The sequence below is a fragment of the Lepidochelys kempii genome, chromosome 3 (genome assembly GCF_965140285.1).
Source record: "Lepidochelys kempii isolate rLepKem1 chromosome 3, rLepKem1.hap1, whole genome shotgun sequence".
Taxonomy (NCBI): Eukaryota; Metazoa; Chordata; order Testudines; family Cheloniidae; genus Lepidochelys; species Lepidochelys kempii.
In genome coordinates this window covers 22975-301427 of record NC_136382.1, presented here as the reverse complement: position 1 = coordinate 301427, position 278453 = coordinate 22975, and the positions used below count along the sequence as shown (strand labels likewise).

Here is a 278453-nt window from a genome sequence, read left to right as displayed (position 1 = left end):
ACGCGCTATCTCAGAGCTAGGACCAATCATGTAACATGATGTAACATCATGTAATAGCAGACAGCTAAAAAGTGACAATTTTTTAAAGTGCTTATATACAAATACTGGAAGTCTAAATAATAAGATGGGTGAACTAGAGTGCCTCATATTAAATGAGGATTTTGATACAATAGGCATCACAGAAGTGTGGTGTAATGAAGATAATCAATGGGATACAGTCACACCAGGGTACAAAATATATTGGAAGGACAGAACAGGTTGTGCTGGTGGGGGAGTGGCATTAGATGCGAAAGAAAGTGTAGAATCAAATCTTAAATTAACCAAACTGTACCATGGAGTCTCGATGGATAGTAATTCCATGCTCGAATAATAAGAATATAGCAGTAGGGATATATTACCGGCCACCTGAGCAGGATGGGGATAGTAACTGTGAAATGCCCAGGGAGATTAGAGAGGCTATAAAATAAAAAACGCAATAATAGTGGGGGATTTCAATGATCCCCATATAGACTGGGTACGTCACCTCAGGACAGGATGCAGAGATAAAGTGTGTTGACACCTTAAATGACTGCTTCTTGGAGCAGCTCGTCTTGGAACCCACAAGAGGAGAGGCAATTCTTGATTTAGTCCTAAGTGGAGCACAGGATCTGGTCCAGGAGGTGAATATACTCAGAGGTGGGCAAACTACGGCCCACGGGCCACATCTGGCCTGCGGACCCTCCTGCCCGGCCCCTGAGCTCCTGGCTGGGGAGGCTGTCCCCCACCCCCTCCCCCGCAGTCTCACCTCGCCGCTGGCGCAATGCTCTGGGCGGCGGGGTGAGCTCCTGGGGCAGCGGCAGCTGCAGAGCCCGGCCTGACCTGGCGCTCTGTGCTGCACGGTGGCGGCGGCGGCGTGGCCCGGCTCCAGCTGGGCGGAGCACCTGTAGCGCCGCCAGCCACCAGTGCACCAGGAGCGTGGTAGGGGCCACGGAGTGGGGGGGAGGCTGGATAGAGGGCAGGGGAGTTTGCGGGTGGTGGTCAGAGGGCAGGAGTGTGGATAAGGGTTGGGGCAGGAACAGGGGGTTGAATGGGGGCAGACAGGAAGGGGGGGTGGGATGGGGCGGCAGGGGGTAGTCAGGGACAGGGGTTCCAGGGGCAGTCAGAAGGGGTAGTTGGATGGGGCAGGGATCCCGGGGGGGGGCAGTCAGGAAGAAGGGGGGGTTGGATGGGGCAGGGATCCGGGGGGGGGCAGTCAGGAAGAAGGGGGGGTTGGATGGGGCAGGAGTCCCGGGGGGGCAGTCAGGAAGAAGGGGGGGTTGGATGGGGCAGGGATCCCGGGGGGGGCAGTCAGGAAGAAGGGGGGGTTGGATGGGGCAGGGATCCCGGGGGGGGGCAGTCAGGAAGAAGGGGGGTTGGATGGGGCAGGGATCCCGGGGGGGGCAGTCAGGAAGAAGGGGGGGTTGGATGGGACAGGGATCCCGGGGGGGGCAGTCAGGAAGAAGGGGGGGGTTGGATGGGGCAGGGATCCCGGGGAGGCAGTCAGGAAGAAGGGGGGGTTGGATGGGGCAGGGATCACGGGGGGGCAGAGTCAGGAAGAAGGGGGGGTTGGATGGGGCAGGAGTCCCGGGGGGGCAGTCAGGAAGAAGGGGGGGTTGGATGGGGCAGGAGTCCCGGCGGGGCAGTTGGGGTGGGGTCCAGGGGCAGTCAGGGGCCAGGGAGCGGGGAGTGGGGGGTTGGATGGGGCAGGAGTCCCGGGGGGCGGTTAGGAGGTGGTGGCTGGGCCACGACTCCCTCCCCTAACTGGCTCTCCATACAATTTCCGAAACCCGATGCAGCCCTCAGGCCAAAAAGTTTGCCCGCCACTGATATAGCTGGACCTCTTGGTAATAGTGACCATAACATAATAAAATGGAACATCCAGTGGCAGGGAAAACACAGTAGCCCAACATGGTAGCATTTAATTTCAGAAGGGGGACTACACAAAAATGAGGAAGTTAGTTAAACAGAAATTAAAAGGTATAGTGCTAAAAGTGAAATCCCGGCAAGCTGCATGGGAACTTTTTAAAGGCACCACAATAGAGGCTCAACTCAAGTGGGATGATTTAACTGGGAATTGGTCCCTGCTTCGAGCAGGGGGTTGGACTAGATGACCTTCTGGGGTCCCTTCCAACCCTGATATTCTATGATTCTATGATTCTATACCCAAAATTAAAAAACATAGTAAGTGACCCAAAAAAGTGCCACGGTGGCTAAACAGCAAAGTAAAAGAATCAGTGAGAAGCAAAAAGGGCATCCTTTAAAAAGTGGAAGTTAAATCCGAGTGAGGAAAATAGAAAGGAGCATAAACTCTTGCACGTGAAGTGTAAAAATATAATTAGGAAGGCCAAAAAAGAACGGAGAATCAGCTAGCCAAAGACGCAAAAAAGTGATCGCACAATTTTTTTTTAAGTACATCAGAAGCGGGAAGCCGGATAAACACCCAATGGGGCCACTGACAATCAAGAGGCTAAGGGAACACTCAAGAATGATAAGGCCATTGCGGAGAAACTAAATGAATTCTTGCATTCATCTCATGGCTGAATATTTGAGGGAGATTCCCAAACCTGAGCCATTCTTTTTAGGTGACAAATGTGAGGAACTGTCCCAGACTGACGCGTCAGTAGAGGAGGTTTTGGAACAAATGGATAAATTAAACAGAAATAAGTCACCCGGACCAGATGGTATTCACCCAAGAGTTCTGAAGGAACTCATATGTGAAATTGCAGAACTCCTAACTGTAGTTTGTAACCTATCATTTAAATCAGCTTCTGTACCAAATAACTGGAGGATAGCTAATGTGATGCTAATTTTTAAAAAGGTCTCTAAAGGTGATCCCAGCAATTACAGGCCTGTAAGCCTAACTTCAGTACTGGGCAAACTGGTTTAAACTATAGTAAAGAACAAAATGGTCAGACAGATGCGCATAATTTGTTGGGGAAGAGTGAACATGGTTTTTGTAAAGGGAAATCAGGCCTCACCAATCTATGAGAATTCTTTGAGGGTGTCAACAAGCATGTGGACAAGGGGGATCCAGTGGACTTACTGTACTTAGATTTTCAGAAAGCCTTTGATAAAGTCTCTCACCAAAGGCTCTTAAGCAAAGTAAGCAGTCATAGGATAAGAGGGAAGGTCTTCTCGTGGATTGGTAACTGGTTAAAAGAAAGGAAACAAAGGGTAGGAATAAATGGTCAGTTCTCAGAATGGAGAGGGTAAATACTGGTGTCCCCCAGGGGGTTGTATTAGGACCAATCCTATTCAACATATTCATAAATGATCTGGAAAAAGGGATAAACCAGTGAGATGGAAAAATGTGCACAATACAAAGCGACTCAAGATAGTTCAGTCCAAAGTAGATTGCAAAGAGCTACAAAGGACCTGGGGGTTACAGTGGACGAGAAGCTGGACAAGAGTCAGCAGGGTGCCCTTGTTGCCAAGATGGCTAACAACATATTGGGCTGCGGTAGTAGGAGTGTTGCCAGCAGATCGAGGGAACTGATCATTCCCCCCTATTCGGCACTGGTGAGGCCACACCTGGAGTGTTGTGTCCAGTTTTGGACCCCCCACTACAGAAGGGATGTGATGAAATTGAAAGGAGTCCAGCGGAGGGCAACGAAAATAATTACTTACACCTGAGCTATAATTTTTAGTGTTGTGATCAGTTCTTTATCGGTCAAGATGAGGTCTAATACACAATCCCACCATGCTGGATGCCACAGTTTGAGTTAGGAAATGGATTGTGGTAGTATTCAGAAATTTCAATGATGTTTAGTACTGAATGAGGGAGGCAACCTAGTGACAGAGGATGTGGAAAAAGCTAATGTACTCAATGCCTTTTTTGCCTCTGTCTTCACAAGGTCAGCTCCCAGACGGCTGCACTGGGCAGCACAGCATGGGGAGGAGGTGACCAGCCCTCTGTGGAGAAAGAAGTGGTTCAGGACTATTTAGAAAAGCTGGACGTGCACAAGTCCATGGGGCTGGATGCGCTGCATCCGAGAGTGCTAAAGGAGTTGGTGGATGTGATTGCAGAGCCATTGTCCATTATCTTTGAAAACTCATGGCGATCAGGGGAAGTCCCGGATGACTGGAAAAAGGCTAATGTAGTGGCCATCTTTAAAAAAGGGAAGAAGGAGGATCCTAGGAACTACAGGCCAGTCAGCCTCACCTCAGTCCCTGGAAAAATCATGGAGCAGGTCCTCAAGGAATCAATTCTGAAGCACTTAGAGGAGAGGAAAGTGATCAGGAACAGTCAGCATGGATTCACCAAGGGCAAGTCATGCCTGACTAATCTAATTGCCTCTATGACGAGATAACTGGCTCTGTGCATGAGGGGAAAGCAGTGGATGTGTTGTTCCTTGACTTTAGCAAAGCTTTTGACACGGTCTCCCACAGTATTCTTGCCAGCAAGTTAAACAAGTATGGGCTGGATGAATGGACTATAAGGTGGATAGAAAGTTGGCTAGATTGTCGGGCTCAACGGGTAGTGATCAATGGCTCCATGTCTAGTTGGCAGCCGGTATCAAGTAGCATGCCCCAAGGGTCAGTCCTTGGGCCAGTTTTGTTCAATATCTTCATAAAAGATCTGGAGGATGGTGTGGATTGCACCCTCAGCAAGTTTGCAGATGACACTAAACTGGGAGGAGTGGTAGATACGTTGGAGGGTAAGGATAGGATACAGAGGGCCCTAGACAAATTAGAGGATTGGGCCAAAAGAAATCTGATGAGGTTCACCAAGGACAAGTGCAGAGTCCTGGACTTAGGATGGAAGAATCCCATGCACCACTACAGACTAGGGACCGAATGGCTCGGCAGCAGTTCTGCAGAAAAGGACCTAGGGGTTACAGTGGACAAGAAGCTGGATATGAGTCAACAGTGTGCCCTTGTTGCCAAGAAGGCCAATGGCATTTTGGGATGTATAGTTAGGGGCATTGCTAGCAGATCGAGGGACGTGATCGTTCTCCTCTATTCGACATTGGTGAGGTCTCAGCTGGAGTACTGTGTCGTTTTGGGCCCCACACTACAAGAAGGATGTGGAAAAATTGGAGAGAGTCCAGCGGAGGGCAACAAAAATGATTAGGGGTCTGGAACACATGACTTATGAGGAGAAGCTGAGGGAGGAAGTGGAAGGTTGGACATATGACCAGGGAAGAGTATAAAAATATTGCTCGGGCATGTAGGAATGTTATCAGGAGGGCCAAATCGCACCTGGAGCTGCAGCTAGCCAGAGATGTCAAGAGTAACAAGAAGGGTTTCTTCAGGTATGTTGGCAACAAGAAGAAAGCCAAGGAATGTGTGGGCCCCTTACTGAATGAGGGAGGCAACCTAGTGACAGAGGATGTGGAAAAAGCTAATGTACTCAATGCTTTTTTTGCCTCTGTTTTCACTAACAAGGTCAGCTCCCAGACTGCTGCGCTGGGCATCACAAAATGCGGAAGAGATGGCCAGCCCTCTGTGGAGATAGAGGCGGTTAGGGACTATTTAGAAAAGCTGGACGTGCACAAGTCCATGGGGCCGGACGAGTTGCATCCGAGAGTGCTGAAGGAATTGGCGGCTGTGATTGCAGAGCCACTGGCCATTATCTTTGAAAACTCGTGGCGAACCGGGGAAGTCCCGGATGACTGGAAAAAGGCTAATGTAGTGCCAATCTTTAAAAAAGGGAAGAAGGAAGATCCTGGGAACTACAGGCCAGTCAGCCTCACCTCAGTCCCTGGAAAAATCATGGAGCAGGTCCTCAAAGAATCAATCCTGAAGCACTTGCATGAGAGGAAAGTGATCAGGAACAGCCAGCATGGATTCACCAAGGGAAGGTCATGCCTGACTAATCTAATCGCCTTTTATGATGAGATTACTGGTTCTGTGGATGAAGGGAAAGCAGTGGATGTATTGTTTCTTGACTTTAGCAAAGCTTTTGACACGGTCTCCCATAGTATTCTTGTCAGCAAGTTAAGGAAGTATGGGCTGGATGAATGCACCATAAGGTGGGTAGAAAGCTGGCTAAATTGTCGGGCTCAACGGGTAGTGATCAATGGCTCCATGTCTAGTTGGCAGCCGGTATCAAGTGGAGTGCCCCAGGGGTCGGTCCTGGGGCCGGTTTTATTCAATATCTTCATAAATGATCTGGAGGATGGTGTGGATTGCACTCTCAGCAAATTTGCGGATGATACTAAACTGGGAGGAGTGGTAGATACGCTGGAGGGGAGGGATAGGATACAGAAGGACCTAGACCAATTGGAAGATTGGGCCAAAAGGAATCTGATGAGGTTCAATAAGGATAAGTGCAGGGTCCTGCACTTAGGACGGAAGAACCCAATGCACAGCTACAGACTAGGGACCGAATGGCTAGGCAGCAGTTCTGCAGAAAAGGACCTAGGGGTGACAGTGGACGAGAAGCTGGATATGAGTCAGCAGTGTGCCCTTGTTGCCAAGAAGGCCAATGGCATTTTGGGATGTATAAGTAGGGGCATAGCGAGCAGATCGAGGGACGTGATCGTTCCCCTCTATTCGACATTGGTGAGGCCTCATCTGGAGTACTGTGTCCAGTTTTGGGCCCCACACTTCAAGAAGGATGTGGATAAATTGGAGAGAGTCCAGCGAAGGGCAACAAAAATGATTAGGGGACTGGAACACATGAGTTATAAGGAGAGGCTGAGGGAGCTGGGATTGTTTAGCCTGCAGAAGAGAAGAATGAGGGGGGATTTGATAGCTGCTTTCAACTACCTGAAAGGGGGTTCCAAAGAGGATGGCTCTAGACTGTTCTCAATGGTAGCAGATGACAGAACGAGGAGTAATGGTCTCAAGTTGCAGTGGGGGAGGTTTAGATTGGATATTAGGAAAAACTTTTTCACTAAGAGGGTGGTGAAACACTGGAATGCGTTACCTAGGGAGGTGGTAGAATCTCCTTCCTTAGAGGTTTTTAAGGTCAGGCTTGACAAAGCCCTGGCTGGGATGATTTAACTGGGAATTGGTCCTGCTTTGAGCAGGGGGTTGGACTAGATGACCTTCTGGGGTCCCTTCCAACCCTGATATTCTATGATTCTATGATTCTATGAACTGGGATTGTTTAGTCTGGGAAGAGAAGAATGAGGGGGGATTTGATAGCTGCTTTCAACTACCTGAAAGGGGGTTCCAAAGAGGATAGCTCTAGACTGTTCTCAGTGGTAGCAGATGACAGAACAAGGAGTAATGGTCTCAAGTTGCAGTGGGGGAGGTTGAGGTTGGATATTAGGAAAAACTTTTTCACTAAGAGGGTGGTGAAACACTGGAATGCGTTATCTAGGGAGGTGGTGGAATCTCCTTCCTTAGATATTTTTAAGACCCTGGCTGGGATGATTTAGTTGGGGTTGGTCCTGCTTTGAGCAGGGGCTGGGACTAGATGACCTCCTGAGGTCCCTTCCAGCCCTGAGACTCTGTGATTCTAGGGTTCTACTGGCCATATGAGACCTCCAGCATGTCCCTCCAATTGCAATTTCCCCATGATGCACTTTAGACAGAGATATAAGGAACCTGATTTGGCAGTTTGTAGCGAACACCGACTCATTGCCCATCTTGTGCTTTACCTGTTACAACAGTGATCCATGAACATTCAAAATGGTTTTATTGAGTTACCAGTGACTTGGAAACAGGTAATGCCATTTTTGACACAGAGTGGCCCTCCCATTCCCCTTTTGCCCATGTGACTCTTTCTAAAGAAGTAATGACAGGTTTCAGAGTAACAGCCGTGTTAGTCTGTATTCGCAAAAAGAAAAGGAGTACTTCTGGCACCTCAGAGACTAACCAATTTATTTGAGCATGAGCTTTCGTGAGCTACAGCTCACTTCATTGGATGCATATCGTGGAAACTGCAGCAGACTTTATATATACACAGAGAATATGAAACAGTGGGAGGAGGTATTGTTTCATATTCTCTGTGTATATATAAAGACTGCTGCAGTTTCCACGGTATGCATCCGATGAAGTGAGCTGTAGCTCACGAAAGCTTATGCTCTAATAAATTGGTTAGTCTCTGAGGTGCCACAAGTCCTCCTGTTCTTTTTTCTAAAGAAGTAGAATCCAATCTTGTGAATCATTCTACTGGGTGTCAGTCCTACCAACTAGATCACATTTATGTTAATGAATGAGCAATTTCCATGAGCTGGGAGTATCGTAGGCCAGGGGAGGCTCCCCTAACCCAGGCTGTGACCCCACCCTTGCTCCTCCTCTTCCCTGAAACAGGCAGGGGTAGAGTCCTGCTCAGGCCAGCCGTAGGGTTGCCAGGTGTCTGGTTTTTGACTGGAACGCCCAGTTGAAAAGGGACCTTGGTGGCTCTGGTCAGCACTGCTGATTGGGCAATTAAAAGTCCGGTCAGCGCCATAGCGGGTCTAAGACAGGCTCCCTGCCTGCTCTGGCTCCATGCAGTCCCAGAAGTGGCCGGCATGTTCCTGCAGCCCCTAGGCAGAGGGGTGATCAGGGAAGCTCCGCAGCTCCCAGTGGCTGAGAACCAGTGGTGCTGGAACATTTTAATAATAGGGGTGCTGAAAGCCAGCCCCCTGTCCACTCCAGAGCTGGGGCTGGGAGCAGGGCTAGATCTCTGGGGGTGGGGGACCCAGACAGCGGTAAGGGAGCCAAGGCTCTGGCCACAGCTGGGGTCGAGAGCAGGGCCAGCAGCCAGGACCCTCAGGCCCAGGGCCAGCAGCCGCATGTGTGGCCAGAAGTGGCATGGGGCCGGCTGCTGCATGGGGGGCCAGATGCAGAGGGGCGGTGCTGGTGGCCAGGACCCCCGGGCATGGGGCCAGGCCCTATGCTGGCAACCGCAGACAATGGGAGCTGTAGGGGCAGTGCCTGCGGGCAGCACACAGAGCTGCCTTCGTGTCGTGTGTCCCCGTCCCGGCCCGTTCCCCCCCGCCGCTTCTACAAGCTGTGCAGAGCCAGGGCAGGCAGGGAGCCTGCCTTAGCCCTGCTACGCTGCAGATCAGGAACCACCTGAGCCCACACCTCCAGCCTCTGCCCCAGGTCGGAACCTCTTCCTCGAGCCTGCACCCCAACCCCGTCCCAACCGCCTGCCCTAGCCCTGAGCCCCCGCTTGCACCCAAACTCCCTCCCGGCGCCTACACACTGCACCCCCCCCACACCCCCACCCCCTGTCCTAGCCGGGAGCCCCCCCCTGCATGCCAAACTCATCCCCAGAGCCCCCCCCCAGCCGGAGCCCACCTCCCCCCTGCACCCCCAACCCTGAGCCCCCCCCGCCACGTCCCAGCCCGGAGCCCCCCCCCCCGCATGCCCAACCCATCCCCTCCCGCACCCGGAACCCCTCATTTCTGGCCCCATCCTGGAGCCCGCACCCCCAAACGGAGCCCGCACCCCTCCCGCACCTCGGCCCAGTGGACGGGCAGGGGGTGGGGGTGTCCGGGTTGCGGATCAGAAACCCGGGCCCGCCGGCGGCTTTGGGGGGGCGGGTCCCCCAGGGCCCGGTTGGGAGGCGGCTCCTCGCCCGGGGAGGGGGGGGCGGCTCGGCGCGGCCCGGGGGGGCGGGGGTCACTGTGCGCCCCACAGCGGAGGGGAGTCCCGCCCCCACGCTGGGGCCTCGGGCTGTGGGGCGGGCCGGGCGGGAGCCGGAGCCGGAGCCGCCCCGTCTCCAGGCGACGGGGAAGCGGCGCGGGACCCAGTCCGGGTGAGGGGCCCGAAAACGCAGCCGCCGGGGAGGGGGGGCGGGCACGCGGGGCGGGGGGGCCCTGGGCATGCGGGGGGGCTGCGGGGGCACGAGGGGGGGGAGGGGCGGGGGCCCGGGCATGCGGGGGGGGGGAGCCAGGGGGCACGAGGTAGGGGGGCGCTGTGGGGGCCTGGCCTGAGGTGGCGGGAGCTGGGTGGGGGGAGTCCAGGGGAGGGGGCTGGTACCAATGGGGGAGCTGGGAAGGAGCCAGGGTCCTGGCAAGGGGAGCTGGGGGGGCCTGGCCTGGGCTCATGGATGCCGGGTGGGACGAGGTGGGGGGAGACGGGCCCGGGCTTGGGGGTGAAGGGGAGCTGGGGGGGGGGGGGGCGGTCCTGGCCTGGGCTCATGGATGCCGGGTGGGACGAGGTGGGGGGAGACGGGCCCGGGCTTGGGGGTGAAGGGGAGCTGGGGGGGGGGGCGGTCCTGGCCTGGGCTCATGGATGCCGGGTGGGACGAGGTGGGGGGAGACGGGCCCGGGCTTGGGGGTGAAGGGGAGCTGGGGGGGGGGGCGGTCCTGGCCTGGGCTCATGGATGCCGGGTGGGACGAGGTGGGGGGAGACGGGCCCGGGCTTGGGGGTGAAGGGGAGCTGGGGGGGGGGGGGGCGGTCCTGGCCTGGGCTCATGGATGCCGGGTGGGACGAGGTGGGGGGAGACGGGCCCGGGCTTGGGGGTGAAGGGGAGCTGGGGGGGGGGGGGGGCGGTCCTGGCCTGGGCTCATGGATGCCGGGTGGGACGAGGTGGGGGGAGACGGGCCCGGGCTTGGGGGTGAAGGGGAGCTGGGGGGGGGGGGGGGCGGTCCTGGCCTGGGCTCATGGATGCCGGGTGGGACGAGGTGGGGGGAGACGGGCCCGGGCTTGGGGGTGAAGGGGAGCTGGGGGGGGGGGGGCGGTCCTGGCCTGGGCTCATGGATGCCGGGTGGGACGAGGTGGGGGGAGACGGGCCCGGGCTTGGGGGTGAAGGGGAGCTGGGGGGGGGGGGGGCGGTCCTGGCCTGGGCTCATGGATGCCGGGTGGGACGAGGTGGGGGGAGACGGGCCCGGGCTTGGGGGTGAAGGGGAGCTGGGGGGGGGGGGCGGTCCTGGCCTGGGCTCATGGATGCCGGGTGGGACGAGGTGGGGGGAGACGGGCCCGGGCTTGGGGGTGAAGGGGAGCTGGGGGGGGGGGGCGGTCCTGGCCTGGGCTCATGGATGCCGGGTGGGACGAGGTGGGGGGAGACGGGCCCGGGCTTGGGGGTGAAGGGGAGCTGGGGGGGGGGGGGCGGTCCTGGCCTGGGCTCATGGATGCCGGGTGGGACGAGGTGGGGGGAGACGGGCCCGGGCTTGGGGGTGAAGGGGAGCTGGGGGGGGGGGGGGGGCGGTCCTGGCCTGGGCTCATGGATGCCGGGTGGGACGAGGTGGGGGGAGACGGGCCCGGGCTTGGGGGTGAAGGGGAGCTGGGGGGGGGGGCGGTCCTGGCCTGGGCTCATGGATGCCGGGTGGGACGAGGTGGGGGGAGACGGGCCCGGGCTTGGGGGTGAAGGGGAGCTGGGGGGGGGGGGGGCGGTCCTGGCCTGGGCTCATGGATGCCGGGTGGGACGAGGTGGGGGGAGACGGGCCCGGGCTTGGGGGTGAAGGGGAGCTGGGGGGGGGGGGGGGCGGTCCTGGCCTGGGCTCATGGATGCCGGGTGGGACGAGGTGGGGGGAGACGGGCCCGGGCTTGGGGGTGAAGGGGAGCTGGGGGGGGGGGGGGCGGTCCTGGCCTGGGCTCATGGATGCCGGGTGGGACGAGGTGGGGGGAGACGGGCCCGGGGGTGAAGGGGAGCTGTGGGGGGGCGGTCCTGGCCTGGGCTCATGGATGCTGGGTGGTACGAGGTGGGGGGAGACGGGCCCGGGCTTGGGGGTGAAGGGGAGCTGGGGGGGGGTCCTGGCCTGGGCTCATGGATGCTGGGTGGTACGAGGTGGGGGGAGACAGGGGCCGGGGTTGGGGGTGAAGGGGAGCTGGGGGGGGTCCTGGCCTGGGCTCATGGATGCTGGGTGGTATGAGGTGGGGGGAGACAGGGCCCGGGGTTGGGGGTGAAGGGGAGCTGGGGGGGGTCCTGGCCTGGGCTCATGGATGCTGGGTGGTATGAGGTGGGGGGAGACAGGGCCCGGGGTTGGGGGTGAAGGGGAGCTGGGGGGGGGTCCTGGCCTGGGCTCATGGATGCTGGATGGTATGAGGTGGGGGGAGACAGGGCCCTGGGCTGTAATGAGGGAAGTGGTAGCAGACTGGTATGAGGTGAGGGGAGCTGAGGTGAGGAGTACAGAGTGAAGAGGAGTTAGGGACACAGGGAGCCTGGACTGGAAGGCCCTGTCCTGGGGCAAGGGGGCACAAGGGTGTTTGGCTTTCCAGCACAGGGGCTGTGCCTGGCCAAGGAAGCCATGACCCCAACACTGCACATGGAGAAAATATCAGCAGCAATTTCCTTCCTAGATCCCCTTTGCTTCAGTGGTGTAGCAAAAGCCATGGGGCACTTAATACGCACAGGTAATGGGATTTTCAGCAGAAACAGGAGGCTTCAGGAGGCACCTCTTTAACCTGAGACACCAGGACCTATGCTGGCCCCCACACATGTTTCTTTGGAGAACAATGGTGGTGACGGCAATCACCCAGCTATTTTACAAACACAGGGGGCTGAAGTCTCCCCCCCTCAGCTACCCTGCTCTGGGAGCTGCTCTTGATGCTCACTGGGGAGAGGTAGGTGGAGGCTGTTGAGCTGTCTTTTACTGTATCTTTTTCCATTGTCTCTCTCCTGAGGCCTCACTATGCCCCCCAAAAGAAGGCAGAAACTGCAGCAAGAGCAGAAGGGGCAACCAGCTGTGGCTGCACCCCCAGAGGGAGTTTCTGAGGGGGCCGTAGCCAGCAGAGAAGAGGAGTACAGCCGTCTTTGCAAGGAGCTGGAGGACATGAAGGGGGCACGTGTTCAGCTTCGGGAGGAGAACGAGTTCCTGCAGCAAGAGGCCCAGCGTCTCCGTGCTGAGAGCCAGGAATTCATGTGCTATGTGGCCAAGCGGGCCCAGCGGCGCCAGGATGCCATCATCTCCCTGAATGATCAGAACAAGCAGGCCCTAGAGGAGATCCGCAGGGAGCAGCAGGAACTGCTCACCCTCTACCAGAGGAAGGAGGCAGCTCTGCAGGAACAACTGTTGCACAAAGAGGGTGAACTTCTCCGCCTTAGCAAGGAGGTTGAAGGCCTGCAGCAGATTCAGGCACTGCAGCAGGAGCAGGCTGCCCACATCAGGGAGCTGCAGGGAGAGCTGGTGGCCACCAGGCAGCAGCACACTCAGCACCTGCAGGAGACCAAAACCCATTTCCTGCAGGAGAAGGCAGCCTTTGAGCAGAAGTCCCAGCAGCAGGTGCTCTGCCTCCTGCAACAGGCACAGGAAGTGGTTGCACAGTGCATGCAGGAGCATAGCAAACAGGTGAAATGCGAGAACCAGGAGCTTCGGCAGGAGCTGCACCAGCTCATCCAGCGATCACGCGCACTGCATTTACACAAGCGCCGGTTAGAGGACCAGGCACAGCAGCTGCTGCGAGAGCATTGCTACATGCGAGATATGGCTCGCCTGTACCACATCCACCAGGGCAAGAAGTAGGCCCCAACTGTGACCCCAGGAATGAGCTAACAGAGAGCTCTCCACTGCTCACTGCCATAACCACCTGCTTTTGGTATTAGAATTATTTAGGACCACATTCTTCATTAACAGCTTTGTTAATAATCTGAGAGGGAAATGAAATTCCCAGAGGATACTGAACTGGGAGGAGCTATAACTTCCAACAAAAAGAGATTTGAGCCAAAAGGCTTTAGTGAGACATTGGCAGGGAACAATTTATCCAGCTATTTCACATGGGTCTTATATGGCCCCCATTGCTGAAGTATCTGAGTGTCTCACAAACTTTAACATATTTATCCACACAGCAGCACTGCGAGGTAGGGTAATGCCATTGTTGGATGTTTTTCTAAAAGATCTGCTCAGTCTAGGGGATGTTTTCTGGCTTGTGTTATACAGAGGTCAGGCTAAATGATCACAGTGGTCCCTTCTGGCCTCGGAATGTGTGAATCTGTTATCCTCATTTTACAGCCTATGGCAGAGCAGGGAATGAATCTAGGTCTTCTGAGTCCCATGCTAGCATTCCAACCACTGTGCTATCCCTCTCCACAGTGATTGATCCTGGGCCAGCTCTTGTGCTATCCTCCTGAGTCTTGTGATCTTTAGAGAGAGACAAGTCTTTTATTGGAGCAACTTCTTTCTTGGTGAGAATGACAAGCTTTTGAGCCACACAGAGCTCTTCTTCAGACCATCTCCCCACCCAGAAACGTGCCCCTGAAGTTCCATCTCCCCAGCCTGGAACATATCCCCAATGTATATCTGCAAGAAGAAGAGCTCTGTGTAGCTCAAAATCTTGTCTCTCTCACCAACAGAAATTTGTCCAATAAAAGATATTATCTCACCCACCTTGGGTCTTTCATATCCTGCGACCAATACAGCTACAACTACACTCTTGTGATCTTTGGTATTTCTGGAATCCTGTGATTAGGAGAAAATCTGAGGTGTGGGTTTTTTTTTTCTTTTTTTTTTAAAAGAACTTATGTTTTTTCCTGTCTAATACCATAGAATCATAGAATATCAGGGTTGGAAGGGACCTCAGGAGGTCATCTAGTCCAACCCCCTGCTCAAAGCAGGACCAATCCCCAATTAAATCATCCCAGCCAGGGCTTTGTCAAGCCTGACTTAAAAACTTCTAAGGAAGGAGATTCTACCACCTCCCTAGGTAACACACTCCAGTGTTTCACCACCCTCCTAGTGAAAAAGTTTTTCCTAATATCCAACCTAAACCTCCCCCACTGCAACTTGAGACCATTACTCCTTGTGTCCTGTCCTCTTCTACCACTGAGAATAGTCTAGAACCATCCTCTCTGGAACCACCTCTCAGGTAGTTGAAAGCAGCTGTCAAATCCCCCCTCATTCTTCTCTTCTGCAGACTAAACAATTCCAGTTCCCTCAGCCTCTCCTCATAAGTTATGTGTTCCAGACCCCTAATCATTTTTGTTGCCCTTCGCTGGACTCTCTCCAATTTTTCCACATCCTTCTTGTAGTGTGGGGCCCAAAACTGGACACAGTACTCCAGATGAGGCCTCACCAATGTCGAATAGAGGGGGACGATCATGTCCCTCGATCTGCTCGCTATGCCCCTACTTATACATCCCAAAATGCCATTGGCCTTCTTGGCAACAAGGGCACACTGCTGACTCATATCCAGCTTCTCGTCCACTGTCACCCCTAGGTCCTTTTCCGCACAACTGCTGCCTAGCCATTCGGTCCCTAGTCTGTAGCAGTGCATTGGGTTCTTCCGTCCTAAGTGCAAGACCCTGCACTTATCCTTATTGAACCTCATCAGATTTCTTTTGGCCCAATCCTCAAATTTGTCTAGGTCCCTCTGTATCCTATCTCTGCCCTCCAGCGTATCTACCACTCCTCCTAGTTTAGTATCATCCGCGAATTTGCTGAGAGTGCAATCCACACCATCCTCCAGATCATTTATGAAGATATTGAACAAAACCGGCCCCAGGACCGACCCCTGGGGCACTCCGCTTGACACCGGCTGCCAACTAGACATGGAGCCATTGATCACTACCCGTTGAGCCCGACAATCTAGCTAACTTTCTACCCACCATAAGAACAAGGGACATTCAGTGAAATAAAAAGGTAGCAAATTCAGAACTAACAAAAGGAAATACTTTTTCACACAATGTGTAATTACACTGCGGAACTCACTGCCACAGGAAGTCATTGTGTAAGGATAAGGCTTTTTCCTGTAGCCATATTATAAGGCCTAAAGCCTAAGCTTTTGTCTGCAGCCATATTAGAAGAGCAGCAGCCATTAGCTAAAAAGCAGGAAGTCACATCCCATCTAAATTACATTAAAACAATGTACTATCAGGCTGTTAAGAAGGAGATCCTGGTCGAATAGCACCCACTATCACCGGATAAAGAAACATCTTAAGATGGTTAAAGAAAACTTAGTTTGATAGCATGCCGTCTGGCAAGAAATCACTTATCAATAGTTGTGGTTGTGAAATCCTCACTTCTTTATTGTATTGTCATTATGGTCCCCACTTCCCTATTGTTTGTCTGATATATGATCTCTGGTTCTTTGATTGTTTCTGACTGTTACATAATTAATTTTGCTAGGTGTAAATTAATTAAGGTGGTGGGGTATAATTGGCTAGAGAATTTTGTTACAATGTTAGGATTGGTTAGTAAAATTTTAGTAAAATGATTGGTTAAGGTATAGCTAAGCAGGACTCAAGTTTCACTATATAAACTGGGGTCCAAAAGAAAGTTCTTTGGGAACCAACTCCAGGACACAGCCCCATCAGAGCTGCCAGACCTCAACACTCTGCCAATGACACCGTGTAGAAACTGGAATCCCCCAGATGACTGATCCTGACTGACCCTCAAGAAAAGTTCATCTGTCTAATTGGGAGTGGTGAGCATTGTATGTGTAGTGTGTGCATTCTATTTTTCGTGATTGTTAATAAATAGAGGATAAGGATAGTACTGTGTAAGGTTCTTTCACTGGTAAAAGGTCCTGCAAACCTGCAGAAAATTGACAGGGTTATGCCTGAGCCCTAGGAACAGGGTAAGTGTGGGTGCCCCTAGAGAGTGTGAGTAACAGAGAGGTAACTCTGTTTTTGCGGGTAACAGTTGAGGCCAGGCATGTAAGATTCAAAAAGGGATTGGACATTTAGATAGATGAATATCCAGAGTTATATTTAATGATAACAAAAATTTAGAAGAGGTGATAATTACTGTAGAATTCTGTCCTTGAAGGAGAGTAAGGAGACCCAGACCAGCACATCCCAGTCTTCCTTGGGGAAGAAAGGCATTAATTTATTGTTGCTTCTAGCAGTAGAAACAGGGTCATGGATTCTTGCAATCTCTTAGGGAGTCCCCATTTCTGATGCAGCAATTTTTCTCTCAGGTGGAATTCGAAGTATTTTTTTGTGTCCTCTGTAACAAGACTTTCTTCACCCTCAGCTCCTGGAATTTGCAGGGAGGCTGCAGAGTCAGTGCTGGGGGTCATGGGCACTTGGGAGGGACTCTGCAAACCCAGTTTAATCTGAAGATTTTTATTCCCCAGCATGTCTCTATTGAGAGCCCAGGGAATCTCAGCAAGAGGAGCTCCAGCTGGGCTGGGTTGCAACTGGGATTCCAGAGGGAGCTGTGTAAGAGTCATCTTTGGCCTAGTCTCTTGATTCTCACCCTCCAGTGAGGCTAACTGCCCTGCCAGTAACAGGGCCCTAGATGTCTCAGCTGTGTCACTATCCGTTCTGTCACTATCAGTTCTGTGCATAGTTACTGACCTACAAGAGCCTGCTATTCCAAGAAATTTCTGTCCTTCCCGGACAAAGTTAGATTTTGGAACCTCCTCTCCACTGGCATGTGAAAGCAGCTGTGATTGTAACTGTTCTGGAGGACTGATGGCCCTTAGGAGTCCCTGGGAAAATCCCCTTTGGCAACTACGGGGTAATTTTTGAGACCCACTGATCCTGCTTACAGGGCTTTTTTCTGCTCCTGAGCTGGGCTTTTTCTCCCAGTAAGTGAGTTGGGCAGGGGGAGTTCTCATGGCAGGAGAGGATTCCTGGAACATGTAGGAGACACCCCATTTCATCTCTAGCTTCGTCCCGAGCTCCAGGTTCTGGTTATATTGTCTTTTGTTATTTCTGAACTGTGTGTCCATGAAGCTAGTTCCAGTTTCACTCTGAGCCCCATTGAGGAGAGCCGGTTGTGTACTTGGACATGTACCCAGCAAAAATGTCTCCCAGGAGCCCTCAGTGTCTTCTGAAAGGTCACAGTTCTCCTTCCCTCCCTGGAACTCCAGGTGCTTTTCCTTTTTCTCCCCAATCACTGGCAGCTCAGTTGCATCTGGGTTGAAATGCATAGACCATTCCAGCAGCAGAGACTCCTCTCCTGTTTTATTCTGTGGACCTGTTCTGTTCTGATGTCTCTGAAGATTTCCCATGCTTCCAGCTATAGTGGTCTCAGATGTAGTGTCTAGTGTCACTGTGGTTTGTCCACTGCCTTCAGATCTCTGTGCTGTCAGACAGATCCTGCTAGTACAGGCCTCTGAGCTCCCACATGAAGCTTCACATACTCCTGTATGTGTAAAGGTAGATATAGGAACCTTCTCATCAGGCATGGGCTCCTGTTTGGCTGCCTCAGGAGGAATAAACCATTTCAAAGACTTCTGGATTCTCTTGGGAAGGCCCCATTTGTGATGCACTATTTTCTCTCTCAGGTGTTGCTCAAGGTGCTTACGCCTTTCTGCCTTGAAGAGTGGTCGCTGGTACTCTTTAGACTCCAGCAGTGCTGTGCATTCCAGGAACTCTGGGATGGATGGGATGGATGCTGCCAGGGAGTTCAGGATTATATATGGCAAGCCCCACAGGAGCTGGAGTCTCTTTTTTCTGATGTGTGCGTTTAGCTGCTCTCTCACATCCTTGATGAGCAGCAAAGGATGAAGCAGAGGAGACTCTACAATAGCACCACTGCCTCTGCTCAGAGGAGGTGGAAAGGGACACGGGGACTCCATGACTCACCACTGCTCCTGGTGCAAGCCTGCAGCTGGTGATTCTTTGTCTTGGGAGGTGGTAGCTTTAGGTCTTGTTTCTCTCTCTCTTGATCCAAGGTTCTGAGGCTGCAGCATGAAAGCTGCTGAAGACTCAGGTTCCAATTCCTGGCCTGTTAATTATAAAGATGATTGGGACACAGACACCACTGATGCCAACTGGCAAAAGCGTTCACTGTTCTTTACAAGCAACTCCTGGCTCAGACCTGACAAACTTACTACACATTATACATGGCTTTCATGGGAGTTATCCTTGAAGGACAGTTGGTGAGGTCTCTGTTGAAAGGTTGTAACTTATCAATACTTAATGGTTGTGAGATGTGTATACGGGTAATGTTTAAGGAATAATGTAACTATACTGAAAATCATGTCCTTATGGTCTTGGAGTAAAAGGTAGTCACCAGGGAATCATACGTCTTGGTGAGGACCCATTCAAGCGGGAGGGAGTTGTCACTGCGCCATGGCTAGTTGATTATGTAATATATTATTCAATTCCCTACCCTTGCCTCATCCCAGAACAGTCAAAGGAAAACCATCAAAGACAACAGCTAGCAATCAAAACCACATGGAGGTAAAAGGGAACATTATAGCAGACAGACGAGTGCCCTGTGTGTGAATAAAGACAGAAGACTGATTAGATATATCACAGAGTGGAGAAAAAGACATTGCATCCACTCACTGAGGAGACATCTGGTGAACAGGAGTGTTTCATGAAAGACTGGATTCTGGTTCCTGGGTAACCAGCCAGCTCTGCAACAGACTGAACTTTGGTGGGGAAGGGGGAAACTTACTTGATTAGAGGGGAAAGGTTACTATTAATAAACGTAGGCCCTAGTTTATTTTATGATTTTTTTTTGTATTCTAGTAGTTTGTTTCCATCTCTCTCTCTGGTTTCTAGTGGAACCTCTAGTCTTTCTTGCAATAAAACAAGATGATTTATTTAAGTGCTTACAGGGGCAGTTTACAGGAGTGGTGTTTTTAAGGTAAAATTGGGGTACACTGCTGCTTTGGGATTAGAGGCTCTGGCGTTTCTGAGAGTAGCCTGGATATCACAGAGGAATACTTCAAGGGGACTCGGGCGCACCTCTTGTAAACCTGTAAGGTGAAGGCAGTGCTGGCATAGCCCAGAGAGGAGAGCTTTAGAGGCTCATGGGCGGGGGTGTCAGGGAGCTGACATCCAGATTCCACAGGGAAGACTCCACAAGATTGACTGGCCAGCGCTCTAGAGCTTCAGGGAGCACTGTGTGGTTTGTATAGGCAAAGGTCCACTTGCTGATATCCCAGGCCTTCGTCCATGGCAGTTTTTCAATGTCCACAAAAACCCTCATCAATTCGGGAATGACCAGTGTAGGATGAGTGTCATTCAGCTGAATTGCTACCTGATCTGGAAAAGAATCAAATATAGTTCAAACGTTTTCCGTGCTTCCAAATTTGGATGCTTTAAAACATCGGATAATATCCTGGAGGGTGGCAGCCACAACGAAGTACTCCTACTTCAGTCGCAACTCTTTGCCTTTGAAAAAGTTATAGTTTGGATAGAGGACACGTGATATGTTCTCAGCCAAATTTCTGTCCAAGATGGCTTGAACGGAATCTCCAACATTAAAGTCTCAGAGGTTGAAGTAATTAGGTGCCCGAGCAGACCACAGCCGCATGGTGTTGACGGTGTTATTCATGTATCCAGGCACAGGGGTATCATAGGGCAAGGCGAGGACCACCTACATATCAACCCACTTCTGTCCACTCTTGGTGTGTTCCACTCTTCCATAAAAGTGGACAGGCAGCATGTACTTGGGATGGGCTTTCTCCCAGAGGTTGCCGTATCTAAACCAGTCGTTGGCTTTTTCCACCTGCCATCCATCTCGGATCTTCTGGTTGAAGATTCCATATTCCTATCTGATGCCATACCCATATGCAGCAAGCCCAAGTGTTGCCATTGAATCAAGAAAGCAGGCAGCCAGTCTTCCAAGACTTCTGTTGCCAAGGCCAGCGTCCTGTTCAATGTCCTCCAGCTCTTCTATATCCAGCCCGAGCTGATAAATTGACTCATCACAAGCATTCTTCAATCCAAGGTTTATCATGGTGTTCTGTAAGGTAGGGCCCATGTAAAATTCTAGAGAGATAGTAAACTCTCTTGGGACCCTTCTCATAGTAATACTGCTGGGTGCGGATCCACCTGCCCACCAGGTGTTTGCACACGGTGTGCGCCAGGGCGAAGTAGTAGTCGTGGGGGGTAGCCACGTTCTGGTCCTTGACCAGGTGAAGTGCAGGTGCCGGTTGAAACCCTTCTTCAGCTCGGCCACGTTCTCCAACCCCACGATGCTGAGGATGCTGATCTGCTCCCTCTTCTCCTGGTCAGTCAGTGGGCATGACATCTCCGCGGCCCTGGGACCGCTCTCGGGGCGGCTGCTCACGCGTCTGCTGGGGCTTGGGGAGCAGCGGTGCTCCGCCCTCCGGTATTCATAGCCCATGGTTGGCAGCGGCCCATGCCACTCCCGGCCGGGGCTAGCGTGTTCCTCTCCCGGGGGCGGGGGCAGGTGGCTGGCACTGCTCTGTGCAAACAGCCTCCTCCTGGGCTGGCTGCAGTCCCTGGGAGGTGACGTGGTGGGTGCTGCCCATGACAGCAGAGAAACCACCCCAGCCGGTGCCTAGAGGGCACCGTCGCCTGCACAGACACAGGGGGGAGGGATAGCTCAGTGGTTTGAGCATTGGCCTGCTAAACCCAGGGTTGTGAGTTCAATCCTTGAGGGGGCCATTTAGGGATCTGGGGCAAAAACTGGGGATTGTCCTGCTTTGAGCAGGGGGTTGGACTCCTGAGGTCCCTTCCAACCCTGATATTCTATGATTCTATAACTCCCCCTCACTAGAAGCAGGGGCAATGAGGTGATCTGCGATCCTGAGAACAATCACAGTGCTATTTCAAATACAGGGGGAAGCTGTTGTATTTCTCTGTTGAAATGGAATGTGAAGAGTGGAGACTCATAAATCCTCATCCAGACTGGTAAACAGGGAACAAACACCTTCCCCATCCCGAAGCTCTGCAGAGGCTGGGGGTTGAAGGAGGGAAGACCAAAAGAGAGGAGAGTCTTGTGGTTCAATAGACTTCATAGGGGAAGGGAAGCAAAGGGAGCAGTGGGTTTAGGATGTCTTCACCCATCAGTGCTTAGATTGTTGCCACCCAACACCGCACTGCAGCATTTCATATCTCCCTTACCCTCGGGACACGCTTCCTCAGCTAGGACCCGGCACTTTCCCAGAGTGCCCTAGTGCCCAGCAGCACTGTCCTCCAGTCTGAGACTATGAGAGCTTTACCCCTAAGAAGTTCTGAGTGCTCTGATGCTAATCACCACCTCTGTGAGGTCATCAATGCATCACATCTGTGCTGGGCTGGAACTTCTCTGGTGGTAGCCTGAGTCTATTTTCTTGTATGCTAACCAAACTGGAGCAGATGCTGACCATAGAATCATAGAATATCAGGGTTGGAAGGGACCTCAGGAGGTCATCTAGTCCAACCCCCTGCTCAAAAGCAAGACCCATCCCCAATTAAATCATCCCAGCCAGGGCTTTGTCAAGCCTGACCTTAAAAACTTCTAAGGAAGGAGATTCCGCCACCTCCCTAGGTAACGCATTCCAGTGTTTCACCACCCTCCTAGTGAAAAAGTTTTTCCTAATATCCAACCTAAACCTCCCCCACTGCAACTTGAGACCATTACTCCTTGTCCTGTCCTCTTCCACCACTGAGAATAGTCTAGAACCATCCTCTCTGGAACCACCTCTCAGGTAGTTGAAAGCAGCTATCAAATCCCCCCTCATTCTTCTCTTCCGCAGACTAAACAATCCCAGTTCCCTCAGCCTCTCCTCATAAGTCATGTGTTCCAGACGAAATGGCCCAACTTGATTATCATGCACATTGTGTAGAGTTGTCACTTTGGATGGGCTATCACCAGCAGGAGAGTGAATTTGTGTGGGGGGGTGGAGGGTGAGAAAACCTGGATTTGTGCTGGAAATGGCCCAACCTGATGATCACTTTAGATAAGCTATTACCAGCAGGACAGTGGGGTGGGAGGAGGTATTGTTTCATATTCTCTGTGTGTATATAAAGTCTGCTGCAGTTTCCACGGTATGCATCCGATGAAGTGAGCTGTAGCTCACGAAAGCTCATGCTCAAATAAATTGGTTAGTCTCTAAGGTGCCACAAGTACTCCTTTTCTTTTTGCGAATACAGACTAACACGGCTGTTACTCTGAAAACTAATAATTTTTGTTGCCCTTCGCTGGACTCTCTCCAATTTATCCACATCCTTCTTGTAGTGTGGGGCCCAAAACTGGACACAGTACTCCAGATGAGGCCTCACCAATGTCGAATAGAGGGGGACGATCACGTCCCTCGATCTGCTCGCTATGCCCCTACTTATATATCCCAAAATGCCATTGGCCTTCTTGGCAACAAGGGCACACTGCTGACTCAACAAGGACCAGAGAGCACCCCTCCCTCTGTGACTAGGCCCTAGCATGACAGTACATTACACTGGAACAGTCATCCTCTAAGCAATATGATGAGACTCACGAGCCCGGAAGCTAGAGCTATTCCAGGAGCCAGACAGACTGTTCGACTTGCTCCCGCAAGAGAGAAAAGACCTGGGGGGTGGGGGAGCTCATGATGGCCAGCATTAAATGCACAATTCAGACAGCTGAATTAACCCTCCCCTTAGCAGTGTATTATGACTCTTACACATGCAAACCACAAAGCCCTGTAAACTAATCAAGCTATTGTTTCTATAGGTTAGAGGGGACAAGAAGCTCTTGTTATTGCTGTTTTTAATCTATGTGCGAGTTGCTCTAAAACAATGGTCTCCAACCTTTTTACGCCCAAGATCACTTTTTTAATTTAAGGGCAACCCAGGATCTACCCCGCCCCTTCCCCGAGGCCCTGCCTCATCCCCAAAACCCTGTCCATTCCAGCCCCCCGCCTCTCTCTGGGCTTGCTCCCCCCACCCTCACTCACTTTCACCAGGCTGGGGCAGGGGGTTGGGGTGCGGTAGGGGGTGTGGGCTCTGGGCTGGGGCCGAGGGGTTTGCAGTGTGGGAGGGGGCTCTGGGCTGAGCCTGGGTCAGGGGGGTTGGGTGCAGGAGGGGGTGAGGAGATGCAAGTTCTGGGAGGGAGTTTGGGTGCAGGAGGGAGCTCAGGGCTGGGACTTGGTGCAGCCTCCTGCTGGGCAGCACTTACCTCCAGCAGCTCCCGGTTGGCAGTACAGTGTAGCTGCCACTAAGGCAGGCTCCCTGCCGCTCCTGGCAGGGACCAACACGCCCCTGCGGCTCCTGGAGTGTATGTGTGGGGGGCATGTGGTTCTGTGTGCTGCCCATCTCTGCAATCACTGCCCCCACAGCTCCCATGGATTTACTCAGAACAAATCATACCACGCCAGCTTGATTTCCTTCTTTGACAGGGTAACTGGTTTGGTGGATGGGGGAATGCAGTGGATATGATACACCTGGACTTCAGAAAGACTTTTAACACAGTCCCTCATGATATTCTGATAAGTAAGCTGGAGAAATGCTGGCTCATCAGAACTACCATTAAGTGGATACATAATTGGTTAAACAACCGCAAACAGTAATGATTAATGGAATGATGTCGGATTGGAGGGAAGTCTCAAATTGGGTTCCACAGGGATCTGTTCTGGGTCTGGTGTTGTTTAACATTTTTATTCAAGACCTGGATGTAGGAATAGAGAGCATACTGATCAAATTTGCAGATGACACAAAGCTGGGGCGGGGGGGAGGGGAGGTGTTGCCAATACTTTGGAGAATACAGCTAAAATTCAGAGGGATCTGGATAAATTAGAGAACTGGGCTAGACACCATAAAATGAAATTCAACCAAGACAAATGTAAGGTGCTACACTTAAGGAAGAAAAAATAAATGCACAAATACAGAATGAGGGACAACGGGCTTGGCAGCAGCACTGCTGAGAAAGACCTGTGAGTTGTGGTAGAACACAACCGCAACGTGAGTCAACCATGCTACGCTGCTTCAAAAAAAAGCAAATGCAATTGTAGTTAATATTAACAGAGGAATAACAGGCAGGCCGCGGGAGGGGATAGTACCACTTGGCGCTAGTTAGGCCTCAGCTGGAGTACCGTGTCCAGTTTTGGTCACCAAGGTATAGAAAGGATGTAGAGAAACTAGAAAGGATCCAGAAGTGAGCATCAAAGATCAGCAGCAGGATGGAATGCAAGCCATATGAGCAGCAGCTGAAGAAACTGGGTATGTTTAGTTTGGAAAAGAGGTAGTGTGGGGGGGGAGGGGAGGTACGGACATGATAATACTTCAAAAATACTTGAAAAAGATGGAGAAAAATTGTTCTTGCCACAGAGGGCAGGACAAGAGGCAGTGGGTTTAAACTACAGCATAACAGATTTAGATTAAACCTCAGGAAAAACCTCTCTTACGGTAAGAACAGTAAGATAATGGAACAGACACCTAGGGAGGTCATGGAAGCTCCTACACTGGAGGTTTTCAAAAAGACTTCTGTCTTGGATGGTATAGACTCAACAAATCCTGCATCTTGGCAGGGGGTTAGGCTAGATGATCCTTGCAGTCCCGTCTAACCCTATGATTCTATGTCTCTATGGTAAGCTAAGGACTTCCAGTGCTGTGTTCCAGTTGACTAATAAATCTTGCTCTGTTTTGCAAATCCTGTTTGGGTGTCACTCCAAATACCTCTTGAGGTGCATTAATCCCTGGACTATACAAGCCATTACCAGGAGTCAAGCCCAGTTGGACTTGCTGATAAGAGCTCATGGTGTGATGCAGGAGTGCTAGAACCCAGATGCTCAGTCTAGGAGGCCATGAGGTGCTATGGTTTACCCCCAGCTTAAGGAGTGGTCTCTCTTGGGGGTCTGCCACATTGAAGGGGTTCCTCCAAGAGACTGATTAAAAGCTGGGGCATAGCACAGATCCTGTTGCTCTGTGACAATAACTAAATTCTATTAATAAGGCAAATAGATAGCAAATCAATCTACATTAGAAGCTATGAAGTATGGAAAATTGAAAAGGGAACGAAAGACATCAGGGAAAAATTCCTGGTGGGAAATACTAGGGTCAATATGAAGGATTTTTTAAAAAGTATATTAGGAACAAAAGAAATCCTAGCAATGATACAGGCCCATTACTAGATGGATATAACATGGTTAATAATGATGCAGAAAAGGCAGAAGTGTTCAATGAATGTCTGTTCTTTATCTGAAAAAGACGCATTATGATCTATTTGTATCACATGTGAATAATGAAGTACTTTCCAGTCCTTTAGTAACTAAGGAGGATGTTAAATATCATCTAGTAGGGATAAACATTTTTAAATCAACTGGTCCAGATAACTTGTGCCCAAGAGTCATAAAAGAGTTTGCTGAAAGATCTCTGGCCCCACTGATGTTGATTTTTAATAAATCTTAGATACTGGGGAAATTCCAGAAGACAGGAAGACGGCTAATATTTTGCGTCACAGTTCAGGACACCTACACCTGTTTTTCCTCTCTGTAATCCAGCAAGCGCACCCATGCTATACTCCAGGCTCTTCAGCTGTCACCTCTCAGATGGAGACACGTGTCTCCTGACAGCAGTATTGTCACACTGCAGAACTTCCTGCCTAGCCTGTGAACTCGCTCCCTAGCAAAGTCACGATGCCTAAGCAGGCTTGTTTTACTTTTCTCCTCAGGGATGGTAAACAGTGCAATTGCTACAGTTAAGCAACCACACAGCTCTTTCTAAGCAAGCACATTTATTCTAAAGGTAAAAGCATTACAGAGGAAATATATTAAAAACAAGAAAAGCCCTTACACACGTTAATAAGCTTACCGGAGATTAGCTTGTCCCACACAGAAGGGCTCTGATTGGTGGTAAGAACATAAGAACGGCCACACTGGGTCAGACCAATGGTCTGTCTAGCCCAGCATCCTGTCTTACAGCAGTTGGTGGTGTCAGAGGAAATGAACAGAACAGGGCAATTATCGAGTGAGCCATGCCCTCTCATCCAGTCCCAGCTGTTGGCTGTCAGAAATTAGGGATACCCTGAGCATAAGGGTTCCGTCCCTGACCATCTTGAAAAAAGCCACTGATGCACCTATCCTCCATAAACGTATCTAATTATTTTTTGAACCCAGTTATACTTTAGGCCTTCACAGCATCCCGTCAATGAGTTCCAAAAGTTGTGTGAAGACGTACTTCCTTTTTGTTTTAAACCTGCTCCCTATTAATTTCATTGGGTGAGCCCTGGTTCTTTTGTTATGTGAAGGAGTAAATAACATTTTCTTATCTCTTTCTCCAAACCATTCATAATTTTACAGACTTCTATCACATCTCCCATTAGTCATCTCTTTTCTAAAGTGACCAGTCCCAGTCTTTTTAATCTCTCCGTTTATGGAAGCTGCTCCAAACCCCTACTTATGTTTGTTGCCCTTCTCTGTACTTTTTCCAAGTCTAATATATCGTTTTTGAGGTGCTCGTGTCTAGAACTGCATGCAGTACTCAAGATGTGGGTGTACCATGGTTTTATATAGTAGCATTATGCTATTGTCCGTCCTATTAGTTATCCCTTTCTTAATGGTTACTAAATGTAGGCCTTGCTGGAGTCTACATATAAACTAACAGTGTGAACCAAAGGGTGTGAACCAGAGCAGTCCTGGCCTTGGCAAAATAACCACACACTAGATATTGGCCAACTAAGTTAGCACATTCCTGACCGGAGAGCATGGTACAAAAAACACCTAAAGTTCTTAAGTAACTACATAAATGCATTCTTAAAAGATGGTACAGCAACACATCAAGCCCCTCATAAGATAAGGATGGGCTGACAAAATAATGGCTATGGATGTTTTGTTCAAACTAGCAGGTACAAGGTGTAGGGTTGGTAACTACACCTAGCAATGTCTGGAGTGCAATACGTATCAACGTATACAAGAAGTCATAGGAGGGGCACCTTTGTCCAGCCTAGGGGGCAAGCATCCTGTTGCACTGACTGAGCTGGTACCATTGTCACGGGCATTGATGTGTTAGTGTACCTGAAACCATGGAGCCAGGGTGCTAGTACCAGGCTTTGTTCACAATAAACCTGGCTGAGTGCCTCTGCCACCAAGCTGAGCCTGTGGTCTCTCTTTATGAGAAACCCTTTGGGCTGCACTCTCTCCTTGTGAAGCTAACACCAGAGCTCCATGAACAGACGCACAGAGCGGCTGTAACAGCTTACAGAGGAACAGCCGTGTTAGTCTGTATTCGCAAAAAGAAAAGGAGTACTTGTGGCACCTTAGAGACTAACAGTCTCTAAGGTGCCACAAGTACTCCTTTTCTTGTAACAGCTTAGCAGCCTTGACAACATTGCCACAGCAACATTCCTCAGCACTTAACAGCCTGTTTGCTTTTTTTGCACATTGAGCAGATGTTTTCAGACAGCTAGCCATAATGACTCCAAGGTCTCTTGCTTGAGTGGGAACAGCTAATTTAGACCCCATTGTGCCATATGTATAGTTGGGATTATGTTTTGGGCAAATGGTTTGAACTGCTGCTGCTTAGCTTAAGAGCTGGTCTGCTGACCCTTCTAACCAATTGGGTAGTGTAACCAATTAGGCCAGCTGTGCTCATTAGGTTGCCTGGAGACTGGCTTAGATGCAGTCCCTGATTCCTGACAAGCAGTACTGCCCCCCAACCCAAGGGCACCTCCTAGGTCTAGGTCTAGGACCCAGTTTCTTGGGGTACTTCTGATGGTACTCTCACAATAGGTCCTGAACATAGAATCATAGAATATCAGGGTTGGAAGGGACCCCAGAAGGTCATCTAGTCCAACCCCCTGCTCAAAGCAGGACCAATTCCCAGTTAAATCATCCCAGCCAGGGCTTTGTCAAGCCTGACCTTAAAAACCTCTAAGGAAGGAGATTCTACCACCTCCCTAGGTAACGCATTCCAGTGTTTCACCACCCTCTTAGTGAAAAAGTTTTTCCTAATATCCAATCTAAACCTCCCCCACTGCAACTTGAGACCATTACTCCTCGTTCTGTCATCTGCTACCATTGAGAACAGTCTAGAGCCATCCTCTTTGGAACCCCCTTTCAGGTAGTTGAAAGCAGCTATCAAATCCCCCCTCATTCTTCTCTTCTGCAGGCTAAACAATCCCAGCTCCCTCAGCCTCTCCTTATAACTCATGTGTTCCAGTCCCCTAATCATTTTTGTTGCCCTTCGCTGGACTCTCTCCAATTTATCCACATCCTTCTTGAAGTGTGGGGCCCAAAACTGGACACAGTACTCCAGATGAGGCCTCACCAATGTCGAATAGAGGGGAACGATCACGTCCCTCGATCTGCTCGCTATGCCCCTACTTATACATCCCAAAATGCCATTGGCCTTCTTGGCAACAAGGGCACACTGCTGACTCATATCCAGCTTCTCGTCCACTGTCACCCCTAGGTCCTTTTCTGCAGAACTGCTGCCTAGCCATTCGGTCCCTAGTCTGTAGCTGTGCATTGGGTTCTTCCGTCCTAAGTGCAGGACCCTGCACTTATCCTTATTGAACCTCATCAGATTCCTTTTGGCCCAATCTTCCAATTGGTCTAGGTCCTTCTGTATCCTATCCCTCCCCTCCAGCGTATCTACCACTCCTCCCAGTTTAGTATCATCCGCAAATTTGCTGAGAGTGCAATCCACACCATCTTCCAGATCATTTATGAAGATATTGAATAAAACCGGCCCCAGGACCGACCCTTGGGGCACTCCACTTGATACCGGCTGCCAACTAGACATGGAGCCATTGATCACTACCCGTTGAGCCCGACAATTTAGCCAGCTTTCTACCCACCTTATAGTGCATTCATCCAGCCCATACTTCCTTAACTTGCTGACAAGAATACTATGGGAGACCGTGTCAAAAGCTTTGCTAAAGTCAAGAAACAATACATCCACTGCTTTCCCTTCATCCACAGAACCAGTAATCTCATCATAAAAGGCGATTAGATTAGTCAGGCATGACCTTCCCTTGGTGAATCCATGCTGGCTGTTCCTGATCACTTTCCTCTCATGCAAGTGCTTCAGGATTGATTCTTTGAGGACCTGCTCCATGATTTTTCCAGGGACTGAGGTGAGGCTGACTGGCCTGTAGTTCCCAGGATCTTCCTTCTTCCCTTTCTTAAAGATTAAAGATTTTAAAGATAGAAACATGGATGTTTCTACTGGTTCCCAGGACTGTTCATCCAAATTGTAGCCTTTCCAGTCAACCAGGTACTGGAACCTTCTCTTAACTTGCTGAGAGTCAAGGATTGGGTGGACCAAGTACTCCTCTTGTCCACAGACTGCTATTGGTTGTTGTCTGGGTATGGGTTCTTGGCATAGAGCTTTAAAAGTGAGATATAAAAGAGGGAGTGGATCTTTAAGGACTTGGAGAGCTGTAACCTGAAAGCCACCAGTTCATCCACTCTATAACCTTGAAGGGGCCCAGGTACAGGCAGTCTAGTCTGGTGGACAGGCAGCTCGATCTGAGTTCTGGGCAGAGAGCCACACCTTGTCCACTACAGCCAGATTGGGGGCAGCCTAAAGGTCTTGGTGTTCATGGTGCTTATAGGTTTCTTTTGTGGATTGCAAGTATTCATTGCATTCCCGATTCACTAAGAATAGATGTGTGCTAAATCTGTGGCAGCTGGTACTGGAGAAGTCAGGGGCAAATCTGGGTGGAAGCAGGGGTGAAGTTACAGATTGCAAAGAATGGGCTGCGGAGTCAATGTGTGGACTGCATTGTTATATGCAAATTCAGGGTAGCAGAGCAAGGGAAGCCAGTCATCCTGGATTTCTAGCTCAAAAAAACAGAAGCGATACTGCTCCAAGATTTTATTGAACCTCTCTGTTTGCCCTATAGCCTGTGGGTGATCGGCAGATCAGGCGAGGGACTCGATGCCAAGAAGTCTCAAATTCCTGTCAGAACTGGGAAATGAACTGGGGACCCTGGTACAATATAATGCTCTTGGCTAAGCCATGGTTGCAGAAGGCATTTTCCAGGAAGTGCTAAGCCATCTCCCATGCAAGAGGAACAGCAGAATGTGGGATGAAGTGCACCATCTTTGGTAGGAAGTCAGCAACAACAGGATTACCAAGTGTCCCTGGGAGCTTGGCAGTTCTACACTGAAGGCCAGATTAGTGTATACCAGAAATCTCAGATTTCAACTCTCTGAAAAGGGGAAAGGAGGAAGGCAAGTTAACCCTTGAAAGGCAAGGTGCCCTTGCAGACTTGCCTCACAGTTCTAAAATACCAAAACCCCAAGGATGTGGTTTAAACTAAAAGCCTATGTTAAGGAAAACCCTGAGGTAAAGGAAAAACTACAAAGGTTCAAAAGGAATATTGAACAAGCTAACCTAAAAAATGGTCCATCTAAACAAAAGGCATGGCTTAAAAATTATTGTACACTTGTGTTAAATTTGCTGTTAATATAATTTTGCTGATGCCAAAAACCATATAATGTGCATAACTTATGGGAAAAATCCTCAAACATGCTGGAAGTGCTACATAAAAACACACTATATAATAGAAACCCTTATAATGATGCTGTTTGGTTCAGTAAGAACACACTTTGCATTAGAAAGCCTAATAATGTTGAGGTTTCACACCTAATGCCCATGCACAATCCTAAAACTTTCTACAGCAGAAAAACCATTACAAGCTTGGACTGCTGTGCAAGAAGGGAAACTGAGATACAACATCTCACAGCCTTCATCGCTGAATGTCAAAGTGCTCTCTGAAGAACACTGATGTCTATGTTAACACATAGACCGAACCCTGAAATCACTAAAGTGTTTCACAAAGTATGGACTAAGTTGTCAACTTGGGCCAAGGCATGCATCAGTGATTTGGCCTTACAAAGAATTCAATATAAACACAGCTCCTATCAATATTGGAAGATTCTTAAGGTGTATTCAGGAGCTCTAATTGCTCCCTTCCACACCAATCTCGCGTTGGAGTGACGTTATCTGATTAAAATATAAACTATGCAAACCATTGTTGCTACCACTGTTATATAATGGCAACAAATCTTATACAAAACGTGATGCATGGCCGGAAAGTGTTAAGCATGCTGCAGGACAAATGATCCAGATTCAACATTAGAGACATGTTAGAAAGGTATGTAAATGGTAATTAGGGCCATTCCATGGTAGGTAGGCTAGAACTTTGCAATGCAAACCTATATTGTTAGAAGTGATACTAAGTGTATGACTGTACTCATAAATGTTAGCCAAGTAAACAGACGGTTCCTGTCTGTCACTATAGCTATTGAATCAGAGATCAAAAGCTACAGTGAACCGCGGCCACTGGGAGCTGTGAGCGGCCATACCTGCGGACGCTTATGTAAACAAAGTGTCTTGCGGCCCGCCAGGGGCTTACCCTGAACAAGCTGCAAACCAAGTTTGGGAACCCCTTGCCTAGTATCAACATCTAGTCTATAGATCGTGTTATTCCTTTCTCTGCTAGAGTGAAGTGCCCATTATTAAACATTTATCCCCCCGTTGGTACTTATAGATGGTAATCAAGTTCTCTCTTAACCATCTTCTTTGTTAAGCTAAATACATAGACTCAAGGAGCTCAAATCTCTATAAGACATGGTTTCTAATCCTCTAACCATTATCATGGGTCTTCTCTGGCCCCTCTCCAATTTAACAGTGCCACCTACAGAGGTAAAATCTCTCTTCTCCTACTCAAGAAGCCCTAGAGGAATTCCACCACGATTTCAACAATTTCCATCCCACCATCAACCTCAGCCTGGACCAGTCCACACAAGAGATCCACTTCCTGGACACTACGGTGCTAATAAGCAATGCTCACATAACCACCACCCTATACCGGAAACCTACTGACCGCTATTCCTACCTACATGACTCCAGCTTTCACCCAGACCACATCACATGATCCATTGTCTACAGCCGCGCTCTACGATACAGCCGCATTTGCTCCAACCCCTCAGACAGAAACAAACACCTACAAGATCTCTATCAAGCATTCTTACAACTACAATACCCACCTGCTGAAGTGAAGAAACTGATTGACAGAGCCAGAAGAGTACCCAGAAGTCACCTACTACAGGACAGGCCCAACAAGGAAATAACAGAACACCACTAGCCATCACCTTCAGCCCCCAACTAAAACCTCTCCAACGCATCATCAAGGATCTACAACCTATCCTGAAGGGTGACCCATCACTCTCTCAGATCTTGGGAGACAGGCCAGTCCTTGCTTACAGACAGCCCCCCAACCTGAAGCAAATACTCACCAGCAACCACATACCACACAACAGAACCACTAACCCAGGAACCTATCCTTGCAACAAAGCCCGTTGCCAACTGTGTCCACAGATCTATTCAGGGGACACCATCATAGGGCCTAATCACATCAGCCACACCATCAGAGGCTCGTTCACCTGCACATCTACCAATGTGGTATATGCCATCATGTGCCAGCAATGCCCCTCTGCCATGTACATTGGTCAAACTGGACAGTCTCTACGTAAAAGAATAAATGGACACAAATCAAACGTCAAGAATTATAACATTCAAAAACCAGTCGGAGAACACTTCCATCTCTTTGGTCACTCAATTACAGACCTAAAAGTGGCAATTCTTCAACAAAAAAACTTCAAAAACAAACTCCAACGAGAGACTGCTGAATTGGAATTAATTTGCAAACTGAATACAATTAACTTAGGCTTGAATAAAGACTGGGAGTGGATGGGTCATTACACAAAGTAAAACTATTTCCCCATGTTTATTCCCCCCTTCCTCCCCCTCCCCAGGCATTCTTGTCAACTGCTGGAAATGGTCCACCTTGATTATCACTACAAAAGGTTCCCTCCCCCCCCCCGCTGATAATAGCTCACCTTACCTGATCACTCTCCTTACAGTGTGTAGGTAACACCCATTGTTTCATGTTCTCTGTGTATATAAATCTCCCCGCTGTATTTTCCACTGAATGCATACAATGAAGTGAGCTGTAGCTCACGAAAGCTTATGCTCAAATAAATTTGTTAGTTTCTAAGGTGCCACAAGTACTCCTTTTCTTTTTGCAGATACAGACTAACACAGCTGCTACTCTGAAACCTGTCAAGACTCCTGTTTATACATCAAAAGATTGCATTAGACCTTTTGACCACAGCACCACACTGGGGTCCTCATTTTCACCTGATTATACACCAGGATCCGCAATTATTTTTTTCCAGAGTCACTGCTTCCCAGGATAGAGTCCTCCATGGCTTACATTTTTTGTTCCTAGATGCATACATTTACATATTAAAGATATTAAAACACATATTGTTTGTTTGCGCCCAGCTTACCAGGCCATCCTGATCACTCTGTATCAGTGACCTGTCCTCGTCAGTATTTACCTCTCTCCCAATATTTGTGAGATCTGCAAACCTTCTTGGTGATGACTGTATGTTTTCTTCCAGGTAATTGACAAAAATGTTAACTAGTGCAGGGCCAAGACCCAATCCTTGCAGGATACCAACAGAAAAACATCTGCTCAATGATGATTCCCCATTTACAATTACATTTTGAGACTTACCAGTTAGCCAGCTTTTAATCCATTTAATGTGTGCTCGGTTAAGTTTATATTGTTCTGGTTTTTTCATTAAAATGTTGTGCAGTACCAAGTCAAATGCCTTACGGAAGTCTAATACATCAACACTATTACCTTTATCAACCAAACTTGTAATCTTATTAAAAAAAATATATCAAGTAGGTTTGACAGGACCTATTTTCCATAAACCCATGTTGATTGATATTAATTTATATTACCATCCTTTTGATTCTTTATTGAGCTCTGTATCAGCTACTCCATTATCTTGCCTGGTATCAAAATCAGAATGACTGGCCTATAATTACCCAGGTCATTCCATTTACCCTTTTTAATTGTTGACCCAATACTAGCCGTCTTCTAAAACTTCCCCAGTCTTCCAAGATTTACTGAAAATCAACATTAATGGTTCAGTGAGCGCCTCAGCCAGCTTTTTTAAAACTCTTTAAAACTGGATTAAAGTTATATGGACCTGCTGATATAAAAATGTCAAACTTTAATAGCTGCTTTTTAACATCCTCCAGAGCTACTAGTGAAGTGGCAAGAGTGTTATCATATATGTTTCAGAGTAGCAGCCGTGTTAGTCTGTATTCGCAAAAAGAAAAGGAGGACTTGTGGCACCTTAGAGACTAACCAATTTATTTGAGCATGAGCTTTCGTGAGCTGCATCTGATGAAGGGAGCTGTAGCTCACAAAAGCTTATGCTCAAATAAATTGGTTAGTCTCTAAGGTGCCACAAGTCCTCCTTTTCTTTTTGATCATATATGACATGACTACATCCTCTCCCCACCCCCAGCAGACATATTTATTGAGCACTTCTGCCTTTTCTGATTATTGACAATTTTACCATTTCCATCTAGTAATGGACCAACAGCACTGTTAGAATTCTTTTTGTTCCTAATATATGCCTTTGACTCTTTCTGCCCACATATTTCATCTACATTAATGCAACAGGCTGTGAGGAGGGTTGGAGTGCTGGATAGAGAAGTGGTTGAAAAACTGAAAGTGAGTGCCCTTTGCCTCAGTGCTTAAGGGCACACGTCGTATTGCAACGAGCAGGTAGTTCTGCACTCTTCTGCCCCATACTGCTAAAATGGGGAAGATTCTAAAGACACTATACACCAAAGAAACAAGAAATCACATTCTTGCACTGGTGACATTTTATTTCATTTTGTTCTGATCCTGATCCTGCTGCTCTGACCACACATTTCACAGCCTCTATAGAAGAGCCCAGAAACCTGCCTCTTTAATACAGCACTGCAATCCATGACAACTGCAGGTTCCAGCATGAAATGCAGCTGCTGCACCTAGATCAGAATGGAGCATTGCATGCAGAGTCCAACAATCGCCATGGGTGTTAGTTTGCACGAGGCAAGAGGCGGGGGTAATTTGCTTCACTCTACGCACATTAGGGTATAGCTTCTGTAAAATGGCCATGGCCGGGGAGAGCATGGGTCCCACCCCCAGCCACAAAAGCATTTGATTATACGGGTGAACGAACATTACTGCTAGAAACAAACACAAATAAACCTGTCTGTGCCCTGTGCACCTCAGGGAGTCCTCTGTGAATTTCAGCACCAGCAACTTTGGCTGAGGTGGAAGCTTTCACTGCAGCGAGACACGAAGGGTACTGTTGAGTGCCGGATCCTGCTAACTGAATCCTTATGTATCAAACTAAAGAGCCAGCTGAGGCAGGGAACTGTAGTAGGACAAGAGAGGAGAGGGTAAAGAGACATCAAATCCTGCAGTTTTCCCTGTCAGGGAATGTGGTCTGACATCACAAATCCTGCAGGCCCCCTCTCTGCCCAGCAGAGAATGGGGGTGCCTATGCCTTCCAGAGATGTTACGCATTTACGGGTCTCAACTGGCTCTGCTGTACAAGTGGAACATGGCAAAACACTCACCATGCGTTAAATTAAAACTTAATTCAACAGGTAAACAGGACCCCCTCCCTCCAGCCCTGACACCAATACACAGGAAGGCCCATTACATAAGGCTTGTCCTGGTAAAGGTGGCAGGAGCAGGCCACAGCTAGCTCAGGAGAAAGGGCATCTGCAGAGCTCACTTACAAGGAGAAGCAGCGCCTACTACGGCTTGAGAGAGAAGAAGGACACCAAACTAGGGCAAGGCCACCCCATGGCAGCAATACACAGTGCTTTGCTACTGTGTATGAGCTCTGTCCAGCAGGTGGGGGGTGGCTGTTATGAACTGTGAACCGATAACACAGCACAAGCCATCTGCACGGATCTTACACATACCCAGACTGCACTGTGCTGGCAGACAAGCTTGCTGCCACATGCCTCTGGAAGGCAAGGGTACAGACAGTTGGTCTCTAGCCACAGACTGGAGGAAGAGCTCCCTCCCCACTTTTAGGGACCAGTCAGTGCACAGCCTTAAAGGAGGCAGGTGCTGAAGGGTACATTAGCCCACTGCAAACACTCCTGCTTTTGACAGGATGATGTCCTACCTCATCAGGCAGGCCTGGGTTCCTAAACTGCTGGGCAGTGTCGAGTTTGCAGATTAGTGTAGTAAAGGATGGTGCTTTATGGCAATAACCTAAAAGGGAGACAGCACTCAAGTGTCTGAGTCTCAGAGGTGGGCCCTTTAAGCACCTGAGATAGCATTGGGCTGCAGGTGATCAAGCCGGAGCATCTGTGCCCCAACCCAGAAACTGCCCAGGATCTGCACACACTACCCCAAAGAAAATCTCTCCCCCAGCTGAGACCTGCACACCCAGTCCTAGAGATCCCATAAAAGGACACATCCTTCCATCAAGGAAACCTGCCCTCACCAAAGCTGAGGATCCCTAAGAGGAGGACAACAAAAACAGAGAGCTGTAATGGAGACTAAAATATTTAAAATCACTAAATAAGCAACTAACATAACCTGAACTCAGCCTGTAATTAGGGCACAAACTACACTGGATACACGGCTAGCGCCACTGTCCACGGGAGGGAGTGACTGCTGTGCCATGACCTGGGCTCCTGGCTTCCTAGAACTGCCTAGTTCCTCTGCCTCCAATGATCTATTTCCTGCCCCGTTTGCGGATGTTCTTTGGAGTTTCTGTTCTCTGTGCAGCTTGAGGCTCCTCCTCCTCCTCCTCGCTGCTCCTGCTCTCACTGTCCACCAGCTGGGAACGCCCCCTCTTACTCCTTCTTCTGCTTTTCTCGGCCCCTGCACCAAGGAACTTCTTGGCAGACACAGTCCCAGACCTCTTCTTCCTGCTCCGGGCTGCAGTACGCTTCTTTCGCTGCTTCCTCTGCTCATCTTCTCTTTGGCGGATTTTCATCAGCTTCTCAAAGCTTTTTTTGTTAGTGGTATTCACATCAAACCAGTCCTGGAGGGTTCAGAAGCAGAGGGTTAGTACTGGGGGGAGGAGATATAATGGGAGTGCCTGTCCTATTCCACTGCTGGAACCACCCACAGGGTAGGGATTAGCAGAGAAATGGGATCCGAGAATGAGGCTGGCCAGCACAGTGTTATTTTTACCAGTTGCTGGGCAGATTTTATCCTGCTCTCTGGGGGCACACTGGATTCTGCAATGGGTTGGCTAATACTGCAGGATATGGAAGGTGCTGGCAAAATGAAAAAAGAGTGGCAGCAGCATGGGACAAGGGCTAGGACATGGCACTTTCCCCCCATCCCTTTGAAGGGGACAGGGCACCGCGGCTCTTCTCACCTCAGCATGCACAGAGTTGATGTGATACTTGACCCCGCTCTCTGATATGAATTCCTTCTCACACAGGAGACACTTGTATTTCCCAGCCACAAAGTCTCCCTGCCACCAAAACAGAAAACACATCACCAGATGTCACCCTCCTCTCTGCCCAGTGATGCTGAAAGGCCCAGACCTTGCACCCAAGGCATGGCCAGACATGATCCAGCAGTGAGGAGACAGAGCACAAAATCCCTTAACTCATCCCAGAGGGCGAGCACTCGAGCCACAGCAGCACAGACACTGATGCCCAAGTGCGCCCTGAGAGAATGAGGGTGGAACCAGCTCCAGCTACTCCTCAAGTAACCTCCATCACTGCTGGAGGCCTTGCAGGTCTCACACAGGGGGAGTACCTGGTAAAGGTGCTCTTGTAGCCATAGGATTGCAGGCAGGACAGTGACTCAGGTACAGGTGCAAGGGACACACAGTCTTACTGCCTCACAGCACATCTGTGATGCGGATCCATTAAGATGTGGCGAGGCAGTCAGAAACCGTGGAGAAGGGGCTATTAAGGACCCTAAGGGGCTAAGGACCTAGGGGTTACAGTGGACAAGAAGCTGGGTATGAGTCAACAGTGCGCCCTTGTTGCCAAGAAGGCTAATGGCATTTTGGGATGTATATGTCAGGGCATTGCCAGCAGATCGAGGGATGTGATCATTCCCCTCTAGTCGACATTGGTGAGGCCTCATCTGGAGTACTGTGTCCAGTTTTGGATCCCACACTACAAGAAGGATGTGGAAAAATTGGAAAACATCCAGCAGAGGGCAACAAAAATTAATCAGGGGGCTGGAACACATGACTTATGAGGAGAGGCTGAGGGAACTGGGATTGTTTAGTCTGCAGAAGTGAAGAATGATGAGAGATTTGATAGCTGCTTTCAACTACCTGAAAGGGGGTCCAAAGAGGACGGCTCTAGACTGTTCTCAGTGGTAGCAGATGACAGAACAAGGAGTAATGGTCTCAAGTTGCAGTGGGGGAGGTTTAGGTTGGATATTAGGAAAAACTTTTTCACTAGGAGGGTGGTGAAGCACTGGAATGGGTTACCTAGGGAGGTGGTGGAATCTCGTTCCTTAGAGGTTTTTAAGGTCAGGCTTGACAAAGCCCTGGCTGGGATAATTTAGTTGGGAATTGGTCCTGCTTTGAACAGGGGGTTGGACTAGATGACCTCCTGAGGTCCCTTCCAACCCTGATATTCTATGATTCTAAAGAACATTGACAGACAAGGATCCAGCAGGCCAATGACTCTGATATGCAGGTATCTGGGGAACAATACCTGTGGGAGTGCACATATGAAAGAGATTGTATAGAAATGGTACAAACCAAGGTGCAGGTGCCAAGGTGAGATTTGAGTCCTGAGACACTGCCATATACAGACTCACAGCCCTGAAATGAGAGAAGGGCAACAGCTGTCAGCAAGACAGTTGAGAAATCAGTTCCCATGCACAGAAATGCTTTTTCTTCTGGAATGATCCATCCTTGAAGGGAGAAAGCAAAAAAAGGATATACAGTTTTATAAGACCAGACATGACAGGAATGGGGAGAAGAGAGCCCTCTGCACATAGATTTGTTTAAGACTCCAGTAAATGAAATAAATTCTCACCTCTGGGCAAGTGTGCAAATCTCAGACAAAATAAAGAGACTCTAGCCAGCAATGAGCTGCTGATAGAGATGCCCATTCTACTAAACTCCTGAGTGAACTGATAGGGTTTGCATCATGCCCTGAAGGTCCACAAACCTGGGCTCTATCAGAGAAATGGGTGAGGGTAATTACCAGAGTCTAGGACTCATCCTCCACACTCACAGATGGGGAAAGTACTGCAGCTGACCTCAATGGACCCAGCTGTCATTGGGAAAGGGGCACCTCTATGACTAGACCCCGTAGTGCTTTGAACACCAATCACAACACCTTGAATTGTGCTCACAGGGAAGCCAGTGCAGAATATGGAGCACAGGGGGCAACATGCTTCATGTGGAAAATGCTGCTGGAGCAGTGGCTGCTGCACTGGGCCCTCTGCCATTTCTGAGGGTAACCACACATGCAGAACATTATAATACTCCAAGGCATGTTGATGATAGAGCCCTAAAAAAACCACAGCAAGGTCCATTGCAGAGACAGGGTTGTGGTGGGGCAGCCCCATCCCATTCGAGGAGGAGTTAAAGAGTTCCTCTGGGTTCAAACAATCCCAACCTGTTGCACCTGTTAGGCCTGTCAGTCCTGGAGAACGGTGGGTCCTTAAAAGGGAGACTACTGGCTCAGGCACAGCCTGTGGGTGGCTTTCAGGAGCAAAGAGCTAGCGCTGAACTCCTCAGCCCCAGGAAACAAGGTCTATCTGCTGGTGAAACTTCGAGAGCATCCTGGGCCCACTAAAGAAACAGAGAGATCAGTTTTTCCTTACTTTTATTTCCAGCATTCTGGGACTCAGACTTGGTTTGTATGGACACACAAGGGATAAGGAGCCCAGACTTTCCTCCTAAGACTACTGGTCTTTGCCCTGCATGAGGCTGTGGGGACATGGCCCCTCTCATGGACTGGGGCGGTATTTTCACTTTTCCTTTTGGATTACTCTAACCCCTTGGAAGAGCAGAGGCTCAAATCTGACCTGGCAGCCTCCCCATCATGATGGAGGAGTGGCTGGGCCAAACCGGAGTGGTGCTGTGTAAGTTCAGTATAAACCCTTCTCAAACTTCCGGTTTCAGTAACAGCCGTGTTAGTCTGTATTCGCAAAAAGAAAAGGAGTACTTGTGGTACCTTAGAGACTAACCAATTTATTCGAGCATAAGCTTTCGTGAGCTACAGCTCACTTCATCGGATGCATACTGTGGAAAGTGTAGAAGACTTTTTATACACACAAAGCATGAAGAAATACCTCCCCACACCCCACTCTCCTGCTGGTAATAGCTTATCTAAAGTGATCACTCTCCTTACAATGTGTATGATAATCAAGGTGGGCCACTTCCAGCACAAATCCAGGGTTTAACAAGAACGTCTGAGGAAGGGGGGGGGCATAGGAAAAAACAAGGGGAAATAGGTTACCTTGCATAATGACTTAGCCACTCCCAGTCTCTATTCAAGCCTAAGTTAATTGTATCCAATTTGCAAATGAATTCCAATTCAACAGTTTCTCGTTGGAGTCTGGATTTGAAGTTTTTTTGTTGTAATATCGCAACTTTCATGTCTGTAATTGAGTGACCAGAGAGATGGAAGTGTTCTCCGACTGGTTTATGAATGTTATAATTCTTGACATCTGATTTGTGTCCATTTATTCTTTTACGTAGAGACTGTTCAGTTTGACCAATATACATGGCAGAGTGGCATTGCGGGCACATGATGGCATATATCACATTGGTGGATGTGCAGGTGAACGAGCCTCTGATAGTGTGGCTGATGTGATTAGGCCCTATGATGGCGTCCCCTGAATAGATATGTGGACACAGTTGGCAACGGGCTTTGTTGCAAGGATAGGTTCCTGGGTTAGTGTTTTTGTTGTGGTATGTGGTTGCTGGTGAGTATTTGCTTCAGGTTGGGGGGCTGTCTGTAGGCAAGGACTGGCCTGTCTCCCAAGATTTGTGAGAGTGTTGGATCATCCTTCAGGATAGGTTGTAGATCCTTAATAATGCGTTGGAGGGGTTTTAGTTGGGGGCTGAAGGTGATGGCTAGTGGCGTTCTGTTATTTCTTTGTTAGGCCTGTCCTGTAGTAGGTGACTTCTGGGAACTCTTCTGGCTCTATCAATCTGTTTCTTCACTTCCGCAGGTGGGTACTGTAGTTGTAAGAATGCTTGATAGAGATCTTGTAGGTGTTTGTTTCTGTCTGAGGGGTTGGAGCAATTGCGATTGTATCGCAGAGCTTGGCTGTAGACGATGGATCGTGTGGTGTGGTCAGGGTGAAAGCTGGAGGCATGTAGGTAGGAATAGCGGTCAGTAGGTTTCCGGTATAGGGTGGTGTTTATGTGACCATCATTCATTAGCACTGTAGTGTCCAGGAAGTGGATCTCTTGTGTGGACTGGACCAGGCTGAGGTTGATGGTGGGATGGAAATTGTTGAAATCGTGGTGGAATTTCCATGGGTCCGGATGATGAAGATGTCATCAATATAGCACAAGTAGAGTAGTGGCGTTAGGGGACGAGAGCTGAGGAAGCATTGTTCTAAGTCAGCCATAAAAATGTTGGCATACTGTGGGGCCATGCAGGTACCCATAGCAGTGCCGCTGATCTGAAGGTATACATTGTCCCCAAATGTCAAATAGTTATGGGTAAGGACAAAGTCACAAAGTTCAGCCACCAGGTTAGCCGTGACATTATCGGGGATACTGTTTCTGACGGCTTGTAGTCCATCTTTGTGTGGAATGTTGGTGTAGAGGGCGTCTACATCCATAGCGGCCAGGATGGTGTTTTCAGGAAGATCACCAATGGATTGTAGTTTCCTCAGGAAGTCAGTGGTGTCTCGAAGGTAGCTGGGAGTGTTGGTAGCGTAGGGCCTGAGGAGGGAGTCTACATAGCCAGACGATCCTGCTGTCAGGGTGCCAATGCCTGAGATGATGGGGCGTCCAGGATTTCCAGGTTTATGGTCTTGGGTAGTAGATAGAATATCCCAGGTGTTCCAGGGGTGTGTTTGTGCGGATTTGATCTTGTGCTTTTTTAGGGAGTTTCTTGAGCAAATGCTGTAGTTTCTTTTGGTAACTCTCAGTGGGATCAGAGGGTAATGGCTTGTAGAAAGTGGTGTTGGAGAGCTGCCGAGCAGCCTCTTGTTCATATTCATGATGACAACAGCACCTTCTCTGTCAGCCTTTTTGATTATGATGTCAGAGTTGTTTCTGAGGCTGTGGATGGCATTGTGTTCCGCACGGCTGAGGTTATGAGGCAAGTGGATGCTGCTTTTCCACAGTATGCATCCGATGAAGTGAGCTCTAGGTCACAAAACCTTATGCTCAAATAAATTGGTTAGTCTCTAAGGTGCCAGAAGTACTCCTTTTCTTTTTGCAAATACAGACTAACATGGCTGTTACTCTGAAACCTGTCATTATGCAAGGCACTGCATTTAGCCGTATGGACTGGAAATCTATCAACTGCATGAAAAAACTTGTACAGATACAGACAGACATCATCTTCCTTTCCAAATGCAAACAGATGGACATCGTACCAAAAGGACTGAACGTAAAAAATTCATTACAATCTACATACCACACAGACTATGCTGACAGCTTGTGCCACACGCTCTCAAAGAAACTGCGGAACCACCTGATCAACATCCTCTACAGCAAACAGGGAAAGATTAAGAATGAGCTCTCAAAAATGGATACTCTCATAAAAAACCAACCTTCCACACAAACTTCCTCGTGGCTGGACTTTACTAAAACTAGACAAGCCATTTACAACACACACTTTGCTGCTCTACAAAAGAAAAAGGACACTAAACTTTCTAAACTACTACATGCCACAAGGGGCCACAGCAATGGTTCCCTCAACCCACCCAGCAATATTGTTAACCTATCCAACTATACTCTCAGCTCAGCAGAAGCAGCTGTCCTATCTCGGGGCCTCTCCTTCTGCCCCTCCACCCCCACGAACATGATACAGTTCTGTGGTGACCTAGAATCCTATTTTCGACGTCTCCGACTCAAGGAATATTTCCAACATACCTCTGAACAACATACTAATCCACAGAGACCTCCCTACCAACACTACGAAAAGAAGGATTCTAGGTGGACTCCTCCCTGAAGGTCAAAACAGCAGACTGGACTTCTACATAGAGCGCTTCCGCCGACATGCACGGGCTGAAATTGTGGAAAAGCAGCATCACTTGCCCCATAATCTCAGCCGTGCGGAACACAATGTCATCCACAGCCTCAGAAACAACTCTGACATCATAATCAAAAAGGCTGACAAAGGAGGTGCTGTTGTCATGATGACTAGGTCGGAATATGAACAAGAGGCTGCTCGGCAGCTCTCCAACACCACTTTCTACAAGCCATTTCTCAGTGGGATCAGAGGGTAATGGCTTGTAGAAAGTGGTGTTGGAGAGCTGCCGAGCAGCCTCTTGTTCATATTCCGACCTATTCATGATGACAACAGCACCTCCTTTGTCAGCCTTTTTGATTATCATATCAGAGTTGTTTCTGAGGCTGTGGATGGCATTGTGTTCCGCATGGCTGAGGTTATGGGGCAAGTGATGCTGCTTTTCCATAGTATGCATCCGATGAAGTGAGCTGTAGCTCACGAAAGCTTGTGCTCAAATAAATTGGTTAGTCTCTAAGGTGCCACAAGTACTCCTTTTCTCAAACTTCCGTCATTCTACTGAGACAGCAATCAAAGGACCTAACTATGCAGTTTATGTATCATGTGCTCTTTGGGGCACCTGAGTCCCATCAATGGTATTGTCCCAGTTAGGAAACAGGGTGGGCAGCAGAGTTTTCCCACAGTATACCACTTTCGTAGGGCTAGAGTGTTCACACGGGGACAGGGTTACTTTGACTCGGATCTGTGCACAGCAGTGTGGACACCGGAGTCCTAGGCTCAAGCATGGGTCAGAAAATCCTTAACCTGGGGTTAAAATGCAGTGTAGACGCTCAAGCCCAAAGTTCCTAACACGGGTCAGCTGACTCAAATCCCACTAACCCAAGGCTTACATTGCTGTGTAGACATACCACAAGTAGAAAGGATTACGAAACATATGAAAATGATTCCCAGTTCTTAGCCTGGGTTAGCCATAAAGGACATTAATTGCTGCGTAGACATAGCCTGACACCCACGGCTGTCACATGCCAGCTGACTCGGGCTGTGGGGCTGTTTCACTGCAGTGTAGACTTTTGGGTTTGGGCTGGAGCCCAGGCTCTAGGGCCCTGCACAGTGGAAGGATCCTAGATTCTGGGATCCAGTCCAGGCCTATCTCGGGGACTCCCCTTTTGCCCCTCCACCCCCACGAACATGATACAGTTCTGTGGTGACCTAGAATCCTATTTTCGACGTCTCCGACTCAAGGAATATTTCCAACACACCTCTGAACAACATACTAACCCACAGAGACCTTCCTACCAACACTACAAAAAGAAGGATTCTGGGTGCACTCCTCCGGAAGGTCGAAACAACAGACTGGACTTCTACATAGAGTGCTTCTGCCGACATGCACAGGCTGAAATTGTGGAAAAGCAACATCACTTGCCCCATAACCTCAGCCGTGCAGAACACAATGCCACCCACAACCTCAGAAACAACTCTGACATCATAATCAAAAAGGCTGACAGAGGAGATGCTGTTGTCACCATGAATAGGTCGTAATATGAACAAGAGGCTGCTTGGCAGCTCTCCAACACCACTTTCTACAAGCCATTACCTTCTGATCCCACTGAGGGTTACCAAAAGAAACTACAGCATCTGCTCAAGAAACTCCCTGAAAAAGCAGAAGAACAAATCCGCACGGACACACCCCTGGAACCCCGACCAGGGGTATTCTATCTGCTACCCAAGATCCATAAACTTGGAAATCCTGGACACCCCATCATCTCAGGCATTGGCACCCTGACAGCAGGATTGTCCGGCTATGTAGACTCCCTCCTCAGGCCCTACGCTACCAGCACTCCCAGCTACCTTCGAGACACCACTGACTTCCTGAGGAAACTACAATCCATTGATGATCTTCCTGAAAACACCATCCTGGCCACTATGGATGTAGAAGCCCTCTACACCAACATTCCGCACAAAGATGGACTACAAGCAGTCAGGAACAGTATCCCCGATAATGTCCCGGCAAACCTGGTGGCTTAACTTTGTGACTTTGTCCTCACCCATAACTATTTGACATTTGGGGACAATGTATACCTTCAGATCAGCAGCACTGCTATGGGTACCTGCATGGCCCCACAGTATGCCAACATTTTTATGGCTGACTTAGAACAACGCTTCCTCAGTTCCTGTCCCCTAATGCCCTTACTCTACTTGTGCTACACTGATGACATCTTCATCATCTAGACCCATGGAAAAGAAGCCCTTGAGGAATTCCACCACGATTTCAACAATTTCCATCCCACCATCAACCTCAGCCTGGTCCAGTCCACACAAGAGATCTGCTTCCTGGACACTACGGTGCTAATAAGCGATGGTCACATAAACACCACCCTATACCAGAAACCTACTGACCGCTATGCCTACCTACATGCCTCCAGCTTTCATCCAGACCACACCACACGATCCATTTCTACAGCCAAGCTCTACGATACAAGCATTTGCATCAGAGAGAGGCAAACACCTAAAAGATCTCTATCAAGCGTTCTTACAACTACAATACCCACCTGCTGAAGTGAAGAAACAGATTGACAGAACCAGAAGAGTACCCAGAAGTTACCTACTACAGGACAGGCCCAACAAAGAAGAAAACAGAACGCCACTAGCCATCACCTTCAGCCCCCAACTAAAACCTCTCCAATGCATCATCAAGGATCTACAACCTATCCTGAAGGATGACCCATCACTCTCACAGATCTTTGGAGACAGGCCAGTTCTTGCTTACAGACAGCCCCCCAACCTGAAGCAAATACTCACCAGCAACCACACACCACAACAAAAACACTAACCCAGGAACCTATCCTTGCAACGAAGCCCATTGCCAACTGTGTCCACATATCTATTCAGGGGACGCCATCATAGGGCCTAATCACATCAGCCACACTATCAGAGGCTCGTTCACCTGCACATCTACCAATGTGATATATGCCATCATGTGCCCGCAATGCCACTCTGCCATGTACATTGGCCAAACTGGACAGTCTCTACGTAAAAGAATAAATGGACACAAATCAAACATCAAGAATTATAACATTCAAAAACCAGTCAGAGAACACTTCAATCTCTTTGGTCACTCAATTACAGACCTAAAAGTGGCAATTCTTCAACAAAAAAAACTACAAAAAACAGACTCCAACGAGAGACTGCTGAATTAGAATTAATTTGCAAACTGGATACAATTAATTTAGGCTTGAATAAAGACTGGGAGTGGATGGGTCATTACACAAAGTAAAACTATTTCCCCCCATACCGTTCTTGTCAACTGCTGGAAATGGCCCACCTTGATTATCACTACAAAAGGTCCCGCCCACGCTCTCCTGCTGGTAACAGCTCACCTTTCCTGACCATTCTTGTTACAGTCTGTATGGTAACATCCATTGTTTCATGTTCTCTGTGTATATAAAATCTCCGCACTATATTTTCCACTGTATGCATCCGATGAAGTGAGCTGTAGCTCATGAAAGCTTATGCACTAATAAATTTGTTAGTCTCTAAAGTGCCACAAGTTAGTCTCTCTTTTTTTTTTTTTTGCGGATACAGACTAACATGGCTGCTACTCTGAAACCTGAACACTGCTGTTATCTTTGATGTAAGGGACCATCTATCACAAAGGTAAGCTTACCTGGGTGGCAAGACAGATGGAAGTACCCAATGGGACTGTCTGAGACTCCATTGTGAGGCTGTTATCGCTCTTAAGGAGTATACACTTGATAATTGGTTGGTGAAATCTAAATATAGAACTCTCAACCAATTTGGGGTTTGTGTCCTGTTTCTTAACAGTCTGCCCTGAGGTTGGTACCCATGCTCTTGAGCCATTGCAAGACAGCTTGACACGTGTGTTATGTGATGGGATAAATAACACTTGTTAAGGAAAAGTTAGCACATGTGACTCCATTTTGGTTTGGGGCCCACCATTGTCTAAAAGCAAGCACATCATGCACCAGGAGGAGTGTTCCTTAGATACTGCATTCCTGTGAAAATCCTCCTTCTTGTCTCCAGCCTGCCTTGACTCCTGGTGTCTGTTCTTTGTCTGTCCCTAACTCCCTATCTCCTGGCCTTTGATGTGAGGCCTCCCATCCTGATAATAAAAGTTCCTGATGTATTGCTTTAGGACCATGCTGTGTAATTAACATACTAGTTTAGCACGAGGAATGCACCAAGCAGGGATAGGTGGTAGATAATGTCAAAGTTTGACTCAGACTCACAATTTATCAGACCACTCTGTTTTATTAGCAAAGCTGCTCTGCTAATACATTTAGAAGTGAGCCCCCCGAGTGGGGCTTGTGTCTCTTAATTTATACAGTTTTTGGAGAACAAGTTACAGAGAAGTTACAGACAAAAGAAGAAAAAGATTTTAGTCACCACCCTTCAAGATCCCTGAGACCAGTCATGTATCTTCAATTACCTGCCACCCTTAACAATCTCCTTTAACAGCTTCCAGTTAACTAATTGCCCTTCACACCTTGTTCCACCGAGATGGCAAGCGGCTTCACTGAGGCTGTGTGATCCCTGACTGCCTTGCAGGACGATCGTGGCAGCCGGCGCCTGGACGCTTAGTCCAAGCGATCCTCCACAAGACAGAAAAGTACACAGCAGCAGCGCAGTCTACGCCATTGAACTGGTTGGTTCCCACTCTGTTCGGGTAGGGGTCCTTGGATCCAGCTTCTGGAATCAGACGTCTCAGGTAATTATTATTTTTGTGCTTTAACCGGTTTGAGGACTGTCTTGTCTTTGTTGTCTATCCGTCTTCCCCATGGTGTGTGTGTGAATCTGGGAGCCATCTCTGTCCAGAGACTGGCTGACCAAGGGATCCCCGTCCCCATGGTCTGAATAAGTGGAATCTGCACAGCTGCAGCCGCACCACGCGTTGGGTATAACCCCTGGTGTGAAAGCAAGGGCAGTTGAGGCAGTAGCCTGTGGGCTCCTTTCTGTGTGTTGCACCGGGTACCACTCTGCTGAGCCCGAATTTCCTTCTTGTGTGAGTGCTGTGTGAAGTCCTCCTGGATGGGTAATCAGAAGTCTAAGGTAGAACAGTTCCCTAAGGGAACTCCAGCTTATTTTATGTATTTTAGGAGGGGTCCGGACTCTTGTAGGTTTCTTGAAAAATGGTCCAAATTAGCTCTAGAGAACCCCAAATTACAGTGGCCACTGTTAGGTTCTTGGGACAAGGATCGAGTGGACGCTTTAAAAAGCAAAGTCGTCCTCCCAAAAACCAAATTGGAGAGAGGAGAAGTAGACTGCTTCATGCAGTGGTGGGAAGAGGCAAATCGTAGATGGACTGAGTCAAAACTCACCTCTCTTAAAAATTCTATCAAAAAACTAACAGTTCAATTGGATGCAGTCTCTCCTACCACTAGTCCGAGCGCTCCCCTTTGCCCAGTCCTGTGCAATGATCCGGATCAAACCTGACCCCCACCATACTCCTGCGCAAATAAGAAATCAGAAAAGGAAAAATCTTCAGTGACTACAGATAATGAAAGTGAAGAAGATACCCTCATTGGCCTCGCAGCTCTGCAAAATATTATGAAGAAGAAATCCAAAGCAGACTGCAAAGATTCTCTTGACATCTCTTCTTGGAAAAGAGAGCCTGATGGGAGGTTAATGAGAGATTCTGATCAAACTGTTGTGGCACCCTTACGAGTCCTTAAGATGGGAGAAAGTGAGTCCATATGGGATTATAAACCCTGGACTCGTACGGAACTTTTATCTATAGTTAAAAGTTTTCCCAAACCACAGGAAAACTGTCAAATTTGCTGAGGAGTTTCTGTTAATCTGTGAAACCTATGAACCCTCTGAGACAGATCTCCTCCAACTGTGTAAATTGTTAGCTCCTGCCAGTTATTATGAAAAACAGTTGGCTGCCGCAGACTGGCCAGCTGAGGCACGCCACTCAACCATAAAAAGTACTGGCCCAGATTCGGCATACAGAGACCAGTGTATGGCTCTTTGGAAGCACCTGCATCAAGCCATTCCCAAAGTGTGGTCTCCTAAAACAAACTGGACAGCAATACGTTGCTGTAAGCAAGGGCAAGGAGAAAGCCTAGGCGACTATAGGTCCCGGCTAACTGATATTTTCCTACAACATTCAGGAATAAAAGAGCCCAATGTAAATGGGTAGGGGGCCTTGGCACATGCATTTGTTGATGGTCTTCTCCCTGCCACAGGCAGCATGTTAAAACGAATAAGTGTGGGATGGGAGACTGAAACCATGGACAAATTGCTGGCAGTAGCAGAGCATTGCCACCGCACTTTAAAAGGAAAGGAGGAACAGTCCTCCCAAAAGTTAATGGCTCTGCAGATACAGCATTATTCAGGACTAAGCAGACCACACCGGGGACAGGGACGGGGTTGCGGAAGGGGGCGGGGGGCTGGATTAACTGGGGTTTGTAACTACTGTAAACAGCCTGGACACTGGAAAAAAGAGTGTCCAAGACGACCTAATAATTGTATGGGAAATCAAGTGAACCCCCCACTGGTTCCTCCAGCTGATCCCCAACCCTATTTTTCACCCCAACAATGACGGGATACTGGGGAACCTCACAAAGTTTTAGCTCCCTTATTACCTCTGTCCCCTATTGGAGAATGTGTCCTGACTGTAAATGATCTCTCTCTCCCTTTCCTTGTTGATACTGGAGCTTCTCTTTCTACAATCCGCATCACTGACTTGCCTGAGGTTTCCCGATCTGGAAAATCTGTGTCTGCTGTTGGCATTACAGGGATCCCTACCTCTTTTCCCCTCTCAAAACCTTTGTCTGTTCAGGTCGGTCCCCTCTCTGAGGAGCATGCATTCCTCCTCTCTGATTCCACCCCTGCAAACCTTCTGGGACGGGACTTGCTATGCAAACTTGGCTGTTCTATTTACTGCTCCCTAGATGGTGTCTATCTGCAAATCCCTCAGTCTTCCTTATGTGATTCTGTAGCCTCCCTGCTGTCTGAAACTTCCCTCTCCACTCCGGTCCCTTGCTGTCCCTTAACTCCGTCCCTAGAGCACCTAATCTCTCAGGTTCCTTCCTCCCTATGGCCATCTCACCCATCTGAAGTGGGCCGATTAAATACTGACCCAGTTCAGATTACTGTAGACAATTCCAAACCTCTGCCTCGCCTGTCTCAGTATCCTTTGAATCCTGAGGCAGAGGTTGGGATTGCTCCAGTTATATCTGCATTAAAAGAACAAGGAATTATTGTCCCTTGTTCCAGCCCCTGTAACACCCCTATCCTCCCAGTTCAAAAGGCTGATGGCAAATCGTGGCGATTTGTTCAAGACCTTCGAGCTATTAACTGTATTGTCATACCTTCTTTTCCAGTGGTTCCTAACCCTGCTACAATACTAGCGTCTATTCCCACAAATGCAACCCACTTTACTGTTGTAGATTTGTGCTCTGCTTTCTTCTCTGTCCCAGTTCACTCTGAATCCCAGTATCTCTTTGCCTTCTCCTACAAGGGTCAGCAATATACATGGACTACCCTTCCCCAGGGGTATACAGAGAGTCCATCCTATTTTTCTCAAGCCCTAGCCAGGGATCTCGCTGATCTGGTTTTCCCATCAGGATCCACACTGATCCAATATGTGGACGACTTACTCCTGTGCTCCCCCTCTCTGTCTGCCTCAGAAACTGATTCACTAACACTTCTCACAGCTTTAGTGAACAAGGGTCATAAGGCTTCTCGCACAAAATTGCAGCTCTGCCAAACCTCTGTCACATACCTAGGCTTCCTTCTCTCCCAGGGCTCCCATACACTCTCTCCAGCCCGGGTACAAGCCATCCTTAGCTTTCCCCAGCCTTGCTCTCCACGCCAGGTGAGAAAATTCTTAGGCATGACAGGGTTCTATAGGCAATGGATTCCACAATATGCTTCTCTGGCTAAACCACTCCAAGAACTCACTCGATCCTCTGTACCTAACCCCATGCCATGGCCACTTGAAGCAAATGCTGCTTTCATCTCCCTTAAGCAGAATTTAGCCTCTGCTCCTGCCTTAGGGTTACCTAACTATGACAAGCCTTTTACCCTTTTCTGTCACGAACAATCTGCTTGTGCCCTCGGGGTTCTTACTCAGGAGCACGGTGACAGAAATCGCCCGGTGGCTTATTTTTCTGCAACCTTGGACCCTGTAGCCCAGGGTTTACCCCCTTGCCTACGCGCTGTAGCTGCTGCAGTGCGCCTGGTCGAGATGTCCGAGTCCCTTGTCCTCCGCTCTCCTCTCACTCTCATGGTTCCCATTCTGTGGAAACTCTCCTTCTGCAACGCAACACTACTCACCTCTCCTCTGCTCGCCTGACTAGGTATGAACTTTTGCTGCTTTCAGCCTCACATATCACTATTAAGCGCTGCTCCCGGTTAAACCCTGCTACCCTCCTTCCTTTACCTAGTGATGGTGAACCCCATGACTGCCCTGCAACTGTCTCCGCTATCACTGTCCCGCGCCCCGACCTTTCAGATGTACCTCTCCCTAACTCTGACCTGGTATTATTCACTGATGGGTCCTGTTATAGAAATGACCAAGGCCACCTTCTTGCAGGGTACTCTGTGGTCTCTCTCTCGGAGACCATAGAAGCTGCGCCCTTATCCTCTGTGACCTCTGCCCAGGTGGCTGAACTGATTGCTCTAACCCGTGCCTGCTTTCTAGCCGAGGAGCTCTCTGCCACTATTTTTTACTGATTCTCGGTATGCCTTTGGGGTTGTGCATGACTTTGGCACCCTCTGGCAGGCTCGAGGTTTTCTTACCTCTGCTGGTACCCCTATCAAGAATGGCCCCTACATTGCCACCCTCCTGTATGCAGTTTTACTACCGTCTGCCTTGGCAATTGTTAAGTGTACTGGCCCCTCAGCGGCAGAAATCGAGGTGGCAAAAGGTAATGCACTTGCTGATGCTCCTGCAAAACATGCCGCCACTATAAAACCTTCACCGGAAGCGTTTCTTGGTCCCCTCTCTGTCTCTGTAACACCACCATCCCTGTCTCATCTCGCTCAGCTCCAGGATTCTGCCCCAGAAACAGAGAAAGACTCCTGGAGTGCTTTGGGTTGCTCTTTGCATTCTGATTCCCTTTGGCGATCGCCCACCAGTACCTTTGTAGCCCCCCTCTCACTCTACCCATCTCTAGCTGCCCTGCTACATGGTGTTTCGCATGTCGGCAAGGAGGGGATGGTCTCTGCTATGAGTAAGGCGGGGTGGTGGGCTCCCCATTTCGGCTCCTTTGCAACCTGCCACTGTGCCGCTTGTGTTACTTGTCAAAGCCACAATGTAGGCAAATCTGTAAAAGTAACACAAGGGTTCCGGGGTTTGCCTCAAGCACCTTTCCTACACTGGCAACTTGATTTTGTACAAATGCCAAAGTGTCAGAAATATGAATTCATTTTAGTTATAATATGTCTGTTTTCGGGTTGGATTGAAGCCTTTCCCTGTCGCAAAGCTGATTCACTGTCCGTTGCAAAATGTCTGTTAAACCACATTATCCCTACCAAGGGAATTCCTGCCACTTTGTCTAGTGACCGGGGAACACATTTTACTGGAAAAATTGTTCAACATCTAAACCAGGTATTACATGTCACCCACCTGTTGCACTGCCCTTAACATCCACAGAGTGCAGGGGCAGTTGAAAGGCGAAATGGTGTGCTTAAAAATAAGCTGGCAAAAATCTGTAGTTCCACAGGGTTAAACTGGCCAGCTGCTTTACCACTGGCCCTTATGGAAATTCGGTCATCCCCATCCCAGAGACACAAATTGAGTCCATTTGAAATCTCAGTGGGACCTCCAAATTGTCAAAGTTTGACTCAGACTCACAATTTATCAGACCACTCTGTTTTATTAGCAAAGCTGCTCTGCTAATACATTTAGAAGTGAGCCCCCCGAGTGGGGCTTGTGTCTCTTAATTTATACAGTTTTTGGAGAACAAGTTACAGAGGAGTTACAGACAAAAGAAGAAAAAGATTTTAGTCACCACCCTTCGAGATCCCTGAGACCGGTCACGTATCTTCAATTACCTGCCACCCTTAACAATCTCCTTTAACAGCTTCCAGTTAACTAATTGCCCTTCACACCTTCCATTCTGATGCCTGCTTCTTAGACGTGCTGGCTCTATCTTAATTGCTTCTCCATTCAAAAGCTAACTGTCCCTACCTGTGCTCCCTCAGATACTTTGTAACATGTTTTGGCATGCCCTCTCATATACAATGTATCCAGCATGTCCCCTTATACAATGTTATAGTTATACAATGTTATACTTCCACAATAAGAAAAGGGTTTGTTTATTGGCTAAGGTTTCCGATGCACGAGGGCAACATGCTTTGCTAAGAGGTATATAACCTTTGTATAATCTGTATTCGGGGTCCCCTCCTGGCTAGCAGGGGGGCACCACTCTCGAGCGTAATAAACTTGGTGTTTTTTTGGGAACTCTGCAGTTGTGGACTTTGTTTATGTGCCTCAGACTAGATTCGAACTGTGCGTGACCTACCAGGTATAATTCGCAGCATTTGTGTGCATGACCTACCAGGTATAATTCGTAACACACTTCCCTCATCACTTTCTCCACACCATTCAGGATTTTGTAGACCTCTATCCTCTACCTGCTTAGTCATCTCTTTTCCAAGCTGCATAGTCCCAGTCTTATTAATTTCACATCATATGGAAGCTGTTCCATACCACTCATCATGTTTGTTGCCTTTCTCTGTACTTTTTCCAATTTTAATATATCTTTTTTGAGATGGGTGACCAGAACTGCATGCAGTGTTCAAGGTGAAGGTGTACCATGTCTGTTTAATTATAAATCCCTTCCCTAATGGGTCCTAACATTCTATTAGCTTTTTTGACTGCTGCTGTGCATTGGGTGGATGTTTTCAAAGAACTATCCATGACAACTCCAAGATCTTTCTTGAGTGGTAACAGCTAATTTAGACCCCATTCTTTTGTATGTATAGTTGGGATTATATTATCTAATGTGCATTACTTTGCATTTATCAACACTGAATTTCATCTGACATTTTCTTACCCAGTCACTCAGTTTTGTGAGATCTTTTTGTAAACTCTTCACAATCAGCACTGGACTTCGCTATCTTGAGTAATTCTATCGTGTCTGCAAACTTTACCACCTCACTGTTTATGCATTTTTCCAGATCATTTATGAATATGTTAAACAGCACTGGTCCCAGTACAGATCCTTGGGGTACCTTGCTATTTACCTCTCTTCACTGTGAAAACTGACCCTTTATTCCTATCCCTTGTTTCCTACCTTTTAACCAGTTACTGATCCATGAGAGGACCTTCTCTCTTATCATGCCTCACTAAGCAGTCATGGGGTAAGGGGGGATATGATAGAGGTATATATCATCATAAGTGGTGTGGAGAAAGTGAATAAGGAAAAGTTATTTACTTGTTCCCATAATATAAGAACTAGGGGCCACCAAATGAAATTAATGGGCAGCAGGTTTAAAACAAATAAAAGGAAATTCTTCACTCAGCGCACAGTCAACCTGTGGAACTCCTTACCTGACGAGGTTGTGAAGACTAGGACTATAACAGGGTTTAAAAGAGAACTAGATAATTCATGGAAGTTAAGTCCATTAATGGCTATTAGCCAGGATGGGTAAGGAATGGTGTCCCTAGCCTCTGTCAGTCAGAGGGTGGAGATGGATGGCAGGAGAGAGATCACTTGATCATTACCTGTTAGGTTCATCCCCTCTGGGGCACCTGGCATTGGCCACAGTCGGTAGACAGGATACTGGGCTGAACGGACCTTTGGTCTGACCCAATAAAGCCATTATTATGTTCTTATGATTTCCATTTACAAAAGCAGTGTTGGCTCTTCCCCAACATAGAATATCAGGGTTGGAAGGGACCCCAGAAGGTCATCTAGTCCAACCCCCTGCTCAAAGCAGGACCAATTCCCAGTTAAATCATCCCAGCCAGGGCTTTGTCAAGCCTGACCTTAAAAACCTCTAAGGAAGGAGATTCTACCACCTCCCTAGGTAACGCATTCCAGTGTTTCACCACCCTCTTAGTGAAAAAGTTTTTCCTAATATCCAATCTAAACCTTCCCCACTGAAACTTGAGACCATTACTCCTCGTTCTGTCATCTGCTACCATTGAGAACAGTCTAGAGCCATCCTCTTTGGAACCCCCTTTCAGGTAGTTGAAAGCAGCTATCAAATCCCCCCTCATTCTTCTCTTCTGCAGGCTAAACAATCCCAGCTCCCTCAGCCTCTCCTCATAACTCATGTGTTCCAGTCCCCTAATCATTTTTGTTGCCCTTCGCTGGACTCTCTCCAATTTATCCACATCCTTCTTGAAGTGTGGGGCCCAAAACTGGACACAGTACTCCAGATGAGGCCTCACCAATGTCGAATAGAGGGGAACGATCACGTCCCTCGATCTGCTCGCTATGCCCCTACTTATACATCCCAAAATGCCATTGGCCTTCTTGGCAACAAGGGCACACTGCTGACTCATATCCAGCTTCTCGTCCACTGTCACCCCTAGGTCCTTTTCTGCAGAACTGCTGCCTAGCCATTCGGTCCCTAGTCTGTAGCTGTGCATTGGGTTCTTCCGTCCTAAGTGCAGGACCCTGCACTTATCCTTATTGAACCTCATCAGATTTCTTTTGGCCCAATCCTCCAATTTGTCTAGGTCTTTCTGTATCCTATCCCTCCCCTCCAGCGTATCTACCACTCCTCCCAGTTTAGTATCATCCGCAAATTTGCTGAGAGTGCAATCCACACCATCCTCCAGATCATTTATGAAGATATTGAACAAAACCGGCCCCAGGACCGACCCTTGGGGTACTCCACTTGATACTGGCTGCCAACTAGATATGGAGCCATTGATCACTACCCGTTGAGCCCGACAATCTAGCCAGCTTTCTACCCACCTTATAGTGCATTCATCCAGCCCATACTTCCTTAACTTGCTGACAAGAATACTGTGGGAGACCGTGTCAAAAGCTTTGCTAAAGTCAAGAAACAATACATCCACTGCTTTCCCTTCATCCACAGAACCAGTAATCTCATCATAAAAGGCAATTAGATTAGTCAGGCATGACCTTCCCTTGGTGAATCCATGCTGGCTGTTCCTGATCACTTTCCTGAATATCATGTTCATCTGTGTGTCTGATAATTCTGTTCCCTAATCGTTTCAACCAATTTGCCTGGTACTGAAGTTAGGCTTACCGGACTGTAATTGCTGATTTAAGTGATGGTTACATACCACAGTTAGTAGTTCTGCAATTTCATATTTAAGTTCCTTCAGAAATCTTGAGTGAATACCATCTGGTCCTGGTGATCAATTTGTTCTAAAACTGCTGGCACTTCAGCAGTCCCTGTAGGCTGCGAACCTCATGACAAATGTGGGAAAAGCCTCATACTATAGGACAGCTCCCCCACACAACCACATATGCTTTAGTAATTCCCCCATGCAGTATCACCTGTTTCTTATTTGTCATGAAACTCAGCCAGCTCACTGTCATTTAAGCCCCTACCTCAGACAGACACTGGGAAAGCAGGGATGTATGGTCTTGATCCAATGAAAAGACAGAGTTGTATGCTGTCAACATAATGATGACACCATATCCAAACTGCATCTCTAACCCTCCAAGTGGCCTCAGATACAGGAAGGCTGGGAATACAACTCTCCAGGATTCCTCACTGGAGTCCTTGGGCATGGATGAGCATTTCCCAATACTTCCCCAAAGATCTCTGACAGGGAAGTAGAGACATGTCTCTTCTATGAGGAGTCCCACAGTCCAGGCAGCCATGGGTATGATAATATTGTAGGATGCTGTCATACTGAACAGAATCAGCATGGACATCTGGCCTTCACCCATCACTAACCAGAGAGACCAGTGCAGTGTCCACACTAAACCCAGACCTAAAGCCCAGCCAACAAAGATCTAGACAATACCAGGGCTCTGCCTGCAGGCAGAGAGGCTTCTCTAACCCCTCAATAGCCTCGCTCTGGAAAGTCCAGGTGGAGTTTGCAAGATTCTCAACATTAAGTGATGGTTCCTAGGCAATGGACTAATGCCCACTCAGCTCTTACTCACCTTTGGAGAGACATTAACAGTGTCCATCAATGGACCCAATAGTTCCCCACTGGATTTTTCTAGCCATAACACCACAGGATCATCTCTTAAGAAGCAACCTAAATGTTGCCCAGGCACATCCAGAACCTCAGTGAGAAACTGACAGGTATTCACCCTGAGAGCAAGTAGTGTTTGATTCCTCGACACAGAGATGAACCTTGATTTTGGCCTTGTGGAAGTCTCTCAGCTCATTGCTGCACAGCCTGGCCAGACTCAATTATTTTTCTAAAAAGAAAAGGAGTACTTGTGGCACCTTAGAGACTAACCAATTTATTTGAGCATAAGCTTTTGTGAGCTACAGCTCACTTCATCGGATGCATACTGTGGAAAGATCTTTTATACACACAAAGCATGAAAAAATACCTCCCCCACCCCACTCTCCTGCTGGCAATAGCTTATCTAAAGTGATCACTCTCCTTACAATGTGCATGATAATCAAGTTGGGCCATTTCCAGCACAAATCCAGGGTTTATCGAGAACGTCTGGGGGAGGGGGGGTGGGGGCGAGGGGGGGGTTAGGAAAAAACAAGGGGAAATAGATTACCTTGCATAATGACTTAGCCACTCCCAGTCTCTATTCAAGCCTAAGTTAATTGTATCCAAAACTTATGCTCAAATAAATTGGTTAGTCTCTAAGGTGCCACAAGTACTCCTTTTCTTTTCGCGAATACAGACTAACACGGCTGTTACTGTGAAACCTGTAATTATTTTTCTAAGATCCTCGGACTTGGTCTCTTTAGTGCTTTAGGACTTGGGGTTGGTTACCTGGTTTGGACAGTGGACCCTTCGGTACATCTTTATCTCCGATTTCCACTTGCACAACACATCCTGACTAAATGTGGGCAGTCCAGGCCGGGTGTATTTCAGCTGAGACAGAAGAATAGAGACAAAATCTGAAGTTAGATGGCAGGATGGCTACACACGGGATCAGGCATGCTCCTCTGAAGTGTTACAGCTGTTTTCCCACAGTAGACACTTCCCTTGTAGTAAACTTCCCTCCCAATCCAACAGTGAAACTCAGTGAATAACCTTCCCCCGCACCACTGAGTGACTCTTCACAAGCTTAGCTAAGCCCCCACCCCACCTCACTCCTGGTATCCAAAACCTCCCCCAAACTCACACTGGAGTGATTCCTCCCACCCTCAGTTACATAAAAGAGTAGGACCTGGGCCCCTCTCCCTCACAGAATCACACAAATGTAGACCTGAAAGGGATCTTAAGAAGTCATCTAGTCCATTCGCCTGTGCTGAGACAGGACCAAGTACCTTGACCATCCGGGACAGGTGTTTGTTTAACCTGTTCCTAAAAACCCCCAAGGGTGGGCATTCTACAACCTCCCTAGGTAACCTGTTTCAGTGCTTAACTATTCTTCGAGTTAGAAAGTTTTTCCTCATATCTAACCTGAAACTCCCTTGCTGCAAACTAAGCTGATTTCTTCTTGTCCTACCTTCAGTGGACATGGGGAACAACTGATCATCACTCTCTTTATACAATCTTTTTACATATTTAAAGATTGTTTTCATGTTGTCCTCCTGCCCCCCAGCTATATTCATAGATTCTAAGGCCAGAAGTGACCACTATGATCATCTAGTTTGACCTCCTGTGTAACACAGGCCATAGAACTTCTCCAAAATGATTCCTAGAGCAGATCTTTCAGAAAAACATCCAATCTTGACTGAAAAAATGGTCAGTGATGGAGAATCGACCACGACCCTTGGTAAACTGTTCCGGTGGTTACTCACTCTCGTAGTTAAAAATCAACTCCCAGCCTTTGGATCATGTCATACCTTTCTCTACTAGACTGAAGATCCTATTAAACAGGGGCACCAAACTAAGGGTAGGGTTCTCAAAACTAAACATGTCCAATTTTTTCAACCTTTCTTCACAAATCAAGTTTTCTAACCCTCTTTTTTTGTTTTTGTTTGTTCATCTCTGGGATCTCTCCAATATGTCCAAATTTTTCTTAAAATGTGGTGCCCAAGACTGGACATATTCCAGCTGAGGCCTCACAAGCAGATCAGAAAAGATTGTTACTTATCTGTCCCACGACTGTTGTTCTTCAAGATATGGGTGGAGATATGTATTCCAATCAAGTATGCAGGTGCCCAGCGCACCAACGTTGGAGAATTTTGCCATGTGGTGGAACTCATGCACTGTCATAACCCCCCTATGGTTATATAAGAGTGGCAGCACGCTGACCCCTCCCTCTCCCCTCAGTTCCTTTGCCCTGAAACCACAGCTGCAGACTCAGATTCAGACGGTGGGTTGTAAAATACAAGTCTGCATCCACATCTCAAAGAACAGTTACCACACAGATAAGTAACAGTCTTCTTCAAGGATGCAGGCAAATTCCTCTCAGGTGATTCACAAGCAGTTTCAGCAGGAGGTGGGGCTTGGATTCTATTTAAACAGTGACTGCAGAACGGTCTTATCAAAGTTTGCATCAGCTCTTGATGCCAGGATGATAGCATAATGTCTAACAAAAGTATGACTAGAAGACCTTGTTGCAGCCCTGCAAATATCCAATATGGAGACCTTGCTAAGAAATGCAATTGATGTCACTTGAGCTCCTATTGGATAAGACTGTAATGACTACGCTGGCATCATCTGAGGAACTCCATAAGCCAAGGTAATACAGGCAGTTATCTACTTGGAAAAAGTCTGAGCGGAGACCAGTTATCCTGTCATCTGCTCAGCACAGAGTCGAAATAATGTACAAAGTGGCTTAGCCCTTTCTAAATAGAATGATAAGCACCATCTGATCTCTAAGGTAGGTACATGTTGCTCCTTCACTCTTGAACATGGTTTGGGAAAAAATATAGGTAAGAAAATAACCCAATTAAGGTGAAAGAGATACTACTTTGGACAAAAATTTTGAGTGTGATCTTAAAGACACCTTGTCCTTGAGAATTGAGTGTCTGGAGGATCTGCCATTAAAGCTTGTGTATTGCTAACTTTTCTTGAGGATGTTATAGTCATAAAGAAGGTCTCTTCCGGAAGAGGAGAGCCAATGAACACGTTATCAGCTCAAATGATGGAGTGCTGCCACCACCATATTAAGTTCCCACAATGGCACAGTTTCCTTCACTGGTGGAAAAAGGCGAACAATACCTTTAAAAAACATCGTCATAGGGTCTGAGAATATTGACTTTCCTTGGATGGGAGGATAGAAAGCTGAGATTGCAGCCAAGTGATTTTGCAGGGTGCTAAGAACTAGGCCTGAGAGTACAGAGTTGCTTGCGAATTATTAAATGAACATAAAGTCTCAACCATTTTGTCTTAGACTATACATTGACCATCAGAAGATATATCCAACAGAGCGTGGAAGCCTCTGGTGCTATTCCTGAATTCTGCAACCACGGTGCTCTTCTTATTGTGACCACTGAAGCAAATAACTTTAGTAGCCATAACAGCTATGTCCAGGACCAATAGAACACATGTCTTAACAACCAGATGGCCCTCCGCAACAAATGCCTTGAACTCCTCTCGAAAGGATTTGGCAATTTGTCTGTGAACTTGGCTACAGAGTTCCAGTTCATAAAATTATATTTGGATAGCAGTGCCTGCTGGTTTGCAATTTACATTTTTAAGGAGGAAGTTGAATAAATCTTTCCGCCCATGAGACCAAACCTCTTTACCTCTGTCCTGGTGCATGGACTTGTACCTTTCTTGATGCAACCTCTCATTGGCTGCTGTCACAACAAGCAAGTTAGGAGCAGGATGTGAATAAAATACTTGAATCCCTGCATAGGGACATAACACTTGCCCATATGCTTTGCCATAGACGTCAACGGGTGTTCCACAAGGTCATGGCAGGTTGCAACAGTGCTTTGCTAATAGGGTGAGCTACTCCCCCTGGGATTGAGGACAGAAGAATGTCCACTAACTTGTGAGTGTTTTCCTGCACCAATTCAGTCTGATATACCCAAGGCTGAAGCCAATTGTCTCAGGAGCTCCTGATGTGCCCAGAAGTCCTCAGGTACTGGAAAGGAAGCATATGGTACTCAGGTGTCATCCGGTGATGATGACGACGAAGAAAGGAGGTTCACTGGCCTTTCAGTGCAGTACCAGACCCTGTGCATGTGTCTGAGGCTGCGCAGGTTCCGAGGGGTCATCCTCCACCTAAATTTGCACCTGGGCAGCTGGCACTGACCACTGTCGGAAGACAGGATACTGAGCTAGATGGACCTTTAATGTGACCCAGTCTGGCTGTTCTTATGTAGGTGGCCAGGGAGGTGATGCCATGGATTTGTTGGGTGATCTTGCCCTGGAGTGGGTTGAAGATCGGGACCTTAAGGAACAAGAACGTCCCCTGGACTCCACGATGGAGATGGGCAAGGAATCAGTGGCCAGTAAACGGGGGGCCGAGAGTCCCTTTCTCTGCAGCAGGGAAAAAGTCCTGGTCAGTATCAGCAGGAGGTCTGGGCTGTCTCTACACTGGCATTTGAAAGACAAAGAAGTAGGGAGGACGACGACCTTGAGCTTGACCTAGATGAATACCCAGAATTATCCAGAGTTAAGGGGGGAGCAACCCCCAAGGGGCAAGGCACCATCCAGCCTCCTCGGAGGTCCAACATGGCGGTAACATCAGTCCTGATACCGGTACATAAGTTGGTGCTCTGAAGACTGGTAGAGGCAATACACCCTCTCTTGGTACCGACGCCAAACAAGGCATTGATGCTGGGGTCAGTACCGATCCTCATGACATGGTTTGCATGAGGATCGCCGTTGGTGCCGAAGCTGACTGCTCTGCCAGTGAAGTGAGCTGTAGCTCACGAAAGCTCATGCTCAAATAAATTGGTTAGTCTCTAAGGTGCCACAAGTACTCCTTTTCTCCTTTTCTTTTTGCGAATACAGACTAACACAGCTGTTACTCTGAAACCTGCTCTGCCAATGAACCCCTTGGCACCGGTGAAGGCGCCAGCCTCAACTGTACTCAAAGCCATATGTAGTGCTGGTGTCTGGGACACCTGTGTAATTAACCCCGATGGTGGGGTCATTACTGAGGAAGTCGCAGCAGCTGAATGTTCCTAGATAACTGGAGAATCAAGAACCAAAAGGCATAGCAGATCTGATACTGCCTGGTATGCCAGAGGCATGAACACTGTTAACGTCAATGCCGTCACTACTGGACTCAATGGATAATGCCAGAGTCAATGATACAGCGTCAAGTTGATGTTGCCTGGTACCAGAGGACAGGCAGAAGGCCCAGTTCCACCACACATACCTGAAGAGTCATGGTGCCAGTGTGCACGGATTCTGGCAAAGGAAGATGATGCTCCCCAAAATCTAGAGTGACTACAGTCTGTTTTATTGGTCCTTTTTCTCAGTGGGCCTGAGTAACAGTCAACAATCCCTCTTCCTCAGAGTCCGGACAAGGAACATCAGCTCGTTGTGGCTCCGATGACGTCTGAGGAGCGGATACTATTTCTGGTGCTGATGCAGGCCTCTTGGCCTGCCCCATCAGGTGCTGCTTGAGTGTCAAGTCCCTTGACACCTGCGTTCTTTTCTTGAAGACTTGCAGACGAAGCACGTCTCCCAACCACAATAAACACTATGTGCGAGGAATCGCTATTAGGAATAGCCACCCCACACGACAGATAGTGCTTGAATCCTGATGAAGGCATTCCACCAAAAAACCAAGCTATTTAATCTAACTCACTATTCTAACTAAGGTACTACTGGCTAACAAACTACTATAATTATTTACAACTAAATCTCAGAAGACTGAGGCATGAAAATCAATGTGAAGAAACGCCACACTGAGCGCTCCGACTAGCTCTGGGCAGTGAGAAGGAAATTATAGGGATCAGAGAAGTACCTCCCTTATATAGCCATGGCAGGGGCTATGAGGGAAGCGTGTGAGTATCACTCCAAGTGTACTGCTAGGCAATATTCTCTGATTTCAGTGCACTAGGCATACACACACTTTTTTGGAATACATGTCTGCAACTACTCAAAGAATAGTTACCTCCCATGTTTTACATGGATGTAGTAACAGGAGTCTTCTAAGAATATCTGCATTTTTTGCAAGTGCATCACACTGATGACTCATGTTCAATCTGTGAGCCACTATAATCCCCAAATCCTTTTCAGCAGTACTACTGCCTAGCCAGGTATACCCTATTTTATATAGTATCATAAATCAGCTCTTTCCGCACCCAATCAGTTACTATTGGCCCATTGCCTGGAACCAGAAAGCACTATAAAGTGCCATCTCCTAGGCGCCAGTGCAGGATTCTTCTACTGTGCAAGACTTTTTGCGAGAACAGTCCCCACCCAAAGCCTTATACCTTCCGATCATCTGGGACAAGGTCCTGTAGAACCTTCTTCTTAGGCCACTCCTTGGCCAGCTCTTCATTAGCTAGCTCGTGAAGGTAATAGACTGCCACCTTAGCAGATTTTCTCTGGACTCTGCCTGCACTACTGGGCTCCAGGGTCATTTCCTTCAGACTCTCAGGCCTCCCTTCTTCATGGAGGAAAGTGACCTGCAAGGAAAGGCCAACAGGGTGAGCTCTATTCATCAGATCCCACTTAGGCCACACTTGAATGATCCATCAAGGTCCTTCAGACCAGGCCAAAATGCCCTATCCCAGTTACTTCCCCTCAAAAAACTCAGGCACAAGAGTACCCTGGAGGCAGGAAAAGACTGTGAGATCCGTGTATCAGGGCAGCTGTGGGAAGAGAGCTCTCTGCCCAGACATGACACAAAGCTTGAGAGCACCTGGGCTCAGAAAGAAACCAGAGATATGTGCCTTGGATGGGCTGATACACCTCACCCCCATTTCTATTGAACACTGCAGGAACAACATGCATTCTGGTTCCTGTCCTGTCCCAGAGATGGATCTCAAATCTGGAGAAAAAAAAAAGAGCAACAAGCAGCTCTCACAGGACATCAAACATGCCAGCACCATACCCCCATGGAGGAGGGTGAGGGGAGCTGGGGAAGGGTTTGCTGCCATCCAGACTACTTATGTATCAAGCTCTGTCCTAGCTGCAGAGCAGCAGAAGTCTCAATCACAAGGGGAGTATTGCAGGTTCCCCTCCCAGATGAAAAGGGATCAGGAAGGAGGATTCTACTTGAGAGGCAGGAGGAGGCTGCCTGCCCCTACAACACCGTGAAGCATGAAACAGATGGGACTAGGCTCTCCAGTGTACAGTGGGCCCAGGGAGATCAGAATCAATTGTCCAAAGTGGGCAAATGGAAGAGTGGTTTGGAGAAAGAGAGAGGTCACCACACATAGCTCCTTTTTCCGACAGCAATGGCAACTCATACTTACCGGCCCATGCTCAGACCTAAGGTGATAAACAAGCCCTGCCTTTGACTTGTATGCTTTCCCACAGTGACGACATTTCATGGCCATTTTCTCCAACTCGGAGGCCTCCTTCCCACACTTTTTCATATGGTACAGGTATCCCATTATGCTGGTGAAGCTGCCTGTACACCCCTGTCAGTGCAGAAGAGAAGAGTATGGAGCCAGAGCTCTGGCACACATGGCAGACCCCATCCCTGGCTGGCAAAGAACAGAAATAACCCTACAGAATCTGAAGAAGCTAATGGTCCATCCAGGTTGGGCTGATCGCTCCCTAGCAGCTGCCAGCCTCAGATGTTGCACAGGATATCATAAAACCCCCACAATTCACATCACTGTGTAATACTCTCCTGGGGAAAACATTCATGGCTATATGAAGGAGCCCATTGGTCATTGTTTTCCCTCTTTGCCTCACTGCAGATGCCACCCTTTTAAAGCTACGGAGCTAGGTAACTACTTGGCAGCTGCAGAACATTACAGATGTTCAAAGGGGCAAGAAAACCTCCAATGGCAGTGACCACATGAAGAGATACCAATATTTATGGCACTGTGGAGAACTGGGAAGTGATCACAGCAATGAAGTACAGCTGCCAAAATGAAGTGCTTGGGGACTAGAGGCATTCTACACAATAAATACAGAACACCCACATTAGACCAGTCAGTGGCTTGCTTCAATATCCCCTACCAGTGAGCTCCACGGAGTAGTTGCATGCTACATAAACACACATTTACTTTTGTCCATTTGAAATTTTCATTTTACAGTGTAACCCCCACACCTCCTGGGTGTGGTGCTCTGTCCCATCTAGTGGCACTTAGGCCACTTAGAGAGATTAATGAGTCTGCTCTACAGCCTTATCTAACAGCTATATGGCTTTTAGCTCATGCAGTAGAGGCTCATGCACTAAGCTCCAGAGGTCCCAGGTTCGATCCTGCCTGTCGACGACCAGGGTCTGTCAGCGTTACATTCTGTTTGATAGGGCAGGATAAAACATGGTCAGCCCCATCAACACAATCCATTGCTCTAAATACCTCTCATACCTCCTTGTACTCTTCCAAATGAAGCAGCCTCATGATCAGATTCTGCCTGTTGTTATAGCCTATTTACACCATTACATCCCTTTGTGGATTACCACTTGTGTAAAGGAGTTCCCCCCCACTGGCATTCAGCTCTCAGAACAGCCCTATGCCACGCTCTCACACAAGAGGGACAGCACAGAATCTGGCCTGAGTCCTTAATTCCTCTTTGGATGGTGAATTCCTTTGGATGGCAGATGAAATTCAATGTCGATAAATGCAAAGTAATGCACATTGGAAAACATAATCCCAACTACACATGTAAAATGATGGGGACTAAATTAGCTTTTACCACTCAAGAAAGAGCTCTTGGAGTCATTGTGGATAGTTGGAAATCTTGTGCGGAAAGCTTGTGTACGTTGTCTCTTGCCAATTTATCTCAGCCCCTACCCAGCCAGATCACCTACAGAGGCAAGAGGGGCTGTAGGTCTACATTGCTCATTCAGTTATTGACCTCTTTCAGATTGTAGAGGTGGGCTAGGCAATTTGTGGTGAAGTACACACCTGCTCACTGAGAATGGAGCTGTAGCCAAAGTTGATCCAAGCCATAGTACTTCCTAAGTATTTTACTCGCTCTTTTGATCACTGCTGCACATTAAGCAGATGTCTGTTCTTTTCACAATTACCTCTACATCTTAAGTTTTCAATAGATTAATAGAATTTAAGGCCAGAAGGAATCATAATGATCATGTAGTCTGACCTGCACAAAATATGCCAGAGATGTTCATGCAGAAATACCTACATCAAGCCCTATAATTTGGGTTGAGCTACAGCCCACCAGAACCCATCATATCCCTAGGTAGGAGGTTACAATAGTTCAGCGAGTGCAGATCATTTAAATCATTCCTTCTAAACATACGTCACCTTACATTTGTCAATTTTAATCCCTTCTGCCATTGTGCTGTCTACCTGGTTACCTAACAGCATGAGGTTCTTCTGAAGAGGCCCATTGTCTTAAAACCATAACCAGAGCTTTGGCACAGGTCCCACTGACTGGCTCTTGTAAGTGTGTCCAGCAGACATCATGCAGTACTCTAAACTCTGGCAAAGACTGCTGCTTCTTTTGGGACACAAGATACTGCAGCTCACCTCCCTCATACACTTTAGCTTTCCCATTCGCTTCAGCACCTTCCGGAGGCGGTCTCGTTCACACTGCTCATCTAATTCACCTCCCTCCTTCACAACTGGCTAAAAGCAAAGCAGAGAGAAAAAAGGTGAGCATAGGGCTCTCAGCATTCTGTAATTCTACATTCTGGGAATCTGCTCCATAATCCAGCTCCGTAATCTAAGCACTTTCTAAATCTATGGCTGTGTAGGAAACATTCCAAAAGTAACCTGAATGTATCTGATGATGCGATCTCTGCTTAAGTCTGCGGACAACTGAATAGCTTTGAGAGAAATGAACTGTTCCATTCATCCCAGTGGGGTGATAACTATTTCACAGGTGATCATTTTAACATCCAACTAAAGGCCCCCACCCTGATGAAAAGCCCAGCCAACCTACAGATGCTGGGAAGAGGAGGATATAGGAGAACCTTAGAAGGGTGCTATCCCTGGACTCTGGTTGGGGTGCCAATATTCATATCAGCCTCTGACTCCCAGGTATTGGATACATTTCAAGTTGCCCAGCTCCCTCTGCCCTCCAGAGAGGAGGAGCATTCTCTTTCTGCTGTTCCCATCCTGTGAGTTAAGGGGCAGGGCAGGCCTCTGCTACTCTGCATGCCTGCAATCCCCCCTCCCTTTTCTTCCATTGTATCCCCTCCTTCCTTGTGAATAACTCCTGCTGTCTCAGCTGCTGCTCAGAGCTTCTCAAGCAGTAGCAGCATGAAAGTGATACAATTCCCACTTGTTTCACTGCTGTCCTCAGGGTTCGGAACAGCAGTAACACAAATGACAGTTTTGTTGGCAAACTCTGCAGCACAGAAGGACAGCCCTACATCAGTTATTTATTCTATTAGATACTGTGGTGATAAACACGATATAAACAACGAGTGATAAATTCACCAAGCCTAGGAACGCTCTCTCCCACTCTTCTGAGTGACATCTCCCAAAGGGTCTCACTCTTCACTGCCAGAACTAGAGACACAGGCTTCTTAAAGGTGACTAAAGGGGGAAAATGGATTATGCCCTTTGTGTATCTTTATGCAGGATAAAGGAGGACTGAAAGGTGTTTACTGCTTGCTTTTTACTTTGAAAATGTCAGGATCTCAACTAGTCTGCTCCGTTATTGCTGGATGACTCTGATCTGTATTTTACAAAACCTCCCAGCCCTTTAGCAAAGGGGTGAGAATTAGAGTGTCTTAATTAATAATCAGATCATTTCTTCTGACTTTTTTTTTTTAAACAGAGTATTTGATAAATTTTAATAACAAATACACACCCGAAATAGAAAGGCCCTCTCATCTTTATCAGCTGTCACTTGCCTAGCATTTCTGACATCATAATGCTACTAGTTTTCCAGGTATTCAGTCTTTCAGGAAAAACTGGTTAGATAAGACCTGAATTTTTAAAGGTAGAAAATGTTTGACAAAACCACCACCTTTCAGTCTCTTTGTGCATCAAAGGAGCAACAAAGGGCTCTCTGGCCTGGAAGGTCAGGGCTTCTGCTAGACGTACAATATCAACGTTACCAGGTTGTTGTGATCTGCCATGATGTGGTATTTCATTCCTGCCAAAGACCTGAGCTGTTTTCCACAGTGATGACATGTGAACATTTCCTACAAGTAAAACAAGAATGCAGACTGCATTAACACAAACCTCAGATATTGGGTGACTGTTTAGGAGAAATGGGGCAGCAGGCAGGGAAGAAAACCTTGTGTGGGTCAGATAACTGCACACTGAGAAAAAAAACCCACCATGCATTTGGAAGTCAATGAACAGACTTTAGAGGGGTATAAAGACTAGAGAAAGAAACAGGGTAAGAAAAAGAGAATGGATAGGTCTCTGCCCACTTTCCTAAAACCACAAGTAACACAGAGGAAGGAGCAGCTGACTACACTGATTTATAGACAGGCAAATGGATACCTCTCACATTAACACGATAGAAGGAAATTATGTGGTTCTTAATGGTCTGAAGGTTGTGTACCTGCTGGCAGGTACTGTGGTCATTAAGCTGGGGAATAAAGGAATGGGAGATGGTGCTAGTCTGTCTCTCTCACCTGTCTGCAATTGGCCATATGTTTCTTCAGCCCCTCTACAGTCTTCCTGACAACAGCTCTGCATGTTGGACAGGTAACTCTGCCCTTATTTAGGATCTCCAGGTACCACTGTTCCTCCACACTGCCTGTCAGATCACAGGAATGGAGGAAGAAGAGGAGGAAAATCAAGAACAAAATGAAACACAACTTAGGTTTTCTCTAGCTTTGGCAGAAGTGCTTTTCTTTAAGTTAATGGTTTGATTGCATTGCTGGGGAACAAATTCCCCATTCTACTAACTAAATCTGAATGTTGTGTGATCTCCTCACCCTCCCCAGATCATTTACACTGGAAACTAGGAAGGGGGCTGAAGGAATGAGGATTTCTATGTGATTTCACTGTACATTAATAAATGGCTTTGCTACTTCACGCAAACATGAAATTGCTCTAGAAGACCATGCCACACAACAGGCAAAAAAAAGCGTACGGACAGGTGTGGCCTCTTGGCCCCTTTCTGAGAATTAGCAGGAGAAGTTTCAGCTCCAAGGATTCTCTGGCCTGAAAATGGTTTCAGAGAATGAAAGCCAGAACTGGAATCCTTACAGCAATGTGCTCCAATACAGTTCCTCCTTATCTGTAACTCTAAAAGGTGTCCTCTTGAGACAGGGGGGAGGCTGATGAGAATCAGACCATTAGATGGACCACTGGTCTGACCCAGTATGGCCATTCTTATGTTCTTAATCATAAGTCCTTCTGAATAGGAGCTGGGAGTTGAGTGGGTGTAGTTGACACTCCACTGGTCACTCAGCTGATTATAACAAAGGCTGAACGTTATATGGTCCAACATTCTAGAACAAGGGTGTTACTGTATGGTTACAGAAGGGGTTGCTTGAGCCTCTGGCTATCAGGCTATGGCATGGGGTGACTTGTAGTAATGCCTTCATTCTGCTGAGTGAAAGAAATATGAATATTTTGCTGTTGTCTAGGCTGAAACCAGCTTGATGTATTTCTGCACAATTCAAGAAGTGATTCCCTCCCCAGGCACCATTGTACATGCACTGCCAGTACAAAGTCTAAATTTCCATGCCTTAGAAAGGGAATGTTATCATAGAATAGGTTTAAATGACAGAAAGTGGTAAAGAGCAACATGCTGCAACCACCACCATTAGGTATTCCTACAATGTCATCGGGTCCAAACGACGATGGTATTCACACTCCTTTGCCAAAAGCAAAGTGACTGAGGTCATAGAAAAACATTACCACACAGAACTACATTCACCTCTTACCTAAACACTGCTCGTCTCTCTTACCTGCTGCATACGTTGGTGGCTCTTTTCGCATATAACGCCCTTTGGATTTGGGATTTTGTTGCACCCCAGCTCGTTGCTTTTTCCTTGCTAATGTAAATAATGAGAAAATCTGTGAAACCTAACTCTGCAAACCCTCAGTCATAAACATAAAGGGAAGGGTAAACACTTTAAAATCCCTCCTGGCCAGAGGAAAAACCCTTTCACTTGTAAAGGGTTAAGAAGCTAGGATAACCTCGCTGGCACCTGACCAAAATGACCAATGAGGAGACAAGGTACTTTCAAAGCTGGAGAAGGGGGGGAAACAAAGGCTCTCTCTGTCTGTGTGATGCTTTTGCTGGGAACAGAACAGGAATGGAATCTTAGAACTTAGTAAGTAATCTAGCTAGATATGCATTAGATTCTGTTTTGTTTAAATGGCTGATAAAATAGCTGTGCTGAATGGAATAGATATTCCTGTTTTTGTGTCTTTTTGTAACTTAAGGTTTTGCCTAGAGAAATTCTCTATGTTTTGAATCTAATTATCCTGTAAGGTATTTACCATCCTGATTTTACAGAGGTGATTCTTTTACTTTTTCTTTTATTAAAATTCTTCTTTTAAGAACCTGATTGCTTTTTCATTGTTCTTAAGATCCAAGGGTTTGGGCCTGTGTTCACCTATGCAAATTGGTGAGGATTTTTATCAAGCCTTCCCCAGGAAAGGGGGTGTAGGGCTTGGGGAGGATTCGGGGGGGGAAAGAAGTTTCTAAGCGGGCTCTTTCCCGGTTATATATCTGTTAGACGCTTGGTGGTGGCAGTAATAAAGTCCAAGGGCAAAAGGAAAATAGTTTGTACCTTGGGGAAGTTTTAACCTAAGCTGGTAAAAATAAGCTTAGGAGGTTTTCATGCAGGTCCCCACATCTGTACCCTAGAATTCAGAGTGGGGAAGGAACCTTGACACCCTCATTAGACAGAGAGTGGAGCTCATGGGGCAGGGGCCCTATTCAAGCTGCTGGCTTGGCAGGCAAGGACTGCAAGGGTCAAGTTCTCTCTGCAGAGGACTGAAGTTTACTTACTGATTTTAAAATGGAGTCCATTAGCTCAGCATCCAAAGCTAGTTAAATATGGCTCAAGAAATAAATACTATAAAACCCTACTGCACAAATAATGGAGACGTAAAAGGCGTAGTCAAGAGAGTATGTGATCTACAGGACACCCTGAAGTTCATGCAACTGGGGCTCTAGCGTGCCCCATAGGACGCAGGTTCCATAGGTGGGGATTCTTCTCTGAATCCTACACCACATATCCCAGAGAATAAGCAACAGGAACACACAGAAAGAGCAGCCCAGGAGACTACTACCACTATAATAGGATGTGGGGAGAGAAGCATGAAAGGAACATAAAACTGGAAGGGACCTCCTGGATCATCAAGTCCAGTTCCCTGCTATAGCAGGAAACCCATGATATAATCCTGTTCAGAAACTTACCAAACTCCATTGTAAAACTAGTTAGGAGTAGTGGGGAAAACATCCTATTAGGAGGCTGCTTCAGAACCTCACTCCTCTGATGGTCAGAAATCTTCTAAATATCCTCCCCAAATTTAAAAATGGTTAGTTTATATCCATTTGTTCTTGTGCCAACATTTATCCTCCCTGATATTTACCCTTTTCATGTATTTACAGAGTGCAATAATATCCCCTCTCAGCCTTCGTTTTGCTAGGCTAAACAAGCTAATCTTTTCTCATCTGCTCTAGTCAGATAGGTTCTCCATGCACCTGATCATCCTAGTAGCCTTTCTCTGCACCTGTTCCAGTTTCAACTGATCTTTCTTGAAAATGGGTGACCAGAATTGTACACATTATTCCAGAGGAGGTATTACCAGTGCATTGTACAAAAGTATGAATACTTTCCTATCTCTTCTGGAAATATCTTGCTTCATGGCTGCGTGAACACTGGTGGCTTGTGGTCATTTTGTGATCTATATATACACCCAGGTCTTTCTGCTCCTTTGTTTCCAAATTAAGAGTTCCCGCTTTTCACAGAAATTTTTATCACTTTTTACTATTAAATTTCATCCCATTTCTATTTTTCTAGTCCTCAAGGTCACCCCATTCTTCTTGTGTAATATTCCAACCCTCCTGTGTACTGACAATGCTTCCCAACTTTGTGTCATCGGCAAATGTCATTAACATACACCTACTTTTTGACCTAAGGTAATTAATGAAAATAAGCAAAAGAGACTGTTCTGAAGACAGATCCTCGAAGAACTCCATTAGTTACCTCCTCCAGCCGAACAGTTCTCTTTTCAGCACAACCCATTGACCTATCCCTTTTAGACATTTCCTTCCTCACCTTACAATTCCCATATCAATTCCCATATTCTCCTTCTTACGTAAAATTCCTTACTGAAGTCCAGATAGACAGACAAAGTAAATGCAGTCGAGCCAAAGAACTCAGTCATCATATCAAAGAAAGATATCACGTTAGTCTAGGATGATCTACCTTTGTAAACCCATGTTGCATTTCATCCCCTTTTCCATTTACCTCCATGTCCTTAATTATTCTTTCCTTCAAAATTTGTTGTAAAGCTTTGCAGACCACAGACGTCAGACTAACAGGTCTAGAGGTGTGTGTGTGTGTGAGTGTGTGTGTGTGTGTGTGAGTGAGTGAGTCACTCAGAGGCTTGCTATGTGAAAGCGGTCACCAGTACAAAAGTTTGAGAATCACTGTGCTAGATTAAAAATCCTTGCTACTGGACTTGCAATTTCATGTCCCAAGTCACTCAGTATTTAGGGATGGAGATTATCTGATCCCCTGATTTAACTCTTTGTTTCCACCTTGGATGTGGTCATTTCCATTTCTATAAACTCCCTTCCACTAGCCATCCTGCCTTTATTCCCATGTGCTACATTTTCATCCTTACTGAACACTGAGGCAAAGGTTTAGCTTTTTGGGTCATACCTAGATTATTCTTAATCTTTCCTCCTTCCATAGTGGCTCCATTTCTTGTCTTTTTGTTCTCTTTTATTTATAGGTCTAAAGAATTTTGTACTGCTTGTTTTAATTTCCTTTCAAGGTCTAACTCAGCCTGACTTTTGGCAATTCTCACTTTAACCCTATATGTTTTGATCGCCACGACATACCTTTCTTTCCTGATCAATCCCTTCCTCCATTCCTTTCAGGGAACTAATACTAAGGCCATTCAATGCTTCACAAATCATAACCAACATTTTGAACTGTACCCAAGGGCAAGCAGCAGGCAACTGCTGTCAAACTCCTCTGACAGGAGAAGTTCACCTCACTCAAGGACAGATGCTACATCCTGTGCCAGCAGAAGCTTCTAGACTCTTTCCAAGGAGAGCCCCAAGTACAGCACAGTGAACTAATCTTTGAAAAGAAAGCAACTAATGTAGTAATATTTTAATTCTATTTGCTCGATTCAGGGATGTGACTAAGACATTTCTTATACTTCAAATTCAGCCCCTGTTTTAGGGAGATTACTTTCCTGAATATGGTGCTGTACATTAAGACTGAAAAGAGCACTGCATTTCAGCGTTTCCACAGCTCTAGCTGAGAGCATAATAAAAGCTCTGCCTTTGCTATAGCACAGCCAAGCCAACACCATAAAAAAACTACTTATTGGAATAACTTATCAGTGAGCACATGAGAGACAAGGTTACAAATTATAGCCTACCTCTAGTCCTGAGTAACAAATAATGTATTTGACACCTTTTGGCTATTTGTGAAATTCTTGCATTTGTAGATTTTCCAGCAAACAATTCTTGCCACAGGACTCTTTGCTGCTTTTACAGATCCAGACTAACACAGCTACCCCTCTGATACTAGGAACTACAAGCTATTCATATTACCAGGAACTTTCTGCTTCTTTCTGGAAAACTCTTCATAATCTTCATCATCCTCTCGCTCAGATTTCCTCTTCCCCCTGGAAGGTGATTCTCCTGTGAGGTGTCAGAGAATGAAGACAGGTCAGTCCTGCTGAGGCTCGGCGAGTGTAACATCACACCTAGCCGATCTCCATCCGTTGCTTCAGTTTCCCCTTATCTCCAATGGTGCTCTCTCTGTGTTCAACATTGTTTGGCTGCTGAGGTGACTTAGCCCCGTGGCCAAGTCCCAAAAAGTCCACACCCCTTCTGGGATATCAAAGTCCAAACCAACACAAAGCCAAAATAGTCTTCTGCCCTGCTATTAAGCTGGGCACAGCCTTTCCTTCCCAAGGGTCTATCTTCCCTTCCAACCCTGCCCTTCTCCTGGGCTCAGCTCTAGCCCCACCTGGGCTCTGTTCAGTCTCTCTATCCTCCCCTCGTTCTCAGGGGTCATTACATCTCCTTGCTAGGCAGCAGCATGGGGGAAACTCATATTCACCTTTTCAATGCATTCCCACTCCTGTGCATTCCTGTGCATTTTCAATGCATTCCCACTCATTTTCAATGAGTCGAAAGAATAGTAAATATGGCAGGCGACCAGCTTGGCTTAATGGTGAAATCCTAGCGGATCTTAAACATAAAAAAGAAGCTTACAAGAAGTGGAAGGTTGGACATATGACCAGGGAAGAGTATAAAAATATTGCTCGGGCATGTAGGAATGTTATCAGGATGGCCAAATCGCACCTGGAGCTGCAGCTAGCCAGAGATGTCAAGAGTAACAAGAAGGGTTTCTTCAGGTATGTTGGCAACAAGAAGAAAGCCAAGGAATGTGTGGGCCCCTTACTGAATGAGGGAGGCAACCTAGTGACAGAGGATGTGGAAAAAGCTAATGTACTCAATGCTTTTTTTGCCTCTGTTTTCACTAACAAGGTCAGCTCCCAGACTGCTGCGCTGGGCATCACAAAATGCGGAAGAGATGGCCAGCCCTCTGTGGAGATAGAGGTGGTTAGGGACTATTTAGAAAAGCTGGACGTGCACAAGTCCATGGGGCCGGACGAGTTGCATCCGAGAGTGCTGAAGGAATTGGCGGCTGTGATTGCAGAGCCATTGGCCATTATCTTTGAAAACTCGTGGCGAACCGGGGAAGTCCCGGATGACTGGAAAAAGGCTAATGTAGTGCCAATCTTTAAAAAAGGGAAGGAGGAGGATCCTGGGAACTACAGGCCAGTCAGCCTCACCTCAGTCCCTGGAAAAATCATGGAGCAGGTCCTCAAAGAATCAATCCTGAAGCACTTGCATGAGAGGAAAGTGATCAGGAACAGCCAGCATGGATTCACCAAGGGAAGGTCATGCCTGACTAATCTAATCGCCTTTTATGATGAGATTACTGGTTCTGTGGATGAAGGGAAAGCAGTGGATGTATTGTTTCTTGACTTTAGCAAAGCTTTTGACACGGTCTCCCATAGTATTCTTGTCAGCAAGTTAAGGAAGTATGGGCTGGATGAATGCACTATAAGGTGGGTAGAAAGCTGGCTAGATTGTCGGGCTCAACGGGTAGTGATCAATGGCTCCATGTCTAGTTGGCAGCCGGTATCAAGTGGAGTGCCCCAAGGGTCGGTCCTGGGGCCGGTTTTATTCAATATCTTCATAAATGATCTGGAGGATGGTGTGGATTGCACTCTCAGCAAATTTGCGGATGATACTAAACTGGGAGGAGTGGTAGATACGCTGGAGGGGAGGGATAGGATACAGAAGGACCTAGACAAATTGGAAGATTGGGCCAAAAGGAATCTGATGAGGTTCAATAAGGATAAGTGCAGGGTCCTGCACTTAGGACGGAAGAACCCAATGCACAGCTACAGACTAGGGACCGAATGGCTAGGCAGCAGTTCTGCGGAAAAGGACCTAGGGGTGACAGCGGACGAGAAGCTGGATATGAGTCAGCAGTGTGCCCTTGTTGCCAAGAAGGCCAATGGCATTTTGGGATGTATAAGTAGGGGCATAGCGAGCAGATCGAGGGACGTGATCGTTCCCCTCTATTCGACATTGGTGAGGCCTCATCTGGAGTACTGTGTCCAGTTTTGGGCCCCACACTTCAAGAAGGATGTGGATAAATTGGAGAGAGTCCAGCGAAGGGCAACAAAAATGATTAGGGGACTGGAACACATGAGTTATGAGGAGAGGCTGAGGGAGCTGGGATTGTTTAGCCTGCAGAAGAGAAGAATGAGGGGGGATTTGATAGCTGCTTTCAACTACCTGAAAGGGGGTTCCAAAGAGGATGGCTCTAGACTGTTCTCAATGGTAGCAGATGACAGAACGAGGAGTAATGGTCTCAAGTTGCAGTGGGGGAGGTTTAGATTGGATATTAGGAAAAACTTTTTCACTAAGAGGGTGGTGAAACACTGGAATGCGTTACCTAGGGAGGTGGTAGAATCTCCTTCCTTAGAGGTTTTTAAGGTCAGGCTTGACAAAGCCCTGGCTGGGATGATTTAACTGGGAATTGGTCCTGCTTCGAGCAGGGGGTTGGACTAGATGACCTTCTGGGGTCCCTTCCAACCCTGATATTCTATGATTCTATGATTAACACAAAGAACTAGGCTTTCTGTCCCCTGGAGTGTCAAATGGCCTGTCCCTCCAACCCACTGCCCTCTTCCTAATCTTTCATCCCACCCAGATGCCCCCCCAACACTCTTTTATACAGCACTGACTCCCAGGGCTGTTCTCTCTGCAGTCCCTCTATGACTGAATCACAAGCTCCCCTTATTTCCCCAGCATGCCTAGTTTAGTCATATGACTTCGCTCATTCCCTCCACCTGGGGAGGCAAACTAAAAGTATGGCATAGGTGCAACTGAGCCTCAACCCTCTTAAAGGGCCAGCTTACCCTAAGACAGGAAGCAACCATTGTGCGCAAGTGGGAGGCAAGGAGTACAGCTGACATGAGAGTCAGCAAGAATAATCAGAGATCTGAAGAGTAACATCACAAACCGCTCACAACCAGGTAAGCAGTAACACAGAACAGCCACATGCACCTTGGGGCCTTATGAGGAACAAGGCTGAAGACCTGGGCCCTGTCTACACTAAGAAATAACAAGTGGGTCACCCTGTCCAACCCTCAGCTGGAGCTGAAACTGATTTGGTGGTTAGTTCAGACCAGAAAGAGGAAGTTGTTAGGTTTTGGATGAACTCCTTCTGTAATGGATACTCAACACGCTTTGTCCCTGGGTTTCCTAGTGGTTGAACCGCATACAAGCCTAGTCAAAGGGAGGCCAAAGGAAGACTCAACACGTGGGGAACACTGAACCAGTGGTTGTTCTGTCAGGAAGGCAGAATTTTTTGCAGGACCTTGAAAGGACTGGAAGTACTGCATTGCTCCCCGGTTCTACGCAGAAAGAGAGAAGCAACACACACCCCACTGCCAGAACCAAGAGGATGGAGAATGGACTGGAAAGTTTGAGAAAAGGAGTATAGAGCAAACTCTTCCAGAAGGTGTTTCTCTGCAATATCCATGGAAATTGGGGCCAAACCAGGAGAAAAGATGCAGGAAGGAGCCCCTTATTTGGGATCCTTAGGCCCATATCCAGAACAAGGAACTGGCAACCAGCACCTAAAACTGACCCTCAGCTGCTGCTCCCCAAATTTCCAGTCAGGTCCCCACTAGTCATGCTGCAGAGACTGCTACAGAGTTTGTATTAGCTCATGTAAATCACCTGCCCACCACAGCCACTCTCAGGGGGAAGCTCCTCATCCATCACAGAAGAGATTTCAGGAAGACTCATCTGACCACCCACTACTGCCTAGTTTGCATTCTGCTTGCTGTAAGGTACTGAGACACCAAGAACACAGACAGGCCTCCCCCACTAGGGAGATGGTAGAATCTCCTTCCTTAGAAGTTTTTAAGGTCAGGCTTGACAAAGCTCTGGCTGGGATGATTTAATTGGGGATTGGTCCTGCTTTGAGCAGGGGGGTTGGACTAGATGACCTCCTGAGGTCCCTTCCAACCCTGATATTCTATGATTCTATGATTCACTTAGTGCACTGGGGGAAGAAACCCACACACAAGACACACAAATGCTGATGCAGCACACACACAGGATCTTTCCTCTCAAAAATCAGGGTTGCCAACTCTCATTGTTTTAGCATGACTCTTGTGATATTTTGTATTTGTCTTGAAGTCCCAGCTCCTGGAGTGATCCAATCACATGAAAATCTCTACTTTCATGTTAAAAAAAAAACAACAAGGTTCTACTTTCATGGTTGCACCGCAGTGGACTGTAAGAGCTCAAAAACCAAAAAGAAATTGCAAAGAAACAAAAGGCTTTTTTTAAAACATGATTTTTAAGCCAATTTCATGATATTTGAATGCCTGGGGCTAGCAATACTGAGATTTTCCCCCTGGTGTCTCAAAGACAGGTTTTCAACTGACATGATATGACCAATCCCTACACATGCAGAACCTTCTCATCAAAGTTCATGCCTCCTTTCACACTGCCCCAGTTTTCATCCAGTATAGACACCTGAATATCAGAGATCTTCCTCATCATTAACTAATAGGTTTCACCTCATGGGATATGACATGCAAGATGCATTAAGTACATCAGCACAAAAGGCCCTAGCCCATTCTAAATCAGAAAATAACAGATGTTAGAAATGGAGAGGACAACTTCATGCCCGTTTCTAACCCCCAGGACCACTGCTGGCTTCCTCTCTTTTGTATATGTTCTAGTGTTGTTTCTATTGTCTAGCCTAGTTTTAAAATTCCTGTGCAAAGCATTCTGCTGAAACACTGGCAGAGCTCTCACCCACAGATAAAAGCAGACCTGTAGTCATAGTTTCATTGATCTTAAAGGTCAGATCACTTAGCCTCACCTTCTGCACAAAACTGACCACAGAATTTTACCAATAAGTTCTGCAGTGGAGACAGTTATTCTTCCTTAACCTAGAAAAGACACTATTGAGACCATAACTTGTGGTTTTGAACTGTAGCATATTTTTCAGAAAGACATTCAATCTTGATTAAAAGAATAAATGAGAAGACAGCTTTGCCCAGTACTACGGGCTCTAAAGTACCTTTCTTCTCTGAGGATTTATTAATATTGGTTTTTATTCCTCTCATTTCCAGCCAGTCAGTGGTCTGTGAATAGCCCGCTTGCCCCCAGATTCTGAGCTCCCGCTCACTTGACTCTTGGAAGAGGCAGAAGAATCACTGAAGCACTCATTGTTATTGTCCGACCCTAGGAGACTAGTTTCAAACTCCTCGGACCTAGAAAAAAAAATCCTAGATATAAAACAAACACCAAGATGGGTACATGCACACATGCCAATGCAATGAGTCTCACGGCAGAACATGCTGCTTTCATCTTCGCAACCAGTCTTCAAGCCCACCCCACAGTTCAGTAAACCTTCTAATTTCTCTTTTATTGATAGTAATGTAGTGTTTAGGAGCCCAGTCATGGACCCGGACCCCAGTGTACTACCCACTGTACAAACACAGAAAAAGAAGGCAGTCTCTGCCCCAAAGAGCTGACAATCTAAGTATAAGACAGGAGATAACAGGTAGATACAGACAGACAGGGGAATACAAGGAAACAGTGGCAAGACAGAATACAGTCTGCAGGACAGACATCCTGAATGTTGTATACAGTGTTGTTGGTGCTGTGGTCAGTCCCAGGATATGTGACAGACAAGGTGGGTGAGTAATACCTTTTAGTAGACCCATTTCTGTGGGTGAGACAGACAAACTTTCGAGCCACACAGAGCTCTTCTTCCGTACTAAATTACTAAGGTACTAAGTTACTCCTGGGGGAATTCTGCACCACTGTGCAATGCAGAATTTTCTCAGAAATTATTGTTGTGCATGCAGAATTTCCTTTTTCTCCCCACAGAAATGGGCTGCAGAGCTGCTGGCTGCCACTAGGGCCCACTGGACCCAGCAGAACCCAGCTCGCAAATAGAGGTCACTGCGGGGGCGGGGCGGCACTAGAGGGTTCTCAGCAGCTACAGTTCTCAACATGCCCTGAAGGAAGGAAGCATCCTGCAGGAAACTCCATAAAAGCCCAGGACCAGCATCTGGCTGTTTCTTCCTCTGGATCCCTGAGTGGGGCCGGGGCGGGGGGGAAGAGAGACTGCAACTTGGCTCTGCGGGAGAGGGGATGCAGGAGTCTGGACTGGAGGGTGCCCCGCAGCTGGGCTCTGGGGGGGAGGGGGCAGAGAAACAGAAACTGGGTTGTTGTAAGGGTTTCTTTGACTCTACTCCTGGAGGAATTTGTGTGTGTGTGTCTGGACTGTTACAGACATACTTGCTGACAGATATTTTGAAATAGATTACTAAAATAATTGAAACTGGCATGATTACATAGCGTTATTCTGACAAATAAAATATCCAGAGTTTTAAAATATAGTGCGCAGAACTTTTTGGTGCAGAATGCTCCCAGGAGTATAAGAGTGTCGCAGCTAAATATAAGATTGAACAGATAGTTTAATATAAGTAGTTAGAACATATTCTAAGGGACCATTAAAGGTGAAGTGGCCTGTTAATTCATAACTTTGCTAGCTAAAACATCTGTGTGTACACTAGCACTTTTATCGGTAAAACTTATGTCATTTAGAGGTGTGAAAAAACCCACACCCCTGACCAACAAAAATTACATAGACAGAAGCACAGACACAGACAGCACTATGTCGGTGGGAAATGCTCTGCTGCTGACATAGCTACCGCCGCTCATTGGGGGTGGTTTAATTATGTCAACAGGAGAGCTCTCTCACATCGGCACAGAGGGGCTACATGAGAGATCTTATAGCGGCACGGCTGCATTGGTACAGTTGTGCCACTGTAAGGTCTATAGTGTAGACCTAGCCTAAAAATCATGGTCTTAATAAAGTACTGAATTTATGGCTTATCGACTACAGGGATGTTAACAGACCACTTCACCTTGAATGGTCCCTTAGAATATGTGCTACCTTATATTTAGCTGCAACACTCAGAGCTCTTCCTCAGGTCTAAGAAAGGTACTCAATGTAGCCTGAAAGCTTGTCTCTCTCACCAACAGAAGTTGGTCCAATAAAAGATATTACCTCACCCACCCTGTCTCTCACACATCTAAAAGGAAGTTATCATTCTACATACACTTCACAGACATTAAGGAGAGCTACGCAAGTGCATTTGAAGCGGGGTGGAGGGGTGGTGTGGTGGTGAGTGGCGGAGCTAAGATGAGCTAAGCAAGGAGATTTTGGACTATAAAGAGTCACTTGTCAGGTGAACTTGAGAGCCATAAACAGAGAGACAGCTAACAGGGAGTTTCAGAGGGCATTTGGAAAGGGAGTGTGAGAAGCTTTCCTTCCAGGGTCAGCTCTACGTGTGATTTCAAGATAGCCAGCAATGAACAGTGGTTGTGAATGCAATGGATGTGCCATGTTTTCTTTTCTACCTGAACCCAGAAGGGACTTCCTGTGAATCAAGTGCAAGCTGGTGGCTGTGTTGGAGGAGAAGATTCTTGGAGTGGAGGAGCAAGTAGAAATGCTACTGAGAATCAGAGAAGCTGAGGACATCCCAGTTAGTTAGGCTCAGGAAGTATCAGCCTCCCTCATTCAAGAAAGAAAGGAGCTTGCCACCAAGGAGCTGGAGAGAGAGGAAGTCAGAAAGGAGGTCTTGGAGCTCGTAACCACTGGAGGCAAGAGGTCAAAGTGACATTCTACATGGCTGGAGACAGATGAAGATGGGTACGCCATGGCCACAAGAGAGAAGAGGACTGGAAGGAATTCCACAGCTAGAAGTTTCCAATTGATACTACATCCAAAACATGGAAACTGTGGACGACACCTCTCGTGATCCAGTTGGTCCAAGGGAATGGAGAGATATATGGGACACACCTGTGGACAGCAGCTCAGCCCAACCTATAAGAAAAATCACACAGAGTCCTCCAACTGTCCAAGGAAGACGGATTATTGTTGGGGATTCAATACTCAGAAGAATCCAAACGTTGTGCAAGGAACAGGCAGACAACAGGACTGTCACTCTAAGATTGGATAGGCTTTTGAAGTCAACAGGAAAGGATCCATTGGTGTTGCTTCATATCTGCAGTAATGACACTGTGCTGTGGGGTATCTTGCAGGTAAGGAAGGACATCAAGGAACTCAGAGCTTGCTGAAGAATGACCAAGAGATCTTCTGAGATCCTTCCTGTCCTACGAACAAAAGAGGACAACAAGCAGAAGATTCTGGAAGTGAACCACTGGCTAGGTACGTGGAGGAAGGTTTTGGTTTTGTGGAATGTTGGTCTACCTTCTATGTGGTGAAAGGCTGAATAGTTTGGAAGGAAGACAGGCTGGCTGAAGTAGTCAGGAGGACATTAAACTAATAACAAAAGGAGCAGAGGAGTGGCGTGGATAAAAAGGGAAGATATGAGCACTCAGCACACAATTGAAATGTTGAGAACAAAATTAAGGAACCAAAGGACATGAAGAGTAGAAATTAGGACAGTTGCGTGATTAAAAAAATTAATCGCGATAGATCACGCTGTTAAACAACAACTGAATACCATTTATTTTCAATATTTTTGGATGTTTACTACATTTTCAAATATATTAATTTCAATTACAACACAGAATACAAAGTGCACAGTGCTCACTTTATATTTATTTTTATTACAAATATTTGCACTGTAAACAAAAAAAATTTTTCAATTCATCTCATACAAGTACTGTAGTGCAATCTCTATTACAAAAGTTGAACTTACAAATGTAGAATTATGTAAAAAAAAAAAAAAAAAGAAAGAAAAACTGCATGCATGTAAATACCTTGCAATGCCAGCTACAAAAGTGCCATGCGAATGCCTGTTCTCACTTTCAGGTGACATTGTAAATAAGAAGCAGGCAGCAGTATCTCCCATCAATGTAAACAAACTTGTTTGTCTTAGCGATTAGCAGAATAAGTAGGACAGCGTGGACTTGTAGGCTCTAAAGGTTTACACTGTTTTGTTTTTGAGTGCAGTTATGAAACAAAAAAAAATAAATAAAAATCTGCATTTAGTAAGTTACACTTTTATGATAAAGAGATTGTACTTCAGTACTTGTATGAGGCAAACTGAAAAATACTATTTCTTTTATCATTTTTACAGTGCATATATAATAAAAAATAATATACAGTGAGCACTGTGCACTTTGTATTCTGTGTTGTAATTGAAATCAATATTGAAAATGTAGAAAAACACCCAAAATATTTAATAAATTTCAATTGGTATTCTATTGTTGTAAGTGCGATTAATCACGATTAATTTTTTTAATCATGATTCATTTTTTTTAGTTAATTGTTGAGTTAACTGAGATTAATTGACAGCCCTAGTAGAAATTACTGAATTGCCTATACACCAATACTAGGAGCGTGGGTAACAAACAAGAGGAATAGGAATTACTCATTCATGAACATAAATTTTATTTGGTTGGTATTCGTGAAACATGGTGGGATGATTCCCATGATTGGAATGTTAAAAATCAAAGGTTACAACCTATTTAGGAAGATCAAGTGGGCAAAAGCCCTGGCTGGGATGATTTAGTTGGGGATTGGTCCTGCTTTGATCAGGGGGTTGGACTAGATGACCTCCTGAGGTCCCTTCCAACCCTGATAGTCTATGATTCTATGAAAAGTGGAGGGGGAGTGGCACTATGTCCAAAATGGCACTACCTCTTTCCTAACACTGATAACCAGGAGAAAATTATCTTGAATATTTCCGAATCCACGTCCTAACAGATAGAGCACAAGATGGGGTATCAATCTGTGTCTGCTACAGACCACCAAATCACGCTAGTGAACAGGATGAGTGGCTCCTATAACATGTAGGAAAAAAATAGCTGTGTGATCCTGAGACACTTCAATATGAGTAATGTATGCTAGAGGTCTCATGATGCCAATATTAAAACTATTTCTAAATATTACAGGTAACAATTTCCTAACTCAGGAAGCATTACATCCAACATGAGAGCAGTCTATACGAGACCTCATCTTGACAGATAAAGAGGAACTGATCACAGAATTAAAAATTAACAATAACTTCAGTACAAGTTATGACTTGATCACATTTATATTCTGTTTGCACACTAAAGTCCAGACCAATAATATACTGTGACAGGGTCAGGCCAGATGGCTACAGGAGAGTGATAGAAGGCAGATATATTAGCCCCAGGTTAAGTAGGTCCCTTTTCCCTGGATAAGGTAACAGGGAAGGTTCCAGAACAATCAGGAACTTTCTGGAAACAATTAAGGCAGACAGGCTGATTAGAACACCTGCAGCCAATCAAGAAGCTGTAATAATCAATTAAGACAGGCAGGCAAATCAGGGCTCCTGGGTTTAAAAAGCTCCTCACTTCAGTTTGTGGTGGGCGTGCTGTTAAGGAAAAGTCAGCACATGTGACTCCATTTTGGTTTGGGGCCCACCATTGTTTAAATGCCAGCACATCATGCACCAGGAGGAGTGAGCCTTAGATACTGAATCCCTGTGAAAATCCTCCTCCTTGCCTCCAGCCTGCCTTGATTCCCAGTATCTATTTTTTATCAGTCTCTAACTCCCTGTCTCTTGGCCTTTGATGTGAGGCCTCCAATCCTGATAATACAAGTTACTGATGCATGGCTTTAGGACCATGCTGTATAATTAACATATTGGTTTAGCACAAGGAATGCACCAAGCAGGGATAGGTGGTAGATAAGAAAAGGGTTTGTTTATTGGCTAAGGTTTCCGATGCACAAGGGCAACATGCTTTGCTAAAAAGTATATAACCTTTGTATAATCTGTATTCAGGGTCCCCTCCTGGCTAGCAGGGGGGCACCATACTTGAGCGTAATAAACTTAGTGTCTCTTGGGAACTCTGCAGTTTTGGACTTTGTTTATGTGCCTCAGCTTAGATTCGAACTGTGTGTGACCTATCAGGTATAATTTGCAGCATTTGTGTGCGTGTCCTGCCAGGTGTAATTTGTAACAGTTTTGGCGACCACAAAGGGACTCTAGGCTCGCCCCAACAAGCGAGACTACACTCCTCCTCTCGGACAGCTCCAGCTGGCACAGGTTGAGTTCACCTTTGAGAACTCCGAGGAGGGGGGGTGTGAGCCGTCGCTTAGGCGATAAGGTGGCACATTTGGTGTCCTTTTGGTAGCCCATTATGGGTTCTGGGCAGAGTGTAAGTAAAGGGACCCCTTTGGCTGAAATTCTTGAGAATTGGGGGAATATTTCTGGTACCCATGGGTTAGGTAAAAAAAAAAAAAAAAGCTGTAATCTTGTGCAAGGTTGAGTGGCCAGCACTAACAACTCAGACACCTTTTGACTGGCCACCGGATGGTTTCTTTGCTAGGGAAAATTAACAGCGCTTAGGAAAAGGCTGGAAAACAAAGCTCCAGCCCAGATGGATTATTGGTATGTATGGGACAACTGGGCCTATGCGCATGCGAAAGGACATCCTCTTTCCTCCTCCTTTTCTTATTCATCTCAGGGGTCTCCAGCCCCGCTCTGTGCTATGCCTGCTTCTGCCCCTCCTCCGGCTTACCCTCGGCTTTCTGACTTATGCCCGTCACCTCCTTGCTTGCCAATTAGCCATGCTTTCTGTCCAGGTGACAAGCCTCATGGGGGGAGGACTCGGGTAGCCCTTGTAAGTGAAAATATTTAAGGAAAGAGACCAGGAGGGCTGGGGGCTAGTTAAGAAGCCCACCCTCCTTGTTAATTTGGTAGTGAAACAAAGCTGGTGCTCATGGAAGGGACAGTTCAGAGAAAAAAACAGGATCGGGCCCAAGCGGGTAGGCAACAGATAGAGAGATTGGAAAACAGGTTGGAAACTTGGAGGTCATAGTGAAAAAAGAGGAGTAAATAATTACAGGAATGGAAAACATAAATCCCGGAATAATACTTGGAATGGTAAAATCTAAGTTAATTGGGTGTCGTTTTGGGAAATAAGCAAGTGATTTAAGAAAAGAAAGTAAGAAGTTAGCTCTGTAGTTGCTGGAAAGAATTAAGCAGTTGAACTTTGTGAAATACTGGAAAGAAAAAGAATTCTTGGTTTCTTTGCAGCCATTTTGGAAAAAATGGGCCCTTTTCCAAAGAAATGCAATTATACAGTGCTACTTAATTAATATCTTATTAGGCTCCAAGGGGCTACAATAGGTGGTGTCTTCCTTTTCAGGTCGCTGTGTGTTTGACAGCAGGAGTTAAAAGTAAAAGGCAATCAAAAGTCTGGTAAAGTTTATTGTGCCCTTTTTAAAGTAAGAATCTTTAACCTGTGGATCCAAAAGCAAGCTGGAAAGCATTTGTTTTAATGTAAATTACCTAACTGATAAGGTAGAGGCCACTGAAACCTGGGCTGCCTATAAAACAAACAACAAGAAAATATGGGTAATTCCTCTGTTTTGCCTGCAATTAACAAGGGTATTTGTATAAAAAGGAAATATTTTAAGCAATGACTGACTGCCCAAAAGGGGTAGATCTGTGTTTTTTTTGTCTTTCAGAAAATCAGAGAAAACTGATGCCAGCTGAAAAGCAATTCAACGTCTCATGAATTTCCTGGCACAATAGGAATTCTGTTCTGTGTTCTATGTCCTGTCTTGTGGTGTTTGTCTTGTGGCCAGAATTGTTGTGTTTAATTTTTCATAGGACAGTTTAGTTTAAAACTAAATAGAAGGGTTAAATCAAAATGCAGATACTTGTTTTATTCAACTTGGAATACAAAGTGTTTGGATAATATCAAAAAAATGTGATATATTAAAGTTTAATACATTTGCTTAATACAGGGCTACAGGCCCCTCACCTAGGGCTGAAGCGGTTAGGCTTTGACTTTGGCCTCTCCGCCTGGGGTGGTGGGGTTCGGGCTTTGGTCCCCTCTCCTGGGGTTGTGTAGTAATTTGTCATCAAAAGAGGGTCACGGTGCAATGAAGTTTGAGAGCTGCTGATCTAGTCTGACCTTCTGTACAACACAGACCACAGAAGTTCCCCAAAATAATTCCTAGAGCATATCTTTTAGAAAATAATGTTTAATCCTGATTTTAAAATGGTCAGTGATGGAGAATTCACCACAACACTTGGTAAATTGTTCCAGCGGTTAATTACTCTCACCATTAAAAATGAACACCTTAGCTCCAGTCTGAATTTGTCTAGCTTCAACTTCCAGCCATGTTAGGCCTTTCTCTGCTAGACCGATGAGCCCATTTTAAAATATTTGTTCCCTGTGTAGGTACTTATAGACTGGGATCAAGTCACCCCTTAAATCTTCTCTTTGCTAAACTAAATGAGCGCTTTGAGCCTATCACTACAAGGTCTGTTTTCTAATCCTTTAGTTATTCTTTGTTGCTTTTCTCTGCAGTTTATCAACATCCTTCCTGAATTATGGACACCAGAACTGTAAACAGTATTCCAGCAGCAGTTGCACCAGTACCAAATACAGAGGTAAAATAACCTCTCTACTCCTACTCAAGAATCCCCTGAAACAAAATCTTACAATTAATGGGATATGGTGAGAATTTCTCAGCTTTGTTCCTTGTTCTTAGCCAGATTTCACGAGAAACGTATGCATACTTTTTCCCCCCCCGAGATCTCTTGATCTTCTGTTGTCTGTGCCGAGGTCCTGTATCCTAGCAAAACAGAAAGAGGAACAATTCAGGATAATACCATAAGGATTTTTCTTCTTGTTTTAGTTTTTCAGTTCACATAATAAACTGCACCTTACTAATCTCTCTCTGTCATAACACTTATGAAAGGGAAGCACTGGCCTATTCAGTGAAAAAAATTGTCCCCCCCTCAAACCTGGGTGAACTTGTAGAGGAATTAGAATAGGGACCAACCCATGCAGTGGGAGATCTAATCCCTTTTCTTACACAGGGGCACAATGAAGTTTTCATTATCCCAAGCCATTCATTCCCAACAGATGGGTGACTAAACTCAGCCTGGACTTTCTCAGTTGATGGCAATTGCATGAGATCCCCAGCAACTTGTTCCAACTTTTAAAGTATTACTTTTTCCTAATATTTTTCCTATCGCAGTTTAAGCCTGTTCTTACTTGCTCTATAGTAAGAATCACTAGCCTCTAACCTGGCTTAAACACTTTTTCTCCTATAACCCTCCATCATTGTTTCTGGGTTGTATACGCTCATGTCTCCTAACCTTTTCTCCTGTGTCTTATTCACCAAATCTTTTGTTTCTCATTCCAGTTTCTCTCTCCCCATTATGAAATGAGGGTCTTCAAACGAATCCTCGCCAGGTTGGGACAGCACTTAAGACATCAAGGTGATAGGTGCCATATGAATTCCCAAGAAGGAATAAGGATCTCAGCTGCCCACCATTAGTCCCACCCAAAGTCTCATTTTCCACCGCCCTCCTCAGTAACATCTCAGGCCTAACTTAAGTTTCAATATCAAGCAGTCAGAACCACCCTTTTTCAATAGCCCTCTATGCTTCAGGCTTGGGAACCCAGTGTATAGCTTTCCTGTTCTAAATGGGCTGAACATCTACATCTTCACAGCATTACAACACTGAAGATATGGATGGCACAGTGTTGAGAAAAGCTACACAGTGGTTCCCCAAATCCAGTGCCTAGTAAAGATATGATTGACTCAGGTGACAGAACAGCTGTGGTCCAGGGTGAGAGGTCAAGTTCTGTCATGGATTAGAAACTGGCTAAGAGACAGAAAACAAAGACGGGCTAAATTGTCAATTTTCTTCATGGCAAAAGGTTAACAGCAGGTGCCACAAAGTTCCCCTTCAAAGATGGGGCTTGCTTAATGTAATAATTATCTGGAGGAGGGGGTTAGTAGGGAGGTGACAAAATTTGCAGATGACAAATTATGTAGACTGGTCACAGATAGAGGCAATGGGGAGAAACTTCAGAGGGATCCTAAGAAAACGGGAAAATGAGCAGCCCGATGGCAAATGAATGTCAACGGATGTTGACAAATGCAAAGAAATGCACAATGGAAGGAATAATTCACTATTCACATATAGTGCTGACTTCTAAATGTACTGTACAAACTAGGAAAGATCTGTGGGTCACTATGGGCAGAACCAGTCAAAAAGACAAAAAACAAAACAAAAAAAAAATGTTCGAATGCTAAAGGAATAGGATGGTGAAAAAATCATGGCTGTCAATTAATCGCAGTTAACTCCCGTGATTAACTGAAAAAAAAATGCGATTAAAATTTTTTTTCGCAATTAAAGAGTTAAACAATAGAATACCAATTGAAATTTATTAAATATTTTTGGATGTTTTTCTACATTTTCAAATATATTGATTTCTATTACAACACAGAATACAAGGTGTACAGTGCTCACTTTATATTTTTGTTTGCAAATATTTGCACAGTAAAAAAAACCAAAAAAAAATAGTATTTTTCAATTCACCTCATACAAGTACTGTAGTGCAATCTATCCTGAAAGTGTAACTTACAAACATAGATTTTTTATTGTTACATAACTGCACTCAAAAACAAAACAATGTAAAATTTTAGCACCTACAAGTTCATTTCATACTACTTCTGGTTCAGCCAATCGCTAAGACAAACAAATTTGTTTACATTTACGGGATATACTGCTGCCTGCTTCTTATTTACAATGTCACCTGAAAGTGAGAACAGGTGTTCACATGGCACTTTTGTAGGCAGCGTTGCAAGGTATTTACATGCCAGATATGTTAAATATTCATATGCCCCTTCATGCTTCAGCCACCATTCCAGAGGACATACTTCCATGCTGATGATGTTCGTTAAAAAATAGTGCGTTAATTAAATTTGTGACTGAACTCCTTGGGGGAGAATTGTATGTCCACTGCTCTGTTTTACCCACATTCCGCATATATTTCATGTTACAGAAGTCTCGGAGGATGACCTAGCACATGTCGTTTGATTTACGAACACTGTCACTGCAAATTTGACAAATGCAAAGAAGGTACCTGTGATGTTCCCCTCTGGTGTTATCCGGACCGGTGATCTGCGAGGTCACTCCAATCCTTGACTCTGGGAACCAGCCTTAACCTGCTCTGCTGTGAGAATCCCCCACTCCTGGGCTGTTCATGCACAGCCTCTGGCATGTAAGCTGCTCCCAGCTATTTGCAACTGAATGACACTAGCGAATATCTCCGGTCCCAGAGACAACCGTCTTGCAGTGTCCAGTTATGCCCCCTGGACGCTGCAAGCTTATATGACTTGGTCAATTTAACAAAGAAATTGATATGTACCAGGCTTGTTATCCCAAGGCTGAGCCTCTGACACACTTCAGACCAAACGCACTGATTCAGGTAGAACAAACAAATTTATTAACTATAAAGATAGATTTTAAGTGATTATAAATCAAAACACAAGTCAGATTTGGTCAAATGAAATAAAAGCAAAACACATTCTAAGCTGATCTTAACACTTTCAATGCCCTTACAAACTTAGATGCTTCTCACCACAGGCTAGATGGTTGCTGCTCAACCAGGCTCTCCCCTTCGATCAGCACTTCAGTCGCTTGATGTGATGTCTGCAGATGTAGGTGGAAGAGGGAGAGAGCATGGCAAATGTCTCTCCCTTTTACCATATCCTTTCTTCCCTCTTAGCTTTGCCCCCCACCCCCTTCAGAGTCAGATGAGCATTACCACATCGCAGTTCCAAACTAACCAAAGGAAGGGGGGGGTAACTCCCTCGAGAGACTAACAGATTCTTTTTTTGCTCCCTAGGCCATCACCCTTTGTTCCTGTGTGGTTGGGCTGGGTTTGTCTCATCAACGCCCTGATGAGGTGTGAACTGCCTTTCTGCTCTTGCAGAGTTTTTGCCTGGGCTTATTTTAAGCCATGGGGATACATTTTCAACCTCATGACTACCTACATAAAATTATAACCTATAACAACAATGCTCAGTACATCATGCGCCTTCCGAAGACACCCGACATGACAAACTTTGCACTGGATATCACATAATCATTTTACAAGGGGCTGCTGGGTGTCCCCCGGAGGTACAGAGCATCATAGTACCAATGACAGGTTTCAGAGTAACAGCCATGTTAGTCTGTATTCGCAAAAAGAAAAGGAGTACTTGTGGTACCTTAGAGACTAACCAATTTATTTGAGCATAAGCTTTCGTGAGCGACAGCTCACTTCATCGGATGCATACTGTGGAAACTGCAGAAGACATTATATACACAGAGACCATGAAACAATACCTCCTCCCACCCCACTCTCCTGCTGGTAATAGCTTATCTAAAGTGATCACTCTCCTTACAATGTGTATGATAATCAAGTTGAGCCATTTCCAGCACAAATCCAGGTTCTCTCACCCTCCGCTTCCTCCCCCCCCACCCCAAACAAACTCACTCTCCTGCTGGTAATAGCCCATCCAGTACCAATGTGAGATTTCTAAAAATAGCTACAGCACTTGACCCAAGGTTTAAGAATCTGAAGTGCAGTACAAAATCTGAGAGGGACAAAGCATGGAGCATGCTTTCAGAAGTCTTAAAAGAGTGATACTCAGATGTGGAAACTACAGAACCTGAACCACCAAAAAAGAAAAACAACTTTCTGCTGGTGGCATCTGACTCAAATGATGAAAATGAACATGCATCGGTCCGCTCTGCTTTGGACTGTTATTGAGAAGAACCAGTCATCAGCATGATGCATCTCCTCTGGAATGGTGGTTGAAGCATGAAGGGACATATGAATCTTTAGAGCATCTGGCACGTAAATATCTTGCAATGCCGGTTACAACAGTGCCATGTGAACGCCTGTTCTCACTTTCAGGTGACATTGTAAACAAGAAGCGTGCAGCGTTATCTCTTGCAAATGTAACCAAACTTGTTTGTCTGAGCAATTGGCTGAAGTAGGACTGAGTGGACTTGTAGGCGCTGAAGTTTTACATTGTTATTTTTGAATGCAGGTTTTTTTTGTATATAATTCAACATTTGTAAGTTCAACTTTCATGATAAAGAGATTACACTACAGTACTTGTATTAGGTGAATTGAAATACACTATTTTTGTTTTTTACAGTGAAAATATTTGTAATCAAAAATATACAGTGAACACTGTACATTTTGTATTCTGTGTTGTAATTGAAATTAATATATTTGAAAATGTAAAAAAAATCCTTCTATTTATTGTTTAGCAGTGCGATTAATCATGATTAATTGTTTTAATTGCTTGACAGCCCTAGTTATATTGGCACTATTAGAGAGACATGGTGAGTGAGGTAACATCTTTCACTGGACCAACTTCTGTTGGTAAGAGAGACAAGCTTTGGAGCCCACTTTATCTCTCTAATATTCTGGCATCAACATAGCTACAACTACTCTGCATTCAATAATGGCATTATATAAGTCAGAACCTCACCCTCACTGGGCATATGATGTTCATTTCCGGTGGCCACCCTATCTGCTTCTGTAGGACAAGAGATTGAAAAGTTTGGACTGTTCAGTTTAGTGAGGTGATAGAAGAGAAGAGATATGATAGCAGGATAAAAAATGACAGGTCCAGAGAAGTTGGATTCAATGTTCCTACTTACCCTCTCAATAAAAGAGCAGGGAGACGGCCAACAAAATTGAAAGACATTACGTTTAAAACTGATAAAAGAAAAGATCTTTTTACACAATGCATAACCAACCTGTGGATCTCAATGCCACTACACATTATTGAGGCCAAGAGCTTAGCATGATTCCCAAAAGGACTGGACAGTTATATGGACAATAAGACAACTTTGTTTAGCTATTGCAAGCTATACAGTATTTGCATTACTGTACACTTTACACATTTTTTTTTCAACCTATCCTGCTGTTTCTTCAGTCTGGATATTAAAAACAAAACTTCTAATTTTAAATCAGTCTGCTCTTCAAATGTTTTAGTGGTACACGCTAAACTATATGTAAAAAGCCTCTTACAGGCTGCAGTACCACAAAAATGTGAAAGAGAAAAATACTGCTGAAGGTGAGTTTCTATTAACAGAGATAGCAGTTTCACTGGGGGGTATGTCTTCACTGTTATACACTCAAGTTACATTTCTCAAGTTAGCCAAGCTCAAGTGACCACACCGTGAAACAACATTTGAGCTGCTGTGTCCACTCAGCTGTAACACTAAGACATCTGGGGATGCATCCCACGGTTCTCTGCACTGCAGTAGGCTGAGCTGCTCTATGAATTCTTCCCCAATAAATTGCAAAGAAGTTGTCTGTCCTTACAGAGGGAACTTTGGGACAGCTTTGGAGGACCAATGGCACTCAAATGGAGCTAGCCTATGTCCACACTACAATGGTCATATTAGCAGCTGACAAGTGGCACTAATTCAAGCTTTAGCTTATAACCCCGGACAAACCAACCAATTTGAATCTAAAGCACCACCACACTCAAGTTAATAAATTGTACAGATGGAACGTGAATTGGGGGTAACTCAAATTAACTTTGCTGTGAAGAAACTCTATGGCACAATGTTCACTAAAGGCTTATGGCTCAATGCTATCAGAAATGATGTTACAAAAACACAAAAGCTTCCATTATGCCAACAAGAAGCAGGCACATAAAAGACAGTATCCCCACTTCAGGGCCATAACCCTGGTATCAGGTGCCAACCTCATTTTACTGATATCCAACCAATTTCCAAATACTTAAAGAAAGGTAAGTAGACAAGGACATAGATTCTAAAGAGACAATACACAAATTCAGGCACACGATGGGATACTGATTGAACAGTGACATTTTACATGTAATTTATGGGTCCCCTGAATACCAGGGTGGATAAAAATCAAGGATTTAAAAAAAAAAAACAATTTTTTTTTGATAAAACGCTTTTTGGGGAAAAAATAAAACTATCTAAAGATAGTTTTAATTAAAACACATTATAGCTCAAAGATATCTCATCATGGAATAGGGATTATAAATTCTATAGTATGAGACAATATATTCATGTAATGTTTAAGAAAAGTTTTGTAAATACATTCTAATAGTTCACGGATTAGGGACCCAATTTTATGGTGTTCCAGGGGCTTCTGTATAGATTATTTAAATTATTTTTTTATCTACCTATTGGGACTCAGTGCTCAGTCCAGAAGATACCATCAGAGATGCTCGGTTTTGCAGTTCTCAAAATGTGGATTTGTGTCTCCAGAGATAACATGCTTGTTAACAGTAAAAATGTTTTAAAATAAATATATAAAAGGTGAGTAATAAGAGACCTCAACCCTATTGTCCCTCTGCAAACTTGTGTACACAGAGTCAATCCCTTAACTCTCTCTAAAAGTGCAAAGTTTCAAAAAGTTCAGTGAATAGAAGATTGTTGGGGGTGGAATAGATCTGCACAAGGAGAAGAAGTCTGGAGATAAATGTGAGAAAGGAGGGACAGGCAGTAGAAACAAAAGTGAAACTGTTTGAGCAGCACATTCCAGAAGTCCTGAGGTCTTTTTGAGGGTAGCCTTCATTGATTTGAAATCTACCATGCCATTCTCTCACTAGAAGGGAAAATCTATAATGGCAGCAGGCCGTAAGAGATACCCAGTTTGGGAATATTTTAATGAAGTTCCTCAACCTGTGGGTAAGACACGCATGCGTGCAAAATGCAAATGGTGCAACAAAGAAATGTTAAGGCCTAGTTGCCCGAATGAAACATCATGAGAAGTGTTCCTTCTCAGGAGGAAGCTGCGTTGAAGATGATGAAAGGAACATGTCTGAACATGCAGGATCTTCAGGTGGTAATTTTTTTTTTATTTCATACTTCTTTCTTAAGGACTGCCTGTCCTCCTTCTGGACTATTCTTGAATTCTCATGTTTGAGCAAAAAATATAGTTGTTACTTTATGGTACTATCATTTCAGATGCAGTTGTGATAAAAAAAATAAATAGCTGAAATAGGCAGATCTTCCTTTTACAATTTCACCTTTAAAGTAGTACTGAGTGTCAGTGAATGAGCAATGAGTAATATTAAATAAGCAGTATGGTAATAATAATTAAATAACTGCACTGGCTTATTTTGTTTAGGAGAATCCATCCTCAACATACAGGATTCTGAAGACTATCCACCTTCAAGATCACCATCATTTTCTATAGTTTCAGAGTTTTCAGTCACATTATGTATGTCACATAGCCACAGTACATCACCTGTAGCAAAAAGGAAAAAAAATCTCCATCATCCAGAAACAACCATAGATAAATTTGTGATAAGAACCAGCAGATTACAAAAAGAGGTAACTGATGAAAAAATTGCCTGGTTTGTTTATGCAACAAACTCTCCTTTCCCTATGATTGAGAACCCACACTTCATTAACGTGGTTCAGTCATTAAGACCAGGATACAGTCCACCCAACAGAGCAGATGTCGCAGGCAAATTGCTGGATAACTTGTATGAAAGAGAAATTGAGCAGTGTGCAAAAGGTTTAGAGGGTAAAATTGTTAACCTAAGTCTTGATGGGTGGAGCAATGTCCACAATGACCCTGTTGTATGGGCTTGTGTGACAACAGAAGTAGGGAAGGTCTTCCTTACAGAAACAATTGATACATTAGGAAATGCACACACAGCAGAATACTTACAAGAAGTAGCAGTAAAAGCTATAACAAACTGAAAAAAAATGCAAATGTCTAGTACACAGCTTGGTCACAGACAATGCTGCAATTGTATCCAAGATGAGAAGAAATTTAGAAGAGAGTCCCAAGCTAATAACATAAGGTTGCAGTGCTCATCTGATGCAACTCCTAGCCAAAGACTTCAGCATTCCAGAAATAAAGACTAATGTTGTTGAAACTGCAAAACAGTTCCATAACAATCACTTTGCAGCAGCTGCTCTGAAAAAAGTGGGAGAAACCAAGCTAACTCTCATGCGATGGAATTCAGTAGTGGACTGTTTTGAGCACTATATCAAGAACTGTCCTAATCTGATGACAGTTTGTGAACAAAATCGTGAAAAAATAGATGGCACTGTCACAGCCAAAATTCTCAACATCGGGCTTAAGAAAAAGGTTGAACACAGGCTGAGTACCCTGAAGCCTATTCCTGTAGCCTTGAACAAAATGCAGAGAAATAGCTGTTTTACTGCTGACACTGTTGAAATTTGGAAGGAACTGAGTGAGATCTTTAAAAGAGAAATATGCAATGACAGAGTTAAATTACAAGCATTAAAAAAAACGAATGGGACAAGCACTATCTCCAGCTCATTTTCTTGCAAATATTCTCAATACTCTGTACCAGGGTCAAACCTTAATTGCTGAAGAAGAGGAGTTGGCTATGACATGGACATCCAGCAATCATCCCTCCATAACGCCAACTATAATAAACTTCAGAGCTAAGGGTGAACCATTCAAGAAATATATGTTTGCTGATGATGTTTTAAAGAAAGTCACACCAGTGAACTGGTGGAAATCACTTACGCACTTGGATTTAGAGACTGTTGAAGTGATAATCTCACTTTTAACAGCAGTAACTTCTGCCGGTGTATTTTCTTCCTTTGGACTAATTCATTCCAAATTAAGAAATCGTCTGGGACCTGAAAAAGTAGGAAAGCTTGTTTTTCTTTTCCAAATTATGAATAAACAGGAAAATGAAGGTGAAGACAACTGAGTTAGCTGCAGAAGCCAATATTTTAGGTTTCTCATGTGTTAAGGAAAAGTTAGCACGTGACTCCATTTTGGTTTGGGGCCCACCATTGTTTAAACGCCAGCACATCATACACCAGGAAGAGTGATCCTTAGATACTGAATCCCTGTGAAAATCCTCCTCCTTGTCTCCAGCCTGCCTTGACTCCCAGTATCTGGTTTTTGTCAGTCTCTAACTCCCTGTCTCTTGGCCTTGATGTGAGGCCTCCCATTCTGATAATAAAAGTTACTGATGCATGGCTTTAGGACCATGCTGTGTAATTAACATACTGGTATAGCACGAGGAATGCACCAAGCAGGGATAGGTGGTAGATAAGACAAGGGTTTGTTTATTGGCTAAGGTTTCTGATGCACAAGGGCAACATGCTTTGCTAAAAAGTATATAACCTTTGTATAATTTGTATTCAGGGTCCCCCCCTGGCTAGCAGGGGGGCACCACGCTCAAGCGTAATAAACTCAGTGTCTTTTGGGAACTCTGCAGTTGTGGACTTAGTTTCTGTGCCTCAGCCTAGATTCGAACTGTGCGTGTCCTACCAGGTGTAATTCGCAGCATTGGTGTGCGTGTCCTACCAGGTGTAATTCGTAACACATGTTAACCTGGCTGACATAGTCGATTAAATTTTTGTTTGCTTTTTTGAAAAATATTTCATTTAACTATTGTAGTTAAAAACAATTAACAAAACCAAACCTGATTTTAAAAAACAATGTTTAACTAAACTCAAAAATTCATGTTTATTTTAACAAAAACATGTTTGCTGCTGAAGAAAAAAATCCAGAATACATAACGTCATTTTCGTTAAATATAAGAACATAACAACGGCCATACTGGGTCAGACTAAAGGTCCATCAAGCCCAGTATCCTGTCCTCTGACAATGGCCAATGGCAGGTGCCCCAGAGGGAATGAACAGAACAGGTTATCATCTAGTGATCCATGCCCTGTCACCCAATCCCAGCTTCTGGCAAACAAAACAATTTAAATATCTGTCTGGTAACGTTCTCCTCCTAATATAGCATGGCAAGAAAATCCTCCAAATATTAATGATTAACCTGTTAAATTAGAGAGAGTTCGCCTCCCAATGACTTCATAAATACCTGCTTCAATTACATTTGGTAAATGAAATAACCAATCATTCATTTTCTCATATAGCTGTAAAACTAATCTGAAAAGTTTTCAAAAGAAATAACTTTAAAAATGTATAGTGTGTACCTTCTAAAAACGAAACCTAGATCTCTGAGTTGTGAAGAATACGTATTAAGCTTATAACAACCAACAAGAATGTACTTTTATGTAGAAATCCATCATTAAATAGAGTCTTCCTGAGTAGTGATTTAAATCATGATTTAAGTTTGATTTGAATCAAATCCACCCTGCTGAACACTGTTTGAATCTTGCAGAAGTATTTGTAATTAACAACCATCAACAATTCCAGTACAAAGAAAAGGAGGACTTGTGGCACCTTAGAGACTAACCAATTTATTAGTCTCTAAGGTGCCACAAGTCCTCCTTTTCTTTTTGCGAATACAGACTAACACGGCTGTTACTCTAATTCCAGTACAGTTATGTGTCTGATAAGATGTTAATCAAGGTGCTTACAGATGCACAAGGATAAAGAGGGGTCAGCCTCAGCACCAAATGTCCATGTGCTGTGTGTGGAAAAGTGTATTCCCGCTGCTAAAACTCTATTACAGGTTTCAGAGTAGCAGCCGTGTGAGTCTGAGCAGCCGTGTAAGTATCCACAAAAAGAACAGGAGGACCTGTGGCACCTTAGAGACAGACAAATGCATGCATCTGATGAAGTGAGCTGTAGCTCATGAAAGCTTATGCTCAAATAAATTTGTCTGTCTCTAACCTATGTTAGGAAACTGATCTAGCAGAAGTTTGCTTGACTAGGGATTGGTCCTGTGCTTTGAGCTGCTGAAACCAGAAGAGCATCTGCCTAGATGCTAACATTTAAACTTCTTTCAAGTTCAGGCATTCAAATATTATAATATTGCAAGGCATTGAAAATTATGTGAGTCTAGACAGAGCTTGAGCGTGACATGAGAGCCAGGTGCACGCACAGATCAACTCAGAAAGGGCCTACCCATAGAAACGTCTTAATTAATTAGCCTCTCACAGTTTGTATGGCAACTTCCACCTTCTCTGTATGTGTATCTATCTATATACCTTCTTATTATTGGTTCCATTCGATGCAGCCGACGAAGTGGACTGTAGCTCACGAAAGCTTCTGCTCAAATAAACTGGCTCATCTCTAAGGTGCCACAAGTCCTCCTGTTCTTTTTGCGGATACAGACTAACACGGCTGCTACGCTGAGACCCGACATAGATTGTTATTATCTATATTAACACAGTGCCTAGGAGCCCTAGTCGTGGTCCAGGACCGCACCGTGCTCGGCCCTGTACAAACACGGAACCAAACATGCTCCCCTACCCCTGAGAGTTTACAACCTAAGTTTAGGGAAGAGACACCAGGTGGACGCAGACCCGCGGACGTGGAATACAAGGCAACGCGATGACAGGCTACGGTCTCCGTTACTCGCTTTGTGGTTTGCGCCTTCTCCACCCGCAGGGACAAGCTGCCGCTCTCCGGCCGAGAGCCCGCCGGTAACTCGAGCGGGGCTCCCCCGGGCACGGAGACACCCTGCCCCAGAGAGCTCACGGCCCACTCTGAAACAAGGCGCAACGAGTCAGTGGGGCACGGGGGGGAGCTGCGGGACGCGCTCAGCCGGGGCTGCCACTTGGCCCCGGGGCCCAGGGGCCGGCGGGGGCGCGGGGCGAGGGCGGGCAGCCGGGCGGGCCGCGCAGAGGGGGCGGGCCGCAGGCACTTACCGAACAGCCGCCGCTCCGCATGGCGCGCGCCCAACTCGCGCCTCATCGCTGTGCGCCCCTCACAAACAAACATCAGCGATCTTCACCCACGTGACCCAAACAGGCTCGTGGTGACATCATCTCGGCGCGCCTCCACCATGGCGTCAAACGCTCCGCAAGAGCGGCCGTTTCCGAGCGTGCCACGCCCCCTCCCACTCTGGCGGGCCAGGGCCAGCCCCCGCCCCCGCCCAGGAGCAGGAGGCACCGTGCGGCTGTGACCGCAGCCCGAGGCGGCGCGCGCCTGGGGGCGCTTCCCCGCCCTCTGATGCCAGCCCCCTAGCGCATGGCTGGCCCCACATCCCCCCTTGCCGCAGTCCGTGGGCTCCCCGCGGTGCCGTCAAGCCTTTGCCTTGGGGCCCTGCCTAGCCTAGCCCCAGGAAAACCAGTCTCCTGGGAGGCACCTCTGCTGTGAGCCCTTCAGAAGCCAGCTGGCTGCCAGGCCCAGGCGGGTGGCCAGCGGTGAGTATTGCTCACTGAGCCTACGCTACTACTGGCAGCTGGAGGGGCAGGGGAGGACTGGGTGGCAGGAGTGGAGTTATGGGAGCTGGAGCGAGAGGCTGCCTGTGCAGTCTCCTCCGCATCATGAACTACGACTGAATCCTCTTCTGAGCCATCTGAATCCAGGTTTTCTCACACCCCTCCTCCTCCCCCCCCCCACCACACACACACACACACACACACACACACAAACCCACCAGCAGGAGAGTGGGTTGGGGTGTGTGAGAAAACCTGGATTTGTGCTGGAAGTGGCCCAACTTGATTATCATACACCTTGTAAGGAGAGTGCTCACTTTAGATAAGCTATTACCAGCAGGAGAGTGGGGTGGGAGGAGGTATTTTTTCATGCTTTGTGTGTACATAAAAAGATCTTCTACACTTTCCACAGTATGCATCCGATGAAGGGAGCTGTAGCTCACGAAAGCTTATGCTCTAATAAATTGGTTAGTCTCTAAGGTGCCACAAGTCCTCCTGTTCTTTTTGCGGATACAGACTAACACGGCCGCTACTCTGAAACCTATCTTTTGAGTAGCCATCAAACTCTCACCATAATGGTCCTGCATTCCCATTTGTGTCCTTTAGGGTGTGTCTCGCCTAGATTATAAACCCAGAAAGGACGATTGTAATCATCTAGTTTGATTTACAAGTGTGTTGTTAGAACATAGAATCATATAGGACTGGAAGGGACCTCGAGAGGTCATCTAGTCCAGTCCCTGGCACTCCTGGTAGGACTAAGTTATCTACAGCAGGGGTCTCAACCTCAATTTACCTTAGGGCCAGTGCCAGTCCTCAAATCCTCCCAGTGGGCCAATAATGTCACTCATGCTGCCCAGAACCTGCCCCCCCAAACTCCGCCCCCCACCTGCCTAAGGCTCTGGGATAGGGTAACCAGATGTCCCATTTTTATAGGGACAGTCCTGTTTTTTGGGACTCTCTCTTATGTAGGTGCCCATTACCCCCCACCCCTTGTCCCGTTTTTTCACAGTTGCTGGTCATCCAACTCTGGGAGGGAGTTTGGGTGAGGGAGGAGGTCTGGGGTAGGGGATTGGGGTGCAGGGTGAAGGCTCCAGAAGGGAGTTTGGGTGCAGAAGGGGTGAGAGGTTGGACTCTGGGAGGGAGTCTGGGTGGGAGAGGAGGTCTGGAGTGCAGGCTCTGGGATGGAGTTTGGATGCTGGGTGCAGGCTCTGGGCTGGGGCAGGGGATGGGGGAGGCAGGAGGATGGGGTGGGGTTGCAGGCTCTGGGAGGGAGCCTGGAGGTGTGAGGGTTGTGTGGGAAAGGGGAGGGGGTGCAGGCTCCAGGAGGGGGTTGGGGTGTGTGACGCTTACATGGGGCTTCAAAGCAGGGTGGGCAGGGTCAGGGGGGCCTCCACACACTGCTGCACCGCCCCCACAGCTTCCCATTGGCCGCAGAGGCGCTCGGGGCGGGGGCAGCATGCAGAGGCACAGCCCTGCCCCGCCCTGGGGCCACAGGGAGTGGCTGGTAGATACATGGAGCGAGCAGACAAAAGCTGCTCAGCTCTACTGCGCTGCCAGTGGTGACTGGGGCCCTGGGTCATTTTAAATCACCCGGGGCGGAGTGCCCCGTAGCGGCAGGCAGGGCCAAGGGAGAGACCAGGCCCCAAAATTGCTGGAGCCACGTGGGCCACATTGGAGAGGTTCTCAAGCTGCAGATGGCCCGTGGGCTGGGAGTTTGAGACCTCTGATTTAGACCATCCCTGACAGGTGTTTGTGGGGGAGGGATAGTTCAGTGGTTTGAGCATTGGCCTGCTAAACCCAGGGTTGTGAGCTCAATCCTTGAGGGGGCCATTTAGGGATCTGGGGCAAAAATTGGGGATTGGTCCTGCTTTGAACAGGGGGTTGGACTAGATGACCTCCTGAGGTCCCTTCCAACCCTGATATTCTATGATTCTATGAATCTCCATCACTGGAGATTTTTAAGAGCAGATTAGACAACCTCCCTAGGCACTTTATTACATTGTTTAACCACCCTGACAGTTAGGAAGTTTTTCCTAGTGTCCAGCCTAAACCTCCCATGCTAGCTAATGCGTTATAGAAGGCTAGTTTAATGGCTGAAGCACAAGCCTAAGGTTTGAGAGACTTGGGATCAATTTCCTGCTCTATCAGAGACTTCCTGTGTAACCTTGAGCAAGTCACTTAGCCTATTTGTAAATGGGGATAATAATACTTTTCTATTTCATGGTGGTGTTGTGAGGATAAAGATGGTGAAGTTCTCAGATACTATAATAATAGGAGCCAGCCATACAAGAACCTTAGAAAAAAGCCTAGTGTAAACAAGGCAGTGAAAACTTTAACAGGTGGTAAGTTGGTTACCTTAAAACCAAAGAAGAAGTTCCAACATATTAGCTAACATACATCTTTAAATCCTAGTTAAACAAAGTCTAGCATTCACATATTGGTAAACTGAGGAGAGTCTAGAGGTTGTTTTAGGAGTTGTGCCGATAAGTTCATTTGTATTAAGTCAACCGTTTATACTTCCACTTTCTTCTTTCAGCATTAAATGGACAAGTGAAAAATTTTCAGCCTCTCCTCATTGCCTTGGTCTCCTTGTCTGTTTCCTTCACTCTGATTTTTCTCTCTAGAACTCCAATCTCCTTTCCCCTTCTTTAGGATTTTTTCCCCTTCAGATTAATTCTCAATAAATATTTATCGTTTGTATTTGGGATAAAAAAAGATGATGCTGTCTCATCATACAGTGATAACACTCTTTCCATTCCACTAGTATTTTTGGATGGCGTTAAACGGAGGTTAGACATTTTAAAATCAGCAAGTCCAGATAACTTGCTTCCAAGAGTTTTAAAAGTGCTTGCTGAGGAGCTCGCTGGACCATTACTGTTGATTTTCAATCAGTCTGTAAGCACTGGAGAAGTTCCAGACGATTGGAAGAAAGCTAAATTTTTAAAAGGGTAAATGGGATGACCCAGGTAATTAAGAGACTGTCAGCCTGACACTGATCCCAGGCAAGATAATGGAGTGGCTGATATGGGACTCAATTGATAAAGAACTAAGGGAGGGTAATGTAACTAATGCAAATCAACATGGGTTTATGGAAAATAGATCCTGTCAAATTAACTAGATATCTTTTTTTGATGAGATTACAAATTTGGTTGATAAACATAATAGTGCTTACATAATATAATAGGCATCATCTGTAAGGGCTTGACTTGCTATTGCACAACATTTTGACTAGAAAATTAGAACTATACAAAATGAAATTGGCACACATTAAATGGATTAAAAACTGGCTAACTGATAGGTCTCAACAGGTAACTGTAAACGGGGAATTGTCATCAAACAGATCTGTTTCCATGGGGCCCTTATGGGACTGGTTCTGGGACCTACGCTATTTAACATTTTTATTAATAACCTGAAAGAAAATATAAAAATTGGGGAAATGGTAAATAATGAAGAGAGCAGGTCACTGATTCAGAGCAATCTAGATCACTTGGTAAACAGCACAGGAAAACAATGTGTTTTAATACAGCTAAATGTAATATATGCATCTTGGAACAAAGAATGTAGGCCATGTGTACAGGATGGGAGACTCTATCCTGGGAAGCAGTGACTTTGACAAAGATTTGGGGGTTATAGTGGATAATCAGCTAAACATGAGCTCTCAGTGTGATGCTGTGGCCAAAAGAGCTAATGTGATTCTGGAATGCATAAATTGGGGAATTTCGAGTAGGGGTAGAGAGGTTATTTTATGTCTGTATTTTGCACTAGTATGACCACTGTTGGAATTCTGTGTCCCTTTCTGGTGCCCACAATTCAAGAAGGATGTTAATAAATTGGAGTGAGTTCAGAGAAGAACCACGACAACGATTAAAGGAGTAGAAAACATGCCTCATAGTTATAGATTCAAGGAACTCAATCTATTTATTGTAACAAAGAGAAAGCTAAGGGGTGATTACAGTCTAAGTATAGATCTCTATCATATATGGATAACAAATATTTAACAATGGGCTCTTCAGTCTATCAGAGAAAGGCATACCATCATCCAATGGCCGGACGTTAAAGATAAACAAGTTCAGACTGGAAATAAGGTGTACATTTTTAACAAGTTAAGTCCAAAGCAGACTGAAGAGTTAGAAAGGGATCTCACAAAACTGGGTGACTGGGCAAGAAAATGGCAGATTAAATTCAATATTCATAAATGCAAAGTAATGCACATTGGAAAATCTCAATTACACATACAAAATTATGGGGTCTAAATGAGTTGTTACCACCCAGGGGAAAGATCTTGGAGTTATTTATGATAGTTCTCTGAAAACATCCGCTCAATGTGCAATGGTAGTCAAAAAATCTAACAGAATCCTAGAAACCATTAGGAAAGAGATAAGCCAGAAAATATCATAATGCCACTATATAAATCCACTGTGCTCCCACACCTTGAATAAGGCATGCAGTTCTGTTCGCCCCATCTCAAAAAAGATATATTAGAATTGGAAAAAGTACAGAGAAGGGCAACAAAAATGATTAGGAGCACAGATCAGCTTCTATACGAGGAGGGATTAAAAAGACTTGGACTGTTCAGCTTGGAAAAGAGATGACTGAGGTGATATAGTATAGAGCTTTATAAAAGCAGGAATGGTGTGGAAAAATTAATAAGGACATGTTATTTACCCATTCACATAACACAAGAACCAGGTGTCACCCAATGAAATGAATAGGCTGGGTTTAAACAAATGGAAGTACTTCTTTACACAACACACAGTCAACCTGTGGAACTCATTGCCAGGAGATGCTGTTAAGGGCAAAAGTATAACTGAGTTTAAAAAAAAATAGATACGTTATAGAGGATAGGTCCAATCATGGCTACTAGCCAAGATGGTCAAGGATGTAATCCATGCTCTGGGTGTCCCTAAACCTCTGACCGCTAGAAGCAGGGACTGGATAATAGGGTCACTCAGTACATTGCCCTGTTCTGTTCACTCCCTCTGAAGCGTCTGGCAGCGGGCATGGGCATCCGCCGAAGACAGGATACTGGTCTAGATGGACCATCAGTCTGACCCCGTATGGCCGTTCTTATGTAGCTGATCACAAGGATCCCTCTTGGTCTTAGACTCTTTGAATGAATGTATCCTTCTCTCCCCTTTCTGCGCTGACTCCTCTCCTCCCCGATCTTTCACGGAATTCCTCCTTCCCTTTCCTCTCACGTCTGCTTTCTTCCCCTTCCCCAATCTCACCTTCCCGTCTTCTCTCTTTCCGCAGGCAGCAACCACTGGTGGCCAGTAAAGCCACCGGACCCCCTTGCAGTCAAGGCCCCCGCTGCTCGGGCATCCGCTGGAGGGGTGACCCCACAGCTCTATTCTCGCCGTTGCCCCGAAGACACGAAGCTCTCTTCGTGCTGGGCTCCCACACGGCCACCTCAACCGTGGCTCACGCCGGGCGCCCGCGGCCCCCCATCCCGCCGCAGGCTGTTGCGCTGGGAGGCGACAAGCGGTTCCGCGGGCTCGCGCGGCCGCGCCGGGAGGCTCGTGGGAGAAAGGTGGGGGCGCTGGGCACTGCCGGGGCGGCGGGGAGCCCTTGTCGACAGGCAGAGCCCGGGAGCGAGTCGCGCCCCCGCCGGAAGCCCGCCCCGCCCGGAAGCGCTGTTCGATCTGTTCCGGAAGCGGCGTTAGCAAGATGGCGGCGGCGGAGCGGGCGGCCCGGAAGCGCTGTTCGATCTGTCCCGGAAGCGGAAGTAGTGTTAGCAAGATGGCGGCGGAGCAGGCGGCGGCGGGAGCCGGCTCCGAGTCTTGCGCCCCGCCGGTGTGCGTGCTGGTGCTGGGCATGGCGGGCTCTGGGAAAACCACCCTGGTGCAGGTGATGAGCTTAGAGCCGGGGGAGGGGCCCCGCTCCCGGGCCGGGGGGCAGGCGGCTGCGGGGGGTGGGGAAGCGAGGTCTCCTCCTTTTCTTTGATCTCTCCCTCTCCTCCTCCTCAGAGGCTCACGGCCCATTTGCACAGCCAGAATTCCCCGCCCTACGTCGTCAACCTGGACCCTGCTGTGCGCGAGCTGCCTTTTGCAGCCAACATCGGTGAGTAGCTCGCGCTGCGCGCTCTGGCTCCTGGGGCAGATGCGCTTTTGTCAGTCTCTGTTGATGCCCTTTCATGCAACCCTGTTATAGGAAGCGCTGAGTCAGAGCAAATAACTGGTGGTTTAATATACAGCCTCCTCCGACTACTAAGCCTATTTGTTCATCCCAGTCACGTTTCTAAGGCAAGTGTAACACCTCCCAGTTCATAATGTCACATGCAGTTGAGGATTGAGCAGAATGCGCTCTTTCTCTTTTTCCCTTACCCATGAAAGATTTATCTAGTAGTGCTGTCTCTGTGCCTGGTCCTGTTTGAGAGGGCTCTGGGTTGTAGGCAGGTTGTGATGAATACTGGGTTTTGCTAGTTTCCCTTTAAAATCATAGATACACTGAATTGCACATCTAGTAAGTTTTGTATTCTTAATACGTTTGTAGTTTTTGTATATCTTTGTTCAGAAATGGGAAGTTGGATGCTGTGAGGTAGTTGGCTAGGTGGGTTGTTGGAAGAGTCTGAATGCTAATGTGGGAGTTTATTTAGGGTAGACTAATGCGGTATAACTAGGGAGAAAAGGGTTTATTTATTTTTTTGCATTGCACAAGCAACTAAAGGCTTGAGTCAGGATTGGAGCCCCATTGTTCTGGGCATAGTACAGATGCTCAGGTAAACAGCCCCTGATTTGGAAAGTTTGCTGTCTAATTTGGAAGAAGCTGTAACAAACAATGGAGAAAATGAGGAATGAAGGACAAGAGTAGTAGTAACATGAGGTGGTTCTGAAGCATTTGAAAGCTTTCTCTTTTATTTATAAATTAAAGAGATTGGCAGTTGCCACTTAGTTTAGCCATTTTCAATTTGTGACTTCCTTTGTGCATCACAGAAGGAGTCTTGAGGGAGGAAGCTGAAGGACAAGACTAATAGCCTTTCAGAATATTTAGAGAAGAGCATTCTATTTTTAAGGATTGGTGTGCAAGGAAATGCAAAGACATTGCAGAAGGGGACAAATGAGTGAACAAGATTTTCAACTTTGAAACTGAAAAAGTAAAAAATATAAACTGCCTATCAAGAAGCACTTGATGAGTGGAGGTTATTTCAGTTTGGTATGCCCTTCATTTGTGATATTCAGATTGGATTAAACAGAGCATTGGAGGATACTTTAACCCCAGGTTGCCCTCTACAGTGTAAGGGAGTGAAGCTTTCAGACTTCCTTTTCCTGGTTTGGGTAAGGGAATGCTACATAACAGCTCTGTCTTCTATTTCAGTCTGTTTTAATCACTGGGAACAGCCGTGTTCTAGCTTAGGCATATGGACTACATGTTGTTTCCGTAGCACTCAGAACTGGGCAGGCACTTTCCAGAGATATAATTGATGTTGCTGGCCTGAAGAATTTAAAATCTAAATAGATTTAAGTGAACCAAAAAACCCACATAAGTTATGAAAGAAAATTAGGTGGGTGGGGGAAGGATGCCCATGGTTCCAGTGAAAGCAAGTGGCTGCTTAGATAGATGTGTCTTGACCGATTGTGTTGTATCATATTTACTTATTTAAAAAGTAAATTTTTGGGTGGCTCTTGGGGTTTAATTTTTACTTTCTGCACAGCACATAAACTCTTAGCCTCAATAATATTTTGTGTCAAATAGATTAGGATTCATTCAAAAAAGAATTATATCTATATGAATAATTTACACATTCAAAATCAAACTAGGACTAAAAAGGGATGGAAACTTTCCTACTTCAGGGCATAAAACAACCACCAGCTGCCTGAGGTTAGGAAGAAACTTCCCCCTGTGCATATTATTCCATAACTGTCAACTATGGGGTGTCAAGCACCTTTCTGTAAAGTATCTGGTATTGACTACAGGCAGATGTGGATGACTGGACTAAAATAAACTCCTGGTCAGATCCATCGTGGTAATTCCTATATTTCTGTGACATGGGAAGGGGATGATATAGTGGTAACAAAAGAATGTGAACTGGAGAGTACAGAGGGGTGGATGGTGGGTGGCTGAAAAATGAAAGGTTAGAAAATGAGAGTGAGAAACACAGTGGGCAATGGGAGGGAGTGAAGTGTTTCCAGTGCTAGATGAGGGGTGGATTTAGAGGATTACAAGCAAACAGTGCTGTAGAGAACTATAAATTATTGCTTTACAGCAGTGGTTCTCAAACTGTGGGTCGGGACCCCGTTTTAATGGGGTCACCAGGACTGGCTTAGACTTTCCGGGGTCCAGGGCTAAAGCTGAAGCCCAAGTCCCACTGCCCGGGGCTGAAGCCAAAACTCGAGGACTTCAGCCCTAGGCACTGGGGCTCAGGTTACAGTCCCCCTGACTGGGGCTGAATCCTCTGGGCTTTGCCCCTTATCCCCACAGGGGTGGGTGTGGAACTTGGGTTGGGCTCAAGCTTCAGTTCCTCCTCCTGTGTTTGTGCAGTAGTTTTTGTTGTCAGAAGGGGGTCACGGTGCAATGAAGTATTAGAATCCCGCTTTACAGCCGTCAAGAGTGTTGGATTCCTCACTGTTCAGATAAATGCACATGTTCTGTTCACCATCGTATTTAGATCTAGCCCTGCTGAAAGCAAATCTAATACGAACGGTGATTATCAAACATGTAAACTATTTGGAGGTCTCGTGTATCAATGTGATGTTTTACAAGTATGGTGGGGGTGGCTAGTGTCGATGAAGTATTAAAGTCCTCTGTGAAACTAGTCCCACATGTACTGGCTTCCTTCATTGAGGCAGGGAGGGGAGGGGGAATGCTTACACCTGGAGAGCTGTCTTTCCCCTCTCATCACATTATTATAATTTATTCAGTTGTTACTTTATCACTTTATTGTTTTCTAGATATCAGAGACACAGTGAAGTACAAAGAAGTCATGAAACAGTATCCTTTTTCTTTGCTTAAGATCACCTCTGCATACTCAACTCCTACAGACACAGACGACCATCTCTGTACACTGGGCAAAACAGAGAGAATTGTTTTGGGGTTGCTCATGGGTAAAATGTAGCCAGAGACGGTGAGAATTTAACACAGGATACTGGTTGGGCTGGGTAGGTTGGAAAATGAGGGCTTTGGTTTGCTTGTTGGCTGCTCCTGGGATGTGAAGTTAGAATGAAAATGTGTAATAAGGCCATCATGTCACTTAGAATCATAGAATCATAGAATATCAGGGTTGGAAGGGACCCCAGAAGGTCATCTAGTCCAACCCCCTGCTCAAAGCAGGACCAATTCCCAGTTAAATCATCCCAGCCAGGGCTTTGTCAAGCCTGACCTTAAAAACCTCTAAGGAAGGAGATTCTACCACCTCCCTAGGTAACGCATTCCAGTGTTTCACCACCCTCTTAGTGAAAAAGTTTTTCCTAATATCCAATCTAAACCTCCCCCACTGCAACTTGAGACCATTACTCCTCGTTCTGTCATCTGCTACCATTGAGAACAGTCTAGAGCCATCCTCTTTGGAACCCCCTTTCAGGTAGTTGAAAACAGCTATCAAATCCCCCCTCATTCTTCTCTTCTGCAGGCTAAACAATCCCAGCTCCCTCAGCCTCTCCTCATAACTCATGTGTTCCAGTCCCCTAATCATTTTTGTTGCCCTTCGCTGGACTCTCTCCAATTTATCCACATCCTTCTTGTAGTGTGGGGCCCAAAACTGGACACAGTACTCCAGATGAGGCCTCACCAATGTCGAATAGAGGGGAACGATCACGTCCCTCGATCTGCTCGCTATGCCCCTACTTATACATCCCAAAATGCCATTGGCCTTCTTGGCAACAAGGGCACACTGCTGACTCATATCCAGCTTCTCGTCCACTGTCACCCCTAGGTCCTTTTCTGCAGAACTGCTGCCTAGCCATTCGGTCCCTAGTCTGTAGCTGTGCATTGGGTTCTTCCGTCCTAAGTGCAGGACCCTGCACTTATCCTTATTGAACCTCATCAGATTCCTTTTGGCCCAATCTTCCAATTGGTCTAGGTCCTTCTGTATCCTATCCCTCCCCTCCAGCGTATCTACCACTCCTCCCAGTTTAGTATCATCCGCAAATTTGCTGAGAGTGCAATCCACACCATCCTCCAGATCATTTATGAAGATATTGAATAAAACCGGCCCCAGGACCGACCCTTGGGGCACTCCACTTGATACCGGCTGCCAACTAGACATGGAGCCATTGATCACTACCCGTTGAGCCCGACAATTGAGCCAGCTTTCTACCCACCTTATAGTGCATTCATCCAGCCCATACTTCCTTAACTTGCTGACAAGAATACTATGGGAGACCGTGTCAAAAGCTTTGCTAAAGTCAAGAAACAATACATCCACTGCTTTCCCTTCATCCACAGAACCAGTAATCTCATCATAAAAGGCGATTAGATTAGTCAGGCATGACCTTCCCTTGGTGAATCCATGCTGGCTGTTCCTGATCACTTTCCTCTCATGCAAGTGCTTCAGGATTGATTCTTTGAGGACCTGCTCCATGATTTTTCCAGGGACTGAGGTGAGGCTGACTGGCCTGTAGTTCCCAGGATCTTCCTTCTTCCCTTTTTTAAAGATTGGCACTACATTAGCCTTTTTCCAGTCATCCGGGACTTCCCCGGTTCGCCATGAGTTTTCAAAGATAATGGCCAGTGGCTCTGCAATCACAGCCGCCAATTCCTTCAGCACTCTCGGATGCAACTCGTCCGGCCCCATGGACTTGTGCACGTCCAGCTTTTCTAAATAGTCCCTAACCGCCTCTATCTCCACAGAGGGCTGGCCATCTCTTCCGCATTTTGTGATGCCCAGCGCAGCAGTCTGGGAGCTGACCTTGTTAGTGAAAACAGAGGCAAAAAAAGCATTGAGTACATTAGCTTTTTCCACATCCTCTGTCACTAGGTTGCCTCCCTCATTCAGTAAGGGGCCCACACATTCCTTGGCTTTCTTCTTGTTGCCAACATACCTGAAGAAACCCTTCTTGTTACTCTTGACATCTCTGGCTAGCTGCAGCTCCAGGTGCGATTTGGCCCTCCTGATAACATTCCTACATGCCCGAGCAATATTTTTATACTCTTCCCTGGTCATATGTCCAACCTTCCACTTCTTGTAAGCTTCTTTTTTATGTTTAAGATCCGCTAGGATTTCACCATTAAGCCAAGTTGGTCGCCTGCCATATTTACTATTCTTTCGACTCATCGGGATGGTTTGTCCCTGTAACCTCAACAGGGATTCCTTGAAATACAGCCAGCTCTCCTGGACTCCTTTCCCCTTCAAGTTAGTCCCCCAGGGGATCCTGGCCATCCGTTCCCTGAGGGAGTCGAAGTCTGCTTTCCTGAAGTCCAGGGTCCGTATCCTGCTGCTTACCTTTGTTCCCTGCGTCAGGATCCTGAACTCAACCAACTCATGGTCACTGCCTCCCAGATTCCCATCCACTTTTGCTTCCCCCACTAATTCTACCCGGTTTGTGAGCAGCAGGTCAAGAAAAGCACCCCCCCTAGTTGGCTCCTCTAGCACTTGCGCCAGGAAATTGTCCCCTACGCTTTCCAAAAACTTCCTGGATTGTCTATGCACCGCTGTATTGCTCTCCCAGCAGATATCAGGAAAATTAAAGTCACCCATGAGAATCAGGGCATGCGATCTAGTAGCTTCCGTGAGCTGCCGGAAGAAAGCCTCATCCACCTCATCCCCCTGGTCCGGTGGTCTATAGCAGACTCCCACCACTACATCACTCTTGTTGCACACACTTCTAAACTTAATCCAGAGACACTCAGGTTTTTCTGCAGTTTCGTACCGGAGCTCTGAGCAGTCATACTGCTCCCTTACATACAGTGCTACTCCCCCACCTTTTCGGCCCTGCCTGTCCTTCCTGAACAGTTTATAACCATCCATGACAGTACTCCAGTCATATGAGTTATCCCACCAAGTCTCTGTTATTCCGATCACGTCATAGTTCCTTGACATCACCAGGACCTCCAGTTCTCCCTGCTTGTTTCCAAGGCTTTGTGCATTTGTATATAAGCACTTGAGATAACCTGTTGATCGCCCCTCATTGCCAGTATGAGGCAGGAGCCCTCCCCTCACAGACATTCCTGCCTGTGCTTCCTTCCGGTATCCCGCTTTCCCACTTACCTCAGGGCTTTGGTCTCCTTCCCCCGGTGAACCTAGTTTAAAGCCCTCCTCACTAGGTTAGCCAGCCTGCTGGCAAAGATGCTCTTCCCTCTCTTCGTAAGATGGAGCCCGTCTCTACCCAGCACTCCTCCTTCATGGAACACCATCCCATGGTCAAAGAAACCAAAGCCTTCTCTCCGACACCATCTGCGTAGCCATTCGTTGACTTCCACGATTCGACGCTCCCTACCTAGGCCTTTTCCTTCCACGGGGAGGATGGACGAGAACACCACTTGCGCCTCCAACTCCTTTATTCTTCTTCCTAGAGCCACATAGTCCGCAGTGATCCGCTCAAGGTCATTCTTGGCAGTATCATTGGTGCCCACGTGGAGGAGCAGGAAGGGGTAGCGATCCGAGGGCTTGATGAGTCTCGGCAGTCTCTCCGTCACATCACGAATCTTAGCCCCTGGCAAGCAACAGACTTCTTGGTTTTCCCGGTCAGGGCGGCAGATAGATGACTCAGTCCCCCGGAGGAGAGAGTCCCCGACCACCACCACCTGCCTTCTCCTCTTGGGGGTGGTGGTCGTGGAACCCCCAACCTCAGGACAGCGCATCTCATGCCTTCCAACCAGCGGAGTCTCCTTCTGCTTTCTCGCCCCAGACATATCATCTGGTCCACTCTCCGCAACGATACCTGTGGAGAGAACATGAAAGCGGTTAGTTACCTGTGTCTGTGTTACTGGAACCCGGACATTCCGCTTACCTCTTCTGGAGGTCACATGTTGCCAAGCTTCTTCACTGGCCTCTTGGCTCCTCTGTGCAACCTGCTCTATATCTGTAGAGCTTTGTGCCCCTAGAAGCCTATCCTGAGTTTCGTCCAGGAAATCCTCAGTTTCCCGTATGCAACGCAGGGTTGTTATCTGTTGCTCCAGACCTTCAATCTTCTCTTCCAATATGGAGACCAGCTTGCACTTTGTACTTAGATCATTTGTTTCCTTCCTGTAGTAATATCTGCCCCAGACCTACTGTTGTAGTGCTTGGGGAATGAAGATTTGCACTTTGTGCCAGTGATTTTATGCCCAGTCAGTTCTCTGCCCTCTCAAAAGCAACAGGGATAGGAGCAGGTATTCGCTTCTTTGGTCGTGCCAGCCTGCAAACCCAATTCTGTGTGTCTAAGGGAAAAAAAACAACCCCCACCAAACACCCTCCTACTTCTCCATAGTGAGGGAGACTAAAGGATCAATTTTTGCAGGATTTAAGCAGTGGGTTTTTTAAAGAAGTTTCTATCCCTTGTAGTTTAGAAGAGTAACTTTCCATATTGTTTACCGAACATAGGCTGAAACGCTGCTATCTTCTTGAATGTTTAGGCCACGGTTCTAGAGTCTCTTGCAGTGCAGTGATTTTTTTCAAGCAGCAGCAGAGTGAAATTAACATGAGTGGAGCTATTTGCTTGGAAGGAGGAATTAAAACTAGAGTATGGAGGGGAGAGAGTGCCCCTGCAGTACCACAGTGGCCTGATCTGAAGGGGTGTTTGGGAAGAGGTAAAACAGCTGCTTCTTTCCAGAAACAAGAATGGAAAGTGTGGAGAGGGCTTCAGATTTCTCTCCCACTGGTCAATAGTTGATGTAAAAGACGGAGTCCCTGTGCAGGGTCCAGAGCTGGCACCCTGGTAAGAATACTAAAGTCTGGCTTTCATAAATGAAAATGAAGTAAGGCTTTTGATGTGGATTATTTAACATTTGTACGTAGTGCAAGTGTGGATAACGAGTACTTGAGGTTAGACTCCTAGCTATTGTTTAGGTGTGACTAGTAGTTTTGGTGGGGTATGTGGTTAGTGATTAAGACTTAATTTCAGAAAGGGGGACTACACAAAAATGAAGAAGTTAGTGAAACAGAAATTAAAAGGTACGGTGCCAAAAGTGAAATCCCTGCAAGCTGCATAGAAATGTTTTAAAGACACCATACTAGAGACTCAATTTAAATGTATACTCCAAATTAAAAAACGTAGTAAGAGAAGCAAAAAAGTGCCACCATGACTAAACAACAAAGTAAAAGAAGCAGTGAGAGACAAAAAGGCATTCTTTAAAAAGTGGAAGTTAAATCCTAGTGAGGAAAATAGAAAGGAGCATAAATTCTGGCAAATGAAGTGTAAAATTTATAATTAGGAAGGCCAAAAAAGAATTTGAAAAACAGCTAGCCAAAGACTCAAAAACTAATAGCAAAATTTTACTTTTAGCTGGAAGCCTGCTAAAAAACCAGTGGGGCCACTGGACAATCGAGAGGCTAAAGGAGCACTTAAGGAAGATAAGGCTATTGTGGAGAAATTAAATGAATTCTTTGCATCTGTCTTCACAGCTGAGGATTTGTGGGAGATTCCCAAAGCTGAGCCATTCTCTTTAGATGACAAATCTGAGGAAGTCTCCCAGATTGAGGTGTCATTAGAGGAGGTTTTGGAACAAATTGGTAAACTAAACAGTAATAAATCACCAGGATGAGATGGTATTCACCAAGAGTTCTGAAGGAACTCAAATGTGAAATTGCAGAACTACTAACTGTAGTTTGTAACCTATCATTTAAATCATCTTCTGTACCAAATGACTAGCAATGACGAAGGCTGCGAGTCTGTCACGGATTCTGTGACTGATGCAGCAGCTGGTGCTGGCTCAGGGGCTGCCCCTAGGCCAGCAGCAGCAGTCTGGGGGTGTGTGGGGGGGACTCAGAGCTAGGAGCAGGGGGTTGGAGGCTGCGTGGGGTCAGGACGCTTACCTCGGGGTCAGAGGCTCCCTAACTCCCACTGACATGGCCCCACTGCAGCTCTGAGGCGATGGAGGGGTTGGGGGGGGGGTCTCTATGCTGTCCGCATCTGCAGGCTCCGCCCCTGCAGCACCCATTGGCTGCGGTTCCCAGCCAATGGGATCTGCCGCAGCTGGTGCTTTTTGTGGGAATAGTGGAGCTCCTGCCCTGCTCCCTCTGCTGCCTAGGAGCTGCAGGGATGTGGAGCCGGGTAGGAAGCCCCTGCCAGTCCATTCCCCCTCCACCACCCCCAGCACCAACGGGGGTCCTATGCCACCCGGCCTGGTCCCTCCCCTCCCTCCCCAAACATCTGTGGCTCTCTCCCACCCCCGCCCCCCTGGGCAAACTGGTTGAAACTATAGTGAAGAACAAAATTGTCAGACATAGATGAACATTTTTGTTGGGGAAGAGTCAACATGGTTTTTGTAAAAGGAAATCATGCCACGCCAATCTATTAGAATTTTTGAGGGTGTCAACAAGCATGTGGACAAGGGGGATCCAGTGGATATAGTGTACTTAGATTTTCAGAAAGCCTTTGACAAGGTCCCTCACCAAAGGCTCTTAAGCAAAGTAAGCTGTCTTGGGATAAGAGGGAGGTCCTCTCATGGATTAGTAACTGATTTAAAAGATATGAAACAAAGGGTAGGAATGAATTATCAGTTTTCCGAGTGGAGAGAGGTGAATAATGGTGTCCCCCAGGGGTCTGTACTGGGATCAGTCCTATTCAAAATATTCATAAAATTATCTGGAAAAAGGGGTAAACAGTGAGGTGGCCAAATTTGCAGATGATACAAAACTACTCAGGATAGTTAAGTCCCAAGCAGACTGCAAAGAGCTAGAAAAGGTTTTCACAAAACTGGGTGACCGGGCAACAAAATGGCAGATGAAATTCAGTGTTGATAAATGCAAAGTAATGCACTTTGGAAAACATAATCCCAACCATACATATAAATGAGGGGTTCTAAATTAGCTGTTACCACTCAAGAAAGAGATCTTGGGGTTGTGGATAGTTCTGAAAACATCCTCTCAATGTACAGCGACAGTCAAAAAAGTGAACAGAATGTTGGGAATCATTAAGAAAGGGATAGATAATAAGACAGAAAATATCATATTGCCTCTATATAAATCCATGGTACACCCACATCTTGAATACTGTGTGCAGATGTGGTCATCCCATCTCATAAAAGATATATTGGAATTGAAAAAGGTTTAGAAAAGGGCAAAAACAATTATTAGGGGTATGGAACGGCTTCCATATGAGGAGAGATTAATAAGAATGGGACTTTTCATCTTGGAAAAGAGATGAGTAAGGGGGGGATATGATAGATGTCTATAAAATCATGACTATTTTGGAAAAAGTAAATAAGGAAGTGTTATTTGCTTCTCATAACACAAGAACTTGGGTCACCAAATGAAATTAATAGGCCACAGGCTTAAAACAAAAGGAAGTATTTTTTCACACAACACACAGTCAACCTGTGGAACTCCTTGCCAAAGGATGTAGGCCAAGGCTATAACAGAGAATTAGATAACTTCATGGAGGATAGGTCCATCAATGGCTATTAGCCAGGATAGGCAGGGATGGTGTCCCTAGCCTCTGTTTGCCAAAATCTGGGAATGAGCGACAGGGGATGGATCACTTGATTGTCTGTTCTGTTCATTCCCTCTGGGGCACCTGGCATTGGCCACTGTGGGAAGACAGGATACTGGGCTAGATGGACCTTTGGTCTGACCCAGTATGGCCGTTTTTATGTTATGTTCTTCAGATGGAGATTGGGATTTAGGTGCAAGGAGAGGGTTATAGCTGTCTCTACAGCATCCAACATTGATCACTACTGGAGACTGAACACCTGACTTGATGGGCTTTTTATTATTTGCCTGATCTTTTATTATGGATATTTGATCTCTGGGAAGAATGGTGGTATGAAATAGTGTAGGTATCGATGAGTTAGAGTTAGTGCTTGTAGCGTACAGTATAGCGGACTGCCAGGTCTGCTATAGTTAACTTTTATACTAGCTTTCAGTTTGAAGTTTGACTCTCAAGTGCTCTAAAATCTGCACTATTACTCGAATAGCCTTGAACATTTTTATGCCTCATGGGGGCATGGGACAGGGTTAGTGATCCAGATTTTTGGTCATTTCACAAAGCGGTTCCTCACCTACAGCTTCCCTCCCACCCAAAAAGACCAAAAACAGATTTTAGGGTTCATGAATGTTAGGGGGCTTATTCCTTCACCCACTTACTTCCCTGGTCCTTCTCGCATGAACAGAGAGCAACAATACCCGAAGTCCAAAGGTGCAAATAATTCGATGTTTATTGGGGTGAACTTCCTGCAAGCATGATTCCAGTTTCCTTCCTTAGTATCCTCCTTCCCAGCTCTGACACCACAGAGCCTTACACCTGTGTCCCTGTTCCCATTCCTACCCTTAGCCAAACATGATTCCAACTTCCTTACTCCCATTCCCTGTTCCCATTTCCCCCTTTAGCAAAACATGATTCCAATTTTCTTACCCCCATTCCCTGTTCCCATCTCACACACCCACATGCCCACCCCCACCCACACCCAGTCACTTCCTCGTTGACTACAGATTATATAGTAAAACTTGAGTTCTGCTTAGCTATACCTTAACCAATCATTTTCCTGAAATTTAACTAACCAATCCTAACATATTGTAACATGATTATGTAACCAATTATATCCCACCACCTCAATTAGTTTACACCCAGCAAAATTAATTATACAGCAGACAGGAACAATCACAGAACCAGACAGAGATTATACAGACAAACAACAGCAAAGTGGGAACTATAATGACAAAACAATACAGAAGTGAGGATTTCACATCCCAGCTATTGATAAGTGAGTTCTTGCCAGACAGGATGCTATCAAACTAAGTTTCCTTTTACATTTTCTAGGCACTTCCCTTTCTCTGGAGGCGATAGGAATACAATCCTGTCCTGATAGTGCCTAACAGCCCAATAGCACCTTATTTCAATGTGACTAGTTTGGAATGTGAGGATGTGACCGTTCGCTTCCCAGCTTATGGCTGCCCCTGCTGCTTAGCCAAAGGCCTGAGCCTAAGCACAGGGCCACAAACTGTCACAGTAAGAGAAGGCCCTTACACTGGCAGACAGTGGTTTTGATTCTTTCTTTTATACCTCTATCACTAGCCAAGTGATAAGAATACACCTAAATTCTTAGAGTATAGGCCTTTACAGACAGGCCTGAATATCTATATCCTAACAATGAATTCTGCCATTGTATTTTTGCATACAGATAAGGATCAAACTAGGGCTGAGATCATAACACCAGAGTCTCAGTCACTCAGGATTCAGAGGAACAGCCGTGTTAGTCTGTATTCGCAAAAAGAAAAGGAGTACTTGTGGCACCTTAGAGACTAACCAATTTATTTGAGCATGAGCTTTCGTGAGCTACAGCTCACTTCATCAGATGTTTACCGTGGAAACTGCAGCAGACTTTATATACACACAGAAATCATGAAACAATACCTCCTCCCACCCCACTGTCCTGCTGGTAATAGCTTATCTAAAGTGATCAACAGGTGGGCCATTTCCAGCACAAATCCAGGTTTTCTCACCCTCCACCCCCCCACGCAAATTCACTCTCCTGCTGGTGCTAGCCCATCCAAAGTGACAGCTCTTTACATAATCAAGTCGGGCTATTTCCTGCATTTCACTCAGGAGTTACCTCTGCCAAGTGCATGATACCCCTAGCCTTTTGGGGGACCAAAAAATCAGAGCATTTATATCTCATTGTAGGCATGTGCCTAATGCTCATGAACTAAATGGATTATGCTGAACATACATGGACCGAGGAGCAAAAGGAGTTTGAAGCAAGGAAAATTTCACTGCACCTCAAAAGAATAAGCAGTAGTCTTTGATCCCAGCCCACTCAGCCAGTGTCAATTTGAGTTCAGTCTAGGCCAGAAAACTCAAAAAGATCTGAAGACATTTTGCTAAAATTTAATTCTTTCAGGGTTTTTTTTTTCATTTGGGGGGGAATGTAGTCAAAGTATATTTGAATGAAAAAAAAGACCTATGGATGCTTGCTGGGAGAAAGAATGGGGGAAAGGGCATAAATGGGGATAGGTGGAATGGGAAGAGTTGAGGGGCTCGGGAGAGGGTGGGGAGGTGGCCCACTTGGAAAGAACCTGGGGAAGAATGAGACGGGTTTCTGTTGGCTCCAAGGAGGAACTTCTTGCATGGTAATGGCTTCTGCAGCATTAATTAATGGCTTAATGACATGGGAAGGGCAGAGTGAGCTGGAACCAATGGGAAGGCAAAATGTTTCAGGGAATGGTTGGGAAGAGCTTGGAGAAGGAGAGAGAGACAGACTTTGGATTTTTATTGCTTAAAATTACTGTAACAACGATGTAACAACTGTTAAGATTTTGGGACATAGACCATGTACTAGATTTCTCTGACTGACCCTGTTAGCAGCTACACACTTCAGATGTTTCTAAGCATGGCCGTTATCCCCATTCCACTGTAACAAAATGGACAGAAGATTGGTTAGGAAACTGTAACAGGGTGCATGACCCGCCCCTCTTCCTGGGGCCCGCTTGCCCTCCCAATAAGGCTCAGAGAGGCTCCAGGGCTGTGCAACACCCATGTCTTTATTAACTTCGTCGCACCACCAGTGTCCATCTATGTACAAGTTTTACAGGATTAATCTCCTTTACAGGCAGAGCCAGCCTTCAGCTGGGAGGCCTCCAGTTCCCTCCCTGACTGACTTCTCCCTGTTTGCCCCCTGCCTTCTGGCTCCCTCCCAGTCTTTATAGCCTTTGGCTTGTCAGGCCAGCAGGTGTTGCCAATCCTCAGCCCGGCATCAGGCCTTTTCCATCAGCCCCAATCTGTTTCCCCTGATTGGAGCTGACTGTGCAGGGGCTAATTAGGTGCTTTTGCACCAGCACCCTGCTACAGAAACGCAAAGCAAGTGTGTGGCCTAGTGAAGAGACCACTGGACTGGGACAATTCCTGACCTGCTGGGTGATGTTGGGCAAGTCACTTCACTGCTCTGTGTCTCAGTTTCCCATATGAAAAATGGGATAATGATGTAAAGTTCTTTACAATGTACTGATGAAAACACTGTCCTTTCCTATTGTTTATTTGGTTACATCACCTAGGAAATTAGATTGTAAACTCTCCAAGGCAGGGGCTTTTTCTCTTACTTGTTACTGTTAGGTGTCTAGCATATTCTTGGACTCTGTAAACAAACAAGTAGTACCAGGTTTGGGAAAAAAGCCTATTAACATTTCTATAACCTTCTGCTTTTCTGAGCTGTGTGTGCAGATATGGTCTGGGCCCAAATGGTGGAATAGTGACTTCTCTCAATCTCTTTGCTACAAGATTTGATCAGGTACCAAGCTCTTTGTTCTTATTATATGAGGCTGTGCTGTATGTTAGTAAGAGGCAGCATGTAATTTACAAGCCAGTTTCGCACTCTTCCACATGTGGAATTGCAGAGGGCATAGTTTCACTGAGAAGAGACCTTAGAAGCTGCAGTAAAAAGTAATTGCTTTGAGGCAGAGTAAGTGTGTCTGCTGCATTGAACCACATATCTAGTAAACTGAGTAATATTAAATTGAGTTTGATCCAGGGATTTGCTGCTGTGAGACTAAAATGTCTCAGGGGTACAGACTGGAAGGGTGCAAACAACTGGCACCTCTGCCCGCTCCACTTGGCAAATAGAAAGCAGCAATACTGCAGCGATGTGTTTCTCCCTAACTTCTGATGACCTGGTTTAAAGTGAGCGGGGAAAACGTTATGGAGAGATAATAGATGTGTTTGCAGCCATGTCCCCTGATTGTTGTTGTTGTTATTAATCATGTTTATTATGGTAGTGCCAAAGGACCAACCAAGAATGGGAGCTCATAATGCTAGGCACTGTACAAACATAGAGTAGCAGACAGTCTAAGCCCTGTATTCTCTTATCTTGTAACTTTGCTTGGGAAATGTATTTTTGTGCGTGTTTCCTTCTTAAATTATTTTTTTGGATGTTTGAAGGCAATTCGCCTAACCATTTTTAAGTTTGCTTAAAAATTCAGCCATTTTCAAAATTTTCCTTGAAGCGTCTTTGAATCCTATAGCTAAAACAATGTGAAGTTTTGAATGTTTACAGTAATACAGTTAAACATGATTAATATCTGGAACATAGTTTAGTAACAAGATAGTTACCGTATGAAGTTTGCATGGTTTGACAAGTACATCATAAATCCTATGCAGAGTAAGAAAAACAGAGGAGAAATGAGAACACTGCAGTTTGTATATAAACTCTACAAAGCAGTATGAAGCAAAGGAAAATTGGGGAAACTGCAGCTCATTAGCAAAAGTCAACATGGTTTCTGTAAAGGGAAATCATGTCTTACTAATCTATTAGAGTTCTTTGAAGGGGTCAGCAAACATGTGGACAAGGGGGGTACTTAGATTTCCAGAAAGCCTTTGACAAAGTCCCTCACCAAAAGCTCTTACGTAAATTAAGTTGTCATGGGATAAGAGGGAAGATCCTTTCATGGATTGAGAACTTGTTAAAAGACAGGGAACAAAGGGTAGGAATAAATGGTAAATTTTCAGAATGGAGAGGAGTAATTGGTGTTCCCCAAAGGTCAGTCCTAGGACCAATCCTATTCAACCTATTCATAAATGATCTGGAGAAAGGGGTAAACAGCGAGGTGGCAAAGTTTGCAGATGATACTAAACTGCTCAAGATAGTTCAGACCAAAACAGACTGTGAAGAACTTCAAAAAGATCTCACAAAACTAAGTGATTGGGCAACAAAATGGGAAATGAAATTTAATGTGGATACATGTAAAGTAATGCACATGGGAAAAAAATAACCTCAACTATACATACAATATGATGAGGACTAATTTAGCTACAACTAATCAGGAAAAAGATCTTGGAGTCATCGTGGATAGTTCTCCAGTGTGCAGCAGCTGTCAAAAAAGCAAATGGGATGTTAGGAATAATTTAAAAAGGGATAGAGAATAAGACCGAGAATATCTTATTGCCCTTATATAAATCCATGGTACACCCACATCTTGAATACTGTGTACAGATGTGGTCTCCTTATATCAAAAAAGATAGACTGGCATTAGAAAAGGTTCAGAGAAGAGCAACTAAAATTATTAGGGGTTTGGAACGGCCCCATATGAGGAGAGATTAAAGAGGCTAGGACTTTTCAGCGTGGAAAAGAGGAGACTAAGGGGGGATATGATAGAGGTCTATAAAATCATGAGTGGTGTGGAGAAAGGGAATAAGGAAAAGTTATTTACTTGTTCCCATAATATAAGAACTAGAGGCCACCAAATGAAATTAATGGGCAGCAGGTTTAAAACAAAAGGAAGTTCTTTACACAGTGCACAGTCAACCTGTGGAACTCCTTGCCTGAGGAGGTTGTGAAGGCTAGGACTATAACAGGGTTTAAAAGAGAACTAGATAAATTCATGGAGGTTAAGTCCATTAATCGCTATTAGCCAGGATGGGTAAGGAATGGTGTCTGTAGCCTCTGTTTGTCAGAGGGTGGAGATGGATGTCAGGAGAGAGATCACTTGATCATTACCTGTTAGGTTCACTCCCTCTGGGGCACCTGGCATTGGTCACTGTCGGTAGACAGGATACTGGGCTGGATGGATCTTTGGTCTGACCCAGTATGGCCATTCTTATGTTCTTATTAGCTTCCTTAGGGCTGTAATATCTAGCAATAGCCAGGATATGGTGGCACTCCTAAGCCTTGAATTTTTTATTTTATTTATTTTTTTTTTTTAAAAAACCTCCAACAAAATACTACCTTTAAGTTAAAGATATTTAAGATGTTGCTATATCACAATGAACTTCTTTAAGATGAAGTTAAGTTTGCAGGCATATATCAGTGGTTTGAGTTTATTAGCTTTCCAGAATGTTGGGTACGTTTTAACTCTAACATGTAGAAACCCAGGATATTCAGAGTTAAGACTAAAGATACAGGAAACCCAAACTTTTGAAAATTTGGAGGTTCCATGGTAAAGTAGCCAGTCTGCCTTAGCTCTACTCCCAGAGAGATGCCAGCTTCTCGTTGTGTGTAGAGTATAGAAAATGCACACCACAGAACATCAATTGTGTAATTTTCATACATACTTGTCTTTGATATTATGTGTTCTGCTTTGACACCATTCTGCTTTCTGTCCTTTTCATGTATGTGCTCTGATTTCTGGGCATCTGACGCTTGTATATGGAGACTTGCTAGCTCTGTCTAATGAATCTTGAAAACTGGCTTCCATCTGGAATCACAGGACCTGATCTAGTGAAATGCTGAGGACCTTCAATGAGGCATTGAACCAAACCACATCACACAAGATGAGACTCTTAATGAAGAGTGGGAAATGATTGCCTTCCTTGTACAATTTCTCTAATTATGATATGGGCAGAGTTAAGGTTGATTTTAGTTATGCAATGGTTGAGTACTTATCCACTTTCTCTTAACAGTTAATTTCTATATTTTTTAAATGCTTGGGTTTTTAACTTTAGCATTCCTTGGTGTACATATATAGTCGAAACAACTTAATTTGAAGTTAAAGCTTATCTCTGAATAAAGAGCATAGTCTTTGTTTTGTACTGGATCTAAATTAAAAGCCTATTATTGATTCCTTTTCTTTCCAATCAGGTGATGAAGTTTATTGAAAAGCGGCAGAACACATCTCAGTGAGTAAATTCCAAAAGAATATACTATTCTGAAATCCCTCTAGGAAAGCCACTTGAAAGAGTTCCAGTACAGGGTCTTTACTTGAGGAAAGCTGTCTGAAATTATCAGTCTTGTGCTGTGAAAGATTTGTATATATCCAGGTGTAGGAACAGTCTGCTACTTAGCTGTGTCGTGCTTGAGAAAAGAGCTACAGCTTGAAGCAGAACCACAAGCTTCCAGTAACCAGAGGAGAATAATTCGGAGACTCATTCTCCTGGTCGTACACGTCTCTTCTGCTTTCCCGGTACAAGACTGGTAATTTTATCTTTTTTCTTCTGTAAGGTCCATGGGATGGTGGGGGGGAGAGTTCAGTGCCACCTGCTTGTTGGTTTTCCTTTACCCTCAATATTGATGATATCTAAACAAAAGACTTGGAATTTGATGGATAATTAAATTAATGTCCTCTGTGATATAGTCCAAATGCTAACCGTTTGAAGTTGTTAGAGAAGAGGTCTGTTCATTGCAAAGCTCCCTTAATACAATTCATATAAGCTCCATTGTTCTACATGATGTGTAAACATAGGGAATCGGTTTTTGTTCTCAAGAGTTTACAGTCTAAGTACCTGTTATGTTGATGCTTTTGACTCTTATCATTTAAATGTAATCTGCAGAGAACAGTAATGACCTTTTGCTGGCACCTTCAGTGCAGGAGATTTTTCAGGTCCTTTCCTAAGGGTATGTCTACACTGGCAAGTTTCTTGTGCCACAAGTTACACCACTTTTATTAAAACGCTGGAATTAAACCGCTGTTGCGTGTCCATGCTGTGCACCTTGTGATGCTGGAGCGCATCCACACTAGCAGCTCTTTCAATGGCAAAGACAGCAGTGCATTGTGGTAGCTAACTCACTGTGCAACTGGCCGCAGGGTGCTTTGGGAGCGGTTTGCAATGCCTCATGGGGCAGGCACAGCATCACATGATGCAGGTTTCCCAATCCCATTGTTCAGTAGTGTGACGAAGTGGGGTTTTATTCATTTTGCTATGTTGCATATGAGTCTTACTGTCCTATACTAATACTGTGTGGACCTTAGTTTCCCTGGGTACTGCACCAATAGTTAGGTGGTGGGAATTGGGTATGTGATTTTGCTGAGGCCCGCAGGGCAGGTGAGACTGCCCAGCTATTTGCAGCTATGTAACCTGAGACCCAGGATGGGGGTGCAACCAGGTGACACCTTTGGCCCGGGAATCGAGAGAAGGAGGAGGGGCTGGAGGCTGGCAATCTGCTTGGGGGACCTGGAAGCGGAGGAATCCAGGGCATCTGGCCCAGGATTCCCAAGATGGACTTGGCTGAAAGTCACTGATGTTTGTAATAACAAGCTCTGTTCTATGCTGTGGTCCTGTCTACGAATAAACCTTCTGTTTTACCCTGGCTGAGAGACATGTCTGACTGCAGAGTTGGGGTGCTGGGCCCTCTGGCTTCCCCAGGAGCACCACCGGTGCAGACTTGCTGTGGGAAGCACACGGTGTGAAAAGGGGATGCTGAATATTCTGAGGTCAGACCCAGGAAGGTCGAAGCTGTGTAAGCTTCTTGCCCTGGAGACAGTATGCTCAGAGAGAGGAGGCTCCCCCAGAGTCCTGACTGGCTTCGTATGGAGTAGTTCCAGAGCATCACCTGGTGACTCCGTGACACATGGGCATCCTACTACGTTGCCGGCTTCTTTTCAGCTGAAGGGATATGGGGGAGGAGAGGGGAGAGTGTGAGACAGGGAGTGTGTGTATGTAGGTGGGGAGAGAGACAGGATGTTTTGGGGGACAGAGTGTGTGTCAGCATGCTGTCTTTTAAGTTCAGACAGCAGCAGGAAGCAGCCAATCCTGGGGGAGGGGAAACCCCGACATCAGCTCCAGCTTCCCTCCCTGGACTCTCTGCACAGCAATCAAATGCGCTCACCTTCCTGCCTCCCTCCCTCCCCCTGTGTTCAACAGAGCATTCCACATTAATGGTTTGCTTTGTGTCCCAGAGCAGATCAGCATGCAACAGCTGTGAGAACTGTTGCTGTGAGAAAGGGTGCTTTGAAAGGGGAGGGGAGTAGGTCTCTAGGGCAGCCGAGTTCAAAACAATGAGCAGAGTGGTCGTTTGAGGCAGAAAGCTGCTTTACCGTGCAGAAATGTGCCAGTGTAGACAAGCCCTAAGTCTTGGAATGCTTTGGGAGAAATCTCCCTGAGCTGTAACAAAAATTCACATGATCTGGCTGTCCCCATCTTTTTGCTAGGCTAATCACCAGGAGCTTGTGCTTTTGACGAGGGCTGTCGATTAATTGCAGTTAACTCACGTGATTAACTCAAAAAAATTAACGGCGATTAAAAAAATTAATTGCACTGTTAAACAATAGAATACCAGTTGACATTTATTGAATATTTGTGGATGTTTTTCTACGTTTTCAAATATATTGATTTCTATTACAACACAGAATACAAAGTGTACAGTGCTCACTTTGTATTATTTTTTATTATAAATATTTGCACTGTGAAAATGATAAAATAAATAGTATTTTTCAGTTCACCTCATACAAGTATTGTTGTGCAATCTCTTTATCGTGAAAGTGTAACTTATAAATGTAGATTTTTTTTTGTTTACATAATTGCACTCAAAAACAAAACAATATAAAACTGTAGAGCCTACAAGTCCACTAGGTCCTATTTCTTGTTCAGTCAATTGCCAAGACAAACAAGTTTGTTCCATTTACGGGAGATACTGCTGACTGCTTCTTATGTTTGCATGGCACTTTTGTTTGCAAGGTATTTATGTGCCAAATATTCTAAACAATCATATGTCCCTTCGTGTTCGGCCACCATTCCAGAGGACATACTTCCATGCTAATGCTGCTCGTTTAAAAAAATATGTTAATTAAATTTGTGACTGAACTGCTTGGGGGAGAATTGTATGTCTCCTGTTCTGTTTCACTGGCATTCTGCCATATATTTCATGTTATAGCAGTCTCGGGTGATGATTTAGCACATGTTCATTTTAAGAACATTTTCACAGCAGATTTTACAAAATGCTAAGAAGATACCAATGTGAGATTTCTAAGGCTAGATACAGCACTCGACCCAAGGTTTAAGAATCTGAAGTGTTTTCCAAAATCTGAGAGGGATGAGGTGTGGAGATTGCTTTCAGATGTCTTAAAAAAGCAACACTCTGATGTGGAAACTACAGAACCTGAACCACCAAAATAGAAAATCAACCTTCTGCTGGTGGCATCTGACTCAGATGATGAAAATGAACATGCATCGCTCTGCTGTGCTTTGGATTGTTATCTAGCAGAACCTGTCATCATGCTGATGACATGGACGCATATCTCCTGGAATGGTGATTGAAGCATGAAGGGACATATGAGTCTTTAGTGCATCTGGCATGTAAATATCTTGCGATGCCAGCTACAACAGTGCCATGCTAATACCTGGTCTCACTTTCAGGTGACATTGTAAACAAGACATGGGCAGCATTATCTCCTGTAAATTGTAACCTAACTTGGTTGGCTGAAGTAGGACGGAGTGGACTTGTAGGTTCTAAAGTTTTACATTGTTTTATTTTTGAATGCAGTTATTTTTTGTACATAATTCTACATTTGTAAGTTCAACTTTCATTATAAAGAGATTGCACTACAGTACTTGTATTAGGTGAATTTAAATATACTATTTTTTATTTTTACAGTGCAAATATTTGTATAAAGTGATCACTGTCCACTTTGTATTCTGTTGTAATTTAAATTAGTATATTTGAAAATGTAGAAAACATCCAAAAGTATTTAATAGATGGTATTCTATTATTGTTTAACAGCGTGATTAATCACACAATTAATTTTTTTAATCACTTGACAGCCCTACTTTTGACTAATTCTTCCTTTGTTTGTGGTGGTTGCCTTCTTCACAGATATGTTCTTATTGATACACCAGGACAGATTGAGGTGTTCACCTGGTCAGCCTCAGGCACTATCATCACTGAGGCACTGGTAAGTGTTTTTTGCACAACATCAGAGTGAGGCTGGCTGGGGTAGGTGGTTGCAGAATGACACGTTTTACTTAACTAAAACTTGTTTTATCCTGTTCTTTCAGGCTTCCACTTTTCCTTCAGTTGTCGTTTATGTGATGGACACATCTCGCAGCACCAACCCTATCACCTTTATGTCTAACATGTTATATGCTTGCAGGTAAGAAATCATAGGTTCAGAAATCAAATGTATATCTTTTCAAAATGCTGTCTGTCTTATCCTCACAAAGAAATGAGGGAGCCCACATTTCTTGAAAAGATCTTTAAATTGGAACAAAGTTATTGGATTTGACCATTCATATCTCACTCACAATGTTTTTACCCAAAGAAAACAGTGCAACACTGACAGATTCAATCATTCTTCTCAACCAGGACCTGTGAGAACTCCAACAAGCAGCTGCTCCTCACCCCTAAAAATCCCTTGTGGACTTTCACAAGGCTCAGTACACCCATATCTCTCCCCAGTATTTGAGACCTCTTGAAGAGGTTGAGAGGTGCTATATGAAATCAGTTGTTTGCAGTGTTGTTATATCTGTGTTGGTCCCATGATATGAGCAAGACAAGGTAGGTGAGGTAATCTTTTGTTGGACCAGCTTCTGTTGATGGAAGGGACAAGCTTTCAAGCTACACAGAGCTTTTCCTCTGGTCTGGAGAATGTCCTCAGAGTGTCTGATGAAATCAGTACAGTCTGAGAGGTCATAATGTCTGCTCTTCATCAAGATACTGATCTCTTGCAAACTCAGCCCAGGCAGGAGTCCTATGCTAATGGTGGGAGGGCAGAAATATTTTGTTTGCTAGCCAGGATACTCAGTAGTTCTTTCATTAAAGGCATCTGGTCTGCTTTTTGTCAAGGTCAATGATGTTTGAGTACTACTGGTAATCTTGGACAAAGTGGCAAAGAAATAGTTGCATCTACTGACATCTTGTCAGGATGCTTCATTGTTGCCCCTTGGAGTATGTAGCCACAGCAGTTCACACATTCGTCGCCTCCTGGAGGAGTTATTTGAAATGCCATGTTGTCTTCCTCTTTAGTTCCAGATACAGGAACATTCAGTTTGTGCAGGTTTCAGAGTAACAGCCATGTTAGTCTGTATTTGCAAAAAGAAAAGGAGTACTTGTGGTACCTTAGAGACTAACCAATTTATTTGAGCATAAGCTTTCGTGAGCGACAGCTCACTTCATCGGATACATACTGTGGAAAGTGCAGAAGATCTTTTATACACACAAAGCATCAGCAGAGACAGAACTCTCTGTCTTCATGACCCATCAAGAAAGCTGCATCCCTCAGGGAAAATGGGGCTAACAGTACCGGGGGAAGCTCCTGAGAGCTGACGGTAGTGTGCTCTTTACAGAGGGCCCTGTATGGTGGGGAAAAGATTGAGCTTGAATCCCACTGTGATGGGTTTCCCCCCAGAGTGCCACCTGGAATTGGGGTACCACTGAGCTCTCTGACCCATCAGCCTGGGCTCCCCCTCACACTGTGCTGCTGTGACAAGTTGTAAAGCCCTTCAAGCTTGCATTTTCACCAGCATTCACCCAGGTAGGGACACACTTTGCTGCAATCATATGCAGACTTTTTAACCACCAGCCTTCCAGCCTAGGACCCCAGATCAGGACCATCCTGCCCTGATCAAATTTGGCCAGTATATGGGTTTAACACCCAGTCCTCCTCTCCCTCAATGTGAAGAGGACCATGCACACTTGGGAAAATCTCAGCTTGATTACCACAAGACACCTTAGTTTAACGCACACTGGTTTGAATTAAAACATAAAATAAGTTTATTAACAACAGAAGTATAGATTTCAAGTGATAGCAAACCAATCAAAGCAGATTACCTAGTAAATAAACAAAACAGCAAACTGAGTTTAACATACTGGATAGGTAGGATATGAATTAGCAAATTCTTATCCTGAGTGATAAACAGGCTAGCAGATTTTTAAGACACAAGCTGCCTTGACTTTGCAGCTTGGGTTTCCCAGGTTTTTATACACAGGCTAGAAATCCCTTAGCCTGGGATCATCATTTCCCCCGGTTAGTCTTTATTTCGCAGATATTTTCAGCTGTGGTGTTGTAGGGAGAGCGAGGTCCCTTTATGATGTCGTTTTTTCCCTTTTATATCTTTTATTCACTTGTTGGAAAGCTCTTTTGCTGTGACCCGGGTCAAACAGTTCCCATTGTGTAGTGCTATCTCTGAGAGGTTTTTATTGTACACAGTTCCGGGTTAATCCTTGTGCTTGTGTGCATTTCCTTAATAAGCCATTAACATTGTTTGGCCTTTTTACTGTTTTACCTGAAAGGCTACTTGTGAGTGTGTTCAACCCCACAACATGTTTTAGTAACACATACACGGTCAAACTTTATAACTTCACATACAATGATAGCACATACAATTCAACGAGATATTAATGTCTAGAAGATTAAGACTTTTAGAATGATACTCACAAGGCATACTTTGTACAAAAAATGTCACACCCACCATTTTCTGAATATGCTGCAAGATTCCCCTTTTTGCAAAAGTTTTTCTTATGATGACTGAAAATAAGACATTAAAATGGAAATAAAAATCGAACAACCACAGTAAATAGAAGTTGCTGAACCAGGAATATAAAGCAGATTTCATTAAGGACAATGTTCAACAAATCTTACATGAGAACCATAGACTTATTAGGGCGCCTGGTTTGTCTTTTAGGTTAACTGGCTGATATCCACTCCAGGGCTACTTTTTCATGCAACATGTAATCAAGCTATGTAGCTTACTGCCAGAGGAAGTCACTGAGGCTAAGAATTTAACAAAATTCAAAAAGGGATTGGTTATTTATATGGCTAATAGGAATATTCAGAATTTTTGTTATAACTATACGAATTTTGAAAGGGATATTAAACCTTGTGTTTCAGGTCGTAAGCCAATCTCTATTAGAGATGAGGATGAGTTTTATATGGGGGATAGATTATTCCACATAAACCTGCTGCACTGTTCTTATGTCATTCTCTGAAGTGTCTGGTTCTGGCCACTGTTGGAGACAGTATATTAAACTGGGTAGACCTGAGGTCTGATGCAGTTTATCAATTCTGTATTCCTAAACAAAGAACTTCCCCTTTCTAGTAACTGTGCCTCAAAGTTCATGGATCCAAAAATATGTCCAGTTGGGTCTGCAGGTCTGTATGTATTTTGAGGTCATAGGTCAGTCCACAAATATCTCAACCATGATAAAAGTCCTGAGTCAAAATAAAATAAAAAAAAAAAAAAGGAAGGTTAATAACAAGTAGAGCTGAAATAATAGGAAAACATCAGTCAAGCTCAGCCATGCACACAGGACAATTGCTGTTCTACAGAGAGATGCTTATAACCTCCTTTTTCTATTTTGGTCCTCGGTGATCTGAGTGAAAGATTACACTTTAATTTGGTCAGAGTAAAGTGTCCTTTCCTACTAAAATCACAGTTTTGGGGTTTGGTTTTTATATGCAGGCCTATCTGCCTCCTGCTTAATGTGGAAATATGTTAATCTATGTCTTATTGAAGTCTAGGTGACTTTTCTGACTGCTCCTCTTCTCTCCTTTCAGTATTCTGTACAAAACAAAACTACCTTTTATTTTGGCCATGAACAAGGTAAGTAGAATCTATTGTCAGTGTCCAAGCGAACAAGATGCTTGTTAGACTTCTCTTATAATAGTGTCATCACCTCTCCTTAGCAAGGACATCATTGCATCTGAGATGGATGGAGGAATACTGGCTACTAAAGGGCTCTAATTTAGTGGAGAACGGCATAATAAGAACCAATGGCCAGAAGTCAAAGCCAGATAAATTCTAATTAGAAATAAGGCACAGATTTTTAACAGTGAGGACAATTAACCATTGGAAAGCAGGGATGTGGTGAATCTCTATCACTTGGAGTGTGTAAATCAAAACTAGATGCATTTCTGGAAGATCTATTTTAGCCAACACAAGCAATTTGGCCTCAATACAGGGTAATTGGGTGAAACTCTGTGACCTGTGTTATATAGAAAGTCAAACTAGATAATCTAATGGTTGATTCTGTTCTTAAAATCTATGAATAGGAGGCTTATTTTTGATGTGGAAAAGGTAAAGGCAGTTAAGCTCAGCCGTAAGGTAACTGACAGGAGTGATCAAATCTAGGAAAGTGAAGGTAGCATTTCAATTAGATAATCCATTAAATGTTTTTGAAGAATGCTAGTTGTGTCATCATGTTTGGTATCAAAATGGAAGAGTAGGACTGAGTGGAATAGAGAAGAGCTTTGTTCTACAGGAAATTGTCTCTAAATTGGAGAAACTGCCAGACTCCTTCCTTTTCGTCTTATGTTTCCCTCTCTTATATCAAGCTGTCAAACTTTGCTGTGAAACCTCAGTCTAGAGAGATCCTAATTTTGTGGGGTTCTGCCTGGATGCTAGGTTTTTCAAAAGCACGTATGTGACTTAGAACCGCAAATCCAATTGAAAGTGACCTATGTTCCTAAATCACTTAAAATTTAAAAAATGACCCTTGCCTCAGAGGTTAGAATCTAAATATAAGATGAGACACACCAGGTAAGTCTGACAAGCAATAGGAGGGAGAAAGGGGAAGGCAGGGCCAGGGTAACACAGCTAAGACTCTTTAGCTACAGAGGTAGCTAGCGCACAACGTGGTTTTTTTGATTCAGTTGAAAAGTTCTGCCATTTTAAAAAATACCTTTTAAAACTTTCTGTTGCTGTTCTTGTGTATGAACATACTCGTGTGTGCCCACACACAAATGACCACCCCCAATTCTGCCCTCACAGTGCCCTTTCCAGGGTTTAAGGGCTGCCATCTCCCAGCAGTCAGCTTTGCCTTTTAAAAAATAAAAAAATAGCATCACTGGGGCTTCTGAGGGACTGAAGATCTTTGCCCCTGCTGCTCCTCCTCGCTGCTCTGGACCTGGCGGAGAACTAGCCTCAAATGCCTGGATGAGGGCCTCAGTTATTCTCTCCTCATGTGCGGAAAGTTGCAGGGCTACTCTAGTTGGGGCTCCCTGTTTCCAGCTGCTGCACCTTTCCTTTGACTCAAGTCTTCTTTTTACACTGATTTTACATGCCATCTTCACTGATGAAGACCATATTTCTGCCACCTTTCACTTATACTGGATACCTTAACCCTTCAACCAGAGGTGTGGTTCAGTACCATAGTTTTGCCCTTCCCTAGTAAGGTAGGGAGAATTTTCCAAACCTACCACTTCTCAATAATGGGCTGAGTTTCCTTGCCCAACAGAAAAAGCACAAATGGAGTCCTGTAAACAAATTCCTTTCTATTGCCTAAGTTCCTTTTTCTTAAGGCAAGAGTCCTCTGTGCTGTAATGGGCATCCTTTGGCAAAGCGTGTTGGTGCCCATTATTGACACTACTAAACTGCACGCTTGGCAGACACAAGTCAGCCTAAGGATGTGTGTCCATTCCTTTTTATTTACTGATGTATACTCTTAAAAGGATGCTGTCATTTTGAAGCCTAGGCCGCTTTTGCCAATGTAATAGTTATTTCAGATACTATAGATTTCCCAGAATCACCCCATTCCTGAACTTTTCCTTCTCTCGCTCTCACTTGCCTTGGCGACCCCCTGCCTGAATGCCAGCCTCACTTCTCTCATAGACATCTGATCAAAGACCCACTGTCCTGAGTTCTCACACTACACTCACCCCTGCTCTAGAGGCCACCACTTTGCATGCCCCCTCCAAGCCTGCCTATGTTCCTCTGACAGTTTGATTTTACATCTTCCTAATTTTACAATGTATCTGTCTGCTTTTGCAGGATAAGAACCTGACCTGGTAATTACAGTGGAGCAGTGTAGCTGTCTACACACAGAGTGCTGTCTAGTGTACAAAGTCAGAAAAATGACTATTTCAGTTAAGGTGTATGCAGTGGTGTGAAGTGACCCTTTTAACACCCCTCTAGTCATAAGGAGGAAAGGTGTCGGGGGACAGACAGCAGCTGGGGATGGGGGTTGTTAATGGGTTACAGATTGTTGTAGTAAGCCATAAATCCAGTGTGTCTATTCAGTCCATGATTTTTAATGTCTAGCAAAGTAATGAATTTAAGCTCCCAGGCTTGTCTGTTGAAAGTATTGCACTATGGCTACACTACAGCTTAAGTTGACATAAGTTATGTCGCTCAGGGGTGTGAATTAGCCACCCCCTGAGTGACATAACTTATGCCAACTTAGTGCTGTCCCCACTGGCGCTTATGTCGGCCAGAGAGCTTCTCCTGCCAGCTTAGCTACTGCCACTCGCAGGGGCTGGAGTAATTAAGTCAACAGGAGAGAGCTCTCTCCCATCGGCTTAGAGCGGCTACATGAGAGAGCTCTCTAGTATAGGCATAAGATTGTACAGATTTCCTTTGAGGATGAGGGTCGGCTATAGAGTGATTGCTGCCCACCCCCAGCTGCTTCTCCCCCTTCTTTTCTCCCTATGACTGAAGGAGTGTTAAAGGGTCACTTTACCTTGAAGGGTCTCTGGAAATGTGATAACTACTTATGCTGAACAATCTGTTCCACCTTGTATTTAACAGTGACACTCAGAGGCTATGTCTATACTGTGTACCTTACAGCAGCACAGCTGTGCTGCTATGGCAATGCTGCTGTAAGGTATGCAGCGTAGCCGCTCTTTGTCAGCAGGAGAGTGCTCTCCTGCTGACAAAATAAAACCATCCCCATGAGAGGCGGTAGCTTTGTCAGTAGGAGAGTATCTGTCCGACTGGCGCTTTTCGTCAGTAAAACTTTTGTCTGTCAGGGGTGTGATTTTTTTCCAAAAGCTTTACCAACAAAAGTACAGTGTAGACATAACCTGAGTTAGGCCTTGTTTACACTACACAGTTTTGTCATCAAAAGGCAGCTTTTCGCAACAAAACAGTGGAGGTGTACACACGACAGTGCACCTCCCACCAACAATATTCTCCTGCTTCGTTGACAAAATAAAACCACCATGCCGAGAGGCATAGAGCTTGTTGCGGCAAAGTTAGATCAACAAAGCATCAGTGTAGACACAGCATTTATTACATCGCTGTAACTGGCCTCCAGGGGGTATCCCACAATGCTCACTGTTTCGAACTCCACTGCCCTGCATCCAGCTACACAGGCATTCACCCCCTCCTTTCAAAGCCCCAAGAAGTTTTGAAATTTCTCAGTGTGGAAAGCTCACATGGCACACTCAGCTGGGCAGTAGCTGGCTCCCGCATCAAATGCACTCCTGCTTGCACTACAGGGGAGGGGATTGATCTTCTTGGTCTGTGGGGAGAGGAGGCTGTGGGAGAATATATTGAACAGCACACGTCCAGAATAGATCTTTGGGGGACCCTGCTATTTACCTCTCTCCATTGTGAAGACTGGCCACTTATTCCTACCCTTTGTTTCCTGTCTTTTAACCAGTTACTGATTCGAGAGTACCTTCCCTCTAATCCCATGACTGGTTTGTTTGCTTAAAAGCCTGTGGTTGAGGAACCTTGTCAAAGGCTTTCTGAAAGTCCAAGAATACTACAGCCACTCAATTACCCTTGTCCACTTGCTTCTTGACACCCTCAAAGAATTCTAATAGACTGGTGAGGCCTGATTTCCCTTTACAAAAGCCCTGTTGACTCTTCCCCAACAATCATGTCCATCTATGTGTCTGCTAATTCTGTTCTTTTCTATAGTTCCAATCAATTTGCCTGGTACTGAAGTTAGGCTTACTGTCTTGGAAGTGCCAGGACTGCCTCTGGAACCTTTTTTTTTTTTTTTTTAGATAAGCATTATGTTAGCTACCCTCCAGTCATCTGATACAGAGGCTGATTTAAGTGATAGGCTGCATACCACAGTACTAGTTCTTCAATTTTTTATGAATTCCTTCAAAACATTTGGGTGAATACCATGTGGTCCTAGTGACTTATTACTGTTTGTATCAATCTGTACCAAAACCTCCTCTTTTGACACCTCAGTCTGGTACAGTTCCTCAGATTTGGCAACTAAAAAGAATGACTCTGGGGCTGGGCTCTCCTCCACATCTTCTGCAGTGAAGACCAATGCAAAGAATTCATTTAGCTTCTCCCAAATGGCCGTGTCTTCCTTGAGTGCTCCCAGTGAGAGAGGAGGGCTCCTGCCTCATACTGAGAAAGAGGGATGATCAGCGGGTTATCTCAAGTGCCTATACACAAATGCACGAAGCCTGGGAAACAAGCAGGGAGAACTGGAAGTCCTGGCAAAGTCAAGAAATTATGATGTGATTGGAATAACAGAGACTTGGGATAACTCACATGACTGGAGTACTGTCATGGATGGATATAAACTGTTCAGGAAGGACAGGCAGGGCAGAAACGGTGAGGGAGTTGCACTGTATGTAAGAGAGCAGTATGACTTCTCAGAGCTCAAGTATGAAACTGCAGAAAAACCTGAGAGTCTCTGGATTAAGTTTAGAAGTGTGAGCAACAAGGGTGATGTCATGGTGGGAGTCTACTATAGACCACCGGACCAGGGGGATGAGGTGGACGAGGCTTTCTTCCGGCAACTCGCAGAAGTTACTAGATCGCAGGCCCTGGTTCTCATGGGAGACTTCAATCACCCTGATATCTGCTGGGAGAGCAATATAACGGTGCACAGACAATCCAGGAAGTTTTTGGAAAGTGTAGGGGACAATTTCCTGGTGCAAGTGCTGGAGTAACCAACTAGGGGCAGAGCTCTTCTTGACCTGCTGCTCACAAACCGGGAAGAATTAGTAGGGGAAGAAAAAGTGGATGGGAACCTGGGAGTCAGTGACCATGAGATGGTCAAGTTCAGGATCCTGACACAAGGAAGAAAGGAAAGCAGCAGAATACCCTGGACTTCAGAAAAGCAGACTTTGACTCCCTCAGGGAACTGATGGGCAAGATCCACTGGGAGAATAACATGAGGGGGAAAGCAGTCCAGGAGAGCGGGCTGTATTTGAAAGAATCCTTATTGAGGTTACAGGGACAAACCATCCCGATGTGTAGAAAGAATAGTAAATATGGCAGGCGACTAGCCTGGCTTAACAGTGAAATCCTTGCTGATCTTAAATACAAAAAAGAAGCTTACAAGAAGTGGAAGATTGGACAAATGACCAGGGATGAGTATAAAAATATTGCTCGGGCATGCAGGAGTGAAATCAGGAAGCCCAAATCACACCTGGAGTTGTAGGTAGCAAGAGACGTTAAGAGTAACAAGAAGGGCTTCTTCAGGTATGTTAGCAACAAGAAGAAAGTCAAGGATAGTGTGGGCCCCTTAATGAATGAGGGAGGCAACCTAGTGACAGAGGATGTGGAAAAAGCTAATATACTCAATGCTTTTTTTGCTTCTGTCTTCACGAACAAGGTCAGCTCCCAGACTACTGCACTGGGTATCACAGCATGGGGAGGAGGTGACCAGCCCTCTGTGGAGAAAGAAGTGGTTCGGGACTATTTAGAAAAGCTGGAGGTGCACAAGTCCATGGGGCTGGGTGCGTTGCATCTGAGAGTGCTAAAGGAGTTGGCGGATGTGATTGCAGAGCCATTGCCCATTATCTTTGAAAACTCATGGTGATCCGGGGAAGTCCAGGATGACTGGAAAAAGGCTAATGTAGTGGCCATCTTTAAAAAAGAGAAGGAGGATCCTGGGAACTACAGGCCAGTCAGCCTCACCTCAGTCCCCGGAAAAATCATGGAGCATGTCCTCAAGGAATCAATTCAGAAGCACTTAGAGGAGAGGAAAGTGATCAGAAATGGTCAGCATGGATTCACCAAGGGCAAGTCATGCCTGACTAATCTAATTGCCTTCTATGACGAGATAACTGGTTCTGTGGAGGAAGGGAAAGCAGTGGACGTGGTGTTCCTTGACTTTAGCAAAGCTTTTGACACGGTCTCCCACAGTATTCTTGCCAGCAAGTTAAAGTAGTATGGGCTGGATGAAAGGACTATAAGGTTAATAGAAAGCTGGCTAGATTGTCGGGCTCAACGGGTAGTGATCAATGGCTCCATGTCTAGTTGGCAGCCGGTATCATGTGGAGTGCCCCAAGTGTCGGTCCTGGGGCAGGTTTTGTTCAATATTTTCATAAATGATCTGTAGGATGGTGTGGATTGCACCCTCGGCAAGTTTGCAGATGACACTAAACTGGGAGGAAAGGTAGATAAGCTGGAGGGTAGGGATAGGATACAGAGGGCCCTAGACAAATTGGAGGATTGGGCCAAAAGAAATCTGATGAGATTCAACAAGGACAAGTGCAGAGTCCTGCACTTAGGACGGAAGAATCCCATGCACCGCTACAGACTAGGGACTGAATGCTGGGCAGCAGTTCTGCAGAAAAGGACCTAGGGGTGACAGTGGACGAGAAGCTGGATATGAGTCAACAGTGTGCCCTTGTTGCCAAGAAGGCCAATGGCATTTTGGGCTGTATAAGTAGGGGCATTGCCAGCAGATCGAGGGACGTGATCGTTCCCCTCTCTTTGACATTGGTGAGTCCTCATCTGGAGTAGTGTGTTCAGTTTTGGGCCCCACAGTACAAGAAGGATGTGGAAAAACTGGAAAGAGTCCAGCGGAGGGCAACAAAAATGATTAGGGGACTGGTACCCATGACTTATGAGGAGAGGCTGAGGGAACTGGGGATGTTTAGTCTACGGAAGAGAAGAATGATGGGCGATTTGATAGCTGCTTTCAACTACCTGAAAGGGGGTTCCAAAAAGGATGGCTCTAGACTCTTCTCAGTGGTAGCAGATGACAGAACAAGGAGTAATGGTTTCAAGTTGCAGTGGGGGAGGTTTAAGTTGGATATCAGGAAAAACTTTTTCACTAGGAGGGTGGTGAAACACTGGAATGTGTTACCTAGGGAGGTGGTAGAATCTCCTTCCTTAGAAGTTTTTAAGGTCAGGCTTGACAAAGCCCTGGCTGGGATGATTTAATTGGGGATCGGTCCTGCTTTGAGCAGGAGGTTGGACTAGATGACTTCCTGCGGTCCCTTCCAACCCTGATATTCTATGATTCTGTGATTCAGTGTAATAAACTATATAGTCCCTACTTCGCTGCTGGACTTCTGTCTGCATTATTTTTACTCTTTCAGGTTTTCTTTTTGGCTGGGGTGGGTAGGTGATTAATTGCCTAAGTTTAAAGTATTTTTGTTAGGTGTGTCTGCTTCTCTCACTCCCTCACAAAACTCCTGTTTGCTGCTGCATTCGCTGCTTTCTCTGGTTGCTTAGGAGCTGGCTTTTTAAGCCCCCATTTTTCCTGAGTTATCCCTGCCTCTTGTCAAGGGACCCAAAAGGATTTAGGTATCAAAGGATAGCAGGCTAGAGCCTCATTAGTAAACTCTCAGCCTAGCCTGGCACTTGGCTTAGCACGCAACCCCCAAAACAGACCACACTATAATCTTCAATTAGGGAATCACACATCAGGCAGGCAAGCAAGCACAGAACAAACTAATTCTTTCCTCCTTCACTTGTAAAAGTCCATTGCAAAACTCCCCTTTACTGCTCCTGTTCTTTTGTCTTCCCTGTTCTCCCCCAAATCCATTTGTCTTGCGTTAAAAATTATATTTTAAGGTCTATGGGGGCAGGGAGTGCTGTACTATATGTTTGCCCAGCTCTTATTGCTGTGGTGCTCAGTGAGTAGTGTTTAGTCACTAGTTAAAACACCAAAGTTTTTCAAGCCAACCAACGGTGTGTGAGTGAGGTCATAAGTGAGGACTTAATTTGCCTAGATTCTAGTACTGCAATCTCGTACACACTGGCAGGGCCCCATTGGTTTCAGTGGGACTGCATGCAGACGTACGAGTCCTCCCACGTTGATCAAATTGCAGTAGCACTGCCTTAAACTCTAAACATGCCTTTTTAAAATTGAAATAATGATGGGGGTTGTACCCTTTTCAAATTGAAACAGCTGAACTGGCAAAACAAAGCATGGGATATTTCAGGCCAGGGAGTGAATGTTTTGGAAAGTTACGAGCATTTGATAATGGAGTTAGAATGAAAACTGTTTACTAGCCTTAACTCTCAGGTACTGTTGAGTGCCCATGCTAATACAGAACCAACCAACCACCATCATCTCTGAAAACTGACTTCTCGTTTCCTTATACGTTCCAGACAGATATCATTGATCACAGTTTTGCAGTAGAATGGATGCAGGATTTTGAGATCTTCCAAGATGCCTTGAATCAAGAGACAACGTATGTTAGTAACCTGACTCGTTCCATGAGCCTGGTGTTGGATGAGTTTTACAGCTCACTTAAGGTAAGCCTCCTCTCCTGTTCACTACCCCCTACACAGAGATCTCTATTCGCTGCTCTCAGCCTTGAGTCCCCTGCTGAGTCCTGCACCATGGGGTATAGAGGGGACTGATTTCTCTGCGTCATTCTTCAGGGGCAAATACTTTGGATTACTTTATCCTGCCTCAGGGGAGAGGGATGTGCAAGCTGGCAGAGGGAGTAATTTAAAATTAAATTGCAAATAAATCACCAGAGAAAGCAAAGAATTAAGTAGTTGCGTTCCTAAGTGTATTTGTTGGAGTGGAGGGTGTCATTTCAGAGTCTCTCATTTGAAATGCCTTGTACTCTAGCAGGGTCAGCTAAGCCCTTCATTCTTTTTAAAGGAGTCCGATTCAGTTCTGTACCACTTACTGAAGGAGGTTGCTTTGGTCACAACCTTAGAAACAAATTTCTAGCCCATATGGTAAATGGGAAGGTATCTTTTCCTACCCCAGTGGGATTGGGAGGCTAAATCCATTACTATAAAGTACTTAAATAATCCAGTAATGAGTGCCATTGAAAAGCCTATATATCAGGGAGTGTCAGTGATCCCATAGCTATTTCATTGGGGTTTGCATGGTGTCCCTCCCGTACTGTCCTCTTGCTGCAGAATTGTGCTGCACATTAGCTTTCAATTTTAAAAAACATAGTGTTAAAATTTAATTTTTTTTTACTTTGGTGCTTTCACCCATGCTGCCCCACATGCTTGGCAAGTGTTTCCTGTAAGCATTCACAAAGGTACCTCATTATCCACCTTTAACTCCCTCTTCAAAACAGTCCTTTGCCACAATGCCTACAAAAAACTTGACAATAGTTAGGCTGTTGGTGTGCAAAGGCTATTGTCTATAATGCAGAGCCATACTGTCTCCTTGTTCACTTGTACCCCTCCATCTGCCCATATCCATCTGTGGTCCTTGCCTCATACTTGATTGTAATCTCTGTGGGTCAGGTACTGTGTCTTTTGTTCTGTATCTGGATAGCATCTAGCACGGTCAGGTCCTGGCTTCTAGGCATGATGGTACTACTACAGATGATAATGATTAAGTGAACAGAGTGTAAGCTGTTGCTGTATCCTCTTCCTGAAACATTAACTCTGTGTGAACTGCCCCATTCATCGTAGCACGATGTTGACTTTGAGACATGATGATAATTTAAAATGTCAACTCAAGTATTTCACTGATAATTTTAGTAGAAACATCCAGCTAATGAGTTTATTCCACAGTTCCAAATGGCCTCCTCTGTCTCCCCAGCTGCTAAAAGTACCAACAGCCTGCTCCTGCTATGTAGCTGTGAAAACCCTTCTGCTTTCCTCCCTGACAGTTCTGTGATGCAGTTAGGCGTTGTCAGTACACAAATCTACACATGTTGACATCTGAAAATGTGGGGACAACATAATGCTGAATTCAATAACAAAATAAATTAACTCCAGCTGCTGAATCAATAATGCTATTTCTTATAGCACTCTTCTTCAGTATATACCAAAGTGCTTCCTAATCTTTAATGTAGTTGTCCTCACAACACCTGTCATTTCAGGAGGGGTACTATCCCCGTTTTACAGATGGAGAACTGAAGCAGAGAGAGGCTAAGTAACTTTCCCAAGGTCATACAGGAAGTCTCTGGTGGGGAAGGGAATTGAACCCAGTTTTCTCATGTCTTAAACTAGTGTCCTAACCACTGGACCATCCTTTTCATGCATGGGTCCTTTGGCCAGAGCATGACTTACAAATATTCTCTACTGATTGCATGATTTGTTTTCATACCTAATTCAGTAAAATTCTGCTGTTTTGTATGTAAATAAATGAGTATCTCAGATTTTCTGGTTGTATCACTAGAGAACCACAGAAATCAGGTGGGTTTTACCACATACTTTAGGCCTTGATAATATTGCAAATGTTCTTGTACTTTATAACAATTACTGCCTACCCTGGATGTTTATTATTTGTATTATGGTAGTATCAAAAGGCCTAAGGTCTGGGCTGCATTGTGCTGCACAGACAGAGGAAGACCCTGTCCCTGCTCCAAAAACCTTCTAATCTCAAGACCAAAATTAGATGAGATGGCACAACATATAAACAAAGTGATCAGGGTCATGACAGGCCATGTCTTGTAGTTCCATCCAGGGAACTGGGGCACAGAGACTAAGTGACTTGCCTACGGTCACACAGTAAGTCTGTAGCAGACCACAGAATTGAATCCAGTTTCCCAAGTTCCAGGCTAGCCCCTGGCCTATCCTCCCTTTCTAGAAAGCTGTGGGATGCTTTGTTTTCCATTGAGTTATCTGTAAGCTCCTGAGGACAGGGACCTTGTTGCCTGTCCTATCTATAACCGTGTGCTCCTGCTCAGTTGTCTTATCATTCCTTCTGCTTGCCCTTTCATTCACACCATCCCCCATTCCGATTCACTTCTCCACTCCATGCAGCACCCCGAATTATAATAAGTCTTAGATTAAAAAAGTCTGTTTAGGTCAGAGCAGGGACTATGTCTTCTTTGTTTTTAAAGCCTCTTGAATCATAGAAATGTAGGACTGAAAGGGACCTCGAGAGGTTATCTAGTCCACCCTACTTCCCTGTGCTGAGTCAGGATCAATTAAGCCTAGATTTATCCAACCTGTTCATAAAAAATCTACAGTAATTAGAATTCCACAACCTCCCTTAGTAACCTATTCCACAAGGTAACTAACCTTATCGTTAGAAAGTTTTTCTTAATATCTAACCTAAATCTCCCTTGTTCCAGATTAAGACAATTCTTGTCCTACCTTCAGTGGACATGGAGATCAGTTAATAATCATCTTCTTTGTAACAGCCCTTAATGCATTTAAAGACTATCATCAGGTCCCTCCTCAGTCGTCTTTTCTACTGACTAAACAGGCCCAGTTTTTTAACCCTTCCTTATAGGTCAGGCTTTCTGAACCCTTCATAATTTTTCTTGTCCTCTGCACTCCCTCTAATTTGTCCACATTTTTCCAGAACTGGACACAGTACTCCTGCGAGGGCTTACCAGTGCCGCATAGAGCGGAACAGTTGCCTTCCATATCTCACATATGACATTCCTGTTAATACATCCCAGAATATTAGTCTTTTTTGCAACCACATCACTTTGTTGGTTCATATTCAGTTTGCCATCCACTATAACTCCCAGATCCTTTTCAGCAGTACTACCAGCTTGCAGTTATGCTCTATTTTGTAGTTATGCATTTGATTTTTCCTTTTTAAGTGTAGTACTTTGCACTCATCTTTACTGAATTTAATCTTGTTGGATTCAGACCAATTCCCTAATTTGTCAAGATCACTTTGAATTCTAATTGGCATCACATTAGCTATCTGCCAGTCATTTAGTACAGAAGCTGATTTAAGTGAGAGGTTACATACCACAGTTAGTAGTTCTTCAGTTTCATATTAGAGTTCCTTCAGAACCACTGAGTGAATGCCATCTGGTTCTGGTGATTTATTACTGTTTAATTTATCAATTTCTTCCAAAACCTCCTATATTGACACCTCAATCTGGGACAGTTTTCAGAATGGAGAGAGCTAAGTAAGTGTCCCCAAGCGATCTGTACTGGGACCTGTGCTGATCAACATGTTCACAAACTCGAGATAGTTAAGTCCAACGGAGACTGTGAAGAGTTACAAAGGGATTTCACAAAACTGGTTGACTGGGCAACAAAATGGCAAATGAAATTCGGTGTTGATAAATGCAAAGTAATTTTTTTTTTATATAATAGCCATAATCCCAACTGTATATACAAAATGATGGGGTCTAAATTAGCTTTTAGCACTCGGGAAAAAGATCTGAGAGCCATAGCAAGTAGTTCTCTGAAAACATCTGGCTCAATGTGCTGTGGCAGTCAAAAAAGCTAACAGAATGTTAAGAACCATTAGGAAAGAGGAAATAAGACAAACTCTCCATCATAATGTCACTATATCAATCCATGGTACTCCCACACCTTGAATACTGTGTGAAGTTCTGGTCGCCCCATCTCAAAAAAGATATTTTGGAAAAAACAGATCAACAAATGATAAGGGTATGGAACATCTTCCATATGAGGAGAAATTTAAAAGATTGGTACTATTTAGCTGGGAAAAGAGACTACTGCGGGGGGGAGAGGGGGAGAATATGATAGAGGTGTATAAAATCATGAATGGTGTGGACAAAGTGAACAGGGAAGTGTGGTTTACCCATCACTTAACTCAACAACCAGGGCTTACTCAATGAAATTAATAGACAGCAGGTTTAAAACAAAAGGAATTACTACTTCACTCAATGCACAGTCAACCTGTGGAACTCATTGCCAGGGGACGTTGTGAAGGCCAAAATTATAACTGGATTAAAACAAGAATTAGATAAATTCATGGAGGATAGGTCCATCAATGGCTATTAGCCAAGATGGTCAGGATGGTCAGGATGCAATCCCATGCTTTGGGTGTCCCTAAGCCTCTGAAGTGCTTATATACAAATGCACAAAGCCTTGGAAACAAGCAGGGAGAACTGGAGGTCCTGGTGATGTCAAGGAACTATGACGTGATCGGAATAACAGAGACTTGGTGGGATAACTCATATGACTGGAGTACTGTCATGGATGGTTATAAACTGTTCAGGAAGGACAGGCAGGGCAGAAAAGGTGGGGGAGTAGCACTGTATGTAAGGGAGCAGTATGACTGCTCAGAGCTCCGGTACGAAACTGCAGAAAAACCTGAGTGTCTCTGGATTAAGTTTAGAAGTGTGTGCAACAAGAGTGATGTAGTGGTGGGAGTCTGCTATCGACCACCGGACCAGGGGGATGAGGTGGATGAGGCTTTCTTCCGGCAGCTCACGGAAGCTACTAGATCGCATGCCCTGATTCTCATGGGTGACTTTAATTTTCCTGATATCTGCTGGGAGAGCAATACAGCGGTGCATAGACAATCCAGGAAGTTTTTGGAAAGCGTAGGGGACAATTTCCTGGCGCAAGTGCTAGAGGAGCCAACTAGGGGGGGTGCTTTTCTTGACCTGCTGCTCACAAACCGGGTAGAATTAGTGGGGGAAGCAAAAGTGGATGGGAATCTGGGAGGCAGTGACCATGAGTTGGTTGAGTTCAGGATCCTGACGCAGGGAACAAAGGTAAGCAGCAGGATACGGACCCTGGACTTCAGGAAAGCAGACTTCGACTCCCTCAGGGAACGGATGGCCAGGATCCCCTGGGGGACTAACTTGAAGGGGAAAGGAGTCCAGGAGAGCTGGCTGTATTTCAAGGAATCCCTGTTGAGGTTACAGGAACAAACCATCCCGATGAGTCGAAAGAATAGTAAATATGGCAGGCGACCAACTTGGCTTAATGGTGAAATCCTAGCGGATCTTAAACATAAAAAAGAAGCTTACAAGAAGTGGAAGGTTGGACATATGACCAGGGAAGAGTATAAAAATATTGCTCGGGCATGTAGGAATGTTATCAGGAGGGCCAAATCGCACCTGGAGCTGCAGCTAGCCAGAGATGTCAAGAGTAACAAGAAGGGTTTCTTCAGGTATGTTGGCAACAAGAAGAAAGCCAAGGAATGTGTGGGCCCCTTACTGAATGAGGGAGGCAACCTAGTGACAGAGGATGTGGAAAAAGCTAATGTACTCAATGCTTTTTTTTGCCTCTGTTTTCACTAACAAGGTCAGCTCCCAGACTGCTGCGCTGGGCATCACAAAATGCGGAAGAGATGGCCAGCCCTCTGTGGAGATAGAGGCGGTTAGGGACTATTTAGAAAAGCTGGACGTGCACAAGTCCATGGGGCCGGACGAGTTGCATCCGAGAGTGCTGAAGGAATTGGCGGCTGTGATTGCAGAGCCACTGGCCATTATCTTTGAAAACTCGTGGCGAACCGGGGAAGTCCCGGATGACTGGAAAAAGGCTAATGTAGCGCCAATCTTTAAAAAAGGGAAGAAGGAAGATCCTGGGAACTACAGGCCAGTCAGCCTCACCTCAGTCCCTGGAAAAATCATGGAGCAGGTCCTCAAAGAATCAATCCTGAAGCACTTGCATGAGAGGAAAGTGATCAGGAACAGCCAGCATGGATTCACCAAGGGAAGGTCATGCCTGACTAATCTAATCGCCTTTTATGATGAGATTACTGGTTCTGTGGATGAAGGGAAAGCAGTGGATGTATTGTTTCTTGACTTTAGCAAAGCTTTTGACACGGTCTCCCACAGTATTCTTGTCAGCAAGTTAAGGAAGTATGGGCTGGATGAATGCACTATAAGGTGGGTAGAAAGCTGGCTAAATTGTCGGGCTCAACGGGTAGTGATCAATGGCTCCATGTCTAGTTGGCAGCCGGTATCAAGTGGAGTGCCCCAAGGGTCGGTCCTGGGGCCAGTTTTATTCAATATCTTCATAAATGATCTGGAGGATGGTGTGGATTGCACTCTCAGCAAATTTGCGGATGATACTAAACTGGGAGGAGTGGTAGATACGCTGGAGGGGAGGGATAGGATACAGAAGGACCTAGACCAATTGGAAGATTGGGCCAAAAGGAATCTGATGAGGTTCAATAAGGATAAGTGCAGGGTCCTGCACTTAGGACGGAAGAACCCAATGCACAGCTACAGACTAGGGACCGAATGGCTAGGCAGCAGTTCTGCAGAAAAGGACCTAGGGGTTACAGTGGACGAAAAGCTGGATATGAGTCAGCAGTGTGCCCTTGTTGCCAAGAAGGCCAATGGCATTTTGGGATGTATAAGTAGGGGCATAGCGAGCAGATCGAGGGACGTGATCGTTCCCCTCTATTCGACATTGGTGAGGCCTCATCTGGAGTACTGTGTGCAGTTTTGGGCCCCACACTTCAAGAAGGATGTGGATAAATTGGAGAGAGTCCAGCGAAGGGCAACAAAAATGATTAGGGGTCTGGAACACATGAGTTATGAGGAGAGGCTGAGGGAGCTGGGATTGTTTAGCCTGCAGAAGAGAAGAATGAGGGGGGATTTGATAGCTGCTTTCAACTACCTGAAAGGGGGTTCCAAAGAGGATGGCTCTAGACTGTTCTCAATGGTAGCAGATGACAGAACGAGGAGTAATGGTCTCAAGTTGCAGTGGGGGAGGTTTAGATTGGATATTAGGAAAAACTTTTTCACTAAGAGGGTGGTGAAACACTGGAATGCGTTACCTAGGGAGGTGGTAGAATCTCCTTCCTTAGAGGTTTTTAAGGTCAGGCTTGACAAAGCCCTGGCTGGGATGATTTAACTGGGAATTGGTCCTGCTTCGAGCAGGGGGTTGGACTAGATGACCTTCTGGGGTCCCTTCCAACCCTGATATTCTATGATTCTATGATTCTATGAATGCCAGCCACTGGATGGATCACTTGATAACCCTGTTCTGTTCTTTCCCTTTGAAGCATCTGGCATTGGCTGCTGCCAGAAGACAAGATACTGGGCTCAGTGGACCATTTGATCTGACCCATATGGCCATCCTTATGTTTTAGGAAACAAAGGGTAGGAATAAATAGTCAGTTTTCATAATGGAAAGAGTTAAATAGTGGTGTCCCCAGGGGTCTGTATTGGGACCAGTCCTATTCAACATATTCATAAATGATCTGCAGATGTGGTTGCCCCATCTCATAAAAAATATATTGGACTTGGAAAAGTACAGAGAAGGGAACCAAAATGATTAGGGGTATGGAACAGCTTCTGTATGAGGAGAGATTAATAAGATTGTGACTTTTCAGCTTGGAAAAGAGACGACTATGGGGGGGATATGATTGAGGTCTGTACAATCATGATTGGTGTGGAGAAAGTAAATAAGGAAGTGTTATTTACTCACAAGAACTAGGGGTCACCAAATGAAATTAATAGGCAGCAGGTTTAAAACAAACAAAAGAAAGTATTTTATCACAAAACACACAGTCATCCGGTGGAACTCTTTGCCAGAGGATGTTGTGTAGTCCAAGACTATAACAGGCTTAAAAAAAGAATAAAATAAATTCATGGAGGTTAGGTCCTTCAATGGCTATTAGCCGGGATGGGCAGGGATAGTGTCCCTAGCCTCTTTTTGCCAGAAGCTGGGGATGGGTGACAGGGGATGGATCACTTGATGATTACCTGTTCTGTTCATTCCCTCTGGGGTAACTGGCATTGGCTACTGTCAGAAGACAGGATACTGGGCTAGATGCATCTTTGGTCTGACCCAGTATGGCTGTTCTTATGTTTAATCCTGTCCTTGAAAGTGCTTGCAACCTCTCCCACCTTGGTGTAATCCACACATTTTATAAGTATACTCTCCGCTCCATTATGAAAATTATTAATGAAAATATGAATAGTAGTTAGACCCAGGACTGACCCCTGCGGGACCCCACTAGATATGCCCACTCTTTGACAGTAAAGCCACTTTATAGTGATTTCATCTAGACTACATTTCCCTAGTTTGCATATCATAATGTCATATGGGACTATGTCAGAAGCCTACTAAAAGCAAGATATATCACATCTAATGCTTCCCCTCTTTCTGTTAGGCCAGTAACCTTGTCAAAGAAGGAAATTAAGTTGGCTTGGCATGATTTGCTCTTGACTACCCATGCTGGGTATTTCTTATTCTTATTATCCTCTAGGTGCTTAAAAATTGATTGTTTAATCATTTGTTCCAGTATTTTCCAGATGTTGAGGTTAGGCTGACTGGTCAATAATTTCCTGGGTTCTCTTCTCCTTTTTAAAGATGGATACTATGTTTGCCCTTCTCCAGCTCTGCGGGGAATCACCTGTCCTCCATGAGTTCCTGAATGTAATCAGCAAAGGTTCCAAGATTGCTTTAGCTAGTTTAAGCATTTTAGGGTGAATTTTATTCTGATTTGTCTAAATAGTCTTTATTCCCTATTCTGGCTTGTGTTCCTTCCCGCTTGTCAGTATTAATTGTGTTAAGCATCTGGCAAATCATGGCATCATATAAGTCATTAAAATAATGCTATGCACACTTATCGTCCTAAATAGTTAATTGTACTGAGCTGCTTTATAATACAAGACCTAAACTCTGAATGGTAGCTTTCTGCATAGATTTTGAGGCCAGGAGAGACCAGTAGACAGTTCCATGACTACAGTGTGGATGCCCTTTGGTGTAACAGAGGGTATTGAGGTGCAAGGTGGGCTCCACCAGGGATCAATGCTTAGTCCCTCACTAATCATAATTGTGATGAATTTCATCAATAAGAAAATAAAAAATGGAATATTGTTCTAAATTGATCTTTGTAGACAATATTTCTCTAATGCCCAATGCTGAGGAGGATTTGGTCAAGGCAATTAACAAATTGTAACCTCAGAATGAGTAAAGCAAAGACTAAAATCGTGTGGGGTGGCTTGGCTGGAACCAAGATAGACAAATACCAACATTGAGAGCCAGCACCTAAATCAGGCTTCTGCAGTAAGTATCTTTTGGGCTCATTAATGGCAAATGGCAAAGTCAACAGAGAACCACAAGCAAGGCTGTTGAGTGCAGCGGAACTGTAGTGTTCTATGATAAATGGATGTCCTTGCAACTTGAGGGACAACTACACAAAACCATGGTAAAACCAGCTGTTCTATACAGATCAGAGATGTGGGTGACAGAAGAGAGGCACTTGAGAAGACTTGAAACTATTGAAGTGAGATATTTAAAGGCATTGAGGGAGTGACATTGCTGGACCTCATGTGGAATGATGTTTTCAGGAGTGAGACCAAGATCTGTGTTGTTGGAGAGAAGCAGCAAGAGTGGAGGCTGAGATGTTTGGGCATGTATGAAGGATGAATGAAGGGAATCCTGTTAGGGAGATGTTTGAAACTAGAGTTCATAAGCTGAGAATAAGAGGACACCTAAGAAAATTGTGGATAGACTGTGTACGGGCTCACAAAGTGGGTATGGATTGAGCATTAGACTGGCAATCATGTCAGACTGATCCAGTGGCCCAACCACAGCTAGCTGGGAAAAAAGAAAGAAGAAGAGAAACTAGTAGTTCTAATCTTACTTGTATAAATACAAGGTTCCCTTCTGGCCTTAGGAATCTATGTATTTGCCTCAGTATCACTCTAGGAGCCCATAACATATATGTTTAAAAGATGAGTTTTTAGTTTCTGTCCCAGAATGAGAGATTTGCTTTATACCCCATGATAATCCATCTTTTCTTTAATTAGAAAACAGACTTGATTTTTTTTCCCCTGCACTTGCCCATCCTCTCTACTATATACAAGGAATTCATTATTTTTGTGCATTGGATTGTGTTGCCCATATTTTTTACTATGATTCAGCTGAACATTATGAATGTAAAGATACTATATTGTCAGTGTCACATTGTCTTTATTATTTATGCTGTGGCAGTGCTTAAAAGCCCCAATGAGGACTGGGTCCCTGGAGCCCTGTTGTGCTAGACACTATACACATGTATAGGAAGGACCTAGTCTTTGCCCCAAAGAACTTAGTCTAAAGACAAAACAAAATAAGAGGGTGTAACAAACTGAGTGAGTGAGGAAGAGATGATGAATGTAGCAATGACAGGAACATAGGCTGTATACTCAGCTTGATGGTTCTGGGTCATTTGAAGGATTATAGTTATAATACATTTAAAATTGATAGCAGTCCCCATGGGTCATTTCCCCAGACATTGTTTTGACTGGTAACTCCAGAATTCATCTCCCACAAAGGTTAGTGTGACAAGGTCGGGCCAGATGGCTACAGAAGAGTGATAGAAGGCAGATATATTAGCCCCAGGTTAAGTAGGTCCCTTTTCCCTGGGTAAAATAACAGGGAAGGTTCCAGAACAATCAGGAACTTTCTGGAAACAATTAAGGCAGACAGGCTGATTAGAACACCTGCAGCCAATCAAGAAGCTGCTAGAATCAATTAAGGCAGGCTAATCAGGGCACCTGGGTTTAAAAAGGAGCTCACTTCAGTTTGTGGTGCGTGCAAGGAGCTGGGAGCAAGAGGCGCGAGAAGCTGAGAGTGAGAAGACATACTACTGGAAGAATGAGAAGTACAAGCATTATCAGACATCAGGAGGGAGGTCCTGTGGTGAGAATAATGAAGGTGTTGGGAGGAGGCCATGGGGCAGTAACCCAGGGAGTTGTAGTGGTCATGCAGCGGTTACAGGAACCACTGTAGACAGCTGCAATCCACAGGGCCCTGGGCTGGAACCCGGAGTAGAGGGTGGGCCCGGGTTCCCCTCAAATTCCCTACTTGATACCGGAAGAGTTGAACTGGACTGTGGGTTCCACCAGAGGGGAATGTCTCTGGCCTGTTCCCGGTCCACTAGGTGGATCAGCAGAGACTGCAGGGATTGTTCTTCTTCCTTTCCCCATGCTTGCCAGTGATGAGGCTAACTGAGTGAACGGCAGATTTGAGCCACAAAAGTGGCCAAACTGAGGGCTGCTGTGAACCTCTGAGGCGAGAAAATCCGCCAATAAGCGCAGGACCCACCAAGGCAGAGGAGGAACTTTTGTCACATTATTTATAATCCTTTATATGAACTGTGTCTCATTTAGTTTCTGGAACATACATTTCTTTTGTAGGTGGTTGGTGTTTCTGCTGTGCTGGGTACAGGACTGGATGAATTTTTTGTGAAAGTCTCTGAAGCTGTAGATGAATATGAGAGGTGAGGTGGTGGTTTTCAGTGTGAGGGAAAGTGTCCTTGATCTAAAGAATGCTGCTCAGCTACCAATTCATGTGCTTGTTCCTTTGCTTGAAGGCGTGCTGGTCTTTTGCAGCTCAGTTGGCCTAGAGCAGTGGCCCTGAACTGTGGGGCGTGGAGGAATGTTTAGGAGGGTGCAGTGGGGCCCAGACCAGCCCCCACAGGGGATGGTGAGGGAGTGCTATCCAGCTCAGCCCAGCTGCTGCTCTGCTTTGGACTATGACTCTGGCCCCAGTCCTGGCTCCCAACCATGGCTCCGGGGTGTGTGGGGGGGGAGGGGTGACAACCAAAAAAGTTTGGGGACCACTGGCCTAGAGTATTTGTTATAGAACACCTGTCCTGTGTATGCTAGAGTACACAAATAAGACATTCAAACACACAAACTGTCCAAACATGAATTTCAAAATTGGTAACTGCTCAATAGAAAATCCACAAAACACCAGTACAGAGAACCCTTTCAACTCACCTCCTCCTTAGATTTGCCTCAGGATAGTCTAGGTTTGCATTGTATCCAGAAAGCAAACACAACAGGGCTCTGACAGACTCAGTGGTGAGCAAATGCAAGGAACCTTCACAGAAAACATCCTGCCAGCAAGCCCTCTGCTGTTTAAACTGTTGAAGCTCCAGGTCAGGCATCTCTGCTCGTTGCAGTTGTGCCTCTCCCCTCATGGAACACTGCCAGATTGTTTGGTTGCCTTATACAGTCAAACTCAACACCTTGAACTCAAACTTGACACCTGTGAGTAGACTGTAGGTCATGGAGCACTGGTGAAATGTGCTGCCTATGTGAAACCCTAATGAATAAGTAACATTCTGCAATAGCTTTAGCTTCCAAATAGTCCCACTGTGTAGCGCCATGTAAAGTGTGCCAGAGTAGTGTAATCGTGAGGTGAGAGAGTCTTGGAAAACTGTAACAAGTCCTGCATCTGTGAGAAATAAATCTCTCTTTTTACTGGGTACAGATGCAAAAAGTACTCTAGGCTAGGGAGTGCTTCCAGGAATTAGCCCTTCTAATCAGGCCCACGAAGTGCAAACCCGTGAGACACTTGTCTCTACTCCTAACCCTAGTTGTCACCTACCACCCCACACTGGAACCCCTGTGGAGTATTATGAAACAACTACAACCCATACTCAATAGGACATCCCACCCCCCCAACACACCTTTCAAGATCTAGGGGTCCTACACATCTCTATCACAACATGTGGTATATCTCATTCAGTACATTTTAAATGTCCCAACAACAACTATGTGGGTGAAACCAGACAATCACTGTGTTCTTAAATCAGTGGTTCTTAACCTTTACTGCAGCCTGCACCCCTTTGGTTCTCAAAATATGTTCTACTTCAACGATTTTTGATAAGGGGTGCGAGGTCAGTTCTTTAAACCTAGATATAACTATAGAATGAAAGAGAGAGAATTATATACGTATAAACATAGGTTTGATGAAACAAAGTAGTTGTACTTACGTGCCTGTGCTTAATTTGTGTTTTCGATGATTTACCTTCTAAAAAAGTCTGGCCAGTCTCGCACCCCCCAGAAAGGGCATCTTGCACCCCCAGGGGGTGATTGCACCCCAGGTTAAGAACCACTGTCTTAAATGAACTCTGACAGGAAATCCTAACACAGAAACACCCTATCACCTGTGGGTGAACACTTTTCACAAAGCAATCACTCCATGTCTGACCTATCTGTTTCAAAAGATGAGTCTGGGAGCTTAAATTCATGAGTTTGCTAGACACTAAAAATCATGGTCTTAATAAAGACAGGATCTGTAACCCACCAACCCCCCTTTTTGTCCTATGACCACAGCGGTGTTAACGGGCCACTTCACCTTGAATGGTAGGGCTAGTCTACACTAGAAGCACTACTTCAGTGCAGCTGCACTGCTGTAGCATGTCTGGTGAAGATGTTCTATGCCAGTGGTCTCCAACCTTTTTATGCCCAAAATTACTTTTTGAATTTAAAGGCAACCCAGGATCTACCCTGCCCCTTCCCTGAGGCCCCCCCACTTTCCTAAAACCCTGCCCTGCTCACTCTATCCACCCCTGTCTTGGTCACTTGCTCTCGCTCACCCTCACTCGCTTTCACCGGGCTGGGGTAGGGAGTTTGGGCTTGGGAGGGGGTGCGGGCTCTGGGCTGGGGCCAAGGGGTTCACAGTGTGGGAGGAGATTAATGGAAGTATGCTCAGAGGCTTAGGTAATGGACAGATGTTGTTGATAAGTAAATGTTCAAAATGTTTCTCTTTTCAGGGAGTATCGTCCAGAATATGAGCGTCTGAGAAAATCATTGGTAAAGGTTTACAAATATTTCACACACAGGCAGTGTATTCTGGGGTCAGAGTGCCAACTAGTCTGCTCCAGCTTTCCTTCAGAACCCCAGCTTCTCAGAGTATATTCTGGTTATTTTCCTTAAAAGACTTATCCAATCTGGATTTAAATTTCCACTGCACTGCAGAGGCCCATTATTTAATTTACTAATCACACTTACAGTGAAAAGCCCTTTCCTGAGACCCATTCTCGGTCTCTCCTTTGCTAGATTTGGTATGGTGTGGTTTTATTTTGTACAGCAGTCTTTTCTAAAAACCACGCACCCTCCAAATGCTTTAATGCTTGTAACTGAATGTGGTAAGACTTGGACAGTGTGTCTGAGAGCCATGAGGAAGGCAAATAAGGTGTAGTGTGTGTACGGTGGGGAATAGATTATAAAGCAAGGAGTGAATAATTCTACTATACAAGCTGTAGAGAAATTATTCTTGGAATCCTGGACATGGTTATAGTCACTTATCTTCAAGGGATTACTAATCTAGAAGGATCCATGTACCTTGAGGGGTGGAGGGCACCATTTGTTATGACCTTCCAAAGTGACGTTTTAGGTCTTTGTATACCACCTCAAATTCCCATTTTGGCTTACATGAAGATATCAAGTGTGTTAATAAAGTAGAAGACAGAGATGTAACGTTCATGTTAGAGATGAAAAATGTCTTCTGGCTGCCCTGTTTTATGCAAAGTTTGGATTCTAGCTCCAGTCTGGTAGGTTACTGTACCCTTTTTTTCTCTTCCTCTGGGCTGTCCCTTGCCATCCTGAACTTTTCTGATACCATAGAATAGAATCATATGACTGGAAGGGATCTCGAGAGGTCATTTAGTCCAGTCCCCTGCACTAATGGCAGGACAAAGTATTATCTAGACCATCCGTGAGAGGTGTTTGTCTAACCTGCTTTTAAAAATTTCCAGAGATAGAGATTCCACAACCTCCCTATGCAATTTATTCCAGTGCTTAACCACCCTGACAGTTAAGAAGTTTTTCCTAATGTCCAACTTAAATCTCCCTGGCTGCAATTTAAGCCCACTGCTTCTTGTCCTATCCTCAGAGATTAAGAACAATTTTTCTTCCTCCTCCTTGTAACAATCTTCTATGTACTTGAAAACTGTTATCATGTTGCCTCTCAGTTTTCTCTTTTCCAGACTAAACAAACACAGTTTTTTCAATCTTCCCTTATAGATCATGTTTTCTAGACCTTTAATCATTTTTGTTGCTCTTCTCTGGACTGGCTCCAATTTGTCCACATCTTTCCTGAAATGTGGCACCCAGAACTGGACACAATACTCCAGTTGAGGCCTAATCAAAGTAGAGTAGAGTGGAAGAATTATTTCTCATGTCTTGCTTACAACGCCATTTCTTCAGTTTATCCAGATCATTTTGAATTATAATCCTATCTTCCAAAGCACTTGCAAAACCCCTCCCAGCTTGGTATCGCCTGCAAACTTTTTATAAGTGTAATCTCCATGCCATTATCTAAATCATTGATGAAGATATTGAACAGAACCAGACCCAGAACTGGTCCCTGTGTGACCCCACTCGTTATGCCCTTCCACCATGACTGTGAACCACTGATAACTACTCTCTGAGAATGGTTTTCTAACCAGTTGTATACCCACCTTATAGTATTTCCATCTAGGTTGCATTTCCCTAATTTATTTATGAGAAGGCATGTGAGACAGTATCAAAAGCTTTACTAAAGTCAGATATACCATGTCTGCCACTTCCTCCTTATCCACAAGGCTTATTATCCTGTCAAAGAAAGCTATCAGGTTGGTTTGACGCAGATTTGTTCTTGACAAATCCATGCTGACAGTTACTTATCACCTTATTGTCTTCTAGATGTTTGCAAATTGATTGCTTAATTATTTGCTCCATTATCTTTCCAGATACAGAAGTTAAGCTGACTGGTCTGTAATTCCCCGGGTTGGCCTTATTTCCCTTTTTATAGATTGGCACTATATTTGCCCTTTTCCAGTCTTCTGGAATCTCTCCCGTCTTCCATGACTTTTCAAAGTTAATTGCTAATGGCTGAGATCTCCTCAGTAAGCTCCTTGAATATTCTAGGATGCATTTCATCAGGCCTGGTAACTTGAAGATATCTAACTTGTCTAAATAATTTGTAACTTGTTCTTTCCCTATTTTAGCCTCTGATCCTACCTCATTTTCACAATGTTAGATGTCCAATTACCACCAACTGCCTTGGTGAAAACCGAAACAAAGAAGTCATTAAGCACCTCTGCCATTTCCATGTTTTCTGCTATTGTTTTTCCCACCCATTGAGTAACGGGCCTACCCTGTCCTTGGTCTTCCTCTTGCTTCTAATGTATTTGTAGAATGTTTTCTTGTTACCCTTTGTCTCTAGCTAGTTTGAACTCATTTTGTGCTTTGGCCTTTCTAATTTTTTCCCTACATACTTGTGTTATTTGTTTATATTCTTCCTTTGTAATTTGACCTAGTTTCCACTTTTTTTAGGACTCTTTTTTTGATTTTTAGATCATTGAAGATCTCCTAGTTAAGCCAGAATGGTCTCTTGCCAGACTTCCTGTCTTTCCTACGCAGTGGGATAGTTTGCTCTTGTGCCCTTTATAACGTCTCTTTGAAGAACTGTCAACTGTGTTCAGTTGCTTTTCCGCTTAGACTTGCTTCCCATGGGATCTTACCTACCAACTCCCTGAGTTTGCTAAAGTCTGCCTTCTTGAAATCCATTGTCTTTATTTTGCTGTTATCCCTCCTACCATTCCTTAGAATCATGAACTCTACCATTTCATGATCACTTTCACCCAATCTGCCTTCCACTTTCAGATTCTCAACCAGTTCCTCCCTATTTGTCAAAATCAAATCTAGAACAACTTCTTCCCTAGTAGCTTTCTCCACCTTCTGAATAAAAAATTGTCTCCAATACATTCCAAGAACTTGTTGGATAATTGCATCTTGTTATGCTTCTTTATTATTTCCTCATATGCTTTCCATAGTCTACTCTCATTTGCCCTCAGTTATGCTATTAGTCCAAGTCTGTGTCCTAGGGTCACAGAGTCTGCCACTCCATGACCTCTAGGGATGAGCGAACTGATTGAGATAAAATATAAAGTGATCTGAACCTCCAGACAATTTGAGTTTTACCTTTCACTATGTACAACTTTGAACAATAGCTAGACTCATCTTTATGATCCCTGCTCCTACCCCAAAGTTCCTGTCTAGGGTGCAGAAATATTTTTCAGAGAGAATAATTTGTAACCACCAAATCGTATTTCTGCAATACGCCCCATGTAGACTAGTGCTGTCACACTCCAGCTAACATAGAATGTTGATCAGTTGAGCATTTTTGACTGTGGAACTTACTGTGCCAGTTCTCTAAAGATTCTGCTGGCTTTCTGTTCCTTTCAAGTTGCAACTTTAGGTGTTGATAGTGTTTAAAGTCCTGTGGTCCAAATTCTGTTTTCAGTGATTCAAGAGTAACTAATTAAAGTTAGTGTATTCCACTGAAACAAAACAGATTGTACCCCTACATGCTTTGCGTTCTGGATATCCAGGAATCACCTCTCTCAATGCACTAGTGTGACAGTTGACACTGGATGGCTTAAAGAGCTCCTGGTGGAGGTTCCTCAGCTCTAGACTTCACTTCCCTCCTCTGGTCCAACAAATTCTGCTGTAAAGTCCATTTATTGACTCATACCTTTACCCAATGTTTGGGTAGACCTCTCTTCTGGAGTGGAAATATTGTTTTACTTGTGTTACTTTAACTGTGTCCAGAGACTCTGTGGTGGGTGTTATATTAATCACGCTAAAATGTTCCCTTGTGTAGGCAAAAGCCCAGAGCAAGCAGCAGAAAGAGCAGCTGGAACGTTTGAGGAAAGACATGGGCTCTGTGGCTATGGAGAGCAACTCACTTGCAGGTAATGAAAGGGTTTTATGTGGTGAAGTAATTTAACTTCAGACGAGTCTCTGTAGAGTTTGCCTTGAAAATTCTTTGGAGCTTTTCTTTTCTTTTTATAAAAGCAACTTAGTCCCAGTGAAGGGCACAGACCATTTTCCTGTGGGAGGGTCTCATCTTCTATGCCAGTGATTCTCAAACTTCATTTTCCGCGGACCACTTGAAAATTGCTGAGGGTCTCAGCGGACCACTTAATGATCTTTCCAAATGTTGTTTGCACCATTAGATAACTATTGTAAAGCACTTTGGATAAAATCGCTATATAAAAAAACCCTTAATTAATATTTTTTGTTCTACAAATAAAAGCACACAACTAATATTTTAATATCAATAGTCTTACCTTTCCAATGCGATGGATGTGTCCTCTCTCCCCTGCTGCACCAGCCCCCGAGCTGGAGCTGGGGAAGAGTGGGGTCTCTTCCCCCGCCACAGTAGCCACAGAGCTGAGGCTAGGAAGGAGGGCTGTCTCTCCCTGGCAGCCACAGCCCTGGAGCTGGGGAAAGTCGCCTCTTTCTCTGACCGCCGCAGCCCTGCACATCCCAAATTCCCCCATCCCCTCTTCTCACCTCTCTGCCCCTCCCAGTTACACCCTATTCCCCCAAAGCCACCCGCTAACCTTACATGTGCATCTTCTCCAGGGTCCAGGCACCTAATTAGTGGAGCCACACTTGCGTGGCTCCATAGTTAGGTGAGTGGCCCTTCATTCTCTCATGTGCGGCTGCCCAGGCCTGCACCTTAGAGGGAACAATCCGTGGACCACCTGAATGGAGCTTGCGGACCACAGTTTGAGAACCTCTGTTCTATGCATTAGCCCCAGCAGAAGGTCAGGGAAAGAAGAACCCTGGTGCCTAGCCAATAGGGGAGTGGGCATGCTAGAAATAAATAGTTTGCGTTGATACAACATTCCAGGCAGGGTGACATAACAATTAAATTGGCGTCCAGCAAGAATTCAACAATATGGGTGGAGCTGTAATCTGTGGGGTTCTACAGGGAACATGCTACTGTGCAGCATCTCACATTTTCGCGCATGTATTTGTGTCTATGGGGGCCATGGGGTATGGTCCATACTTGTAGGGTAGGTACCAGTAGCTGTGGTTGCTGTGCACAGATGCTTACGTTATGACATATTAGGGAATTAGGTTGTTGTCAGTATGAGAATTTGTCTTTAGAAGCTTCTATTTCTCACTAGATTCTTCTGACACTTCTGCATTGGGCCCCTCTGACTTGATCATGACACGAGGAACTTTGGATGAGGAAGATGAAGAGAGAGTGAGTGATACTGATGATATTGACCATCAAGGTAAGGGAAATCAAGGCTGCCTGTGGCTTGGAATTACACAACGTGCCCCCTGGGAGGGGAGATCAGAGGTCAAGTGCATGGCTGTTATGGTGAGTGAGAGAGCTGATTCAGAGTTTAAGGTCAAATGAGGTGGGAGGCCAGGGATCAGACAGGTCATCAGTGTAGCCATTGGAGACACCAAGGGTGGGAAATTGTGAAGAGAGCAAGAGCGACAGCTATGAATCCAAAATTGGAGAGGAATGGGTCACAGTCAGAGAGAGGCAGGTAACTGTGATGTGGAACAGGAAGGGGGGAGTCAGATGGAGTCATTCTTCAAAAGAATGGGGTGAAGGAGGAGAGGTTGGAAGTGACAAGAGTGGAAGAGAAACCTGTGCCCACCATGTGGGACAGTTCAGAGCAACTGCACCTCTGTTTCCCCTCAGTGGTCCCTCAAGGACACGTAACTGTCATGCTTCCAGTTCTCCAGCAATTGCCTTTCTTGAGCACTCCCTTCCGACTCAGGTATTCCCATGCTGCACAGTTCCCTGCCTTCACTGTATTATTCCTAGCAGAGGCACGCTACCCAAGCACAGCTGCGTGATTTCTCTTCAGACATGGAGAGAAGTGTGACTGTCCACACTTACAGTTAGTTACAGCACAGCTCTTTTTATGCAAGCCCATTTTATTCTTAAGGTAAAAACACTACAAAGGAAAACATATTAAAAACAATAAAGAACCTAAACAGTTGCTAATAAGCTTACCAGAGATCACCCCAACCCTAACATGCCTCTGGCAGGAGCAGTCCTTCAACACCCCATCTAAGGGATTTCCTTGTGGATTCATGTTAATCACAGCTCCAGCTTAGACCAAGCACATGGTCTTATGGCGCCTCAGTAGGCCTAGTCCTTCCAATCCTTCCCTAAGGATTAGGGCCTTCTGTGGACTTGAGGTCCTTTCTGTTTGCTAGATCAGGAAGAAGGCCCAGAGTTTATTTAAAACCAGGATATTTATTCAAAAATCCTTTCTTGGTCTGTTGGTCCATGGAGAATCCTTGACTTTAGCAAAGCTTTCGATAGGGTCTCCCACAGTATTCTTGCCAGCAAGTTAAAGAAGTATGGGCTGGATGAATGGACTATAAGGTGGATAGAAAGTTGGCTAGATTGTCGGGCTCAACAGGTAGTGATCAATGGCTCCATGTCTAGTTGGCAGCCGTCGTCAAGTAGAGTGCCCCAAGGGTCCGTCCTGGGGCCAGTTTTGTTCAATATCTTCATTAATGATCTGGAGGGTGGCGTGGATTGCACCCTCACAAGTTTGCAGATGACACTAAACTGGGAGGAGTGGTAGATACGCTGGAGGGTAGGGATAGGATACAGAGGGACCTAGACAACTTAGAGGATTGGGCCAAAAGAAATCTGATGAGGTTCAACAAGGACAAATGCAGAGTCCTGCACTTAGGAAGGAAGAATCCCATGCACTGCTACAGACTAGGGGACCGAGTGGCTAGGCAGCAGTTCTGCAGAAAAGGACCTAGGGGTTATGGTGGACGAGAAGTTGGGTATGAGTCAACAGTGTGCCCTTGTTGCCAAGAAGGCTAACGGCATTTTGGACTGTATAAGTAGGAGCATTGACAGCAGATCGAGGGACGTGATCATTCCCCTCTATTCGACATTGGTGAGGCCTCATCTGGAGTAGTGTGTCCAGTTTTGGGCCCCACAGTACAAGAAGGATGTGGAAAAATTGGAAAGAGTCCAGCGATGGGCAACAAAAATGATTAGGGGTCTGGAACACATGAGTTATGAGGAGAGGCTGAGGGAACTGGGATTATTTAGTCTGCAGAAGAGAAGAATGAGGGGGGATTTGATAGCTGCTTTCAACTACCTGAAAGGGGGTTTCAAAGATGATGTATCTAGGCTGTTCTCAGTGGTACCAGATGATAGAACAAGGAGTAATGGTCTCAAGTTGCAGCGGGGGAGGTTTAGGTTGGATATTAGGAAAAACTTTTTCATTAGAAGGGTGGTGAAGTACTGGAATGGGTTCCCTAGGGAGGTGGTGGAATCTCCTTTCTTAGAGGTTTTTAAGGTTAGGCTTGACAAAACCCTGGCTGGGATGATTTAGTTGGGGATTAGGTCCTGCTTTGATCAGGGGATTGGACTAGATCATCTCCCCCCTGAGGTCCCTTCCAACCCTGATATTCTATGATTCTATGAACTAATATATGAGAACCTTTCTAGGGGATGGCGTCAAAGGGGCTGGTAACTGGAGGAATTACATTAAATTAGCATCCCCCTCCTTCGACGGGAGTTACAGAGAAGCTTGAGGGTAGAGGATGTGAGAAGGAGAAGGCAGCAGGAGCTGTGTCTGAAGGGAATCTGAGTTTCTGAGAGCAACATGGGTTGGAGAGAGAAGAACATGAAAAGACTGCAGACTCCTGTTGGAGAGGGAATGGGCTTTTCTTAGGAAACTGGGAGACAGGGACAGGTTTGAGAATAGAGGAGAGTCTAGTGGGGTGGTATCATCAGATTAAGACTGGAGGCCTTTCTGGAAGATATCCTTTAACCAAACACGATTTATGTGACTGCATATGGAGGAACTAGGGTAAAATTCTGTGGCATGTGTTATATAGGAGGTTAGACCAGATGATCTTGTAAAGTCCCTTCTGGCCAGTGAATTAAGTTATAGATAAGTTAAGCAGAGAATCGTGGGTGCTGGAGGGGTGCCCCTTTTAAAACATTTATATAGCGAAATGAAGATAAAATTATATTAAAGCCTATATCATCCATGAGTTACAATTAAATAGAAGTGGCAAATAATGGATTTTTTTTTTAAATTGGTGATTGAAACAGTCCCAAAAATTTCATTTCCAGTCAAATGAAATGTTTTGTTTTGATTTCAGCCATTTTAAAATGTGTGTATTTAATAAAATTAAAGGAAATTTTTAAATGAAAAGTCATTTCAAACCAAAATATCAAAACATTTCTTTTGAAAATGTTTAAATGAAAAGTTGAGGTTTTTTTGTTTTTTGCATTTTTAAGGGTTTTTTTCTCTTTCAGTTTGGTGAAATCTACAAAAATTTGCAAAACATTTTGATGGCATTTTTTGTCAGTTTCATGTGAAAAATTTTGCCCGGCTGTAGAATTTAAGGTTGTTGTGAAGAAATACACGTTTGTACTAGATATGAATGTATTTATTAGAATGTAAGAGAGTTAGTTACTCATTTCCTTGCTATTCCTATTTGAAAGTTGCCTGATAAGTAAATAATTTCATAGAATCATAGAATATCAGGGTTGGAAGAGACCTCAGGAGGTCATCTAGTCCAACCCCCTGCTCAAAGCAGGACCAACCCCAACTATTGTCAATTAAGAATCTTTTCTGACTTCTGAAATTGTTTTTTCTTATTGTTTTGAACTGTACCCAAAGATGTGACTTATAATGAAGGTAGCTACAAGCATAATGGGTGAAAGGGTGGGAGCAGGAGAGTATGACAACAAATATTGTTGTTTGACAATTCCAGATTAAAAAAAATATTTTATGTCCCTATCGTGGATTCTTGCCTGACTGGTTTATGTGGGCAGTGCTGCAGAAATGGTTTTTACAACATTACAATTCATAGATTTTATTTTAATGCCAGAAAGGACTATTGTGATCATCTGATCTGAAGTCAGCATAACACAGGCTAGAGAACCTCACCCAGTAAGTCCGGCATTCAGCTCTTAACTTCTGTTTGAGCAATAACATATCTATTAGAAAGATATCAAGTCTTGATTTAAACTATTCAAATGAGGGAAAATTCACCACTTCCCTAGGTAAGTTGTTTCAAAGATTAATTAAACTCTATTTCTTGTTTTAAATGTTTCTAGTTTCAGGTTTCATAGATTTTTTTTTTTAAGGCCACAAGGCATCATCAGATCTAGTCTGACCTCCTGTATAACACAAGCCATAAAATTTCATCCAGTTACTCCTGTATCTAGCCCAATAACTTGTATTTGACCAAATCATATCTTCCAAATGCTTCTGAGCCTGAGCTCCAGTCCAAGCTAAACCTTTTAAGCACTATCTATGTAGCTATTTCTATTTCTGTCAACCAGAGCTGAGAGGCCCCAAAATGTGTGTAATCGACATACCCATAATCTGTCATTCTAAGGCATTTTTTTCCAAGCTTCCAATAACTTATCCCTTCTGCACCCTCTCCAGTTTTTCAGCAGCCTTCCTAAAATGTGGACACCAGAATTGGATGCATTAGTCCGGTATTGTTCTCACTAAAGCTGTATACAAAAGTAAAATAATCTCTCTACTCTTGCACACTGCTTCCCTGTTTATACACCTGAGAATCACATTGGCCCTTTTTGGCGCAGCATTGCATGGGGAACTCATGTTCAATTATTTGTATACTATAATTCCTAAGTCCTTTTCAGACAGAGTCACTGCTTTCCAGGATACAGTCTCCCGTTCTGGAGCTGTAGTTTGCATTCTTTGATCCCAGATGTGTGACCTTGCATTTTACTACATAAAAAATGCACACAGTTCAAGTGGGCCTATCTTACAAGTGATCTCGGTCACTCTGAGAACTGAACTTTCTTTATCATTCTTCACCACTCCACCGATTTTTTGTATAATCTGCAAATTTTATCCGCAGTGGTTTTCTATTTACTTCCAGATCATTGACAAAAAGATTAAATAGCATTGGGTCGAACCCCACTAGAACCAGCCTATTCCATTATGATTTCCCATTGTAATTACCTGTATTACCATAGCACCTAAAAGCCCAAGTCCTTCTTTGAGTGCTTGCTCATGTCGATTCCATGCTAGGCATGCGTGTGCCACCTGTGTAGTTGCTGGAGATGCTTCCCGTAGTGGTATCCCTAGGGCAGGCCTTAGTATCCCCTGGAGCCATGGAGTTATGTGTTTGTACATGGGTCACCGCCGGCCTCACGCCCTCTCAGTTGCTTCTTACTGCCCATGATGGTTGCTGGAAAATCTCTTGCACTTGCAAGCTTTCTAATGGTTTTTGGACTTTGCTGATCTGTATATAGTTAAAAGTTTAGTTGTTAGCTATAGTTAGTTAAGTAGATAGCGGTCCCATATTGGAACATAGTCCTAGGGGCGGGGCATGCCCCAGTCCTTAGGTTTCAAACCATGTGCCACTTACGTTAAGCCTGTGCCAGTGAGCAACCCCCCATTCGAGCTGCTTAAAGTGCCTCAGGGAAGCCCATATTAAGGACAGGTGCAGGATCTGCAGGGGCTTCCGGCCACGCACACACAAGGACAGGGAGACTCGTTTAAGGCCCTGTTAATGGAAGCAGCACTTAGACCAACTTCAGAGATGTGCTGCTCCGATTCAGTGCTGAGCACATCAGCCTCGGTACGGAGTACTCCACCAGCACCACGCCCTCCCCAGCACCATTCGCCATCTCCAGTGCTGAGGGAAAGGCACAAGAAACAGCGCACCCAAGAGGGCACTCCCCAGTGCCGAAAAAGGTTAGGCGGGGAATGGTTGACAAGGTGCTGGCCCACTTGTCCTCTGCAGATTGGCAGTGGCAACTCCACCCAGGGCACCAAGCCCGGTCCAGGATCCACCACTGACTCCTGGGAGCAGTCGGGGCACCCTACACTTGCAAGCCCATTGATGCTGGAGGCATTCCAGGTGTCAAGAGACCTAATGTCGCTCCCAGTGCCACCCACACCCCAAGAACCTCAACCAGCGGAATCGTCGATGGCAGCCCGCACCAGAGAGAAACCCTCTATGGGCCCACTTCAGTGGTCTCAGGCTTTGCAGCACCGGTCGCCGGCTTCCCAGTTGCCAGCTTCACGACACCGATCCCCAGCTTGGTGACACCTATCTCCAGTCCCATGACAATGATTGCCTGCTCCATTGCTCCGATAGAATCATAGAATCATAGAATATCAGGGTTGGAAGGGACCCCAGAAGGTCATCTAGTCCAACCCCCTGCTCAAAGCAGGACCAATTCCCAGTTAAATCATCCCAGCCAGGGCTTTGTCAAGCCTGACCTTAAAAACCTCTAAGGAAGGAGATTCTACCACCTCCCTAGGTAACGCATTCCAGTGTTTCACCACCCTCTTAGTGAAAAAGTTTTTCCTAATATCCAATCTAAACCTCCCCCACTGCAACTTGAGACCATTACTCCTCGTTCTGTCATCTGCTACCATTGAGAACAGTCTAGAGCCATCCTCTTTGGAACCCCCTTTCAGGTAGTTGAAAGCAGCTATCAAATCCCCCCTCATTCTTCTCTTCTGCAGGCTAAACAATCCCAGCTCCCTCAGCCTCTCCTCATAACTCATGTGTTCCAGTCCCCTAATCATTTTTGTTGCCCTTCGCTGGACTCTCTCCAATTTATCCACATCCTTCTTGAAGTGTGGGGCCCAAAACTGGACACAGTACTCCAGATGAGGCCTCACCAATGTCGAATAGAGGGGAACGATCACGTCCCTCGATCTGCTCGCTATGCCCCTACTTATACATCCCAAAATGCCATTGGCCTTCTTGGCAACAAGGGCACACTGCTGACTCATATCCAGCTTTTCGTCCACTGTCACCCCTAGGTCCTTTTCCGCAGAACTGCTGCCTAGCCATTCGGTCCCTAGTCTGTAGCTGTGCATTGGGTTCTTCCGTCCTAAGTGCAGGACCCTGCACTTATCCTTATTGAATCTCATCAGATTCCTTTTGGCCCAATCTTCCAATTGGTCTAGGTCCTTCTGTATCCTATCCCTCCCCTCCAGCGTATCTACCACTCCTCCCAGTTTAGTATCATCCGCAAATTTGCTGAGAGTGCAATCCACACCATCCTCCAGATCATTTATGAAGATATTGAATAAAACCGGCCCCAGGACCGACCCCTGGGGCACTCCACTTGATACCGGCTGCCAACTAGACATGGAGCCATTGATCACTACCCGTTGAGCCCGACAATTTAGCCAGCTTTCTACCCACCTTATAGTGCATTCATCCAGCCCATACTTCCTTAACTTGCTGACAAGAATACTATGGGAGACCGTGTCAAAAGCTTTGCTAAAGTCAAGAAACAATACATCCACTGCTTTCCCTTCATCCACAGAACCAGTAATCTCATCATAAAAGGCGATTAGATTAGTCAGGCATGACCTTCCCTTGGTGAATCCATGCTGGCTGTTCCTGATCACTTTCCTCTCATGCAAGTGCTTCAGGATTGATTCTTTGAGGACCTGCTCCATGATTTTTCCAGGGACTGAGGTGAGGCTGACTGGCCTGTAGTTCCCAGGATCTTCCTTCTTCCCTTTTTTAAAGATTGGCACTACATTAGCCTTTTTCCAGTCATCCGGGACTTCCCCGGTTCGCCACGAGTTTTCAAAGATAATGGCCAGTGGCTCTGCAATCACAGCCGCCAATTCCTTCAGCACTCTCGGATGCAACTCGTCCGGCCCCATGGACTTGTGCACGTCCAGCTTTTCTAAATAGTCCCTAACCGCCTCTATCTCCACAGAGGGCTGGCCATCTCTTCCGCATTTTGTGATGCCCAGCGCAGCAGTCTGGGAGCTGACCTTGTTAGTGAAAACAGAGGCAAAAAAAGCATTGAGTACATTAGCTTTTTCCACATCCTCTGTCACTAGGTTGCCTCCCTCATTCAGTAAGGGGCCCACACATTCCTTGGCTTTCTTCTTGTTGCCAACATACCTGAAGAAACCCTTCTTGTTACTCTTGACATCTCTGGCTAGCTGCAGCTCCAGGTGCGATTTGGCCCTCCTGATAACATTCCTACATGCCCGAGCAATATTTTTATACTCTTCCCTGGTCATATGTCCAACCTTCCACTTCTTGTAAGCTTCTTTTTTATGTTTAAGATCCGCTAGGATTTCACCATTAAGCCAAGTTGGTCGCCTGCCATATTTACTATTCTTTCGACTCATCGGGATGGTTTGTCCCTGTAACCTCAACAGGGATTCCTTGAAATACAGCCAGCTCTCCTGGACTCCTTTCCCCTTCAAGTTAGTCCCCCAGGGGATCCTGGCCATCCGTTCCCTGAGGGAGTCGAAGTCTGCTTTCCTGAAGTCCAGGGTCCGTATCCTGCTGCTTACCTTTGTTCCCTGCGTCAGGATCCTGAACTCAACCAACTCATGGTCACTGCCTCCCAGATTCCCATCCACTTTTGCTTCCCCCACTAATTCTACCCGGTTTGTGAGCAGCAGGTCAAGAAAAGCACCCCCCCTAGTTGGCTCCTCTAGCACTTGCGCCAGGAAATTGTCCCCTACGCTTTCCAAAAACTTCCTGGATTGTCTATGCACCGCTGTATTGCTCTCCCAGCAGATATCAGGAAAATTAAAGTCACCCATGAGAATCAGGGCATGCGATCTAGTAGCTTCCGTGAGCTGCCGGAAGAAAGCCTCATCCACCTCATCCCCCTGGTCCGGTGGTCTATAGCAGACTCCCACCACTACATCACTCTTGTTGCACACACTTCTAAACTTAATCCAGAGACACTCAGGTTTTTCTGCAGTTTCGTACCGGAGCTCTGAGCAGTCATACTGCTCCCTTACATACAGTGCTACTCCCCCACCTTTTCGGCCCTGCCTGTCCTTCCTGAACAGTTTATAACCATCCATGACAGTACTCCAGTCATATGAGTTATCCCACCAAGTCTCTGTTATTCCGATCACGTCATAGTTCCTTGACATCACCAGGACCTCCAGTTCTCCCTGCTTGTTTCCAAGGCTTTGTGCATTTGTATATAAGCACTTGAGATAACCTGTTGATCGCCCCTCATTGCCAGTATGAGGCAGGAGCCCTCCCCTCACAGACATTCCTGCCTGTGCTTCCTCCCGGTATCCCGCTTTCCCACTTACCTCAGGGCTTTGGTCTCCTTCCCCCGGTGAACCTAGTTTAAAGCCCTCCTCACTAGGTTAGCCAGCCTGCTGGCAAAGATGCTCTTCCCTCTCTTCGTAAGATGGAGCCCGTCTCTACCCAGCACTCCTCCTTCATGGAACACCATCCCATGGTCAAAGAAACCAAAGCCTTCTCTCCGACACCATCTGCGTAGCCATTCGTTGACTTCCACGATTCGACGCTCGCTACCTAGGCCTTTTCCTTCCACGGGGAGGATGGACGAGAACACCACTTGCGCCTCCAACTCCTTTATTCTTCTTCCTAGAGCCACATAGTCCGCAGTGATCCGCTCAAGGTCATTCTTGGCAGTATCATTGGTGCCCACGTGGAGAAGCAGGAAGGGGTAGTGATCCGAGGGCTTGATGAGTCTCGGCAGTCTCTCCGTCACATCACGAATCTTAGCCCCTGGCAAGCAGCAGACTTCTCGGTTTTCCCGGTCAGGGCGGCAGATAGATGACTCAGTCCCCCGGAGGAGAGAGTCCCCGACCACCACCACCCGCCTTCTCCTCTTGGGGGTGGTGGTCGTGGAACCCCCAACCTCAGGACAGCGCATCTCATGCCTTCCAACCAGCAGAGTCTCCTTCTGCTTTCTCGCCCCAGACATATCATCTGGTCCACTCTCCGCAACGATACCTGTGGAGAGAACATGAAAGCGGTTAGTTACCTGTGTCTGTGTTACTGGAACCCGGACATTCCGCTTACCTCTTCTGGAGGTCACATGTTGCGAAGCTTCTTCACTAGCCTCTTGGCTCCTCTGTGCAACCTGCTCTATATCTGTAGAGCTTTGTGCCCCTAGAAGCCTATCCTGAGTTTCGTCCAGGAAATCCTCAGTTTCCCGTATGCAACGCAGGGTTGTTATCTGTTGCTCCAGACCTTCAATCTTCTCTTCCAATATGGAGACCAGCTTGCACTTTGTACAGACAAAGTCGCTTCTGTCCTGTGGAAGAAAGACAAACATGGCACATCCAGTGCAGGTCACAACAGCTGAACCCCCCCCTTCCATATCACCTTCCTACTATGAGCTTCCTCAGAGCAGTTTGCAAGACGTAAGCCTCACTGGGCTCCCTCCAGGCGAACTCCCAGGCAAACTCCTGCTGTGTGGTGCTCTGCTGTCCCCGCTGCTCAGCTGGTTCTCCGCCGCTCAGCTGGTTCGCGAAGCTCTGGCTATTTTTAAACAGCCAGGCTTCCCTGTCGCAAACAAACAGACACCCTACTGCCCGCCCCCTGCAGGCTAGCAGCCAATCAGACACTCACTCAGGCTCTCACACTGCCCCCCCAGCAAACACACGCTCGGATACTTCCTCAGCAAGCAAACAAACACAGACTCGGATACTTACCAGTCCCAGGCAAACTCCTGCTGTGTGCTGCTCTGCTGTCCCCGCTGCTCAGCTGGTTCTCCGCCGCTCAGCTGGTTCGCGATCTCCAGCTTCCTGGCACCACTCCCTGGCTCCCCATCACAGCCGATAGACGGAAGTGGCAACGGCTCCACCATTGTCTCTGAGGGAAGAGTCCTCATCAGAATACAGGTGTGTATCCATCCCTCCCCCAAGAAGACACTGGCATCAGCTTGTATGCACCGGACTTCGGTGCCGAACCTTCTGCAGGCGCTTGGCCACCAGGGCAGTGGCCAGTGCACTGGCAATATCGGAACCTGGGGGGTGGGGAGGGGAGGGTGTTTCCCGTCAATGCTGGGACCTTAGTCCCAGATGTCATCCTTGGTGGTATCTGAGAGGCGAACCACAACACAGCCCCAGCCAGTGCCGAACCTTGACTCTGACCCCAATACTGAGACCCCAGCCGTGGTCCAAGTGGAGGCAACCCCAGTGGTGGAGGAGGAGCCAGCTCCTCCTATACTGATGGGCTCTTCCTTATTATCCCCAGACCAGGTGGTTGTGGGTCCGGCCAATCCCCTTCCACCAGACAACTTCGGGGCTCACCAAGAGCTCCTCAAGCGGGTTGCCACAAACTTGGGGCTGGAGGTGGAGGACCTCGAGCCCATGGACAACCTGTTTGACATTTTAGCTGCAGTGACCCCCTCCAAAGTGGCCCTACCAGTTCGCAAAAGGGTGTTGAAGCTGATTAGGGTGCTGTGATAGACCCCATCTTTCCCACCCCAATCTCGAAAAGGGCAGAGAAGAAATATTATGTCCCAGCTAAGGGGTGTGAATATATGTATGAGCAAACGAGCAGGACAGATAGGGGAAGGCAAGTGTCACCCTTAAAAATAAGGGTGCAAAGAGACTCTGTTCATTTGGTAGGAAGGTATATTCAACAACCAGCCTACAGCTTCATATCTCCAAACAGTAGGCATTGCTGGGAGGTACAATTTTAATATCTAGAACTCGATGGCCAGGTTCAGAGACTCCCTGCCACAGGAGTCAAGTCAGGAATTCTTGGCCATCCTGGAGGAAGGCAAGTTGGTGGCCAGGGCCTCGCTTCAGGCTGCCTTGGATGCGACCGACTCAGCAGCCAGATCAATGGCGTCAGCAGTGTCCAGGCAAAACAGCTCATTGCCGCAATTATCGGGTCTTTCTCACGAGGTGCAGCAATCAGTCCAAGACCTCCCAGGTGCGTTCGTCTCGGAACAGACGAACACCAAGGACTGAAGGACTCTAGGGCCACGCTGTGCTCCTTGGGCCTGTACACATCCCCAGCCTCCAGAAGACATTTCTGGCTGCAGCTGCCTCCCAGGTTCTCAGGGTTTCCCAGGGATGATCCCTGTAAGAAAAAAGGGAAAGGTTATAAGCGCCAACTGCCTGCACCATCCACCTCTGCCTCTGTCAAACTCGGGAAGGTACCCCAGTGGCTTGAGGCAGACCTTTGGAGGTTGCACCCAAGGACGGTGTTCCGGACTTGACCCAGGATCCATCCCCTCTTTTGGTTTTGGACCATTTGTTTCCTTTTGATGCTGCATGGTCCCTAATAACTTTGAACCGTTGGGTACTCAACACCATGGCAGTTGGGTATACCCTGCAGTTTTTGTCCATCTCCCCCTCCTACTACTCAACCCTGCCCCTCTTCAGGGACCTTTCTTACAAGCAACTCCTCATCCAGGAGGTGGAAGCTCTCCTATGCATGAGGGCCATAGAGGAAGTTCCTCAAGATTTATGGGGCAAAGGTGTTATTCCCAATATTTCCTAATCCCGAAGGCCAAAGGGGGCCTCAGGCCCATCCTGGATCTGCATTGCTTCAACAAACATCAGGAAGCTGAAGTTCCACATGGTCTCTCTGGCCTCCATCATTCTCTCCCTGGATCTGGGAGACTGGTATGCCGCCCTCAATTTAAAGGATGCATATTTCAGTATCTCCATCTTCCATGGGCACAAGAGATTCCTCTGGCTCATGGTGGGGCAGCACCATTATCAATTAACTGCACTCCCCTTTGCTGTCTCATTAGCCCCAAGGGTTTTCACAAAGTGTATGGTGGTGGTTGCAGCTTAACTGAGACATCAAGGCGTGCAGATTTACCCATACCTCAATGACTGGTTAATCAAGGGCCGCTCACAAGCTCAGGTCCAACTCAGCGTTATATGGGCCATGTGTTGGGAGCTGGGTCTGGTTATAAATGAGCAGAAATCAACTTTGATCCTGGTTCAAAGAATGGAGTTTGTAGGAACAGTGCTTGACTCCACTGAGGCCAGGGCATACCTGCTGGAGGCCCAGTTCCAGGCGATGTCGGACCTAATCACCCATGTCAGGGCCCACCAACTCATGACAGCTCAGATATGCCTCAAGCTGCTGGAATACATGGCAGTGTTTACTTACCTGGTGCAGTATGTGCAGCTGCGTCTCAGACCTCTGCAGATGTGGCTAGTGTCAGTCTATTCTCCCGGCAGGCACCACTTGGACCTAATTCTCACAATCCTGCTGACTGTTTTAGCATCACTGACTTGGTGGACAGAACCGTGCACAATGAACAGAGTCCCCTTTGCTGCCCCATACCCATCAGTGGCATTGGTCTCAGGTGCTTCAGACCTGGGGTGGGGGGCTCATACTCTCCCTGCGCATAAATGTCAGGGAACTCAAGGTGATACGCTTGGCCTGCCAGATGTTCCGTCCCTACCTGTCAGGCAGGGTAATGCAGATCTTGATGGACAACACGGCCATGATGTTTTACATCATCAAGCAAGTCAGAGTTCGCTCCTAGGACCTGTGGCAGGAGGCTCTTCAATTGTGGGACTTCTGTGTGGAACATGCCCTTCACCTCAAGGCATCACACCTCCCAGGGGCTCAGAATGCACTGGCTGTTCTGCTCAGCAGGTCATTTTCCTCTCACTATGAGTGGTCCATTCATCCAGAGGTCATCAGCGCTATCTTCGAGAGGTCACGGACCCCCTGGGTGGACCTGTTTGCCTCCAGACAGAACAAGAAATGGCAGCAGTTTTGCTGGATGCGTAGGCTCAGCAAGGGCTCCCTGTCTGATGCCTTCCTGCTTTCATGGGCAGGGGAACTACTGTACGCCTTCCCACTGAGATCCTTGGCCCACATAAAAAGGGACAAAGCTAGGATTATCCTGATAGCCCCAGCGTGGCCACACCCGCATTGATATGGCACACTTTCGGTAGCATAGCTCCCGACTTGATCTCACAGAACCAAAGTTGGTTGCTTCACCTGAACTTCGCATCCCTACATCTGACAGCTTGGCTGCTGCGTGGTTGAACCCTGAGGAACGGGCCTGCTCGGAGCAGGTTCAGCAAGTTTTACTGGGTAGCAGGAAACCCTCTACTAAGGTGACCTACTTGGCAAAGTGAAAGCGCTTCACTTGTTGGGCCTCCAATTGGGGTCTTTTCCCGTCTTAGTCCAAGATGGACTGCATAGATGACTATCTACTCTACCTGAAGCACCAAGGTCTGGCTCTGTCATCGGTCAAGGTCCACCTGGTGGCCACGCAGGATGGCCTGGACTGCACCTTCGGCAAGTTTGCAAATGATACTAAACTGAGGGGAGTGGTAGATGTGCTGGAGGGTAGGGATAGGATACAGAGGGCCCTAGACAAATTAGAGGATTGGGCCAAAAGAAATCTGATGAGGTTCAACAAGGACAAGTGCAAAGTCCTGCACTTAGGACGGAAGAATCCCATGCACCGCTACAGACTAGGGACCGAATGGCTAGGCAGCAGTTCTGCAGAAAAGGACCTGGGGTTACAGTGGACGAGAAGCTGGATATGAGTCAGTGTGCCGTTGTTGCCAAGAGGGCCTTTGGCATTTTGGGATGTATACGTAGGGCATTGCCAGCAGAACGAGGGACGTGATCATTCCCCTCTATTTGGCATTGGTGAGGCCTCATCTGGAGTACTGTGTCCAGTTTTGGGCCCCACGCTACAAGAAGGATGTGAAAAAACTGGAAAGCATCCAGCAGAGGGCACCAAAAACGATTAGGGGACTGGAACACATGAGTTATGAGGAGAGGCTGAGGGAACTGGGATTGTTTAGTCTGCGGAAGAGAAGAATGAGGGGGGATTTAGTAGCTGCTTTCAACTACCTGAAAGGGGATTCCAAAGAGGATGGATCTAGACTGTTCTCAGTGGTAGCAGATGACGGAACGAGGAGTAGTGGTCTCAAGTTGCAGTGGGGGAGGTTTAGATTGGATATTAGGAAAAACATTTTCACTAGGAGGGTGGTGAAGCACTGGAATGCGTTTACTAGGGAGGTGGTGGAATCTCCTTCCTTTGAGGCTTTGATGGTCAGGCTTGGCAAAGCCCTGGCTGGGATGATTTAGTTGGGGATTGGGCCTGCTTTGAGCAGGGGATTGGACTAGATGACCTCCTGAGGTCCCTTCCAACCCTGATATTCTATGATCTCGGCCTTCCATCCTCCGGTCCAGGGTAAATTAGTCTTCTCACACGAGATGACAGTCAGGTTCCATAAAGGCTTGGAAAGACTTTACCCACAGGTTTGTGACCTGATTCCTCCATAGGACTTGAATCTGGTACTGTCAAAGCTCATGGGGGCCCCTCTTTGAGCCATTGGCATCTTGTTTCCTGCTACCTCTGTCATGGAAGGCTGCATTCTTGGTGGCAATTAGGTTGGCCAGAAGGGTCTCTGAAATCAGAACCCTGATTTCAGAACCCCTTATAAGGTGTTCTTCGAAGATGAGGTCTGGCTGCACCCCCACCCAACCTTCCTGCCCAAGGTGGTTTCACGGTTCCATAACAACCAGGACATTTTTCTGCCTGTCTTCTTTCCGAAGCTTCACCTATCAGATGAGGATCGTCAACTACATACTTTAGACGATAGGTGGGCCCTGGCCTTCAAATCAACGCAGCTCTTTATAGCGGTGGTGGACAGGATGAAAAGTCTGCCAGTATCATTTGAAGATCTCCTGGATAACTGCCTGCATCTGGGTGTGCTACGAGCAGGCCAAAGTCCTGCTGCCGGCCATTGTGACAGTCCACTGTACAAGGGCCCAGGCTTTATCAGCAGCATTCCTTGCACAGATTCCAGTCCAGGACATCTGCAGGGCCGCAATGTGGTCATTGATCCATACCTTCGCATCCCACTACGCCATCATCCAGCAGACCCGTGACAATGCCAGTTTTAGGAGAGCAGTGTTGCAATCGACACGTCCGTGAACCCTGAGCCCACTGCCAGGGATATTCCTTGTGAGTCACCTAGAATGGAATTGACATGATCAAGCACTTGAAGAAAAAACGGTTACTAACCTTCTGTAATTGTTTTTTGAGATGTGTTGCTCATGTCCATTCCATGGCCTGCCCTCCTATCCCTCTGTCGGAGTTGCTAGCAAGAAGGAACTGAGAGGGTGCAGGGCTGGCGGCTCCCCTTATATGGGCACATAAATGCAGGGCTCCAGGGGGCGCTAGGGCTGTCCCTACAGATACCACTAAGGGAAAAATCTCCAGCAGCTGTGCATGTGGTGTGTGCACAACTAGTATGGAATGGACATGAGCAACACATCTCGAAGAACAACCGTTACAGAAGGTTAGTAACCATTTTTTGTGGACCAGTGCCCCATTGTGCTAGGTGCTGTACAAACAGAACAGAAAGACATTACTCACCTAAAGGAGCTGACAGTCAAAATATAGGACAAAGAGATAACAAATTGTCAACCTTTTTGTAGGCATCATGGCAAAGAATTTTGAGGAGGGATTTGAAAGTGGAGAATAAGATAGCTTTGTGGAAGTTTGGAGGAGCGCCTCCCAAGTGTGAGGAGCAGCAGTGGAGAAAATGCTTGTTTGAAAGTGTATCAAATGTGCAGTGGAGGCTGCCACCATGGGTGGATCAGAGGCAAGCATCAACAGCTCATTAGCAAATGAGATAATTGGTAAAGTGAGGATTGACCGTGAAGGGCCTTGAAAACGAATGCAAGCAGGTTTATGTTTGATGTGATAGAGAAGGGAGAACCAGAAGAGGGGGATGCAAGAGATGGGTGACCTGGTCAAAGAGAGAGGCTAGGAAAATTCTTTGCAGCCAGCATTCTGAATGGATATAAGTGAAGCAAGATTGCATTTGTTAAGGCTAGTGAGAAGAATGTTTCAGTAATTGAAATGTGAGACTTGGATGAGAGTTTTAGCTGTGTGGATGGATAGGAAAGGCTATGTCTTAGGCTATGTCTACACTGCAGAGTTTTGTCGCCAAGAGTTATACTGTTTTCATTAAAGCACTTTAATTAAACCACTGTTGCATGTCCACATTATGCTTCTTGTGTTGGCAGAGTGCATCCACGCTAGCAGCTCTTACATTGACACTGAGAGCAGTGCACTGTGGGTAGCTATCCCACTGTGCAACTGGCCACAGGGTGCTTTGGGAAGGGTTTGCAATGCTTCATGAGGCAGGTACAGTGTCATATGATGCAGGTTTTTTAATCCCAATGTTCCATGGGGATCCTACTAGATTGCCAGCCACTTTTCAACTGGTGTGTGTAGGGGTGAGTGACAGGGAGCGTGGCGGGGAGAGGCAGAGACTGTGTGTGTTTCTCTTCCCTGTCCAATTCTCTCTAGCTTCTCATATTCCTCTCCTGGGAATTTCTGGGACTTGAGTGGGCCAAGGAGAAGGGAACTGCAAGTAGATGAAGACCTAGATAGACATTTTACATCCTACTCTGTGTTCCCAGTAGCCTTACTCCCACCTTAACTCAGAACCTTAAGTAGGGTAGGAGCTGGCTTAGTACTGAATTTTGTATGTTTGTTCTCTCTCCCTCCCTCTTCCCCCCTCAAAGTCACTGAGGAAAGCCAAGAAGAACCAGCCTTCAGAAACTTCATGCAGGAGACCAGGATGAAGTACCAGAATAGAAGCAGCCACTAAGAGACTTTCAGAAGCAAAGCGCTGCAAACCCTTCGACTGGAGGGAACAGCAAGAGCAAAGTGTCCATCACCTTCTGTGCTGTGAAGACACCAGTGCAGCCTTGTATGCAATTTAACTTCTGTGAAGCACTTTCTCTGATACTTAAATATCTGTACTTGCAAAATCAGTTGGTTACTGTGAGCTGGAGTTCTGACTTCAGGTGTTTAATCTTTTGCCATTGTGACTTTTAAAACAAAATAAGGATTGCACTTTTCGCTTTTCTCCAAATAGTTTTGCTCCACATGGTTGGGAACTTGAATTCCTGGTGTGTCATCATTATTGTCTGAAGCTTTGGTCCACCCCTAGGAGTTCAACACCATCCCCACATTCAAAGCTTATGGTTTCTGTTGGGTGCAGGGGACGGGTGAGACCTCTGCTGGAAGGCTCTTCTGGGAATTGTCTCCCTTTAGTTATGGTGGTGGCTCAAATTCAGAGGGTTGGGGCAATAGTCTTGTGTGACGATAGCCAGAGCCTCAATTTTAAATGTATTCCCTATTAAATTCTGTAGCTAAAATTTGGTCAGAGGCTAGAAAGGTCTTTTCAGGAAGTTGTTTGTAAATGGAGTTTTCTCTGAGTGACTGAAACAGGGTAACTGAAATGTCACTGCAATCCCATGTTTGACATTTTATTTTGTTCTGTAATTTATTATAAAGTATTTTTTGCTATTGACAAATGGCTTAGTGGTGATTGGGAATGACAGAGTTGAACTTTATGGGAGGTTCATTGAATAAGCTTGCAACACGCCCAGAGGCACAACACTGGGAGTGAGCTGTGTGCCTGAAGCCATAGTATCTTGAGCTGTGAAGCTAAACGGCATTTCATCCTGTGACCAGAGACACTGAAAACGCAGGTGCTGCAGGAAGTGTTGTTAGTGATTCAGTAGCTGGTGCTCCTTCCCGCTCAGTCAGAAATGAACCAATCCCCTGCATAGTGTTGTGGGCACTGTGCTGGCCACCTACAATTACGCGTCAGTTTCATTCTTATTCCAAATAGTTCTAAAACTTTTTGGCCCCCAAGACAAGCAAAATGAAGGGTGCTATCCAAGTCAGGAAGACGGAAATCTTCCCATTACCTACAGTTACTTATTTGCTATATACATTATCCATCATCAGGAGTTTTTTTCGTAAATTTTAAAGCCAGAAGGGATCACTAATATCATGTAGTCCAACCACGTACATGCACAGGCCATAAAATCACACTCTGTAATCACTACATCAGTCCCATAATTTCTGGTTGAGCAAAATCATATGTTTTAGAAAGATATCCAGTCTTGATTTTAAACTTCAAGTGAGAAAATCCACTGTGTTTCTAAGTATGTTGTTCCAATGGTTAATTATAATCACTATTAAAAGTGTGCTCCTTATTTCTATTTTGTTTGCAGTATTGTAGCTGTGCTGGCCCCAGGATATTAGAGAGACATGGTGGTTGAGGTAATATCATTGATTGGACCAACTCCTGTTGGTGAAAGAGACAAGCTTTCGAGCTACAGAGAGCTCTCCTTCAGGTTTGGGAAACTATTCAAGGTGAAGTGGCCCGCTAACACCTCTGCAGTCATAGGACAAAGAAGGGGGTTAGTGGGCTACAGATGGTTGTAAAAAACCATATCATAGGAGCGAACACTTTTTCACAAAGCAGCCACTCCATATCGGACTTCTCAGCCCTCATCCAGATGGGGTACTTGCACGCCAGCTTAATTTAGCTGGATGCTAAAAATCATGGTCTTATTAGCGACACTGGATTTATGGCTTGTTACAACAGTCTGTACCCACTAACCCACCTTTTTTGTCCTGTGACTGCAGAGCTGCACACCCTTCAACAAGCTAGAACGCCATTCCGGCTTCCGCCTTCTCTGCCTCAGTCACTGTTGTGGGGTGTCCCCAAATCCAGCTTCTACAGAAAGAAGGAGAAAGACAAGGGGTTTAGGCAATGGCACACTTCGTCTTCCCGCTCTTCTGTCTAGCCTACCCCTTCTAGAGACCAGGGCAGCCAGAAACAGGCATTTTGAGGATGCACCCGAGCCACTGCCCAGGATCCACCTCCTGCTTTTTCCTCAACTGTCTACACCCCTTCTGTCAGCCCGGTTGCAGCTGACCTCGGACTGTTGGGTGCTCAACACAATTTCTTTGGGCTTCATGCTGCAATTTGTGGCAACCCCCCTTCAAGCCTCTGGCTTTCTGTTCTCTCCCCTTCCTTTCTTGGAAGGTTGCGTTCTTGGTCACAATAAATTCAGTCCACAGGATCTCTGCGATTAGAGCACTTACGTTGGAATCACCCTATACAGTCTTTTACAAGGACAAGGCCCAATTGCATCCACACCTGGCTTTCCTGCCTAAGGTGGTCTCCCAGTTTCACATGGGCCAGGACATTTATCTGCCCGTCTTTTTTCCAAAGCCACATAAGCTGGAGGAGGAGCGTAGCTGCATTCCCTAGATGTCAGAAGGGCGCTAGCCTTCTACATTGAAGGGACCAAGCCATTCCGCAAACCGACACAGCTGTTCATCGCGGTGGCTGACAGGATAAAAGGTCATCTGGTGTCCGCTCAAAGACTTTCTTCTTGGATCACCGCCTGCATTTGCTACTGCTATGACCATACGAAGGTGCCACCTCCAGCAATTGTCACTGCCCACTCAACCAGAGAGCAAGCCTCTTCAGCAGCTTTCGTAACCCAAGTGTCTGTCCAGGACATCTGTATGGCGGCATCTGGTCATCTGACAACACGTTCACGTCCCATTACATGCTTACCCAACAGGCCTGGGACAATGCTGGCTTCGGTAAAGCAGTACTGCAAGCAGCTAGGCTGTGAACTCTGAGCCCACCTCCGAGGATACTGCTTATGAGTCACCTAGAATGGAATCAACATGAGCAAGCACTCGAAGAAAAAACGGTTACCTGCTTTTCATAACTCTTGTTCTTTGAGATGTTTTGCTCACATCCATTCAATTACCTGCCCTCCTACCCCTATGTTGGAGTTGCAGGCGAGAAGGTCGTTGGGTTGGTGGCACCCGATATACCGATGCATGACTGCAGCACTCAAGGGGGCATCACAGCTGACCCTGTGGATACTGCTAAGGTAAAAGTCTCAGACGACTATGCACATGGGCGCACATACACCTAGAATGGAATGGACATGAGCAACACATCTCAAAGAATAACAGTTACGAAAGGTAGGTAACCATTTCTTCTTTGCCCTTCTGAAAATTTAGTCACCTCCACAAGTGACATGTCCAACTCGCAACTCAAAGCTTCTTTTCCCCACTTGTATCCACTAAATGTACAGTAGAACCTCTGAGATGCGAACTGACCAGTCAATCACACACCTCATTTGGAACCAGAAATACACAATCAGGCGGCAGCAGCAGAGACCAAAAAACTGCAAATACATTACAGCACTGTGCTAAACATAAACTACTTTAAAAAAGGAAAGTTTAAACAAACATTTGACAGGATAAGTAAACTGTTTCTGTGCTTGTTTTATTTAAATTAAGATGTTTAAAAGCAGCATTTTTCTTCTGCATAGTAAAGTTTCAAAGCGGTATTAAGTCAATGTTCAGTTGTAAACTTTTGAAAGAACCACGATAACGCCTTGTTCAGAGTTACGAACATTCCAGAGTAATGAACAACCTCCATTCGAGGTCTTTGTAACTGAGGTTCTACTGTATTTTTACTGAGATTTAGACTAGTAATTGCATTTGTCTGCTCCTACCACAAAGCTGCTACCTGGAGGTAGACAGCCCTCCTCTGCAGCAGACAGCTTTTATCCATACAGGTTTCAGAGTAGCAGCCATGTTAATCTGTATTTGCAAAAAGAACAGGAGGACTTGTGGCACCTTAGAGACTAACCAATTTATTTGAGCATAAGCTTTCGTGAATGCATCTGATGAAGTGAGCTGTAGCTCATGAAAGCTTATGCTCAAATAAATTGGTTAGTCTCTAAGGTGCCACAAGTCCTCCTTTTCTTTTTATCCATACAGTAACTCAAAAATGTCTCTACGAGAAAGATGATGTCACATACTGCCCCTTCATCATCAGATGCCTCTTATGTATTCCCACTGGTAGGATTCAAGGTGCCTGTGCTGTGTCATGGTGATCTGGAACCTTTTGGAAAGTCATGCCCTTTGGGCATTGTGTTTTGGAGCAGGAGTTAAATAAAAAAGGCGGAGCTCCACTGATGTCAGCTCCTTTGGCTGCCATTGGCTATAGATGTGTGAGTAACCTTGCTGTTGTAATGATCTGACTTTTTCAGGCAGCTTTAACCTGAACACCTTTTTGTTTCTTTTTTGAATGGAGATAAGAATGTTAGGTTAGGTGTCTCACATTTACCTCAAAACAATAGAACTGAATAAAGAATTATGTTTTACCTCAGTGTTTACTGCAGTTTAGTCAAGTTGGTGCCAGTCATGGCAGACCTGAAAAAGAGATTATAAAGCCTTCATTCATGCATCTACTGCCTCACAGGGAAACAGATTTTTCACCACCTCCTGAACCATGCAAATTCTGATAGTTTCTCTTGGACCTGGCAACAATTCAGGCCTTTGTATTGAAGCGGTAACTAGGGGTATGTCTACACTACGAAATTAGGTCAATCTTATAGAAGTGGATTTTTAGAAATCAATTTTATACAGTCAATTGGGTATGTCTACACTAAGCGCATTAAGTTGGTGGAGTGCATCCACAGTACTGTGGCAAGCGTCAACTTTCGGAGCGTTGCACTGTGTGGGTAGCTATCCCACAGTTCCTGCAGTCTCCGCTGCCCATTGGAATTCTGGCTTGAGCTCCCAATGCTTGATGGGGCAAAAACATTGTCACGGGTGGTTTTGGGTACATGTCATCAGTTGCCCTTCCTTCCATAAAAGCGACAGCAGACAATCGTTTCATGTCTTTTTTCCGTGCAGATGCCATACTGCTGTCAGCAGATGGTGCAGTAGGACTGCTAACCATTGTCATCATCCACAGCTTCCGCTGCATCTCTGCTCTGCTGCTCTTGTCTCAATAGCAAATTTCTCCATGTTGTCTGTCATGTGCTCCCAGGTACTTGTGTTCTTCCTCGGGAAATGTGTGCAGTGCTAACTGTCGTCCTCCATCGTTTCCGCTGCAACTCTGCTCTCCTGGTGCCATGAATCCACCTCGCAGGTCATAGAATCATAGAATATCGGGGTTGGAAGGGACCTCAGGAGGTCATCTAGTCCAACCCCCTGCTCAAAGCAGGACCAATCCCCAACTACTTCATCCCAGCCAGGGCTTTGTCAAGCCTGACCTTTAAAACTTCTAAGGAAGGAGATTCCACCACCTCCCTAGTAAATACATTACAGTGCTTCACCACCCTCCTAGTGAAAATGTTTTTCCTAATATCCAACCTAAACTTCCCCCACTGCAACTTGAGACCATTACTCCTCGTTCTGTCATCTGCTACCACTGAGAACAGTCTAGATCCATCCTCTTTGGAACCCCCTTTCAGGTAATTGAAAGCAGCTATCAAATCCCCCCTCATTCTTCTCTTCCGCAGACTAAACAATCCCAATTCCCTCAGCCTCTCCTCATAAGTCATGTTCCTGCCCCCTAATAATTTTTGTTGCCCTCTGCTGGATGTTTTCCAGTTTTTCACATCCTTCTTGTACTGTGAGGCCCAAAACTGGACACAGTACTCCAGATGAGGCCTCACCAATGTCAAATAGAGGGGAACGATCACGTCCCTCGATCTGCTGGCAGTGCCCCTACTTATACATCCCCAAATGCCATTGGCCTTCTTGGCAACAAGAGCACACTGTTGACTCATATCCAGCTTCTCTTCCACTGTAACCCCTAGGTCCTTTTCTGCAGAACTGCTGCCCAGCCATTCGGTCCCTAGTCTGTAGCGGTGCATGGGATTCTACCGTCCTAAGTGCAGGACTCTGCACTTGTCCTTGTTGAACCTCATGAGATTTCTTTTGGCCCAGGTCCTATCATTGTTCTATATAAATATCTATTCTCATGGCAGCCATCATCATCTACCATTTCTGCTGCAACTCTGCTGTCCTGCAGATGCCATACCATGGCAAGCATGGAGCCCGCTCAGCTCACCGCTGCTGTTGTGAGCATTGCAAACACCTCATGCATTATCCTGCACTATGTGCAGAACCTGCAAGAGGAGGCGATGACAGCGTGATCACGATAGTGATGAGGACATGGACACAGACTTCTCTCAGAGCACAGGCCCTGGCAATTTGGACATCATGGTGGTAATGGGGCAGGTTCATGCCGTGGAATGCCAATTCTGGGCCCTGGAAACAAGCACAGACTGGTGGGACCGCATAGTGTTGCAGGTCTGGGATGATTCCCAGTGGCTGCGAAATTTTCACATGCATAAGGGCACTTTCATGGAGCTTTGTGACTTGCTTTCCCCTGCCCTGAAGCGCAAGAATACCAAGATGAGAGCAGCCCACACAGTTGAGAAGTGAGTGGTGATAGCCCTCTGGAAGCTTGCAACGCCAGACAGCTTCCGGTCAGTCGGGAATCAATTTGGAGTGGGTAAATCTACTGTGGGGGCTGCTGTGATCCAAGTAGCCAACACAGTCACTGAGCTGCTGCTATCAGATGTTCTTGTCAACTGCTAGAAATGGCCCACCTTGATTATCATTACAAAATGTCCCGCCCTCCCCACCCCCCCGTTCTCCTGCTGGTAATAGCTCACCTTAAGTGATCATTCTCATTACAGTGTGTATGGTAACACCCATTGTTTCATGTTCTCTATGTACATAAATCTCCCCACTGTATTTTCCACTGAACGCATCCGATGAAGTGAGCTGTAGCTCACGAAAGCTTATGCTCTAATAAATTTGTTAGTCTCTAAGGTGTCACAAGTACTCCTTTTCTTCTTGCGAATACAGACTAACACGGCTGCTACTCTGAAACCTATCAAGGATAGTGACTCAGGGAACCCCATTGCAGCAAAGCCATCCACTATGACCTGCACATTTCCCAAACTGTGGTGGGGCGATAGATGGAACGCATATCCCTGTCTTGGGACCGGACCACCTTGGCAGCCAGTATGTAAATCGCAAGAGGTACTTTTCAATGGTGCTGCAAGCACTGGTGGATCACAAGGGACGTTTCACCGACATCAACGTGGGATGGCCGGGAAAGCTGCACGATGCTTGCATCTTCAGGAGCTCTGGTCTGTTTGAACAGCTGCAGGAAGGAACTTACTTCCCAGACCAGAAAATTACCGTTGGGGATGTTGAAATGCCTATCGTTATCCTTGGGGACCCAACCTACCCCTTGATGCCACAGCTCATGAAGCCATACACAGGCATCCTGGACAGTAGTCAGGAGCAGTTCAACTCTAGGCTGATCAAGTGCTGAATGGTGGTAGAATATGCATTTGGACATTTAAAAGCACGCTGGCGCAGTTTACTGACTAGACCTCAGTGAAACCAATATTCCCATTGTTATTGCTGCTTGCTGTGTGCTCCACAATATCTGTGAGAGTAAGGGGGAGATGTTTATGGTGGGGTGGGAGGTTGAGGCAAATCGCCTGGCAGCCAATTACATTCAGCCAGACACCAGGGTGATTAGAAGAGCACAGCTGGGCACCCTGTGCATCAGAGAAGCTTTGAAAACCAGTTTCATGACTGGCCAAGCTACAGTATGACCGTTCTTTTTGTTTCTCCTTGATGAAAACCCGCCCCCTTGGTTGACTCTACTTCCCTGTAAGCCAACCGCCCTCCCCACTTTGATCACCGCTTTCTGAGTCAATAAAGTCATTGTTTCAAAATCATGTATTCTTTCTTAATTCATCACACAGATGGGGGAAAACTCTCAAGGTAGCCCGGGAGGGGTGAGTGAGGGGAGGAGGGAAGGACAAGGCCACACTACGGTTCAAAAATTATTGAATGCCAGCCTTCTGTTGCTTGGGCAATCCTCTGGGGTGGAGTGGCTGGGTGCCGGTAGCCGCCCCCTTCCCCACCCCCCTGCGTTCTTGGGCGTCTGGGTGAGGAGGATATGGAACTTGGGGAGGAGAGCAGGCAGTTATACAGGGGCTGCAGAGATGGTCTGTGCTCCTGCTGCCTTTCCTGCAGCTCCATCAGATGCCTGAACATGTCAGTTTGCTCTCCCATTATTCAGCATTGCATCCTGCCTCCTCTCATCATGTTCATTTAATGCTTTCCTGGTCTCTGCCATTGTTTGCCTCCACGCATTCTGCTGAGCTCTTTCAGTGCGGGAGGACTGCGTGAGCTCTGAGAACATTTCATCGCAAGTGCATTTTTTTCACCTTCTAATCTGCACTAGCCTCTGGGACGGAGATGATGGGGGAGTATAGAAACATTTGCAGTTGCAGAAGAAAAAAAGGGAGAGTAGTATTTAAAAGGATACGTTTTAGAGAACAAAGGGAAGACTATTTCACACTGATCAAGTGATTCACATTACATAGCACGTGCTTTTGGTACAAGGTCACATTTTGCCTTTTATATTGAGTGCCTGCTGGTTTGGTGTGAGACATCACACATGCTCGGCTGGGCAACAGAATTCGGCTTCCAGGCGGCCATGGTAAGGAAAAGGGTTTCAACTTCTTCAACCTTCATAACATGTGGGAATGGTTTCAAACAGCAGTGCCCTTCTTTCCCATACCAAGCAAAGCCCGTTGGGTTGGCCATTTAAAAGGAGGGGCTGCGGTTTTAGGGTGTGCAGCACAATCCAACCCCCCCACACACACCTAATTCTCTGGGATGATCGCTTCACACACACACCCCACACACCTGCACCACATGGCTAGTATCAGGGAAGATCTCTGTCAGCCAAACGCAAACAGCTCAGCATGAACGGGCCTCCCCCACTGCATGGCTAACAGCAGGGATGATTTCTTTTCAGCCAAAGGCAAACAGCCCTGCAGGAACGGGCACCTCTGAATGTCCCCTTAAACAAATTTCCCATATTTGAACCAGGTGACGATGAATGATATCACTCTCCTGAGGCTAACACAAAGAGAAAAAGAACAGATGTTGCTTGAATGCCACCAAAGCCCAGGCCCATTCACTGCAATGCTTTGTTCTGCAATGATTCCAGACTACTTGCTACTGGCTTGGCATGGTAAGTGTCCTACCATGGAGGATGGAATAAGGCTGATCTCCCCAGAAATCTTCTGCAAAGGCTTTTAGAGAACCTTCAGGAGAGCTTCATGGAGATGTCCCTGGAGGATTCCCGCTCCATCCCCAGACACGTTAACAGACTTTTCCAGTAGCTATACTGACCGTGAATGCATCTCAAGTCTTCAGGGCAAATTAATCATTAAACGTGCTTGCTTTTTAACCCTGTATTATATTTACAAAGGTACACTCACCAGAGGTGCCTTCTCCGGTTTCATGGTCCGGGAGCCCACCTTGGGAGGGTATTGGCTCCAGGGTGATGAACAGTTCCTGGCTGCCAGGGAGAAGAGATTCTCCGCTTGCCTGCTGTGTGCTATCCTCAACCTCCTTCTCCTCCACAAAATCCTCATCCCTGTTGTGTGAGACTACCCCCTTGCAAGTGTCCATGGACAGTGGTTTGGTAGTGGTGGGGTAGGGGCGCTCCCTAGAATTGCATGCAGCTCATCATAGAAGCGGCATGTATGGGGCTCTGACCCGGAGCGACTGTTTGCATCCTTTGTTTTTTGGTAGGCTTGCCTCAGCTCCTTAACTTTCACGCGGCACTGCTGTGTCCCTGTTGTAGCCTCTGTCCATCATGCCCTTGGAGATTTTGGCAAATATATTGGCATTTTGTCTTTTTGGAGTTCTGCCTGCACGGATTCTTCTCCCCATACAGCAATCAGATCCAGTGTCTCCCATTAGGTCCATGCTGGAGCTCTTTTGCTATTCTGGGACTCCATGGTCACCTGTGCTGATCAGCTCACCATGCTGGTCAAACAGGAAATGAAATTCAAAAGTTCCTGGGGCTTTTCCTGTGTACCTGGCCAGTGCATTGAAGTTGAGAGTGCTGTCCAGAGCGTCAAAATGGAGCACTCTGGGATAGCTCTTGGAGGCAAATACCATCGAATTGCGTCCACACTACCCCAAATTTGACCCAGCAAGGTCAATTTTAGCGCTACTCCCCTCACCAGGGAGGAGTACAGAAATCGATTTTAAGAGCCCTTTAAGTCGACAAAACAGGCTTGGTCGTGTGGACGGATGCAGGGTTAAATCAAATGCTGCTAAATTCGACCTAAACTCGTAGTGTAGACCAGGGCTAAGAAAGAAGTAGGAAGAACCCTTGGCAGCTACAAGCTGGAGCACTATGCATGGCTCAAGGCAGTTTTTGTCAGCTCCAAAATCCTCCTGGGCTCCATAAAATTACCTTGGCACCATTAGCAGTGCAAAGGAAGGATTTGGTTATGGTAGGAAAGCAGAAGCCTGGAGGGGCTCATGAACTAAGTGTGTGCTCTGGCATGCAAGGTCTGAGCTGCCAAAGACTTTGGCCCCAGCTCCGTCTATTTCCAGCTGGTGCCAAAGAACTCCTTGGCTACTACCTGGTGACAAGACTGCAGTGCCTATGTCTTCTAAGAGCTTCCATTTGATAGTTGAACCCCAAAAGTTAGTGATACACTTGAGTGCTGACATCTTGGTGCTGGCTACAACCTCAGCACCATGGGCAGCTCCAGAGTTCCAGTCACCTACATCTCTGGTGCTATCTCTGAGGCCTTGTCTACGCTACCAAGTTTTGTCGCCAAAAACTGCCTTTTTTGACCAAACAGTGAGTGCGTACACACTGCGATACGACTTTTGTCAGGAAAAATGTCTGGTTTTGGCGACTAAATACATCCACCCCAACGAGAGACTTGCATCTTTTTCCTCTATGTTTTTCTCGACAAAGTGCCAGTGTAGAGACCACGCCTGATTTCATTGCTTTAATTGGCCTCCAGGAGGTGTCCCACAATGTCCATCCTAACCTCTCTGGTCAGCTGTTTGAACTCCACTGCCCTGCAGCCAGGTAACCAAATATCTGCCCTTCCCCCTTAGAAGCCCCAGGAATTTTTTACATTCAATTTCCTAATGGCTTGGTGTGGAGAGGTCTCATCGCATCTTCCCAGATGACCATGGTGGGTTATCACACTAAACGCTCTCCCGTTGGACCACTGTGGAGCTGTTGGATCTGATCAGTATATGGGGAGAGGAGGCTGTGCAGTCCCAGCTGGTCTTGAGCCATAGGGATTGAGATACCTACGGGCAGATTTCTTGTGGCTTGTGCGAAAAGGGCTATGATTGGGACACGCTGCAGTGCAGAGCGAACATAAAGGAGCTGAGGCAGGTGAACCATAAGGCGAGGGACACAAACCATTGCTCGGGTGCTTCACCTAACACCTGCTGGTTCTATAAGGAGCTGGACAGTATCCTCGGTGATGACCCCACCTCCACCGCCAAGAGCCCCGTAGATACTTCGGAGGGCACGGAGGCGGCGGAAAGAGGATCTAACCCAGAGGACGAAGTTATTGGTGAAGAGGTGGAGTTAGACAAGGATGTGCAGCTCCCGGTGGGGCAGGTAGCCAGGAACTGTTCTCCACTCCAGAGGTGCCTAGCCAGTCTCAGCAGTTGCTCTCTGAGGAGATGAGATGCCTGGTAAATGGCCGTGGCTTGTGTAGTGCAGAGCTGGGTTCAGGGTATAGACATGTACAAGGCTGGCTGTGTTTCTGTGAGCTGGACATTTCCCTGCGTACCTAATCGGTACAGCAGAATAGGGTGTTTGATGCATGCTGACATCTCATGGGAATACTCCAGAGAGATCTCCAGGAAAGTTTCCTGGAGGTACTCTGCAATCCTTTGCCAAAGGTTCCATGACAGAGCATCTTTGTTCCTTCCCCCATTGTAGGAAACTTTCCTGTGCCATTAGGCAATCATTTGTGCAGGGACCAAAGCGGCACATCAGGGAGCAGCATACGGAGCAGGGCAGAAGCCACAAGCATGGAGTAGATGTACACTCATTTTCCTGCTTACCCTTAGCAGTGAGATATCTGCTAGAATGCCCCGTCTGTGGAAAAGTGTGGTGTTGGGGGCTTATTCCTTCACCCACTTAATTCCCTGCTCCTTCTTGCATGAACAGAGAGCAACAATACCCGAAGTCCAAAGGTGCAAACAATTCGATGTTTATTGGGGTGAACTTCCAGCAAGCATGATTCCAGTTTCCGATGCATCCGATGAAGTGAGCTGTAGCTCACAAAAGCTTATACTCAAATAAACTGGTTAGTCTCTAAGGTGCCACAAGTACTCCTTTTCTTTTTTCAGGACAGGATTGTATTCCTAACAGCCCAGTAGCACCTTCTTTCAATGTGCCTAGTTTGGAATGTGAGGATGCGACCGGTCGCTTCCCCGTTTATGGCTGCCTGTTGCTTAGCCAAAGGCCTTAATCTAAGAACAGGGCCTCAGACTGTCACAGTAAGAGAAGGACCTTACGCTGGCAGACAGTGATTTTGATTCTTTCTTTTATACTTCTAACTAGCCAAGTGATAAGAATACACCTAAATTCTTCGAGTACAGGCCTTTACCGACAGGTCTGAATATCTATATCCTAACATGTCGGATGCTAGAATGCTTCACCATGACCCTTGCAAAGAGTGTGTGCTCTTTTCCCAATGTGGAGTGCCCTGTGCGTGCCCTCCCACTCCCCCCCCCCCCCCCACGCACAGGCCAACACTTACCATGTTTTGGGTGTTCACAGAGATGTGTGCCTGGCTAGGGTCAGTGAGAAAGTGATTGCAATGTTGCAAAAGGTGTATTTAACTGAAATGTTTCTATACTGTGCATGAATTTAACAATCCCGCTTCTGTGCATTGTCTCCTGTGCTTCACCAGATGTGAACACCTTCAGGAAACTTTCAGGCACCCCGGTCGAGCGTCTCCACCAGATAAGAAAGCATCCAAGATGCAGCAAAGAAATGTTCTGGGAGGTACTGCAGTGCACCAATGAAAAAAAAAAGGGAACGCAAGGAGTGCTGGGAAGCTGAATGGCAGGATAGAAAAGAGAATCACGTGTTTGTTAATGATGCAACTGAGTGGATGATTAAAGTAATGGAGGAGCAAAGGTAGATCCTGATGTTCTTAATGCTGCAGACCGAGCAGATCCGTGCTCTACCTCCACTGCAGTACATTCCAAACCATTCCATTGCCCCTCCTCCCCCAAACTCTGCCCACACCGTCCTTTCCACTTTCCGGGACTTCTCAGTTTCTCCTTCGTTCCACCCCGTCCTACAACTTTCACAATGATAGCTAGACCTACACACAGTTATGAAAGTCTGCCCTTCCCTAGTTACTCCTTTACCACCAAGCATCTGTGTGTTTCTGTGCACTGTTTCTTGTGCAAGAAACACAAAGTTTTATAATGGTAAATCATTTTTATTTTTTTTCCTACACATTGCGATTGCAGGCACTGCCAATACATGCACAGGCATTTTAATCATTTTCTTACTGGAATATAAGGCACCAAATGTCACCATTGTGTCATAGACTCACAGGACTCGTGCTCTCTCTTGGCTCTGTACGATCCCTGGAAGGAACCCCTTTCAGTGTGGCAGCCCTTCTCAGAGGTCCACTCTCTCTTGGGGGTTAAGCCATAGGCCCCTCCGCCTTCTGGAATCGCACCTCTCAGCACACCTCTCTCTCGCTGAGGGGTCCCTCCAGGGAGTCCACTCGCTCTGGACCCCTGGAGCCTCCGCTTCCAGAGGGAATAATGCAACCCTGATCTCTAGACCGGAGTGACTTTCAGCCAGCATAAAACAGGTTTTATTGAGCATCTGAACCCAGCACAAGAAACTCTCTGGGCCCTCGGGCCTAGCATCCCACAGCACAGTACATCTAGGTCTCTCCTGCATCCAAGTGGGCTCTGGCTGCTCCCTCCCCCCAATCCAGAAGCCCCCTCCGTCCAGCTGGGTAGCCGATATCATTGTCTCCCAAGTCCACTGCAATACTGTTGGACTGCGCCAAAGACCCCAGGCCAGTAAAAGTTCTGCAGCAGCCTCTGCCTTGTGCGCCAGATTCCCTGATGCCCCAAAAAAGGGAATATCATGGGCCAAGTACAACAGTGTGTGGAGAACAGTCTGGGGAACCACCAGCTGCTTCCTGACTTTCCAAAGTTCAGTGTGCCCCAGACCAGCCCATTTCTGGTACAGGAATCCCTTCTCCCACCAGAATCTCTAGTGGTGGTCCTCCCCAGGGGTCCTGCACCACTGTGGCCAGCAAGGGCCCTCAGCTTCTCTAAGGAGGGGTCCTCCTGTAGCTCTGTCTGGAATTCAGCTGCTGGGTTTAGGGCACAGCTCTGGTTGGACAAGGATGTGCAGTTTCCCCACTTTGGGACAGAGGTTCAGGCTCTACCTTCGGTGCTTCGCTCCCCCAGCCCCCCTCCATTGGGAGGTTCCGTGCTGTCAGACTGGGACTGGGTGTTCCTTGCTGGCTCTGGCTCTGGGTAAGGACCAGGGCGCTCTGAGGGCCATCCAACCAGTCCTCCAAGTCATTACCCATTAGCACCTCCATGGGTAGCTGAACATGCACCCTGACCTCTTTAGAGCACCTCCTTAGCCCCCATTTCAGATGTATCCTCTCTACAGGCACATTGATGGGGGGCCCGAACACCCCCCCTCGGTCAGGTATGCATTGGGCACTAGCTGCTCTGGGTTCACCATCTCCAGCCAGGCCAGTGTCACCTCCGCACCTGTGTCCCAGAACCCCTGGACACTCCTTCCCCTCACCTCAATAGGGATGATGTGGCATTGTCCCCAGGGGTCTGTCCCATGCTCACCCAGTGAATTGAGTGCAGGTGCTCTGGGGCTGGAGCCCCTGCCTTCCCCAGCTGATCTGGCCTGACCCTCCCTTCCCCCTGGTCCTACCACATTGACCACGGCCCCCTGGACTGGTGCTGCTCCCTGTGGGTGGGCTTCCACCTTGTTGACACTCCGAGGGTTCTGCTTGGCCACCATTTCCTTCATCTTCAGGCATTGTGCCACCTTGTATCCTTTTTGGCCACAGTAATTACATTTAAAATCTTGAAAAGGAAGTTGATGGAAGCCCCGGCTCTCTCTAAGCCGTTTCAGTTGTATGTACATGAACGAAAGGGGGTGGCCCTAGGAGTGCTCACAGGAGCAGAAGAGAACTGGAGGTCCTGGTGATGTCAAGGAATTATGACGTGATTAGAATAACAGAGACTTGGTGGGATAACTCGCATGACTGGAGTATTGTCATGGATGGTTATAAACTGTTCAGGAAGGACAGGCAGGGCAGAAAAGGTGGGGGAGTAGCACTGTATGTAAGCACTGCTCAGAGCTCTGGTACGAAACTGCAGAAAAACCTGAGTGTCTCTGGATTAAGTTTAGAAGTGTGAGCAACAAGAGTGAGGTAGTGGTGGGAGTCTGCTATAGACCACTGGACCAGGGGGATGAGGTGGATGAGGCTTTCTTCCGGCAGCTCGCAGAAGCTACTAGATCGCATGCCCTGGTTCTCATGGGTGACTTTTTAATTTTCCTGATATCTGCTGGGAGAGCAACACAGTGGTGCATAGACAATCCAGGAAGTTTTGGGAAAGCGTAGGGGACAATTTCCTGGTGCAAGTGCTAGAGGAGCCAACTAGGGGGGAGCTTTTCTTGACCTGCTGCTCACAAACCGGGAAGAATTAGTGGAGGAAGCAAAAGTGGATGGGAATCTGGGAGGCAGTGACCATGAGTTGGTTGAGTTCAGGATCCTGACACAGGGAAGAAAGGTAAGCAGCAGGATACGGACCCGGGACTTCAGGAAAACAGACTTTGACTCCCTCAGGGAACGGATGGGTAGGATCCCCTGGGGGACTAACATGAAGGGGAAAGGAGTCCAGGAGAGCTGGCTGTATTTCAAGGAATCCCTGTTGAGGTTACAGGGACAAACCATCCCGATGTGTCGAAAGAATAGTAAATATGGCAGGCGACCAGCTTGGCTTAACGGTGAAATCCTAACGGATCTTAAACATAAAAAAGAAGCTTACAAGAAGTGGAATGTTGGACATATGACCAGGGAAGAGTATAAAAATATTGCTTGGGCATGTAGGAATGAAATCAGGAGGGCCAAATCGCACCTGGAACTGCAGCTAGCGAGAGATGTCAAGAGTAACAAGAAGGGTTTCTTCAGGTATGTTGGAAACAAGAAGAAAGCCAAGGAAAGTGTGGGCCCCTTAATGAATGAGGGAGGCAACCTAGTGACAGAGGATGTGGAAAAAGCTAATATGTACTCAATGCTTTTTTTGCCTCTGTCTTCACTAACAAGGTCAGCTCCCAGACTGCTGCGCTGGGCATCACAACATGGGGAATAGATGGCCAGCCCTCTGTGGAGAAAGAGGTGGTTAGGCACTATTTAGAAAAGCTGGACGTGCACAAGTCCATGGGGCCGGACGAGTTGCATCCGAGAGTGCTAAAGGAACTGGCGGCTGTGATTGCAGAGCCATTGGCCATTATCTTTGAAAACTTGTGGCGAACGGGGGAAGTCCTGGATGACTGGAAAAAGGCTAATGTAGTGCCAATCTTTAAAAAAGGGAAGAAGGAGGATCCTGGGAACTACAGGCCAGTCAGCCTCACCTCAGTCCCCGGAAAAATCATGGAGCAGGTCCTCAAGGAATCAATCCTGAAGCACTTACATGAGAGGAAAGTGATCAGGAACAGTCAGCATGGATTCACCAAGGGAAGGTCATGCCTGACTAATCTAATTGCCTTCTATGATGAGATTACTGGTTCTGTGGATGAAGGGAAAGCAGTGGATGTATTGTTTCTTGACTTTAGCAAAGCTTTTGACACGGTCTCCCACAGTATTCTTGTCAGCAAGTTAAAGAAGTATGGGCTGGATGAATGCACTATAAGGTGGGTAGAAAGTTGGCTAGATTGTCGGGCTCAACGGGTAGTGATCAATGGCTCCATATCTAGTTGGCAGCCGGTATCAAGTGGAGTGTCCCAGGGGTCGGTTCTGGGGCTGGTTTTGTTCAATATCTTCATAAATGATCTGGAGGATGGTGTGGATTGCACTCTCAGCAAATTTGCGGATGATACTAAACTGGGAGGAGTGGTAGATATGCTGGAGGGCAGGGATAGGATACAGAGGGACCTAGACAAATTGGAGGATTGGGCCAAAAGAAATCTGATGAGGTTCAATAAGGATAAGTGCAGGGTCCTGCACTTAGGACGGAAGAACCCAATGCACAGCTACAGACTAGGGACCGAATGGCTAGGCAGCAGTTCTGCGGAAAAGGACCTAGGGGTGACAGTGGACGAGAAGCTGGATATGAGTCAGCAGTGTGCCCTTGTTGCCAAGAAGGCCAATGGCATTTTGGGATGTATAAGTAGGGGCATAGCGAGCAGATCGAGGGACGTGATCGTCCCCCTCTATTCGACATTGGTGAGGCCTCATCTGGAGTACTGTGTCCAGTTTTGGGCCCCACACTACAAGAAGGATGTGGATAAATTGGAGAAAGTCCAGCGAAGGGCAACAAAAATTATTAGGGGTCTGGAACACATGACTTATGAGGAGAGGCTGAGGGAACTGGGATTGTTTAGTCTGTGGAAGAGAAGAATGAGGGGGGATTTGATAGCTGCTTTCAACTACCTGAGAGGTGGTTCCAGAGAGGATGGTTCTAGACTATTCTCAGTGGCAGAAGAGGACAGGACAAGGAGTAATGGTCTCAAGTTGCAGTGGGGGAGGTTTAGGTTGGATATCAGGAAAAACTTTTTCACTAGGAGGGTGGTGAAACACTGGAATGCGTTACCTAGGGAGGTGGTAGAATCTCCTTCCTTAGAAGTTTTTAAGGTCAGGCTTGACAAAGCCCTGGCTGGGATGATTTAATTGGGGATTGGTCCTGCTTTGAGCAGGGGCTTGGACTAGATGACCTCCTGAGGTCCCTTCCAACCCTGATATTCTATGATTCTGTGATTCTCACACAGCTGTTAGGAGCATGGAGACGTCCTGTGGCTTATTTTTCTAAGCAACTGGATCAGGTTGCAAAGGGTTGGCCTGCATGTTTACGGGCGGTCGCAGCTACTGCCCTAGTTCTTGAGGAATCCGAGAAGCTAACATTGGGAGGGGTTATGCAAATCTATACTCCCCATATGGTCCGAGCCTTATTGGATGCAAAGGAAGGGCTCTGGCTCACCCAGGCTCGGATTGCTCGGTATCAGGCTAAGCTGTTAGAGAACTCTGAAGTCACCTTACAGCCTTGCCCCTCCCTTAATCCAGCCACCCTCTTGCCAGAAACAGAGGAACAGGAACATGACTGTTTAGAGATCATAGATGCCCAGTACTCCAGCCGTCCGGATTTAAAGGATGTACCCCTCCCAAATACAGATTATGAGTGGTACACTGATGGTAGCAGTACCGTAATAGATGGGCAAAGGAGGGCGGGTTATGCTGTTGTGACCCTCCATGACACTGTGGAAGCTGAAGGTTTGCCTGCTGGGAACTCTGCCCAGCTTGCCGAACTAATAGCCCTGACCCGTGCACTTGAACTATCAAAAGGAAAGTGGGTCAATATTTTTACTGATTCAAAGTATGCTTTTGGGGTGCTGCATGCTCATGCTGGCCTGTGGAAGCAAAGGGGAATGCTGACAGCCCAAGGCTCCCCAGTCAAGTACGGGCCCCAAATCCTCCGGCTCCTAGAAGCCGTAGAACTCCCCTCGGAAGTGGCGGTGGTACACCGTAAAGCCCATCAAAAGAAGGATCAAGATGTGGCCAGAGGTAACGCCTGGGCAGATAGAGAGGCTAAGCATGCTGCCACCCTGCCATCCCCTCAGACTGAGAACGCCCATATGCATGCCCTTATCCCATCAGTAGGGGAGCTTCCAACCCCTCAGTACTCTGGGGAGGAGAGACAGCTAACTGACAAACTTGGTCTCCGGGAAAAGGAGGGATGGCTCCATTCCCCGGAAGGGAAGGACCTCCTACCAAAGGGCCTGATCCGGCCGGTGCTGCAGAAACTACATCAAAACACTCATGCTGGCATTGAAGACTTATCCAACTAATGGGAAAATACTTTATCACTTCCGGACTCTGACCCCTGGCTGCCCAGGTACAAGCGGACTGCTTAGTCTGCCAAAAGAATAACCCTCGACCGGGACATCATGTGCAAAAAGCTGCCCTAGAACCCACTCCGGGCCCTGGACGAGTGGTGGCAAATAGACTTTACTGGTTTCCCCGGACCCAAGGGTTCAAATATCTCCTTGTCATAGTGGATCGGTTCAGCGGATGGCCAGAAGCCTTCCCATGCCGTAATTGCACTGCCAGAACAGTGGCCCTCACGTTTGTTAAGGAGATCGTTCCTCGCTTTGGACTCCCCCTGTGGATGGAATCTGACAACGGGACACACTTCACGTCAAAAATCATTCAAAGCATCTCAAATGCCTTACAGATCCCCTGGAAACTCCATACGCCCTGGAGACTGCAAGCCAGTGGGGTAGTGGAACGTACCAATCAGACCCTTAAACGGCATCTCTCAAAAGTGTGCCAGGAAGCCTCACTGCGATGGCCTGATGCTTTGCCCCTCGTCCTACTCCGTATCCGCGTTCTCCCAAAGGGTAGATTAGGGCTTAGTCCCTTTGAAATTATGTTTGGAAGGGCATGGCCTATGAATGGCACCCCGGTTCTGTCAGGGGAATGGGAGCTGGGTAATGTTTTTTTGTCACAGTATATGTGTTCCCTGTCTGCTGTTCTCTTGTCTCTTCACAGGTATACCAAGGATTCCCAGCCTCTCCCCTTGGACTCTCCCGTTCACTCCTTACAGCCCGGCGACTCCATGCTTGTTCATACCTGGAAGGACGAGCCTCTCCAGGAAAAGTGGAAAGGACCCTGTACCGTCCTGCTGATCTCCCATACAGCGGCAAAGGTCTAGGGACACAAGAACTGGATCCATCACTCTCGTCTGAAGGCAGTACCCGCCCCCTCGTCAGCAGAACCGTGGACTGTCCAACCTGCTGACTCCTCATCTAGTGACGATCTCGGGCTAAAGCTACTGTTTAAAAGACACAAATAGCGGGCATCTTAATGCTAAAATGGGCCCACCCAGGTCCTGGAGACCCTGGGTTGGGAAGACTCTGGTGATAATTAATTGGGTAACATTGTTATTCTCTGTATTGTTATTTCCAAACTGTGCATATCGGGAGCATAACTCCTTTGTTTCGCTTGCGCACCATGAACCTCTGATGAGGTTCAATAAGGATAAGTGCAGGGTCCTGCACTTAGGACGGAAGAACCCAATGCACAGCTACAGACTAGGGGCCGAATGGCTAGGCAGCAGTTCTGCGGAAAAGGACCTAGGGGTGGCAGTGGATGAGAAGCTGGATATGAGTCAGCAGTGTGCCCTTGTTGCCAAGTCGGCCAATGGCATTTTGGGATGTATAAGTAGGGGCATAGCGAGCAGATCGAGGGACGTGATCGTTCCCCTCTATTCGACATTGGTGAGGCCTCATCTGGAGTACTGTGTCCAGTTTTGGGCCCCACACTTCAAGAAGGATGTGGATAAATTGGAGAGAGTCCAGCGAAGGGCAACAAAAATGATTAGGGGTCTAGAACACATGACTTATGAGGAGAGGCTGAGGGAGCTGGGATTGTTTAGCCTGCAGAAGAGAAGAATGAGGGGGGATTTGATAGCTGCTTTCAACTACCTGAAAGGGAGTTCCAAAGAGGATGGCTCTAGACTGTTCTCAATGGTAGCAGATGACAGAACGAGGAGTAATGGTCTCAAGTTGCAGTGGGGGAGGTTTAGATTGGATATTAGGAAAAACTTTTTCACTAAGAGGGTGGTGAAACACTGGAATGCGTTACCTAGGGAGGTGGTAGAATCTCCTTCCTTAGAGGTTTTTAAGGTCAGGCTTGACAAAGCCCTGGCTGGGATGATTTAACTGGGAATTGGTCCTTCTTCGATCAGGGGGTTGGACTAGATGACCTTCAGGGGTCCCTTCCAACCCTGATATTCTATGATTCTATGTTGCTAATTTAACAAACCAGACTTATTGCTGGGTATGTGCTCCGACTCCACTGTCCCCCAAAACGGGAATGCCCCTTGACATGCTGCCCCTGACCCTAGCAGAATTAGCTGCCATCAAAGAGCAGGAACGAACAGACTCTCCGTTCTGGAACAAGACCTCTTTACAGCAGGCCACCTATCAGGACCAGGAGTATTCAGTTGCAGTACTCACCGAAGGAGTGTTATGTTTTACCCGAAGCCAATCTGATCACTATGGGCGTCCTGTGGGAAAAAGCTCCTGTGTTATTACACAATGGGCTGATGGGTATTGGATAAAGACCAAAAGGGGAGGCCAGCAGTGTGGGTGTAATGGTTCCTCCCCTTTTAGGAAAACTCTTACGAATAATCTTACCACAAAAGAAGGGTTTGGAAATATAACTTGCCGTCCAGTTAATATCTCCAATGTAGCAAGTCAATGGTGGGTTTGTAGTGGTACCTATGGCGAGTGTAATTTGAACGGTACAGTTAGAAAGGCCCCCACTTGTACCCAATCAGGAGGCTGGGATGCCCCCTTAGGGGCATATGAACTGTTTAGAAAAGCAGCCAAAGCAGCCTTAAATACCCCAGGAATCCCCTTTAGAAACAGTCCTTATTGGGCCCTACAGGGTCACTATTTCATATGTGGCCGAAAGGCTTACAAGGTGCTGCCAGCCAACTGGACAGGTAGCTGTTATATAGCTCATGGAGTTCCTCATCTGTCAATAACTGCCACACTGCCCAAAGGAAAGATTAGAAATGCCCGAGACACCTCTATTGAGTCACGAGAAAAGACCCTGCGGCGACTGACTGCGGCATTGGAGGGCAATATAAAGAATCCCCTCACAACCGAGAAGCTTGTAGGGTGCTCTGTACTGGGAATAATGCCACTGTTTACTGGGCCAGCCATGGCAGGCATAGGCCGCTATACTGTAAGGCTGCAAATGGTACTTGAGAAAGTGGCCTTAGAGTTAGAGGACTCGGTTAGTGATTTAGGGTCGGCAGTAAAAACATTAAATAAAGAGGTACAGCAGCTCAGGACCTCTTCCCTCCAAAACAGGCTGGCTTTGGACTATCTCTTGGCATCCCAAGGAGGGGTTTGTGCCCTCGTCAGGCCCCAGTGTTGTGTATATGTAAATGATAGCAGTTATGAGATCTATGAAAAGGTGGTACAGGCTGAGGCCCATGCCCGAGCCGGAGCACAGGTTGCCTGTACTGCCACCAAGAGTGATTGGTTACAAACCTTGTTTTCAGGCTGGGGTTTGTCATCTTGGCTTGGTGGTTTATTTAGCCTGTTATTGAAACTTCTTTTTCCTGTATTGCTTGTATTACTGGTATTATGCTGTGCAGCATCATGTGTCAGGACCCTTTTGTAAAAGTTAATAAGTCACTCTCTTCAGGGCTATCACAAAGTGCTTATGCAAAGTCCTATTGTAAAGAAATAAGTAGCCCAAGTGAGAAAACTCAGAGCCAAGGCTGAGTGTTCTCAAAGGAGGGAGTAGTTGTTGGGGACACTGGGGCATGGCCGCTAGGTAACTCGAGGGGATGGAAGACCACGAGTGTCGATGAAGCCCCCTCGCACTAGGCCCAAGTGTCCTTGCCCCCTTCCCCCCCCCCCCCCCCCCCGGCTTGGAGGCACTCACAGCAGTTATGCTGAGGATCTGCAACAATATGTTGCAGAGTCAGACTGCCTGAAACTAAACAAGGCCAAACAGGGCAGATATGGAAGAACAATGCTGAATAAAGCAGCTTTATGTATGGTTTAACAGATGGTACAGAGAACAAGGGAGCTAGCTGGTAACTGGATTGGCTGGCTATATGGATACTTAGGGCAGCTTGCTATTGGATAAGTATGCTGAAGAAAGGATGTATAAAAGCCTGTGTAACTTCCTGCTCGGTGTGCAGGATTTGAGATTCTGTTCTCCCTGTACCTTGTTTGCAGCTGCAAATAAACTTTTCTGCTTCTCCACCCCGTTGTGATTATTGGGTGATGCACACCGGGCAACGAACCTTGCTGTTGTTCGCCTCTGGCACTGGGTGCGGCAACACTGGAATCCCACCTTTGAGGGGTCTGTGGGTGACTCTCCTTCTGAGTCCCCGATGGGGTTCTCCCTCCTGTCCCTGATCTGCTGTCCACAAACTCATCTGCCAGTTTACCTGCACTGCACAGATCTTTAGGCTTCCTGTCCACTAACCACATCTTACATTTTGGAGGGCAGTTGTCATACAGCTGCTCCAGTGCCCACCAGGTTATACATGCTTTCTGCGGTAGTGGCCCCTGCACCCTTTTCCCACTTGCAGAGAGATTCCCCCAGCAGGTTGGTGACCTCCGTGTAAGTCTTGCGTAACCTTGGAATCGTTTCCTGTATGCCTCAAGGGTCAATTGAAACTTTAGCAGCAAAGCCTGTTTGAAGAGTTCATAGGCCCCAGTCTCAATACCATACATTTGGCTGAACGCCTCTGTGGCCTTGGGACCCAGCATGGGGATTAGACAGCGGAGCCTGTCCACGAGGTCAATCTGGTTCAAATCACAAGCTTTCTCAAAGGCTGTGAGGTAGGCATCAATATCTCCCCCATCCCCTTAAACTGGGGCAACAACTTGGTGTCCAGATTCCCTGTAGAACTGGCATCTCAGGGTCCTTCTCCACTTTACCCCCCTCCCTCCTCCGCTCCCCAGCAGGCCTCTTGGCCCACCTCTCCTCCAATTCCAGTTCCTGCTTTTGCTGTTCTGCATGGTACTCTCGTTCTCTCTGTCCACCAGCCTCCACTCCTCCAGTTCCATCTCCTTCGCTCTCCTCTACAGCTCCAGTCTCCACAGCTCCTCTGGGGAGAAACCCGATTGGGCAACCCCCCTGCTGACCAGGGAATCAGGTCTGATAGACTCCCGGCTGCTACGCTGACTGCACCCTTGGCTACTCCCAGGCTCTCCGGGCATCCCAGAAGCCCTGCTGGGATCTGTAACTTGCTCCTCAGACTGGTCACTCTCTACCAGCCAGGCAATCAGCTGCTCCTTGGTGAGCGTTCCAATGCCTAGCCATCCGTCCCTGCACAGACGTGCAATATCCCTTTTAGGGAGCTAGTTATAGGCCATTTCCTCACTGGTTCCTTTAATTCCCTTGTCTTATTGCTGGCACCCACTCACTGCAGAGCCCCTGTGCTCGCAGCCAACTGTCTACAGGGTGCATCCACCAACCATCTTCTGCTACCAAGTTGTCACGGACTCACAGGATTTGTGCTCTCTCTCGGCTCTGTACGGTCCCTGGGAGGAACCCCCTTCAGTGCAACAGCCTTCTCATGGGTCCACTCTCTCAGGGGTTAAGCCATAGGCCCATCCGCCTCCTGGAACCAGCCGTCTCTGAGCCTTCAGCATGCCTGTCTCTCCCCGCTCCCCTATGAAGTCCACTCACACTGGACCCCTGGGGCCTCCACTCCCAGAAGGAATAATGCCACCCTGATCTCTAGACCGGAGTGACTCTCAGCCAGCGTAAAACAGAAGGTTTTATTGAGCATCTGAATCCAGCACAGGAAACGCTGAGCCCACAGGCCTAGCAACCCTCAGCACAATACATATAGGTCTCTCCTGCATCCAGGTAGGCTCTGGCTGCTCTCTCTTCCCAGTTCAGAAGCTTCCTCCTTCCAGCTTGGTATCTGATATCACTGTCCCCCAATTCCGATTTTTATTATGTAGACTTTTGGGTGTCGACATAACTTGGTAGTATAGACATGGTCTAAGTTCATCCCTGGTGCCAGCTGCTTCCTCCCCATCAACTCTAGAAACAGATTTTGTCTGGCTCTCTCTTTCTTCTATCTGGTGCTGAGGGAAAAATATAAGAAAAAGAGAAGCAGCAGCATTGCTTTTGAGAGAACTATGATTTTGCATCTATGGGGTCTGGATCTGACCCCCCTTGCTGATGACTCCATTGGTATGCCCTACAGGCAACACCTCTACTTCATCAGTGCAGTTTCCTTGAGCTCCTACCTATGAGATATATTCCATATCTGAAGATTCTGCAGAAGAGCTGGGTTTGATATATTTGGTTCCTGTAACCAGAATCTGCTGTGACAGGTTGGACTGCCCTTCTGGGATGCCACCTGATGTACTGGAGTTTCACTGAGCCCCTCCTGCTCCTCCAGGCTGGATTCCCTCTCCCTGTTTTGCTGAATTAGGCTCTCTGGCCTCTTGCAGCACACATATGTGGGTAGGGCCACACCGAGCTGCAGACACAGACTGAAGTCAGCTCTTTGTGACAGGATTCACCCAGTACTCACATTCACACCCCTTTTGGAGAGTAAACACAAAATAATACTGTCTTGAGCTGTATAGAAAGATCTGCACAGTGCAAGCTCATAAAAATTCCCTCTCTCCCTCAATGTGAAGAGAGATATGCACAGCTTCTTGCTCCCCGATATGGATTGCACAAACTGGGTTTAATAATAAGCAAAAACATGTTTATTAACTATAAAAGGTAGATTTTAAGTGATTATAAGGGATAGAAAACATAACAAAGCAAATAAAACAAAACACGCATACTAAACTTTAAGATCTTACAGATACTGGTTTCAAGAAGCAATTCCTCAACCTAAATGTTATTTTAGGTAAGTTGCAGCATTTGTGTAGCTTAGAGTTCTAGTTATTTTTTCTAACAGACTGGACCCCAGTCTCAGTCAGGACTCTCCCTTGCCTTTCCCTTCAGGTTAGTTCTTTCATCTCTTCTGGATCTTTCAGCAGTCCTTCTTCTTGGGTAGGCAATGGAGGAGAGTCCAGATTAACCCCTTCCCTAGCCTTAAAAGGATTTACGTAAGGCAGGAAACCTTTGTTTGATCCCCATCTCCCTACAGAGGAAAAGTACCAGTAGTGTCCAAGGTGGTATTTGAGGAACATCTTTTAGACACAAGAACTAACAGCAAAGTATTTTTAAGTACATCAGAAGCAGAAAGCCTGCCAAATAATCAGTGGGGCCACTGGAGGATCAAGATGCTAAAGGGGCACTCAAGGAAGACAAGCCATTGCAGAGAAGCTACATGAATTTTTTTGCATCCATCTTCACTGCAGAGGATGTGAGGGAGATTCCCACACCTGAGCCATTCTTTTTAGGTGACAAATCTGAGCAACTGTCCCACACTGAGGTGGCAAGAGAGGAGGTTGAGGAAGAAATTGATAAATTAAACAGTAATATGACTTAAATGGGCCTCTGTACCAGATGACTGGTGGATAGCTAATGTACTGCTGATTTTTTTTTTATTATTATTTTTTAATGTTGAGGTTCCAGCGGCGATCCTGGCAATTACAGGCCGGTAAGCCTAATTTCAGTACCAGGCAAATTGGTTGGAACTATAGTAAAGAACAGAATTATAAGACACAGACATGAATATTGGAAGAGTCAACAGGGCTTTTATAAATTGAAATCATGTCTCACTAATCTATTAGAATTCTTTTAGAGGGTCAACAAGCATGTGGCAAGGATGATCCAGTGGATATAGTGTTCTTGGACTTTCATGGATCAGTAACTGGTTAACAGATAGGAAACAATGGGTAGGAATAAACAGTTTTCACAGTGGAGAGGTAAATAGCAGGGTCTCCTAAGGATCTGTACTATGACTACTGTTGTTCAACATATTCATAAATGATCTGGAAGAAGGGGTGAACAGTGAGGTGGCAACATTTGCAGATGATACAAAACTACTCAAGATAGTTAAATCCAAAGGTGACTCTGAAGAGTTACAAAGGGATCTCACAAAATTAGGTGACCGGCCAACAAAATGGCAGATGAAATCCAATGTTCATAAACACAAAGTAATTCACATTGGAAAACATAATCCCAACTAGAAAAGGAGTACTTGTGGCACCTTAGAGACTAACCAATTTATTTGAGCATGAGCTTTTGTGAGCTACAGCTCACTTCATCGGATGCATACCGTGGAAACTGCAGCAGACTTTATATATACACAGAGAATATGAAACAATACCTCCTCCCACCCCACTGTCCTGCTGGTAATAGCTTATCTAAAGTGATCATAAGGTTGGGCCATTTCCAGCACAAATCCAGGTTTTCTCACCCTCTACCCCCCCACACACAAATTCACTCTCCTGCTGGTGATAGCCCATCCAAAGTGACAACTCTTTACACAATGTGCATGATAATCAAGTTGGGCTATTTCCTGCACAAATCCAGGTTTTCTCACATCCCCCCCACCCCCATACACACACAAACTCACTCTCCTGCTGGTAATAGCTCATCCAAACTGACCACTCTCCAAGTTTAAATCCAAGTTAAACCAGAACATCTGGGGGGGGGGGAGGAAAAAACAAGAGGAAATAGGCTACCTTGCATAATGACTTAGCCACTCCCAGTCTCTATTTAAGCCTAAATTAATAGTATCCTATTACCAGCAGGACAGTGGGGTGGGAGGAGGTATTGTTTCATATTCTCTGTGTATATATAAAGTCTGCTGCAGTTTCCACGGTATGCATCCGATGAAGTGAGCTGTAGCTCACGAAAGCTCATGCTCAAATAAATTGGTTAGTCTCTAAGGTGCCACAAGTACTCCTTTTCTTTTTGCGAATACAGACTAACACGGCTGTTACTCTGAAACCTGTCATAATCCCAACTATACATACAAAATGAGGGGGTCTAAATTAGCTGTTACCACTCCAGAAAGAGACCTTGGAGTCATTGTAGATTGTTCTCTGAAAACATCTGTTCAGTGTGAAGCAGCAGTCAAAAAAAGCTAACAATGTTAGGAACCATTAGGAAAGGGATAGATACTAAGACAGAAAATATTGTAATAACTATAGAAATCCATGGTATGCCCACACCTTGAATACTGTGTGCGATTCGGGTCTTCCCCATCTCAAAAAAAGATATTAGAGTTGGCAAAAGTACTGAGAAGGGCAATAAAAATTATTAGGGGTATGGAACAGTTTCCACAGGAGGAGAGAATAAAGACAGAAAAGAGATGACTAAGGAGGGGGATATGATAGAGGTCTATAAAATCATGAATGGTGTGGAGAAAGTGAATAGGAAAGGGTTATTTACCCTTTTGTATAACACACAAACCAGCAGTCACCCAATTAAATTAATGGGCAGCAGGTTTAAAACAAACATAAGAAAATAAATCTTCACACAATGCACAATCAGCCTGTGGCAGTTGTTGCCAGGGGATGTTGAGAAGGCCAAAAGCATAACTGGGTTCAAAAAAGAATGAGAAGTTCATGGAGGATGGGTCTATCAAAGGCTATTCGCCAAGATGGTCAGGGGCACAACCCCATGCTCTGGGTGTCCCTAAACCTCTGACTGCCAGAAGCTGGGACTGGACAATGGGATGGATCACTTGATGATTGCCCTGTTCTGTTCTTTCCCTCTGAGGCACTGGCCACTGTCGGAAGACAAGATACTGGGTTAGATGCACCATTGGCAGGGCTGTCCTTACCCATACATAAAGTATGTAGCTGCATAGGGCACCAAATTTCCTGGTGCCCTACGTAGCTGCATGCTGCTCCACCCCTGCTCTGCCTCTTCTCCATGGCCCTGCTCCTGCTCTGCCCCAGCCCCACCCCACTCCACCCCTTCCCCTGAGGACTGCAGCAGGGGTTGGGCCTGCCCTGCACTCACTGGGCAGCGGTAAGTGGAGTGACCCGGCCCCAGGCCACTCCGCGCCTCTGGCTCCCAGCCGTGCCACTGGTCAGTGCTGGGGCTCGGTTCTCCCCTGCCCCGCAAGGCTGGGAGCCAGGGGCGGAGAGCGGAGCGGGCTGGGGCCGGGTCACTCCACTTCCCGCTGCCCTGTGAGTGAGGGGTCAAGCCCACCCTGCTCACTTGGCCCCAACCCGCTCTGTGCAGCTGGTGAGTGCTTGGGGGAGGTTCCCGCCCTGGCCCCCAAGCCTGCTCCTCCCCGCCCCACTCCCCGTGGAGACTTGGGGCCACACACACACACCCTGCGGTGGGCTGCGTAGGGCACCAAAATGGCTAGGGATGGCCCTGACCATTGGTCTGACCGCGTATGGCCATTTTTATGTTATGTACTCAGGTTGTACAGGAACCATTTCCAGCTTACTCTCCAGCGTTAGATAATTACTGACACTCTTTTGGAAACGGAGTATGTTCCACCAGTTGTTCCTATTGATATAGTGACTCAGGGACTCTGACATCACTTTATCTGATAATGTGGACTAGTCATCTGTAGCTCCTCTCCCTAACCACAATGACTTTCAGCAATTCCATGATCAAGTTGAAAAGACATCTGAAACCCTGCTACTTAGCACACAGAGGAATGCTCAGGCACTTGAAGCTCAAAGGGTGGAAAGTATCCTTTAGATTTTTCAGGTGCTGAGGTCACAGCTGAGAATTCTTGTAGCAAGCTCTAATTATATTATAGTAACTGGGAGAGTGGGGGCGTAAGGGAGAGAAGGGCCCTAGTTGTGCAGGCAGTCTAGATGGATCTTCCCCATGGAGGGCTGGAAGTCCCAGATCTTCTGCCTCCTTCTGATTATTGGGGCTGTATTTGGTGAAAGCTCAGGTCATTAATGGTGATGGGGATATGAAGATAGCTCTTACATTGGTCATTAACACCAGTGATTATTATGGGTCATATTGACCGCATTTCCTCAACTGAGCAGTGATAGCATGTCATTTCTGAGAAAGTTAGTCTCCAACAGTCAAAAGGGGTTCTAACAAACATCAACCCAAAGCTTTCCTGATGAGGCTTGGGAATCCTCTGGCCTCTTTCTGTGGGTTCCAGGCCCTTATTTGGCCTAGAATTGGAACTAGAGACTTTCAGTAGAAAAGCGTGGGCTGGTCATAGACTTAGAAGAGAAGGGCCCCAAAGTGTGATACTACTGTGCATGTGTAGAATGGCTGGTGTTCACCTTCCTATGGTGGGTGCAGTGATCCTGTATGTGCCTGAGAAGCACAAGGAAATCTTTTCTGTCTAGTTATTGTCTGTGGTGGCTTGTTTTGTGGGGTGCCAGAATGAGTGAAGTTTCCCCTTCCTCCTTCCTCTGCAGGGTTTGTTCATGTTCCAATTCCAACCCGAAAAATCCTTCCATTACAAAGAGCTAAAGCTCAGCCAGTATTGTCAAGGCACCCACAAGGAAAGAACATGAACCAGCTCATCTATGGGAAGGAAAATGAGATGGGTAAGTGCCTGAAGGGCATCCTCCATCCCCACCCAATGCTCTACTTGGGGGCAGTAACTCATTCGGTGGAGCCCCATAGTCTCCACCCCCTTGTCTGGCCCCAGCATCTACATTTTGTGTAAAGATGACTAATAACAATCTTTGTTGTACCTTAGTTTATGTCCTCATCCGCATTAACAGTGCAGGGACAGTCCTGCCCTGCTCCTCTGAACAGCTGGGGACAAAGACATGGATGGATCAAGTTTACAAATGGACCAAGGACACTGGGCAGGAAATTCAAGGTGCTGTAAGCCCTCCAACGTCCCTCCTAGTACTGAAGCTCTCTGTTAATTCCCGTGTTGGCTAGGCACGTGGCATGAATCCAGGCCTCCCTTCATTAAGGTAGAGAACCTACCAGATATCACCCCATTTGTCTCTTCTCTGTCCCGCAAATGGTTTGCATTGGATCCAGTATTTGTGAGACCTCTTCTGGTGTATTCACTGTGTTCCTGACCACTGCTGGCTTGAGCCTGGAGTCACTGCTTTGCTACTGGACAAAAAAAGGTGCTCATCCAGATTTTCTCTGTGATTAATTTATTGGCTGCTTTGCCTCCTCTTACTTGTAAGAGTTGGGTCCATCAGCCTTACTTGCTGTTACAAATGCTTTGAGCACACTTTGTGTCAGTTTAGCCTGTTGTCAGTCACCAGCATGAGGAACTAGTCCAGCTTCTAGTGTTATTGTGCTGGGACCAGCATCTCCAGCTCACTTCTTCACCTTTAGGGTGAAATTTACCCCAGGAGAGAAGGCCTAGGATCACCTGAATCTTCCAAGACTTGTCCTGATCTTTTCATGTGTGCTAATTCACCCATAGTCCTCAAATGTTGCTCAGATGTATTGTTATCTGGCACCTCCATTTGGGACAGGATCATGGGTTCTAAGGACAGAAGCAACCATTGCAATTATCTAGTCCAACCTCCTGCATAGCACAGGTCAGAGCATTTCACTTAGTGTATACTGTATCAAGCCCAATAACTAATTTTTGAACGAGTGAATGGCCCCATGATACTTATAAGAACTTGGCACCTATTTCCAATGGAGCTGCAGCCAGCTCCCAAATTTGTTTTTTTAATTAGGGCTGTCAATTAACTCACACAATTAACTAAAAATGTTAATTGTGATTAAAAAAATTAATCACACTGTTAAATGATAGAATACCAATTGAAATTTACTAAATATTTTGGATATTTTTCTACATTTTCATATATATTGTAGTTGTATTGTAATTGAAATCAGTGTATATTTTTTTTATTATAAATATTTGCACTGTAAAAATAAGAAATTTTATTTTTCTATTCACCTCATACAAGTACTGTAGTGCAACTTACAAATGTAGATTTTTTTTTGTTACAAAACTGCATTCATAAACAAAATGTAAAAATTCAGAGCTTACAGGTCTCCTCAGTCCTACTTCTTGTTCAGCCAATCGCTAAGACAAACAAGTTTATTTACATTTACAGGAGATAATGCTGCCCTCTTCTTATTACAATGTCACCAGAAAGTGAGAACAGACATTTGCATGGCACTTTTGTAGCTGGCATTGCAAGGTATTTACATACCAGATATGCTAAACATTCATATGCCCCTTCATGCTTCGGCCACCATTCCAGAGGATATGCTTCCATGCTGATGACGCTCATTAAAAAAATGTGTTAATTACATTTGTGACTGAACTCCTTGAGGGGAGAATTGTATGTCTCCTATTCTGTTTTACTGGCATTCTGCCATATATTTAATGTTATAGCAGTCTCAGCTGATGACCCAACACACGTTGTTCATTTTAAGAACACTTTCACTGCAGATTTCACAAAACTCAGAGAAGGTATCAGTGTGAGATTTCTAAGATAGCTACAGCACTCGACCCAAGGTTTAAGAATCTGAAGTACCTTCCAAAATCTGAGAGGGACAAGGTTGATGGAGCATGCTTTCAGAAGTCTTAAAAGAGCAACACTCTAATGTGGAAACTACAGAACCTGAACCACCAAAAAAGAAAATCAACCTTCTGCTGGTGGCATCTGACTTAGATGATGAAAATGAACATGCATCGGTCCACACTGCTTTGGATTGTTATTGAGCAGAACCCATCATCAGAATGTCCCCTGGAATGATGATTGAAGCATGAAGTGACATATACATCTTTAGCGCATCTGGCACGTAAATATCTTGCAACGCTGGCTACAGCAGTGCCATGAGAATGCCTGTTCTCATTTCAGGTGACATTGTAAACAAAAGCAGGCAGCATGATCTCCTGAAAATGTAAACACACTTGTTTGTCTGGCTGAACAAGAAGTAGGACTGAGTGGACTTGTGGCCTCTAAAATTTCACATTGTTTTATTTCTGAATGCAGGTTTTTTTGTACAGGTTCAACTTTCATGATAGATTGCACTACAGTACTTGTATTAGGTGAATTGAAAAATACTATTTCTTTCATTTTTTATAGTGCAAATACTTGTAATCAAAAATAAATATAAAGTGAGCACTGTATGCTTTGTATTATATTATAATTGAAATCAATATATTTGAAAATGTAGAAGACATCCCAAAATATTTAAATGGTATTCTATTATAGTTTAACAGCACGATTAATTGCGTGATTAATTGTAATTAATTTTTTTAATTGCTTGACAGCCCGAGTTTTAATGGGTTTATCCTTCATCCAGGGCACCTGGGTCTCCCAAGCTGAAAGGAGTCAGGGCACCAGGCCTGTACATGAGCATTTAGGGCATGAAACTGTGTCTTCAATTTTTAGTACATCTAGAGCCCTGCAGTATGTGTGCACAACTGATGTTTAGACAGTTTGCTTGTGATCATGTCATTTGTTTGCATGATCAAGGAACTTCTGCAGATGAAAGTGAGGCCCCTTCAAAATGTGCTACTTAATTGTAGAGCGATAAACTCTCGATAATGTACAGAAGAAGAAGTTGGGAGTCGATGATGTATAAAGCCTTTTTCATCTGTCTTACTTTTCTGATCCTGTAATATAGATGAGACTTCAAGAGAAAAAACAAGGGAGGGAGGAATCTACCATGTGCTCAGTCATTTTGATATCAGTACCCCGACATGACCCCAGACGGTGCTGTACTGCAGGAAGCAGTGTTGGTGACATAGTAGGGGGTGCTCTCCCCCTTGAGGCAGGACTGACCCTAATACCTCAGAATTGTGCTGGGAGTGGGGCTGTGCTGCTGGAAGCGCCATTTTGGCTTCATATTTAAAACTGAAGACCTCTGGAAATTTAATTTTTGTTTCCCTAAATTATTGCCTCCTCCCTATAGTTTCAGTTGGATGTAGGGTTCATCTTTCGACATTGGTGAGGCCTCTATTCGACATTGGTGAGGCCTCATCTGGAGTACTGTGTCCAGTTTTGGGCCCCACACTTCAAGAAGGATGTGGATAAATTGGAGAGAGTCCAGCGAAGGGCAACAAAAATGATTAGGGGACTGGAACACATGAGTTATGAGGAGAGGCTGAGGGAGCTGGGATTGTTTAGCCTGCAGAAGAGAAGAATGAGGGGGGATTTGATAGCTGCTTTCAACTACCTGAAAGGGGGTTCCAAAGAGGATGGCTCTAGACTGTTCTCAATGGTAGCAGATGACAGAACGAGGAGTAATGGTCTCAAGTTGCAGTGGGGGAGGTTTAGATTGGATATTAGGAAAAACTTTTTCACTAGAAGGGTGGTGAAACACTGAAATGCGTTACCTAGGGAGGTGGTAGAATCGCCTTCCTTAGAGGTTTTTAAGGTCAGGCTTGACAAAGCCCTGGCTGGGATGATTTAACTGGGAATTGGTCCTGCTTCGAGCAGGGGGTTGGACTAGATGACCTTCTGGGGTCCCTTCCAACCCTGATATTCTATGGTTCTATGATTCTATGATTCTTTACTTCTTGTCTTGAATTGTTGTGCATGAGGGATGCTTGACTGTTAAACATCTGCTATGTAACACCCCAGAGATGGCTGCATTTTTCAGTGGTGGATGAATAGATCATATATGTGTGAGAAGTTTTTTAAATTGCTTGTTAGCCAATACATGTTAGGTGTAGTATACACCACATCAATGGGTATTACGCACACATTATTTATATAATATGTATTATATAAATAAACTGCTGGGAAGTTATGTTAACTGAATGTATTATGCTCTTCCCATAATTCTGTTCACCCATGTCAGACATCTCACAACACTGTCCGAAACTGAAGTCAGCTTTGATATTAGAAAACAGGAAACTTGTCAAAGCAAAGATTCATGAATACTTTGTATCAAATATGGTTAGGAAGTACTTTTGTGGCTCATCAATGGTTGGAATGTTGTATTCAAAACAAGATATGGGAAAGTGTAGGGAAGTACTAATGGCAAGGTGGCACAAACTAGTGGGTTAAACTTAAACTTCTAGTGATGCATAATTTGTAAAATCATACTATCTGAAATGAGTATCTTTGAAGCACACTTGTGTAAGGTGAACATGCTGCAAGAGTGCTTCCTAGAAGGAGAGTATGTATGTCTCTCTTTCATATTATACTGCTTTGTCTTTTGACAATAAATTTGGACAAATTTAGTTATAAACGTTCAAGAAACCAAATAAGAACAAACTGAGAGTGTAATCAATGTGTCCCAGGATGTCTGGTTAATTAACATGCTTAGTATTTTGTCATAACCTGCTGGATTTGGAGCTCTATGACTGGAACAGAAGACCACAATCTATAATCTCTCTATCTCTTCTAGATTCCAAATATTGCTCCATACTGGAGAATGGATCCCTAGCTTTCAAGGACTTCGGCCCAGAGCAGTCTGGAATCTACAAATGCAGTGTCTCCTATTCCAAGGAGGGCAAGCGCTACACAAAGCACTTCCATTTCTTTGTCAGGGGTATGGTATGTAGTAAAGCTGCCCAAGGTGCAGAGAGGTGCGGGAGAGGGATTAGCTGCTTTGTGAAGAACAGGTCAAGATGCCAGAGATAAATGATTGCCATGACTAAAGTGGGGAGCATGATCTCCTATACTGGAGAGACCCGGGGGTCTGGGTATTGATGCAGGTTAGGGTGTTGAGGAGAGTGCCAGTGGGAATAACTGGGTCACTATGGGTATACCTACACGGAGATTAAGAAAACCCATCGCACAGCCCCATAGCTAAGGGGGAGCATGAGCAGGCACTGCCCCCCTGTACATTTGTTTGTTCTCATAAATAAGATGTTCCAGTTTTTCTTCCCCAGTTTCTTTTCTGAGTTTCCTTAGATGGGTGATTGTAGTCCTAAAGCCACAAAGTAGTAGTCACAGTTGCAGTAGCCCTTGGGGGTGGGGCATGTTAGTGACCGTGTTTCAGCTAAATGAAATGTGGTGACTGCATTACATTGCTGCCATAAAAAAAGATGGGCAAGAAAGTCTCTGCAAAGTGGGGGCACATGGTTCTGTGCTTGAGTTTCTGTGACCAGACTATGCCTGCCTGTTTGGAGGGGAGGCAAGAATTCCTTTCAGACAGAGAGAGGCTATATTTTATAACCTGTTTGATCTCTTGTGATAGCTTTTTCCATAAACACACTTATTCTGAAGTTATGGTATTAAAAAGGTAGACCTTCAATGAAAAGATCAAATTTATTAGAGTCAAACTGGTTGTCTTTAGACTTACTATTCTTCCAGAACAAGATATACTGGACTCAGTGTTTGTTTAAGGCTAAATTGGCCACACACAGTGAATGCTGGACATGCAAACAGCCACATGACAACCTTTCATACATCCTCTATACCAGCGGTTCTTAAACTGGGGTTCACGGCCCCCCTGGGGCTCTGCGAGAGTACATCCCAGCATCCGCGAGACATGTCTGGCTCTAGGCAGTCCACGAGTCATGTCCAGGGCCGGCAGCTCTGCTGATCAACTCCTCTCCCTCGCAGTGTTTCCTGCACGCCGCGGAACAGCTGTTGAGCGCCCCCGGGGAAAAATTAAAAGCCGGCTTGGGGATCCACAAAAATTTTTAAATCAAAATGAGGGTCCTCAGCTTGCTAAAGTTTGAGAACTGCTGCTCTATATTTCTCCAAAAATGCATGTGTTTTGGAACATCATAGTCAGTGCTCTCTCAAAAACTTTTCTCTCTTTCTCCAAGCTTGTGTTATTTTAGGGGTGCTGGATGAGTTGGCTTTACCAATTAACATTAAGAAATGGATTGTGGTATCTATTTTAGTGGCAAAAAATAGTGAAATCTGTGACTTCCAAAGACCTCTGTGACTTCAGCCAACTGCCGGCTGAGAGCTGCAGGGTCCTGCTGCCACCCATGGTGGCCGGGAGATGCAGGGTACCCCTGCCACCTGAGGTGGTGGGGCCCTCTGAGCTCCTATGGGTGGCAGGGGTACCTTGGAGCTCGTGGGTGGTGGGGAGACCCCGGAGCTCCCGGCCGCTGCCCCACAACTCCTGCCTGCCACTGCAGGCCAGGGGTACCCTGCTGCTCCTCACCACCATGGGCACCTGGGGGCACCGAGCCGTTGTGGGGGATCCCGCAGCTGCTGGCCACCTCTGCAGCTTTGAGCTGTGGGGGGAGGGGAACCCTGGAACTCTAAGCCCGCACAGATGGTGAGAGCCCCCGGAGCTCCCAGCCGACCCCCCTGCAGCGGCTCCCCATTTTGTCATGGATATTTTTAGTAAAGGTCAGGGACAGGCTACGGGCTTCCATGAATTTTTCTTTATTAGCCTGTCCCTGACCTTTACTAAAAATATCCATGACAAAATCTTATAATTATAGTGTCACTTATTTATCTCTTTAGTCATTTGAATAATTGATGCCCTTGTATGACTTCTATGGGTTCAGTTTTATTTTTTGTTTTTTTCTGTATTTTTTTTAGGTTTTACAAATATTTAACATTGAATTTTGTTGTTTGTATTGTATTTCTATCTTGTGAAAGTATTATATGTTTATAGTTTATATTCAAAAAATACACCCATTTGAAGTTTCATCTTCTCTGTATCTAATCCAAGCAAGTCAATCAAAGCACACAGTGATTCCTATTTCAAGAAGTCTGGCAAGCTGGTAGAATAGATTGCTGAAAAGCTTTTGTATAACTTGGTGGTGTTCTCAACAAATTTCCTTTGCAATTCGCCATTGGTTTCCTTGATCAGTTCATGATAAGTCTGGGACTACTAATTGCTCATTTTACACTTTTGAACCCTGATAAGTGGGAAAAGTTCCCTCCTTTTTAAATTTTCCATTACTAAGGTCTTGTTTTCTGTTTTCAAGTTGCTTCAGTGTTTTCCCAATAATTTTAATGGTCCATCATTGTCTTTGCTGGGTTGTACAATGCTAGGTACTTGGAGCTTGTCTCATCTGTTTGGGGAGGTGGCCCCTCCCTGTCTGATTGTTTTACTTCTCTGTAGTGAGGTGGAGCTGAATGTTGCAGCAAAAATTATGAACACAGTTTTATGTATACAAATACATAAAGCCAAAGTCTATGTACATAACTCATAATAGCCATCAGGTTCAGAACATTACAAGCTTTAACCCTGTGGTCAGTCAGTCTAGGAGTTCCCCTTCCTTGACTCTGCAGTACTGTCCCAGGCCCCCTGAGCAGACTATCTAAGGTTTCTTATGGACTCTAGAGGTGCGTTCCAGCTCTAGTCAGCCCACACTCTCTCTACTCCTGGGGGAATTCTGCGCCACTGCGCAATACAGAAGTTTGCAGAAATTACCGTTGTACATGCAGAATTTTCTTCCTCCCACAGAAATGGGCTGCAGTGCTGCTAGCCACCACTAGGGGTTGCTGGACCCGGCAGAGCCCAGCTCACACATAGAAGACAAAGCAAATATGAGCTAGAGGGTTCCTGGCAGCTGCAGTTTTCAGCATGCCCTGCGGGAAAGAGACAGTGGCGCGCAGAAAACTCAACACAAGCCTGGGACCAAGCATCCAGGGTCCTATGTATCCCCAATGCAGATAGAGCTACAAAATCATTGTCAGGCTCTCTGCTGGGGAGAAGGATTTGGAAGAGCCCTCTGAGGGAAGGGATCAGAAGGAGACCCCATCGTCCGGAATGCATGGGATGCATTGTCCTAGGCATGGGGGTTCCATGACCACCACTCCCAAGAGGAGGAGACCGGTGGTGGTGGTTGGGGACCCTCTCCTAAGGGGGACGGAGTCATCCATCTGCCAACCAGACTAGGAGACTTGAGAAGTGTGCTGCTTGCCTAGAGCTAGAATTCAGGATGTGACTGAGTGTCTGCCGAGACTGATCAAGACCTCAGACCGCTACCCCTTCCTATTTCTCCACGTGGGCACCAATGATGCTGCCAAGAATGACCTTGAGCGGGTCACTGCCGACTACGTGGCTCTGGAAAGAAGGATAAAGGAGTTTGAGGCGCAAGTTTTGTTCTCGTCCATCCTCCCTGTTGAAGGAAAAGGCCCAGGTAGGGACTGTCGAATTGTGGAGGTAAATGCGTGGTTACGCAGGGGCCAGGTGATGTCAGAGAGAGGGCTTTGGATTCTTCAATGATGGGATGTTGTTCTGAGAAGAAGGATTGCTAGGAAGAGATGGGATCCACCTAATGAAGAGAGGGAAAGCATCTTGTTAGGCAGGCTTGCTAACCTAGTGAGGAGGGCTTTAAACTAGGTTCTCCAGAGGACGGTGACCTAAGCCTAGAGGTAAGTGGGGGAGTGGGATACTGGGAGGAAATACAAGGAGGAGGGTACAAGATGGGAAACCTCCTGATTCATAATGAGAAAGTAGGGCAATCAGCTAGTTATCTTAGGTGTATGTACACAAATGCAAGAAACCTGGGGAAAAAGCAGGAAGAATTGGATGTCCTGGCACAATCCAGGAACTATGACATGATTGGAATAACAGAAACTTGGTGGGGCAGTTCACATGACTGGAGCACTGTCATGGGTGGGTATAAACTGTTCAGGAAGGACAGGTATGCGAGGAAAGGTGGAGGAGTTGCATTGTATGTAAGAGAGCGGTATGATTGCTCAGAGCTCCAGTTTGAAACTGGAGAAAAGCCTGTTGAGTCTTTGGGTTAAGTTTAGAGGTGAGAGCAACAAGGGTGATGTTGTGGGTATTGTGCTATAGATCACTGGATCAGAAGGATGAGGTAGACGAGGCTTTCTTCAGACAACTAACAGAAGTTTTCAGATCACAGGCCCTGGTTCTAATGGGGGACTTCAATCACCCTGATGTTTGCTGGGAGACCAATACAGCAATGCACAGACAATCCAGGACACTTTTGGAGAGTGTTGGGGACAACTTCCTGGTACAAGTGTTGGAGGAACCAACTAGGGGCTGTGCTCCTCTTGACCTGCTGCTTACAAACAGGGAAGAATTGGTAGGGGAAGTAGAAGTGGGTGGCAACCTAGGTAGCAGTGACCATGAGATGGTCGAGTTCAGGATCCTGACAAAAGGAAGAAAGGAGAGTAGCAAAATACAGACCCTGGACTTCAGAAAAGCAGACTTTGAATCCCTTAGGGAACTGATGGGCAGGATCCCCTGGGAAACTAATATGAGGGGGCAAGGAGTCCAGGAGAGCTGGCTGTATTTTAAAGAAGCCTTATTGAGGACACAGGAACAAACCATACCGAAGTGCAGAAAGAACAGCAAATATGGCAGGTGACCAGGGTGGCTTAACAGTGAAATCTTCGGTGAGCTTAAACTCAAAAAGGCGTGGAAGTGGAAATTTGGACAGATGAATAGGGAGGAGTATAAAAATATTGCTCGAGCATGCATAGGTGTAATCAGGAAGGCCAAGGCACAATTGGAGTTACAGCTAGCAGGGGATGTGAAAGGTAACAAGAAGGGTTTCTACAAGTATGTTAGCAACCAGAAGAAGTTCAGGGAAAGTCTGGGATCCTTAATGAATGGGGAAGGCAACCTAGTGAGAGATGATGTGGAAAAAGCTGAAGTACTCAATGTTTTTTTTGCCTCGGTCTTCACAGACAAGGTCAGCACCCAGAGTGCTGCACTGATCAACGCAGCATGGGGAGGAGGTGAGCAGTCCTTAGTGGTGAAAGAACAGGGTAAGGACTATTTAGAAAAACTGGACGTGCACAAGTCCATGGGTACAGATCTAATGCATCCAAGGGTGCTGAAGGAGTTGGCTGATGTGATTGCAGAGCCATTGGCCATTATCTTTGAAAATTCGTGGTGATCTGGGGAAGTCCTGGATGATCAAGTTGCAGTGGGGGAGGTTTAGGTTGGATATTAGGAAAAACTTTTTCACTAGGAGGGTGGTGAAACACTGGAATGTGTTGCCTAGGGAGGTGGTGGAATCTCCTTCCTTAGAATTCTGTTTTTAAGGTCAGGCTTGACAAAGCCCTGGCTGGGATGATTTAATTGGGGATTGGTCCTGCTTTTGAGCAGGGGGTTGGACTAGATGACCTCCTGAGGTCTCTTCCAACCCTGATATTCTATGATTCTATGATTGTAAAAAGGCAAATATAGTGCCTATATTTAAAAAAGGGAAGAAAGAGAACCCGGGGAACTACAGACTGGTCAGCCTCACTTCAGTCCCTGGCAAAATCATGGAGCAGGTCCTCATGGAATCAATTCTGAAGCACTTGGAGGAGAGGAAGGTATCAGGAACAATCAACACGGATTCACCAAGGACAAGTCATGCCTGACCAACCTGATTTGCTCTGTGGGTATGGGGAAAGCGGTGGATGTGATATATCTTGACTTTAGCAAAGCTTTTGATGTGGTCTCCCACAGTATTCTTGCCAGCAAGTTAATGTACATGGCAGAGGGGCATTGCTGGCACATGATGGCATATATCACATTGGTAGATGTGCAGGTGAACGAGCTCCTGATGGTGTGGCTAATGTGATTAGGTCCTATGATGGTGTCACTTGAATAAATATATGGACAGAGTTGGCATCGGGCTTTGTTGCAAGGATAGGTTCCTGGGTTAGTGTTTTTGTTGTGTGGTTTGTGGTTGCTGGTGAGTATTTGCTTCAGGTTGGGGGGCTGTCTGTAAGCAAGGACTGGTCTGTCTCCCAAGATCTGTGAGAGTGATGGGTCATCCTTCAGGATAGGTTGTAAATCTTTGATGATGTGCTGGAGAGGTTTTAGTTGGGGGCTGAAGGTGATGGCTAGTGGCGTTCTGTTATTTTCTTTGTTGGGCCTGTCCTGTAGTAAGTGACTTCTGGGTACTCTTCTGGCTCTGTCAATCTGTTTTTTTCACTTCAGCGGGTGGGTATTGTAGTTTTAAGAATGCTTGATAGAGATCACCTGCACACCTACCAATGTGCCAGCAATGCCCCTCTGCCATGTACATTGGCCAAACCAGACAGTCTCTATGCAAAAGAATAAATGGACACAAATCTGACATCAGGAATCATAACACTCAAAAACCGGTAGGAGAACACTTCAACCTCTCTGGCCACTCAGTAAAAGATTTAAGGGTGGCAATTTTGCAACAGAAAAGCTTCAAAAACAGACTCCAAGGAGAAACTGCTGAGCTTGAATTAATATGCAAACTAGATACCATTAACTTGGGTTTGAATAGAGACTGGGAGTGGCTGGGTCATTACACATATTGAATCTATTTCCCTAAGTTAAATATCCTCACACCTTCTTGTCAACTGTCTAAATGAGCCATCTTGATTATCACTACAAAAGTTTTTTTCTCCTGCTGATAATAGCTCATCTTAACTAATTAGCCTCTTACAGTTTGTATGGAAACTTCCAACTTCTCTGTATGTATGTGTATATATATATAAAATCTTCTTACTATATGTTCCATTCTATCCATCCGATGAAGTGGGCTGTAGCCCACGAAAGCTTATGCTCTAATAAATTTGTTAGTTTCTAAGGAGCCACAAGTCAGGTCAGGCTTGACAAAGCCCTGGCTGGGATGATTTAATTGGGGATTGGTCCTGCTTTGAGCAGGGGGTTGGACTAGATGACCTCCTGAGGTCCCTTCCAACCCTGATATTCTATGATTCTATATTCTAAGTACTCCTGTTCCTTTTAGTCATGGGGATTTTTAGTAAAAGTCATGGATAGGTCACGGGCAGTAAACAAAAATTCACTACCTGTGACCCGTCCATGACTTGTACTATATACCCCTAACTAAAACTTGGGCCGGGGGGCTGCCGGGACCCCTACCAGAGCTGGGGAGGAGCGGGCGGGCGTCGTCGTGTGGCCTGGGACCTCTGCTGGTGCTGGGAGTGGGAGGGTTGGCAGGGCTGGCAGGTTCCATACCCGGCTCCGCGTGTCCCTGCAGCTCCTAGGGGTGGGGGAGGGAAGGCCAAGGGGGGCTCTGTGCACTGCCCGTGTCCTGGAACTGCAGTCAATGGGAGTTACGGGGGCAGCGCCTGTGGGTGGGGGCAGCATGTTGAGCCTCCTGGCCCCTTCCCCTAGGAGCTGTAGGGACATGGCAGCCACTTCGGGGGAGCCCTCTGAGGTAAGTGCCACCCCACACCCCAACCCACTGCCCCAGCAGCAGCCAGTGCAGCTGGCCCAGGGCTGCCTGATCTGCTTTGGCAACCCCAGAGCCAGCCGCACCAGCCACTGCAGAAATCACAGAGGTCACGGAAAGTCACGGAATCAATGACCTCCATGACAGACACACAGCCTTATCTAAAATAATTCCTACAACTTAACTTTTGTTTCCATATTTCTTAACATGTTCTTCTAGAGGTGAGAGAGTTGAAACTGACCAATTGTCCCCTATACTTAGAATCATAGAATCATAGAATATCAGGGTTGGAAGGGACCTCAGGAGGTCATCTAGTCCAACCCTCTGCTCAAAGCAGGACCAATCCCCAACTAAATCATCCCAGCCAGGGCTCTGTCAAGCTTGACCTTAAAAACTTCTAAGGAAGGAGATTCCACCACCTCCCTAGGTAACGTATTCCAGTGTTTCACCACCCTCCTAGTAAAAAATATTTTCCTAATATCCAACCTAAACTTCCCCCACTGCAACTTGAGACCATTACTCCTCGTTCTGTCATCTGCTACCACTGAGAACAGTCTAGAGCCATCCTCTTTGGAACCCCTTTCAGGTAGTTGAAAGGAGCTATCAAATCCCCCCTCATTCTTCTCTTCCGCAGACTAAACAATCCCAGTTCCCTCAGCCTCTCCTCATAAGTCATGTGTTCCAGTCCCCTAATCATTTTTGTTGCCCTCTGCTGGACGCTTTCCAATTTTTCCACATGGTTCTTGTAGTGTGGGGCCCAAAACTGGACACAGTATTCCAGATAAGGCCTCACCAATGTCGAATAAAGGGGAACGATCACATCCCTCGATCTGCTGGCAATGCATCCCCAACTTATACATCCCCAAATGCCATTGGCCTTCTTGGCAACAATGGCACATTTTTGACTCATATCCAGCTTCCCGTTCACTGTAACCCCTAGGTCCTTTTCTGCAGAACTGCTGCCTAGCCATTCGGTCCCTAATCTGTAGCGGTGCATGGGATTCTTCTGTCCTAAGTGCCGGACTCTGCACTTGTCCTTGTTGAACCTCATCAGATTTCTTTTGGCCCAATCCTCTAATTTGTCTAGGGCCCTACTTGCATGAATCCATGAGCATAGCCACTGAAAGAAAGAACTTGAGCCAGCGGTAGCTGATATTTGTTACACATCATCAATAAAAGGATGGATAATAAGACAGAAAATATATTGCCTCTATATAAATCCATGGTACGCCCACACCTTGAATACAGTGTGTAGATGTGGTCGCCCCACCTCAAAAAAGATATACTGGAATTGGAAAAGGTTCAGAAAAGGGCAACAAAAATGATTAGGGGTATAGAAGGGCTTCAGTATGAGGAGAGATTAATAAGACTGGGACTTTTCAGCTTGGAAAAGAGGCGACTAAGGGGGTATGATAGAGGTCTATAAAATCATGAGTGGTATAGAGAAAGTAAATAAGGAAGTGTTATTTACTCCTTCTCATAATATAAGAACAAGGGGCCACCAAATGAAAATAGGTAGCAGGTTTAAAACAAACACAAAAAACTATTTTTTCATGCAATGGACTGTCAACCTCTGGAACTCCTTGCCAGAGGGTGTTGTGAAGGCCAATACTATAACGGGGTTCAAAAGGGAGCTAGATAGGTCCATCAATGGCTATTAGCTAGGATGGGCAGGAATGGTGTCCCTAGCCTCTGTCTGCCAGAAGCTAAGATTGGGTGACAGGGCATGGATCAGTTGATGATAACCTGTCTGTTCATTCCCTTTGGGGCACCTGCCATTGGCCACTGTCAGAGGATAGGATATTGGGCTTGATGGACCTTTGGTCTGACCCAGTATGGCCGTTCTTATGCACAAGTAATCAAAAGAGGCCAGTCTATTTTTGTGTGTTATATTTTTAATTTTTGTTTATCCTTTTTCTATCCAAATTGTCTTTAGCATGGAGTTGGCCTTGATCCTGAGGTGCGGGTTATCCCAGAGAGGTAGGAGAAGAGAATTAGTGAGATCAGATGCTGTAATCATCTTAATGCATTGCAAGATGCCCCACGTAGATGCAAGATTGGATTTTTCTTTGAGTGTGGGAAGCCTCTTAAGGTGTATATAAAAGATGAGAGAGAACCAAATTGCATAGCTAGGCTTTTTTTCAGTGTCAAACAAAGCTGATGTGTATAAAGAGCTACTGGAGGGGAAACACCATATAAATTGCATGGTAAGCCTATTTATTTGAGAAGAGAGCAAGGAAGAGAATTTAAAAGGCAATAGGCTAATGATAAATATAAATACAAAATGTAAATATGAACAATACAATAATATATAAAACAAATCACTCATAGTATATCAAATGCCCTGCACAAGTGAATTGCTAGTGCAATTTAAGATTTAGGTTATAGTCTGTTTTACATGTCAGGAGTGTTGACTGTTCCAAGGAATTAGTGGTTATTGTAACATAATCCATCCACCAAATCTGGTGAAGAGAATCTGCCTGGCAAAACAAGTTGTGATGATTAATGTAGATAATACTTCAGTCTGTAGATGGCGCGTATACCTCAGCTTAGTGTCAACTATTACTCTGTGCATTGCAGTGCTACAGAATTGTCTTTACTGTTTGGTTTGTGGCAAATTGCCAGCACTACTATGATGGGTCTCGTGCTTTCTCTTCTTGGGGGGGGGGGTGTCAGGGCACTGTTTCTTGCCCCTGAACTGGGGTATTATCTGCCCCACTAGTATCCTAGAGGAGGGGAGTGGAGAGGGAGGGACCTAGGTCCGCCCTCTACTCCGGGTCCCAGCCCAGGGGCCCTAGGGATAGTGATAAATTGCTTGAACTAGCGGTTCCTTCCCCTGGGCTACTTCCCTCTCCTGCCCTTCAGCTTATGGGGCTTCCTGCCCTCCCTCTGCACAAACCAGGTGTCCCTTTACCTAGGGTCTTGGTCTTCTTAGCCCACCGCAGCACTTTTCCAAACTCTCCTCTCCTTCCCTCCAAACTGCTCTCTGCTCCAACGCCAATCCACTCTGCTTCAACTCCTCCAAACTGCTCTCTGCTCCAATGCCAATCCACTCTGCTTCAACTCCTCCAAACTGCCCTCTGCTCTAACGCCAATCCACTCTGCTTCAACTCCTCCAAACTGCTCTCTGCTCCAACGCCAATCCACTCTGCTTCAACTCCTCCAAACTGCTCTCTGCTCCAATGCCAATCCACTCTGCTTCAACTCCTCCAAACTGCCCTCTGCTCTAACGCTAATCCACTCTGCTTCAACTCCTCTTCTTGTCTGATTGAAGCAGGGAGTTTTTATCATGTGACTGGCTTCAGGTTCTTTAATTAATTTATAGTAAACTTTCTTCTCTATACAGGGAATAAGGCTCTCTTCTAACACTCTCCTGCTACCCTCTGGCCTGGGCTTTCCTTGCTTTTTGCCCCTGCTTAGTTCCCGCCCCGACTGGGCCAGATGCTTTTTTCTTCGTTTTTTTTTTTTTTTTTGGCTGTTTTTTTTTTTTTTGCTGCCGTTCGAGTGCTGGTCAGCTGCCAGCTTGCCTGCCAGCCCCCCCACGCCTGCCCTCGGACGCTGCTATTGCTTCAGTTGCAACCTCTGGAGGAGGGGGGAGGACTGCCGACCCGCTCCCCGGAGGAGGGGAGTGGATGCCCCCAGACCCAACCGTTTTGCTATTTGTTTGTGGACCCGCAATTAATCGTTTTCTTATCTTTGCTTGGCATTTTTGGAATGCTCCACAAAGACCGGGAGAGAAGACAGCTGACAGAGACATCGCCCAGGGAAGCTACAAATCATCGTGGAGGGGGGCCGTAAGACTGAGTAACTTTTGAACTGTACTCTCATGTGGGGGGAGTTTGACTGTGTCTTAACTGCGTTTGTAGGGGCACAGGGGGTGTAGCACGAAGCTGCCCCCCGATCCATCGGTGCCCCCCCACACTACTGCAACCGTCACGGCCCCCCGCCATCCATCCCTGCTGGCAACCTGCCATCTGCCTCTAGCCTCAACTGCTTGCTTTGAATTCCATCATCCGGACCAGACACAACAGCCGACCAAACGAGACTCTTTGGAAAATGCGCGTGGGTCCATGTTCCCCCCGGACTGCCCACCCCAGTTTGCCCCTACTACCTGACCCCAACTCCTGTTTCCTTCCCTGTCCAGTCCGACCCATTTGCCCCCCCCCCCCGCCTGCAGCCCAACAGGGAGAAGTGGTTAATCTGCTTCCTCCTCCCCCCTCCTCCTTCTGGTGTCTCCCCATCTCTCCCTGCTCACGATGGCGGGGAATGAGAGGGGTGAGGCCCCTCTAACAACCTCAGTTGCCCCTCCCCCACCTACCCCCCTGCCCAACCCCCAAGCCCCCCTCCCCACCACTGCTGCCAAAACACCTGCCACCGCCCCCACTGGGGCATCGGCAGCCGGAGGCACCGGGGCAACTATTACCACTGCTACGCCCACCGCCCCCCCAGATTCTAGGAAAGCCCCCCCAGTTAGCCGGAAAGGCCAGGGTGCAAAGAAGAGGAAGGGCCCCGCCACAACCACCAAGCCCTCCATGGCAGAGGCTGCCCCCACTGCTGTGGCCTCATCATCGACCATGGCGTCCCTCCCCGTTGTTCCCTCCACCAGCTCTGTGAGCGTCCCTCCCCGGCCCCCAGGGCATATGCCCGGGCAGTTGCAGCCGCCCCCCCCCACCTGCCACCTCGTCATCTCGCCCACCCACCGCCTCCGCTACCATCAATAGAGGCCGAGGCCCCTTTCCCACCATGACCAGGAAGCATGGCGTCCGTTGCCTCCTGGGGCCCGCCTCGCCCCACATGGAGACATACATGCAGGCGTTGGCGAGGGTGGTAGGACCCACGGCTATTGTGGCGGCCTCCAAAATGTACGGGAAGGTCATCTTTTTCTTAGCATCGGAGGCTGCTGCCCAGGAGGTGGTGGAGAAGGGCCTGGCGGTGGGGTGTTTGTCCCCCTGGAGCCGCTAGAAGACCTGGACATCCGCCTAGTCCTGACCTCTGTCCCTCCTTTTCTACCCAATGCCGCCCTGTTACCCACTCTCTCCACCCTGGGGAAACCCGTTTCTGTCATCAGCCCTCTCCCGTTGGGCTGCAAGGACCCCACCCTCCGTCACGTCCTTTCATTCCGCCGGCAAGTGCAGTTTCTACCGCCGGCGGCGGCATGTGACGGAGAGGCGCTCGAGGGGTCCTTCCTAGTCCCCTACCAGGGAGCCCGCTATCAGGTCTGCTTTTCCACAGGAGAGGCCCAGTGCTATCTCTGCCGATCAGCGGGGCATGTCCGAAGAGACTGCCCCTTGGCCCGGCGGGGAGGGGCACCCGAGACCCCTGAGACCCGGCAGAACATCGGCTCCGTCATTGCCGGCGCCCCTGGACGCCCGACATCTGCCCAACACCTCTCCTCCTGCTTGATCCACCGCTGCTCCTGCCCGGGCCCAAGAGACAGCTCCCCTACAATGCCCAGACGAGCGAGGGAGCCCCGCCCTTGCTGTTAACAATCCAGCAGAGCCTATGGAGGAGGGTGCAGCAAAGATATTACCAGGCATAGGAGAGGGCCTGCCCCAAGGAGAACCGCCCCCCCTTCATGTTGCCTCACCATTACCCCCCCGAGCCTCTGAACCATCGCCTCTGCCCCCCGACACGACCCCTGCTAACCAGCCCCCAGACGATGCTATGGAGGGCTGGACCCTAGTCCAGGGAAAGCGAGGCAAGCGGAAGGCTCGAGCTCCGCTGCACCCATCCGATGCGGAGGCCCCCCGGAAGACCAGGAAGGGAGACACTGACACTGAGCCTTCCGCTATGCCCACGAGAGAGATCCATCCACCGGTGTCAGGAGGGGAAGACAGAATAGCACTGGAAGGTAGAATCTCCCCTCCACGGAAGACCCGCCCCTCCGAGACCCCTGACGAAGCCCCTTCTGCCCGAATATCACCCGAACCCCTCGCGAACCCCCAAGCGACCATCGTAGCGGGCACCAGAGGGGAGTCCCCCGGGGTGGCAGAAGACGACCTCTCCTCCATATATGAGGAGATCGAGGCCCTAGGTTTGACCCCGGTCACCCAGGGAGAGAATGACCTACTGCCGGCTGGCCTTGATCTGGGCAACTTTACCCCAGTCCCCCTTTCCCCATGCTCCCTCCCCCTAACTGCCTTCCCGGGCGAGCACCCTGCAGAAGGTGGTCCACCACCTGAGGCCATGGCTGCCAAATCCACCACAGAGGCTGTGCCTAGCATCACTGGGAGCCCCCTCCCCACCCCCTTAACCCTCAAATCTGTTCGGGAGGCACCACCTCTCAGCTGCTTGCCTCCCGAAGCCCAGAGCCTCTGCCCCCGCCCCCACCCCCACCCTGTCCCTGCCCAATCCACCTCCTCCTGAAATGCTATTGCCGCCCCTGGGGTTGTTTCTTTCCCGGTTTTTGTGGATCCCCCCCAAGGAGCAGCCTTTGCATTTTCCTGCCGCGACCCATTAGGAGCTGCAGTTTTCCCTCCGCCATCCTCTTCTAACCCAAGGCTTGAGACGGACCTAATAACTTTAGCCTGTCAGACGCCCCGTCGGTGGTCTGCACCCTGCCTGCCCGCCTCAGCGGACCATGAGGTTGCACCAAGAGCCCCACCAGGGAATAACCCGGAAATCGCAACCCCACCACCCCAAGAGCTGCGAAAAGCATTGCGACAGTTTTTTAGAAGACATCCGTGGCTCCCGCAACAGGGTACAGCTAGCTCTCCAGCTATGGGGGGACTTTGATCACATCATCCAGGCCACAAGGATCCTTATAAAGGAGGGTAAAGGGAAAGGAAGGCACGGTGCCACGGCCTACGGGCGGGCCCGCAGCTTCCGTGACGATTTACTCATTTATGGGATGGGTCACGGATTGTTGCATGACCCGCTGGGGGCTGTGAACACCCCCGCCAACAAGGAACCCCCCCCCAGCCCTCCGCATGACGCCCCTCATTATTGCAACTTTGAACACCAGGGGCTGTAGGATGGCTCTCCGCAGGTCCCAGGTGCTCTCTTACCTTCGGGAAGGGGGGTACTCTGTGGTTTTTCTGCAGGAGACCCATATGGATCCGACCGCCGAGGACAGCTGGCGGCTGGAGTGGGGGGACGGGGTCTACTTCAGCCACTTCACAATTCGACAAGCTGGAGTGGCGACCCTGTTCTCCCCCAATCTATGGCCCTAGGTGCTAGGGGTCACTGAGGCCGTGCCAGGCCACCTGCTGCATCTCTGAGTCTGTATGGAGGGGCTCGTGGTCAACCTCGTTAACATCTATGCCCCGACAACGAGCCCGAAGAGGCCGCAATTCTATCAGCGGGTGTCCAACTTCCTCGGCACCTTAGATTCTCATGAGTGCTTAGTCCTGGGAGGGGACTTTAACACCACCCTCGAGGAACAGGCCCGCTCAGGGGCCGAGCTGAGCCCGGCCGCTGCGAACATTCTCCGAGAAATAGTCAAACATCACTCCCTAGTGGACGTCTGGTGTGACCACCACCCAGATGACACTTCCACGTTCACCTATGTCCGGGTGGAGGCCCATCGGTCACACCACTCTCGGTTGGACCGTATTTATTTATCCCGTTTCCATCTTTCACAGGCCCACTCCTCCAACATTCGGCCGGCCCCATTCTCTGACCATCATCTAGCCACCATAACAGCCTCCCTCCGTGCAGAGAGGCCGGGACCGGCCTATTGGCACTTTAACAACAGCCTGTTGGAGGATGGGGGCTTCGTGACGTCCTTCCAGGAGTTTTGGCTGGCCTGGCGAGAGCAGCGGCATGCCTTTCCCTCGGCGTGGTGATGGTGGGATGGAGGGAAGGTGCGTGCTAAGCTCTTCTGCCGTGACTACACCCGGGGCACCAGCATACAGAGAAATGCAGCGATAGAGCAGTTGGAACGGGAGGTCTTAGAGATGGAGAGGCGCCTGGCCACCAGCCCCGAGGACCCGTTCCTCTGCGGAGCGTGCCGGGAGAAGCGGGAGGAGCTCCAGGCCCTTGAGGACCATCGGGCCCGAGGTGCCTTTGTTCGATCCCGCATCCGCCTCCTTCGGGAGATGGATCGCGGCTCCCGTTTCTTCTACGCCCTGGAGAAAATGGGGGGGGCCAAGAAACACGTCACCTGCCTTCTAGCAGAAGACGGCACCCCCCTCACGGATCCAGTGGAGATGTGTGGGAAGGCCCGTGACTTCTACACAAGCCTTTTCTCCCCGGATCCGACCGATCCTGGCGCTTGCAGGGTGCTCTGGGAGGAACTCCCCATGGTTAGTGTGGGCTACCGAGACCGACTGGAGCTGCCTCTCACCCTGGCCAAGTTCTCGGAAGCCCTCCGTCGCATGCCCACCAATAAATCTCCGGGCATGGACGGGCTGACCATGGAGATCTACCGCGCATTCTGGGACATTCTTGGCCCAGACCTAGACACTGTCTGGGCTGAGTCTTTGCAGGGCAGGGTCCTCCCTCTTTCATGCAGGCAAGCGGTGCTCGCCTTGTTGCCGAAGAAGGGGGACCTCCACGAATTACGAAATTGGTGTCCCGTCTTGCTCCTTAGCACGGATTACAAAATCGTAGCGAAAGCAATCTCACTGCGGCTAGGGTCCATGATGGCTGACGTGATCCACCCAGACCAGACCTGTACTGTCCCGGGTCGCAGCATTTTTGACAACCTATTTCTAGTCCGAGATCTTTTGGAACTCAGGCATAGAGACAGTCTGTCATTCGCCCTCCTGTCTCTTGATCAGGAGAAGGCGTTCAATAGAGTGAACGATGGGTACCTCCTGGGCACTATGCAGGTGTTTGGATTTGGACCTCAGTTTGTGAGTTTTCTCCAGGTGCTGTACGCTTCTGTGGAGTGTCTGGTTAGGCTCAACTGGACCCTGACCGAACCGGTCAGCTTTGGGCGAGGAGTACGGCAGGGGTGCCCCCTCTCGGGCCAGCTATACGCTCTGGCGATCGAGCCCTTCCTCTGTCTCCTCTGCAGGAGGTTGACGGGGTTGGTGCTGCGGGAGCCGGAGCTGCGGCTGGTCCTGTCCACGTACACTGATGACCTGCTCCTCGTGGTCCAGGACCCGGGCGACTTGGCGCGGGTGGAGGCTTGCCAGGCCATCTATTCGGCAGCCTCCTCCGCCCAAGCCAACTGGGTCAAGAGCTCTGGCTTGGCGGTGGGGGACTGGCGGCAGGTGAGCTCCCTCCCACCCGCGCTTCAGACCATCCGGTGGAGCGCGGATCCACTGCTCTACCTAGGCGTTTACCTTTCTGCCACGCACCCTTCTCCGCTGGAGAACTGGCAAAATTTAGAAGGCGGTGTGATAGAGCGGCTCCGGAAATGGACGAGGCTACTCCGATGTCTCTCCCTCCGAGGGAGAGCACTGGTGCTTAACCAACTAGTCCTGTCCACGCTCTGGTACCGGCTCAACACCCTGGTCCCGGCCCCGGGTTTCCTGACCGACCTCCGGACATCGATTCTAGAGTTCTTTTCGTCAGGAATGCACTGGGCCCCTGTTGAGGTTCTTCATCTACCCCTGAAGGAAGGAGGGCAGGGCCTGAAGTGTCTGCACACTCAGGTCTGTGTCTTCCGCCTCCAGACCCTGCAGAGGCTCCTTTATAGTGCAGGTAGTTCGACGTGGAGCATATTGGCGCACGCCTTCCTGCACTGCTTCCAAGGGCTCCGATACGACCGGCAGCTCTTTTATCTCTGTCCGAGAGGTTTTCCGCGAGACCTCTCTGGGCTGCCGGTCTTCTACCAGGACCTCCTCCGGACCTGGAAACTGTTTTCATTGACCAGGTCTGTGGCGGCCACCGTGGGAGCAGATCTCCTCGCGGAGCCCCTGCTACACAACCCCCAGCTCCGTGTGCAGGCAGCGGAGTCCTGTTCGGTGCGCCAGAGTTTGGTCCTGGCGGAAGTCACGAGAATCGGAGACCTCCTGGACTATGACTGGGGAGACTGCCTGGATCCCCTGACGCTCACTGGGCGCATGGGGCTCTCCAGACCTCGTACCCCCCGGCACTTACTTCAGGAGGTGAAGGCCGCCTTGACGCCCGCTGCTCGGGCTTATCTCAACCGAGCCCTGTGTGAGGGTTCACCCCGCCCACCCTCTACCCCAGGTCTGCCGGATCTTTCAATTGGGCCCCTACCCCGTACCTGCTTTCTAGTACCAGGCATTCAATGAGCCCTTTCAATAGCTAATGAGAGCAGCTGGGGTCCAATTTAAGTAGGTCAGGGGAAGCTTCTGAAGAAAGATGATAATATCCATCCTCTCAAAGCCCTCAGCAGTGCCCAAGTGGCAAAAGTTGTTTTTTCAAGATCTGTTTTTTAAATTACCCTGATTTTCTTCCAGTTTGTCTAATCTGAGCTTTAAGGAGTCAGTTTCTTCTTTAATTTCACTGTTTCAATGTTAGTCTTTTGTAGCTCATTTTCCAAATGAACCATTCAGGATTTTACATTACATATATCTTTAGAGAGGCCATGAATATCTTTCAATATTTAATCTAGTCAGTCTGTGAGGAATTCTTTCAGTGCTGCAATATCCTGGGTTAGGTTCTGCTGTGGCCTTGCATTCTCCCACTTCAGCTGCTCAGATGATTCAGGCTTAGGTCTTTTGTTGCCCCTCATTTTGTCATTGGAATCCATAGTCAACAGTTTGAAGTTTATCCAGGGGTTTAATTTAAACTTTTATGACAGAAAATTATTGGCAGTGGGCTAGGAAAGTAATTATTAGAGATGACTTGATATATGGGGAGTGAGAAGTCTGGGACTAGGCAGCCATCTTCCTCCCCCTCTTCCCCCCTCCCAAATGGGTGAATTTAAACCACTGATAGTTAAAAAAAAATTGCAAAGAATTTGAAGAAGTTCTAGGTGCTGCCAAGGACTTAAATGAGGCTTTCCCATATATTTTTGAAATGTCGGTAGTGGTCTTGTTGTTTCGAGCATCAACGGCAACATGTGAGAAATCCTTTTCTTATTTGAAAATAATTTTATCACACCTGAGGATGAGCATGACCCATGAAAGAAAGAGAAACAATTCTCCTGTCATATGAAAGTGATCTGACTTGAAAACTGAACCTTGCATGTCTTTGTGGAGGAATGAAGGCACTATTATCCAAGAAGACTTAAACTTTAGTGTCATGAACAGGCTTTACGTCACACAGCACTTTCATGTTCAGATCTATACTTTTATATTTCTGAATCTTTGAATTTTTGTGCATGCTTGAATATTTGCTATGCTGAACGATCACATAAACATGCATTTTATTTCTTCTTATTTCATAAAAATAGTTTTAAAAAGCTTCTGATTGAAACTGCGTTTTTCACTAAGTACATGAACTTATGAAGGCAAACCTCAGTCTGCCTCCCCGAGTCAATGTCCTAGCTACAGGGAGTGGCACCAAGTCTCAGAGCCTGGGTCACTGGGTTTCTAGGGCTTGGGCTGGAGGGCTAAAATGTAGATGTCTGGGCTTGGGCTGTAGCCCATGCCCTGAGACTCTACCCCCTTGCTGGGTGTCAGATCTCAGACTCCTGCCTGAGCCCGAACATCTACACTGCAGTTTTATAGCCCGCACGACCAAGCCCCATAAACCTGAGTCATCTGACCTGGGCCAGCTGTGGCCATGCTGTAGGTCTTTTATCACAGTGTAGACATACCCTAAAGGGATTAGCTTCCCCACAGGATAGATGGGGAGGATGCTGCTTGTGCAGCACTATGGGGATTAGCAAACTGTATGCAAATTGAGTGTTTAATAGAGTTAACCCTGTCCTTTCCCTTTAGCTTATCACAGGCCAGACAGGAGTGTGGAGATCCGGTCTGCCTTTTACTCTCCTCTCTGCAGCTCAGCAACCAACAGCATCTACATCCACAGCTTTCTGGAGCATCTGAATAGGCTAGTGAGGAATCTCAGCTGTGAGGTCTTTGAAAAATACACTGAGTGCATCTGGCCCTCGCAGGAAAGGAACCACTCTGAAGTGTGGATGACTGTGCTGAGTAAGAGCAGAGCTTGTTACTTAATCCTTAATGTGTTTACAGATAGGAAATTACACCCATGACCTTGCTGGCCCTTCTCATCACCATTGCCTCTGGACATGTATTTAATCACAGTTTGCATTTCCAAGCTTCCTTCAGACAGCCAAAGCCCCTCACCAAAGGTGACATGAATAAGGTGGTGGAAGCCCAAGATCAGACTACAAACCAGGCTTCAAGCTGCTGCAATACTGATCAGGTAACAAAATAACACAAGGGCCCCTTTCCTCTTGCAGTGGCATAAGTCAGGTGTAACTCTGCTGACATCAAGAGAGTTATGTCTGGGTAAGCAAGAAGAGAGTTTGGCCCAAACAGTTTATGTCGTCAACTTACTAAACTAGCATTTATTGGAGAAGCCTGGGTTACAGCATCTGGCGAAGGCTGACTTCAGGATTGCAGCTGTCTGCAGGAGGCTCGGAAATGTCTGGGAATTGTACATTCAGACATTGCATATTGTTTTCAGACGGGAGCATGCTACTTTCTTCCCCCTTAAACCCAGTACTGTTGAATATGGATGCAAGTAACAGGTTTATTTGTCTTGTTTCTGAGAGAAAAGTCAATTCCCAGTGTCCAGGATGGAATCAAGGTGAGAACCCAGAGCCAAGCCTGAATTCAGAGACATACTGAGGCATACAGATGCTTCTCAGAAATGACAGCAACTTCTTTGTAGCTATGCTTTGTGGATTGTGTACAGTGTCTGGAATGATCTGGACATCAGTAGCCATTTACAGTTGCGAAATGCTAACATACAAGGATGGATGGATAAATACTATGAGACAGTGCAGGAGCTGTCAGTGACCGTGTTTGCTTTGTTATTTCACCACAGTGTTTCCTTATGGAGTCATGTGGGAAATTCATTGTCCGCCAGAAAGCATGAGCAAAAACTGTGAACAAGACATCAAGGATCGCTCTAAAGAGGTGATGTATCTGCTGTAATTGGTACCAGATTCCAAATCAGTATCAGAGTCCTAGCTCAGAAAGCAAAATTGTCTACTAAACTGACTAAACACACCATAGAGGAATTACAGATCATTATGGCTGGAAAGCTGGGGCAGTGTCCCAGGTTGCTGATCGTTCACAGATTCCAAGGCAAGAAGGAGCCATTGTGATCATCTAGTCTGACTTTCTGTAAAGAAAGGCCAGAGAAATCCCCCAAAATAATTCCGAGAGCATATCTTGCAGAAAATGTTCCAATCTTGATCTAAAAATTGTCAATAACGGAGACTCCTTCATGATCGTTGGTAAATTGTTTCAATGGTTAATTATCCTCAATTGTAAAAAGTGTATGCCTTATTTCCAATGTGAATTTGTCTAGTGTCATCTTCCAGCCATTGGATCGTGTTAGATATTTCTCTGCTAGTCTGAAAAGTGCATTGTGAAATGTGTAAATGCTTTTAGACTGTAATCAAGTCACCCCTTAACTTTTTCTTTGTTAAGCTAAATAGATTGACCTCTTTAAACCTATCATTATGAGGCATGTTATATAATCCTTCTATTCATTCTCATGGCTCTTTTCTGAACCCTCTCCAATTTATCAACCTCCTTCTTGAATTGTGGGCACCAGAACTAGACACAGGATACAGAGGTAAAATAACCTTTCTCCGCTACTCAAAATCTCCCTGTTTATACATCCTATGATTGCATTAGCTCTTTTGGCCCCAGCGTCACACTGGGAGCTCATGTTCAGCTGATGGTCCACCATGACCCCCAAATCTTTCTCAGTCACTGAGTTCCCCATCTTGTAAGTATGCTCTACTTCTTTGTTCCTATCACCTTATCTGGAGGTGAACACTTTTCACAAAACAATCAATCTGTATCTGACCTATCAGTCCTCAAAGGAAATCTGCACAAGACTTTCAAAAGATGAGCCTGGGAGCTTAAATTCATTAATCTGCTAGTCACTAAAAATCATGGACTGAACAGAGACACTGGATTTATGGTTTATTACAACAATCTGTAACCCACGAGCCGCCTCTTTTTGTCTTATGACTGCAGAGGTGTTAATTGGCCACTCTACTTTGAATGGTCCCTTATACAATATGTGCTAACTACTTATACTAAACAATCTGTTCCACCTTGCATTTAGCTGAGATGCTGGGAATACCTTTCCCAGACCTGAAGAAGAGCCCTGTGTGGCTCAAAAGCTTGTCTCTCTCACTAATAGAAGTTGGTCCAATAAAAGATATTACTTCACTCACCTTGTCTCTCCGAAATCAAAAAACGCATTTTACAATTTGGCCTTTGCTGCGATTTCTGTTATTTTCTTCTCATTGAGTAATGGGCCTATCCTGTCCTTGGTCTTCCTCTCACTTCTAATGCATTTGTAAAATGTTTTCATGTTACCCTTTATGTCCCTACCTAGTTTAGTCTCATTTTGTGCCTTGGTCCTTCCAATTTTTCCTCTATATACTTGAGTTGTCTTTTTTTTTTTTTTATGAATCCTTCATAATTTGACCTAGTTTCCACTTTTTGTATGACTCTTTTTTGAGTTTCAGGTCATTAGCTGGGGACCGACTGGCTAAGCAGCTGTTCTGCAGAAAAGGACCTGGGGATTACAGTGGACGAGAAGCTGGATATGAGTCAGCAGTGTGCTCTCATTGCCAAGAAGGCCAAAGGCATATTGGGCTGTATTAGCAGGAGCATTGCCAGCAGATCGAGGGAAGTGATTATTCCCCTCTATTTGACACTTGTGAGGCCACACCTGGAGTATTGTGTCCAGTTTTGGTCCCTCCACTACAGAATGGATGTGGACAAATTGGAGAGAGTCCAGCAGAGGGCAACGAAAATGATTAGAGGGCTGGGGCACATGATTTATGAGGAGAGGCTAAGGGAACTGGGGTTTAGTCTGCAGAAAAGAAGAGTGAGGGGGGATTTGATAGCAGCCTTCAACTACCTGAAGTGGGGTTCCAAAGAGGATGGAGCTAGGCTGTTCTCAGTGGTGGCAGATGATAGAACAAGGAGCACTGGTCTCAAGTTGCCGTGGGGGAGGTCTAGGTTGGATATTAGGAAACACTATTTCACTAGGAGGGTGGTGAAGCACTGGAATGGGTTCCCCAGGGAGGTGGTGGAATCATAGAATCATAGAATCATAGAATATCAGGGTTGGAAGGAACCCCAGAAGGTCATCTAGTCCAACCCCCTGCTCGAAGCAGGACCAATTCCCAGTTAAATCATCCCAGCCAGGGCTTTGTCAAGCCTGACCTTAAAAACCTCTAAGGAAGGAGATTCTACCACCTCCCTAGGTAACGCATTCCAGTGTTTCACCACCCTCTTAGTGAAAAAGATTTTCCTAATATCCAATCTAAACCTCCCCCACTGCAACTTGAGACCATTACTCCTCGTTCTGTCATCTGCTACCATTGAGAACAGTCTAGAGCCATCCTCTTTGGAACCCCCTTTTAGGTAGTTGAAAGCAGCTATCAAATCCCCCCTCATTCTTCTCTTCTGCAGGCTAAACAATCCCAGCTCCCTCAGCCTCTCCTCATAACTCATGTGTTCCAGTCCCCTAATCATTTTTGTTGCCCTTCGCTGGACTCTCTCCAATTTATCCACATCCTTCTTGAAGTGTGGGGCCCAAAACTGGACACAGTACTCCAGATGAGGCCTCACCAATGTCGAATAGAGGGGAACGATCACGTCCCTCGATCTGCTCGCTATGCCCCTACTTATACATCCCAAATGTATAATCTCCATTCTTAGAGGTTTTTAAGACCTGGCTTGACAAAGCCCTGGCTGGGATGATTTAGTTGGTGTTGGTTCTGCTTTGAGTAGGGGATTGGACTAGATGACCTCCTGAGGTCTCTTCCAACCCTAATATTCTATGATTCTATGATTGAAGATGTCCTGGTTAAGCCAGGTGGTTTCTTACCACACTTCCTGTGTTTTTGATGCATTGGGATAGTTTGCTCTTGTGCCCTTAATAACATCTCTTTAAAAAACTGCCAACTCCTCTGACTCCTTTTCCCCTAGACTTGCTTCCCATGGTATCTTACCTACCAATTCCCTGAGTTTACTAACGTGTGCTTTCTTGAAGTCCATTGTCTTTACTCTGCTGTCTTCTCTCCTACCATTCCTTAGCATCTAGAACTCATCATTTCATGGTCATTTTCACTCAAGCTGCCTTCTGCCTTCAAATTCACAGCCAGTTCATCATGGTCTGTTAGAATCAAATCTAGAACACCTTCTTCCCTAGTCACTTTCTCCACCTTCTGCAATAAAACCTTATCTCCAACGCATTCCAAGAACTGGTTGAATAATCATTACTCTGCTGTATTATTTTCCCAGCAGATTTCTGAGTAGTTGAAGTTCCCCATCACCACCAAATTATGTGCTTTGGATGATTTGGTTTTGGTTTTTAAAAAAACTCTCATCCATCTCTTCTCCATAGTTAGGTGGTATATAGTAGACCCCCTGCCATGACATCATCCTTTTTAAACCCCTTTTATCCTTTATCCAAAGACTTTCAACTGTTCTGCTTCCTGCTTCTATCTCAACCTCAGTGCAAGCGTATACATTTTTGATATACAAGGTAACACTAAACACCTCCCATTTTTCCCTGCCTGCCTTTTCTGAACAAGCTTCTTCTATACCAATATTCCAGTCATGTGAATTATCCCACCAAGACTCTGTGATGCCAATTATGTAATAATTGTGATTATTCACTAGTATTTTTAGTTCTTCCTGCTTATTCCTCCTACTTCTTGCATTAGTATACAGACATCTAAGATGTTCATTCAATTTCCCCTCTATATTCCCTCCTGTCTCCTTTTCCCTGCTATGATTGCCCATGTTCCTCCCAGATTCTGACCCTTCACCCAGGTCTCTATGTTTTGGACCTATCTATGGGCTTTTGTCTCCTGCCCCATCTAACCTAGTTTAAAGCCTTCCTCACTAGATTAGCCAGTCTGTATCCAAAGATACTCTTCCCCTTTTTTGATAGGAGAACCCCATCTCTACTCAGCATCCTTCTTCTCAGAACAACATCACATGGTGGAGGAAGCCAAAGCTGTCCTGTTGACACCATCTGCACAGCCATGCAGTCACCTCCAGGATGTGTCTGTCATTGCCTGGGCCCCTACCATTGACTGGAAGGATAGATGAGAACACCACCTGTGCCCCCAGCTCCTTCACCTTCACTCCCAGAGCCCTGTAGTCATTTCTGATCTGCTCAGGGTCATACCTTGCAGTATCATTAGTGCCCACATGGATAAGGAGCATGGAGTAGTGGCAAGAGAGCTGCATGAGCCTCAGCAATGCTTCTGTAATCTTTCAGATACGGGCCCCTGGCAGACAGCACATCTGGTGGGCTGGCAGATGGATGCCTCCTTTCCCATTAGAAGGGAGTCACCAATCACCACCATCCTTGGTTTTCTCTTGGGTGTGGGGTCCATGATCCTCTCAGTCTTGGGACTACATGGCATCTCCTCCTCCATCTTTGGGGGAGATTCTTCATCCCTCATTGCCAGGGCAGCATACTGTTTTTTTATCTCTGTGGTTGGTGGGCTGGGAGCCGGGGGGAAGTTGTAAATATAGATGTTATTGATCTGGCGAATACTGCTAATTGTTTTCTTGACTCCTCACAGGCCTATGAGAGAATTCATCGCTCCATCGAGGTGCTGAATGAGTTTCAGATCCGTGAGGGGAATCTGCCTCCTTTGCACTACAAAGTTGGGTCACTTCTGGCCTATAAGGTGGATCATTGTAAGCCAGGGTTTGGTAAAAGTAACACTACAGACGGGTGTTCCAACTGTTGCAGTAAGTCAATTGTCAAAAATCTTTCCACCCATCAGTGGGGCATAATCTTCACTGGGGATTGTTCCTATCACAGACTTCACACTGGAGCCACTTTTGTTATAGTAATGTCTAGAAATGGAGATGAAGATGCAGTTATTCTTAAACACACCATGTAAAAATTCATTACAAGTATATAGAGACTGTAGGAAAATGTTGTACACACAAACATTTCTTTTCTTGATGAGCCATGGGATATCCATTAATAAGATGCTCTTTCCTGCACCGGCTCCATCACTCTAATCTTTAACTCTGATAGGAATCCTCAGTCTGAGTCTCTGACCCTAAATGTCACTGCTTCTTTCCTTTTAATGGTTTTACAGTTGCTTGTTCCCCAGGGCTGTACAGCTCACTGAATACAGTCACATGTGCCACTTGCCCCCTGGGTTCTTATAATGAGCATTATGGGAAAACAGAGTGTGAGACCTGCACGAGGAGCTTGGTGACCTATCACAAAGGGGCTACGTCCAGTGAAGACTGCGGTGAGTAGTGAGGGCTTTCCTAGTCCAGCAAGTAATGCTTCTGTAGTGACAGTAAAACATGCTTCCCAACAGGAAGTAGGTCTGTGCAGCTCAGACAGGAGGAATCATTCCCAGCTGATAGCATCTTAGCACAGTTTCTGCTGTCTCTGTGGCTCACCTGTTAGAGTTATACAGCAACCTATGCATTGCAAGATATGGAGACGTAGAGAGTGCAGCTTCTGAGCTCTGCTCATGTTTGGTGTCTGGATCCCAGTTGTCATACATCGTCAGACAAGGCTGGGAGCTCCAGCTCCAAGTTTCTGTCTGTGAGTTTACCCTTTCCATGCTAGTCCCAGCAGCTAGGCTAGGTAGAGCCTACAGAAACCCAAGCCATTTAGTCTGTTCACCTTCACCTTTTACAAGTCTCCCCAGCTAGTCTTCCGTGCATTGAGGGTTGCAGAAACCCATCAGGCATTGATCTCCACTTCTGGTAATGCTGCTGTATCTATTTCAGTCCCTGCCATCTCGCGTCTGGTGCTGCTGCTGTGTGTATTCACCTTTGGAGTCACACCATCCATTCTCTTTCTTTCAGTGTACATGTAGGTCTGTTTTTAGATTCTTTAAATAAAAATAGGTAGCAGATAGAACATTCCCCGGTTCCTTTCCCTTGTTGTGCCCAGGGTCTCATTACTGCTTTAGTGGGTGGCCCGACTATTGGGTGAAGCTGAATCTGGAACACAGAGATGCAGCATGGGGCACCCCCTGCAGTGTGGAATGGATGAACCCTTCTTAAGGGACATAGCTGCCTGAAAGAGCTGCTGGCATTGAGAATTTGAGACTGAGCTAGGGAACATTGCTCAGTGTGTCTGTAGTGCTCAGTGCATTGCACCCCGCCCCGCTCCCCCCCTTGCAATTCTGAGTGGGGCCTTTATAGACTATAAAGTATTTCTGAGGCTCCCTCCTGCAGTAGGGACTTGGTGCTACCATAATGAGCCAGGCCTTAACTGAACCCCATGTGTGCGAGGAGAGATGCTATAGAACCACTGTCCTCATAGCTGGTGTTACACAAAATGGAGCTGATATGCCTCCCACTTCTTCCACTAATATTTTCTCTCCAGTGTCATGAGATTGTTTTTTCCTCGGACAAAGTTGGGCAAAGCCCTGCTCCACAAGGAGCTGGAGTTCCTGCACAAAGTGACGCTGTGTGATGGGGATACATCTGAGAAGCCAGGTGAAGAATCCAAGAGACCAAGGGAGTGGGAAAATTCATCCCAGCCTCTCCAAGCTGCCCCAAATGCTGTGGGACCATTCCCTGGGCCAGAAGCTCCACCACCAGAGATTTAAGCCTCACTCTGGTCCTGAGTACAGTTGTGTGTCTTTGCAGAAAATTGAAACAAAATTTTCAGAAGTATAGAGAAATTTCAGTCCAAATAAATCTAAAGAAAATCACTAAGAATGGTGGATCCTGAAGCTGACTGTGCAAGGTGTGCGGTGCAAGCTTATAAACAAATGACTTTAAAAGAGAGTCACTTGCTCCTATTGCATTTGTGTTTTCACAGCAGATATTGAAATAACAAACTGCCTGAGGCAACCCCTTGTTGTACAAGTTAGTGAGAATATCCACTGAGAGCAGCAGAAACAGCCCTAGGCACCAGGTTCCAAAACATAAAACCAATCTAATTCAGCTTCATGAGAGTTTAGAGAGTCATAGAGTCTAAATCCAGAAGGCACCACTAGATCATCTAATCTGACCTCACCACCGAGCACCCTCACACTAAACCCAACAACCAAAATGAGATCAAAGCATTACAGTTAACAGGAGACGAATGTGCCACAGGCATAGACTAGGAGGGACCAGGGTGTGCCACGCTTGAGGGGCCTGCAATGGCAGGGAAATGATTATGTGAGATATACCCAGATAATCCTGGCACATGACCCCCACCCACATGCTGCAGAGGAAGGCAAACCCCCCCCTAAAAAAAAAAAAAACAAAGGTCACTGCCAATCTCATCTCTCCCTTTGGCACATAATATTCTAGTCTCCTATGGTCTGCAATACTTGGTTTAATTTTAATTGCTGGGTTTAGTATGTGGGTGGTGTTGGTAGCCTGTGATATCCAGGAGGTCAGATTAGATCAGGGGTTCTCAAACTGAGGGTCGGGACCCCTCAGGGGGTCACAAGGTTCTTACATGGGGTATTGCGAGCTGTCAACCTCCACTCCAAACCCCACTTTGCCTCCAGCATTTATAATGGTGTTAAATATATAAGAAGTGTTTCTAATTTATAGGAAGGGGTCACACTCAGAGGCTTTCTGTGTGAAAGGGTTCACCAGTACAAAAGTTTGAGAACCACTGGACTAGATGATTTGGTGGACCCTTCAGCTTTAAAATTGATAACTACGCATTAGACCCTGAGCATGTGAGTGTAAGCAGGGTCTGAATGAGCTCTCCCCCTACATCTAGTGATGAACTAGGGGGAAAAGACTTCCGGAGCATACAGTATTTGCATAGACACAACTGTGCTGCCTAGGTACTCAGCAGATGGAGCTGCTTTGCTAAAGAGATAATTTTGGCTGGATTTGGGTTACGTTCACTGTAGTACTGAATACAGGGATAATGAAATCTTATTCTTATTGTATGAGTAAAGGGCAGCAGAACTGTACTTAGCATGCCCTGTTTGAGGGGGTCACCCTAAACTGAAACTCACATGCTAAGCACAGGTAGGAATGCCAAATGCTAGGGGAAAAGAGGATGGAGTGTTGGACTCTGGTGGTGTAGAGTCTGCTTGAAGAGTTCTAGACAGTGTTTGACTTTCTTCTCCCCTCCCTGGTGTTTAATGACAGAGTTTATTAAACATCCTTTTTTCTGTCCTGCAATTACCAGAGGTTAAGTGTTAAACCTGGATGTGGGGGCAGTGTTGCAGTAAAAAACTGCACAGAAGCTGAACTGGCAGTGAGGGTCCCTACATTCCAGTGAAACCACTAAGAACTGGGCTAAGTGGTGGAACCTCAGAACATGGTATCATCCACTGGATTGATATTATGGCTCCACCTTGGAAACCCCTTCAGTGTGCTAGCCTCCCTAGGCATCTCACTCTTCCTCCAGGATAAGCCACACAGCTTCACCACCTTCTTAGACTGGCCCTTTGGGCCTTCAGCACTCCTGCTTCACACCATATGCTCTGTTCAGCTAGTCCAACTGAGACAGGCTCCTGATGGAGATTTGTACACTATTCAGGAATTAATTCAGCTCACCCAGCATTTGCAGTGACATTCAAACAGCATTCTCAAAATAGTGGGCTTTATTATTTACCTGGAACACAGCATAGGAAGTCCTTTGAGTAGCACAGAGAAATAACGGTTAAAGCATAGTCCGTTCTGGTTAGCCTGGAGCCCAACCAAGCTCTGTCCAGCTCTTTGTCTGACCTCCTTCCTTAGACTCCTGGTGAGAGCCCTGACAACTTCCAGCAACCAACTCTTATTCCCCACCTCATACTGTTCCAGTCCTTTGATCGCGACCTGAGGGTTGTTGTTCAGCATCCCTAAGGAAAGGAAGGGAAGTTCAAAGCCCACTGGGTCATTGATTGCTAGATGCAAATGTCCTGGCACTTGGCTGCACCATTGTCTCCTCAAATGCTCCATTAATATTGAGACTAAGGCCTGGTCTACACTACAGTGTTAGGTTGATAGAAGCCACCATAAGACAACTTAATAATGTATGTGTGTACACTACTTCCGCCGACCTAAGTCGCCTGTAATGTTTACTTCTGTACTCCACCTCCGTGAGAGGTATAGCAATTAATTCGATATTCACAGGTCAACATAGAGGTAGTGCAGACATTGCGTTGAGTAATTGGCCTCCCAAAGGTGTCCCACATTGCTCTGCTGTGACCACTCTGGGGAGTGTTTTCAACTCTACTGCATGGTATCCTGGTACAAAGAAGCAGCCCCTCCCCTGGTAAAGCCCTGGGAACTTTTTGAATGTTCATTTCCTGTTTGATCAGCATGGAGAGCTCACCAGCACAGCTGATCATGGAGACTCAATGCCCCGAACGCGCTCCAGTCTGGAGTACACAGGATGTGGTTGATCTTATTGCTGTGTGGGGAGAAGACTCTGTGCAGACACAGCTCCGATCCAGCAGAAGAAATTCTGTCATCTATGCAAAGATCACGTGGGGCATGGAGGAGAAGGGCTACAGCAGGGACACGCAGCAGGGACATGTGGAAATAAAAACTTCGGCAAGTGTATCAGAAGACAAGGGAGGTGAACAGTCTTTCTGGCTGTGCCCAACACACATGCTGCTTTTACCATGAGTTGCATACGATTCTCGGTGGTGACCCACAAAGTAGCCCAAGATGCAGCATGGATACCTCCCAGGAGTCTGAGTCCTGAGCCACCTCAGACAACAATGAGGAGGACATTGTGGATGAGGAAGAGCAAGATGAGGAGAATGGGAGACAGGCGAGTGGTGGATCTATTCTCCCCGACACCCAGGATCTGATTTTAACCCCGGAGCCCAGCCAGTCTCAGGACAGAGTGGCAGTCAACCATGCTGCCAGGGAAGTCACCAGTATGTATAGTCACAAAATCATTCGCAAGCAGCTCAATAGTGTTGTTAAAATCCATTCCATGTTCTTCTTTCACACACCAAGTCAATGTCATTACATCTCAATTGAGCATGTCCTCAGTAGGCTGGGGTAGGTTAATTTCAGGTGAGCCTCCCTTTCTTGCCAGGCTGGATTTGAACCAACAGGGAGTGCCCAGAACCAGGGGGAAGAAGGCATTCACCTGACCTGAGCTTGGTGCTGCAGGGAGTCAAGAAAGTAGATTTCAAAACAAAAATCCACTAGCTGAACCCATTAGTCTGTATACTAATTCACTATTGAGCTGCTTGAGAATGACTTTGTGATTATACTTGAGTGGGCATGCATATCCATAGAATTCTGTTGAATTTTCTGACTATTTTGTTTAGTGACATTTTTGACTCCTTTTGAGTGCTTAAACAGCTACATGTAGCGACTTTTCAGGGTTGTCTGGAGACTTTCTGCTATGTGGAGTTGGCAACACTGGTTGGTGCTTGCATTGGTTAAATTACAGCTGCTGGATGTAATTTAGGTCTAGTCTACACTAGAAGTACTACAATGGTGCAGCTGCACGATGCAACCTTCTGGGAAGAGACAGAATTCAAGACAGTTAAGTCCAGTGCTGACTGCGATGAGTTACAAAGGGATCTCCCAAAATTGGGTGACTGGGCAACAAAATGGTAGATGAAATTCAATGTTGATAAGTGCAAAGGAATGCACATTGGAAAACAAAAACCAGCTATATGTACAATGATGGGGTCTAAATTAGTTTTAGCCACTTGAGAAAGAGATCTTGGAGCCATTGTGGATAGGTCTCTGAAAACATCTGCTCAATGTGCAGCAGCAGTCCAAAAAAATCTAACAAAATGTTAGGAACCATTAGGAAAGGGGCAGATAATAAAAATATGATAATGCCGCTATATTGATGTAGCCCTTAAAAACTGCATGCAGTTCTGGTTGTCCTATCTCAAAAACGATGCATTAGAATTAAAAAAAGTACAGAGAAGGGCAACAAAAAAGATTAGGGGGTCTGAAACAGCTTCCAGTGGAGCAGGGGTGTAGCCACAAGCTGGCTTGGGTGGGTATCGGCCCACCCACTTAGCATCCAGGCCCACCCAAATCTGAGCAGGGGTGTAGACTGAAATCCAGGACCGAACACTGCGCCCGCCCTTCAGAAAGCTACACTCCCGCAATTCTGCCTTGCCATTTTCTGAATTTCCCCATGCATGCCCAGCTCGGCAGGTGAAGTCCTGTGTCTGGAGGCACCTGGGCTAGGAAGAGGGTGTGGCGTTGGGGGAGAAGCTGAGCTAGCAGGTGCTCAGGGGCTGCCCACTGGCCAGTGGCGTTCTCTGCATGGCTCGTCCCCCGCATGGCCGGAGACAATGGTGAGGCCAGTCTCTCTGCAGCATTCCCAGCTTTGCTGGGCAACTCAGTACACAGTCTGGGCCAAGTTGCTTGCACAGGCAAGCCCCTGTTCATGCCCCTGCAGTGCAGCTGGAGCTGACCCCACACAGGGGTCCTACTGCCCGCAAGAGATGTGAGTCCCTAGCTGAAGGACAGCAGCTCATACCCTGCAATGAGGCAACGGCTCCCTCTTTCCCTGCTGCCGAGTCAAAGTGCAGCTGAGGGGATCAGTGCTGTCTGCCCTGGCCAGGCTGCGCAGTCAGCTGGCATGGCAGCCTAGCACAATCTGTGATTGACCATCCACCTGAAAGTCAGGGCCCACCCAAATTTCCACTCTAGCTATGCCCAGCAGCAGAGGAGAGACTAAAAAGACCTGGACTGTTCAGCTTAGAAATATGACAATTGCAGGAGAATATGATGGAGATCTACAAAATCATGACTGGTGTGGAGAAAGTGAATAAGGAAGTATTATTTACTCCTTCTCATAACACAAGAACTAGGGATCACCAACTCAAATTAATAGGCAGCAAACAAACATAAGGAAGAACTTCTTCACATGACTTCACCTTCACTTCACCTGTGGAACACATTGCCAGGAGATGTTGTGATGGCCAAAAGCATAACTGGGTTAGAAAAAGAATTAGCTAAATTCCTGGAGGATAGGTCCACCAATGGCTATCAGCCAAGACGGTCAGGGATGCAGCCTTATGCTCTGGGTGTCTAAATCTCCAATCTCTGACCCAGTGTGGCTGTTCTTAAGTTCTTACCCATAATGTCCCTAGAAGCACCCCCCCTTACAGCTTGGGAATAGGTGTCTGCATCCTTCCCCCAAACCCCTTGTATTCCTAACACCCTGAGTCCCCAAATCCTTGTACCCCCCCATCACTCATTAATGGTGCCTCTCCCTACTCCTTGCTGGAGTCCAAGCTGCAGAAAGCTGACATGCTGCAGATCATGGAGCAGCACAACTCCCATTGGCCGCAGTTTCCTGCAGGCGGTGGCAGTGTGCAGAGCTGTCTGGCCATGCCTCTGCCTAGGAGCTGAGCGAGGGGGATGTCACCAGTGCCGGGGAGCTTCCCAGGTAAACATCGCCCAGAGCCCTCCTCACACCATCCCTTGTCCCAACCCCCTGCCCCCTCCCACAACCAAACACTACTGCTGCTGCTGTGAGGGGAGGCGCGGAGCCAGGTAGGGAGTCTGCTGGCCCTGCCAACCCCCCACCCCCAGCACTAGCAAGGGTCCTAGGCTACATGCCACTCCCCCCCCCCCCCGCAGCACCCACCATGGGACCCCTGGGCAGCCCCCCCCCAGTCTTATTCACAGGTATTTTTAGTAAAAGTCATGGACAGGTCACGGGCCAGGAATTTTTCTTTACTGCCCTGACCTGTCCGTTACTTTTACTAAAAATACCCGTGACTAAAACGTAACCTTACTTATGGTGATGTTGCAGGCTGGCAGGTTCCTGGGCTTGACTGGTAGCTGATTGCCCCAGTAGCTCCTGGGCCCTGTCTGCTATGCTGTTTCTGATATTGCCCCATCTCTTGCAGCTAGCACCAAGCAGAGCCTGGCCATGAAGCAGCACTATAGCAGTGGCTACCTCAAGTGCATGGACCAGCTGTACACTGTGCTCCTCAGCCACTCAGGGACAGATAAGCACCTGGGCTCCCAGCTGCTGAACAACCTGCTCCAAAGCCTGTCCCAGATCTCACCCTCCTCAGGCACCAAAACCCTAGCCAGGGAAATCTCCCCCTTCCTCTCCTGCTCCCGGCGTAGCCTGCTCAGCACAAAGACGAGCCCCTGCATGGCTGGAGCCCCAGCCCAGGACCCAGCTTGTCTGGCAACCAATGACCCTAATGTGGAGATCCTCATGTCTGATGGGGGAATATCCCAGCATCTCCTCTGTAGTGTCAGGGCACTATTACCCTCTAGGGGGTATCTGCTTTGTGACAGATGTATGCCTTCTCACAGTTTGCTACTTCTATGAAATCTTTATTTTAAATTGGAACACTCAGGAAATGCGTTTTCTAATTTAATACATTTTTCTAAAGTAGTCAAAACAGTCAGCCTTAAACAAACCTACACATAAGCTAAATTAAATATGTACCAACATCCAAACAAAAAATGTAATGTTCTAATTCTAACTTCTTGTTTCACCCACTAGGGAAAGTGTTTTGTAGCCACAATAACCATGCTGTCAGTACAGCACTTCTTTCAATAAATAACATTTTTACCAAGACATTTTTACCCTTAGAATTGTCTAACAGAAATTCTAATTTTATCTTTGCAATAATATCCCAAGTATACAAGTATGTACTCCCAGGGCAGCACCACAGTCCTCAATTCCTAACCGAAGTGGATAACTGATACGTGTCTGCTAGACTCCAACATGGTTGATGTAAAAATGACAAGAAGTCCTTGTGGCACCTTAGAGACTAACACATTTATTTGGGCATAAGCTTTTGTGGGCTAAAACCCACTTCATCAGATGCATGGAGTGGAAAAAACAGGAGCAGGTATAAATACATGAAAAGATGTGAGTTGCCTTACCAAATGTGAGGTCAGTCTAATGAGACAATTCAATTGACAGCAGGATATCAAGGGAGGAAAAATAACTTTTGAAGTGGTAATGAGAGTGGCCCATTTCAGACAGTTGACAAGAAGGTGTGAGTAAGTTGGTGCAAGAACGGAGGTAAGTACAAGAGCTTCTGCAGTCAGGTTTCATTTTAATCATGGAAAAATGTGGATTTTGTTCTTCATAAACTAGGATCCCTGCTAATAACTAGTAAGGCCTCTCACCACATTCAGCTGGAGTTCGGTGCAGGTGGTGGCCTGCTTGCCAGAACTGCTTACGTTTTCTCTAACTGCCTCTGAAGTATTGTAGAGATGTGCTGTACAAAACACTGTTCAGAGACAGTTTAGGGTGCCCGAGTTCATTCTTGTCAGCAAGTTAAGGAAGTATGGGCTGGATGAATGCACTATAAGGTGGGTAGAAAGCTGGCTAGATTGTCGGGCTCAACGGGTAGTGATCAATGGCTCCATGTCTAGTTGGCAGCCGGTATCAAGTGGAGTGCCCCAAGGGTCGGTCCTGGGGCCGGTTTTGTTCAATATCTTCATAAATGATCTGGAGGATGGTGTGGATTGCACTCTCAGCAAATTTGCGGATGATACTAAACTGGGAGGAGTGGTAGATATGCTGGAGGGGAGGGATAGGATACAGAAGGACCTAGACAAATTGGAGGATTGGGCCAAAAGGAATCTGATGAGGTTCAATAAGGATAAGTGCAGGGTCCTGCACTTAGGACGGAAGAACCCAATGCACAGCTACAGACTAGGGACCGAATGGCTAGGCAGCAGTTCTGCGGAAAAGGACCTAGGGGTGACAGTGGACGAGAAGCTGGATATGAGTCAGCAGTGTGCCCTTGTTGCCAAGAAGGCCAATGGCATTTTGGGATGTATAAGTAGGGGCATAGCGAGCAGATCGAGGGACGTGATCGTTCCCCTCTATTCGACATTGGTGAGGCCTCATCTGGAGTACTGTGTCCAGTTTTGGGCCCCACACTTCAAGAAGGATGTGGATAAATTGGAGAGAGTCCAGCGAAGGGCAACAAAAATGATTAGGGGACTGGAACACATGAGTTATGAGGAGAGGTTGAGGGAGCTGGGATTGTTTAGCCTGCAGAAGAGAAGAATGAGGGGGGATTTGATAGCTGCTTTCAACTACCTGAAAGGGGGTTCCAAAGAGGATGGCTCTAGACTGTTCTCAATGGTAGCAGATGACAGAACGAGGAGTAATGGTCTCAAGTTGCAGTGGGGGAGGTTTAGATTGGATATTAGGAAAAACTTTTTCACTAAGAGGGTGGTGAAACACTGGAATGCGTTACCTAGGGAGGTGGTAGAATCTCCTTCCTTAGAGGTTTTTAAGGTCAGGCTTGACAAAGCCCTGGCTGGGATGATTTAACTGGGAATTGGTCCTGCTTCGAGCAGGGGGTTGGACTAGATGACCTTCTGGGGTCCCTTCCAACCCTGATATTCTATGATTCTATGATTCTATGTTGTGATGCCCAGCGCAGCATCTGGGAGCTGACCTTGTTAGTGAAGACGGAGGCAAAAAAAGCATTGAGTACATTAGCTTTTTCCACATCCTCTGTCACTAGGTTGCCTCCCTCATTCATTAAGGGGCCCACACTTTCCTTGGCTTTCTTCTTGTTTCCAACATACCTGAAGAAACCCTTCTTGTTACTCTTGACATCTCTCACTAGCTGCAGCTCCAGGTGCGATTTGGCCCTCCTGATTTCATTCCTACATGCCCAAGCAATATTTTGATACTCTTCCCTGGTCATATGTCCAACCTTCCACTTCTTGTAAGCTTCTTTTTTATGTTTAAGATCCGCTAGGATTTCACTGTTAAGCCAAGCTGGTTGCCTGCCATATTTGCTATTCTTTTTACACATCGGGATGGTTTGTCCCTGTAACCTCAATAAAGATTCTTTAAAATACAGCCAGCTCAACCTGGACTCCTTTCCCCCTCATGTTATTCTCCTAGGGGATCTTGCCCATCAGTTCCCTGAGGGAGTCAAAGTCTGTTTTTCTGAAGTCCAGGGTCTGTATTCTGCTGCTCTCCTTTCTTCCTTGTGTTAGGATCCTGAACTCTACCATTTCATGGTCACTGCCTCCCAGGTTCCCATCCACTTTAGCTTCCCCTACTAATTCTTCCCAGTTTGTGAGCAGCAGGTCAAGAAGAGCTCTGCCCCTAGTTGGTTACTCCATCACTTTTACCAGGAAATTGTCCCCTACATTTTCCAAAAACTTCCTGGATTGCCTGTGCACCGCTGTATTGCTCTCCCAGCAGATATCAGGGTGATTGAAGTCTCCCATGAGAACCAGGGCCTGCGATGTAGTAACTTCTGCAAGTTGCCAGAAGAAAGCCTCATCCACCTCATCCCCCTGGTCTGGTGGTCTATAGTAGACTCCCACCACGACATCACCCTTGTTGCTCACACTTCTAAACTTAATCCAGAGACTCTCAGGTTTTTCTGCAGTTTCATACCTGAGCTCTGAGCAGTCATACTGCTCCCTTACCTACAGTGCAACTCCTCCACCTTTTCTGCCCTGCCTGTCCTTCCTGAACAGCTTATATCCATACATGAGAATACTCCAGTCATGTGAGTTGTCCCACCAAGTCTCTGTTATTCCAATCACATCATAATTCTTTGACTGTGCCAGGACTTCCAGTTCTCCCTGCTTGTTTCCCAGGCTTCGTGCATTTGTATATAGGCACTTGAGGTAACCTGCTGATCACCCCTCTTTCTCAGTATGAGGTAGGATCCCTCCCCTCTCACGCGTTCTTGCTCATGGTTCTTCCCTGTATCCCACTTCCCCACTTACCTCAGGGCTTTGGTCTCCTTCCCCTGGTGAACCTAGTTTAAATGTGTTTAAATGTTTATTATGTGTGATAATAAACTGTACAGTTCTCTCCCTGGCAGGCATTACGCCACCATCCCTTCTTGATGTGATGTTGCCTTCAGCTGCAGTGCAGGAGTTGGTCTCAGCCACCCTCCCACCTGGAAGCATGTGGCTTCTCCCCGCTGCAGAAGAATCAAGGAGACTCTCTGCCATTCTCTCAGCAGTTTCTGAGACCTTACACTTTCCCAGGGGGGTCCCAGCATAACACTCCCTCCTGCTGAAGGCAAATACTTTAACCTGAGCTACACAGAAAAAATCATTACCAAGGTGCAGGTCGAATAGGAGGTGTTCCATTACCCCCAGAGTGAAAACACTTTCCAAACCTTCCCAAACCACATAGATCTTAGCTAGTGGTAGGAGGAATCTGCTTTCGCCTACCCCCACAATCTCTGCCATTTGGCCAGGTAGCATACTGGCCTTTGGGACCACACTCTGCTTAAGCAGAGAGAGGTCTGGGCCCCTGTATCCCTTTGCCCCAAGTATTCCCTGCCATCAATTTGGACAGCCTTAACATGCTCTGTATCTGGTTTGGCAAAGGCTAACCTCACAGAACCAATATGATAGGTTTCAATTGCTTGGGGGGGTTTCTGTGTTGAGGACAGCAGAACTAACATGAGCTATTGTTTGCCTGCTTCCTCCTAGCACAGGACATTTATTTCTCAGATGATCAGTGGAATTACACTGATAGCACCTTCTGGGCTCTTCTGCTTTTACAGGAGATTTGGGATGAGGGTTAGAGGAATGTTTTTGGGTAAGAGAGTGTTTAGGCTCCCAGACCCCTTCTCTCTTAGATGCCTGATTCTGTTCAAAGGCATCAGCTAAAAAAGCCATCTCATCCACAGACTTGACATTTTTGTCCCATAGACACTGCTTTACATCAGCCTTATATATGGTTAGGAAATACTCTTGAGCAACAAGATCCAACATTCCCTCAAAACTTGCCACCTCTTTACCCCTCACCCATTTTCCCAACAAATCTTTCATTTTGTTTACGTATTCCCCATTACTCATACCAATATCCCTAAGATTCCTAAATTAACTCTATATGTTTCAGAGGTAATCTGAAAACTTTAAAAACAGTATCTTTAAATTTGCAATAGTCTAAACCATCTTCAATAGGCATTCCATTGAATAAATTTTGAGCTTTACCAGTTAATTTCACAATCAGGGTAGGAACTCTCTTGTCATCAGGGATTTCATGTATTACATGCAGCCTTTCGAAGGTAGTCAGACATTCAGCAGTATCATCCTCACTGTATGCAGGACATAAGTGTTCCTACCTGTGGATTTTTGAAGTGATGGGTGTCATTGGGGTCAAGGAGTTCTGGTTCTGCTTCTCTAGCAGGTCCAGCTGGTGTTTTCTCTCTCTCTCTCTCTCTTTTTCTTCCATGGATCTTCTGTGTGCATCCTCCTCTCTGGCCGCCTCTTTTTCTTTTTTCTCCAGTTCTTTCAGTGGCAGTGATCTCTGGGGCTCCCTCTCCTTTTCCGCAGCCTAAAAAGCTCCAACTTTGTAATCACTTCACTGCTTTCACTCATTTTCCTACTTTTCTGTTCCTACTTCCCTTTCCCAAAATAAGTAAACAGAAAATAACAAAACTGTGACCTCCTCCTGACCGTTCTTAGCCACTGCACTTAAGACTCACTTAAAATCACAAATATCACTGCTTATAACCCTAAGTGTGAACTTCACTTGGAGTAACAAGCCGTACATACACCCTGCTCGCTGCACCACTGTGACGTTCCCCTCTGGTGTTATCTGGACCGGTGATTTCCTAGGTCACCCCAATCCTTGACTCTGGGAGCCAGCCTTACCCTGCTCTGCTGTGAGAACCCCCACTCCTGGGCTGTTCACGCACAGCCTCTGGCATGTCAGCTGCTCCTTGGATTGTGCAACCGAATAACACTAGCCAATATCTCCAGTTCCAGACACAACCCTAGGAACCACCGTCTTGCAGTGTCCAGTTATGCCTGCTGGATGCTGCAAGCTTATATGAGTTCATCAATTTAACAGAAATTGATATGCACCAGGCTTATTATCCTAAGGGGAGTCTCTGTCACTCTGCAAACCGAACAGACTGCTTCAGGTAGAATAAACAAACAGATTTATTAACTATGAAGATAGATTTTAAGTGATTATAAGTCAAAGCATAACAAGTCAGATTTAATCAAATGAAATAAAACCAAACACTTTCTAAGCTGATCTTAACACTTTCTGTGCCCTTACAAACTTAGATGCTTCTCACCACAGGCTGGATGGTTGCTTTTCAGCCAGGCTCTCCCCTTTGATCAGCATTTCAGTCACGTGGTGGTGGTGATGGTGTCTGTAGATGTAGGTGGAAGAGAGAGCGAGCGAGCATGGCAAATGTCTCTCCCTTTTATCGTGTCCTTTCTTCCCTCTTGGCTTTGCGCACCCCACCCCCCCGCCCCAATTCAGGTGAGCATTACCACATCACAGTTCCAAACTGACCAAAGGAAGGGGGGTGACTCCCTCGAGAGTCTAACGTATTCTTTTGTTGCTCCCTAGGCCAGCACCCTTTGTTCCTATGAGGTTGGGCTGGGTTTGTCCCATCCATGCCCTGTTGAGGTGTGAACTGCCCCTCTGCTTCTGGAGAGTTTTTGTCTGGGCTTGCTTTAAGCCATGAGGATACATTTTCAGCCTCATAACTGCATACATGAAATTATAACCTATAACATCACTATAACAACAATGCTCAGTACATCATGAGCCTTCCAAAGACACCTAACATGACAAACTTTGCATTGGATACCACACAGTCATTTTACAAGGATGAACATGGGGATGCTGGGTGTTCCCCTGAGGTACAGAGCGTCACACCTACCCTGTGGTGGGTGCCAGGGGTGGGGAGCTGCCTCCTTCCTTCTCTTTTGTAGCTGGCAGCAGCCAGCGAGGGAGGGCAGCGCGGAGTGGCAGGGACGCGAGTGGGGTGGCAGATGGGGCTGGGGGAGAGACCCAGCCCCGTACATTGGTGGAGCTGTGCCCCCAAGCCCTGAATTTGCTGGAACATGGGCACCACAGGCCCATATAACATGCCACCCCTGGCACTCTGTGCCTGCCTTATGGTTTGTAATGGGTTATGTGGGGATTTCCAGGCAGGGGGACAGAGTCACTCCCCGGGGTGTCGCTCCAGCAGCCCACCCTCCTCCCAACTGCAGTTCTTCCCCCTCCCCACTGCCCCTCCTCAGCTGCAGCCTGCCCCCCACCCCTCACCTAAGGTTGCCAGGCACCCAGTTTTTGACCAGAACACCTGTTCAAAAAGGGACCCTGGTGGCTCTGGTCGGCACCACTGACTGGGCCGTTAAAAGTCTGGTCAGCAGTGTAGCAGGGGCCCAGGGCTAAGGCAGGCTCCCTGCCTGCCCTGGCTCCGTGTGGCTTTCAGAAGTGGCTGCCAGGTCCCTGCAGTGCAGACCCTAGATGGATGGGTGGCCAGGGAGGCTCCACATGCTGCTGCTGGCGCCACCCCTAGTGCCGCCTCCGCAGCTCCCATTGGCCAGGAACCGCGATCAATGGGAGCTACAGGGGTGGCGTCTGCAGGCTCAAGGGCAGCACACAGAGCCTCCCTGGCTGCCCATGCATCTAGGGACTGCACTGCAGGGACCTGGCAGCCACTTCCTGGGAGCTGCAGTAAGTGCCACTGGGACCCCGCACCCTCTCCTGCACCCCAATCCCCTGCCCCAGCCCAGAGTCCCCTCCCACACCCAAACTCCCTCCCGGAGCCTGCACCCCCCCAACACCCAGCCCTAAGTTCCCTCCTGCACCCCAAACTCGCAGCTCCACCCCAAAGCCCACACTCCCAGTCAGAGTTCTCACCCCCTGCATCCCAGCCCAAAGCCCCTCATCCCTGGCCCCATCCCAGAACCAGCAGCCCCAGCCCAAAGCCCATACTTCCTCCTGCACCCCAACCCACTGTCCCAGCCCAGTGAAAGTGAGTGAGGGTGGAGAAGAGTGCGGGACCTCAGAGAAGGGGCAGGAGTGTTTGGTTTTGTGTGATTAGAAAGTTGGCAACCCCAGTCTGTGCCCCTGGTGGGGGGTCCTGTCCTGTCCTGCCAGGGCCCAGCTTCATGCTCAGCTCCGGTCTTTCAGGGGCAGGCAATGGGGATCCCAAGGCGTTCCTGTTCCACCCGGCCCCTGGGCTCATGCTCACCCTGACATGCTCTCAGATACGGAAGTGGTCTCCAGATAGGCCAGCATGTCTGAGTGGTGAAGGAAGGGTGGTGAAGGAAGGATGGCAAGGAGGGATTGAAGGGGAAGTCTGGGAACACCATCACCTCCTTGAGCTAGTTGGTCCTGGGGGGTGCAAACACTGATAAATGCCCCCTAGCCAAGAAGGACGTGCTGCCCTCCCTGCACAAGGTCCCTGTTCCCTCCTGCACCTGCCTTCCCCTTTCAGGGCTTGGCACTCCCAGGACCGGCCCATGTGGGTAGCAGAGGGGGTCCCAGCTGCAGTGGGAAATGGGGAAGGTGTGGATGGTGGGGGAGCAGTGAGGAGACAGACCTCCTGGGAGAATGCGGGGGGGCTGGTCTCAGGGGAGGGGATCCTACCCCCCCACCCCACACACACACACACACACGCTGGGAGGCCTGGCAAGTACACAGGACTTGTACCTTTTGATGCTAGGCAGGGGCTGAGTATCCTGTGCCCTTCCCCATGTGGGGTTTAGGAACAATTCCTCTGCCCCTGCTTGGTGCACAGGAGCACACGGTGCCTGCTGCTTCATGCTGGCTACCTGAGGTCCCGATACATGCTAGAGTGGACAGGAAGCCCATCCAGTCTCTTTGGTATAGACCCAGGTGCCCCCGACATGGCTGGATGCCTTGAACACCACAGGGAGCGCAAAGGACTTGAGGCAGGCAGCAATGTGGTGAGCCGTGCATAGCCTGGCTGCTCCTTCCCCGATCACCACCACCCGCAGTTTCCCTAGCGTCATCATCCTGCAGCGCAGCTGAGAACAGGGAAAGCAGAGGGGATGAGAGCTGGGGCCCAGGCCTCTCTTGGTCCCACCCACCTGCTCCCCACTATCTGAAAACTCCTTGCAAATGCCACAACCCCCCAAAGTTCTCCATTGTCCCCCATCCCTAAAACTCCCCCAGCCACTCCCTCCAAACCCTCTCCTCATAAATGCCCCCCCCCTCACTTTCTCCCCCCTGCCTTCTCGATAGGACAGGCTCCCCTGCCGTTTCCAGGCATAGAACCACAACCAAAACCTGAGCGGACTTTGGCCACATCTCACAGACACTCAGTGGATTCCCACCGGCCCTTGCGCTGGCTTAGTCACTGGGGAAAACTTTTATGAAGAGTCTGGCACCCATTTCCCCAGCACCTTCCTATCACTGATCCAAAACAAACTAGTTACACAAACAGGGACATCTTGCAAAAGCTGAGGTGCAGCCACATCTGGGGTGGGCACAGGGGCTATTTATACGGAAAGAACAGTGAAAGCATTTTTAGAGTTATGTTTAAAATAATGTTTTAGTGCTGCCCTTCAGTCCTTCAAAAATGGTGTCTACTAATAACTAGTACATTTTTACAGTGAATCAAATGTTTCTCTAGAAACACAAGTTTCTTCTGTTTCTGCATGATAATGTCAGGTCATTTCTGAGCCCACAGGCTACAACCTTCCTCTTTGGTTACAACAATATTGATGTGTTCTATTGTCAACTTTATATATTTTTGTTCAAATATAGGCAAAAAAGTACATGTAAGTGCTTTAGTGTGCCGCAGATTCAGCCCCAATATTAGGTATATTTGTCATTGTTATTTGAATCAAAACTAAATAATTTATACTTATTTCAGAAATATACTAAACAGGATTTTGTTATATGCTAACTAAATTATACATAATACCTGTCTGATTCTTAAAGAAATAAATAAAGTTTAATTTTGATAAGCAAGTAACTACTACAGATATTTCAATTTTTCCCAACATTTTCATTTTTCCCATGCCTTCAAAATTTCCAGCTATTTTACACCCCAGCTGTTTTTACAGGAACCCTGCAGTCTGTGCTGAGATGCTGCTGACTCTGGGGTGGGTTGAGGTGCAGGGGGCTGTTTGTACAAGAACCCTTTGCCTGCTTTTGAGATGAAGTCACCTCTGGGATGGGATGCGGGGAGGCTGTTGATACAGGGACCAGCCCTGAGATGAAGCCGCCTTGGGGGTCAGGGCTCTTTATACAGGTATCCTTTGCCTAGTTCTGAGATGCAGCCACCTCTGGAGAGGGGTGGGGGGGCTGTTTATACAGGGACCCTGCACCTGGCCCTGAGACGCAGCTGACTCTGGGGTGGGGTGGGGTGCAGGGGGCTATTTATTCAAGGACCCCTCGTCTGGTTCTGAGCTGAAGCCACCTCTGGGGTGGGGTATGGCTGGGGACATTTATAAAGGGACCCCCTCGCCTAGCCCTAAGATGCAGCAGCCTCAGGGGTGGAGTATGTGGGCTGTTTAACAGCCAAATGGCAGCAGCACACAAGCGTTTCGGACAGGACGTGAAAGATAATCCTGTTTCCAGCTGACACTGTGGGGGATATTTCCACCCCCATGGGGCCAGGACACTAGAGAGGAGCTGCCTGGGGATCTCTATGGGGAGGGTTGGGGGTCTCATTCCCTTTGCCCCAGATGGGGGCTGACCCCCAGCTGCACCCTGGGGCTCTAACAGAAGGGATGCCCCCTCACCCTTCTGCAGGCACAACTAGGGCTCAAATTGCACTGCCATCCCCCCAGGGCAAGGATCATTGCCCACCCCCTCTCAGCCCCAGTGCTGCCCCCTGACTCACCAGCTGTGCTCGGACCCTTGGTAGCATCCCACTGCATGCTGGGAGTTGTAGTCTTCTGCTTCCTGCTGCCACTGGGTGCTGGACATATGGGATCCTGTCCCTATCTGAACCTCCTCAGGCCCTGGGAGGTAACAACCCCCTTTCCCAGAGGCCAGAAGGGCGCCAGGATTTGGTCTGGTTAAATTGCAAAGTACACAAGTTTATCAGTTTGCCTTGTAGAAGGAGCTTTCAGTGCTGCAGGTTGGAATTCAGATATAAATCAATAAAACCAGCATTTGAAAGTTGTTTTTTTTTATTGATTAAGTCAAATTGCCTAAAATGTGCTTGATACATACAAAAAATTAACAAAACATATCTGTATTTCAAACTAATTGATTTCTTAAAAGCAAGGTATGATCTGTAATTAGTGAATTGAACTGATTGTTTCTGGTCACTATGGCTGTCGTGGTTTTGGACCTAGTAGATATGTGCTGAAGAGTGCTGAAGAGTAGGTGGAGAACAGGCTTTTGGGCCTGAATTTAGGCTTGATATTGGTGAGGCCTGGTAAATAGTGGGTGAAGTGTACTGAGACAGCTTAGAGGTACGTTAGGATAGGACCCCAGGCCATATTGTAGACACGTTTGTGTCTAACTGGTTTTAATGAATGTTTTAGATGAAATATGAATGGTTGGGAAGGAGGCTGTCTATGGTGATAATTACTGTAATGGCACTTACACAGATGTTTAATATTAAATAGCCAATGAGGGTGTAGAAGGCATATCAATTAAGGTATCAGAAATATAGATATAGTAAAAGCTAGACAATGTTAATTAATGAGGGGAGCTATTGTAAGTGACTATAAAAAGGGTAGCATGCTAATTTTAGCGAGAGCACCCAGCCACTATCAAGGAACCGGTAGAGACAGGGACAGCTCCAGATGGGATGGACTCACTGCAGGTGCCACATGCCTCAAACTCACCCTGGTACTGTATAGCCAAACCCACTCTGCCTTGGTGCTATACAGACAAATGAGTCCTGTTCTCCCCTGCACAGCACACACCCCCCACTCCAGGCTCATCACATCTTCACCTGCACTTCAGTGGGAGTTCAGGATCTTGGGTTTCTTGTGTCTGCTTCTTCTGGCAGAGACGATGCTTGATCTGCACCACCTCTCTCGCTAACAGTCCTTCAGCTGGTGAACGAAGGCCGGAATCTGAAAGGACTAGGGAGCTCGGGGTCAGCGACATGCAGAGAGGCTCCTCCTCCTACAAGCAGCTCACAGGTGGGCTAGGAAGGGTGTGGCTGGATCTCCTCTATCCCAACTGGACTGCATGGCTGAAGCTGAACAGGTGTCATCTCCACCTCTCCCCGGACATGCTCTGGGTGCTGGCCCAGTGAGTTAGTGGGATGAATGTGCAAAAGGATTGTACATTGTGAGAGGGGCCTAGAGAGTTTTAGGCCTGAAAAGCTGAGGGAGGAGATGGCTGCTCCCAGGTACCAGGGTGATGGGCCCCATTAAGGTATCTGGAGAGTAAATGCAGGGCAGAAAGCCTGCACCGTGGAGCAGCTGAGGGTGGACATTAACGGCCAGGGGAGATGAGAGCAATAAATCATCCCCTGGAGTCCTCAGATTGGGAAACTCCTGAGCAGCAGGAACTGAAAAGACCAATGCCCTCTCTGGTGCTGCCCTGGTCTGGGGCCAACGAAGCTGGTCATAGGAGGGGAGCCACAGGGCAGCACTGGGCTTTTCCACCCCAAGCTGGGCAGTTGAGGGGGAGCTGCAGGGTAGTGCCATGGCAGCCCCACCCCACAAGCCAGGCGGAGGATGGGATTCCCATCTCTCCTGTCAGCGGGGTGGGTGCTCTGCTCCCTCCTACCTACCCCTTCCTCTGACCCTGGTCTGACCACAGACACCAGCCTGGCTGGGACCAGACCCTGATCCAATACCCTGTGTGTAGCCCTCCCCTGATGCAGTGCCCTGTGTGTATCACCCAGCCTCCCCTGCACACACACATGGGGAGGGGGGGCAGTGATCCCTGGTATCCACACAGGGTAGTAGCCTGTGTATATCCCACAACTCGGGCAGTGACCCCTGCTAACTAGGTGGGCCCTCTGTGTGTGTGTGTCTCTCTCTATATGTACAGTGACCCCTGGTGGCTAAGTGAGGCAATGCCCTCTGGTTATTCCCTCCCACACACACTGAAGCAGTGACCCCTGCTGGCCAGCTGGGGCACTGCCCTATGTCTAGTGCCACCAATTAGAGCAGTGACCCATCCCCTCCCGCCCCCCGTGGCCAGGTGTGGCAGTGCCCTATTTATATTCCCACCACCATTGCGGCAGTGACCCCTGGTGCCCAGCTCAGACAGTGTGTGCTGTGTGACCTCTGGTGACCAGTTAGGACTGTGGCCTGTGTGAACCCCCCCTGTCCATCACCACCATTCTGGCAGTGCCCCCTGGTGGCCAGACAAGACAGTGCCATTAATGTATCCTACAAATGGGAGCAGGGTCTCTTGGTGGCCATGTGGGGCAATGCCCTTTGTGTATCTCCCTATTGGAATAGTGACCCCTGGTGGCCAGATGAGGGCATGCCCTGCATGTATCCCTCCCCCATCACTGAAGTGACCCCTGGTGGTCAGGTTGGGTAGTGGCCTTTGGGGCAGTGACCCCTGGTGGCCTGGCGCTAAGATACAGCCACCTCTGGGTTAGGCACTGGGGTTGGGACCATGCAATTCCCAGCAGTACTGGAATGTCTGGTCTTCTGGGCAGAGGATTCCACACTGTATTTAGCTGTGATGCTCTGCGTACCTTTCCCAGACCTCAAGAGGAGCTCTGTGTAAGCTGGAAAATTTGTCTCTCTCAGCAACAGAAGCTGGTTCAATAACAGATATTACCTCACCCACCCTGTCTCTCTGGTCGTCTGGGAACATGAGCACGGTCACCTTCCCCTTCTTTATAGCTCCCCAAGTCTGCAGGGAGCCCCCCAGGGTACCCCACCCTCCAATCCTCCCATCGACCCCTGACCCCAGCCCCTGGGGGCACCACACCTACAACCTCTATGAGGGGTGCTTGGGGGCGTGTGAAATTCTGGGGCCACAAAATCAGGGTTGAGCCTGGCCCAGCAAGGAGAAGCAGGGTGGGTGGGGAGGGAAAAGTGAAGCAATGCATGATGGGAGATGTAGTGCCTGCTGCTTTACACTCCTGCACAGTCAGCTTCCGCCCCCTGCCCAGACTCTGCCCACGCCCCCTTAATGCCAAGTCAGGGCAGAGTACGGGCAGCAGCTTCAGCAGATGCCACTGAGCATGCGCCAAGGGTGCGCCCACGCTCAGTGCCAGCCAAGCCGCTGACGCAAGGCACGGTGCAGGCTGAGTCAGCGAAGCCGAACCTGCCTCCGGGTTCGGAGCAGCGAGGCGTTCTCGCGGCCTCGGCACAGACACCGGCTCACAGGCGGACGCAGGTACAGAGACGGGTGGGTGGGGAAGGGAATCACAATTTGATGGGGCGGGTGCGGGGGTCAGGTTGACCCCAAGGCTGGCCCCGAGAGGACGGAAACGCCCGCGGGGCAGGGTGGGAGGTGTAGTCCCTGATGCTCATCTGGCTAGAAGTGATGTTGTCCCCAGCGCAGGAAGCGGAAGTGGCCCATGTGCCCTGCCTCTCTCCCGGGGCACGCTGGGAAACGTAGTTCTCTCTCTAGGGGTCATAGACTATCAGGGTTGGAAGGGACCTCAGGAGGTCATCTAGTCCAACCCCCTGCTCAAAGCAGGACCAATCCCCAGTTTTTGCCCCAGATCCCTCAATGGCCCCCTCAAGGATTGAACGTACTACCCTGGGTTTAGTAGGCCAATGCTCAAACCACTGAGCTATCCCTCCCCCCACAGCGAGGGGTAGCACGCTCATCAGTGCACCGGCCCCGCTCCCTGATTGGCGGCCGCTCGTTTCCCCGCCTGGTGGTGGGTGGGGGAGGTGATATATGCCTGAGGTGTGGGGGACCTTGAGCTTGTCTCTAGGCAAGGAGCTTCTGGCCCCCGATGTGAAATGTTCTCCAAGGCTAGTTCCTCTGTCCTGCTAGCGATCCCACAATAACTGGCAATCCCCTCCAGCTTCCGCCTGGGCTCAGGTCCTGCACAAGGAGAGAAAATCCTGGCGGGCATTTCACCCCTTTTCTCTCCATCTAATAATGCTGTGACAGTCACTTAGGTTTACCCCTTTTTTTTTACTGGCTAGGGACCCTACTGGTAGAAAACCCCCCAGCCCTCACATTTTCCCACTTCCCTCTCTCTCGCTTGTGAAAACTCATCCAAAATTCTCCACATTTCCACCCTTCTCTTTGTAATGACTGAACGGCAATTGCAACTGCATCAGATTTTCCCTTTTTCCCCGTGTATTTATCAAATGTCCGTTAAAAAGTGCTGTGGTATTCCCGTGTTGAGTTGCGGCAACTTATCCATTTGTAGAGGGAATTTGTTGCCTTGAGCCATTCTCTATCCTGGCGGTTGCATGGGACTAAATGGTCAACTTTCCCCTCTTGTTTGAGACTCATTTCTTTCCCCCTTTATCTCCATTAAAAAGTTGGCTGATGAAAGTGACTTGGCTGATCCTCTTCTTTTCCACAGAGGGCACAGGATGAGGGGTTCACTCTGTGATGGGCTCCTTGCTGCCCCAGGCAGTGCCCAGAGTAGCTGAGAATCTCCATGCTACTGTGTTAACCCCTCACTTTCCCCTCATCAGAGTCACCAGTAGTACCCCCCAGAAAACCCCATGATGAATGGTTCCCATGAGGGATTGCTTCCTGTAGCACTGCTCGGGGTGGGTCTATGGTAGCCATTATTTTCCAGTCACAGGGCCTGGAAATGTCTTAAAAATTTTGGCTCCTTCATGCTGTCCATTCTCCTGTTAAAGAAACATCATCCTGGGCTACTTACACCTGTGTGAATGGCTGGCAAGGGCTCCTGATAAATGGATAGAAAGTTATCAAATGTTGATATGAAACCATCACAGATTTTGCTTCCCTCCCGCCTTTCAAAAGTGCAGCAACAGCAGGTTTTAGAGGGAAAACTGTTGCTGTGAATCCTCAGACTATGAGGAGTGAGGGAGGGTGGAAGGAGGTTATAACCCCCTTCTGCAGTGATCTGTTTAAAAGGATTCTGGCCTCATCCCTACTGAGCCATGTTTCTGGTCTCACTGAGACCAGTGTTAATCCAGAGTCACTGTAGGGAAGGACAAGGAGTGACTCCAAATTAATGTGGGAGCAAATAAGATGTGTCCCTGTGGGGAGTGGGTTTCAGTTATTGCTAAAGGAGGGAAAGATACTCAGTTTCTCTCTCTCTCTTTCTCTGCTCAGGATATTAGGGTTGAGCTTCCTGGGTCAGACACTGCTCCCTCTATTGTGATCTGGGAGCCTAGGCTGAGCAGCTCCTGTTCCCTGGTGAGATCTGGGCTGGGGAGTGACTGTGAGTAAAGCTTCCTCTGTGCCCAGCCAAGGTGAGGACTTTCTCCAGCTGCAATTAGTCTCATAGGTAGGGCTCTACCAAATTCACGGTCCAAGGATTTTAAAAATTGTAAATTTAATGATTTCAGCTATTGAAATCTGAAATTTCACAGTGTTGTAATTGTAGGGGTCCTGACCGAAAAAGAAGTTGTGTGTGGGGGGGTCACAAGGTTATTGTAGGGTGGAGGTTGTGGTACTGCTACCCTTATTTCTGCTCCGCTGCTGGTGGCGGCGCTGCCTTCAGAGCTTGACAGCTGGAGAGCAGCAGCTACTGGCCGAAAGCCCAGCTGCGTAGGCAGAGCCACTGCCAGCAGCAGCGCAGAAGTAAGGATGGCATGGCATGGTATGGTATTGCCACCCGTACTTCTGTGCTGCTGCTGGCGGGACACTGCCTTCAGAGCTGGGTGCCTGGCCAACATCTGTTACTTTCCAGCCAGAAGTAAGGGTGATGTTAAGGAAAAGTTAGCACATGTGACTCCATTTTGGTTTGAGGCCCACCATTGTCTAAAAACAAGCACATCATGCACCAGGAGTCGTGTTCCTTAGATACTGTATTCCTGTGAAAATCCTCCTCCTTGTCTCCAGCCTGCCTTGACTCCCAGTATCTGTTGTTTTTTTTTTGTCAGTCCCTAACTCCCTATCTGCTGGCCTTTGATGTGAGGCCTCCCAGCCTGATAATAAAAGTTACTGATGCATGGCTTTAGGACCATGCTGTGTAATTAACATACTGGTTTAGCAGGAGGAATACACCAAGCAGCGATAGGTGGTAGATAAGAAAAGGGTTTGTTTATTGGCTAAGGTTTCCGATGCACAAGGGCAACATGCTTTGCTAAAAAGTATATAACCTTTGTATAATCTGTATTCGGGGTCCCCTCCTGGCTAGCAGGGGGGCACCACGCTCGAGCGTAATAAACTTAGTGTCTTTTGGGAACTCTGCAGTTGTGGACTTTATGAGCCTCAGCCTAGATTCAAACTGTGCGTGACCTATCAGGTATAATTCGCAGCATTTGTGTGTGTGTCCTACCAGGTGTAATTCGCAGCAGTTGTGTGCGTGTCCTCTCAGGTATAATTCGTAACAGTGACAATACCGCGACCCCTCTAAAATAACCTTGCAACCCCCACTGCAACTCCCTTTTTGGTTAGGACCCCCAATTTGAGAAACACGGGTCTCCCCCGTGAAATCTGTATGGTATAGGGTAAAAGCACACAAAAGACCAGATTTCAGGGGGTGAGACCAGATTTCACGGTCTGTGACGTGTTTATCATGTCTGTCAATTTGGTACGGCCCTACCCATAGGTCAACCCTAGTCTCTGCCCACACCAACATCTGAACCAGAGACTCCAGGTGATTGATAGAGACCTCAGGGAACGTGCTTGGGATAGGCATGAAAGTGACTCTGCACAAACAGCCCCTCTTCACCCCACATCTCTCCTCCCCATAGTAATTGCAGGAACTGATCCAGCCATAGGAGAGCCAACACCCAGGAATGTCTGACTGTCAGAAGGGAAGGACAGGGGAAGGAGAACGCAAGGAGAAAAAAGAGAGTGAGACCTAAAGGGGCAGGGGGAGAAATAATTCGGGGGAGAGATTCCCAGATCTCTAGCCTGCCCAAACACACTTATTGCAACATTCCTGGGCAGATTCGCTTTCCTGTGAGCAAGGTGAGGTGCAGGAAGAGGAAAAAACAGTTCCTGACTCTCCCTGTTCCCCTTGCAGTGAGATGTGCTGCCCTGGGGATGATGTCAGGGAAAATCCCTCAAAGTCACTCCTTTTGTTCTGCTCTTCTCTCCCATTTGGTTCCCAGACTTTGTTACTGGGAGGGTTTCAAAATGACTTAGTGGTTTAGTCCTGGTAGGAGGGGCTGGATCAATGCTATAATAAAGTGACCAAACATTTCCCCAGCATAGAATTGTAGAAATGTAGGGCTGGAATGGACCTTGAGAGGTCATCTAGTCCAGACCTCAGCACTGAGGTGTTGTCCATCCTGTTCTTAAAAACAACCAATGATGAGGATTCCACCACCTCTGTTGCTAATCTATTCCAGTGCTTAGTTAGGTTTTTTCACAATCGAATCACATAATTGACTCCGCTCCAATTTGTGATTCATTATAATCCCTGATCATTTTCAGTAGTACTACTCCCTAGCCAGTTATTCCTCACTTTGTAGTTGTGCATTGAGTTTTCCTTCCCTAAGTCTAATACTTTGCACTTGTCTGTGTTGAATTTCATCTTTTCATTCAGCCCACTTCTCCAGTTTGTAAATGTTATATTGAATTTTAATCTTTCTTCCAACATGCTTGCGACCCCCCCCACAGCTTGTATTATCTGCATATTTAGAAACCATGATCTCCAGTCTGTTTTTCCAAGTAATAACTGAAAATATTGAACAGTATCAGATCCCGGACTGGCCCCCATAGACTGCCTTATATACATCCTCCCAGTTGGACAGTGAACCACTAATGATTACTGTTTGAGTATAGCCTTTCAACAAAATTTGCATCTATTTTATAGTACTTTCATGTACACCACATTTCCTTAGTTCGCTATGAGAATATCATGGAGGCCTGTCTCAAAAGCCTGACTAAAATCAAGATATATCCTGTCTACATTGTCTCCCAGATCCATAAGACCAGTACCCCGTAAAAGCAGGAAATTAGATTGACTTGGCATGATTTGTTTTTGAAAATCCATTCTGGCTATAACTTATAATCTTACTGTCCTCTGAGTCTATGTGCTTAGAAATTAATTGTTTAATAATTTGTTCATTCCAGATACCTACGTGAGGTTTGACTGGTCTTTATTCCCTAGTCTTCTTTGTTCCCCTTTTTAAAGATAGGTACTATGTTTGCCCTTCTCCAGTCTTCTGGGACCTCACTGTCTTTCAGGAGTTCTCAAAGATAATTGTGAATGGTTCTGAGATTGCTTCAGCTAATACCTTAAGTACCCTAAGATGAATTTCATCAGGTCTCGCTGACTTTAATACATCTAATTTATCTAAATATTTTTTTAACCTGTTCTTTCCCTGTTGTGGTTTCTGTTTCTTCCTCCTCTTGGTTAATATTAATTAAGACCCTACCTGAATTGCAGTATGATCTTCAAATAATTGCAGCTGAGTTGCGGACAAGACTTGGAAAATCGTGGAAAAGAAATAATGGATCTATATTAATTGCAGTAATTTAGAAAAGCCATAGTGGACCTATTTGTTTAAGAAAAATCTGCTGGAACAATATAAACACTCAACACTCTGACCCTCAGATCCCTTTCCACAGTACTGCCATCCTAGGCAGCCATTTCCCATTTTGTATGTGTGCAACAGATTGTTCCTTCCTAAGTGGAGTACTCTGTATTTGTACTTATTGAATTTCAGCCTATTTACTTCAGACCATTTCTCCAGTTTGTCATTTTGAATTTTAATCCATTGTCCTTATTTTCCTGCTCTAACGCCTTCCTTCTCTTAGAATCATGAAATCATCATTTCTTGAACACTTTCGCCCATATTGCTTTCCACCTGTGGTTTCCTAACTAACTCCTGCCCATCCGCCTGTTTACTACTTCCATCTTCTGAAGCAAACAGGTGTCCTCAACACATTCCAAGAACTTATTGGACACTTTGTGTTTGGTTGAATTCCTTTTCTAACAGGTGTCTGGGTAGTTAAAGACCCCCCCACACTCCTATTTTAAATTGTGTTTTGAATTGAATTGTGTTATTACTAATTGTGTTATTTGCTTGACAGAGTCTAGAACATCAGTCTGGGGGGAATTGTGATGTGACATTACTGTTCTGACATGTCCCCAATTGCCCTGACAGGCTTCAGCATAACATCCCATCCTTCTGGAGGACGTGGAAGGGAAATGGTTGCCATGGAGACAGTTCAGGTAGGGATTATCAGGGAGTTGCTGGTGAGTTCCTATTGGTGGGAGAAAGGCAGTAAATACATAGGAGTTGGGCACTTCTGGAGGGGGTGGTGGTCTGGAGGGAGGAGGGGGCAGGAAATACAGAGTGTGCAGAAGGGGAGGAGGACAGGGTGTGACAACCCTGCTGGGATTTGTTTACTGTAGGGCCTGGATCCTAGCAACAGGCCCAGGGGGCTTGTGGAAATTCCCTAACTTGTGGAACAGGAAACAACCCTGCTGGACTGGTCTGGGGAAACTCCAAGTTCTGGAGCCTGAACCTATCAGCTAGAGGATGCTATAAGATATGAAGGGGCACCCAACAGTGAGGCCTAGGAAAGACACCCCATCCCCTCCCATCCGGCTGCTGGCAATGGGGAGGGTGTTGGGATTGCCACCAGGGAGTTGTCTCTGTCCTGCTGGAGGCTCCATCTCCTGAAACAGCCTCTGGCTAGTAGGTGAGTGATGAATGTGAAGTCCCCTGCCATCTCTGTCTGCTAGAATGGGAGAGGGGCTCTCTTTTTCCCTTCACCTTGATACTTCCTGGCTGCTCTGATGGGGTGGGGGTGGGACTCTGCTGCCTGCCTGCCTCCAAGAGCTTCCATGTGATTGGCTCTCCTGCCCTGTGAATGATGGGGTTGTCACTGGGCAGCAGGTACTGAGTGGGGGGCTCTTGTTCTTTCAGGGGCTGGTGACTTTCAAGGAGGTGGCTGTGTATTTCACCAAAGAAGAGTGGGCTCTGCTGGACCCTGCTCAGAGAGCCCTCTACAGAGACGTCATGCAGGAGAACTATGAGAATGTCACCTCGTTGGGTAAGGATTCCTATCCCCTCGGTTATTAGAAGGGGAAATGAAGAATTAAGGTTCACAACACCCCACAGTGCAACCTCAACTCTGCCCTGTTTCAGCAACACCCCAACAGGCCAATGACACATAGACTAGCATTCTACCCTCCCCACTACAGAACACTTTGGGATCAGAAGCTACCTATCCTTGGCCTGCACTCAAACACTGAGCCTACTGCACACGGTCCATCTCTGACTTTCATAATGTCACCACCCCTTTACCTTTGCAGTGAGGATTCCTTCTGAGTCACTGCCTTCACTTACCACTTACTGAGCCCTAGAGACCACTAGCATGTATGTCACCAGACAGCTGACAACCCTCGTGGCAAGAATACACCCTTGTGCACCTTTATTGATGCTATCTACAACACTCAGCACTGAAATGAGGAATACCTGTTCCTTCAAGTTTCACATGCACCTCTCTTCATATCACAGTCACAGCTCTGCCAAGCTGCTCCAACTAATCCCTCTGCTGTTCATGTAAAGCCACTAGTGACACAGTGCACACAGCTGGAGTGCATGCGGATAAATGCTTGTATTCAGATTTGTAGAACACAACACAAACAATGGCATGTTCTTAGTCCTTCCTTCCACTGATTATTGATCAATAGATTTTAAGGCCAGGAGAGACTGTTAGGTCATCTAGTCTGACCTCCTGTGTAATACAGGCCATGGAGTTTCATCCAGTTACCATTGTAGTGAGCCGAATACCTTGTGTTTGATGAAAACATCTTCCACAAAGGCATCCTGTCCTGACTTGAAGACTTCACGAGATGGAAAATTTGCCACTTCCTTGGGTAATTTGTTAATCTTTGCACCATCCTTACTGACCTATTCCCAGTGATATTTGCTAGCTCCAGGGTTAGGGAGTAGGAGCAGAGTTAAGGTTGCATTGCAGGGGTGGTGTGTAGTTTAGTCCTTCATTTCCTGTTTTTCAGAGGTTTTAACTTTTGCCACCAACAACATGCTTGGAAAGGCATGTGGCAGCACTGGGCAACCTTAACTCTGCTTTAATGTTGTTTATGGGTATTTAATTTCCTTGATTTCTTTTTAATAGACTTTTTTGCACTTTTGCCGGCAAGCCGTGTCAGGTGGGGATGTGATTTTTCACACCACTAACCAGCAGATCTATGCTGGCAAAACTCTTAATTAGCGACGAGTCCAATATCTCTGTGTAGATTTGAGAGCACTTTAAAATATTGTTCTTAATACAGAAATGTTGGTAACAGGGCAAAACTTCCAAGAGAAACTCCTACAGAATATAAGAATAATACACAACACACATTGTTTGACAGTTGTCAATGATAGGGCTCAGACTCAGATGCATGGTGTAGCTCAGGTTCAATGGCCATAGCATGTCCTCTTATGCCAACCAATTACTGTGACAGCAGATTGCTGGAAGCCCTGTGGGTGTAATCTTGCTGCACATGTGAATTTCAATCCCTTAGACTCGTCATTTGATGATAGTAGTGACGAGGGCTTTAGGTTTATTAGAAACTGGGAAGTCTTTTCAGAAAGGAGGAGCCTGTACAGGAAGGATGGACTCCACCTAAGCCAAAATGGAAACAGACTTCTGGCATGTCAAATTAAAAAGTTCATAGAGGAGATTTTAAACTAAGTGCTGGGGGAAAGGCAACTAAGTGTAGAGGAACATATGGTTCGGACAGAGCAATCCCTTAGGAGAGGATCTTTTCATGGGAATTCTCTATATCCTAGTAAAGAGGAGAGGTAGTAGCTGAAGAGAAACGGTCAAATGAAAGAGTGCTATTCAATTACATCACATCACAGACAAATATTGACAAATTTTATAAGTTTTTGTATAGAAACGCAAGAAGGCTAAATACTAAGATGGGTGAACTTGACTGTCTGGTTTTAAATAAGGATATTGATATAATAGGCATCACAGAAACTTGGTGGAATGATAATCAGTAGGACATGGTAATATCAAGAAATGACAGAGTAGGTTGTGATGGTGGGGAAGTGGCACTATATATGAAAGAAAACATAGAATCAAATATAGTAAAAAAATCAAAGGAGTACTTGTGGCATGGCTGCTACTCTGAAACCTGTCATAGTAAAAAATGTTAAATGAATCAAACTGTGCCATAGAATCTCTGATAGAAATTCCATGCTTGAATAATAAGAGTATAACAGTAGGAATATACTACTGACCATGTGGCCAGGATGGTGACAGTGATTATGAAATGTTCAGTGAGATTAGAGAGGCTATAAAAATAGAACACAATAATAATTGGGAATTTCAACTATCCCCATATTAACTGGGTATGTCACCTCAGGACAGGATGCAGAGAGAAAGCTTTTAGACATCAGTAATGACTGCTTATTGGAGCAGCTAGTCCTGGAACCCACAAGGGGAGAGGCAATTCTTGATTTAGTCCTAAGAGGTGCACAGGATCTGGTCCACAAGGTGAATACAGCTGAATCACTTGGTAATAGAGACCATAATGTAATTAAATTTAACATGCTTGTGAGGGGGAAAATACCAAAGAAGCCCACGACAGTAGCATTTAACTTCAGAAAGGGGAACTACACGAAAGTGAGAAAGCTAGACACATGGAAATTAAAAGGAGCACTCACAAAAGTGAAATGCCTGCAAGCTGCATGGAAACTTTTTAAAAACACTATAATAGAGGCTCAAAATAAATGTGTACACCAAATTGGGCGGGGGGCAGGGAAACAGTAAGAGGATTAAAAAAATGCCACCATGGCTAAAGAACAGAGTAAATAAGGCAGGTAGAGGCAAAAAGGCATCCTTTAAAAATTGGAAGTCAAACCCTACTGAGGAAAATAGAAAGGAGCATAAACTTTGAGAAGTCAAGTGTAAAAAGTATAATTAGGCAGGCCAAAAAAAGAATTTGAAGAGCAACTAGCAAAAGTCACAAAAACTAACACCATTTTTTTTAAAGCACATCAGAAGCAGGAACCCTGCCAAACCATCAGTGGGGCCACTGGGTGACTGAGATGCTAAACGAACACTCAAGGAAGCCAAGGCTATTGCAGAGCAGCAAAATGAATCCTTTGCATCCGTCTTCACTGACGAGAATTTGAGGGACTTTCCTCCACCCGAGCCATTCTTTGCAGCTGGCAAATCGGAAAAAATGTCCCATGTTGGTGTCAGTAGAGGAGGTTTTGGAACAAATTGATTATTTCAACATTAATAAGTTACCAGGACTAGATGGTTTACAGATGATACAAAATTATTGAAGATAGTAAAGTCCAAAGCTGACTGTGAAGAGCTACCAAGGGATCTCACAAGACTGGGTGACAAAATGGCAAATGCAAAGTAATGCACATTTTAAATCATAATCCCAACTACACATACAAAATGATGTGGTCTAAATTAACTGTTACCACTCAAGAAAGAGATTTTGGAGTCATTGTGGATAGTTCTCTGAAAACATCCACTCAATGTATAGTAGCAGTCAAAAAAGCTAACAATATGTTGGGAATCATTAGGAAAGGGATAGATAATAAGATAGAAAATATCGTATTGCCTCATATAAATCCATGGGATGCCCACATCTTGAATACTGCATGCAGATCTGTTCATCCCATCTCAAAAAAGATATATTGGAATTGGAAAAGTTACAGAGAAGGGCAACAAAAATCATTAGGAATATGGAACAACTTTTGTATGAGGCAAGATTAAGAAGACTGGGACTTTTCATCTTGGAAAAGAAACGACTAAGGGGGGGATATGATAGAGGTCTATAAAATCATGACGGGTTTGGAGACAGTAAATAAGGAAATGTTATTTATTCCTCATAACACAAGAACTAGGGGTCACCAAATGAAATTAACAGCCAACGGGTTTAAAACAAACAAAAGGAAATATTTCTTGACACAACACACAGTCAACCTGTGGAACTATTTGCCACAGGATGTTGTGAAGGCCAAGACTATAACAGGGTTCAAAAAAAAGAATGAGATAAATTCATGGAGGATAGGTCTATCAATGGCTATTAACCAGGATGGACAGTGATGGTGTCCCTGTCCTCTGTTTGCCAGAAGCTGGGAGCAGACGACAGGGGACGGATCATTTGATAATTAGCTGTTCATTCCCTCTGAAGTACCTGGCATTGGTCACTGTCAGAAGACAGGATACTGGGCTGGATGGACCTTTGGTCTGACCCAGTATGGCCTTTCTTCTGTTCCCCATCAAGGGCTTACTTTGTCTCCCAGCTTGCCAGGGCTGAGTAATTCTGCTGTGAAAAGTGATATTTATATGTTTGTTAATATCACTTTTCACAGCCTCCCAGCTTGGTAGTAAGTCTACTGTGAAAAGTGATATTAACAAATATACAAATGCCCCTTTTCACAGCAGCACACTTACTAGCTAGCAAGTCTTTTTTTTTTTAAAGGCAACCAAAAAAGCAAAAGAAACAACAACAAAAAAGACAAGAACATGCAAAACACCTTATTTGTGTTTGTATTCTGTCTAGGTCCAGTAAAGAATAGAGACAACTGTACATTATTTTTATTATTGAGTCTGCAAAAAAACCCTACATAAATAAATTACAATGATTTGGACATGTATATGTGTATATTTATTTGTTTATCCTAAAGTTAATTAAGTATTTTAGGAAAAATTGTCAGAGAGGCCACCAGCAGGAGTTGGTGGCCACACTCTGTGGCTACTGAATGGATGGTGATCAATTGTTCTCCATATGCCCTGGGGTAGGAAAGAAGTAATTGGCTTGATCTGCAGCAAGGAATGTTTAGATTGGATATTAGGAAAAGCTTTCCAACTATAAGGGTAGATAAGTACTAGAATAGTTTACCAGAGAGGTTGTAGAATCCCATCACTGGAGGTTTTTAAGCAAGTGATAGAAAATACCTGTCAGCCATGGTCTATGTATACTTGGTCATGCTTCAGGGCTGGAGGATGGACTAGCTGACATCTTGAGGTCCTTTCTACCCATGTGTTTCTGTGATTTTTTGATTCATTATCTTAGCCCTTTTCTTGGACCTTGTCTCCCTCTAGAGAATGGGGGATTTATTTAGTAGGGTTTTTTTAATGAAAAATATGCACAGGTCAGCTTCCCCTCAGTTTTCTTTGTTAGTCACTGGGTGTGAAGGGTGGGGGACATAATTGGGGTCTTCTGGGATGGGGACGTAATTGCTGTTGAAGTAACATAGGCCTGCCTCCATCTACATGAATACACTATCAAGAACTGTCCACATGTGAATGAAGCACACTGGATAATGGAAGTCTCAAAGACTGGAGGTTAACGTGTAATGACTGGGTCCAAGGGAAGCAGAACATGGGAACACAACTGCACTGCACTTTGGGATGCAGGAGCTAGGGTACAAACAGACTGGGCTTTAAGTTTGCTGCTATTCAGGGCAAAAAGACTGAGAGTAGGAGACAGAGAGAGAGAGAGACGAAATCAAGAAGGCTTTGGAAAAACCAGGCAGATTACTCTGCCAAAATGAATGTAGAGTTCAGGTTTGCTTTCCCAGAGTGACCAAGGGATCTGTAAATCCTGTGTTCCAGTTGCCTAAGCAGTGCCGTCTTGTTCTGAAAAGGCTCTGTTGTGTTGCTGCAAATACCTACTGGCTGCAGCACCCCAAAAGAGACAGTGTTTATGAGGAGTCTGAAATCACTGGGACTCACTGAAGTGCCATCATAACACAAAGGGGTGTTACCTCCAGAATGGCCTGTCTCAAGAGTGGTGGAGCATGGGGATCACGCTTGCAAAAAGCAAAGCCTAGGAAGGAGCACAATATGGGTATGTCTACATTGCCTTTGGGAGAGATCCTCCCAGCCTGGGTCCCCAGACTTGTGCTGGAGGGCTATATATAACTGTGTAGATGTTGCAGATTGGGCTGGAGCTCGCTCTCGCAAACCGGGGTGGGCTTGGGAGCCTGAGCTCAGGCCTGAGTTGCAATGTCTACAGACCTATTTTTAATGAGCTAGCATGAGCATCACTGGCTGAAAGTCTTGCTCCTTGGTGTAATGTAGACATACACTAAAGGGGGCAGAGCCAGGAGAGTCTGTATAAAGGCGAGAGTCATCTAAGACCCTATAAAACCATTTCACAGCCCAAAGTAAGTACTAAGTATTATCTAGACCACCTTCTACTGGTGTTTTTCCAACCTGTTCTTAAAAACCTTCAATGATGGAGATTCCACAACCATTCTAGGTAATTTGTTCCAGTGTTTAACTACCCTGACAGTTTGAAAGTTTTTACTAATGTCTAACCTAAATCTCCCTTTCTACAATTAAAGTCAATTCAATTCAAGTCAATTCAAGAAAGGTAAGCAGCAGAATACGGACCCTGGACTTCAGGAAAGCAGACTTTGACTCCCTCAGGGAACTGAAGGGTAAGATCCCCTGGGGGATTAACATGAGGGGGAAAGGAGTCCAGGAGAGCTGGCTGTATTTCAAAGAATCCCTATTGAGGTTACAGGGACAAACCATCCCGATGTGTCGAAAGAATAGTAAATATGGCAGGTGACCAGCTTGGCTTAACAGTGAAATCCTTGCGGATCTTAAACATAAAAAAGAAGCTTACAAGAAGTGGAAGATTGGACAAATGACCAGGGAAGAGTATAAAAATGTTGCTCGGGCATGTAGGAATGAAATCAGGAGGGCCAAATCGCACCTGGAGCTGCAGCTAGCAAGAGATCTTAAGAGTAACAAGAAGGGTTTCTTCAGGTATGTTGGCAACAAGAAGAAAGCCAAGGAAAGTATGGGCCCCTTACTGAATGAGGGAGGCAAGTAGTGATAGAGGATGTGGAAAAAGCTAATGTACTCAATGCTTTTTTTGCCTCTGTCTTCATGAACAAGGTCAGCTCCCAGACTGCTGCGCTGGGCATCACAGCATGGGGAATAGATGGCCAGCCCTCTGTGGAGAAAGAAGTGGTTCGGGACTATTTAGAAAAGCTGGACGTGCACAAGTCCATGGGGCCGGATGCGCTGCATCCGAGAGTGCTAAAGGAGTTGGCGAATGTGATTGCAGAGCCATTGGCCATTATCTTTGAAAACTCATGGCAATCAGGGGAAGTCCCAGATGACTGGAAAAAGGCTAATGTAGTGGCCATCTTTAAAAAAGGGAAGGAGGAGGATCCTGGGAACTAAAGGCCAGTCAGCCTCACCTCAGTCCCTGGAAAACTCATGGAGCAGGTCCTCAAGGAATCAATCCTGAAGCACTTACACGAGAGGAAAGTGATCAGGAACAGTCAGCATGGATTCACCAAGGTCAAGTCATGCCTGACTAATCTAATTGCCTTCTATGATGAGATAACTGGTTCTGTGGATGAAGGGAAAGCAGTGGACTTGCTATTCCTTGACTTTAGCAAAGCTTTTGACACGGTCTCCCACAGTATTCTTGTCAGCAAGTTAAAGAAGTATGGGCTGGATGGATGCACTACAAGGTGGGTAGAAAGTTGGCTAGATTGTTGGGCTCAACAGGTAGTGATCAATGGGTCCATGTCTAGTTGTCAGCCGGTATCTAGTAGAGTGCCCCAAGGGTCAGTCCTGGGGCCGGTTTTGTTCAATATCTTCATTAATGATCTGGAGGATGGTGTGGATTGCACCCTCAGCAAGTTTATGGATGACACTAAACCAGGAGGAGTGGTAGATACGCTGGAGGGAAGGGATACGATACAGAGGGCCCTAGACAAATTGGAGGATTGGGCCAAAAGAAATCTGATGAGGTTCAACAAGGACAAGTGCAGAGTCCTGCACTTAGGACGGAAGAATCCAATGCACCGCTACAGACTAGGGACCAAATGGCTAGGCAGCAGTTCTGCAGAGAAGGACCTAGGGGTGACAGTGGACGAGAAGCTGGATATGAGTCAACAGTGTGCCCTTGTTGCTAAGAAGGCCAATGGCATTTGGGGATGTATAAGTAGGGGCATTGCCAGCAGATCGAGGGACGTGATCGTTCCCCTCTATTCGACATTGATGAGGCCTCATCTGGAGTACTGTGTCCGGTTTTGGGCCCCACACTACAAGAAGGATGTGGATAAATTGGAGAGAGTCCAGCGAAGGTCAACAAAAATGATTAGGGGTCTGGAACACATGACTTACGAGGAGAGGCTGAGGGAACTGGGATTGTTTAGTCTACGGAAGAAAAGAATGAGGGGGGATTTGATAGCTGCTTTTAACTACCTGAAAGGTGGATCCAAAGAGGATGGCTCTAGACTATTCTCAGTGATAGCAGATGACAGGACAAGGAGTAATGGTCTCAAGTTGCAGTGGGGGAGGTTTAGGTTGGATATTAGGAAAAACTTTTTCACTAGGAGGGTGGTGAAACACTGGAATGCGTTACCTAGGGAGGTGGTGGAATCCCCTTCCTTAAAAGTTTTTAAGGTCAGGCTTGACAAAGCCCTGGCTGGGATGATTTAGTTGGGGATTGGTCCTGCTCTGGGTAGTGGGTTGGACTAGATGACCTCCAGAGGTCCCTTCCAACTCTGATATTCTATGATTCTATGAATTAATACCTAGGAGGGCATATCTGTCTATCAGTGTTATAGAGGGTGGACAATTTATGAGTTTACCCTGTATAAGCTTTATACGGAGTAGAACAGATTCATTTGGGGTTTAGGCTCCCAGAAAGACTGAATACTGGGTGCTGGGAAAGTCCCTGTTAACTGAGAAACCCCTGAACTAAGTGAATCTTAGTTTCTGTGCACTGCAGGGGGGCGTGACCCAACCTCTTTGTGCTGTAGCTGACTGGAGTGTCTAACTCAGCAAGATGGGAGTGGAGGGAAGCCTTCTCTAGCAGGGGGGTTTGCTCTCATTGGTATTCCAGCACATCTAGTGACAGTCTTGAGGGAGTTTCTGTGACCTAACCTGTCACAGACACTGCTCCCCAGCTGGAGCACCAGAGAGGGCCATGCTGCTCCATCTGGGAGCCGCGTGGAGTGGCCCCTGACCCAGCTCCCTGGCTGGAGTGCCGAAGCTGGAGCTCGAGGGCCGGATTAAAATGGCTGAATAGATGACCCAGCAGAGATCTGAGGGGCCCCACTCAATATGCCGTTCCACCTTGGCTGTGAACTATTGACATCTACTCTCTGACTATGGTTTTCCAACCAGTTGTGCATCCATCTTATTGTAGGGTCATCTAGTCTATATTTCCCTAGTTTGCTTAAGAGAAGGTCATGTGAGACAGTATCAGATGTCAAGTTATATAACAACTACTGCTTCCCCACATCCAAAAAGCTTGTTACTAGAGCCCTGCAAATCCATGGGTATCCGCTTTGTATCCGTGGATATCCAATCTGCAGGATTGGATGCGGATACACCTTTTTGTATCCATGCATGGCTCTACTTTTTACCCTGTCAAAGGATATTAGGTTGGTTTGATCTGATTTCTTCTTGACAAATGCATGTTGACAGTTACATCTCACCTGATTTTCTTCAAGATGCTTAGAAACTGATTTTTTAAATTATTTGGTCCATTTTCTTTCCGGTTACCAAAATTAAACTGACTGGTCTATAATTCCCAGGGCTGTCCTTATTCCCTTTTTATAGCTAGGTACAATATCAGAGAATTTGGGAGGACTGGTAGCAAGGAGGGTTGTGGGCAATGGGAGGGAAGGAGGGAACACAAGGAGTGGTTGCTCCTCAGGTCCCAGGAGGTGGGGAAGGGTGAGAGCAGTTAGAGGAAGGATTATGGGGGTCATAGTGATTATCAGGGCTATCACTATCATAGTGATTATCAGCTGCCTTTCTGTGCCCTTCCTCATCTCTGAGTGTCCCCCCTCAGCTGTCAGGCCTCATGCCTTTCCCACTCCTGCAGCATCTTTGGGCCTCTCTCTGTAAGTAAGAAGCAGTTCCAGGTGGACTTCCTCTCTGGCTGGAGTCTTCGTTTTCTGGGACATGGAATTGCTTGCTCTAGGTTTTAGGAGCCCCTTTGATCATCAGTATCTGGCTGCGTGTGTTCCTAGGAGACATGGGCACAGTTAAATCCCTCATGAGAAGAGTGTCCTGCACCTTTGAGCACCTGGAGAGCTGGCTCCAGGATTCTACTGCTTTAAAATGGGCTGGAGTTAAAAGAACTTTTTTGGTGTGTGACAAATGTCCCATAAATTCACTGATCTCACTGGTCTTCTTTCCTCTGAGCAGGGTTTCCAGTTTCCAAATCTGATATCATCTCCCAGCTGGAACGAGGGGAAGAGCCGTGGGCCCCAGATCTCCAGGGCTCAGAAGAAAGAGAAATCCTGAGAGGCAGCTGCACAGGTGCGGGATCATTAAACCAAATCAGAATCTGTCATTGCCTGAAGGAACCAGCTGGATTACCAACAAAAACCTTGTGAACTCTCTGAGTTCAAGATTGCCCCCAGGGGTGTCATATCCTCAGGGCAGATACTGTTCATGGCTTCCTACCCATCCTAACTCTTGGCAGTAGCTCCCTTCCCCCTAAGTGTTTGGATGAGGTCTGGTTGCAGAACTGATCACCTCCTCTCGCCCCTTTGGGGAAGAGTTTGGGGAAATTCAGTGCCTAATTTTTTTTCCTTCTCCAACTGTTTTCTTGGTTTGTTCTCGCCTTTTCCATTCCTGTTTCTTCAGTTTTTCTTTCTCTGTCCCAGCAGGTGATGGGATTGTGAGTAAGACCATGGAGCAGAATCTTCAGCAGGAAGATGATGAGCAAGGGGAATCACATGGGGTATTATTGCAAAGATGCAAGGGGAGTGTGTCCAGGAGCTGTGAGCAGGGAAAAGCCTTTGAGAGTCAGTACAGGCCAGAGAAGTGGCAGGGAAACCAGCCAAGGCAGAAAGTTGGTAAATCTGTTAATTATCGGGGAACTCACAAAGGCCTCAAGGAAACCACGGGCCAGCAGAGAATCCTGATGGGAGAGAGAAATAACACATGCGTTGAGTGTGGGAAAAAGCTCAGTAGGCGCTCAAGCCTTATTAGACATCTGAGACTCCACGCAGGAGAACAACCCTATGAATGCTGTGAGTGCGGGAAAACCTTCACTCAAAGCTCACACTTTATTAAACATCAGAGGAGCCACAGGGGGGAGAAACCCTACAAATGCTGTGAGTGCGGGAAAACCTTCGCTCGGAGCTCAGTCTTTATTAACCATCAGAGAATCCACACAGGGGAGAAACCTTATAAATGCTGTCAGTGCGGGAAAACCTTCACACAGAGCTCAAACCTTATTACACATCAGAGGAGCCACACGGGGGAGAAACCCTATGTATGCTGTGAGTGCGGGAAAACCTTTGCTTGGAACTCAAACCTTACTAGACATCAGAAGATCCACACAGGGGAGAAACCCTGCTGTGAATGTGGGAAAACCTTCACTAAGCCCTCAACCCTTATTAAACATCAGAGAATCCACACAGGGGAGAAACCCTATGAATGCTGTGAGTGCCAGAAAACCTTCACTAAGCCCTCAACCCTTATTGAACATCAGAGGATCCACACAGGGGAGAAACCCTATGAATGCTGTGAGTGCGGGAAAACCTTTGCTTGGCGTTCCACTCTTGTTACACATCAGAGGATCCACAGAGGGGAGAAACCCTATGAATGCTGTGAGTGTGGGAAAACCTTCACTCTGTCTGCAGACCTTATAAGACATCAGAGAATCCACACAGGGGAGAAACCCTATGAATGCTGTGAGTGTGGGAAAACCTTCCCTCAGTGCTCAACCCTTACTGAACATCAGAGGGTCCACACAGGGGAGAAACCCTATGAATGCTGTGAGTGCGGGAAAACCTTTGCTTGGAGCTCAAACCTTATTACACACAGGAGGATCCACACAGGGGAGAAACCCTATGAATGCAGTGAGTGCGGGAAAACCTTCGCTCGGAACTCACACCTTAGTAGACATCGGAGAAGTCATATTCAAGAGTGACTGTATGGATGCTGTGAGTGCAGGAAAACCTTTGCTCAGAGCTCGAACCTTATTACACATCAGAGCATCCATACAGTGTGGGAAATTCTTCTATCAGAACTCAGCCCTTTTTTATAATCAGAGAAGCTGCAAGGGAGATAAACACTTTAAAACCCTTGTATATGGCTGAGGAAAGATTTTTGTTTTCCTTTTGCTAATTCCCACATAGTTTTAGGGCAGCATTTGTGACACTGTGGTATCTCAGCTCCCCCGGCTGAGTTGTCTGCTTTTCCCTTTTGCAGCTCACCCTTGCTTGGAGTGAATCCCAGGGCTGGATTTACACCTTACACACTTCTAGGCACAGCATCTTCAGTGCCCACCCTGCCTACAGTTGACCTTCATGTTGCACACAGTTTTAGAGAGGTAAGGTGCCCCTAGAACACTGGAGCCCCTAGGTATACTCCTACTGTGCCTAATTGGAAATCCGGCCCTGGTGAATCCCACAGTATTTTTAATCAACTCCTTTGTCCTGTGTCATGGAAGTGTGTTTTCCTCCAACATGAATGTCCATCAGCCCCAGGTGGGGGAACCAGGAATGACCTCTACCAGGTACATGGAGGTTAAATCTACCTGCGCCTTGACTCCACTAGGTTTTCCATGGAGTTAGCTAAATTAAGTTAGTGATCCTGATGTAAAACCATAACTATTTTTTCAGTAAAGAAAATAACCTATGTATAACAGTCAGGGTAATGTAGCAAATTCCTCACAATCTGACACAACCTCCATCACTTCTCCTAGTCTAACCAAATAAAGAACATCACATTTATACTTTTCCTCCCACTGCAAAGTGATTGTTAGTCACCAGGTTCCCCACCAGGGACAAATTGTCTCATTCCCAGGTTTTCTGACATTGCACTGGTTTGTGCTGAACAGCAGTTGGGCTTTATACCATTTTTCTAATTTTAAATATATTTAAATATAACAAAGACAAGGAGTAGGGATGGGGGGAAGTGTTTTTTCAGCTTCTGTGATACCTGAAGAAGTGGTGAGTTAGAGGGAGTCCGACCTTCCAGATTAGCCCATCAACATTTCCATTGTTTGAGCCATGTAGAATTTATCTTCTGCACCTCTTCTACTTAATGTGTCATATGATTCAGGGTTCTCAGCCCTCTGCTTGGGGATCACACTTTGTTTTCTTTGATCCCAAAACAGTAATTTAGGGCCTGAGATGAAA

At 46.6% G+C, this 278453-nt stretch overlaps 4 protein-coding genes and 1 pseudogene across 28 annotated transcripts in view; 3 read left to right on the top strand and 2 right to left on the bottom strand.

Moving 5' to 3' along the window:
- Positions 1-9557: 9557 nt before the first annotated feature.
- On the top strand, positions 9558-16274 carry CCDC121 (coiled-coil domain containing 121). The gene is made up of 2 exons (XM_073335390.2): positions 9558-9661; positions 12494-16274. The coding sequence occupies exon 2, from the start codon at positions 12621-12623 to the stop codon at positions 13308-13310; it is 690 nt and encodes a 229-aa protein (XP_073191491.1). The 5' UTR covers positions 9558-9661; positions 12494-12620; the 3' UTR covers positions 13311-16274.
- Positions 16275-16469: 195 nt separating this feature from the next.
- Positions 16470-22011, bottom strand: LOC140908389 (glycogen phosphorylase, liver form pseudogene; annotated as a pseudogene).
- Positions 22012-35080: 13069 nt separating this feature from the next.
- Positions 35081-105402, bottom strand: ZNF512 (zinc finger protein 512). 21 transcript variants are annotated; one of them, XM_073335372.1, is made up of 15 exons: positions 99572-99642; positions 90594-90664; positions 87654-87786; positions 79258-79450; positions 74175-74264; positions 70330-70416; positions 69043-69167; positions 68515-68601; positions 66974-67072; positions 64778-64945; positions 63791-63985; positions 58263-58364; positions 38974-39036; positions 37618-37716; positions 35081-37275 (listed from the first exon to the last, which is right to left on the bottom strand). In XM_073335372.1, exons 4-15 carry the CDS (start codon positions 79301-79303, stop codon positions 36964-36966), a joined length of 1473 nt encoding a protein of 490 aa, XP_073191473.1. In that variant the 5' UTR covers positions 79304-79450; positions 87654-87786; positions 90594-90664; positions 99572-99642; the 3' UTR covers positions 35081-36963. The 21 variants fall into 21 exon arrangements, with proteins under 21 accessions (XP_073191473.1, XP_073191471.1, XP_073191469.1 ...); XM_073335370.1 differs by lacking the exon at positions 90594-90664 and adding an exon at positions 88316-88424 and having other exon boundaries at positions 99572-99590; XM_073335368.2 differs by lacking the exons at positions 90594-90664; positions 99572-99642 and adding exons at positions 88316-88424; positions 96520-96606.
- Positions 105204-230573, top strand: GPN1 (GPN-loop GTPase 1). 5 transcript variants are annotated; one of them, XM_073335385.2, is made up of 17 exons: positions 105204-105931; positions 106051-106144; positions 108973-109012; positions 120313-120379; positions 123662-123699; positions 127610-127688; positions 127792-127886; positions 131289-131334; positions 139780-139926; positions 151416-151498; positions 153785-153824; positions 157660-157750; positions 158978-159088; positions 206171-206302; positions 206458-206583; positions 211056-211204; positions 230466-230573. In XM_073335385.2, exons 1-17 carry the CDS (start codon positions 105752-105754, stop codon positions 230571-230573), a joined length of 1626 nt encoding a protein of 541 aa, XP_073191486.2. In that variant the 5' UTR covers positions 105204-105751. The 5 variants fall into 5 exon arrangements, with proteins under 5 accessions (XP_073191486.2, XP_073191487.1, XP_073191488.1 ...); XM_073335386.2 differs by lacking the exons at positions 206171-206302; positions 206458-206583; positions 211056-211204; positions 230466-230573 and adding an exon at positions 189030-189272 and having other exon boundaries at positions 105207-105931; XM_073335387.2 differs by lacking the exons at positions 206171-206302; positions 206458-206583; positions 211056-211204; positions 230466-230573 and adding an exon at positions 176115-176912 and having other exon boundaries at positions 105208-105931; positions 158978-159177.
- A 27950-nt stretch (positions 230574-258523) lies between these two features.
- LOC140908383 (uncharacterized) overlaps positions 258524-278453 on the top strand; it is a 22733-nt gene continuing 2803 nt past the window's right edge. Inside the window, exons 1-5 of the mRNA XM_073335361.2 lie at positions 258524-258636; positions 264477-264544; positions 265245-265371; positions 275503-275616; positions 275970-278453. The exon at positions 275970-278453 is cut by the window's right edge and continues 2803 nt beyond it. Coding sequence (XP_073191462.1) covers positions 264521-264544; positions 265245-265371; positions 275503-275616; positions 275970-277240 — 1536 coding nt within the window. The 5' untranslated portion in view covers positions 258524-258636; positions 264477-264520 and the 3' untranslated portion in view covers positions 277241-278453. The remainder of the gene's footprint in view (positions 258637-264476; positions 264545-265244; positions 265372-275502; positions 275617-275969) is intronic.

Bases quoted from the DNA above. Each gene is read 5' to 3' on its own strand.
- CCDC121 (XM_073335390.2), top strand. From the start codon at position 12,621: ATGAAGGGGGCACGTGTTCAGCTTCGGGAGGAGAACGAGTTCCTGCAG.
- ZNF512 (XM_073335363.2), bottom strand. From the start codon at position 99,592: ATGCGGAGCGGCGGCTGTTCG. The intron at 67,073-68,514 runs GTAACGTTGATA...CTTTGCTTTTAG, and splicing joins TGGCAGATCACAACAACCTG to CCAGTTGTGAAGGAGGGAGG. The intron at 37,276-37,617 runs GTGAGAAGAGCC...TGAACCCTCCAG, and splicing joins TCAACTCTGTGCATGCTGAG to GACTGGTTTGATGTGAATAC.
- GPN1 (XM_073335385.2), top strand. From the start codon at position 105,752: ATGGCGGCGGCGGAGCGGGCGGCCCGGAAGCGCTGTTCGATCTGTCCC. The intron at 120,380-123,661 runs GTACCAAGCTCT...CTTTCCAATCAG, and splicing joins TTGCTACAAGATTTGATCAG to GTGATGAAGTTTATTGAAAA. The intron at 131,335-139,779 runs GTAAGTAGAATC...TATACGTTCCAG, and splicing joins TTATTTTGGCCATGAACAAG to ACAGATATCATTGATCACAG.